Source organism: Natrix helvetica, assembly GCF_964273705.1.
Source record: "Natrix helvetica genome assembly, chromosome: 4".
Classification (NCBI taxonomy): Eukaryota; Metazoa; Chordata; class Lepidosauria; order Squamata; family Natricidae; genus Natrix; species Natrix helvetica.
The window spans coordinates 72,509,210-72,797,567 of NC_138550.1; the positions used below are offsets into that span (position 1 = coordinate 72,509,210).

The following is a 288,358-nucleotide window of genomic DNA, read 5'->3' on the forward strand; positions in this document are numbered from 1 at the left end:
GCAATAAGTGGGCAGAACTGTGTTAAGTATCTCACATATTGGGGGTTTCAAAAAGCTGGAGAACAAGATTTGGTAAAAGGTGGGGAGGGAAGAAGACAAATGGAGGAACTGGATGGAATTTTGTTTTTGTAATCTAACACTTCTTGGGGAATTCACAAAATTACAGAAGAGGGGTTTCAGGAAACAAAGAAACAACTTCCACTTCTAAGGATTTTACCAGCCAGGGAGTGGAAATGCAGTTTTATAAGAATGGCAATTCTCCAGATTGGACTTTGCAGTTCAAGCCCAGTGAAAGCCAGGAAATTCTCAGAGCAGCCACAGTCTTGATGCCTCACTTTGTTGTGCTTCCAGGATGAGACATCAAAGAGAGCAGCAGACACAGAAAACCCAAATCCACCACCTTAATGTTTTTCCTCCAAGAGTTTTTGGCAGAAGAAATTGTGGCAGCCAGCTGCTTGAAGCAGCAACACGGCAAGGCCGCAGAGCAAGGCTTGAGCTTGATTCTCTTTCATCTCCATCTTCCTCATTCTGCAAATGGCAGGGGCAGTCCCACTACAGGATTGTGAACAGAAAAACTGAATGATATATCTGAAGCCTGTTATGCTGCTTTCTGTATTGCTGCCTCAGAGATGCTATCACTAATTATGGGAAAGATTATTGGGAGAGTCCACAATTGCTAAACTTACTGGATAGCACACTGGAGATTTTCAAGAAGAGATTGGACAATCATTTGTCCAAAATGGTGTAGAGCAGCGATGGTGAACCTTTTTTGGCTCGCGTGCCACAAGTGCGGGGAGAGCAGGGGGATCGTGTGCGGGCGTGCCGCACCCATAATGCAACGTGCGACCCCCCATTGCACCTGCGCGCACAACGCGTGACCCCCCCATTTTTACATGCTTTTTTCGCCTTCCCCAGGCTCCAGAGGCTTTATAGGAGCCTGGGGAGGGCGAAAAGAGCCTCCCCCGCCCCCCCGGAGGCCCTCCGGAGGCTTCAGGGACCGTCCGGAGGCTTCCCTGAAGCCTTCGGAACGCTTAAAACAACCCTCCAAGCAAACCGAAAGACTTCCGGTTTGCTCGGAGGGTGGTTTTAAGCATTCCAAAGGCTTCAGGGACCGTCCGGAGCCTTCCCTGAAGCCTTCGGAGCGCTTAAAACCACCCTCCAAGCAAATCGGAAGTCCGGTTTGCTCGGAGGGTGGTTTTAAGCACTCCAAATGCGTCAGGGAAGCCTCTGGATGGTCCCTGAAGCCTCCGGAGGGTGGGGGAGGCTCTTTTCGCCCTCCCCAGGCTCCTATAAAGCCTCTGGAGCCTGGGGAAGGCGAAAAATAGCTTTTAAAAAGATGAACTCAGCTGGCCAGCGTGCGCATGCATGCTGGCCAGCTGACAGGGCAGCGCCTCGCGTGCCCTGACAAATGGCTACGCGTGCCACTTGTGGCACGCGTGCCATAGGTTCGACATCACTGGTGTAGAGTGTCCTGCTCGAGCAGGGATTGAACTAGAAGACCTACAAGTTCCCTTCCAACCATGTTGTTTTTTGATTCTATGAATCTCCAAGTCCATAACGAAATTCCTCACCCTGGAAAGGTCCAAAATGAACCTGGTTCTTGGGAATGAAAAAGCCTCTCAGCTGCTGCTTACTTTTATCAGAAATAAGAAAGTGAGTCATGGGGGCATGGGAGGAAGAAGATAAGCAACATTACATTCCTTACTTGCATAGCGATATCACAAAATGTACATGTCATCAGCATAGCTATTGACAGACACCTATGGAGAGAGTTTACAAAGCTCTAGAGAACTTTTTGAAACTAGGGGGAAGTTCGTTCATATGTAAAGAAAAAAAAGGACATTGGCGCTAGAAGAAATGCCATAAGGGGAATTGTGTTTTCTGTGCTTGTAGAACTGAAAGTATAATCCAAAATCCATATTCAGATGGTACATTTATTAAGATTGACCAAAATTGTGCAAGAACTTGAGTATTTCACATCCCTGCCAGGCATGCCACTTCTAAGTATCACGCATGTTATTTTGATTTGTCTTAATATGACATCCATCAATGGATTAATTTGGGGAGGAACATGGATAAACATGCCTTTTTAATGAAAAGTACCAATTGATCTTTTTCTTCAGTTCAAAAATTAATGCACTGTTCATAGGTCAGGATAGCACTGAACTGTATATCAATAATGTTGTATGTAAGCCACTAAGTTTCTATCTCAACTGCCTGGGTATTAGATTTAGACTGAACTGTAAACCCTTTCCCTAGCAATTATGGTTTTTTACTCCATCATTTCAAACCCTTTATTTCCTTTATTTTTAGGCCCATCAGGTTGAAAACAGAAAAGCAAATGCAATTGCTTCTCCCTGCTAAAAAAAACTTTTAAAACCTGGTTTTGTACATAAAATATGCAATAACCTTAGAACTAGGGCAGAAGGACATATTTTTCTGAAAGGAACTATCATATTTACTAAAGGAGTACTCTCCCATGTAGGAAATACAAAACATGGCCCTTTTCCCTAAATGTATTCCAGCATCAGCTCTATTCAAGCATCTCTTGTTGGTGTGTTCTGTGCTTTTTCTGAGACTTTCTTCAGCTTCCACAGTATTTTCTAACTAAATGGGTCAATGGGAAGATGGGGGATGACAAAACATCCCAAGTACACAGTTGTTAAGTGAATCTGGATTCCTCTTTGACTTCGCTTGTCAGAAGGTCACAAAAGATGATCGCATGGCCCAGGGACATTGCAGCCATCATAAATATGAATCAGTTGCCAATCATCTGAATATTGATCCCATGACCATGGGTATGCTGCAATGGTTATAAGTGTGAAAATGATGATATCATTTTTTTCAGTGCCGTTGTAACTTTGAACGGTCACTATATGAATTGTTGTAAGTCGAGGACTACTTGTACTTTTCTCAGGACTCACCACCAATTACATTTTGTTAGCCAGGGCCCAGTGTTCAGCCATTCATCATACAGTTTAGTTTCCAGACCCCTTATCATCTTTGTTGCTCTTCTCTGTACTCTTTCTAGGGTCTCGGCATCTTTTTTGTACCAAGGTGATCAGAACTAGATGCAGTGTTTTATTTATACAGACACAGACGCTGCTGAAAAGGATACAAATTAACAAAAAAAAAAAACCACCACTTTTTCCTTTATGAATTCTAATGTAAACTATTACACCTATTACACATTTTTCTCTTCTTGGCAACCATATATATAGTTGACCCCAGAAAAAATGTAAATGTAAGTAATCCCAGGAATGAATCTCACAAGCAGGGTAGCTTTTAAGATCAAAGCTGCTTCAGTTCCTTCCTACTTTGTTAAAGCAGATAAAATTAATCTGCTGCGAAGTCAAGTTGTACATCTGTTTGGGAATGTGGATGAGAAATCCTTTGGTTTCTAGATGAGCACAGAAAATATCTAGAGAAGGGTTAATCATTGGCTTGTGAGTTTGCCTGCCTGCAGCCAGGGCTGCTGCCTCAGACTCCAACTTCTCTTGACAGGCACAGAACTTTTGGGCTGGAAGAATTGCCTGACCAGGTGACCCGAGAACATCTCTGGAATCACAGGCAAAACAAAGGAGCACCCTGCCATTGCTTAGGCAATTTCTTTTCTTATTCTCAGCAGCCTTTCTCCTTTAAAAGAATCGCCTTTCATCAACAGAGATGCGTTCAATGACATAATCAGCATCATTGTTTCACAGTGTCAATCATATACCATTGTGTGTCTGTTTAGTAGGTCTGGAGTAGAGTTACACAGCCAAGGAAATTCTGTTTTGTGTTTCATGGAACTGCTGGTGCCCTGTCTCTGCTGCAAGGGGCCTGGTGAACCACAAAGAATTACTTAGCGACCAGGAACTGGAACGGAATACTGAATGCCAGATACAGGGCAAAAGCTTTCTATTATTTTACAAAGATTTCATCCTGCATGCACTAACTAGATTGTGATCAGAATTTTTCGTTGCATTTTCTGTTACCCTGGTTTCTTGATTTGGTTCTTTAAACAAAAATCTTGTTTGGGGATTTTAGTGTCTCTCGGGAAGGGATGAATGCATATAGGGAAGGGAGATGAGACACTGGCATCTTCTTCTCTCACCTTTTGACCAAGAAGGAATGCAATCATTTATTTATTTTAAAATAGACCCCCACTTACAATATTGCCTTAGTTATTGACAATGTCAAGGATTGTCAGTTTTCTCACAGCATGATAGATTCCATCCCAAACCCCTCAAAGCCAAATTAAAAACATAAACAGGAAAAGTCTCTATGTAATTGCCTATATTTTATGTGCTGTGGCACTGTCAAATTCTTTGTATCAGTTCCTTACTTATGACTCCAAACTCTAATTATTCCTGGAGTATGCAAGGCAGCATCTAATCCCATTCCCCCAGATATGTGGATATATGTGCTATTTCTCCACACTGGTAAGAGAGGTGTCCATATATTTTCTTCAAATATACAGTAGGCTTTTCCTACTTATATAGAAACATTTTTTCTCCTAATATCATACTAGGTAGGGGGATGACTTAACAAAAACATCTTATTGAGTAGTCCCATATAGTAGATATACAGATGTACGGTATATACCCATGGCTACCCCCAAGATTGGCAGCAGGCATTTCTACCTTAGTGCCTTCCTGATGTTGGATTGAAGCTCACATATTTCATTTGTTTGTTTGTTAATTTATTTGCTACCTATCTTGCCACTCTAGGTGCCTTACAATAATAAAAAGGAAAAAAATGAAAGAAGTGCAAAAAGAACAGAAGTAAAATAATAGAACAATACAATAAATAATGACAAAGAAACACAACAAGAATAATACATCAATATGATAACCAAAAAGATTGACAGGTGGAGAGTAGGGAGCAAGTGGGGGGGTAAGTCGGTCTATTCTGTTCAACCCTTCAATCCAGCAGCCATCTCCAGTGTTGAACTCCCCCCCCCCATTTGGTTCCCAGATCTTCAGGCTCTGAAGGTGGAAGGATAGGAGGGTGGGGACAGATCTTACCCTTCAGAGGGTAAGATGTTCCAATGGTTGGGCAATGCAGCAATGAAGGCTCTTCTTCTGGATCCCAATAGTCAGAGTTTTTGACAGACAAAATCTAAAGTAGGCTCTCTCTCTGCCAGTATGCCTTACCAAGATGAGTCAGTTCATCAGGTAGCCTGGACCTATGTCATTACGGGTTTTAAAAGTCATATTTTCATACCTGCATGTAGTCTCTGGAAAGACCCAGATGGAGAAAGGTATAGCTACAGAATACTAAAAGAATTTGAGGGCGTGAGTTTGAAAAAGTGAATAATCTTACAAGTCTATAATCAGAAAGCTGGGTCACAGAATTAAAGCCAGGAAGAAACACATACAAAAAAGAATGGAAAACTCTTGCTTCTAATACATATCTCATCAACGAGTTTAGGAAATGTCTGGAAAGAATCTGGAACTCAAATAAATGAAAAAAATGAACACTAATGGCAGATGTTACTGACTTAGTATAAATGTTTCATACCACAGTAAAGATGTTTCCTTGATTTTATCTGAAAGATTTATTGATTTATTTCTTTATTATTAATTCAATGTTTGGCTACACTCTCACAAAGCAATTCTGATATACAGCATTTTTCAAATTCAACTTCCACTGAATTATGAAATGAAAGCCAGGAAAAGCATCCCAATTCACACTGCAAGCATTGTCAGTCTGATATCTTAGAAATAGCTTCATGGTAGGTTCTCCATTTCAAATATAGTAGATTTTTAAAAGGGGGGGGGGAGTTGCTTAGATAGCCATCCTGCTAGATACAAATTAGCCTTTTAAGAGGATAGAAATTGTTCCTATATAAGACTCAAATAATTTTGAAGCCTAATTCATGAGTACAAGTGAGTCGGGCATGTCATTCTAGATTGCCAAACAGCATATTATGAAAGGATGAGTTGCGCAATATTCAGTGGGGAAAAAAGTATACAGTTCTTGAACAAAACTATAGTGGATCAAGCCATCAGCAAGCTAGTTTGTTCTTTTCATACATTTGTGATTGAAAATGCTGTAAATGATCCCAGTTTAAGCAAAAATAAGCTCACTCTTATATACAGGCTACAGATCTTCTTTCTGCCTTCTTCTCTCAAAGCCTGACAACTTTTCCAAACAAAAGTTCAAAAACCGATTAGCAGTAATACAGGAGGTGCTACTGGGGAACCAACAGTATTTCCAATCAGCCTATTGATTTTCACCATAGTTTATTAGTGCATCTCAGCTATAGAAAATGCTCCAATATGTTTGTGTGTGGTGTGGCAGGGGTGGGTGGGTAGGAATCATTTCATGCTGCAATGCAGTACTAACCTAAGACCAGAAGGCAGAATAAAGATGGAGATTAGAAGTGCACTGAGGAAGCAGCTCCTACTAAGTCCAGGAATTCCACAGAGAAAAACAGATAAGGAGAAAAATTCATATCAAGCAAGAAATGGTTGCTCTTTCCTGTAAGGCAGCTTTCTCCAGCTTAGTAACCCACCAGAGGCCTTGGTCTACAACCTTCATTATTCCCAGCCTCCCAATTAAAGAATTAAAAACAAATACCCTGCCTTTTCCTCCAGCCACTCCACATACACATGAATAGGCTAGAAAAGGTGGACAAATGGCAACTTCTTGCATGGGTAACTTGGCCACTTTTTAGATGTGGGGCACAAACAACAGAGATGAATAGGCCCTGTTTCTGGAGGTAATAATACTGAATGGGCCACTATTAACTCTTAATCATTTTACCTTTGTACTCAAAAGAAATAGCTAGGCAGGCTATTTAGCACCAGATTCAGGACAATATTAAGAGTTTCCAAAGGATTTGGGTTGAGGTCAAGTTGCCTGATAATTCAGACATTTTTTTAGCCTTCTGCTACAGTTTCATGGCTCAATCACTGCTTGAGTCATCTGGGAAGTTTCTGATATACTGTATATGATGGACAAACCGTGAATTGGCCCAGTAAAATCCAGGGTTTGTTTTTCCCTGGTGGGAAGTAGCCAATTATTACACAAAATGGAAAATTGCAATCTGTTTATTCTGTACAACCAAGAGGTGTTCTACATCACAAATCGAGAACTCCCAACATGAATTATCATAATTTTTATAGACTTGTGGAAAATAAGGCACATGATTGTTAGCAAGCAATAGGCAGCATGCAGCTAAGTATTCACACCTCTCATAGAGGATGGTCCTCGCAGAAGGGGGAGGGGTTCATTACTAGAACATTACAGCCCTTTGGTCCCTATTTGATAAGCCTGATTAAAGCAGAATAAAATGTGGATTAAAACATAAGAAAAAGACATGGCATAAGGGACAGATAAAAAGCTTGCTTGTAAGAAGACAGGGAAATGTCATCAGCCTTCAACCACAGAAGTCCAGTAAATGTTCCAGTAAATGTCCTTATGTCAAAAGCCCAAAACCACAAGGTTCAGCTAAAGTTCGCATAGAGACACATAGTCAGTACCTATGGCCCAAGACAAAAGGAGAAGTAAGACAATAGCTACTTTCCTCAAGGTAACCAATAAGAAACGAGTTAAGTGTTTCCGTGTTATGCTGCCTTTGAGAATGTATAAGAATGCATGCTTCAATGATGAAGGTTGTTCAGAACTTGCAATACTAGCCTTGGGCTAGTTTTCTGAACCTGGCAGCCAATAAACTTCTTCTTGCATCCCGAGACGTCTAAGTCTGTCATTTTCTGCAACATGATAATTATGTACACAAAATCTTCTAGCTAATCTATCTGGAACAAGAAGGGGGAGTTAATGCATTCTAACTAATCTGTTTACAATAATAGGAAGTGGGGCCAGTTTTGTTTTCACTGCTGCCCTCCTTCAGTATGTTCCTTCATAAGGCTATCACCTAGCCTTCCAGGAACTTTAGGGCCAAAATGTGGGGCCCAAGATGAGAGGTCCCAAAGACAGAAACATGATTCCCCCCCAGCAAAATGGGGTTTCTCTGGCTAAAATAGTTATATCAGTCCTGCACATAGGTAGTTGGGAATTTGATTAGCCTTAATATGTGCCATAATTTGGCTTGCTTTCAGTACCATATGAGTTATGTAACATAAAGGAAGGAGAAATGACATGTGCAGAGGGAAAGCTCTTTTTGCAATTTGAGATTCCTATTTTAAGTGAACTTCATAAGTCAAATAAAATTTTTGCTACAAGAGTTTATACTTTTGCTTTAATGAATGCTAATTACTAATTGCTATAAAGAAAGAAAGGGAAATCTCACAAGATCAAAGGCTGACTGCCTCAGTTACTGGAAACCATAATCAAATCAAATTTATTTAACTGTGGTTAATGGACCAGTAAGATACTGACCAAATTGACAAAATGATCAAACAAGGATGAAATACCGCAAAGACAATATAACAGTCATATAAAACTTAAAAAATTTAGACTTAAAGCCAGATTTGAGGCAGGGAACTAAATAAAATACAATAAAACAATATTAAACATAAGATAAAATATAGGATAAAATAGAAATACAATAATATACAATGTTCATAATATGTAAACAAATAAAAATACCTAAGAATACTCATTTTTTTCAAATAGGAATTGTTTAAATGCAAAAGAAGCTACACATACATAGTAGTGTACTGTCATGTGAAGATACTTTTCTTTAAATGCACATTTTTTCTTACTTGAATCAAAGGATGATATTGTCTCAGCTGGACCTTTCTCCATCTTTACCTCAGAATTCTTGTGTCCATTACTTTGACTTGGACCTGATCAAACTCAAAGGAGAAACAGCTGCTCTGTGTGTGTGTGGGAGGGGGTTGTTTAATGAACTCAAGAGCCTGAATTTTTCTCTTGGCAAGGGGAGCGGGAATTAGCCATTTTGCAATCCTAGCTGTAGTCTGGCATTTTGAAAGGCTCCTTGCTGACATTCACAAGACACAGATGCACTCAGATGAAGAGAGTACAGTGCCTCTGAAGACCTCATCCCATGCAGCATATTAGCTAGTTACGTTTATCAGCATTTCCCAAAGAAAGTTCTTTAAAGCCATTTCATACTGCCCCAGTATGTTTCTTGTTTTGATTAGTTGATGATGCATCCATCCACCTTTGAAGTTAAAACAACACACATTTTCCAAAGCTCAAATTTTGCACTTCCCGTTCTACTTTCCACCCATTCTACTTTCCACATTATTCTTTTCATATCTTTGTGTGCCAGAGAGATCACCTTCTCAAAGGTTTATGATCAGTGCACTTCTATGCAATCAAGCCTTTCCTGATGCTGCAACAAAGTCTATATAGTGCAGGTCCCTGTGTAGATAAGATATAGGAATTTCTGAAAGGTTGACCAATGGGTCCAGTGAAGCCAAAGAAGCAATGATGCATCTGAGTTTTGCAGCACTCTTTAATCCAACTCTGATTTGGGTGGGGGAGAGAAATGGTGACTGATGTCATTTGCATCATTGATAGGAACCTATCCTGCTTTCTTTACTAATAAAAATATTGAAGCATGATCTAATATTTGCTTGTTTGCTTTAATATTTATCAGTCATTCATTGGAATGGACACATTTCCTGCCCAGTATTATTATCTGCAAAAAAAATGGAGACAGGAAAACTTCCATGGACCATTTAAACCCCTTTTATGTAAGCCGCGTGAACAATGTATGTAAAATGGGGATGTCCATGTATTGTTGTAGTTGCTGCTGCTGCTGCTGCTGTTTTTATTATTGTTGATGTATTATATTGATTATTGCATTGCTTTAATTATTTAAAGTATTCAGGTTTTGGTTTACTCATGATGTTGTACCAGTGACATGCGGTGAGGTTTATGGCTGGTGAGGCAGCAATTTTTTGACTTGTGGACTTCAACTCCCATAATTCCACAGCCAGACATGCTCAGTTCTGATTTAAAGCGACTGTTAGGGTTCTAAATACCATGCAGAAATAAATCATTGTCCAAGGCAAAACATCCTTAATGGTGCAATTTATTCCGCAGGCATGTTAGCACGGCTATGGAAAATTTCAACTCTAAATTACATCCTCTAAGTTCAACCAGTTGAAAGTTCATGATCTCTCCCCACACCCCCAAATCCATCACATGTTCCAATCATATTCTTCCACGCTGGCATGTACACCCATCTTCTTCCGGCCAGGTGTCGAGATGCGAAGACAAAAGATGACCTTGGCTTCTACAAAAGAATGTCAACAATCCATTCTACAATCCTACTCCTTTCTATTCCCCCCTCCCAACTACTACACTATTGAAACAGCATAGAAAATTATAAAAAAGTGTGGCAGGCCAAAGATCCAAAAAAGAATATAATTACAGGCCTGACAGGCGGCCTCTCCTCAAAAGAAAAATGTTTCCTGCAAAGAGAATAACATAAAAGTTAACATAACAAAATTAACCACCTCTTCTCCACCCAGGGGAACCCCTTGACTTCTCGGGAAACTTCCCATTGAATTGCTTTACTAACTTCTCCACTTTCAGGTTCCCACTGTTTACCCAATTAGCTTCAGACCAAGGGTAACCCTTCCAATGCACTAAGTACTGTAAGCAACCCCTATTCAGCCTGAAATCTACAATTTTTTCCACCTCAGATTGTGTTTCCCCTTCCATCACTAAAGGAGGAGATTGAGCTTGGGTGGATGCTCTTCTGTTAGACCCAATTACTGGTTTCAACAAGCTACAATGAAATTCTGGGTCAATTTCCCCTAGACTTCTAGGTAGACTGAGTTGAACTGTAACTGAGTTAACTATCTTCACTATTGGGAATGGACCTAGAAATTTTGGACCCAATTCCTTGCTAAGCATTTCTAATCTTATGTATTTGGTAGATACAAAACCATTGTCCCCCACACGGTAGGGGTTTAGGAGTGAGCGACGTTGATCATCTTGCTTCTGGTAGGCTTCTGCCGCAACTGCTAGAGCCTTCTTTGTATTCTCCCATCCTTTCTTTAGCATGTCCATCCATTCACTCAAAGACATGAAAGAAGGAGATTCTCTAGGCAACTCAGGCATGGCAACAACTTCCATGCCACTGGTAATCTGGAAACCCGCTAATCCTCTGCTACTGTGGACCGCATTGTTGTACGCCACTTCGGCGAAGGGTAGCGAGTCCGACCAGTTGTCGTGCTGATAGTCCACAAAACACCTGATGTATTGTTCCACCACCGCCTTGGCTCCCTCTGCTGCGCCGTTCATGCTGGGATGAACCTCTGAGCTCAGTTCTTGTGTGGACCCAATGGATCTCAGGACATCTCTCCAGAACTTGGTTGTGAACTGGACTCCGCGGTCTGAAATGATCCTCTTGGGTACTCCGTGCAGGCGATAATTGTGTTTCACAAACATTTTCGCTAATTCGTATGCGGATGGCAATCCTGAGCAAGCAATGAAGTGTGCCTGCTTAGAAAACAAATCAATCACAGTCCAAATTACTTTATGCCCACTGCTGTCTGGGAGTTCCAGGATGAAGTCCATTGCAACCTCTTCCCATGGCCGTTTAGGGCTCTCTGCTGCAGGTGCTGTAGATTCTGGGCACTTGGATTCAATCATCCACGGCTGGCCTTGTTCCTCCTCCGAGGCCTCCCCCTTGGTAGGACTCTTCGTCACCTGAAGTTGAGGGTCCTCTTCCAGAGGTCGGTTGGGCATTTCCCCCTCCGAGGCCTCCCCCTTAGTTGGACTCTTTGTCACCTTAAGTTGGGGGTCCTCCTCCGGAGATTGTTTGCCCTTTTCCTCTTCCAAGGCCTCCCTCTTGGTAGGACACTTCGTCACTTTAAGTTGGGGGTCCTCTTCCAGAGGTTGTTGGCCCAGATGACTTTTCTGTGCAGGCATCTGGGGCCCTCTCTTAACCACCGTGGCAATTGGTACACACGTTTGTTCTTCGGCAATTCCCTCCTCCGAGGCCTCCCCCTTGGTAGGACTCTTTGTCACCTTAAGCTGGGGATCCTCTTCCAGAGGTCGTTTGCCCAGATGACTTTTCTGTGCTGGCATCTGGGGCCCTCTCTTTACCACCATGGCGACTGGTACACACATTTGTTCTTCGGCAATTCCCTCCTCCGAGGCCTCCCCCTTGGTAGGACTCTTCGTCACCATAAGTTGGGGAACCTCTTCCAGAGGTCGTTTAGGCTTTTCCCCCTCCAAGGCCTCCCCCTTAGTTGGACTCTTTGTCACCTTAAGTTGGGGATCCTCCTCCGGAGATTGTCTGCCCTTTTCCTCTTCCGAGGCCTCCCCCTTGGTAGGACACTTCCTCACCTTAAGTTGGGGATCCTCTTCCAGAGGTTGTTGGCCCAGATGACTCTTCTGTGGTGGCATCTGGGACCCTCTCTTTACCGCCGTGGTGGTTGGTGCGCACGTTTGTGGCATTGGGGCTGGAGCCAAGCACTCTGACGCTCTGTGGCCAAGTTGACAACAATGGTGGCATTTAATTGGGCCCCATGAGGAATGGAACCTAGTTACATCTCTAAACTTAGGAACCGTTTCATCACACTGCCTTGCTCTCCAACTTGCAGCTGCCCCCTTGGTAAACCCTTCTTCCATGGTGGAGATTGCTTCTCTGTAGGAAGGTGGAGTAAGAACCTTTTGGGGCATTGCAGATGCACCTTGTTCCGCTTCCCATCTTGCAGGCCTGGCTTTGGTAATCCCTTCTTCCATGTTGGTGATTGCTACTCTGTAGGAAGGTGGGGTAAGAACCACTTGGGGCCTTGCAGGCGCACATTTTCCCGCCATCCACAATGCAGGCCTGGCTTTGGTAATCCCTTCTTCCATGGAGATTTCTTCTCTGTAGGAAGGTCTGGTAAGAACCTTTTTGGTGCTTGCAGGGGAGACTGGAACCGGTGGGGAGGTCAATCCCTCGGTTGGCCACTGCCCAGCTTTCTGCCATGGTGCCATCTGCTGAGGGAGGGCAGGTGCCCACTGGCATCCCTCCCATCCATGACCTGGGGTTAAGACCCATCCCGGGGTTGCCTGCTTCACAGGTTGCAGCTCAACCAATGATGGCTGGCTAGGGGGTTTTACGTGCCAAGGACCCTCCTGCTGGCTTGGAGGAGTTATGGGCCAAGTAGGTGCCCTTTGCTGGCTTGGATGAGTTATGGGCCAAGTAGGTGCCCTCTGCTGGCTTGGAGCATTTCCCCATGCTGATGGCAAAGGAGTTGGTAAGTAGCATCTCTTCCATCCAAGTCCTGGGAGGAAAGCCCAATTTACTGCCCAATTTGCTTCATTTACTGGTTGCAGCCCCATTTGTGGTGGCTTGCAAGTGACAGATGCTGGAAAAATCCCTTCTTCCTGCCTCCTTTGAAATTCCCATTTTGAAAGGGAATATTTCTCCCAGTTAGTTGCCTGGTAATAAGCCATTTCATTTATTGCCGTCTGGAAGGAGCCCAAACCTCTGTTCTAGGTGTTTTTTTTTTCCCAAGCCTTGTTTCCAAGCTGGGGGGAAGGAGGGGGAGCATGCACTCACAATTTGCTGAAGAAATATTTCTGCGACCTTCCTTCGTCTTGTCGTGTCTCCTCCTGCATTCCTCCTGATGCAATTAAACTGGAAACAGCATTCCATTGCCTTTGAAGTTCCGCACTCAGCTTCTTATCACCAAAAGCTTCTCATTAATTCTTCGCTGATATTTACGATGTCCCGGTCAGCATTGGGAATGCCGAGACCCCATCACCAGATCTTCCATCACCAGCCCTTCCCCCTTGATAGGGGGAGGGAGCTAGTGAAATATTTTTAAAGTAGAGAGTTGAAATAATGTTAGGGTTCTAAATACCATGCAGAAATAAATCATTGTCCAAGGCAAAACATCCTTAATGGTGCAATTTATTCCGCAGGTATGTTAGCACGGCTATGGAAAATTTCAACTCTAAATTACATCCTCTAAGTTCAACCAGTTGAAAGTTCATGATCTCTCCCCACACCCCCAAATCCATCACATGTTCCAATCATATTTTTCCACGCTGGCATGTACACCCATCTTCTTCCGGCCAGGTGTCGAGATGCGAAGACAAAAGATGACCTTGGCTTCTACAAAAGAATGTCAACAATCCATTCTACAATCCTACTCCTTTCTATTCCCCCCTCCCAACTATTACACTATTGAAACAGCATAGAAAATTATAAAAAAGTGTGGCAGGCCAAAGATCCAAAAAAGAATATAATTACAGGCCTGACAGCGACAGCATTTGTTTTCCTTCTTTCTTTTTCTTTTTCTTCTCCCTTCCCCTCCTTCCTCCCTCCCTCCCTCCCTCCCCCCTCTCTCAAACACATACACACACAAACACACAGATGGGGCGACGGGAGCTGTGAGGGAGCACTGTGCTCGGCAGAAGGGCTCCCGGGGCTCTGAGCATCCACCTGCCGCCACCAGCCTTTCGCTCCACAGAGAAGAACCAAGCGGTGCCGGCCTGGCTCCCACGACCGTGCCCTTGTCAACTGACCACTCCTTTCGGGGTCAACCAAGGCCGGTCCGGCTCGGGGGAGGCCAGCCATCCCATGAAGGGTCCGGCCCGGCTTCCCTGCCGCCCTCCGTCCTGGGATTTGGCCACGGCACCCCCCGCCAGAACTGCGCGGCATCTGGGGCATGCTTGTCAGGCGAGGGCAGCGCAGGTGGGGCATGGACCGAGCGGAGGAAGCATCTCCCCCCCCTGCTTCCCCCACCCAAAGAACAAAGGGTACCTCTGCCGCTATCTGGGCAACCTTGCCAGCCTCTCTCGTGGCGGCTCTCCAGCCTGGGAGCCTGGGAGTCCCTTGAGGAGCTGGTGGGGGCTGCAAGCGCCGCAGGCTGGACTGGAGCCAGAGGTGATGCCCCTCCGGCCGGGTAAGGTGGGCTGCCCTCCCTGCCTCTCCTACTCCCTTCCCTTTCTCACTCAAACAAACTCTCTCTCTTTCTCACACACACACACACATAAAGCTTCTCTGAAGAAGCCCCGCCCATACGAGCGCCCTCTACTAGGAGGCAGGAGAACTGCATGCCACCCCTACCTCGGGATTTTTTAGGCTTTTAACCCTCGCTTGTTAAGATTTGGTTAAGCGAGGGTTAAAAGCCTAAAAAATCCTGAGGTAGGGGAGGCATGCAGTTCTCCTGCCTCCTGGTAGAGGGCGCTTTTTAGAGGCTTTTTTAAGCCTCACCTCAGCACTCGCCTTTTCCCTTTTATATATTTTTTCTTTTCATGATGAGAGCGGTGAGGCCCTGCCTCCCCTGCCTCCCCTGTATTGGAATGGTCTATAAATGTAAACAGAAGAATTTCTCATTCCTAGTGTGGATATGCTTGTAAATGTGAACTAAAAAGGTATCATAAAAAGCCTATTTATTCATGAGCATATTCAACATTTCTATCAAATTATGGGAAATTTAAAAATGGATTTAAGAAAAGCTGGTTATATAATGAAATCCCATTGTGAAACACTAGATTAGTTTATCCAATCTGGATATATTTAGGAGAATTCCAGGGCTAGCAGCAGATTGGTGTAATTCAGTAAAAGCAGCCAGAAGAGCTAGTCCAGACATGAAGAATCTGACAGACACCATACCTGGGAAAGAAATAGAGAGTTTTGATAATTGGCTAATATATTGGTGAAAATAGATGCTGTTGATAGAGATGTCAAAAAGGCCCAAATATCTGCAGTTGACCAATATTATGCAACTCTTCTTATATGATATGAAGTCACTGAAACAATCAAAATGCATATTGCTGTGCATATTCTTTATTAGGGTTCAGTGTAAAGCCTATTAAGCTACTAGCCTGAACTTATTCCCGCTTTAGCTTCCTATCCACTCCAGTGATGGCTTTTCCATCTCTGATTCCAAAGATACTTTTATCTGATGATATAGTAACTGACATGCAACATTCATGCAAGGCAATGAACAGTGGTTTTCTACACTGCTCACCAGATACTGCTTTGGAACTATTCTTAAGTGGAAAGTAGACTAGCTTGTCATTCACCATGGCAACAGGAAGCTATGGTTAAATTAACAGTAGACAAACCACTGTGATTCTCAATGAAAACTTGTCTTTGGGCAGCCTCAGTTCACCTTTCCCAGTTAGGGATATTTTGCCAAGATTCAGTATCTGTATGATTAATTCTGCCATATTTCCCTTCCCAGATGCCTTTAATAAGGGCAACATATCTACAGAAGGATACTCTATCCCGAGGCCTGGGAGAGGAGTCAAGTTTTTAATAATTTTCTGAGTCATTAGGATGGGAGCTATATGAATCTAGAGAGGGAGGAATGTCATAATGCAGAGGGTAAGCACTGCATTAGAAGGCATGCTTCCTGGGTCCCACAAGTTGACAATATTTAATTGACAGGACCCCTCCCCCTGATCTCAATAGACAAACAGAAGTAACTGGAGACAAGTGATCCCTCAATAGCAAGGCCCCATGTACTTATTTATTTAACAAGCCTAATATTGCTAAATTGGTTTTTAAAGGAAGATGCAGTGAGATTTGTAAACATGTTTGCTTAGGATTTAGGACTGGTTGAGACTCCCTTTGATAATGATGTAATGGACCATCAAATTAGGAAGGATTGGGAGAAAATAATTTTCTCACCATTGAAAATAATTGTCTTTCTCATCATGCAAATTATAATGAATAATACCTACCAATAGTCTTCATAAGAGTGTGATAAACTTTCTTTGATTAAAAGTTCTGCATAGGACTTTGGCAAGACAAATGATTTTTCCTGTAATTTTCTTTTAGTATAGTATAGTCTTATTGTCATTGTACAAAATAAATACACCAAAATTGGTTCCATAAGTATCCACATACTGGATGACCATTCCACACCATTTTCTTATCCATGAAATTTGTAATGTTATAGGAGACGGATGGGAAAACAATTCTGGCCGAAAGAGCTCCTAGGTCTAGGAGCTTTAAGAAGCTGTGTGGCATCCTTGTCCAACAGACTTTTCCCCCATGAGAGTTCTACCCTCAAGAGAAAACCAAAGCAACCCAAGAAATCCACCATTAATATCTGTCCCAAAGGGGCTTTTGTCAAGAGGCAACTGGATTTTCTTTGTTTTTCTTGAAGACGTTTCGCTTTTCATCCAAGAAGCTTCTTCAGTTCTGACTGAATATCAGAACTGGATATTCAATATCCAGAATATGCCTGATATTGAAATCCATTGGAATTTCCATTCAGACATAGATTTCAATATCAGGTGTATTCTTTTCTCCCCCGCCCCCACCTCCACCCATCACATTAAAGCAGTGATTTGTCCAAGTCCTAATAATTTTGGGATAAACACCTTTTATTACAGAGAAAAGCAGTTAGAATGTAATCTTGTATGAGAAACTGCTAGTCCTCAATTTTTTAAAGGAGATGATCTAGTTTGGGAGAAGAGAAATGGGGGTGGGGGGAGAGAAACAAGAAGGCGGAAGAGGAGGAGACTCCTGATATTGAAATCCATCTAAAATGTGGTCCTAATAAGATCAAAGAAAACACACTAACTAGGAGAATAATTGTAGGATTAGTGGTTTATAATTCTATTACAAGAAAACATCTTTCTTTTAAGAGGCTAATGGATTTATTGCAAACATGTTTCTAGACATTTTCATATGCATAATGTCATTTCATCCAATTCTGCCTGTGTGGGGTGGGTTCAGATCCCCCCTCCCTTTTTCTTTCGCTTTCTCTCTCTGATAGAATGGCTTTCTTTAAGTGTTTTCGTTTTATTTTCACTGACTACAATTACAGAGCATGCGCTCAATCAGAGAAGCTTTCGGGCTACAGTTGACAGTTCCTTTTTGGAGAGAGGTCCTTTACATTTATCACGCCTCGTCCTTGGAGGCTTTGTTATGCTAACTTTTTTTGGCATATTCTTCAGAACGCAGGAAGCCTGATCCTGAAACTGAAAACAATTTCCCGATTTCTGGTTGTACTTGAAAGGACACTAGCCAATTATTAGCCAATCTCTCCCTTTCAGAAGCACCACAAATCTCTGCCTGCCCACACAAATCTGCAGCATTCAGCCAAGGGCTCCCTGAAACAGTGTGAAATGTCTGGAAAGAAGTAGCTTTGCCACCCCAGCCTCCTATGTGCAGACAAAGCGCAGCCGGCCGTATTATTCTGTTTCTTGCCAGGGGAAACAACGTCCTCCACCCCCACCCTCCCTCTCCGCTCACAACCTTTCCAATTTCCAGTTCATGAAGCCGAGCCGAAAAGGGACTGCGTCCAATGGGAAAGCAGACTGGGGAAGCGCGGTTATTGGCCGGGGACAAATATCCTTCAGCAAATTGCTCGGAAGGAAGGTGCCGCCGGGGAGGAGTGCTGGCAGAGTGCCAGCTGATAATAAATGCCCCCGATAGGTCGGCAGGGGGCCTGTGATGGAGTGGGAGCAGCCATGTGCCCATGGTTAATAATCCCATTCCGAAGTCCAGTTGCTTTTTGAAAAAGCACCTTTGGGACAACAATGATCTTGATGACCGAGAATCTCCATAGACTTATTATTAATATCTGTTTTTGCATGCAAAGGACAGTCTGCTGATATGTAGGCAGTAAAGCAATGGTCAAGCAAAGAAGAAGAGGACAGAGTAACAGAATAACAGATTTGGAAGGGACCTTGGAAGTCTTCTAGTCCAATTCCCTGCTCAAGCAGGAGACTCTGTACCATTTCAGACAAATAGCTGTCCAGTCTCTTTTTAAGAGCCTCCAATAATGAAGCACCCACAACTTCTGAAGGCAAGCCATTCCACTGATTTATTGTTCTCCCTGTCAGGAAATTTCTTAGTTTTAGGTTGCTTCTCTCCTTGATTAGTTTCCACCCATTGCTTCTTGTCTTACCTTCTAGTGCTTTGGAAAATAAGTTGACCCTCTTTATGGCAGCCTCTCAAATATTGGAACATTGCTATCATGTGGTCCCTAGTCCTTATTTTCATTAGACTGGATTACTCAATTCCTGCAATCATACTTCATATGTTTTAGCCTCCAGTCCCCTAACCACCTTCTTTCCAGTCCTTCCTTCCAACTTCTGCACTCTTTCCAGAATTTTAACACCTTTTATATATTGTGATGACCAAAACTGGATGCATATTCCAAGTGTGGTATTACCAAGGCCTTATTACATGCTATTAACATTTCGTGTGATCTATCCCTCAGTTAATGCAGGCTAGGATTGCATTGGCTTTATTGTTGGCTGAAGCACACCACTGCTGGCTCATATTTAAGTCATTGATTGACCACTAGGACTCCAAACCTCTCTTGCAGTGACTGCTATTGAGCCAAGTTTCATCTAATTTGTACCTGTACATTTGCTTTTTTTTTGCCTAAATGTAAAACCTTGTTTTTATCTAACTGAATTTCATTTTGTTAGATAGGGCCCAGTGTTCAAGTCTGTTGATAGCCATCTAGGTCTTGAGCCTATTTTCTGGCGTGTTGATTATTCTTGCCAGCTTGCAAATTTGATGAGTTCCCCTTCTATTCCCTCATCTAAATTGTTTATTACGATATTGAAGAGTACTGGGTCTAAGATAGAATCCTCAGGTACCCCACTGCTTACTTCTCTCCATGTAGATGTAGTTCCATTAAGGAATATATGTTGAGTACGGTTTGTCAGTTACAAACCCATCTGGTGGTGATGTTGTCTATCCCACATTTTTCTAGCTTACTAAGATGTAGATTGTGATCTATTTTGTCAAATACCTTACTGAAAGCCAAGAACTGTATATTATGTCCATAGCATTTCAGTGGTCCACTAATTTAGTCACTTTGTCAAAGAATGAAATAAGATTTCTTTGACATGATCTGTTTTTGACAATCCCATGTTGGCTTCTGGTTATAATTTTGCTTGCTTTGGTGTTTGCAGATCTGTTGCTTGATTATCTTTTCGAGGATCTTCCTAGGCATTGTAAGGCTGATTGGTCTATTTAGTTTCCTGGAACTGTTTCCTCTCCCCATTTTTTTGAAGATGGGAACCAAATCAGTTTATTTTCAGTCCTCCAGTAGTTCCCCAGTGGTCCAGGATCATCACCATCCAGGACCATCAAGTCTCTTTTGCCATGCCACATTTCTTTGATTCTACCAGTTTATTGAAAAAGAAGATGCACTGTCTTCTACAAAGAATTATGAAGATATATGGCCATAGAGAAACAAACCTAGACTTCCTTTCTAAAATCAGTTTGCTTATGTGAGAGGATTTTGAGAAGAGAAAATATTTCACAGAGGCAAGTGGCTGCTATTTGGCCTGATCCATATTTCCCATTCATAAGATTTTGTTTTTTAGAGTTGGGTATGTTTGGTTTCATTGTAACTTTGACTAAATATAGCTTTCCTTGTTCTCTTGGCCAACATAATCCAGCCTTCGAGAATGCTTACTTCTTCCAACATTGTGCAGATGGTACTCGTGTGTGGAGCCACTGACCCTGCTCCTGAATGACAGCTCTTTGATGAGCATCAAGCATTTCCAGAGAGCATTATTGATTTTTACAGCCTCTGAACCCTGCCTCTATTTCTAATTTTCACTGGGAAGGCAAGAAGGATGCTTCTTTTTGTGTACTAACCCCTTGAATGTCTTGGTAGCAGTTTCTTCAAATAATTATTTGGTTTCCAGGATTGTTTGCACATTAGTGGATATATTTAGATGGAAATTTCACAGCGAAAAAAGCAATATTTTACACAAACACAAACACATACATAGAAACAGAGAGGGAGAGAGGGAGGGAGGGAGGGAGAGAAAGAGAGAGCAGGAGAGGGAGAGGGAGGGAGGGAGAGAAGTAAGCACAATGTGTTTAATGTGCACTTTCCTAGAATTCTCCTCCTCCTCCTCCTTCCAAGCTGGGTCATTGCAGTACAATATATATTATAAAAGAAAACTATTCCTACATAGGAAAATAATAAATTCCATGTTCTACTTATTACGATATAAAGGCTGAAAGAGGCAGCAGAGGCCTTGTGTGATACAATGATTATATTTTGGACAAGTACTAGAAAGAAAGATCAAGATTCAAATCCAACCTCAATCATAAACATACATTACTCTAAACTAATTCTGTTCTACCAAGTTGACAAGGTTCTGCTCTAGTGAAATTAAGGCAGATGATCTCTTAGTAAGTTGCCTTTCAAAGCTAAGAAATAAATAAGTCCAAGGCTCTGTTTTAGGCCCAGTACTCTTCAACATCTTCATCAATGATTTGGATGAGGGAATAAATGGGGAACTCATCAAATTTGCAGATGACACCAAGCTGGCAGGAATAGCTAACACTCCAGAAGATAGGCTTAAGATACAGAAGGATCTGGACAAACTTGAACATTGGGCACTATCTAATAAAATGAAATTCAATGGTGAAAAGAGTAAGGTTCTACATTTAGGCAACAAAAATGGAATGCACATGTACAGTATAGGTGGTACCTTGCTCAGTAGTAGTAACTGTGAAAGGGATCTTGGAGTCCTAGTGGACAACCATTTAAATATGAGCCAGCAGTGTGCAGCAGCTGCCAAAAAAGCCAACACAGTTCTAGGCTGCATCAACAGAGGGATAGAATCAAGATCACATGAAGTGTTAATACCACTTTATAATGCCTTGGTAAGGCCACACTTGGAATACTGCATTCAGTTTTGGTCGCCACAATGTAAAAAAGATGTGGAGACTCTAGAAAGAGTGCAGAGAAGAGCAACAAAGATGATTAGGGGACTGGAAACTAAAACATATGAAGAACGGTTGCAGGAACTGGGTATGTTTAGCTTAAGAGAAAGAAGGACTAGGGGAGACATGATAGCAGTGTTCCAATATCTCAGGGGTTGCCACAAAGAAGAGGGAGTCAAACTATTCTCCAAGGCACCTGAGGGTAGAACAAGAAGCAATGGGTGGAAACTAATCAAAGAGAGAAGCAACTTAGAACTGAGGAGAAATTTCCTGACAGTTAGAACAATTAATCAGTGGAACAGCTTGACTCCAGAAGTTGTGAATGCCCCAACACTGGAAGTCTTTAAGAAGATGTTGGATAGCTATTTGTCTGAAACGGTATAGGATTTCCTGCCTAGGCAGTGGGTTGGACTAGAAGACCTCCAAGGCCAACTCTACTATTGTATTGTATTGTAAATCTGCACAACTTTGATCCTCATCAGGCATTCTAGATGCTATGTAGCAGGAAGAAATGTTGGGAAGAAGATCATTTCCTTAAAAGGTGGATATGTGTAAGGTAGACTTACACTGTTATTGTACCACAAGATATGTATTAACATAGAATAAATAGCACATATTTTGGAAGTAGTGCTGGAAAAGCAACAAGGATTATCAGGACACTGAAAATTAAGCTCTACAAAAAGAGTTTGAAGAAACTGGGCAGTAATATCTTTGAGAAATGATTATTAAAATGACACATCTCCCCATTAAGTAGGTCATTTACTGTAAACATCCCTTCTTTGACCTTCATTTATGTATTCATATTCAGCCCATTACTGACCTTAATGAATAAAAGTTTCAAACAATGAAATTTTGGTTTTAAATGTTGAGAATAAATGCTTAGAGCTGAAACTAAAAGCTGCATTAGAGTTAGGAAATAGTTAATGAGGTCCAAAAGTTAGATATAAGTACTACAATTTTATCAGGAAATCTAGTTGTAAAGGTATGTAACTGGACACTGTCAGGAAGCTGCTGCTTATTATTAAGTTCAGGAAGAAATAAGATCCTTAGCAATAGTAGGCTAGTCAAATCAAGATTGAAGAAGAGACAAGAAGATGTTGTTAAAGTTAGAATTAAGAACCTTGAGATAAAAAGGAGATGTAGCAAGAAGTAAAAAGAAGAAGAAGAAGAAGCAAATCCAGGAGGAGTTAGAAGCTAAAAGTAGATGATGTAAGTCACCCAAACTAGAGCAGGATGCAGAGAAGGAGCAGAGAAATAAAACAGGAATTCAGTCAAAAACAATAATTAGGAAAAAGAAGAAATGCAAGAAATGGGCCACTAAAGAAAAATAAGGAACTAATTTTCTACTATCAAGAAGGAAAGGAAAGCATTTTTTTTAATAACAAAAAGAAGAAAACGGTCTGCTCAACAAGAGTCCTCTTTCTGCAGCATTCATCCAGAAGGTCAGTTTTGATTAACTTAAGTTGGCAATATTTCAGTTCATGGACACACACACACACACACACACACACACACACAAAAGTTGGATTGGACTATCTCTCCTACCCCTTCCCTCTCTCACTCACTCTCAAACAACCCCACACACACACACACAAGTTGGATTGGATATCTTTTCCAGTGGCTTGAAAGCAGCTCCTCTGCCATCCCCCTCCCCATTCCCCTGCTGCCTTTCCCAAACACCTCCACCATTGCAAATGCAGCCTGCTGTCTGGGTGGGAAATGCCTGGAACACAATAAAGCCCACCCACCACCTCCTGCTGGCAGGCTGGGGTGAGAGGAGAGGCAGAGAAGCCGGAGGGGAGCCGATCCGAGCCTTCCAAAAGAAAGAGGCTGGGGGGAAGTGTGTGTACTACAGCATGGCTCTTTGCCTGGGTTCCTGCCTCCTCCTGTGGTTTCCTCAGTGCTCGCTTGTGCTCTCCCTCCCCAAGTGTAGTTTGATTGCAGGTGGAGCCATGTTGCCTTTTCAAACTTGTAATCAGTGAAGCTGGGCTAGATTTTTATATAGTTTTATCCAGCTGTGTGTGTGAGAGAGAGAAATGAATGGGGGCCTGGGGAGGAAGTCACTACACTTGGGGAGGGAGAGCACCAGTGAGGTTAAGCAGAGTCATCCACGGTGAGGCAGCAACTAGCTCAGCTTTTTCCTTTTACTTTTTTTTTCATGATGAGAGTGGTGAGGCTGTGCCTCACTTGCCTCACCTGACTGCACGTCACTGACTCACTATCAGCTAAGGGAAAGGTCATGGTTTGAAGAGCAAAGCAGAATGGATGAGATAGTCTGGGACAGAAGAGATGCCATTCAACTGAGGAACTGAATGGGCAGACGGTACATGAAATTTTGCAAACCCAATTGTTGATTTGGGGCATTCTGCAGAGGGTAAGGGAGTATCCAACTCATTTAGTAACTGCCTTGCAAATTAAGAGTGCTTAATGTGCATTCAATGGAGAGAACTAAAGCAACTCTGAGAAAAGAATGACAGACAGTATGCAAATGTTTGAAACTTGTTACATCCTTACATCTGGTCAAGAGATGGGGTCAAGAGATGAATGCTTTTTATTGAAGGGGAGAGGGTAAATGAACAGTTAGTGCCCTCCCACCACTGGTTGGAAACTCAGCCCTAAGCTTTATATGAAATAACTTGCAAAGGAGCCAGAGGAAAAGCCTGCTTAGGGATCTCTGTTTTAACACAGTGGTGATTTCTTAGCAATGGTGGTCCTTCTCCTAGGAATTCCAGTTTCATCCTGATTTCCCTCAGATACACAGAACAGTTTCATTTGGAGAAGCATTTTGCAACAAAAAATGGATAATTTGACAAAACTGGGCCTTCAGGACTTTGTTTTCTTTTGCTTTTCTCTTTGTTCGTATTCTGTTCCTTGAAAATTACCAAAATGTTCTTCCCAGCTTAGGTGTATTTAGGACAACATTAGCAATGTTCTGCACCAAGTGTCTTCTGCAGATGAAAAACCATAGCAACTGCTACTTCTTTATTGCTGCTCATCTAGCAGGCTATCCATGCTTGTACCTTACCTGCCCCCTCCCTTGCATTATTGGGAAACCAGTTCTAAGTGAGGAAGTGATGGTGTCAAGATAATTACAAATATTTCCTCTACTTCTTCTCTGAACTGGCAATTTTCCATGACTGAATTTATGTCTAATTTAAAATGGTCATGTGTGCATCCTTATACATATTGCTAGTACTTCTGTGCCTGAATCTGTTTACATATTATATTACATGAGATAAAATTTACCTCTAAAGATAAGCATGAGTATGGAGATATGTTTGATTTCTATTAACGTATAATGTCATTTGGAATAATTGCATTGTCAGTTCCTCAACTAATTTGGCACAAATTACTCTTGTGACTTGTGTAATATAAAGCTTGAAAATATTGATCATGACAGAATGAACACTTTATACGGGTTGAGCTTTAACTGATTAATGTGGGCAACTGAACTACAATCTAACATAAAAGGAGCCTGCTTAATTTTGACTGTAATCGTGGGAAATAAGCAGACTAACTGTGTGTAGGATGGAAACCAAATTTATTTTAGGCTTGATTTTTTAAATTGTGTGTAATTTCTTTGTTATTCTGTTATTCGTTACAGCTGAATTGTAGCTTATGAAGATTGTGTCAGAGTTTCTCTTTAGTACTTTATAGAACAGTAATGAACTTCACTTTCAGCAGTCGTATAGTAGTGACACAAGCATGCCAGCCTTTCTACGTTTTTAGTGAAAATTTTAGATTGACCAGAGAACATCAGTTGCTAGACAAGACAAAATGGCTTGGTTATATGTCCGTACACATGTTAAAACCACTGAAGAGAAAACAGATGTAGAAAATTTTGAATAACATTTATGTAATAGTAATCAACATTTAACAAAATAAAATAGTGCAAAAGAAATAACTAGATCTGAAACTTAGTGGACTAGGTGAAATTTCCTTTCAGGAAGCAAAGATCTTTCACAATTAACATATGGTACTTGTTCCAGAAAAGATGGAATAAAATGGCTTATGTATTTAGAATGTTCATAAATAATTACATTGATGCATTTGGCTTCTTGCATCTTAGTTTTAAAGAAATGATGTCTCAAATGCTTCAGACATAACTCACTGCAATCTTGTCCAGCGCAATCGAACAAGCTTCCTAAACAATATGATACTTCATTAATAATGGGAAGATTGATTGGCACTTAAGCTGCTGTTAGGATCCAGGCCATGGTGGGTTTCAAATTTTTTTAGAATCTCTTCTGTAGGTGTGGCCTGTTTTGCGGGAGTGGCTTGCTGGCTATGTGAATGGGTGGGTTAGGGGTGCAAGGTCTTGTAACTTGACAGCTTTAAGATTTGCACACTTCAATACCAGAGTTCCTGAGCCAACATTTTGGTTGCTAAGCAAGAGCTTTGTTAAGTGAGTTTCACAACATTTTACAAGTTGGCCACACCCACCCAGTCACATGGCTGGCAAGCCATCTCTTCTCATCAGATCTTCTTCCCATCCTCTAGTTGGGTGTAGAAAAAGTCTTTTCCAGCCCCCTCCGTCCTCTTGCCAGATGCAATAAATCTTGAAGCAGGAATTCCTTTGCCTTTGAAGATAGCAAGAAGCGTCAGCTCTCAGCTTCTTATCACCAAAAGCTTACTCATAATTGTTCGCTGATATTTTACGCTGTCCCTGTCAGCGTTGGGGATTCAGCACCCCCTCACCAGCCCCCTCCCCCCCTGCGAGGGGGGTTGCTGGTGCTTTATTTTAAAGGCAGAGTTGGAATAATGTCAGCGTTCCAAATACCATGCATGAAATCAATCAGAGACCAAGGCAGAATCATCCTTAAAGTTCCAATTTAATCATACAGGCATGTTGGCACTGTGCTATGGAATTCCAACTCTGATTCTCTTCCTGGAATTCCACCCAGTTGAAAGTTCATAAACCTATGCCCACTCCCATAAATCCATCACATGGTCCAATCCTTTTCTTCCATGCTGGCATCTACACCGCTCTGCTTTCGGTCAGGTGTCGAGGTGCGGAGACAAAGGATGACCTTGAACTTCTAGAAAGAATGACAACAAAACATTCCACAATTCTACTCCTTTCTATTCCCCCCTCCCAACTGCTACACTAATGAAACATCATAGGAAAATAATAGAAAGTGTGGCAGGCCAAAGATCCTAAAAGAAACATAACTACAGGCCTCACACGCACACGCACACACACACACACACACACATATATGTCTATTTCCTTTGTTTGCTTGGCTATTCTGTAGTATACACCTATGGCAATGTCACTCCTTTTTGCTTTTAGATTAATCCAAAGTGGAGTGCTGCATTGTTCAGGTCTGCACTTCAAAATCTTCATTAGTTTTGGTAATAGTTCTGAAGAGGTAGAGGGAATACTTGTTAAAGTTGCAGGTGACACAGAACTTAATGTAGTAGTGAACAGAAAGTGATTACACAACAGCAGTGAAAATAACAGAATGAAGTGCCGATGAAGATTCTCAATCATCCAGGCAGAGATGTCTGAAGGTTATCTGAAGTTTTCTGAAGGTTGAATCATTGCAACTGGCCTAATTTTTAGTTTCAGAGATGTTTCACTGCCCATCCAGGCAGTTTCCTCAATCAGAGCAGGGTGGTTAAGCAGAGAGTCATTGGAATGTACCAACTCCTGCCACACCAACCTTTTGAAGATTGTCAAAAGTTGTCTAGACTTTTTTTTTTTTAGTTTCAGAGATGTTTCACTGCCTGTCCAGTTGCAACGGTTCAACTTTCAGACAACTTCAGACATCTCTGCCTATATGACTGAGAATCTTTATTGATATTTTGCAATGCATTTTGGGGAAGAATCCCCTGAGGTTGGTGTGGCAGGTGTTGGTACATTCCAATCACTCTGCCTAACCACCCTCCTCTGACTGAGGAAGCTGCCTGGATGGGCAGTGAAACGTCTCTTAAAGTAAATATTAGGCCAGTTGCAATAATTCAACCTTCAGAAAACTTCAGACAACCTTCAAACAGAATGAAGTATTAAATAAACATGAACCAGAAGTCACAATATTTGAATGCATTTAAATACTCTCTGAAATCCAGCATATGACAAATGTCAAACACCCAAACTTTACCTACAACTTGGTGTTCATGTGTGCATGTACCAGGTGGATCTTTAAGGCAGATTGTATCATAACAAGCAAGAAAAAATATATAAAACCAATTATTAAAATGGGGTTTTCTTCCCAAGAAATAAAAAAAAAATACAGAGTGGCTTCCTTTTATGGAAATTTCATTCTGGAAGGGAAGGATGAATTTCTCCCTGCTCCACACTTCAGATTGCCTCTGCTTCATACTTTCTATTTTTAATTATGTGTACCAAGCAAAGATGCATTTAATATAACCTGCAGCTGGATCCTCAGTGCCTGCTCTTTTCAGCTACAACTGCTTTTGCCCAGGATCTGGAAGAGGGCAAATGAATAGAGCTGACAAAAAGCTCACTGTTGGTCTCTAAAGTGCTTTCCAAATCAGAAATGTTATTCCCTTATTCCAAAGGAATGATGCATTTGAGAGTGTGGTGAGTGATTGCTTGAAAATAACACAGGGCAATTTTCTTTCTTTCCCCGATCTCTCATCTGGATAGCTATCACAAATCACTAGCTGGTCTTGCTTCTTTCATTCTCTGCCTTCTTTCTTAGTAAGTTGTCATAGTCGGTATTGTTTATCCCCAAAGTAGATGCCCTGCCTGGCTACACGTATACAGACCCTGTGCGCATAGCTCAGATGGCTGCAGAAATGTTACACTAGGCACTGTGTTCTGCAGAAGGCAGAATCTGCTGGTAAGTGATTATGCACCAACCATAGAAGCTCTCATACGAAATGTTAGCAAGAGGACCAGAGAAAGGTGAAATCAGAGGAGCTGAGGGTGGCAGTGATAAACTTCTCAGAATGCCTGGCAATTAATCTTGTGTTGTGAGGATCTGAGAGTCACAGCCCTGTCTTTGGCAATGAAACACACTACCAGCTCCAGCTTCAGGGAGTTAATCTCATTGTTGGGAGCTTTCAAATGCCATCAGGCTTAGAGAGATATTAATTCTGAGAAAGAGAAAATGAAGGAGGCACATCTGAGGGGTACCCTTCTCACTGAGGTGTGTACAGGCTGACAGTAGCTGCCTTGAGTCCAGCAACCAAATATGAGAAAGATTTGTTCAGGATTTTTCTTGGGAATTTGAACAAGAGTTTTCAGAAGGAAATCAAAATATTGAAAATAAGAAAAATTACACTTGTGAAAAGTACACTCGTAACACTTGTGAATACTATACATTAGTAGTTACTGTTTTTATATAATCATCACTCCCATCTTGAAAAGATTACCCTTAATGCTGGCAAGATTCCCTGAAGCACAAGTGCTTTGCCTCACTTACAGTATCTTTCACATACAGTAACTACAGGCGCAAATGCAGTTTTCACATTTAACAGCAGATGTCTCTCCTATTATGATTTATCCAAATGGTTCCAATAAAGCATGCAAACGTATTTACAATAAGAAGTCCCATACCTGAGCAGAGCCTCATAAATAGTGCTGTGTCAACAATATTTGGAATTATTTTTCAAGATTATAAACATAACATTTCTAGCTTTAAGATTAGGTTACTCAAATACTGGATCAAAATCTGTTACTTCCCTGAAAAAATAAAATATAAAGAAGCATAATTATATTCATTTCATGGACTTGTATTTTTCTAGAAACAAGAATGGATTAGTTAGGTTTCTTGAAGATGCCATGTTACAGGGTATTTTTTCTGGACAGGTTTATGAGGCAAAGTATGCCTGGAAAGAGACATTGGCAGTAAAACACTTAAGCAAATTCTCCCACAGTTTCATACTTGCCCATTTTTATTTAAAAGGGTACTTGGAAAAAGATAAATATTTGAATTTGTTAAAAAATGTAGGAATAGAATTAACACAGGGAATTAATTAATGGGCCTTCCTTAGTAGTAGGAAAGCAATAACACAGGATTGCTCCTCCCTAACAAGATGTCTACATATCCCGAACTTGGAAATAACTTCTACTATATTTGGAAGCAAGGTGGCATTAAGGGAATATGAAGTATTGGAGAACCTTATGACTCAAAAGAAGCCAAGGTGCTGGTATAAAGATAAATAATTATGTGTTTAGGAAGAAGAGACAGAAACAGAAGAAACAAATATTCTATTTAACTCCATTGGGAGACCAAAAATCTTTGTATTTGGATTTGCCTACAAGCTGCCTTCTTGAATGTGCAACCTAGCACCACACACGACTGTTAGCCACAGAAGCCCTACTCCTCTACTTAACAACTGATTGTCAGGTTTATCTTTCTGACAGAAATGGTTGGTTGGTTTCTTGATGCTGTTAGTACTGAAGAATCAGACAATTTTAGTAAATTATTGAGAAATAGTGGAATTCCTATTTCTCTCTCCCATTAAAATAGTTGACAATGAAAAACCAACCATCTACAAACAGGGTGTTAAGAAAATGTGTTGTCTCCTCTTCCCTCTCCACATTGCTGATGACAATTGCTAAGGGAGAGAGATGAGCATCTGATATAGTGCAGTACATGCGCCAAGGGAAGTTTGTATGTTTAGATGTATTGTATATAAACAAACTACTGTTTATGAATGAATCTGGAAGCAAATTTAATACGAGGCTATGTCCCTTAATGAAATATACAAGTATACTTAGTTCAAGAGATTACATAGCAATATTTAATCAATCAAGAAGTGGGGGGGGGGCTGTTCATAAAATTGTGGAGCTATACATCAAACAGGTTGAACAGTGAAGAAACAGTGGTGGTAGAATCCAGAGAGATTTCACTAGCTACCATCCAGGAACTCTACAATAAAATGCTAGCACAAACTCCTAGAGGTTAGAAACAATTTTTAAAAAGTAAAGTATATCAAATGTGCCCTACGTTTGTAATTTTTGTTTTGAACTGGTTTAATCCACCTTCCATAATATGGCTCACTAATCTGATTGCAGTTATTGATAAGTTGACATAAGACGGAGTATAACTCTTAGTCAGAAATTGGCAAACTCACCTCAAGGCTGACCAATCCAAAGATACATCATTATAGATTTACCAACAGGATGATGGCTTCAAATCAGATATGAACTGGGCTATTTTTTTTTTGAGAAACACATCTCTTAATCATTTAACTGCTTGCTTAACTTTTCCTATTAATAAAACTCATTTTTCTGGGCATTTTTCTAAAAGTATTTCCTCAAGAAAAGTTTTAGAAATGCTAAGCGAGTCAAACTGCTCATATTCGAAAAGTCAGCACAACTCATTCTGCAGTAGAGAAAGTGGGGCCATACAATTCTTTTTTTTTAATGAAACTACATTATTCGTCTCATGCTGGATTTTTACTCATTTTTGATCAAATATTTCAAGTTCTTCAGTCTAAATAAATTATTATTTTTTCTAAATGAATTAATGTTTAACAAAGAAACAAAATCAGGAGTAATATTAGCACAAATTATTGTCTGGCATTAGTTACTGGATAGTTATCTAAATGTGTACAGAAAAAAAACATAAAATAATCAAGGTAGCCTTCACTGAGGGCTCATCTCTGCCTTCTCTATTGCTGAACTGGATCAGTGGAACTACATACCCTTTGATATTTGGATAGCCTTGATCCAGATGATTTTTCATAAGTCATTAAAAACTTGGCTTGATTCTCCAAATCTTGGCCCAAGAAATTAAATTATGTGCATATGAGCATTCCTCAGACTTGATATGCTTCATTTTTTTGATGACGTTATTATTGTTTTCCATAAACTGTATGTCAAAGGGCAACCCTGCAAATCAAACAAATGAACAAACCTGCAAGTTATGTTTCCTCCGACATGAAGACAATCTGCAAACTATTCCTTGAGGGCAGGAATGTACACCAACAACTTCAACCTAACCCATCTTGTTGCAAAGATAACCCCACTGTCTTTTTCTTGCTCCATATGCAAAAATATTGTTGTTTTTTTACTCACCGTGGACTACTGGGATTGGACCTTCACACAGTGGATCAGAGAAATTATATCAGTTCAGCCTGCTTCCCCTTCTAGACAAAGCTATAGGAAAAAAGATAAAGCTGTCTGTTTAAATATATTTTTCCTGAATCTATTGGTAGACATACAGAAAGGTAAAATGTCAAATATGAGGGGACCAACAGAGAGGGTTTCATATAAGAGATCTATTGAAGGAGTCCACATTTCCTCAAAGAATTCTCAGATCTCCCAAGGAAAGCAAAAGATCCTTGCTTTCCCCAATCCACCAGTCAGTGGCTGTGATAACTATTACCAGGCCAGCATCATGGCTAAATGTGAAGAAAGCACTGAAATCAGATAACACCAGCTTAATCATATCTTTCTTCCCTTCTTTCTTCTTGATTCAATAGTTCCCACCCACCTATCTCTACTCAGCAGTGTCTCCACTCCAGTCCCTATCCAGTAGCTCATAGTAGCTGTAGCTGCTGGTTTCTCAAACTATGTCTCTAATCCCTGTAAATCCTACCTAACAAATAGATGAGCACCAAGCAAGTTAAAAAACAAGGATGCCCCATTCCTAAAAGCATTTGAGTTTCCAGAGAACAATTTCATTCATATTTCAAGACAGTGAGAGAGCCAACCTCTTAGAATTGAGGTAGCTTACTGCTGTAGAGCAATGGAAAGTGAGGTACATCTCCTTTCCACTTTATATTCCAAGGAGATGATGGGAGATTCTGTGGGAGCTGTGAAGATACTCATGAAAGGGGAAGGAGTGTTCATCTTTCTCACCTAGTTAGCTCAGTGTTTATATAAGATAAAACTCAGGCAGGCAGGTCTATATTTTCACCTCTCACAAGAAAACTTGACCTATTTTCAATGAGTTTTAAGATTGAGAAGAAGATAAAATAGTGAATATATTATATGAGGTATTAACATGGTAAATTTTGTCAGGCTCAGGAAATCAGGAACCAAGATAAGTTCAAAAGCACTACACATTTATACAACCTATGCACAAGAATCTGAATCTACTAATGGTCAAGTCAATAGTAAAGATAAAAGTCATCAGACTTCATGTGGGGCTGGACTTAGATCTCTTACATGAGTGTAGTGGCTCCAAACTGATAAAGCATTTGATTGCATAACCAGCCTCAGTAGTTCATCTACATATCTATGACAAATATGAATTTCATGTTATTTCAAAATAACATTAAGACATGAAATGAAGGTAAAAGGGATGAAACAAATTACAATTGTCACTGTAGAATAGAATTTATGTGATTAAGATACTTTACCTAGAATGTTATTGTTGTTTCAGGCAGTATCTGTTTTGACAACTGATGTGCCATTTAAATAATGGCAGCAGGATATATATAAATGTTATGGCAGGAGAAAACAATGAATTAAATATAACATACTACAAGATGCAAAAGAAAAAGGAGGATTAGATCTATCAGATTTGGAAATATATTTTGCTGCCTGTTGTTTAGTTTGGATGAAGGAATATGGGTGTTAAGAAATAGAAAGTAGGACATTATATAGGATTTGTCATGGATATTTATGGTATGATAGAGCCAAGGTTAATGTAGATTTCAAAATTCATTATGCCAGGAGAACCATTCTTAGAGTACGGGGATAAATATAAATTTAGGTTTTGTCCCAAAACAACTTTCTGGCTTTTATAGATTAGAAATGATATGTAGATTAGAAATAATAAGTAAATATGAATGGTTAACTGGGATGTAGTAGAATTTTCTGATGAAGATCGTAAAATGACATTAAGAGATTTGACAATAGCATATCCTTGCCAATTGTTTTCTTATGTACAATTATCAGAAAGCTGTACGGTAAATGAAATATTTTATAATTTTGAGCAATGTAAAACTGAGTTTGAAACAAAATTATGTACTAATAATGAACATGTAATTGCTAAAATTTTACAATTTTGTTGAAATTGTAGACAGAAGAATAAGTAAAATGATGCATGATAAAATGGGCTAAAATTTTGGTGACAACATACAAACGGAACAATGAAAAAATATGTGGCTCAAAGCATTAAAATTTACATTATGTAAATAAAGTATTGCAATAAGAGGAATTATCTAGAATATATAATAGTGTTTGGAATCATTGTTGGAAATATGAATGAATATATATTCGTAGATTTTCACGGGTGTAGGTATGCTCATCCTGTTGTATTCGGGTATTTTCCTGTGTAAGATTTAGATATATATATATATAAACTTTTCTTTTGGGACTAATGGAGAAAAAGTGACAAAACTTCATTTTTATATATGACAACTGCAGCCAGTTGATTATATACTCAAAAGTGGAAAGGTTCAATGCTACCCACAATGCAGGAATTGTAGGTGAAGGTGATGGGAGTTTACAGAGACTGCTAAATTAACTTCCTTGATCAGACATATCAAATAATTACATTTATTGTTGACTGGAAACTGGAAATTCCTTATGAACTTTTTGCTTGAAACAGAAAAGTGCATGTATGATTTGTGATTTTTATGATTAGAAAAAAAATGGATAATAGAAAAAGTGAGTGTTTTTGTAATCATTGAGTAAGAGGTAATTTTGTAGTAATATTTATATTTGTTTCAGAGGAAATTATAAAAGCTTTTTTGTTTTTGTTTTATTCTTTCTTACTGCACTTTTGGTTGTTTTTTCTTTTTTTCTTTTTGTTGTTTGCATTAATTTGGGTTAGTTTTTATGCTCTCTTTAAAACTTTTAATATTTTTTTTAAGATAGCTTAGGCTTCTTTCTTGAGTGGCAGTGTCCTGTCACCTTAGCAACTAGGCTGTCACACTTCTCTTGGCCAGTGCCCTTATCATGTTGCTGCCTGGGCTGGTTGCCTTGGTAACTGGTGCAGCAGCCAAGGCAACCAGCCCTAGTTCTGGTCCCCTGCTGGAGGCAGGTCTCCTTTACTTGCCAAGCTGAGGTGAACCATACAATCCTTGTTGGCTTTAAGTTCAGGGGTTTCACATGGGCAGACTGGTATTAAAATCTCTGCTTTCATCTCTGTAAAGGTTGAAACCTTCAGGATTGTTAAAATTAAGGCAACACAATTGGACTTAAAACTAAAGAACAACAGTAATAAACAATAAATCAGTAGAAGAGTAAGACATTTCTCGCTCCCCTGTGTGCTGTTTTCATATCTTACAGTCTTAAAGCTAAATTCATTATCATAGAAGTTGAACTGAGATTGGATTATATATTAAAGATTCCTGATATACCAGCCTGCCATATGAGTCTTCTAGTATAGTAAGAAAATACTTAGCTCAGTATGCTAGTAATTGAATCCTAAGGATTAAAAGTTACACTCGTTAACCCAATGATTATATATATTTTTTCCATATTAAAGAGACCATGGTTTTCTGAGGAACAAAAGATAATGATACAAGAAGGGAAATATCTAAAATGCACATTTAAAAAGAAAAATGAAATAGGTCAGACCTCATTCTGGAACCTCCCTTCTGTCGGAGGCAGCTGTTCAGATTTGTCTGGGGCCTCTTTCCAATGTGGTCCACAGATTTTCAGAAGATTTACTGTATTAAGCACTTTGTGAATAGACTCAAGTGATCTCTCCAGAATGCTTACATAGTTTTATTTTGTAAGAATTCTTTTTATTTTGTTATTTATTAATTTATTTTGTAAGGTTCCATTTCCCACCTTCTTTATTTCAAAATGTACAATTGTGAATAAGGTAGTTTGAGGAGCACAGCCAGCCAGCCAGCCAGCCATGTGTCTGTACAACCCTTTTTGGTTCATAGCATGCAGCATGAAGGGAGCATCTTTTAACAAGACATATCACTTTTTAAAGAGACACTGTTCCTGAATAAGTCTCCTTTGGTCCTGATTATTGTACGTATGATTTTTCCAGTGAAGCTATTTCTGACTTGAATAACCTACCTGAGAAAGTAGTAGCCATTCCCGGAAGAGTGTGCAAGAAAAATGTGGCACTGGGACACTTAATTGTAAGGATTTATAAGACCTGAGTCCAGAAGTCCTGCCTTGACTTGTCTGGATGTATAATGAGGTTCCTCTAGAGATCTGAGGGGCTCCCATTTTAATGGGGTTGCAAAGGGGCTTTAAGATCTGCTCTTCTCCAAGGCTTTGAATTGGGCTGGTTGAAGCCTTTTGCTAAGTATATGTTTATTTGTTTTATTTAATTTGCTTGTTGAGAAGAGATAGACAGACAGACAGACAGATAATGGATGTGGATGGGGGGAATAGATCAACACCCACACCCACATGGAACCTTTAGTTGCTTACTGAAATTGTTGGTTGCTCCCTCTGTCTTTTTTAGCGGATAGGACAACGGTTTTTATAGAGAATTTATTGCTCAGTTAAAACTTTGTTCCCATTTACCAGCATTTGATACTATTGTGAATTAAGTATCTTTTCACAGTTTTTCCCCTAATGGAACAATTTGGACACGTATAGTTCTGTTCAGAAAAGAGTGTATGGAGATTATCACTCATCCAGGTCATGGTTGTCTCAAAAGTGCTTTTTCAAGAGGCAACTGAACTTTCTGGTTTTTCTCTGAAAATGTTTTGTTTCTTCAGCTCCAGCTGGATGGTGGGGAATAGAAGGATTTATACTCCTTGCAGATAGGAGTATATGCATTTTTTAGGGAGTTGTTAAGGTCAGCTGGAGATTTATCTGTGTTGTCAGGGTCACCTGACCCTGCAATAGTCTGATAGAATAGTGCAAATGGGTCATCAAATATCAAAAAGACCTTACAGGAACTCCTCTATAACAGACGACAAAGAGAACAATAAATGAAGCTATGTTGTCGTTCTATACGTTGCAGGAATATTGGAAAAGCTCAGGAGGATCTTGAGCCAACACAACATACATACACACTTCAAACTGAAGAATACACTAAGACAGAAGCGTGTCCACCCCAAGGATAAATACCCAGACACAAACTGAGCAATGTGATATATGCAGTATAATGCAATGAGCCACGTATAGATCTGTACATTGGGGAAACAAAACAACCACTTCATAAATGCATGGCACAACATAGGAGAACAAACCCATCAAAACAAGATTCAGCAGTCCATGTGCATTTAAAAGACAATGGTCACTCTTTTGAAGACAGCAAAGTCCACATTTTGGACAGAGAGGAGCGCTGGTTTGAAAGAGGGGTCAAACAGGCCATCTATGTCAAAATTGAACAGTCTTCTCTCAACAAAGGGGGAGGGATATAACATCATTTATCTCCAGTCTACAGCACAGTCATTTTAACAGTTCCAAGAAGGCCCAACACTCATTTGCACGACTCAGGTGAGCCTGATGACACAGGTAACCTTCCAGGTGGCCTCAACGACTCTAAAAATGCAAATGACCAGCTGTCTGCAAGTACAAATCCTTCCATTCCCCACCATCCAGTCAGAGTTGAAGCACCTTCTTGGATGAAAAGTGAAAATCTTCACAGAAAAACCTCTTGTAAAAGCACCTTTGGGACTTCAGAAAAGATGTGTATATATGTCACTATTTCCTCCTTTACATAACAAGTGGTTTAAATAAATAACCCCCAAAAGCCGGGGTTTTAAAAAATGGCATGTTGACCACAGCATTAACACCCTTGAAGGAGAAAACAGAGCGGGGAGATGAAATGCTAATGTTCTGCTATTCAGTTTTTCTGATGAACAGATTCTCCAGGTTTCATAGAATCATAGAACAACAGTTAGAAGGGACTTGCAGGTCTTTTAGTCCAACCCACTGCTTGAGCAGAAGACTCCATGCCATTCTGAGCAAATGGTTGTCCAATCTCTTCTTGAAAATCTCCAGCAATGGAGCTTTTCCATCAATTGTTCTCACTGCCAGGAAATTTCTCCTTACGTCTAGGTTTGATCTCTCTTCAATGATCTTCCACTCATTACTTCTTGTCCTCCTTTCAAGTGCTTTGGAGAGTAGGTCAACCTCCTCTTCACTTGTCTGTGACAGTCCCTTAAGTTTTGGAAGACCTCTATCATTTCACTCCTAGTCCTTCTCTTTGCTTGACTAGACATACCTAGTTCCTGCAACACAGTATCTCCTGATCAGGGAAAATGATTGTGACATATATTTTGACCTCTCTTTCAGTACAGCAAAATTTGGAGCATGTCTTCAGTATTTGGAATACCTATCCTGGTGTGACCTAAGAATAATGTGAACTTAGCTCACCATAACTGACCGAGACATTTATTTGCTCTTCTATTTATTTTATATCTTGGGGGGGAAGGTGATGTTTTATTTTGTGCGTGTTTTGCTGTGCTGTAGAAATTAACCATCTCATAGTAATTTTAAAAAATCAGGAAACAGAGACGACTTCCGGCAGCCGAAGGTGACGGACGCGCGTGTCCGCCTTTTTGCTGCTCCGGTGGGTTCCCCTGAAGTCTAGGGGGAGCACAGGGTGCCTTGGAGTGGCGCCCTGCCATAGGGGCGGCTTGCTGGGACCCCCTGGAACGGCTGCGGCTGCGGGGGGTCTCCAGTTTTGCCCCAGGAGCCGGGGAGCGTAGGGAGCGTGAGGAATGCCATCGTGCGCTTCGACGAACGCAGCCTGGAAGGAAACAATTAATTGGAATGAAACAGCTGAAGAGTAGTGAGGCGAGGGGTCTCCCCAGGTCTTTTACTATCCTTACTCTTTTGACTGTTCTGCAGTTTTCTTTTTGAGACTTTGTTTCAACTTCTGGAGTTTAGATTGGAGGGGGAGGGAAATTCCACCCCCCTTGGAAAAGCGGCACTTGAAAAATCTCTCTCTTTTATGGGGGAGAGAGAACGTTTGAAATCTACTTTCACTTCCCTTAAATAATGGGGGGAAAATTTTTTTTTACAATTGCGAGAGAAAGGATGGCTGAACTGATTCTTCTCTAAACTATCTATGGGAACTTTGACTTTGTTGTTTCCTGACCACCTGTACTGGCTGAGCCAATATGGCCAACTTCCTCCTTTTTCTTTGTCTTCATGAATGAGACTCCTCCCTTGGAAAACTTTATGGCTTTCAACTAATTTCCACCCCAGAGATCTCCAGGAGCATCTTCAAGTACGTTATTCCCCTGGATTTGGAATATTCTGACCCACCTATTTGCTCTAGTTCTGTACTAGAAGACTTATTCTCCTTTGGACTTGCTTGTTTGGTGATCCCTACCGGCTGTACTCTCCCACAGACGCCATCTCTTTGTACAGAACAATAACTATCTCGGAGCCTCATGATGGGTCCAAAGAAATTACCGCCTGGTAAGGCCTCATCGGCCCCAACATCTTCTACGTCCAGCCCTGCTCACCAGTCACAACTGGGATCTTTTTTACAACCTAAAGCCTCTGAAGAGAGTGCAAAGGACTTGTCTATTCATCAGATGCTTCAAATCATCTTAAAGGGACAGGACAAAATTAAAAAACAACTGCAGGAACAGCTTAAATGAACAGCTCAGAGAGACGAATCAGCAAACCACACGGAATGAACAGAGGATAGGTGTGCTGGAGGAGGGTGCGGTTGGGATGAGAGATGAGATGAAGACAATCCAAAAGGGAAATGTAGAATTTGGAAATCAGATGTTAAAAATGGAATTTGAAAGGATGTCTTTTTTTCTTAGGTTCCAAAACTTACCAGAAGTTGAGAATGAAGATCTTAAGGAGATTATGACCACAATACTAACAGAATATATTAATAGAGATAAACAACAGCTTTGGTGGGACATTGATCTGATCTACAGGGTTAATTCAGCCTATGCAAGAACACACAATGTTCCAAGGGAAGTTCATGTTAAATTTCTTAGAAAAACTACAAGAGATGAGGTTCTAGGAGCTCAAAGGGGAGGACCATTAAAATATAAAGATAAAGAAATAACCATTCTTAAACAGATCCCAAAGAAAGTAAGAGATAACAGAAGGAAATATTCCTTCTTAGCAAAAAAATTATACAATAATGGGGTTTGGTTCAGGTGGCTGTTTCCAGAAGGCATGTTGATTTTTGGGGAGGGCAGCAGAATTAGAATCAACACAGTAGTGGAAGCAGAGGCTTTCACTAAAAAACACAGTGCTCTCTTTGGCGAAATGGGGGATGTTACACAAGAAACAAAGGAGGGAGGGGCTGAGGCTCAGCCGGTGGACGGGAGAGAGGACGCAACAACTAGAAGACTCAGATCACAAAAGTGATTTGAAACACTATTGCAGTTGTTGTTACAATGTACCTTTACGGAAGTGATACAAAACAAATAATTGAAACATACTGATGATTTTGTGTTAAACTCAAAACTGCTAATACTTATGTAAATGTTGATATTTTTCTATCTTCGTTTGTAAAACTTGCAAGACCTGGGGGGCTTCTCCCCCCTGCACGATGTAGCTGTCAAAATGTTTTATAACCCTATAGCCCCTTTTCCTTGTAAAATTTTTTAAAACTAATAAAAAATTTGAACAATAAAAAAAAGAGGCGCAGCCTTTAACAAAAAAAAAAAACCAACAACAACCAGGAAACAGGTTCCAAAGTATTCCTGACTAGAAGAGGTTCGACTGACATTTCAAATAAGTGTGATATGGAGACTTGTGACATCTTGAAAAATAATAGATCTGTTGTGGCGCTTCCTGTCCTGGATGATTTGGGTTAAGATTCATGACGTTATGAAGAAATGGTGGGCTTTACTCCGCATAAACATACATCATAGCAACTGTACAAGACTATTCCTTCTTTCAGTTGAAATGGGTTTAACAGGAATGTCATCATAAAGCCTGGATTCACAGCCTCCTTAAGATCCAGTTCTTCCGACAGGAAGTAGTTTTATCTGAATTTCTATGAATGTTCTCAGACATCCAGGTCATGTTGTATCAAAAAGTGGTTTTTATTTTTGAAAAGGTGACTGGACTGATTTTTTTTGAGGAAGAAGCCGCCATTTTGCTTCCTATCCTGGAAGCTTCATCAGTTATCTTGGATGCTGTGGGAGATGGAAGGTCAGTTATTGACAGTCGAGATTAGTTTTTTGGGGTGGGTGATAGGATCTGACAGGACAGTGGTGGTGATGGAAATGGAAAGATTGTATGTTCTTTGCAGTCAACTAGTCTTAACACTTTCTGAGAGCTGTTGTGATTACTTGGGGTTTTCTCTGTGACCTCAGGGTCACCTGAGTCAGATGTTTGAAATCTTCTTGGAACAGCCAATAGGACTGTGTTATAAGTTGGGGACAGCTGGTGTCTTTTCCCTTTCTCTGTTGAGAGGGCTGCTCAATGTTAACACTTTTGTCTGCTTCTTTATGTGAAAGAACGATTGTGGCAAGGAATCCCCATGTTTGCTCATTTTTACTGACACATTAGTACATTCAAGGCTGAGCAGCAACTGGTATGGCTTACCTATTTTCTTTGTCCCCTTCTTCTCTCTCTCTCCCTCCCTCCCTCCACTTTCTTCTTTCCTGAACAGCAAAAAAAAAAGTAAGTCACAACCAATCACTTTTTTCTGAAATATGGTAGAGGGCCACATGAATTTAGTCTAAGACTGCCCAGGTGCTCGTAAGATTGCAGGTTGTTCACTCCCAGTTTCTTTTTAATGTAGTTCAAAAACTTCAGCTCACACAAAACGTGATCACTTTGTTCCAAATGTACCAGCTTCTTAAAGTGCTTTCAAAAAGCATCCAATTTAAGCATAGTCCTGGAGATCCATAAATGAACTGGAACTGTTTTTTTCTGTATCAGTCTTCATAGTCTATGCTTTTATTTTTCTGTAGTTATAAAAATCATAAACATAGGAGCAAATCATTTTGTTTTTTTTTAAAAATTGTTTTTACATTTCAAGAGTTACAAGGTGATCTCTTGCTCAAAAGAGACCCTGAACAAGTACAAGGAAGGATAAAAGAAGGAAGGGTTAACAGGTTCTTTTGAGATAAAAAAATACTGCTGATGCAATTCCCAAGATACACGAGTCTTCATTTTGCACGTTTTGGGAATCCCACTGAGATTTCATCTGCTGCCACTGTATTTATCTGAGCTAACTCTTTCTGAAGTTATGGCCTCAGGAACCCAAACTAGGAGAAATGATCAAATCAACAAAACTGTAATAACACTGTGTATGTTGGATTACCTCTATGATTTAACCTCTATGATGTCAAATCTGTCTGATGGTTTTCCTGATTACCCACTCCTCCTGCTCACTTCTGTATTCATATTACTTCCTTAATAAAAAATAGTCTAAAATTGTTTGGGGTAGGGAAGAACAGAATTCATATACTCAAATAAAATAAATTAAATATATTAGCCTTTATGGATCCTTAGGCAAGTCTCCTTTTCTCAGCTCTCTTCACATTTCCAGTAGAAATAATACAAGATAGGAGTGCACTTAGAAATATACTCAACTAATAATGGAGAAGAAGAGTTTGAAGTTTATTTACAATCTAAGACCAATCATTAAAAATACATCAAATACAGCAGATAAAACACATACTAAAAAAGGAGTAGGTTTTCACAGCAGAAATTCGTAACAGCTTAAATCAAGGAATGTTAGAATGCTGTTTTATGCTTTGGGGGTGGAACCCAACTGATAGTAAAGAAAAAATATCAAAATTAACTCACAATCATAAACCAATTCAGCGACATATACCGTCTCTAATGAGCTGGGATTTTGTCTATTCAGTTTGAATTTACACATGCCATTATGCCTAAATGTATAATCTAAAAGAATGTCCCTTCTGGTCCTGATGGCCGTGATTTGTTTGTGCATTGCCTTGGGGATGTCTCCTCGTACATCACCTCTCAGGTTTCCAGGTTTTTCTTGAGAGCTGTGACCATTAGAGGAGAGAGTTGAATCCTCCCTTAGTTGGGGTTTTGGTGACTGGCCTCTGTGTCTCTTTTGTACTGTTCGTGTTTTGGTCTGTGACTGTAAATGAAGTATTATTATAATCTAAAAGAATGCTACATATTATGACTTGTTTCTTTATATTTCACAAATGACTAAACTATGAATAATAGATGTATTAATAAATTATTATAATTATAAATGCATTATGCATTTTGCTGTTTGGATTAGTGGTGAGTGGAGAGAACAACCTCAGCTTTTCTAAGGATTATGTACACTGGGATTTAGACAATCCTTCCATTATTTGAAATCACTAGCTTTTTTCAAAACCAGGTATTTTGGCAAAATTATTTCCTTAATTAAGAGCATTTCCGCATTAGCCATTTATAGTGTCACCCTGCCATTGCTATAGTGACATAAAGCTTGTCTTCATTACTGACTGATTGCCACAGCAATTGCTGGCCGTGCTATAAATTGCTTGTGTAGAAAAGCTCTAAGAATAGAATGGAAATGGAATGACCATCTCCACATTCCTTGAATATTGTAAGGAATTTCTAAAAATCTGTATATTGATAAAGAACTCAGTTTTTATGAAGTTTTTGCAGAAATTAAATTCTATATCGAATAAGTCTTTCCTTGATTTCACTGTAATAATAGAAGCTACTCCAAAGGAATCTGGGGATTTAAAAAGGAAAAGCTGAGTTTTCTTATTTATTTATTTATTTATTTATTTATTTATATTTGGTGCTTCTAGACCGCCCCCTCTCCCAGAAGGGACTCGGGGCGGTGTTCTTATGTTATTTGGTAGGCAAATATGTGAAAGAATAAACTGTCTCCTGGTTTATTCATTTCACTCCTCCAAGAGTCCAGATTTAGTAATTCAGGTCTAAGTAACCTGCAGATTGACACACTTTCTTGAGGGTTGCAGAACTATGTTAGTCTGATGCAGCAAAACTCAAAGACTTCAGATAGCTAAGAGATGTATACTAAAGTAAACTTTGGGGATATGGAGATTCTATATACTTTTGTGTGGCTAGTCTAGTGGGCCAATGCATCTAGTCTAGGGACCAATGTATCTATGAGGAGGTAGGATATAATGGCAGTTTGATCCTTCATTAATCCAAAGTAATGCTCAGCTGATCCTGCTGACACCAGAAAAAGGGGCAAATAGATGAATTAAGCAATCTAATGACTATTAGATCCAGCTTATTTGAGAACGGTGTCAGTAGTGATAAGAATTGTGCCTGATAGAAGTATTCAACATAACTAAAGAACATACCTGAACCCTTTTTGGCAAAAGGACAGCAAATTGCAGAGTTAAGGAATGATGAACTTTAGAAAGTGATTTTAATTGCTCAGTTAAAGCCACCATTTTCAGTAAAGCAGTAAATCCTAGCCAAAGTATGATCAGCACCAAGGGCAGGAGTGGAATAGCCAGGGGGGTTCCCCTTTGCTTCCACTCTGTACAAATTGCTTTTGTATGCAATGCCCTGCATTGCAGAGATTTTCCTCCTATCTTCTCTGCACTCCTCCCTAGGATCATTATGATGAAGTCATTGTGAATTAAGACCTTGCTGTAGAACCCAGCGGGCTGTTTCTGTGGCAAAAATCCAGTGACATGGTTGCAGGCTTTTAAATAGCACACTAGCAGTGCTGTAGAAAAAGCACTTCCCACAGCATAATTGTCATGTGAAAAGGGCACTACCATATGGGGGCCATTGGGCTGATTGCCTCTTTCTGTAATAAATCCCTTTGTGAGTTCCACAGGCTAGTGACTCGAATAACCTCTTTTTGCTTGGCAGGCGCAGAACACAGTAGCACACAGTATTTGCGGATCAATATAGTGCACAACATCCTCAAGTGCACAATACAGCTTCAAAAGACCAAAGGAATACCATTACATTTCTGGAGAATATTATGTGGACCTATTTCAGTCAGAGGTTTTGTTGCAATATTGTATTGCTAAATCATCTGGATGGAAAACATGCTGGAAACTGGATGGAGAAGTACAGCTCTGTAAGTTCTCATAGCCTCTTGGTGGCTTTTGATACCCAGTTGTAGTATTCCTTAGGACCATTTGGCAGGACTGAACCTTGGAAACCCTGTTTTGTAATGATTCAGTACAGTCGATAAGGGTATTATTGTTCCATACCTTGACTGTTGACTCATGGTATTCCATCTTATATTTTACGCATCTTCAACATCTATGTAAAACTACTGGGAGCTTTGGAATAGGATGCCATTAGAATGCTGAAATTCACAGGTTCTACTACTTGTAGCCATCCAGTTAAATAGTAAACTCCAGTATTAATTAAGTAAGTAATTAGCACCACTGAATGCAGATACAGAAAATAATCCAGTGACGACACTCTTAACCAATATGAAACTGAATTTGGAGTTGGACTCCCAAAGAAAGAACAAGTCTGTCTACTGGAAATCCATTTTTCAGTTGTAATGACAAGTGGCAATTGTAATACCAAGTGCATCCACACCATTATACCTAAGTGTGCCAGCATAACTGTGCCTTGATAGTTGCATAGGACCGACATGAAGTGTCCAGAAGTTGTCACTGGGGCAAAATGTAGTAAAAATGTGAGAACTGGGTTGCTAGAGTGTACTGAACTGAAATATTTGTATTGTTTGCCAAATACATTTCTGAACTCCATTTAAATTATTATCCATAATGTAAGAAAGCTAAACAACATAAAATCTGTCTAAGGGACATCTTTTTTCATTATGAATCTGATCTGCAGATGACCTTCTGAAGACATTGCTTTTAGAAGCTCATTTATATGGCTTGGCAAAGATGGCTTTGTCTGTATTTCTCCCAAGGCTGTGGAATGCCCTCCCTTGGGAACTGTATTTGGCCTCATTCTCTCTGTCTTTAGAAAGCAGTAATGATACATCTGTTGTGTCAGGGCTTTAATGGTTAAGTAGCTTAATTTCTTAAATTTTCCAATATACTCTTCTAATTAAAAAATAAATAACCTAGCACATTACACAGCGAAGTACTACCCTCTGACATTATCTTTATTTCCAAGAGTCTTCATAGTGCCCACAAAGTTGAGGGCTAATATCAGTTCCCAAAAGAAACATGAAGATACATATATACAGTATTCTGGCACGATGGAGAAGGGAGAATACGTGTTGGCTGTATCCCTTGAGGCAAATCAGCTGCCTGCTCTTGAGAAGTGAATGAGGGAACTTAAAGGAGCCACCTAAAAGTGTATAGCCTACATGGGTATGTTTACTTGTTAATGGTCCAAGATAGGTCATAAGCTTCATCCCTCTTTGAGGATAAGGAAATGTCTTGAGTGTCAAAACCTCTGAACTTCATAGCTTTTTTGATCAGCAGGGGTCTGTAACTTGATCAGCATGAGTCTGTAACTTCAGCTGTAATCCATCTTCAAACCAAAACCTCTCAATCTTCCAATGAGTGCTTTGGGCTCATAAGAACACCCCCCCCCCAAAGAAAACCTGGAGTGCCTCTATGATGGCTACAATTTTTAAGCTACAGTCACATTAAAGGGTATAGCTGTTGCTTTCATATTAAAAAACAACTTGAAAGTGTGGTATGTAGGTAGGTTATGTAGGTAGGTATGTAAAATATCCGTGTATCATAAACTTTGCTCAGGAGCCTCTTGTACTCTTAAGCACTGCAGATAGAACTGGAGTGCCTATTGACTGAATAGCTACAGACAGAACCACTCCAAAATAGGGCCATCTATAGCACTAGTCCTCTAAACAAATGGAATGTTCTGCAATACTCACTGTAAGTAAGTATTGTAAGTAACTATTACTTGAAGTCTTCTGAAGAAGCACTATACTAAGTCATCAAGACAAGTGTGACAGGGTGTAAAGATGACTCAAATGATGCTTTGAGTCTTTGGATTCTTAACAGCTTAGGTCTTTCCACCTCTGCAATTATACAGATGGTACAGATGTTGAAGCAATTTTATGTGGGATTGACCTTTTGGTAAATTTGGGAGGAGGGATTCTTGGAATAAACCAAATGTCCTAGATTTTTGGAAAGTAGAAACGCAGTCTATGAATGATAAGAGATGAAGTTCCAGGTATCTTCAGTCATATGAATAAACTGAAAGAACAACAAATATATATTTTACGTACAGATAATACGGTATTGGAAGATGAAAAACCACTTTTTCTACAAAACTTGTACATGTAAACATTTTTGAGAGCAAGGCAACTATGTAGAAACAGGAGGATGACTCAGAGCTTCTCTTGTGACACTCAATCTTGCATCCTGCAATTACTTACAGATCTTGGTAGTTTGTACCCTCAGCTGTTTTATTAATTATATAAGTAATTGTTACTGCCCTCTCTGCATTTTGATTCCCTCCTATCTCCATACATAAAATTCCTGCATCACTGAACATTCTATGCTGATAACAAAATAAAGTGGGGTTCTCCCAAACCCTTATAGTCTACAGATTACAAAGTCTTCATCTGTTAAGAGATTAATGATGCATTTTCCATGCAAAATCTGGATCCTATTACACCATCAGCGCTCAACTTTTCATGCAGACTTATCACCAGGTATTCTTATTGCTGAAAGAGAAAAAGGCAAAAGATGAAAGCAAACTTGTTTCTTATATCAAGCAATCACTATCACTAAGCAAGTTGTTAGATGCAACATACTGTAATATTAATTGAAGGCTTCTTGTTTTAGATAAGGGCCCTGCTGGACAAAAAGGAAAGCTACAAAAATTCACTAAATCAATAAATCTAGGAAATCTTATTTAAAATGTCCTTTTATCTGATTACTGTCTTGTTCTCCCTGTAATTTGGAATACTAATGTTGTCCTGAATTAGTTACAAAAAAAGTGGAAATTAAAACAAAACACAATCACCCATTTCCTTAGTTGTGCTGCTGCTTATTCCAAATGTAAGAAAACTGAGGACAGACCCTTAGTTTATTAAAAATCTCAAATGCCTCAATGTTTCAAAAAAAAAAAAACTTAAAAAGGGATTTACTTTAGCAGCAGAATAACCAATTTTTATTTCAGTAGTCTAGATTTCAGGCCAGGCATCTTCAGTTATAAGGTTTTGTTAGGCAATGATGAAAAACTTCTATGATAACCTAGAAAACTTCTCTCTGAGCAATTAATCCTGAATTAAATGATCCAACTATGTAATTTGGTAAAGGGCATCATTGTTTTCTAATAGGTTAATTTATCCCATTAAATAGGAATAAACCTTTAGTAAGAATTCAACAAATACACAAAACCTTTTGTAGCACAAACATCTGGAATAACACCAATCTGAAAAATAGATTATAGACTAGTTTATTCCAAGCATATCTTGACACATATTGTGATTTCATCTCCCTATCTCATTCAATAAATGAAAGGTTCCTATATTTTGCCAAATCAGCGATTGATTACATTTAGAATATTTACTTGTCACAAGAACTCTCACAAAATGACTACCATCAAAAGCCTGGGTGCTCATAAGGCATCATTTACCAGAAGATAAATTGGTGTGGTTAACCCCATTACTTCCATAGGACAAGCTTTTCCATCCCAACTTACCTTTTTTATTTCCTGAGAAACAGGCAATTCCAAAATATCACTCAACTGTTCCAGACTTGAGCATTCCTGGAAATAAAGCCTGCATGAGAGGCTGGTATTCTGCTTTGCTTCCCCTTTTCTTTTTATTAAAAATATTTAGTAATAAAATGAGGAGACAGAATTTAATAGATATCAGGCATGGGGATCCAAGCATGAAGCATCCAGTTGCTGCTTAGGTGTCTGCCATTACAGTGTTACTCTTATTCCCCTACTAGCACCATTTTAAGTATTGTACATTGAACCTCAGAAGCACGTCAGATAGTTTAAGGTCTTATTCAAGAACATTTCCAGTGTTTGAGTACTCACCTGGAAAGACACTTTATGTTTAATTTGTTCACATTTAGGAAAGTTTATATAATAACTAACAGCATCATATGAAAACATTCAAAACTGAAAATGATTAAATGACTTAAAGCTGCAGATCTCTACATATGATCTCTACATATAAGATGCTGGGCACTTCAATAATGTATTTTTGACTTTATGGTTTTTGTGCAAAATTATGGAGAAATTATGGATGCACTTGCAAGTAGTTGACAGTATACATTTTATTTTGAGATATCTAGTAAACCATCCATGATCATGCAGAAAATAGGAAGTAAGCTCAAATGATAATTTTCTTGTTTCAATTTTCCACTTTTGGATATCCGTACTTCCCTAAACAGCCTGAGATCAACAAGCAAGTACATGTGCACCATGCATAGTTCTCAGATTATTTATGTAGAGAGAAAAAAAATCCTTTTAGCTGGTGAACACATCTGAGCATTTTAAGCAAATATATTATTCCATTTAATAAGATTTCAGAGCAGTGACCTTAAAGCTGTTCCAGTGACTTTTCTCCAACATTGATCCTCACTAGAATAAAACTTTGTCACCTAGGTCTGGAGAATAGATTTATTTTCTGTTCTGTATCAGATACATCCTAACTAGCTAACCTATATCAATCTCCAATGTCATCATGGCTCTGCTTATCAGAAAGAAGAAGTTTTCTTGGAAATGGACTTGCATGAGCTCAAATTTAAGTAAGCATTATTAACTAAAGTGGGGGTTGGAAGTATGACTGTTTGGCTTTCTTTTTAACTATTTATAAGATAAACTGATAAGGAATAAACATTGCAATTCTGCAAGGTAATGCTAAAGTCAGAGCCAACCAGATAGACTCCATGTAAATGTGTTAAGTTGCAGAATCTATTTTCCTGTAGGCAAAAATCCATCCTGTATTCTGTATCACAGATGAAATCTGGGTATCCCATTACACTTACTTTTAGAAAAATTGTGTATCTTTTTCTCTCAAGAGTTCTACCTATAGATGGATAGAAGGGGAAAATTTGCATTAGAGGCAAGAAGACAGGTCTCACCAATGTTCCAAAGAATCCATGTATCTTTCAAAATGAAATTGGGAGTCTCTGTTGACATATGCTATATATCTTTATCAAAAAGGAGGGTTGAGTGGATTGTAAAGAGGAAGGGCCCCTATAAAATTATGATTTATGATTATTATTATGATTAATTATTTGTTGCTTGCGTGTATACTCGCATGTATACTGAGAGCTTATGCACCAGAGACAAATAATGATTTCTCTTCTGACCTATTCTCTGGGTTGTAGGAGAGCATGAATGAGCGACTATTATATTCCTCTAAAAACTAGAAAATGAATACAATCTGATGAGAAGCAGTAAAAAGTTAAATGATCTTTCTGAAAAGGGTACCAAGAAGCCCAGAACCACTGAAAAGTCAGAGCAGAAAAGTATAAGAACTCATTAAGTACTGATTTACAAAGCATTTTGCAACTGTTTATACTCAATGTTCATTTGGTCACAACAGCTTATCTATCAGTTCAAGGAGCCTGTTAATTGGCATTAATTGTAGAAACAATATATCAATTTGTCTGATTATAAGTTTATTTATAAACTGTTTGTACCGGTTAGATGTTTCTTTAATGTTAAATATTTTGGAGCAGGGTTAAACATTCAGGTTAGAATTCATAGAGTTATCTAATTTGATGGTACAGGACCATTTCATACCCTAGTTTGCCCATTGTCCATCCCAGTAGCTAAGATACTGTAGCTTTTATACAATGTTCTTTTACAATCCAGACAGAATTAAAAATGTGGAGGAACACTGAATTGTAGCCACAAAAGTCTATCAGATACCCCACAAAATTTTTCTTTGCATTGTCTATATCTTCATGCTTATATGTATGTACATTTGTGATTCATGGTAGTTGTACATGAAAGTGGCAACATATTCTTGTTTATTCACCAAAGTGAGTTAGGGGAGCTGGAGTTTGGGGCAAAACCTGGTTAAACTTGCATAATAATGGGGATCTCTCTCCCCATATGCCAGCAATAAAATTACTTGTTGCTCTTATACCATGAAGGAAGAAAAAATTAGGAAGGATATTGTAGCCAAAACCACTAAACATGAAAAGCATTCTTGGCTATCTTGGAATTCAGTATTAGCTGTCCTCTAGCTTCAATTTTTAATTCCACTAAAATGTTGGCCCAAATTGTATGAACTTGAGATAGCATGTTCCTTTATTGGCAATCTCCTCTTTTTCAAAAGCAGTATGTTTCATATCTAAACATTCACCTAATATTTTTTATTGACAAAACAAACTTAAATACAATTGTTTGTTGCATATTGACATTGCTTCATGAAATGTAAAATTTATTAATGATTGCTTCTACAAAATTAAAAAAAATTAAAATGCAACATTATGGACTGATCCTTTGAGTGACTAGCAACTTTGAGTAACTAGTGACCTGTGCTTTCTAAATTAAAAATAGGGATTGCTTTATTAAAGCAGCAGTCCCCAATCTTTCAACTTTGGCAGCCTGGCAAGTGGCAGTCACACGTGCAAATGAAGTTTCATGCTCAAGCAGAGTGTTTTTGTGCTCGCACAGAAAGCTCCACTCGCACAAACTGTGGACCTTTGCACTTGCGCATGAAGCTCCAGTCGCATGAGCTAGGGTGGATGAGCTTGTGCACGAAGGTCCACTGGTTTGAATGAAGTTTTGTGTGCAAGCACCCGCCACTCGCACGAGTGGAGTTTCACGCGCATGCCGCTTGCCCACTGATCGCGCAGCCCACTTTCAAGCAGGCGACGGCCCAGGGGTTGTGGACCCCTTTATTAAAGGAGTTGCAAGGAAAGACAAAAGCGAAAGGTTTTCCCAAACATCCAAGTCAGCTGGGGAACTCATTGACAGCGACTTACAGCACAAGTTGGACCATTCTGTATATTGGCTGCCTCAGATTGTGAACACTGCAGCTGGCAGCATAATTCAAGCAAATACCTAATTCTCTCAGAAGCCTCATGCATATCATGAGATTTAAGGCCCAAGATATCTTCTATTCCTATAAATTTGCCAACATAAATGCTATGTAGATTTCTAATTCTAAAATCGAGTAGCCTGATTAAAACATAATTTTATTTATTGAATGTTTAATTGTTTGTCTAACCAAACGGTTAATACGGTTATACCAAACCCAGATTCGGTACATCATATATTTGTGGACTATGATCAGATCAGATAATCAATCATATATGTAGATTGCAGAAGGAAACATAAAATTATGCTATTCGTACTATTAAACACGTATAATACCTTACATTAAAAATAAGAACCAAAATGCTTAAGTATAATCAAACCCACTCAGTTTACATTTTTTGAGACCAAGAAAGGCCAACATTGGAAAACGTTATAGGAAAAAACAACATGTAACAGGTCACTTTAGACTTGGTACCCCCATAAAGCAACCTGACATGCACCCAAGATGGACAGAATAATGAAGATGAAAACCATGACACAAAACATGCTTTCATTTTTATTCACAAAACAGCTTAGCTTGAATTGCTAGAACATTACAAACAGGCTTTCAATTAGAGATGGTAAGAAAGCAGGAGATGAGGGTTTTTCAACATAAAAAAGGACTTCTATATTTTTTCAGCACAGGTTCTGCAACAGCTTACATTGGAATTCCAGCAATATTTCCAAATGGTCTCTAAAAGTGAATCATTGCAATTAGTTCTGGGTTTACTATAGTATGCAATTTTATTTGTTCTAAATTTTATTATTTTTGCTTTTCTTTTTAAAAAATGCCAGTTTTCAATATATTTCCATCTTATAAGACCAGACATCTTGCTGATTAAATCTCATCTTATTTGTAGAATTAGGGAAAAGAAACCACCTTATTTTAAATATATGTTCATTTATAAACATGAATTGAGGCATTCTAGAAACTAGCCACACTATTTTTCTTTAATGATGGAAATCAATCAGATAAATGAAGAAACTGCTGTGCTAATTACAGTAGTGCGTATTAGTAACTAGATTTAAAAGGTTACTGCAAATTTACATTCTCTACACAAGAACTGCATCTTCCACACATAAACATCAACATCAAAACACAGGAAAACAAATTGATTGATTGTCCATACTCTATTACATCTTGATACTTTATGGATTCTTTAAAAAAATTATTTGAAAACATTAATGCTTTACTAGTACTTAAAAGATGTTAAACAAATGCCAAAAATTATATTTAAAAAAGGAATGAAATCTGCAAGAAAATATTTTTGGTTCTAAAGAAGACATAGGTGCATCCATTTATTTCCGTCAAAAAAATCCTTGCCTGAGACAACACAAGCAAGCAGTGACATTGCACTGGAGGATAGAGCTTTGGGATTCTTGTTCCTATTGAAACCATCGGAATGCAGCACCTGTAGGAAGCATCACTTTCTGTAGAGACAGAAGAGAACAGAAGAGGGACACATGATAAGCAAGAATGAGAAAAACCAGCCCAGGACAGAGTTTAATTTTGTGACACCCAGTGCACTAGAACGGGAAGTGCCATTTTCTGACTGCAGTGTTCCCTGCAGTTTCACTTGAAGCTTGAGACAGTGTTCATAACTGCCTCCCATATTTAATTGTTTTTGCTTTCTGCTCCTGTCCAAGTTTTCTTGATAATTTTTCTTAGTACTCTTTTCCTACCCTTAGTTTGTGCACCTCATGAAAACCTATAATTTATTCCACGATCTATTCTTCTTTAAAAGAACCACTAATCCACATGCAAATTGCCCTTAAACTCTATTTCAACATCTTCAAGAACTGTTAAAGGATGGAATAGAAAAATTGGTATTTCTTGTTTGACCCCAAAATAAGAAGTTGTCATTCACATAGCCTTGAGAAGAATCTACTATATTTAGTTAAGACTTCTGAGATTTGTATCATTTAAAATCTTGCTACCCACCACATGTGTTAGTCCTCTTTTACAGTGGAATGTATTTCTCATGAATAAAGTATAATGTATTTCTGTTCAAATAAACTTGGTTTGGTAAAACTGTTAAAAGTCAGCATCAGGTTTGGAAATCTGTCCTTAGAAAATGAAGGCAATTCAATTCACAGGACAGCAGTGAGAAAGTAATGAGAAAAGGGTAAATTCTTAAAAATATTTACCAATACTCCAATTTTGGATCATGAGGTTTCCAAGATTACAAGGGATGCCATTTGGAACATTCTACCAACATATATACTATATGTGACTTAGTTAATGACACACATAAAAAATAATGAGACAAAACTAAATTTCTGCTATTATATAGTATCCTAATTCTTAGTGCAACTCTGGGCAACTACATAATTTGGGCAGCTAATTTGGAAACTACAATAACTTTATCAAATCTTGTGACAAACAAAAGGTGTTTAAGTGATCCAATTTAATAAGTTTCCATGCTGTCAAAGAAACTCCTCAGGCATTCAGGCTTTTATGCCCACTACACAATCCTGTGATTTAGGAAATATGTAGCTTCCTTCAATGACTGAAGAAGCCTTATGGTTAGACAGCAGAGATCAGAATTTAGTATACCTTTAAGTAGACTGGGAGAGGATAATTTGCTGTATGAAAATGTTATCATGTGTATGCTTTTTATTTCCTTCTCAAAACTCCTATACAAAAATTAAAACAGAAAAACCTCAATTTTAAGAACAAACTTTATCTATGAATATATTTGGCTTATTTAGGTAAACCTTCAAGCAAATAAGTTTCTCTGCCTATCCAAAATGTTCTTTCTGGAGCTTTTGGGCATGAAAAAAAGCCCTTCTCTATACATATGCAATGAAGTTTTTCCCACAGCTCCACAATGAAGGTAAGACCTAGCCCATAAGAACAAAGAGCCAAGATTTCAGGTGGATGGAATATGGGTTTAAGTAACCTATTGTTATTAAGAGTTTTCTGTGCTTTACACAACAAGTAGAATAGCCAACTTGTAAACTATACTAGAGGCAAGGCAGGATGTCAGGTTAAAACAGAAAACCACCTGGCTGAATGAGGCACCTGTTCTTTCTCAAACATCCATAGAAAAGTGGCCAATGATGTCACTAATGTGCAGATCTCTCAAAGAAAAGCGCCCACCAGAAAGACTCTTGAGGATACTCTGTCAAGAGTGAGATGTCCATGAACTCAGGAAACAGGGAATTTCATTTTTATAGACAAGAGCATGGTGCTCACAACTCACAGTGCTCTACTTTGGGCAGAGAGAAGAAATGTTTCTTTAAGCAGCAAGATAGCCCCATTCTGCAGATTTTTTTAAAGTGGCGTGTGATGAATTCAGCAAGCTAAGATTTGCTGGACATCAAGGCAAAGTAGAGATGCTTCCCAAGGCATAAACGGATATGGGAAAAATATAAATGATAGTAAAGCATCCTGGCTCACATAAAACTCAGACCCAAGACAGGATAGGCATACAAGACATTAAAACTATTTATTTAGGGACCAAGTTCAAGTAACATAATTTAAAATACAGTACACCATTAATATATTATGTACATATATAATATACATGCATATATAATGTATGTGTATTGTTACATATGTAATATACATAATGTAATGTAATGTATGCTGTATTTTAAATTTTCTGAAATAGAATGAGGAAATGCCATGCAAGTTAGCAAATTATTAACACTGAGAAACCTAACAATCGAAGCAGCTACTTTCATCAATGAGTAAAGATATACCTGTAGCCTCAGAGAGACTCTCTTCACATCCCACACTATCTAAGTAGATAGCATTGACTTGTCCACAAAGTGGATACTGGTACTGAAGAGAGTTATACATTATTCACTCAAAGAAGGCATGTATTAACTAAGTGAGACAAGGAATATCCTCTGGTTGGTGTACATTATTACAGCAGCAAACGTTATATCTGGAAAATGGGATATCCTCTGTAATCAGATATTAAATTATAAATTGCTCCAGTATCCAGAACAATCAACACCTCAAGAAAAGGAAAAACTGGACTTCCGGTTCCGGCGGCTACGGCGACGGGCAAGCTCTTGCCCGCTCCCGCTCTCCCGGTGGGCTTCCCCCGCTTCTGGGGGGGCACAGGACGCCCCAGAGAGGCGTCCTGCCGAGGGAGCGGCTCGCGGAGGGCCCTGGCATCGGCGGCGGCTGGTGGGGGCTTCTCCGCTTCGCTCTAGGCACCGGGGAGCAGTATCGGAGGGCGCGTGGGCGTCTCGCTCCATGCCGATCGGAGAACGCAAAACTGAAGGAAGCAGCGGCGGTGCGGTGAGATGCTTCCTCTCTTCATTCCCTTACTTTTGAGTTGATGGACTTTTCAGTAATTTTAAAAGTTAATCTTTAGGATTTTTCTTGGAGGAGCGGCTGGAGGGGAGGGGGATTTCCCCCCCCCCTTGGACAAGCGGCTTGAAAAATTTTTGCTCTCGCCCCCAGGGGAAGGAGGAGGGGGGAGAGCCAACTAATGATGCCTCACCCCAGTAAAAGTGTTTTTCATTGGACTTAGTTCCAGAACTTATTGATGACCTGAGAACTTTGTGAACTTTTAAAATTTTTCCTATGCCTCTGAGCCCAAAGCTGGCAGGGCAAGATGGCACACTTCCTGAACTGTGAAACCTGACTCCACCTTTAAAATTCAGGCTTCCGGTCTTTGTCTCCGTGTCACCCAGAGGAATCTCTTGTGGATTGTTATTTCCTGAACTCTTTGGAGAAAAAACTTTCATCTATTGCTAGACTGATTAAAGAAACTCCCATCTGTTTGGATCTTCTGCCTCCTGGACTCATCTGCCTGCTCTACTTCTCCAGCTGCCCAGTCTCTACACTGACTGATCTCTTTGTTTTATAAACCTTGTCTCCCAAAAGACCACCCCCTGGAAAACCTGGCTTTGCTACTTCTGCACCGACATCTGCAACATCCAGTCCTGCCACACAGACAAAGATCACAGAACTGATGCAACCTAAGAGTACAGAGATGGATTTGCAACAAATGCTCCAGCAACTCATACAGGGCCAGGAAGAAATTAAGAAACAATTAAAAGAAATGAAGGAAGAAATTAAAGAGAATCAAGTCCAAATTTATAAGAACTCACAGAGACTGGACCTTGTGGAGGGTGGGGTGGCGGAAGCGAGAGGGGGGGTAGAGGCTCTACAGAAGGGAAACAAAGAACTTGATATCCAACAAATGAAAACAGAGTTTGAGAGAATGTCCTTTTATCTTAGATTTCAAAATGTAATAGAAGCAGATGGGGAAAATATAAGGGACATTATGACTAACATTTTAGCTGAATACATACACAAAGATAAACAGCAGATGGAATGGGAGATAGATCTGGTCTATAGAGTGAATTCAGCATATGCCAGAACACACAATGTACCCAGGGAGGTTCATATTAAATTCCTTAGGAAAAGCACAAGAGATGAAATTCTGGGTGTACAAAGGGGGCAAGCATTGACATATCATGACAGGGAGATAACCATTCTGAAGCAGATCCCCAAAAAAATTAGGGAGAAAAGGAAAAACTATTCGCAATTGGCGAATAAACTATACCAGAAGGGGGTGTGGTTTAGATGGTTGATGCCTGAAGGTATGCTGATATTCTGGGAGGAGACAAGAATCAGAATCAATACACCCATAGAGGCACAGGCCTTTATGGAAAAAAATAAAGCGAACCTAGAAAAAACAGAAGACGCTACAACGGTCATACAGGACACGGGAGGGGCCGGAGCTCTGCCAGCGGGGGGTGAAGGGGCAACACCAAAAAAGCTCAGATCACAAAAATGAATAAGAAAACCACAATGTTATAAACAGACCGAAAGTAATAATGAAATTATATCTACACTATATAACATATCTATATAAATTGATTGAAAACTTTTTTCTAGAATTAATATGCTGATTTTTTATGATTATGTATTAATGTTTTATACTTAGATGTATCTTATGAGTTTGGAGGGAGGGGGCGTCTGCCACACTTGCAACTGCCAAAATTTGTAACCATTCCATTTACCCTTTTCCTTATAAATGTTTTAAAAAACCAATAAATTTTTTTGGAAAAAAAAAGAAAAGAAAAGGAAAAACTGCAAATGGCTTGCAATTTGGCTCCTTGCCTCATTTTGGTTATTTTAATCATCTACCATGTTACTAATGCAATACTGGTCCCAATTAAATTTAACTTCCATGGTGACTAAAATATATTTGGGAGATCCAAATCCATGAATCCCTAAATTATTTGATTTAAGATTCTTTAAGTCTGAAAATAATTAAAGATTTGAAGGGAGAGACATGCCAAATCTTTTCTATTCTATACCAATTCAGCTGATCCAAAACTAGCAAAACTAATTTGCTACACATTTTTTAAAAAGATGCAGTTATCACTGAAATCCTAAAGGATGAAAATATTCAAAAAAAAAATTGCCACCACTGCAGAATTTGACACAGAAACTGAGCCTGCCATGCCAGAAATACAGTGAGACTTACTTGATTTATCCCTCCCAGAAGTAATCAACAACAACAAAATCAAGCCCAGGATGACTTAAGATAGAACCACATAATCAAGTCAGGCTTAGCTCAGTGTCTAAGGGAAGATTCGGGTCTAACAAAATAAGAGAGTTGGAAGTACCTTGGAAGTCTTCCAGTCCAACTCCCTGCTCAAGCAGGAAACCCTACCATTTCAGAGAAATGGTTGTCCAAACTCTTCTTTAAAACCTCCCAGAGTTGGAGCATGCACAACTTCTGGAGGCAAGTTGTTCCGCTGATTAATTGTCAGGAAATTTCTCCTTAGTTCTAGGTTGCTTCTCTCCTTGATTAGTTTCCATCCATTGCTTCTTGTTGTGCCTTGTGCTTTTGAGAATAGGTTGATTTCCCTCTTCTTTGTGGTGGCCCCTTAGATATTGGAACACACCTATCATGTCACTCCTAATACTTCTTTTCATTAAACTAGACATACTCAATTCCTGCAACTGTTCTTCATATGTTTAAGCCTCCAGCCCCCTAAACAACTTTTGCACTCTTTCTAGAATCTCAATATCTTTTTAAAATCGTGGTGGAATATTCCAAGTGTGGTAGTAACACTTCAAATGAACCTGATTCTATTCCTCTGTGAAAGCAGCCTAGGACTGCATTGGCTTTTTTGGCAGCTTCAGCACACTGCTGGCTCATATTTAAATGCCTGTCCAGTAGGACTCCAAAATCCCAAAACAGTTATTATTGAGCCAAGTACCACCTATTCTATACCTGTGCATTTCATTTTCTTCTCATATGGCACCTGCCTACAGAGCAGACACTTCCTTGAGCTTATCTTCTGGAGTGTTGGCAATCCTACCAGTTTGGTGTTATCTACAAATAGGTTGATGAGTTCCATTCTATCCCATCGTCTAAATCACTGATGATGATATTGAAGAGTGCTGGGCCTAAGGCAGAGTCTTTGGTTACCCCACTGCATTCTTCCTCTATGTAGATGCAGTTCAATTAAGGACGTATTAAAGAGCACTAGGGTCTTTAGCACCTTGTGAATGTCTGGCCAGGTAGGAACCAAATGAATCTCAGGGAGTATGTTATCTGCTCTGAGGGCAGGTATCGTAAGAGTAGCTGTATTTTGGGTTCCCATTAAACAACTTTGTTTGATAGAGGACCTTACCAATCTCCTCAGACTTTGTGGGGACAAGCAGAAATAACTGGACATAAGTGGTTCTATAAATAAGTCTAGCCTGGGCCATGAAAAGCCTTCAAGATAATAATGAGGACCTTGAACTGCACACAGAGGTTCCTAGTACAGGTGTTAGTTACATAGGTGTACAGAGACAAGCTAAGAACTACCAATGCCATACACTATGGCCCAGTTGTAGCTTTCAAGTAATCTTCAATGGCAGCCCATTTAAAATGCACTAATAAACAAATACGAGGTGACCAAAGATTAAGTGACAGCAAATAGTGCTTCTGGGTCAATGAATGGGTGCAAGTGGCATGTAAGATGTCTCTTATCAGCAAATAGTGCTTCTGGGTCAATGAATGGGTGCAAGTGGCATGTAAGATGTCTCTTATCAAAGCCTTTCCTAACTGTACTGCTATTTGCTCAAACAGGACCTGAGAATCTAGGAAAAACTCCAAATTGTACACCAAATCTGAAGGTATACTAGAACTGAAGGGTCCAGATATGGAAACAGACATTGTCCCTTGTTGCTGTCACGTCCATACGGCACTTCAAATATCTGTAGACGTCATAGCAAGATCATTTCACTATGCAATAAACTGAGTATTTCAAGTTGGGGATGTTCTACTTGTTAACAGAGGCCTAAAATTTGGAAATGGAAAAATGTGGTAAGACTGCAACTGCTTACCATTCAGAGGTCAATGAGTTTTGATAGATGCTTATGTAATAATGAGGATGTCTAATCATTAATACTGGGGGAAATAAAAACCCACTTGAAGTTTAGATGAAAAGCGATGAGAACCTTGCATTTCATGAAACTTCAAGCACAGCAGAAAGCCCTATGGATGCACCCAAACTTTTTTAAAAAGTAATTTCCTATTATGAACAACTTTGTCCCAGCAATAATAGAAGAGAACAGAAATGTGAGGATAATACTTAAAAAATATTGGATATCAATTCGGTTTACCAATCTCTTCAAGTGAAAAAAATGGATGCTGAAATCATCACAGATGAAATTGAATTGGAATTCCATGGAATGGAATTCCAATCCATGCAAAAAATTATAAGATTACAATCTAAAAAGTGTTTTCCATCTGATGGCAGCAGATGGCAGTGAGTTAAAAACACTGCCTTCCTTAGTCATTAATGCTAAAGAGAGGATCAACGCTGAACATGATCTATAAACATTAGAACCTGTAGGCTGATTTGATCTAGAAGAATGTGGTATGACTTACAGATAAAAGTTTTAGTGCTAAGGGTAGAGTATTAAGCAGAACAAGGAATTGGGAATAATTCCTAAGCAGTAATTCTCTTTTTTTCACCCAGGCATTTCTTCATTTTTTCTCATTGAAAAGGCCTTATGCATTTAAAGGACGGTCCTGATAAAACATGCATCCTTCAACAAACCACAAGAAAAAGCACCATATGTATTGACAAAATTATGATCCATGAAACCTCCTTCACCAAGCAATCTGTTAGCTATTTAGATATAGTTAAGTTGTCACAGACCAGTCTGGATGACTTATCATAGAAAATGAATGCTGACACAAATTGAGATTTGGATAAGTAGGTATAATTCATTCATTTGTTTATTGTTTTATGCTTTCAAATCAATTTTTTAAAACTTTTGATAAGGTTTTTCAGGAGTGCCTCCTTCCTAACACTGAGAGAGAGTTACTGGACCAAGGTCAACCAGCAGACTTTGTGCCCAGTTTCTAGCAGCCTTAACCATTACACCAAACTGGCTGTCAAGTAGGTAGAAAGGTATAACCTTTCCCATAAAAAAATATGGCACTCGGCTATGCACATGTGGTCGTTAGTGATCTGAAAAGAAATTGCTCTCATAGAAAAAGTTTTTGCTCCATGATATTCAATTGTTGTCTGTTACTGAACTATCAAAACAAAACAGGTGGAACAGGAAGCTCTGTTATACAACTTAGTATTATTATTTGCAGCACAAATAATATATAAATAGTTGTCAATTTACAACCATAAAAGTTAAATTTGGGCCACCATCAGATCCATCTTAGAAGCCAGTCATGTTAAGAAATAAACAAATTTGCCACAAGGTAGGCAAACGCCCAGTCAAAAGATGAGACAAGGTAACAAGATTTAGAATAAGTATAATAGTGAATATATTCTGAATCATTCTCATTATAACAAGAATAGTTTGCAAGAGTAAGGAGAACTGGGTGAAAATGTGCAACGGAACCAACTAGTTCCATATTTTGATCCATGGATGCAAGAACAAGAAACCTCCGGGCTTAGGAATCCATGTCATCTGTGTAAATCAGTAAGAGATTACAAAATAGCAACATGTCAAATCTATACACTTCTTTATTGAATGAAGGGGACAGACCAGCAGTATAGCAAGCCTGCAAACTTCTCTTGAATCTAATCTTCCATCATTACAATCACAAAAAACCATGTTCTTTAAAAGCAAGTCCTTCAGAATAGGAAAGAAATTGAAAGTGGTGACCAACATTAGAGTTATCATAACACTACTGTAATAGGAATGACTGCACTCTAAAAATTAATTTTTTTCCTCTTGTTCTCGTGACGCTCCTCATCAGAGCCAACTCCTTTGTACTTCAAGCAAGTGAAGAAATTCATGATAAAACCTGATGTCAATTGCATCAAAATTCTTGTCAATGTTGTGGGGCTGCTGGCTGCAGGCACCAAAAATGTGATTGGATGTGATAAAATAACAATGATTACACAAACTGGAAAAAGATATAATTGATGGAAAAATACAAACAAGGAATCGCTTCTCCAAATAATTGATCACAATATTGCTGTGGATGTCAAAAGGAAATGAGCACTTCCCAAGCATGTTATACAGGAAGATGGAAGAAATGCCTTTTTCTTACTCAGCTGGAAATATTCTGATAATAATAATAAGGCACAGAATCCCCCTTGTTTGAAATATGGGTGGGAGGGGAAGGAGCTTATCCTAAATATATATTATTTTTAATAAGAAATTCAGAAATTCAGAATGCAGTATTGCATGTAGAAAGCAATCTACTAACTTCAGCCTGGAACTAGGCAATCAGATATTCAGCTTCATCATATTTTAGAGAAACTAGGAAAGTGTGGAAAGCATGTGTAACACCCAGCTCTGTTCTAAGACTTAGAAAAAAAATAGCATAGTCAGTTCAGCTCAAATGAACTGGTTTCTCAACCAATATTCATTATCCTCCAGGCCCTTACTTGGATTGTGGCATTCCTGTCTCAAGGAATTAACCAGATGCTTGCTATTTCATTTGGCATAATGACAAACGATCCCAATAATTTTGTTTGCACTGAAACCAGTGCATTCTATTTTGTGTAATTTCTCACTTATCAAATCTTATAGGAATATTTATAGAATATGGTTACAGCATGACATACTATTTGTACAAATAATTATGTAGCATCTAGAGATGATCATACCCTATTTCAAAAATTTAAAAGTAGGCCAAAAATAAATTCTGAATTGTTTTCATAAATTAAAAGAATAAAAACTTTAGTGCCCCCAAAAACCCACACCACATGCATGGATTGCCTAGAAATAGTTCTTTACAGGTAAAATATCTGGCTTTGTCCTTTTGCACTGTGAACAAGAAAGCACCATTATATCTATTCAAACATATACGGACAAATATTGTAATGATTTTTATCTGGTATACCTGTAGCCTAACTGTATGCACATAAAATCTTAAAAATAAATTCCACTGAATTTAGTGAAGTTTACTCATAAATAAGACGTTAAGATAGTCAAAATCTGGCTTAACTTTGTCTTATTTAAAACATTTGTTGAGAGCTCAATTGTCACAACATTCAGATTTGTTTCATTTCTAAGGACATCCCTAAAATGGTTAAATGTTATCTATTAATTATAGTTCTAACTTTGAATAAGCATTTTATATATCACCAATGCTATTCAAATTGGGATAAATCTAGAAAGAAAAAAAGAATTCAAATTAGCTGAGTAAACAATTATGAGAAACAGCTCTTTGCTGAAAAAACCCTCTCAATTTAGTCAGCAATGTAAATATTTCTGACTAGAATTTCATTAAATGAGATTTAACATGAGGCACTGCAGGTTCTAAACCATTTTACCTATTCTCTCCCTCTCTACATTTTCAATGTAATGTGAACAAAATATCCACTCCCTCTTTTATGCATCAGATGAATCAAATATAAATATATAAATGTACTAGGTTTACTGGCAAAACTCCAACTTCTTTTAGAGAGTGGCCTCCCTCTTCTCATGAATGAGTGTGCACTCATATATATTCATATTCGTATGTATGTATGTATGTATATATGTATATGTATATGTATTGTGTCACAACCCCTGGTATGCGAAATATGGGAGGGAGCATACTGCTTCCCTTTTCTGTCTTTCGGCTCACCCTAGGAGCCATCCAGGCAGAAAGCCCTTTTTTTCCAAATGGGTCATCTGTGAGTCACAGATAAGGGTAATTAAGTCAATTCAATTGTTTGCATTTTCATTTAATATACTAGCTAGCTAACCCCTAGTATAATGTTTCCCATACTTGGGGTCCTGCTAAATGTTTGGATTCTCAGAATGGTCAACACTGAAAAATGATCCTAAGTATGAGTTCAAGCATCTGAGAGTCAACAGTTGGACAAATCTAGTATACTTCAAAGATAAAAGGGCTGTTTATTCAAAAGATTACCATTTAGAAGTCATATGTAAACATATAATCATATACAGAGGCAATAGGCCTCTGATTAGCAGATGTCCTGAATATCTTGATGCCCTATTTTTGAGATTCCAAAGGCATCTGTTTGTGTTTTGGTTTGGTCTTGCAAACCAGATTGGGGGGGGGGGGGAGAGGGCTTGGAAAAAGAGAGAGAGAGATTACATAATAAAGACAATCAGTAGTTATCTTTGCATTTATTACTCCTAAGGTTGAGAGTAAAATAGCTTTACTTTGTGGCAAGAAGTGGGGAAGAGCATGGTCTCTGTCTTTGAAAAAAACTTCTCTTCTATGCTTCTTTTCATTCACTTAATAGGTATCCATTAAGTTGTAAACATCAAAAGCATCCTCAATTACAAAATGCTTTCCATTTAGATTATTTGCATTTTCAAGGGCAAAATATTTAGTATGGAACAGCTCAGGAATAGGACAACTATGCCTCAGCTCAAGAAGAGGGGCTCAAGAATAAGAGATATAGCAGGTTATTTGTTGCAATCAGTGAACATTGTGGAACTTCATCTTATTCTGTTCTATTTGGGTATGATTAATGCTTTCAAAGGACAAATTGCTTGATAAGCAATATGATATTACCAGGGTAGTTTAATATCCTCCTCCACTGGATATTCTTTACAACAGGTTCATCATGCAGCATTGTAATTTGTTCATAGGTGCATGAAGCACAGAAGTGTAGTGTTTTTCATTCTTTTCAGCTCAACATAAATTGCCAATTAAAATAAGCCTTATTATCAGTGATCAAGTGGCAAAAGGCAGGTAAGTATGCACAGGAAAATATAGCACACATTTTACAGGATTCTTTTTAACCATGGCTAATTAAATTAAGCCATAGTGATAGGGGTTTATATGAAAGTAAACCATAAGCTAGAGTTTAAAACACTTAGTTATAAGCTTCATACAGCACACTAACTCAAAAGCACACAAAGCAGATTAAGTATTAAATGCAATATGTGGCTCCAGCCAAAGGGTCCGAGCACTCCCAAGAATTCATGCATTTTATATTTTAACTCTTTTAAACTGGAGATGTTGATTTTTCCAGTATTTAAATTTAACAATGTCTACTCTGTTCTCTTTATTTCACCTCAATTGTACAAAAGGGTGCAAGTTCTTTCCACACAGAGCTATTATACTGAAAGAAGGAACAATTCAGGAAAAACAAAGCCTGAGTAAAGAGCTGGAGACAGAAATAAATCTGCCTTGCAAGATAAAACCAAAATTACTTTCAAAGAATTCTGGGCCTTCTGAATCTTTCTCAGACAAATACGATAACCACAACTGGATGTTATCATACTTGATGCATGTATAATTTTGCATTGTCCATTATCACCTCCGTTGTATAGATGAATTATTACTTTAAACATCTGAAAGAGACATGCACTCATTTATCCATACAAACAGGCTTTGGCTCCTCTTTGATCCTACAAACCACGGAAACTAGTATTTGGAGTTTCTAGAAAAGTAAGCGTTTCATTGTCTTCTTTTACATTATCTTTCTACCTTTGGCTAAATTAATGATTCACGGGGAACTAGATATATATTACATATTTGTAACTTATTGTAGAATTGCAGGGTTCAGCATTTTCTTTGCATGTTTTTATTTTATTAATAAATATTTATTTATTTTTATTTATTAACAGCAGAATCAGCATAGGATAATAGCATCTTGAGTACTCCCTAAATAAAAAATCAGGGCATACAATAAACAATACTATTGCTGGGAAGGTTTTAGTGATTTCTCAGTCAAAGACCTAGGTTACATTTTATACATTTTGAACAAAAGTAAACATTTTAGAAAAAAATTTTCTCTAATAGTCAATACAGATTTCATCTAATGAAACATGCTAATAGGTTTAGCATAGTTAATACACATTTTATACGTATATAGAACTATCTGTATGTGATTTGTTCTGTTCCCTATCTCAAACATAGCAATTGGCTCCAAAGGTACAGATTTGAAAATGAAAGCAGGCTAGTTTGAAGAACTAGATGCTAAATCAATTTGGAGTAGACACGAAAAAGCTTCAAAGCAGAGAAACAAGACTATCTGAATTGAAATATTTATTCATACTACACTAATATATACTAATCTCCTGATATTAATTGAGGTTCTATCTGATCTTTATAAAGTTCATATATTTATTGCAATATTAAGAGTTTGCTAGTTTTTAACTATACATTCTTCTAATCTTTGCATGAAATTATTTGTATTTTTCTTGAACATTCTATAGATTTATCATTGTGATACAGTCTATTAATTAAGAATTATAAAGAGGCAATCCTTCCTCTCCCTAGATTAAAAAAATGTATAGATTAAAAGAATTTCTGAAGACCCACAAACACTTTTTCACATATTTCTATGACATTAGCTTCCAGTTTCTTTAAAAGAGTGTTTATTTTGCCAGTTATAGAACAGAATCCGATATCTCATTCAATAACAGGTAAAGATTTTTTTAGTAAATAAAGAGCAAATCATTAATTAATTTTAAACAGCTGCATCTGCACAATTCAGTCATTCTATTTATTTCTTAATGAAGTGAGTGATCATATTATGAATAAAACTTCATATTTGAGCTACTTCAAATTCATAAAGTTTTTTTTAAACTATTCAAATTTGAAATGCCCTTTTTGAAATAATTGATTACTTAGGAAATGTTTTATGCCTAAATCAGTGTTTTGATATTAAAACAAAGTGATTTTGAACTCAAAGCAAAACTTTGATAGGCATTTTGAGCTTTGGTAAGTATATTTCAAATGTAAAGCAGTTGTTAAATAATTGAAATTTGAAATGTTTTGTATATTACTGATCCATACTGGAATTTTCTTTCCAGTGTTTTCCTTCACTTGATGCATTGTAGCAGAGTTTACACTCCACTCTCTACATCTTTTTAAAAGTCCTTGGATCATGTATACAATCCCTCCAAGTTGAAATTTAGAACTGCAGAAATATGCTGCTGTGAACACACTTAGAATTTGTTTTAAGCAGACTCTTAATAAGATTAGTTAGGGAAGAACAGAGATTCTAAATTTCCACAGGACCTGTATGCAATGTTTGGCCTGTTTTAGGCAGTGAAGTACCGTTTTCTGCATTTCTCGCTAACAAATTATGAATCAAAATACTGGTAGTCCTCGACTTACAACAGTTCATTTAGTGACTGTTCAAAGTTACAACAGCACTGAAACGAAGGACTTATGACCACTTTTCATACTTAAAACCACTGCAGTATCCCCACGGTCACATGATCAAAATTTAGACACTTGCCAACTGACTAATATTTATGACGATTGCAATGTCCCAAAGTCACGTTATCCCCCTTTGCAACCTTCTGACAAGCAAAGTCAATGGGGAAGCCAGATTCAATTAACTATGTTACTAATTTAATAACTGCAGTGATTCACATTAACAACTGTGACAAGAAAGGTGATAAAATGGGGCAAAACTCATTTAACAAATATCTCACTTAGCAACATAAATTTTGGTCTCAATTGTGGTCGTAAGAAGTCCTAGGATGGGAGTGAAGTGAAGAAATCCTTACTGTGAGATGATGACAGCTCTTGCAAATCAGAAGTTAGGCAGCTCTGAACAATCAGGGACCACAATCCACTGACACTGTGTCCTGTATTAATTAGACAGAGGAAGGACCTATTTGATTTTCTACTCAGTATGGATGCTTTTTAAAAAATCTGATTTAAATACAACCAAAGAAATTGTCTCGATATGGTGGATACAAAGGCATACTGGAAAATAATTACAGAAACTGACCATTGCCTTAATGAATAAAGTATATGTATATATACCTGCACCATGAAATATAACAAAAAGAAGGTGGGAAGTCTAAGGAATATATGAGCACCTTCTGCTGCCGGAGAAGAGATACCCATCAAGGTCAGATTTCAGTCTGTTCAAACAGCGCAGACTGTTTTCCCAAAACAAAAGCACTGGGTGTAACTGGTTTTACCTATGCAGGTTTTCGCGGGAAAACCTCAGAACTGACTTTGCTTCTGCTGTACCTAGATGGATTTCAATAAAGTCTTACTCTTGCTGAACTAATTGGACCAGGACCTTCTTTTTTTAGAATGTGCCAACTGAGATGGTTCACACTGTTGATCCACATACTATCTTCATTACCTACTGTATTGTATTCTAATATACTGTACTTCTTTTCAATCTTTATCTCTAGGAGCCCACAGTCAAACTCAAGGCTTTGTAGGTAATTTTTCTACTGAGTTATAACTCCATAGGAAGACTCATCTTCATGATAAAAGGTAAGATTATGGGCTAGGTCCTTAAGAGACTACATTATGATTCTCTCTTTTATCTGGTTTGATAAATATAGGAATATCCATCTGGTTTTCCTATTGACACTTTCCTTTTCACCCCAATGTTATCGACACCATAATCCACAAGAAATATTTTTGAAGCACATTTGCAAATTCATGTGGTGAAACCTGTTTGCCATATTATTATACTTTCATACAAAGCAAAAAGCTAGCTTCCATGTTGCCTATTGTTGTCTTCATTCTTCATTATCCTGGTGATTCGTTTCCCATTCTTACAAAAAAGTAGAAGGAACTACAAGGAAAAGAATGCCTACAAAAACCCACTGGTACTTCAGCAACAGTTCTAAGTTTCCCTTGAGAAGGCATGAAAGATTCTGAAGGGACTAGGAGAGAGAAGAAGCACTGTCCTCTCTTTAGGAGATGTTTAGGAGCCTCAAAAATCTCCAGCTATATACAGATTATTAGGCTAGATTTCATCGATATTATAAAGATAGCCTGTCTATTCAAACAAACAACCATGCACAGATCACCTTCCATCTCCTAGTTTATAGAAGTAAAGTGTGACATGTTAATAAAGCCAGTTTGGGTCTAGCAGTTAAGGCAATGGCTAGAAAGCAGGAGATTGTATGTTCTATTTCCGCTTTAATCATAAAAGCCAGCTGAGTAACTTTCAGCCATTCACTCTTTCAGTACAGCCCACCTCACAGGATTGTTGTTGTGTTGAAAACAGGAAAAGGATGATGTTTTAATTTGCAAAAATAATATAGGCAGGATGCAAATAAAAAAGAAGAAAATATCTATCTATGAGTTTCCTGTGTGCATACTGTTATCCTGAAGTACTATTTCTATATGTTCTACTTCTTTCAAATGTAATATTTCTATATAATTGATATATATTCAATTTATATATGATGAATTCTGTGGACAAATCATATTATTCTTGGGAGGTAACAGCAGCTTTCTAGACTTTGGAGCTCACCAGGAGCGATAGCAGAAGTGCTATCCTACAATTTCTGTGATTCTCATTAATTATGGAAGTGATGATTCCAATGTATCCAGAGTGTACCAGGTTGGGGAAGGTGGTCTACATTATTTCTTACTCCTGGATCTAAATGTGAATATTGTTCTTTGCTATTAAAAGTATAAAATCATGCAATTGTGTTAGAAGTTATTTTGGAAATAAAGCCATTCCATTTTTTTTTATCCAAAGCAGGAACTGCAATGCAACACATTACTATAAAATACACAATTGTTTGCTGCCCAGACTCTGCTGAGGTATCTCCAATTTAACTAGGATCTCCAAAACAAAACAATCCTCACCAGTTAGAAGATTCTTAGTGCTTCTTTCAATTTCATCCATTCATTATAGCCTTTTCTTTCTGGACCCAGAGAACTACTCTGATTCTTTGTTTGCATGACTGTCTTTCAAACACTAATATGTTTTAATCCACCAATGATGATATTTCTCTTAATAAATTTTAATACTGTCTGAAGAAATGAAAATGATAAAATAGTAAAACTAAATTGCTTGGATAGTAAATAAATGTCACAATGCTAATAGAATAAAGACACATGCATTCTGGATTTTATCAAATTCTAAAATGCCTAGAAGAGAAATATCTTAGCCTAGTACAAGAAGGGCACTGCGATGTTTCCTAACTCAGGAGTCCACAACACGTAGACCACGGACTGTCACAAGTGAGCAAAGCCCCATCTGAGTACATGCGATATCCAGGCAGTATGGAAAACTACCCCCACCACCGGTCCATGGAAAAACCGCCCTCCACAGAACCAGTCCCTGGCACTCTAAAAGGTAGGGGGCCGCTGTCCTAGATGGAAAACAGATGGCTGGCCTCAGATGGAGAAAGGTTTAAAGGTTTAAAAGGACAGCAATGGAACCCTGAGTTTGGTTTAGAAATGGTTTAGAACCCAATATAGCTGATACCTTAATATTCTGTCGACCTATCCTAATTAGTACAGTAGAAGTACAATTCTGGATTACTAGGCTATTTTCAAAAAATAACTCTAATTAGAACAATAGGAGTAATCTGAGTGAATAAAGTATTATACCTGAATCCAGACAAGATTATTTGTACATTTATTTATTTATTTATTTATTTATTTATTTATTTATTTATTTATTTATTTATTTCAATTTATCAGTCACGCCCTCTCCGCGAAGGGACTCGGAGCGACGTACAATCAAATATAAAGGCATGTGGCATGGAGGAGGTAAATACAGTAGTCCCAAACAGCATAACTGACATTTCAGAGAAAGTCAATTCCAGATTGAATATCATTCACTTAGGGAGACAACCTATCTCCCTCTCATAGTATTTCTATCTTATCGAGGCTGCATTTTAACATACTGCCTATCAAATGGCTTCCAGTCAGCTAGGCAAGAAACTGAAGGACCAAACTTCCAAGGACACCACATTCCAGTAAGTAGATTTATTATTAGTTAATGACCTCCACAGCAAAAGAATTCCAGAAGACTGCTATCCATCCTGTAGAGCCAAATAAAATCAGGGTTTAAATTTTGGCACCTCTCCGCATAATATAATAGGCTAGAATGTACAGGCTTTGGATGCAAACTGACAATTCTGTAATTCAGGAATCAGCGATGACCCAAATAATAAATCAAACCTGCATCATTTATATGCAACAGATTTAACAAAACTGCATGTCACATGAGAATACTGATGTTCACTTCTTTTATGGAAAAGTAGCCACAATTGGTGAAATTTAGTTTAGAGAAATAATCACTGGGGTGGGGGGGTTGCTTTTGTTTTCTCTTCTCTATTCAAAATTGGCATTATCCAACCTCTAAACTGCACCTGATTTTTTTTTCTTGCAGAAGGTTCACCATCATGGCCTGGCTTTGGTGCATGCATTCTAATTTGCTTTCTTGAAACAACTCATTTGAATCAAGTTCAACTCCTGATGAATTGCTGATCATATCTGTTAGATATTAGCATATATCGCTGTAAGTCTCCACTCAGGTCCGCCGCTAGGGCGGGAACAAGGGATCGTTCTGATTGGACGAGAGGTGTACCTGATCCCTATAAAAGGGGAACTCTCAGACCACACACTAAGCTGGATCACTACTACTACTAATAAAGAGCTGTTAAGTCACTACTTGTCCGGAGTCTGTTCTGTCGTTGCCCGAATCTAACACTGGCGACGAAGGTGGGATCGAGAGACAGATAGGACGAAGAAGCTACCTCCAGAATCCAAGGATTCGATCCAGCCTAGGAATTCGGCGGAAATTCCGGCAGCCATCTCAGCACGGCAAATTCAAACGCAGACAAGATGGCGATGCACACTCCTCCAGCTCCATTCGACCCAATCGCCGATCATTGGGAATCCTACATGCTACGGTTCGAGTGTTTTCTCGAGGCGAACGACTACGCAGGAGTACCGGACTCTCGAAAGAAAAACATATTCCTGAGCTACTGCAGCCGAGAAGTTTTCGAAACGGCCAGAGATCTCTCAGAACCAACACCCATACAGGCGGTATCATGGGCGGCGCTACAACAGACATTACAAACACATTACGCGCCAAAACCTTCCCGCCACGTTCGCCGCCAGGAATTCAACACGAGGAACCAGAAGGCGGGAGAATCAATCAACCAATATGTTGCAGCGCTCCGAAAAGCGGCAACGCATTGCGAGTTCAGGGATCTGGACGAGCAAATCCTGGCGCGACTCATATGCGGGTTGAGAGACATTTCTCTACAAAAACGGTTGTTGGCCACACCCAATTTAAGCCTACAGATTGCACTCGATGAGGCAAGAGCTTCCGAATCAGCGGACAGATCATCCGAGACCATACAACGCGGATACAGCGCAATCCAGACCGGAACCAGACACACCAGAGTACACTATGAGGACACCGATCAAGAGGTCGAGGACAGCGAGTTCGAAGACAGCCATCGTATGCGGAGCAGTCCCACAAGACCGGTGGGTAAACCCAAATTCCGTTTGCCACCATGTGCAAGTTGCGGAGGGAACCACCCCCGGTCTACCTGTTGTTTCAGGAACGTTGTTTGCTCCCATTGCGACAAACTGGGGCACATCGCACGAGTGTGCCAGAGCGAAGTCCCTGCCTCACAACGATAGCCTCTGATGTACCGCCAACAGAAGCCCAACCCAGGGGCTTGGCGAAAAAACAAAGGGCGCCCAGAGAGAAATCAAAGGGAGTTTGCCGAGAGAGAATACACACAAAGAGCTGAGAGGGCATACTACCAGACGTGTTCAGCCCTGGTCTGGGTAAGTATGTGGGTAAACCAATATCATTCAATCTAGACCCCAACGTGGCGCCAATCCGACTCAAACCTAGAAGAGTGCCTTTTGCGCTCCGTCCCAAGATTGATAGAGAGATTGATAAGCTCGTAGAACAGGGGATCCTTGAACCGGTGGATCACGCGCGCTGGGAAACCCCCATCGTGACCCCAGTTAAACCAGATGGGTCAGTCCGCATCTGGGCGGACTATAAATGCACAATTAATGTCGCCCTACAACAGAGCGCGTATCCTGTGCCCATAGTCCAGCACCTATTGCACTCGTTGGGGCCAGGAAAAATATTTGCAAAATTAGACATGGCACAAGCTTATCAGCAGTTGCCTGTGGATAGCGCCACAGTGGAGGCCCAAACTATAGTGACACACAGGGGTGCTTTCAAATGCAACCGGTTACAATTCGGCGTAAGCATCGCTCCGGGTCTATTCCAAAGCGTCATGGAACGGCTTTTACAGGGGATACCAGGAGTCGTCCCCTATTTTGATGACATCTTGGTGTCAGCTGCAAACGAGGAGCAACTACTAAAACGTGTTAGAACTGTTTTGGCCAGAATCAGAGAAAAGGGTCTCCGCCTTAAAAAAGAAAAATGTCAAATTAATGTGCCTAGCGTAGAATTCCTGGGGTATAGAATCCCAGGAATTCTGTTGGGTATACACCCAACATCGAAGAAAATTAAGGCGATCCAGGACGCCCCCACACCACGAAATCAGACCGAGTTGCAGGCATTCCTCAGGCTTCTTAACTTCTACAGCGTTTTTCTAAGACAGAAAGCTACCGTCGCTGAGCCGCTACACCGACTCCTCGCCAAGAACGCGAAATGGACATGGGGACACACCGAGGCAGCAGCCTTCGCCGCAGTCAAGCGCCTGCTCACAACCGACTCGTTACTCAGCCAATACAGCCAAACACTACCACTGATATTGACCTGCGATGCATCACCTTTCGGCGTCGGCGCACTTCTCAGCCACAGAATGCCAAACGGAAACGAGGCGCCCATAGCGTTCTACTCAAGGACTTTATCATCGGCTGAAAGGAACTACAGCCAGATGGACAGGGAAGCGTTAGCCGCTGTGGCAGGAGTCAAACGTTTCCACGAGTATCTCTATGGCCACGATTTTGAACTCATCACAGACCACAAACCTCTGCTTGGTCTTTTAGTGGGAAACCGCCCCACACCAGTCTCACTCTCCCCACGCATGACCAGGTGGACTGTTTTCCTGGCTGCATATTCCTACAAACTGATACATCGACCGGGTTCCACACTAGGTCACGCAGACGCACTCAGCCGTTGCCCACTTCCAGAACTATTAACAGACCCCACTCCCGAGATACCGGTTTTGTTGATTGACTGTTTGGACTCAGGACCAGTTTCTTCTTTGGACGTTGCCAGATTTTCGGCTAAGGACAATGTCATCAGACAAGTACAAACTTGGGTATGGAGGGGGTGGCCAAAGGGAATGTGGGACCCGAATTCAAACTGTTTTGGTCAAAACGCGATGAACTGTCGGTTTTACAAGGTTGTTTATTATGGGGGGATCGAGTTGTTGTTCCATACGCGTTGCGGAGAAATGTTTTAGAGGCATTACATGTTGGGCATCCGGGGATCGTAAGGATGAAGGCGTTAGCTCGGAGTTACGTTTGGTGGCCAAACATGGATAAAGAGATAGAGGAATGGGTAGCCACTTGTGATCCATGCCAAGAGTCTAGACCAGCACCCCCTGAAGCGCCCGCCACAGAATGGGACAAACCGAAAGCACCCTGGTCATGAATACACATTGATTTCGCAGGACCAGTCCAAGGGCAAACGTTTCTAATAGTTGTGGATGCATACTCCAAATGGTTGGAAGTAGTCCTAATGACTTCAATCACGGCAGAGGCAGTCATTAAGGTACTACGGCGACTTTTCGCCACTCATGGCCTGCCCGACCTCCTGGTCTCAGATAACGGGCCCCAATTCACGGCCATGCAATTCGAAACATACCTAGCAAGTCAGGGAATTCGGCATGCCCTTGTCGCGCCATTCCACCCGGCCTCGAACGGACAGGCGGAAAGAATGGTGCGAGCTGCAAAAGAGGCCCTTGCTAGGATGGGCCCAGGTGATTGGCAAACACGAATTGACCATTACCTACTAATCCAGCATATTACCCCTAGCGCCACGACGGGTAGGAGCCCCGCTGAACTCCTCATGGGCCGCCGTCTACAGTCTCACCTGGACCGACTTCACCCTAATTACTCTGCCACATCACCCCCAGACTCTACAAGCAAAATTCGGAGTTTTAGCATAGGGGATTCAGTATACGCCCACAACTATGCAGGGGGAACACTGTGGATGCCGGCAAGGGTAATTGGTATCACGGGTCCACGATCATACTTGCTGGAACTAGAGAACGGTAGACATTGGAAAAGGCACATAGACCATCTCCGGGGCCGCCTGGCGCACTCAAACCTGCGATCGGCTAACGAGGACTATATTCCGTCGGAAAGTCAGCAACTCGAGAGCCCGAACACAGAAGACTACAGCACCCCGGAGCCTAGAGTGGAACCGGAGATCAACGACGAATCGGAACAGCATCCGAGCGAGGAAAGCCTTCCACCTCCTGACTGCGGAACGGAACAAGCAGAGCAAGCTGATCTCACGCCCACTCCAACTCAACCCGAACTCCGACGATCCACCCGTGTAAGACAGAAACCGACATATTTAAAGGACTTTGTTACTAACTGGAACACTCCGTCTAAGAAGGGAGGGGTGTTAGATATTAGCATATATCGCTGTAAGTCTCCACTCAGGGCCGCCGCTAGGGCGGGAACAAGGGATCGTTCTGATTGGACGAGAGGTGTACCTGATCCCTATAAAAGGGGAACTCTCAGACCACACACTAAGCTGGATCACTACTACTACTAATAAAGAGCTGTTAAGTCACTACTTGTCCGGAGTCTGTTCTCTCGTTGCCCGAATCTAACAATATCCATGCAATTTTCTTCATAATAGCATGGAAGTGATTTGCCCTTGTCTTACCTTTTTGCAACTATACTGAAGAAGCCCCAATGTTATTGCCTATCAAAATTTATTTATGTACATTTTTAAGTAAAATGGGAGTAAACTGTTTAATTAAGGTCACTCCCCAAATTCAAATAAATTGATCTTTTAAGTCATTAATGCAGCTTGAGAAATGAACCAGTATATACACATTTTCTTTGCTTGCAGATTAGCAAAGTTAAATCTAAATATTACTGGATTTTTTTCACATGATGAAATTATTTATGTCTTTATTTTGCTGTGCTTATATCTCAATTATAATCCTAATCCTTATTGCCTAATCTTTATTCTTTCATTTGAGAGCTCATGTTTACTATATTTAAGCACCCATTCTTTCAAATTACAAAGATTTAGAGCTCTATGCTTAGTCAAATATCAATAAGCTTTACTAAATCAAATTCTATTGACATGAAAAGTTTAATAAAGGTTCCGGGCATGGACTTTCAAGACTGTCAACTACTGGATAAAGTTCAGACAGATAAACATCTGAGAGAAAACTGACACTATCCTAGATTTGTTGAAATAAAATGAAAGAATGAATGTAATCTTTATAACAAGTTAACTTCCTAGGAACAGGATATTTTCCAAAGAGTTTAGGAATATAGTATTCTAGAATATAGACATATGTGCTCCTTATGTTTCCATGTTATAAGAATCTTGTATAGCTGGGTAAATCAAGACCTTTGGGACCTTGAAGAGATGTAATCAAAAGCAGTACTGGGCTAAGTACAGAGTACTATGCCGCAATACAACCAAGGGAGGGAAGTAGGAAGTTAAGTGGCCCAGCTCTGATTCTTTGATAACATAACATTATGCTATATCAAGCTTCATTAGTTTGAAACTAGTATGGATTAATAGATGATCACATCGTGAAAGAGGCATGCATATTAACAACGTCCTCATTAACGGTACAAGGTGGTAAACATTTGCATTTCTTAGTGACTTCCATGCAGAGGGTAAAAACCCTACATCTTCACTTCTAGCTCAAAGAAGCATGAATACACAGTTGCACCACCTAAGCTACAAACTCTAAATGCAAATAGAGATAGTCTTTGACTTACAATAATTTCTTTAGTGTCAATGGCACTGAAAAAAGTGATTTATGACCGTTTTTCACACTTACAACCATTAACAGCATCACAATGACCACATGACCAAAATGTGGATGCTTGACAACCGACTCATATTTATGACAGTATCCCGGGGTCATGTGGTCACATTTAGCAACCATCTGACAAACAAAATCAATGGCAAAGCCAAATTCACTTAGCCATGTTGTTAACATAACAACTGTAATGATTCATTTAATAATTATGGCAAGAAAGAGCAAAACACACTTAACTGTCTTGCTTAGCAACATAAATTTTGGGCTCAATTGTTGTCATAAGTCAAGGGCTACCCGTATCCCTCCAGCTGTAAAAATAATAAGCTATACCTATACCTTCTTCTTCCCTTGGCCCTTCTTCTAATATAAGCTTATCTTACACCATTGCCAAAATATTTAAATCAAAATAACACATGTAAAAATATTGTGAACCCTCAAAAGCACTATAGTATTAAACAAGAAATGTATCCTGGGACGACACAATAGATCCTCTTTCTTTAATGTACAGGAATTTCTTCCACTTATCTTTGCTTGGAAAAATACTCAGAAAATCTGAACCCATGCATGCAGTCTGGGATGAAAGAGTCCATGACTGCCACAACAGCTTTCTTAACTTGCTATAAGGGTCTAGCTCATTGTATCTCATGAAGGAAACTAATGCAAAACACCCTCTCTTTTAAATATTATTATTAACTATGTCTGTCTTTATCTGTGAAAAGCCTGGGCTATATAACATATAAAGGTATAAATCATTAATGGATTCAAACTTCTGTCATTTCCACATCCAGTCCTCATTTGATTCCACAAAGGACAGTTGAGAGGGAATTATTAAGCTGTGTCAGCAAAGGCAATTACCTCCAGTGCAGTAGAAGGCTTCTTTTTAAGTTCTTCACATTTTCGGAATTTGCAAATCTGATGTCCAGTTTTACGGTTCCTACAACTGCTGCACTGCTCACAGTTTATTCGTCTTCTGCAAGGAGGACACATGCCACATCGTTTTCGTTTCTTTTTCCCTGAATTGATCGCAGATGCCAATTCATTCTGCATTGGGTACTCTGCTAAGCCAGCCATATGGAGTGCACTTTCTGCCAAAAATACACCAGCAGGAGTCATAATGAAAAGGCCAGGGTTGATGGGAAAAGCCCCCAGGTAAGGAAAATCAGATGGGTTGTTCATTGTTTCAGCAGTCGAGACAGCTTCTATGTCTGAGATGCCCGTCCCATGGTCATTAGGCAGGGGGATGTGCTCCTGGACTACTCTTTTGAGCAACTCTGTAGACTGAGCAAACTGTTGCAAGATGTTCTGTCCTTCCAAAGAAATATCTGATTTGCTCAACATGTCAGAGATGGTTTTGTGCTTTGAGGTAGAATTGCTTTTTTCCATGATTGCCTCACTGCTGTTGGCCATAGGGACACATTTCTCTGAATGTTCACTTAATGAGCTGCTGCTACCAAAAGCAGAGTAATGGGAGAGTGGTCGAGACTTCTTAAGACTTTTGTTCAAAGGTTCACTAATTATCCCACTTTTGTTCCTTCTTTCCAAATTGATTGAGGGCTGAGAATCACCAGAATTGTTGCTTTTTTCCAACAAGCCTGGCTTGATACCAGCATCTTGATGGGCATCAGGATCAGACATCTTTCTTTCTCGCTTTTTTAAACAAAAGGACCAGACAAAGCAACCAGCTCACTTACTGTAGAAAATAATCAATCACAATAGTAAGAGCAGTAATCACAAAAAATGGAAGAAGCAAGATCTGTCCTCAGTGTAATTTCACAGTCATTACAACATCTCCTGCAGGTTTCATATATCACATGTAGCTCTGAAAGTAAAGGGGAAAAAACAGAGAACAGAGAGGAGAGACGTTAGCAAACTGCTAAAAGTTAGAAACTGCTAAAACAAGTAGCTTCTGTATTAGTGTTCACTTAAAATTTCCCTTATAATAAAGTCAGGATGCATCACATAGTCAGAGCAGATATTTCCATGTGATTTGTATCATTAACCTAGATTTTACAGACCTTCATTGGATGACTTACCCTGTGATCTGACATTTCTTGTAAATATAGGTAGCAGACTGCAACAGTACAATACATGAGTAACAAGAAAGTAATTCAATTCTTTATTTGCAAACTTCTTGGCTCTACATCTTTCCTTCCTTTAAGGGTACTCAGAAGACCATTTCTCCTACAGGCGTTGTCCTTTACTGTATGTGACCGAGCAGGATAGTTATGAATCAGCCATTTCATATTAATTTAGGAAGAAGTCAGCTTCTATTATTAAAAACATAAATTCTAAATTGGGAAACAAGTGCTGAATTAAACAGCAATTGTTAATTTGCTATTTATTATTGCCCATTTATTTTTAAATGATAAATAATTTTTATACCTGAGAAGAAAAGAATCTGTGTGCAAATCCAATTCCAGCATTTCTACATAGGTCTGGGAAAAACTCCTGCCTGAGAGCTGTTATGAGTAGACAAGTTAGTTGAACAATTACTCTTACTGCATTAGACATGTTGTTCTATGGTAAGAGGAATGAGATATCTTATTTATTCAAAAAAACAAAGCTAGAATGAAAATGTATAGTTGGCAAGAATGTAATCTTAAGGTACTTAAATAATATGCCAGAATGAATGAAAGCTCAATGTATGTAAAAGTTCCTAATAACATAGATATTCTCTACTTCTAAATATAAATGTCACAAAAAACGTTTTTCACTCTCAAACAAAAGTGTGTGAAACCTCAAAGCTTTCAGGCTGCAGCATTGAATCTATGAAGGAGAAAATATGCAACAATGTTTCAGATTTTCATAATGTCCAGTTTATGTCTTTGAATAGGAAATCAGACTTGCAGTTAAGACATTCATTCACATGAAAGGCAGCAATAAGTTTGCAAGAAGGATGCAAGACTAAAGAGATCTTTTCAGAGGCTATAATAATGGGAAAAGAATTCAGCAAAGGTTAAAGTAAAAAAGGCCAACTAACCCAGTGAAAACTTCAATACATCTTAGATCTCATTCTGAGTCAGCTTTATTTCTATTATATGCAAATAACCCATACTATGAAGTCACAAATAAAAACTATGCAAAAAGTATCTCGAAACTTAATTTATCTTTCTAGCTACTTGACAAATTGGTATTCCAGTCTGAAGTGATAACTGAGATAATGCAATTTCAAAGGTAAAATTCAGTCATTTGACTCATTGATAAGGCCCGCTTTCTTTAATTTCTCTTCAGAGGGCCCTGAAGCATTTGTAAACAGTAAAAGGTTTGCTGAATTTTTGAATGGGATTGAAAGTAAAGTATAAATATTCTGTAACAGGAAATCTCATAGCCAAGGCACAATGGCAGAGTCTCACTGTCAACCACAGTAACATAGAGAAAAGAACTTTTCACTTTCTTTAACTGTGACACTGTCACATTGTGAAAAGGAATAGTCACAAATCCAAAAGTGAAAAATAGAGATGTCAGTTTTCCAATAAGTTTTCTTACTCATATTAGTGTATCATCACCATATCCATACCACTGTATGCACTGATAGTTGAGATACATTATTTCAAAAAAAATGGATAAGAAATGAAATCTAGCCTATAGAACAAGCAAATGAAAAGATTTTCTATGTGGAAAAAATGTTGTATATACATGAAATATGTATATTTTTTTTTAAAAAGGATTTGGGCCAATGTTGCATCAGATGTAATAACGACACATTTGTTGAAGATGGTCTTTGTGTGCAATGATTATTTTCTTTTTCAAAACAAAACAATGGAATTATGAAAAAAATTGCACAGGTGCAATATTTGATTTCATATGCCTCATTTATAATAACACATAGCCCTAGTCATTTTGACCAATTTTATTTTAGAGTATATATATATATATATATATATATATATATATATATATATATATATATATATATATATATATATATATATATATATATATATATATATATATATATATATATATATATATATATATATATATATATATATATATATATATATATATATATATATATATATATATATATATATATATATATATATATATACACACACACACACACACACACACACACACACACAAATCCATCACACTACATTCATTTTCATTCTATATAAAATGTGCAATCAATTGGCTGGTATGTCCAAGAAATGTTATAATTTACACCTTTTCATCCATATATAATTTATTCCACATTATTGAGTATTAATTTTTGACTGCATTAAAGAAGATCATGAATACATTCACAGCATGTAACACTGAACTACCTAGCACACCTAAGTTACTTAGCTTTCCTCCCAAAAAAAAAGCTCTGAAAATGAGATACAAAATCCATTAAGAATTTTCCTTAATTTTATTTATGCTTAGCATGTTTTGTATGTTCTTTAGTCAGAATTAAGATTCATTCTCTGTGATAATTGTGAGAAGGACTTCAGTCTCTACCTACAGAGTTTAATTCATATGAAAACCATATATCTGTGCAATACTTAGAAAGTCTTCCAAAAAGCTGCAAAGATAAATAATACATTTATGCAATGTTTTACAGAAAGACTTAAAAGTATGCTACCTTGGCATGTGTGTTTTAATTTTTGCTATCTACGAAAAGGTTTTGACTAAAAAACACAACTTTAGTAACACAAACTCATACAGTAAGAATTACTAAGATTATTAAACATTATGTGATTATAACTCTGAAGTTCAATATTGTACTAGAATGCTCAGACTGTTACATAATTTTTTTCATTCAGCATTTTGAATAAAACCTTGTTTCTGAAAAATGATTCTTATTCAAAAAGGAAAAAATATTCAGTAATTGATTTTTCTTCTGAGAGTTCCCGATTATGCACAGTTGTTCCGCTCGGAGAAAATGGTAACTAGGATTATTTTTTCTGGATTTTTGAAATTTTTTCCTTAATAAGTTAGTACCTTAAACAGCCTCTGTAATTCTGACTCCAAGAATAAATCCCAATGAATTCAGTAAGTAAAAAGTAAAGGTTGCCTTGATTCTTGCTGACTGCATTCATGTAGTCTTCTTAAAGCAAAAATCTATTATTATTATTATTATTATTATTATTATTATTATTATTATTATTATTATTATTATTATTATTATACGATTATATCACAGTGGCCAGTTGTTTCGCCGGATTTGGCATTGATTACTAGTCGGGCCCCACCCAGAGGCGACATTTGCTATTGGTGGTAACATGTTGAATTTTTGCCTTTATGCAGATTGTGGCTAAGGCTTGTTCTTCAAGCTGCCAAAACAAAGCCTGTTCCTTTTTTGAGTACTCCTGATGTTAACCAGTTCCAAGTTAGTTTTTGGTCAGCTTTGCCTTCAATACTTTTCAAGTATTGGCCATACATAGCTTTGCTTTTCCAATTTTCAGTTCGCTTCTCAATTACTTCTTCCTTATATTCAGCTTTTAACTTAGTTGTCTTCAAAAGGCCTATTATTATTATATCAACAGAATTGTATCACAGCGGCCAGTTGTTTCGCCGGATTTGACGTCGTAACGTATTTTCGTAATATGTGTGCGGATCCAAGCAGTGCAGCCTTTTGCATTTGACTGATGGTGATTTTGTCAATTTTTAACTGTTTTAAATGTAATTCCAGTGCTTTTGGAATAGCACCCAGTGTGCCGATTACCACTGGAATTACCACTGCTGGTTTGTGCCATAATCGTTGAATTTCGATTTTTAAGTCCTGGTATTTTGCAATTTTTTCATATTCCTTCTCGGCGACCCTGCTATCACCTGGTATTGCGATGTCTATGATTGTAACCTTATTTTTCTCAATCAGTGTGATGTCTGGTGTGTTATGCGCTAGTATTTTGTCTGTTTGTATACGAAAATCCCACAGGATCTCGACCATCTGATTTTCGGTGACTTTTTCAGGCTTATGTTCCCACCAGTTTGTTGTTGTTTTAATATTATAATTTTTGCACAAATTCCAGTGGATCATTTATGCCACTGAATTGTGCCGCATTTTATAGTCAGTCTGTGCAATTTTTTTACAGCAGCTGAGTATGTGGTCAACAGTTAGGCCTATTATTATTATTATTAATTATTATTATTATTATTTTCTTCCAGAAGTTTTTAAACTTCTCAGTCAAGCCAACAGCCCTGGAATTCCTTCAACAAACTGTCATCTAAGGTGTTTACAATTTAGGTTTTGAGATAAATCAAGATTTGAGCTGTAGTGATGCAATAGTTAGAATGCAGTATTGCAGGCTGACTCTGCACACTGCCAGCATTTCAATCCTGAACAGCTCAAAGGTTGACTCAACCTTCCATCCTTCCTGGGTTGGTAAAATTAGGACCCAAGGTTGTTGGGGGCAATAGGCTGATTCTGTAAATTACTTAGAGTGTGTTCTATAGCACTATGAAGTGGTACATAAGTCTAGGTTCTACTGCTATTAATATTGATGGGTATGCCACCAGATAAGGCACTTCAATTCAACAGAATTCAGTCACAAAGCTGGCATACATTAGATAGAACAAATCTAACATCTAGCCTAGAAATGGCAATTTTAAAATAAGTCCCATCAAGATCAGTGAGTTTGGCCCAAGATAAATCTTTGGGCCATAAGATCCCATCTTTGTAAGCCCTCATCCTATTTGCCTAGTCTCATCTCACTATGGTAAGATGGTTAAAAGAAGCTAATGCATAATTCATGAACATGAAGTAATCTTCAGAATATACAGTACATCTGGAAAGTTACAAGAAATGCTTCCTTTTTATACCCACATGGCCTGCATTCATCTTAGCCAGTTCCAATGAGGATATTAAAAAATCGAGTGGAGGGGGGAAGCAGGTTACTGACTAATTAACTTTCAAGTTGCAAGCTTTTGCTGATATGAACAAACCAATCTGTAATCAAAACTAGAAGGTCCTGGAATTGGGAAGAAGGCAGGAAAAGATTTGTAGCAAGGTATTTATCTAAGGGGCATGCAAGAAACTAACCCTTCCTGCCTTCTCCCAGCTTCCACCAGTATACTATTAACAGATCCATTACGTACTGTAAGGTAACAACTGTACTGCACATGTTTTTATTGCTTGTTGGACTTGCAATCAAAATGAACTTATGAACAGCCTCAGGAACATAACTCAGTCCTAAGTAGAAGAAGGTCTGTACTTTTTTCAGCTACTCATCAATTCTGTGCTCTGTATTTTACTGCTCTTTCAAGACTGCTACTGAACAATGAGATGCTGACTATTATGAAACTAGAACATATCTAAGAATTCTTGGATTTCATGAAACCAACTCTACCTCCAGATTTCTCCCTTATAATAAATCTAGTAACAACTATGGTCATCATACCTTTTCTAACTAATAACCAGACTGAGGACAGAAACTAATTATTATAATTCTTAGGAAGAAACAATAGAGTTCAGGACTACAAAACTTGAAAATCTCCATTCCCACACCACTCCAGGGGAACGATACTACCATTTCCTCCTGATCAGCTGGGACTCGGGAAGTAGAGAATAGATGGGGGCGGGGCCAGTCAGAGGTGGTATTTACCAGTTCTCCAAACTACTCAAAATTTCCGCTACCGGTTCTCCACAACTGGTTAGAACCTGCTGAATCTCACCTCTAGTATCTAGGCTAATTGCCTAACACAATCACAGGTAACTTTCTATCCCATGGGGCTCAGCAGTATAACTGCGATCATATACCAGGGGACCGTATGTTTTTTTGCTACTTATATAATATGTCATTGGTTTCCCACAAAATGAAATAAGGAAATGATTTTTTAGATTGTTGATGGTTTCAGTATTCTTCAACCTTCAACTCTTCTCCTAGATATACCAAATACATCTAAATCAAATGGTTTTATTTTAGAAAAAACAGCTGTAAAAACATTGCAATTAGTTCAGTAGAGGCAACCAAACACAACTTCAGTTCTCTGATTTATTTTAAAGTGATTTAATTTGGTAAATTAATTGAAGCAATGATCTACCTTAGTATTTGAACCTGAAATGTAAACAGAAGCAGAAAGGTGTGTGGCCTGTTCTTCTATTTATCTCAGTACATTAAATGATATTCCATATGAAATCCATCCACAAATCTTCAGATTCCTCCCTGGATAATGAAACACAGAAAAAAATATTATTATGCATCAATCATTTCATGGAAACATATGCTTCTTATCTACAGTACATAATTAGTTCAGTTCCCATTGTTTATCAGCTAAAACTGAAGACTCACCTGTTCCGTTTAGCCGGCCTGGCCCATTTATAGTTTTATTCTACCTCCTGGCAGATATTTTAATTGGGTATTTTTAGGGTATTTAAATATTGCTTTTAATTACTTTACTTCAGATATGTACAGTTTCTTATTGCCTCCTCTTTGTGTTTGTATTTTCTATTTATTGATGTGTTTTTATTTGACTGTACACCGCCCCGAGTCCCTTTGGGGAGAGGGGGAGGTATAAAAATCTAAATAAAAGTAAAGTAAAGTAAAGTAAAAGTTCTCCCTCTTTAAAATTGTTAATTTTGGGCCCAACATTTAAAGCTATCTATCGTTTATTAATAGTTTGTTAAACATTATGGTGACAATATCTGTTAGTGATAATTTCTCCCTAGTCAGTTAAAATAATGTTACAAATTGTATATAAGATGCTGTCCTATCAGTAATATAACCCGAATACTGCCACATTACAGTCCTTTCCAGCAGCAATTTAAATAAGGTACAAAACCAAAAAGTAATTTATTTTGGGTCAATAGTGTTGGAGGAGGAGGAAGAGGAGGAGGAAAAAAATAGGGAGCAATGACAATAATTCAATAAGCAAACAAAGTTAACAAGTTAACTGTTCATCCCATCCAAAAGCCTTGTACCCACTGAAAAATGGCTATAATTTAGAGATTTTTGACAGATATGCAACTGAGCACCCACGAAAGTCTTTAGACATCACAGGGACAGTATGTTGTGAGATTTAGGAGAATGTCTAAATTACTCAGGAAAGAAAGTCTGCTGCATTACACCCTTTTAAAAGATTTCCCTTGTAAATCTAACAGGTCACTGAACCAATTAGATTACCCACTCAAATTTCATTACCAATGCAGGTGATAGCTAGAACTGTTTAAACACTGTAATGAGGCATCTTTACATCCTAATTCCAAACAAAAAGTAATATACAAGTTTAAATAATACATTAGTTGAAGTATGAAGGGCATAGTTGCTTGTAGGCTTTGTTCACAATGTTTCTCAACAAGAAAATTTAAAAAATAAGCCTAATGATTTTGTTTGTTCATTAATGAGAGCTTTCTATATATCTTAACTTTAATAAGACAATGAAGAGCCACCTTGTACTTACACACATTGAATTCCACTATCACCCCAGAATGCTAATTAAAATAAATGTTGGAATGATTTCTGATGAGTCTTAATATATTTTTGATTTTGCTACGTTTTTCAGCAGGCTTCAACAAGCATCCATTTTTTCCTGTTTGTTGCCTATAGGTTTTCTAGAAAATGGATGAATATTTATCCATAGTATCTCTAGCTTGTGAACTATAGCATAAAACCTTATGCATTTTAGTAAAATTTGTTACTTAGAAAAGATAGTACTGAATTATTTCTGATTAATGAAAAATAGCAAATGTTCTAGCTCTAGGCATCACAGCCAGAAACTTCGAAGAGCAATTAAATGTGCATATAGTAAAAATATATATCTTTAGAGTACCAACAGGTGGCAGCAATTTGAATATCTTGCCTGGGCCTAAAAGTTAACCAAGACTAAGCATGGTTAGTATTAGGATGGGAGACTATAGGGAATATCACAATAAAACAGATTGGTAAATTGAAAAACATCCTAGGAGGTGGCAATGGTATTCCACTTCCATACTGTGGTTAAGAAAAATATGACAGGTTGAATGTAGAGCTCCTACTTTTTGTACGTATTGCTAATATTCATGTTTTTCTGGGGAAAGTTTCTAAATCAGCTTAAACACAAAACAAAATAAGTGATTTATTGTATCCTATCTTTATTACTTTTACACATAGCTCAAGGGACGAACATATCCAACCTACCTTCCTCCTCCTATTTTCCCAACAACAATAACAAGCCTGTAAGGTGATTTGGGCTGAGCGAGAGACTGACCAAAAATTACCAAGCCGACTTTCGTGGCTACGGTTAAAAAAGTTTGCAGGATCCAATCTGGGTAGATCACCAGGACCAGAGGTTTTTGTTTTACTCCAGCATAACTCCAAAACCTCAGAAGACTAAACTTCTGGTCCTGGCGACCGACCTAAATTGGATCCTGCAACATTATTATGGGACACATATTTTTGGCTTCATTTGTAAAAAAAAAGTTTACTGGAATAGAGATAAGGAAAAAAAATTGAAAAAGTTGAAAACCTCTAAATCAGTGGTTCCTAACCTTTCTTTGGCTATGCCCCACCTAAGCATCTCTAAATTCCTGATGCCCCCCACTCCGTGGCATGTAATTCTTACTTTACTCAAAAAATGAACTCTACTCATGTGGAAGCCTAAAAGGCCATTAATTTGGTTTAAACAAGGTTCAAATTGCCCCTGTGGGACATGGGCCCCATGTTGGGAACCACTGCTCTAAATGCTTTATTTTAGAATAATAATTTAAGACCCTAGTCCTCATACACTGCTTTAGTCCTCACAAAGGCCTTTGATTACTTAGTAATACATTTATGCATTGTATCCTATAACTGATCTTCTACATCAGGGGTGTCAAACTCAAGGCTCGGGACCCAGATTCAGCCCAGGGGGTGCTTAGATCTGGCCCGCGGGGCTGCCCTGGAAACAGCAACAGACTGGCCCATAGTACCTCTGCTAATGAAAATGGAACTCCGTTTTTGCTGGCAGAGGGTTGAAGGAGGCCATCCCAGTCAAAAAAGGAGCTTGTGAGGGCCGTGGGTGGCAGAGGGTTGCAGGAGGCCATCACAGCGAAAAACAGCTCAAGAGCCCATTTTTGCTGGCAGAGAGCTCAGGCAACCATAGGCTCCCCAACACGAGTGAGGTTGAGCTGGCAATGCCCACTCCAGCCTCTCAAGGTCAAACATAAGCCTGATGCGGACCTCAATGAAATCTAGTTTGACACCCCTGCTCTACATCAAGGAATAACATTTGAAAGGCGTCTCAGCCCAAACAAACCTTCAGTCTCCACAAGTCTCAGAAACATGAGGGAGAGATAGCATGAGTTCGGAAAATGAGACTGAACAAACTCTGAAGGCAATCTATTGCTCCTGGCTATCTTCAGCATTTTTAAATATAATATCTAAGAGCAGAATATGCGTGCCTGCTCTCTTTTCTTCTTTTTTTAACCAAATTTAAAATCTAAGAGATTCCAGGTATTTATCGTTCCATTATATATTACTTGCAAGGCATTTCACAGGATTATTGATGCTTGAAAATGAGATATATATAATAATCATTCTTAAAAACAGATACATATGCTAATGGTCCCACTCAATATAATCAGCTTCATGCAAGAGGCCACCTAAAGAGGCTCAAAGACATTATTTTGCTGCTCTCACCAGATTTGCATACATAACCACAAATGGGATGTGAAAGAGAATAAATTCAGAGCTAGATTGAAAAAAGATGTTCGGCTGGTTAACACCAAATAACTCATTATACCCAATGTTAGGTTCCATCCTGATTAAGTCATGGTTGTTAACTACCAGGCCATACTCTAAATCTGTCTGATTTCAGCCTGGTGTCTATCCTTCATTCTCTCTCCAGACTCTAGTCTATCCTTCTAATCTAAGGTAAAATACCTTTGAAATAGTGGTGGGTTGCAAGCAGTACGTTCCGGTATGAGTATACCGGTGCCTGCCCGGAGCACCGGGTACCGTTCCAGTGCTCCGGAGGGCCCACCTGCCTTCCCGAGCTCCTTAACTGTATTTGAGTTCTTCCGCACTTCCGCGCATGGAGCACACGAAGCCTGTACGACGCTCCACCGAGCACCTGGAGCATCGCGGAGGTGTCGCAAGAGGTAAGGACGCATGTGCGTGCTGCGTGCATTCATGTAGTGAACACCGGGCCCTGTTGCAACCGTACCAGTTGCAATGGGATCCAGAACCCACCACTGCTTTGAAACCAAGAGTTAATTATTGACCATTCTGAGTGATAATTTTATAGAGGAGTGGCAGCTGCTGCTTCAGAAAAAAGGAAAGAGCTGCATCAGGCCAAAGAGACCACTTAGAACACAGAGGTCAAACTCGCAGCATCACATTGCTGTCATGTGACGTTTCATGACCTTTTCACTTTGTAGAGCTGGGGTGGGCGTGGCCCGCGCATGACACATCCGGCCCACGGACTGCCAGTTTGACACCCCTGACTTAGAAGGACCCATGTAGGCAGCTCCCAGTAGAGTTTCAGCTGAATCTGAATTGAGTTATTGGACAGTTCTTCCTCACCAGTTCAAATGATCATTACTTGAATAGCTTAACCAAAGAAGGTGAGGAAAGGAAAAAATAAGTGACAAGCCATTTAATTTGATTTAATAGATTCTGATGTAATTTGCTATTTATACTAGTTCAGCACCTTGAAATCAACTTGCATTATTTAAAAATGAAACATTTGGGAGTTGTGAATCACTACAGAAAAGGCTCATTTTGTTTTAAGGAGAAAAGCAAAAGTTGAGTTTTCTGTAATAATTGCTGTATACACACATCACATGTAACAGGGGAAAAAAACCTTGAGTTTTGAAGTAGGAGTCACACCCAAGCAACATTAGTTTGGATCTGGATGCAGCATTCTATCAGAAATGAAGGATTTGTCTTAAAACCACTATAAATTTTATTCGTTTGATTGTACTGCTGGTAATAATATTGTAACTGCAATAGTGAAGATTTGAGGTATTAATTACAATCACATTTATAAATTGCTCAAATCCAGTGAAAGGCTGCTCTGAAGTACCCTATTTTTCGCACTATAAGACACACTTTCCCCCCCCCTCCCAAAAAAAGTGGGTGAAAATGTCTGTGCATCTTATAGAGTGAACAATGCCAAAGCACCACCCACCTGCCAGCCCCCACCCTTCAGATCTCTGCCTCCCAGCAATTTGCTTCCTTGCAGCAAACAGTCTAGTCAGCTTCATCACAGCCTGATTTAGCACGAGTAGCTGATTTGGTGGTTGGATTGGCCTCCTGGAATACCGCCGATCAGCTGTTCCAGGCTGCAGGGATCACCGCAATCCATCGCCACTGCCAATCACTGCCAAATGGTGGTGGCAGTGGCAGTGGCAGTGGCAGTGATCAGCAGCGACTGCGATCCCCGCTGCCTGGAATGGGCCGAAAATGGGCCACGTGGAGGCCAAAAATGGGGCACGCAGAGGCAGAGTTCAGCTAGCCCCGCAGACTGAAACGGCTGATCGGTGGTATTCCAAGAGGTTGATCCAACCACCAATTGGCTGCTTGTGCTAAATCAGGCTTATGTTAAATCAGGGTGTTTACTGTTTGCTGCAAGGAGGCAAATTGCTGGGAGGAAGCAGAAGATTTTTTTTCTTGTTTTCCTCCCCAAAATCTGGGTGCATCTTATGGTCTAGAGCCGGGATAGTGAAACTGTGGCACGTGGAACCATTTGTCAGGGCACGCGAGGCGTTGCCCTGTCAGCTGGCCAGTGCGCATGCATGCACTGGCCAGCTGAGTTCAGCCTTTTTAAAAGCCATTTTTCGCCCTCCTCAGGCTCCAGAGGCTTTATAGGAGCTTGGGGAGGGAGAAAACAGCCTCCCCCCCCCCCAGAGGCCCTCCGGAGGCTTCAGGAGGTTCCCTGAAGCCTCCAGAGTACAAAAAAACGGCCCTACAGGCAAACCGGAAGTTCGGGAATGGAGTTCTGGTTTGCTCGTAGGGCCGGTTTAAGCCCTCCGGAGCCTTCAGGGAAGCCTCCTGAAGGCTCTGGAGGACTGAAAACGGCCCTACGAACAAACCGGAATTGATTTCCGATTTGCTCGTTGGGTTGTTTTTCATCCTCCGGATCCTTCAGGGAAGCCTCCTGAAGGTCCCTGAAAGCTCTGGAGGGCTTAAACCGGCCCTACGAGCAAACTGGAAGTCCATTCCTGAACTTCTGGTTTGCCCTTAGGGCTGGTTTTTTGTGCTCCAGAGGCTTCAGGGAAGCTCCTGAAGCCTCCAGAGGGCCTCCAGGGAGGGCGGGGAAGCTTTTTTCACCCTCCCCAGGCTCCTATAAAACCTCTGGAGCCTGGGGAGGCAAAAAAAGGATGCAAAAATGGGGGGGAGCATCTGTCACGCACGCATGCACGCTAGGGGGGGTCACACATTGCATTATGGGTGCGGCATGGCCGCGCATGACCCCCCTGCTTATGACACATGAGCCAAAAAAGATACACCGTCACTGGTCTAGAGCGTCTTATAGTGCAAAAAAATACAGTACATTATATAAATTAATATAAACTATTATGTGTATATGAAAATTACAATACAATACAATAGTAGAGTTGGAAGGGACCTTGGAGGTCTTCTAGTCCAACCCCCTGCCTAGGCAGGAAACCCTATACCGTTTCAGACAAATAGCTATTTGGGGGACAAGCTCTATAATTCGTTAAGGCACAATTATTCTCCTTTCAAACACCTAAACTAAAGGCAGATGTGTTGCATTGAGCAACCCTACAACAGGATAAAACTTTTCCTCCACAAAATTATGGCAGAACTCAGACCTAATACAACAAGAGGCACTAACAAACACTACAGACAACCTTAGAAAACCATAAAAATATTGTAGTTGTGCCTATTAGGATTCCCAGAGACTAGTACTACTAGGTACTATGATAATTGCATTTGAATGGGTTTTTTGGAGTGTTGATTCTGTAACTGCAAAAAGTATACTTTTATCTTTCTGAAAAAGCCTTTGCATATATCACCCTTTATAATATTTCTATCTTTAGTTTTATAAATGACCCAGCTGAACATTTACTTCACTTGTAATTATATTTCATCCCAAATTTTTCTAATAATTATTTTATCAAATCAATAATAGAAATATTAAAGAATTCAAGACTTACGTTTAAATCTTAAATGTTAAGATCATTTTTGCTGTTTGTTACTCAGTTCCCCTTGTTTCTTTTCCCTCTTTTACTCTTAACATATTCACAAACCATTTTATTGTTCTCAACTTCTCTCTTTAAACTCAGCTGCTTTTTTTCCTGATACTCCACAAATCCAGAATCCCTGAATGCATATTTATTGATAAGCTAATTCTCATTCTGCCTCCTATATGATTTTTGTTCAATAGCCATTGTTAGTAGTCTTTTGATATCGCCACACTGGCATCTTCCTCTGTCTCCCAGCTGTGACACCAGCTGCTACTGTTACTTCTTGAAGTTCGCAAGGTAGAAGAAATTGTTATGAGCTACCTCAAGAAAACACTGAACTCATTCAAGTGGGATATATCAAATGGTTACTTTTTTAAAAATAGCTAATTTCCTAATTGTGACACTTTCTATTCTGCTAAATGCTGAGTGACATCAGAATTGGGGTGGCACTCAGAGTCAAAACAATTCTGAATGCAGCCAATGGACTGGCATGCTGGCAATTGGCTGCCAACAGCATTATATTTCTTCCAGCTGGCATAGGTGCTGAAGGACAGTAAAAGTATTTCATAGGTATGCAAGGAGAAATTATTCCTGTTGGTCCAGAATCTATTTATTGGCTGCTACTCTCAAACATCCCTTTTCCGGCAATACTAATTCACAGCCCACTTCTTTAGACACTGGAATCCTATCCTGCTGAAAGGCCCGACAAGTTTGTTTCTAGATAAATGGTTATGAAAACATGTCCTACTAAAGAGGAGATGATCCTTCAATTGTCATTTGTAACATAGAAAATACACAATGAGACATTTCAGGCCATCATGATGAACTGAGTAAGGTACTCCAACTTAGTCTTCAAGTAGTGATACTCTATTGTTATGGTGTTAAGGTGGCCTTATTTGTGAAACCCCAGGCAGTTTACACCCCGGCAAGAGAGATGAGAAAATAGGTCTTCTTTCAAATCTGGTAGGGTTGGAATGTCGTTGACAAAGCATATAGGTTGATATGTGATTGATGCTTATGAATACTTTTCAATACATACACAGTACACATTACAAATTAACAGTATCACATCCCGTGATCTTTTTTCTACAAGGAACAAAAAAAATAGAATTTTAAAAAATATTGTTTGAAGTGGGCTAAATAGGAGTTTAGAATAGGAGTTAGAATGAACCTAGAATAGGATAAACCTAGGTTTATTCTAGGTTTATCCCCAACACCAGATTTTTAGTGTAAACAGCTGCTTGAGGGCAAACAGTGAAAACAAAAATAATGCTGTTTATTTATTTTATTTTGGCACCGTCCGACGCCAGAACAACTCTGGCCAGTTCACAATTTAGAACAAAATACAGTTATGGTTAACAATCAGCCACATGTTTAGACAAATTGGCATTTTTATCTACCTACTGAGTTCTTCCCAAAGATCTGGGAGTCAGATGTTGGTGCTTGACTATGTGAAAAGTATTCTCACAGGAGTGAGAAAGTATTCTCTTTCAACTAAAGCTGCTTTTTGCAATTGATTGATGGTGATTTTACCAATATGTTCAAGTGGTACTCCAGACATTTTGGAATTGCACCCAAGGCATCAATTAATATCAGTACTTTCTTTGCTTTCTTTTGCCACAATCCTTCTACTTCTATTTGCAGGTCTTTCAAATTTGTGATTTTGTGATCTCCAGTTCTTTGTCTTCTGTTATGCTATCTCCAGGTACCGCCATATCCACCATCCAGAATTTTTTTGTCTTTCTTTTCAATAAAGTCTGGGATTTTGTATAGCAGATATTTGTCTGTTTGAATACTAAAGTCCCAGGGCACTTTACTTTCATTTTTTAATTACTTTATCTATTTGTGGTCTTATTAGTTCCTGCTTGCAGGCAAACAGTATTTCTTACAAATATTTCAATGCTTCGTTTTTGTTACTTTATCATGCTGTTGTTTATAGACTGTCTTGTATTATTGATTTGCAGCAGTTAACTGGGTAGTCCACTATTTCTTCAACTTCTTTGCAGAGGCTGTCTTCTCAATTAAAGCTTTCTCGTGATCCTGTTGGATCTTGATTCAGAGGAGGAAGAGGAGTCGGAATCAGGACCATCCGCCGGAGATGGCACATATCCCCTGGAAGATCCAGAGTCGAGGAGCTGAGGATGATGTGGTCCCACACCCACAGTGAATGAAAATCGATGGATTTATTTTTAAAAAATCAGCTTTTTAAAATTTAAAATTTGATTTTTTAAAATTTAAATTGCATTTTTTATTTTTATCAAACTTATTTTAATAAAATTCTTTTGGAGTAAAAAAATCTATCTAAAGATAGTTTTCCATTTAACATACTTTAATAATTTAGTTTATTCAGCATGAAATGGAGCTTAATTATCTAGCATGAGGCTATATATTCTGCAATATTTACACTTTTGGTTAACTCATTCAATGAATCCAAACTCCGCAAGCTGAGATAACATGCACTGCATTGATGCATTCACACAATTTCATAGTAACCATGAGATAAATCATAAAACAAAGTTCAGGATTATTCCTTAATCCCATTGTTTTGCATATCTATGTACACTACAACTGTTTGAAGAGAAATGCATCGGTACCATCAGGCTCTAAGTGTGAGGAGGAAGGGCAGGTACTAAAAATGAAAGTGAAACCTTCTAAGCAGTTTATAAATATATTAAAGAGTACCTGTCATTTCAGATCCATCATGGCAAAACCTGTTAGCAGGCATCCACTCACCTGCTGCCTGCCACGTCCCTCACCTTGTTGTGTCACTGCAGCATCACCAGCAGTCCCATTAAAGTAAATGGGATGGTCAGTGAGTCAACAGCGGATCAGAGGAAGAGCCACTGCGGGACAGAGATGACAGTTGCTCTTTAAAAATTATGATTTAAATCGAGTTGATTTAAATCAAGCGTTTTTACTAGTGATTTAAATCATGATTTAAATTGCCTTGATTTAAAACAAATCCACCCTGTCCAGACTCTTCTGGCATTGGGAGAAGTGGTCAACTGGATTGGGAACTGCCTGCCTTCATGAATGCAGGGGAGAAGTAACGTTGGTCCTATCTGACATGTTGCTTCTCAGTGGATTGCAGGAGGGTCCAGGATTGGGTTGTTTCATCTTTATCTGCCCAGAGACTGAGTCATAATTGAAGCCACGCCTCCAGCCCTCTCTTGCTTGGCTCCAGTTCCAACGAAGCCATAGCCATATTTGGAGATGAAATAGAAGAGCAGCCCCTACCCCGCAGCTAACGAGCCCAGAGTGAACTATAGACCTAACCTATCAGGGCAGAAACAGGACCCTCCTGCCATTCACTGAGAAGCAACGTGTCAGGTAGGACCAACGTTACTTCTCCAGTTGATATTGCAGGAGGGTCCAGGATTGGGACATACCAAAAGTGGCTGTCCTAAAGGTGGGGAACTGACTGGTCCAGAGTTCCCGATGGAGCATGCACTCTTTGAAGCACCCTTCAGCAGAAGGATGCCTTGACAGCGATGGTGAGGCCCATGTAGCTGCCCTACATATATCACCAATAGGGGCTTGAGTTGCCCATGCTGCTGTAGTTGTGGTGCTCCTGGTCGAGTGAGCTGTAATTCCCTGAAATAAAGGAATACCTTGAGCCCTCAGCCAATGCCCAATGGTGGAAGGGAAAACTCTATAGAGCCTACAGAGGAAGACCAAAATGATACGAACCTCTGTTCTTCTAGTGAGAGCTGTCCTTTTGAGATAGATAGAGTGCCCTCTTAATGTCTAATCTATGTCAGTTTCTCTCCCTATCGTGGGAAGGAATGGGACAAAAGTCAGGAAGGATGATCTCCTGAGCCCTGTGAAAGCATGAATTGACCTTTGGAATGAAGGCTGGATCTAGACAAAGAACCGCAGTACTTGGGCGGAATATACATAGATCTTCCCTCACCAAGAGAGCTCCCAGTTCTGATATGCGCCTCACTAATGTTATTACCATTAAAAAGGCCATTTTGAGTGTCAAGAATTGCAATGTGACTGTTCTTAACAGTTCAAATGGCTCTTTTATGAGAGCCAGCAGCACCGTGGTCAAATCCCAGGTTGGGAATCTATGGATCACCGGGAGTCTTAGGTTGGCCACACCATCTGAGAAACCGTTTGGTGCCAAGCTAGATTCTCCCTACCATCACCCGCCAATGCAGTCAGCAGCACCGCAACTTGTCATCGGATAGTGTTGTGGGAAAGCCCTTTGTCCAGGCCATCCTGGAGAAACTCCAGAATTTGTGGAATCGAGGGTCATGTGGGATCAATGTGTGATTCCTGACACCATCTACAGAATGTAGTCCATGTAGTGTTGTAAATTCTGGTAGTGGATGGGCGTCTAGACGCCTCAATAGTCCCTATCACTCTGGAGAAGAAGTTAGCTTTCCTCTGAAGGCCCTTCACAAGGCCAGGTGGTCAACTGGATCCATTGTGGCTCCAGATGGACCAGTACCCCCTGGTGCAGGGAGATCCCACCAAGTCTGCAAACCAAGGCCGTCGAGGCCAGTGTGGGGCTACAAGTATGAGACTTCCGCCCCCTCTGACACTATCTCCCTCAACACCCCTGGTATTAGAGGAAGGGGAGGGAACACATAAAGCAATCCCTTTGGCCACTGGCTGCATAGGGCGCTGCTCCCCTCCGCTTCTGGAGTTGGAAACTGAGAGAAAAATCTGGGGAGCTGGGTGTTCGCTGGAGTTGCAAATAGGTCCGCCTCTGGACGACCGAACCTCCTACAGATTTCCTCGAACAGCTCGGGATGTAACTGCCACTCTGTCTGGTCCACCCTGGCCCTTCTGAGCCAATCTGCTTGACGATTTGCCGCTCCTGAGATGTGCACTGCCTTGATGGCAGAAGATGTTTCTCTGACCAAATCCCTAGTCTTTCTGCCTCCACCCAGAGTGCCTTGGAATGGGTTTCGCCTTGTCAGTTGACATGTGACTTTATGGCTACGTTGTCCGGCAGTGGCTGAAAATGATGGAGGACCAGGTGAGCTGCCCTTAGTTCCAACTAATTGATATTGTGTTAGAGATCTGCTCGAGACCAGCAGCCCTGAGCCAGGTGAGAGTCAAACAGGGTACCCCATCCATAGAGACTTGCATTCATGGTCACCATGAGTCTTTAGGACTCTTTGAACATGCACCCTTTCGTCAATGTTGGGGATGACCACAACCTCAGGGAAAGCAGCACTTATGGAGACACTCTGACTTGGACACAGGGGCATTGCGCCTGCTCCTCTGGTAAGGGAGAAGGAACCATTGTAACATCCTAACATGAAGCCTCACACAGGGTACTAGATCTATGCAAGATATCATTTTCCTTAGCAGCTTTGATAGAAGTGCAATGGACACCCATCATTCTATTCATCGACCTTGTCGTATCAAGGTCATTAAACTATCCTGGTGTTCTGTGAAAGGAACACCGTCCCTGTCAGTGTGTCAATTATAGCACCCAGATGCAATAGTTGAGTTGTGGGAATGAACATTGGTATTTACCTGAACATCGCTTCTCATGACATTGGTGGGAGGTGCCACTGGTGGGTTATCATCAGTGTTAATTAACCATATTTGCTGACCTATGGGAAAATATTACTTCAGACTCCTGGGTTTTTAATAAGGTCAAATTCGGTCTCACTCTGGAATTTCTCTCCACACCCCCAGACATCTTCTCGACCTTCACTTCCTCTAAGAGTGAACAGAAGAGACAGCTAATGCAATCAGCTTCCTCACCTGATAAAAATCCAGGATATAGAGTTGGTCCCTCAGGGTGTAGTGTGTGGGATTTTATTCCAATCTCTTCATGCGTTGAAGTCTTGGGGGGGGGGGGATGGAGGGTAATACTGGATCTTAAATGATTAAATTCTTATTTAGTGTATAAGAGGTTCAAGATGTCATCTCTTCATTCCATTCTGGAAGGTGTTAGGGAAGGCAACTCCCTTGCCTACATAGATCTAACAGAAGCATGTCTACACATTATGATCCATCCAGAATATAGGAAGCTCCTTCAATTTTTGTATGCTGGAGTTCACTACCAGTATAGGGTTCTCCCCTTTGGGTTGGCATCGACCCGTCGAATCTTTACTAAAGTTTTGGCTATGTTTGCTGCCTATAAACGCTCTATCCCGGTTAGGCTACAATGCTACCTGAGTGATATATTCATCCAAGCTGGTTCCCCCCACTGGGCCTTACATGACCTAGACCTAACCATTACCACCTTGCAAGCTCATGGCTTCTTGGTCAACTTCGAGAAGAGCCATCTAGTTCTCCATGATATACTGGAGGAGGTGCCACTGGTGGGTTATCATCAGTGCTGATTGGTCCATAGACTGAGAGAAAAATAGTTGCAGCCACGCTTCTACTCCTCCTGCCCCAGTTTCCTCAAGGTCGTGTCGAGTAGAATGATCTAAAACAGAAATCATAACAAGGGTACCCCCCTCCCACGCCAGCCCACTACAACTAACTAGGGTGGATGTGGCACCTCCCGCGATGTCATGAGAAGTGACGTTCAGGTAAGTACTAACGTTCGTTCTCCATGACATACTGTGGGAGGTGCCACTGGTGGGACGTACCCAAGCTACTGTCCACAGGGTGGGAAATATATAGTTATGAATCCGTAGCAGCTGTCGGGGCCAATACTTGGTGCAACACTCTGAGTCCAAAGGACACTTATGCATCATCTAGCCTATAGTGACGCATGAAAGGTGTAGGGTAGGGTATTCTCTCAGTTTTATCTCAGTCTTTGGTCCAAACAGACTGTGATTTCTTTGATCCTCAGGTATTTAGACTAAAGCTTGATTGATTAGTTCAATTGGATATTCTAAAACTTCTAAATTACTTGCCTGTTGACAGTTTGTGGGGCCACAGTTCTGCAGCCGCCTCTCGGGGCACTGGAGAGCTGTCTATCTGACCTCCCCAGTCACGCGGAGCCTGCCTTCTTCCGTGGAGGGGGAGACTGGCCCAAATGCAGTCAAAAACAATACAGTTTGCTTTGGCTGTAGCCCGGGCATTGGAAAACACCATCTCCTTTAACAGCAGTGAGCAGTCAGGCCACAGAAGCAGCGCGCTTCTCAGCGGGCAGCCATTTTAAAGTTGATTGATGGCCACCCATTTTAGCTCATCCACGAGGCAGCCAGCTCAGGATTATCATTTGATTGACGGGTGGCCATTTTGAACGTGCCATGAGTCAAACCGCGATGCTGCGAGCCTCAGAAACCGGAGAAGAGACAAACAGAGCTCTAGTCTCCACCAGAGACTTGGAACAGCCGAAAATTCCTGCTGAGCAGCCGAACAGCTAACAAACACCTTTTACCTTGCTGGTTTAGTGGGTGTCCACCATTATGTGGGCGTGTAGCCCACATAATGGTGGACACCAGGAATGAGGCCCAGGTGGGGAATTTGGCAGCCGCAAGTATCTCAGGGGTGGAACTGGAGTCCTCCCAAAGGACCACCAGGGGCAAAACTACCAAGGGCACAGTTGCTCAGGGCTTCTCTGAAAGATGAGCAGCGTAGCCAGCGGGCCCTAGAGAAGCGGGTGGCACAGGCTGAGCACCTCAGGGAGGCACAGAGGCACAGATCCAGGTCACCTTCTAGGGCTTCCAGTCACAGGTCATCTCTCCAGACCTGTCCCCTGTCAGATTTAGAAGAGCTAGACTCGACATCTCCCACTCCCCTTCTGTCTCACCCGGGGGATTAGGGCTGTCATGGGAGATCCCCTTGAGGGTACTTCCCGAGACTACCTGGTGCCAGGGCCTATTCTGGCTCCTCAGGCGCCGGATATTCCGCAGCTAAATGAACCTTATGAGGATATGGATGCCTTAGAGCATCTTCCTCCTAGTTTACAGAGGATAATTAGCTATTTCACAAGGAATAGCATCTGAGTCGCTCCTGTGCCTAGCTTGGTAGTGCTTCTGGCTTTAAATAGTAATGATCGAAATAAGGCAGGAGGAAATAGGCCAGTGAAGGCCAGAATGTCAGTTTAGCCCTCATCATCTGAAAGGTCCAGGCCCCTTTGATCTTCCTCCTCCATTACAGACATCTTGCTCCTTAATGAGGGTAATATGGGCCTACGAGGGCGAGATGTCCATGCCACCAAATGTAATTGATTTTGGCACTGGGCTGCCATTATCTCAAAATCTGCTAAATCAGGTGGCTGCCTCTGTTGGAGGCCTGAAGCTATTCCCTGAGTTATAGCATCGTGGATAAGGGATTTGAGATTATCAGGAAGGTCTCTCACACCTTCCTCCAGTGAACCTGGGCACGCTTGAGGAGCCAGTCTTGTCCTATGCACTGCTTGCTGTGATGTAGGTGCTAAGAATGCAAAAGAGTCACCTGAGTCACCTTCCACTTCCGTGGCTAAAAGGGGAGGTGATAGAGAGCTAGCCCTAGAGGAATCCTGCAAGTCAGCTGGGGAAGGGGAGCGAGATTGTTGGCGAGCTACCAACGACTGTGGGGAGAGCTGTAAAGCCAATAATGTACTGGGCCTGCTCTCATTCCTCTCCCTGGAATGCTCCGCCCTGGTTTATTGATGGCTTTCTGATGCCTTGCTTCATCTCTCTGAGCAGCCCTAGAAGGGCTCTGACTAGGTTGGAGCTTCTTCTTATGGGCTGACTTTGCCCTGGAGGTTGTGGCAGATGTTGAGCCACCTTCTGCCTCAGAAGCTGAATCCACCATTGTATCAATGCCCTCGCACCCGCACAGTATTCACAGCACCTCTTCTGGTGGATTGTAGACCTCCTAACTGGCCTTTGGGACCTGTTGCTTCTAGGATGCAGCTGTTAATCCCCTACACTGTGAGGCTTTAGGTGCAAAATGGCCGCTGCTACATGAGGCTCCTGAAGGGGAAAATGGCCACAGCCACACGTGTTGACTGCTTTCTGAGGAGAATGGCCAACACTGCCTGTGATGCCGCAACTCCATGCTAGTCAGCCGCTGCCTCAGATCTTCAAGCCAGCCATTTGCACTCCCTAGGGATGCCACTCCACCAGCTCCCGGTGCTTCTTCTTGGCACGGCCCACAATGCTGTCTGGGAACCAGAACGGCCGACACTGAACAGCTGGCTCTCGACCTCCCAGACTGTCGGCCCACTCCGACTTCTAACAAAGTGGTTCCTATGCTGCTTTCAGAGCCCTGATATCCGGCACTCCTAGCAGCTCTGAATCCTTGACAGCAGGAGAGTCCAGAAATTTTTGAATTTGTTATCAGCAATGTAATCAGAATTTTAAGAGCTAAAGGCTTTTCTGTCTCTTTCGGGCAAAGGCTGAGTTGGAACTGGAGCCAAGCAAGAGAACCGGAGATGTGGCTTCAATTATGACTCAGTCTCTGGGCAGATAAAGACGAAACAACCCAATCCTGGACCCTCCTGCAATCTCAACTGGAGAATCAGCTGCACATGGGCAACAGCTGTCAACTTTCCAACCGACAAACCCAATCAAAGCAAGCACAGCTGAGACTATCCAATCTCTTAATGCAAAACTTTATTGAGTACATCATATTGGCAAAGATGAGGGCAAAACCAGATCTAATCATTTCCCATGCAAACCCACATAGTTAAAGTTTAGGTTCGCCCTTCCCCTATTAGACTGGGCCACATTGTCCAATGGAGCCTCCTAGTATTGTTGTGATAAAATCTTTTGGCTCTGATACACACCTGCCGAAATGTCCTTGGTACTCATGCTTGCATCTTGATGTCTGGAACCAAAGTTCTATCGACCCCTTCCCTTCCCCATAGTTTATTGGCAAGCTGAGAAGCAATAATAGTTGCAACAGCAAAAGCACCTCTTGAAACTTGACAGTGGCAATGAGAGATAACAGATCCCTGTGACAAGGGACAGCTACCTCCCCCACCCAATCCGCTGGTGCAGGGAGTGGAGTGAAGGGAAGCTTAGAGAAGTCTTCAAGGCTGCTCACAAGGAGGCTGCCCCACCCTCCTCATAAGGAACATGTGGCTCATGGTAATTTAACCAGAAGTCAGGGTGCAGTGTATTTGGTGGGAACAACCATTTGTCTTGGCATGCATTCCTGACTTTTGGAAACCCTGACTCACAGACGTTTTGTGTTTCATCCTTTGGATTTCCATACCTTGTTTTGCAGATTCTGACTCTGGACTGTGGCAAACGGACCTTGTTTTGCAAACTCTGCACCTGGCTTGTGGACTTAAAGACTTTCTTCCTGTTTGGTTCTGTTGACTAGTGGACCCAGCTGGTGGGACTAGGTTACATTGACTCTGGGTGGTTGTTTTGTGGGGGAAAGTAGAGTTTTACCAACACCCATGGAGGGCCAACTGTTGTGGATTAGCAGTGCAATAAAAGACTTCATTAGTGTCTGTATCTGCCTATGAAACCTGGATCAGAACAGACCTGGTCATGTGCAGATAAGAATTAGACCCAAAGGTGCTTTTTCAGGAGGCAACTGGACTTTGTTTTTTCTTTGAAGACATTTCGCTTCTCATCCAAGAAGCTTCTTCAGCTGTGACAGGATAGTGGAGAATAGAAGGATTTATATTCCTTGCAGACAGATGATCATTTGCATCCTTTTAGAGGGTTGTTGAGGCACTTGGAAGTTTATCTGTGTCCTCAGGGTCACCTGAGTAGTGCTCCGATTCCTGTAGTCTGCAGTTTTTTCTCTGGAAATTCATTCCTATTCCCACACAATTCAAGGGTGTTCATCCCAAATTGTACAGCTAAAAGTCTGTAGTGTTTCTCAGTCATCCAGGTCATGATTGTCCCAAAGGTGCTTTTTCAAGAGACAAGTGGGATGGATTTGAAGCAAAATGTCTTCAAAAAAACCCCAAGAAAGTCCAGTTGCCTGAAAAAGCATCTTTGGGACAACCATGACCCGGATGACTAAGAATCTCTATAGACTATAAGAATTAGACCTTCTATCTCTTTCTTCAACTTTTCTGCTCTTAGCCATTGCCAAGTCTTTTGGATGTCGGCTTTGTCTCCTAATGTATTATTATCATTATGGTTGATCTGTCAGCCAATTGTTTAGATTGGTTTTGGCATTTTTATCAATTTTATCCATATTTTTCAATTTTATCCATATTCAAGTTGTGGGAGCCTCATCATTTAAGACTTTCAAGAAGAGATTGGCCATTTGTCAGAAATTGTGTAGGCTCTCCTGCTTGAGTGGGGGGTTTGACTAGATGACCTATAACAGCGATGGCAAACCTTTTTTGGCTCGCGTGCCACAAGTGGGGGGAGCACAGGGGGGTCGTGTGCGGGCGTGCCGCACCCATAATACAATGCGCGACCCCCAAGTGCGCATGCGCGCACAACAGGCGCGACCCCCCCATTTTACATGCTTTTTCAACCTCCCCAGGCTCCAGAGGCTTTATAGGAGCCTGGGGACGGCGAAAAGAGCCTCCTGCGTTTGCTCGGAGGGTCATTTTGAGCACTCCAAAGGCTTCAGGGACGGTCCGGAGGCTTCCCTGACGCCTTCAGAGCGTTTAAAACGACCCTCCGAGCAAACCGGAAGTGAATTCCGGTTTGCTCGGAGGGTCGTTTTAAGTGTTCCGAAGGCTTCAGGGACGGTCAGGAGGCTTCCCTGACGCCTTCGGAGTGTTTAAAACGACCCTCCGAGCAAACCAGAATTCACTTCCGGTTTGCTCGGAGGGTCGTTTTAAGCGTTCCGAAGGCTTCAGGGACCGTCTGGAGGCTTCTCTAATGCATTCGGAGTGCTCAAAATGACCCTGCGAGCAAACCGGAAGTGATTTCTGGTTTGCTCGGAGGGTCATTTTAAGCATTCCTAAGGCTTCAGGGAAGCCTCCGGACGGTCCCTGAAGCCTCCGGGGGCGGGGGGGGCTCTTTTCGCCCTCCCCAGGTTCCTATAAAGCCTCTAGAGCCTGGGGAAGGCAAAAAAATGGCTTTTAAAAACGGTGAACTCAGCTGACAGGGCAGCGACTCGCGTGCCCTGACAAATGGCTCCGCGTGCCACCTGTGGCACGCGTGCCATAGGTTCGCCATCACTGACCTATAAGGTCCCTTCCAATTCTATTAATTTGTTAAACCTGGGAGAGGCAGATGTTGTTGTTGTTGTTTTAAAGGTATTGTTGCAGGATGTAAACTCTTCCAAATAAAGCTGCCTTTTGCAATTGACTGATGGTGATTTTGTCAATGCCAGTTGTGTTCAAGCAGTACTTGAGAAGTTTTGGGACTGCGCCTAAGGTGCATATTGCTATTATTGCTATCTTTGCTTTCTTGTGCCACAGTTATTCTACTTCTATTTGTAGATCTTTGCATTTTGTGTTTTTACCAATTCCTTCTCTTCTGCTGTCTCCAGGTATTACAAATTCCACTATCTAGACCTTTATTTATTTATTTTTTCTACAGTTGATTGTTAAGTCTCGGGTGCAAATTTTATTATTATTTCTATGCTACCCAACTCTGGGCAACTCAACACAATCAAACAAAAATATTACAATGAAATCAATGAAAAATGACAGATAAAAATAAGAGATGGCATATATGATGGAATGAGGAGTGTCATTCACCCCTGCCAAAGGCCTGGGTGAAGAGTCAGGCCGTTATAGTTCTTTAAAATTTCAGCATAAATAGGAATGAGATAATGCAATGGCAGTCCAGACAACAAAATCAACATAACAACAAAAAGCATCTCTAAAAAATTAGGTTCCACCCAATGCTCATATTTCCCTTTTCCTATTGATGCACAATGTCTTGCCAGTTCTAATATAGTGTAAAAGTTCTCACTATGCTAAATAAACTCCCAATATATGTGTGGAGGAGTACAGTGATCAAAGAATGCATAAACATTGTCTCCAACTTTGCCCCAGGAGCCGGAAAGCGGAGGGAGCGCGCGGAATGCCACCGCGCGCTTCGCCGAACGCAGCCTGGAAGGAAATGATCAATCTGAATGAAACAGCTGAAGTGCGGTGAGGTGAGGGGTCTCCGCAGGTCTTTTACTGTCTTTATTCTATTGACTGTTCTGCAGTTTTTTTTTCTGAGACTCTGTTTCAACCTTTGAAGGAGTTAAGATTGGAGGGGGGGGAAATTTCCACCCCCCTTGGAAAAGCGGCACTTGGAAAATCTCTCCCTTGTATGGGAGAGAGAGAAAGTTTAAAATCTACTTTCACTTCCCTTAAATAATGGGGGGGGGGGATTTCTTTTTTGACCACAACTGCGAGAGAAAGGATGTTTGAACTGATTCTTCTCCAAACTATGCATGGGAACTTTGATTTTGTTGCTTCCTGACCACCTGTACTGGCTGAGCCAATATGGCCAACTTCCTCCTTCTTCCTTGTCTTTATGAATGAGACTCCTCCCTTGGAAACCTTTATGGCTTTGAACTAATTTCCACCCCAGAGACCTCCAGGAGCCTCTTCAAATACGTTTTCCCCCTGGATTTGGAATATTTTGATCCACCTATCTACTCTAGTTTTGTATTAGACGATTTATTCTCCTTTGGACTTGCTTGCCTGGTGATCCCTACCAGCTGTGCTTTCCCACAGACATCATTTCTTTGTATAGAACAATAACTATCTCTGAGCTTCATGATGGGTCCAAAGAAGTTACCACCTGGTAAGGCCTCATCGGCCCCGACATCTTCTACGTCCAGCCCTATTGCTCAGCAGTCACAACTGGGATCTTTTTTACAACCTAAAGCCCCTGAAGAGTGCAAAGGATTTGTCCATTCATCAGATGCTTCAATCCATCTTAAAGGGACAGGACGAAATGAAAAAACAACTGTAGGACTTAAATGAACAGCTCAGAGAGATGAAACAATAAACCATACGGAATGAACAGAGGATAGGTGTACTGGAGGAGGGTGCGGTTGGGATGAGAGACGAGCTGAAGACAATCCAAAGGGGGAATGTAGAATTTGAGAATCATGTGATAAAAATGGAATTTGAAAGGATGTCTTTTTTCCTTAGGTTCCAAAACTTGCCAGAAGTTGAGAACGAAGATCTTAAGGAGATTATGACCACAATATTAGCAGAATATATTAATAGAGATAAACAACAGCTTTGGTGGGATATTGATCTGATCTATAGGGTTAATTCAGCCTATGCAAGAACACACAATGTTCCAAGGGAAGTTCATGTTAAATTTCTTAGAAAAACCACAAGAGATGAGGTTCTAGGAGCTCAAAGGGGAGGACCATTAAAATATAAGGATAAAGAAATAACCATTCTTAAACAGATCCCAAAGAAAATAAGAGATAACAGAAGGAAATACTCCTTCTTAGCAAAAAAATTATACAATAATGGGATCTGGTTTAGGTGGCTGTTACCAGAAGGCATGTTGATTTTCTGGGGGGGCAGTAGAACTAGAATCAACACAGTTGTGGAAGCAGAGGCTTTCACTAAAAAACACAGTGCTCTCTTAGGTGAAATGGGGGATGTTACACAAGAAACAAAGGAGGTAGGGGCTGAGGCTCTGCCAGTGGAGGGGGGGGGATGCGACAACTAGAAGACTCAGATCACAAAAGTGATTTGAAACATTATTGCAAATGTTGTTACAATGTACCTTTATGGAAGTGATATAAAACAAAATGATTGAAACATTGATGATTTTGTGTTAAACTCAAAACTGCTAATACCTATGTAAATGTTGATAATTTTCTATTTTTTTGTAAAACTTGCAAGACCTGGGGGGCTTCTCCCCCCCCCCGCACGATGTAGCTGTCAAAATGTTCTATAACCTTTTAACCCTTTTTCCCTGTAAAACTTCTAAAATCAATAAAATTTGGACAAAAAAAAGAAAGAATGCATAAACATTAAGAGAAAGTGAACAACAACTCAGTCCTGGGAAAACGGAAGACATGAGAAGGAACTCATAATAGAAAAGCCTTCATTCTATGTTTGGTGTAAGAGGGTAGAGAGATACTCTGCGAGTTTTTTAAGATGTTATTATACAACCATAAAGTAGCCTTCTTGAATACTTTGCTTTGTTGTTTACTGACCTGTATTATCTCAGAGGGCTGACAATATATGCTATAGTACTTGACAATTATGAGTAAAATGAACTTGAAACTAATCCCTTGCTTCCTCAGTTTTTGACTAGGGCAACAAGCAGATAGCATGGTAAGTCATACCAAATTCTATCTACTGAAAAAATTACCAAAGTCATTAAAACGTTACTTGAAACAGCAGTGCAACAGCTAAGCATGCTTTTTGAAGAATGGCTGCCCAATCAAATCAGAAGCCCAGCAAAACAGTAACAGCGATAAACTCACTTCAATTAGCCCATAACTAATGTAGCAACTCTAAAAAACACACTTTACTGAGTGATTTGACATTTCCTATTTCAAGAAAAATATTGTGCTTAAACTATTTGTTGTAGAAATTCTACACTCCACAACATTCTAATATTGTATGCCATAAAGTGATTTACTTCCTCCATTTTACTCTTATTTATTGTTCTGTGTGTTTAAACAAGGATGTAAATAAACTGGACAAGTTTTATAAATATATTTTATGTTTAATTAACACAGTTCAACAGGTTTCATATTTTTATGCTATCTTAAATCAAACCATCAATCAATCAATCAATCAATCAATCAATCTATCTATCTATCTATCTATCTATCTAGCATCTATCTATCTATCTATCTATCTATCTATCTATCTACCTACCTACCTACCTCCTACCTACCTACCTACCTACCTACCTACCTACCTACCTGCCTGCCTGCCTGCCTACCTGGATATTTTGCTGTGTTTTCCTCCCCTTCCCCAATAGTTACACTTCCCCAGTTTTAAATGCCTATTACTCCTTATGGGAGTAAGACTCAAGATAATTTACATGTTGTCCTATTTGACACCAACTAAAGGAAACATTTTCCCTAAAACTGGAACTTTTTCCCTGCCAACTTTTTCACACTTTCATAGTTTAGAGCTCAGATTTTTCCAGTCTTCTTTTAATTAATCTTCTTTATGAAAAAAAAATGAAGAGAGGCTTTAAAAAAGTTGAAGCAGTTAAGAAGAGAGCCAACATCACCTCTTGTGAAATTTGTAAATTGTGAAATTTGATTTATATTTCAGAGTAGATAAAATGCAGTAGAAACTGTATTCTCCCCATCCCACCCCAACATCCTGTGCTTAATGTTCTTTCTTTATTATATATTATAAAACCTAGTCAATTAAAAATATTATTAATCTTATCATACTAGGGTTCTGAGTGTAAATTGTGGTCTTTCTGGTAGCCGCAGGCAAAAATTCTGATTCTATATCATATAAATTAAGTAACTGCATGGCAGAAGAGTCTTTTAGATTGAACAGTCAGACAAAGAAAAACCTTACTGATAGCCAGTAATCAAATAAACTGATTTCTGACAATCTCATAACTGGGTCAAGGAAAATTTAGGACTTCAGTAACAGGTTTACAACAATAAAAGTTAAGTTGTAACTGCAATAGAGGGATGCCTGGAAAAGTCATTCAGAAACATCTGGAGCAACATCCGCTTTTCTAGCTCATACATTCTGTTTCTCTTATGTGTAACCCATTTGACTTTTTGATTATTATATTTCAAGTATTTAGATGGTATCTTAATACCACACTTCTGGATAAATGTTCTTCTTTAACTGAACGTTCTCTTCTTTAGGAAACCTTTTCTATCTTTTCCTTATTTGTGCAAAAAGCTGAAATAAATAGAACACTAAGATATAAAATTAAGTAAATTTCAAAAAACTTTATTTTAAAATCTGAAAATGTAATTCTTTAATATTAGGTAAATAATGTATAGCCGCATTTCATTTTTTAAATAAAATTGTAGTCTTTATAAAATTGTAAAGACTTACAGTATCTACATGTGCAAGTGGTACACTGCTGACATCAGAATATGCATGGAATAAATGAGAATAAACAGAGGCCTGAACATTAACAGAGGCTTGAAGATTCACAGTCACAAACACATGCACACATTAACTCACTGCTACCACCTTGATTAAAAAAAAAGGAAGTTGCTTATTATAGAAAATGAAAGGAGGGAAAATATAATATATAAGGAAGGATTAGGAATGATGATAGCTGTCTTCCAGTACTTGAGGGGCTTATTTTCCAAAGTACTTGAGGATAGGACAAGAAGCAATGGGTGGAAACTCGTTAAAGAGAGATCCTACAAATCATTCAATAATGTCCATTTTTTCATTCTTTCCAATCCACTGAAATTGGAAAAAATACATAAACAGGCTTGGAAGCACTGTCTACCCAGGCCTCACAGCAGGATAACTCTTGAAACACAGAGCAAAAATGACATCAGATTTGAAGTGATGGTAGAAACCAGCAAAAGAAAAACATGATTTCAAGGATGAATAAGGTGCTTTCTGAAAAAAGAAATGGTGGATTGAAGACGGCTTTACAAGAAGTGGAGCCAATGACTGTAGTGAAGAATGAAGAGCCTGCAAGTAGACCAGTTCTTTGAATCTCTCTAGAGATAAGGAGAGGACTTGAGATTACCCACAAGTGCTTCACACAACTGCTTCTCATGAGGAGACCATAGATAGTAGTCTCTGGCGGGTTTAGAGGTCTGGGAGATGACGGATTAGCCATGTTGCTCAAACCATAGGGCATTTGGAAGGAAACTGTGTTCGCATACCTGCTTTTCTAATCACTTTCTGAGAAATTCCTTGTTAACTGTTGTTGTTAGTTGCGAAGTCATGTCCAACCCATCGCGACCTCATGTACAATGCTCCTCCAGGCCTTCCTGTCCTCTGGAATCCATTTAAGCTCATGCCTACTGCTTCGGTGACTCCATCCAGCCACATCATTCTATGTCATCCCCTTCTTCTTTTGCCCTCAATCTATCCCAGCATTAAGCTCTTCTCCAGTGAGTTAACTGTATTACAGAGTTAACTGTATTTTAGCTATATTAGAAAACTTTGCATTGATAAGTCTGAAAACATCAGGTGAGTTTCCTTTAATCCTTAAGAAAAGGTAAAATAAGTTTTAAATACAAGTTTATGGACTATACAAACACATACATACGTAGGTACATGCAGACATATACGGGCACATGCATTCAGGTGTGTATACATGTGTGTGTGTATACACACACACACACATACACATGCATACATACATACATACACACAATAGACAGACAGATGATAGAAGATAGACAGACAGACAGACAGACAGACAGACAGACAGACAGACAGACAGACAGACAAGCAGTTAAAAGTGGCAGTGGGACCCCCAGTAGAAACACAAACTCTGACACTTGAGGCTCTCCAAAATGCATTAAAGAACCAAGCCGTTGTTTTGGAGGAAAAGATTTCAAATGCTTTTAAAGACGTGTCTGAGGAAATGTCTGGAATTAATGATTTAATCCAAACCCGTAATCAACAGATTAGGGAGGATATAGTAGATGCATTTAAGGGTTTACTTGGTTATGTAACATCTCTGGATGAGAAGGTGGAAGAAATTAATCAGTCTAATATCAAGTTGGAGAATAAAGTTGAGGAGGCACAAAGCAAAATCGATAAATCAGAGGCAGAAGTTACAATGATACAATACAGAATGGAATTTGCCTTAAGAATAAGAGGTCTGAAAGAACATAAGCAAGAAGATCTGAGAGATATTTTTGCTGAAGCTTTCACTCAATTAACTGGTGAACCAAAGGTAGAGTGTGCCTGGCAGATCGATAAAATTTACCGTGTCAATTCATGGATTGCCAGACAGAGACAACTATCAAGAGATATTGTAATTTATTTTGTCACCAGGAAAACTAGGAATGAAATACTGCAAGCAACTTACAAAAATAAGTTACAAGTGGCAGGACAAGACGTGGTAGTATTGAAGGAAATCTCTCCAAAAATGTTGAGATCCAGAAAGGATTACGCATTTTTAGTGGACGAACTTAGAAATTGCCAGATACAATATAGATGGGAGGCCCCAGCCGGATTGGTGGTGAATTACCAAGGAGAAAGATATTGTCTTAACTCAGTTTGGAAAGCAAGAGATTTTTATAGCAATGTATTAAAGGCTGGATACCCTCCATCCACAGGATCTAGAGGAAGAAAAGAAGCAGGCAAGACCAGACAGCAAGATATTCAGGTACAAGCGGGAGCTGCTCAAGGAGCTTACCTGAGGAGCCTACCTGAGGAGAAAGAAATTATGGAACAAAGACAAACTCGAGCGGCCACTAAACGCAAAGAGCAAGAATTAAAGATGCAGCAAGCTCAGACAATAATCCAAGAAATTACAAATACGAACACAGAAGCTGTGGGGGGAGCAAGATGGAGCAAGACCGAAGGTGAAATCCCAGCAAGATTTCCAGGCAGCTCTTAGAAAGCTTCAGGGAGCTGAAGATGACAATTAAATTTCTAACCTGGAACGTTAATGGTTTAAATTCACCACAAAAAAGCAAAAAAATATTTCACTATCTGAAGCAATTTAAAAATGATGTAATTTGTTTGCAAGAAACACATATTAGAACACAGGATCAGAAATACTTGATGAACGCAAGATTGGGACCATACTTTGTGGCATCTGCTCCAGAGAAGAAAAATGGTATAGTTATATACTTAAGAAAAGATTTAAAGGCTGAATTAATCGAAGCAGATCCTCAAGGAAGATATATTGCAATTGAACTACTAATAGAAGGAAAGAAAACACTTTTGACAGGAGTATATGCTCCCAATCAACGATAAGAAAAATTTTACAAGTTGATTTCGAAGAGCCAATAATGATGGAAACATGAGAAAAGATTTGGGTAAGAAATGTAAAATTTACGCAAGCTCAGAATTTGAGAGACAATTTTTATAAGATGTTGTATAGATGGCATTTAGATCACCAAAAATTATCTTGTATGTATCCGAATTTATAACCTAAATGTTGGAGATGTGATTGTGCTGATGCTATGTATTACCATATATGGTGGACTTGCAAAAAAGTCAAAGCATTTTGGATAAAAATATGGTGGGTTATTCAAAATATACTTAAAAAAGGATAAAGTTCACCCCCCAGTTGTTTTTGTTAGGTATAATTACAGACTGTACAGTTATAGAGACTAATTTGATTTTGAACTTAACGACGGCAGCAAGATTGTTGGTAGTGCATTACCGGAAGAGGGAAGAATTGCCTACTATTCAAGAATGGACGCTAAAAGTAGTAAATCTAGCAGAGATGACCAAAATTGCAGCATATTTGAAGGACCATTCAGATGAGAAATATAAGTTGGAATGGAAAAGATGGATTGACTATATTCAAAATAAATATCGGACTAAAAAAATTCAATTAGCTTATGAGTGAAGGCACAAGGAATGTTACAATTTACCTAAAGTTAGCTTAACAAAAGGGGAATTAAAGCACAAGAGGAGGTAGGATGTTAAAATCAGTTAGCTTATGTTAGCGTATGATTGTTAAATGTTTATACCCTGTATTTTGCTCTGAGAGGTTGGGGGGAGGAAGGGTTGGAGGGGGGGTAGGGTCGGGGTGGAGGGAGGGAGGGAAGGGGAAAGGGTAATATTTGTAAAATTTATTAAAACTTTTAATAAAAAAAGTGGCAGTGGGAAATTTGTACTTTCAAAATTGCAAAATTCAATTAATGTAACCTTACAGAAGAATCAGTTCATCTAATTGTGTTTCCTGTCCAGTTTTTCTGGGAGGGCTGTCAGAAGGACTAGGAAGAAAGGTTGAGAGTATTTGAAGTTTTATTATGGATAGCAATTTTAATCAATTTTCCAAACAGATTTATCATAAATTTCAACTCTGCTTCAAGTGAAACAAGTTCAGTCATTCCCTCATTGTGCATAGACAAATAATTTTATTTTTTCAGCCTTATCTTTGTTCATTACTATTTCTTAAAAATAAATCAATGATTTACTACAAAAAGCCACATCTGTATTAAAATTATAAAAAGTATCATATTTCAATTTACAAGATAATCAATTATTTGTATCAGTCCATAAGGTATCTTTAAGGATATTGGCTACATTGCGAATAAACTGTTCATCTAGGTTGAACTTTAGATTCATATTTTAATTTGAAATGAAAAAATACATACCTACAGTTCAGCATTAAAAAAAGTAGGCTATACATTTTTACAGATAAAAGGTTTTTTTTAAAAAAAACGAATAAGAAAAACAAAGCAATAATTATTAATGTTGTAGGAATTTGTTCAAAAGTGCTAGGTATAAACAAATAAAACTTATACAACAAAAAATGAGTGCTAGGTATAGGAAAGACCGTTGGCTTACCTGAATGATCGTTCTCTAGGCGCTGCGGGTGTGTCCAAACATGGGTTAATTTCAGCTTGCTGCCCAAAGACTGCGTTCAAGGACTTTGTGTAGCCACGCCTCCTGTTCCCCTCAGGAGCTCAGTTTTAAAAACAAAGGTATCCGATCCAATGCTGCTGTATGGAAAAGTCCATGTCTTATGGTGCAAGGTCGTGCATCCGTCCAAGAAGATTCCCCAGGGCGGGGTTGGAAATTCCCACAGCGTCTAGAGAATGACCATTCAGGTAAGCCAACCTGAATTGGCCAAGTCTTTCTCCTAGGCACTGCTTGGAGTGTCCAAGCATGGGACATACCCAAGCTATGTGGTCCCAGGGTGGGAAGAAGGAACGGTCCGGTTGACAGGGGCCACAAGATCCCGCCGCAAGACCCTCCTTTTGAAGGAAGCCTCAGCCGAGGCGAAGATGTCCAGTCTGTAATTTCGAATGAATGGAGACGGCGAGGACCAGGTGGCCGTCCGACAGATCTCCTCAATGGGTGCCTGAGTGGCCCAGGCGGCTGTTGTTGCGGCGCTCCTCGTGGAGTGTGCTGTTATACGAGGAGGAACAGGCCTGGCTTGCTGTTCATAAGCCAACTTTATGCATGCACGCAGCCAGCGGCCAATGGTGGAAGATGACACTTTCCTGCCCATCGACGTAGGTTGGAATGACACGAAGAACGATTCTGACTTGCGAAATGAGGCCGTCCTCTTTTTGTACACCCGCACAACTCGGCGCACATCCAGTTTGTGCCAAACCTCCTCCCTGGGATAGCTGGGGCTAAAGTCGGGGAGGATAACCTACTGCGTTCTGTGGAATAAGTTGTTAATTTTTGGTAAAAAGGCTGGGTCCAATCTCAGAATGACCCTGTCTGAATGTAAGATACAAAGGTCCTCCCTCACGGAGAGCGCAGCCAGCTCTGAGATTCTGCGCGCTGAGATAATGGCGATGAGAAAGGCAGTTTTGAGCGACAGGTGTGGTAAACTAGCCGAGCAAATATGTTCGAATGGCGGTGATGTTAAGGTCTGCAAGACAATTGGTAACTCCCAAGTTGGGTAACGGTGCACCGTCGGAGGGCGTAAGTTGGTAGCCCCCTTCAGGAAGCTGCGAACCCTTGGGTGTCTGCTGAACGGTTGAGAGTCATCTCTGGACAAGATGGTGGCCAGGGCTGCTGTCTGCCTCCGAAGTGTGTTAGGGGCAAGACCTTTGTCCAAGCCCTCCTGTAGGAAGTCCAGAAGTTGCGGAATAGTCGCAGCCGTGGCGCTGATTTGATGGGAGTGACACCAGGAGGAAAAACTGATCCATGTCACCTCATAAATTCATACAGTAGATGGTCTCCTGGACGCCTGGATGGTGTGGAACACCTTGTCCAAAAAGTTGTCCCGCCTCAGGAGTTCCCCAAGTGCCACATGGCCAATTGAAGCCATCGAGGGTCCGGGTGAGGAATGGTCCCCTGGCAGAGGGAGACCTGCTCCCGAGGAATGCGCCAATGCTTGGTCACCAACAGGCTGACAAGGTCGGCGAACCAGGACCTCCTTGGCCAGTGTGGAGCCACGAGCAGTATCTCGGCTCCCTCCTATAGAATTTTCCTGATCACCTGAGGTATTAGAGGGAGGGACAGAAACATGTATAGCAGTCCCGGGGGCCAGTGGCACCAAAGAGCGTCCATCCCCTTCTGCGTCGGGGCATTGGAACCTTGAAATGAACCGGAGGAGGTGAGCATTCTCGGAAGTGGCAAACAGGTTGAGCACCGGTAGACCAAACCTCCACGTCAGCTGGTGGAACAGAGATGGATGTAGCTGCCACTCCGAGCTGCTGATGGTCGTCCTGCTCAGCCAGTCCGCTGTCACATTGTCCTCCCCGGAGATGTGGTCCGCCCTCAAGGACTCAAGGTAGCATTCCGCCCAATACCCCAACCTCTGCCTCCGACATCAGGGCTGTTGAATGAGTGCAGCCCTGATGACTGACTTAAGCCTTGGTGGCGATGTTGTCTGTCAGAATGAGGACCTGATGGCCCACGATGAACCAATGGATGTGGCACAGGGCAAGTCTGGCAGCTCTGAGCTCCAGCCAGTTTATGTTGTGGGCAAGCTCCGCCTGCGATCACCTGCCCTGCGCCACATGAGTCTGTAGGTGGGCGCCCCAGCCGTACAAGCTGGCGTCTGTTGTTATGACTAGGTGCTCTGGTTCCTTGAAAAGGGACCCCCTCGCAAGTGCCGAGGATTGCCATTTCCCAAGCGACCGAACCACTCTTGGGGGGACGATGACCACCCTCTTGGAGTTGCTGGCCTTGCGTCGCTGTATGGGGAGAAGAAACCACTGAAGTTCTCGTGCATGCAGCTGTGCCCACGGAACAACAGAGATGCATGAGATCAGCTTCCCCAGCAGCTGAGACAGAGTCACCAGGGGAGCTGACCTGGATGTCCTGACCTGGCGGACGAGGGATGCGATGCTGTCCTTTCTTTCCTGCGTGAGGAAGACCCTGCAAGTTCTGGAGTCGATCACGGTGCCCAGGTGTTGAATCCTGGAGGTAGGCTCCAAGTGGCTCTTCTCCAGGTTGACAGAGAAGCCATGTTGTTGTAGTGGCGCTGATATCCTGACACACCCTCAGTCTGGACGCCGACATTAACAGGATATTGTCCAGGTAGCAAACGATCCTCATCGGACGAGTCCTGAGGTGTGCAGCGACAGCAGCCAGGAGCTTGGTGAAAGTCCTGGGGGCCGAAGATAGGCCGAAGGGGAGAGCCTTGTATTGATAATGCCGATTTGCAAACTGGAACCTCAGGAACTTGCAATGTGCTGGATGTATGGAACATGCAGATACACTTCATTCAGGTCGATTGAAGTCAGGAAGTCGCCCTGCCTGATGCAACCCAAGATGGTGGGGAGGGACTGCATCTTGAAGCGCTTGTACGCTATATGGATGTTGAGCTTCTTGAGATCCAGGATGGCTCTCACCCCTCCTGACGTTTGGGGACCAGAAAGAGGATCAAGTAGAGGGCCTTCCTGACCCCGGGGCACCTGTTCTATGGCTGCTATGTCCAGTATGTGCTGGATCTCCACCTGCATCATTTGTCGTTTGTGGGGCGATCTTGGGATGGGGCAACAAATGAAGGACCGAGGAGGAAGGGATAGGAAGTCTAAGGTGAGGCCGTGACGGATGGTGTTCAGTACCCAACCGTCCGTCATTGTCTCCTCGGCGTAAAGCTGTAGTTGACCCCCGATGGGAGGGGACCGGTGATGGTCACTTGGATCTACTAAAAGAGCGGTTAGAGAACCCCCCCCTCGAAAGGTTCCCTTGCTGCCTGGGTCTGTCCCTGAAGGGCGTACTATCCTGGGTGCGGTCCTGTGATTGAGAATAGGACCTGGCACAGCTCCCCGAGGTGGAAGAGGAGTCATTGTTCCAAAAGGACTGCCTACGAAAATAGGGCCGACCTTTGCAGTCCTGTTTCTTGGTGACCGCTGGTAAAATCTTCCGTTTGTCCTTGTACTCAATCAGGGGAGAGTCCAAGGCCTCCCCAAATAGCTTGCCACCCTTGAAGGGTGCCGAAGCCAGCTTCCACTTAGCTTTCATGTCTGCCTGCCAGTGTCATAACCACAAGCGGCGGGTGGTCACATTTGAAGCCACAGCCCTTGATGAAAATTTTGTGGCGTTAAGTGAAGCATCAGCCGAGCACTCGACCGCTGCGATGATTTTGTTCATGTCCTGGTGTGACCTAGTATCACCAGCAGGGAGGTTGGCTAACAACTTGCAAGGCCAAAATAGAGCTGCCCTGCTGAAGTAGGAAGAGGAGGAAGCCTTCATGGCCCACGCAGTGGCCATGTGGGTTTTATGACAGGCCTTCTCCACCTTCTTGTCTTCCGCTTTCAAACCTTCCAGCAGATCAGTTGGGAGGGCCGATTTGGAAGTCAGAGCCACTATGGGGTCATCCACTTGTGGGAGCTTCAAGAGCTCCTCCATGGCTGTCTCTACCGAGTAGAGCTTCTTGTCCACCCCACTAGGATTGGCCAATGACCCAGGTTGAACCCATTGTCGCTGGATGATATCCAGGAAAAGCTGCGGCACAAGAACCAACTCCTGAGGAGGAGTGATTTCTTTAAAGAGGCCCACGCCTGGATCCCCCGGCCCTATAGTTCCTTGCTACCCTGATCTGTAGCATTCTTATCCGATTGGGCGGGAAGTCCCATTTGGATGGATGAAGCCCTAGCCTTGGTCAGAATGGCCTTGAACATCGTAGGCTTAAATAGGCCAGAGAATGCGGGGGCGTCAGGGGGCGGATTCTCATCCTCCGACAGATCAGGGGCATCCTGTCCACCCTCCTCCTCACCAGACACTTCGCTGACTGCTGAGGAGGCAGGAGGGGAGGCCCCAGAGGGTTGAGGGAGAACTCCAGTGTCCTGCCCTCTAGCTTTGGCTTTGCTCAGGAGGGGCAAGGATAAACCCAGTTGTTGGATGCCACTGGCAATCCCCTGTGATATTGCCCGTTCAACCACCTCCTGCCTTGCTTGGGATAACTCGGGAGCCTTCCTAGCTGCAGGACCAGTGGGGGGAGCCTCTTCCCCAATTAGGGAGCAGGCCTCTTTCAAATCTACTTCCTCCAGAGAGGAAATAAGAGACCTGGGGGAAGCCCTGGAAGGGTTGGGAGAGAATCCAAAATCCCCCTTGTCTGCCAGAGAAGGGGAGGTCTCCCGTGAAGTCTACACCAAGGGAATGTCTGCAGAAACTGGTGGAATAGGTGGTTCCCTGGTTTGCACAGCTTGTGCCTGGGCACTAGCTGCCTTCTGGAACTGTTTCTCCAGGGCCTTCTGTCTCCTTTCAGCCAACTTTTCTGCAGCTTTGGAGGCTTTCTTGGCCTGGGGCAGTTTTCTTTTTGCAGGGCAGCCTGCACTGTTCCCTTTGGCAACAGGGTTGGGCCTGCTGTGTTTGGTAGGAGGAGGCTCAGCTTGATCCCTGGCTTCAGGCACGTTCTTGTTGCCCATGTTACACTTTTGCACAGTCAGAGCTTTAGATGAGAGAATCCCAGTGATGCAATAGCTCTGGAAGTCTGCCCCTTCAATTTAGTCCCAGTCCAGAGGAAAATGGGGCCTTGCCGGGATCAGCAACAGTCAGCAATATTTTGGCGCCAAAACAAAAGTTCCGAGGCGCTGCAGATCTGTGCAGTGGTAAAGCAAGGAATGACCCAAGAGAGCCAAACTCCTTGCAGACACTTTCAGTAGTCTTCCTGGGGAGGGGGGAACCTGCCTGGAGACCCAGAGCCAGTTCCCAAATTAAGAAGGCCTCCCAGCGGCAATCTGCTGTGGAACCAGGCTGTGGCAAAGCAAAACGGCTTGAGAATAAAGCGTGCCGCTTTTTTTCTGTCCAAAATGGCCGCTGCAAGCTATGGAGCACACCAGGGAGCTGCCTGCAGATCGGAGCCTCCATTCTAATTTTAAAGCACCGGCAGCGAAATTGGAGGGTTCCCTCCCTGCCCTCGGAGCTCGGCAGCAGTCACTGACGAACCTCCCGGTGGTGCCTCAACCGCGGTGGTCGTAGAAGGCAGCTGCGCTCCAAGCACTTGTTCCGCGCTTCAATTAGGTGTGAACTTTATCCAGATAACTTTAAAATGAAACCTAACACTATCTGCTAAACACAAAAATAAGAAAAGAGGCTACACTAACTGTTTGGAGAGTTCAATTTGCTGCTCACGGTCTGGAACTACCCAACTGCATCCTTTTAGGGTGACTGAGTTTTTAAAACTGAGCTCCCGAGGGGAACAGGAGGCATGGCTACACAAAGATTTGAACTCAGTCCTTGGGCAGCAAGCTGAAGTTAACCCATGCTTGGACACTCCAAGAAGCACCTAGGAGAACATGTGAAACTTGTAAACAACAAACAAAATATAGTCCTCGATATAGCAAAACTATTATAACAGAAAACTCCATACCCTCCCCTTTAATCTCAAAGTCTGGTTCTGCTTGTGTAATGCCGTCTCCATAACAGCCACTAAATATACTATCCCAGTTATCTGCATAAATAAAAACCTGCACAGAAGTTATTACATTAGTTAATTTAGAACACGCACACATTTCTTTCAAAATCAGAAAATATTGTAAATTACAACAGAAAATCATCAATGGGACTGACAGGCATGAAACAAACACATTTTGATTAAACAATGGAAGAACAATTTACAAGGCAAGATAGCTGATGCTCACTTACCTGCATCCAAAATAATTTACTTCCCAGTAAATACAACTAGCTGTACTTGAATGTAAAGTCTGAAAATCTGGATCTTGATCCAGGTATATGTGCTGTCCTTGATATACAACTGTAGTTTTGCCAAAAACGGTAAGTGCTAGTTTTCAACAAAACAGTCATAAAATGTGATCATTTGAATGCAGGATGCTACAAATGGTCATAAATGCAGTTGTCTTGCTGAGTACCTGAAGTTCATTCACATGATCGTGGAGGAGGGATGACTACTGGAACTTCGAATGCGGGCCGTAAGCCTCCTTTTTTGTGGTCAGTTGTAACTTTGGTCACCAAGTGAACAATCAGAAATCAAAGACTACTTGTATTTATGACTGTAAGCCTTGTGAGTCTTTTTACATTTAGAATGGAAATATTTGCAATGTAGGCTTCAAAACTGGGACTGCATTTTTGTGCAAGAGAAAAAGAAAAAGGGGACACACAAACAAACATGACAAAATTCACACGAAGCTTAAATAGAACAGGTAGTCCTCAATTTACAAACTGGTCTCTTAAATGTTATAATGGAGCCCCCAAAAGGTACTTTTATGATCCAGGTTCGAAGGTCCAACAACCAGGGCCCTTTCCTGCAGTCATGGGACTGCATTTTGGGCAACTGGCCTGCATTAACAGCTGTTTGCAGTGTCCCAAACTACCCCACGATCAACAATGAATTCACTTGCAGTATTGCTTAATGATCACTATAAAAAATATTGTAAAATCAGGTTGGTCATATGGGTGACTCGCTTTACAACCATCATAATGTACAACTGTAATGGGCAGGCTCCATTACAACTGTAAGTCGAGAACTACCTGCATGTAGCATAATCATTTCTGAGGCGCTGAACAAGCTTAATTCAGTGCACAGTGTAACATTCAAAGTAGAGCAGTTACTACAGAAGACAATTTGAAAACTATAGACTTTTAAATTATTCAGCCTATGTAGATAAATATATATGAGGGATATATGAAGAAAAGTCTCTAGAATTCTCCCACAATAGTAGGTATTAATGGGAATCCAAAGTCAGAGTGCTACACTTTTCTTAGTGCTGACAAACACTGGATTTTTAACAAGCTCAATAGGTGTTATCCCACTGCACAACATCTACTCAATTCATATTAACCAGAATGCAGAAGGTGTCATATTCTGCCATGTGAAAACTTTAGGTAAAGTATAGTAAGAAATTATTAATAGCACATGGAAACTAATCAAATGAAACATATTTAATTTAGTTAGTGTAATTTTACTCCTAGCTGTGTCCATTTCTTTTTCCTGCCTATCTATTTTTCAGAGGGCAATCTCAGGCATATTACCAAAGGCAAGCAAGATTGGGGCCTGAAGGAACTTATGTATCCATGACGTACATTGTCATTAGCCTAACTTCTGGAGACAAAAACAGCCGTTTCTGCCTTGCTGCTTGAAAAGACTGAAGGTAGCCTTCCAAACAACATTACTAGCCCATAGCACTGAAATTAATGCTTCCCCCCAAATCTCCACACTGTCATTTTGTACCTTGTGTACCTATTGTACCCTATGGGAAGGGGCGTTGGTTTTACCTGACACGCTCCTTCTCAGTGTGATGGGGAGAGTCCAACGGAATGGGTTCTTGCTCTTCACTCCTCTTTACACTGACTTAATCTTTCTTTAGTCACGCCCACCTTGACTGTGCATATCTCAGTTTTGATGAAGGTATAGCGATTGACTTGATGCTTTACAGTGCTGGTATCTGATGGCCCTGGACTCAGGCCCGACGGCCGCCAAGGTGGGGTTGGACTCTCTCCCCGTCACCCTGAGAAGGAATGTGCCAGGTAAGACCACCACCCCTTCTCCACTGTGAAGGGGAGAGAGTCCAATGAAATGGGACATACCAAAGCCGGCAGTCCTAAGGATAGGTAGCTGTCTGGCTCTGAATCCCCCCCTTCCATATGCATCTTCTGAAGCACCCTCCTGCCAAATGCCGCTTTGGTTGAGGCGAAGGCATCCATTTTGTAGTGCCTAATGAATGGAGATGGAGAAGACCATGTTGCTGCCCTACAGATTTCTTTGATGGAAGCCTGCGTGTTCCATGCCACAGTTGTAGCTGCGCTTCTCATTGAGTGCGCTGTCACTCGGCCAGGCTGTGGTAGCCCCTGGCTGTCATAAGCTTTGGCTATGCAGAACCTCAGCCATCAACCTCTGGCCGATGGTGTCACTCTGTTGCCCAGGGTGGAGGGCTTAACTGGTATGAAGAGGCTCTCTGTCTTCCTGATCAAGGCTGTTCTTTTGATATAGGTTGTGAGTGCTCTCCTCACATCCAGGGTGTGCCATTTCCTCTTTTGAGGATGACTAGAGTTTGGACAAAAATCCAACAATATTAATTCCTGCCTTCGGTGAAAGGAGTAGTTTACCTTTGGATGGAAAGATGGATCTAAGCGTAGAACAACTCTCTTAGTGTGGATTATACACAGGTCCTCTCTTATGGAAAGGGCTGCCAGCTGATACCCATCTGGCCGAAGTGATGGCCACTAAGGCTACTTTGAGGGTAAGTAGGCCTAGGTTACATGAACTTAACGGCTCGAACAGTCTCGAGGCGAGGGCTTCTAGCATCTTGACCAGGTCCCATGTGGGGTACCTGTGCACTACTGGGGTTTTCAGGTTTGTTGCGCCTCTGATGAACCTGTATACTACTGGATGTTGTGCTAGGGAATCTAGGTTTTCACATGATAGTTCAGAAGCTAAGGCTGCCGTCTGTCTGCGCACTGTGTTAGGGGATAGGTACTTGTCTAGTCTTCCTGGAGTAATTCTAGAATTTTGGGTATGGATACATTCATTGGGTCATTTCATTTTGGCACACCAGCTACAGAGGGCTCTCCAAGTTGCATTATAGATCCTATTTGTGGCCTGTATTGTTTGTATGACCTTATCACTGAAGTTGTGTTGTCTCAAGCTTGCCCGTTCAAGAGCCAGGCGGACAGTTGTAGCCATTCTGGACAATGCCCCCCTGGCTGAGGGCGATTCTGTCCAGTGGTATCTTCCAGGGATGGGATACTGACAAGTTGACTAGGTCTGAGAACCACAGGCATCTAGGTCAGTGTGGCATTATTAGTAGAATGTTCGCTCCCTCCATAGTGTCTTTTTAATTACTCTTGGAATGAGCAAGAGTGGTGGAAAGGCATAGAGCAGGTCACATGGCCATCGGCTGCGGAGAGTGTTGACTCTCTGCACCCCCAGTGTTGGGTATCTGGAATAAAATCTGTTTAGCTGAGTTTTTTCTGGTGTTGCAAACAGATCCACAATCGGGTCCCCAAACCTTCTTGATATCTTTCTGAATAGGTTCAGGTGTAGTCGCCTCTCTGGACTTATGGACAGCAGGTGCTTTTCTGTCCAGAACCTAACTGTTCGGCCTCCTTAGTGCTTTGGAGTGGGTACCCCCTTGGCAGTTATTGAGAGCCTTGGTGGCCATGTTGTCCGTCAGGATGAAAATATGGTATCCTGAGGGCATGTCCTGGAACTGTCTTAGGGCTAAGTGTGTTGTCCTGAGTTCCAACCAATTGATGTTGTTTTTGAGGTCCTGTTGGGTCCACTGTCCCTGTTGTCAGCATTCCAAATAGCATCCAAAATTAAATCAGAGTCCAAGGCAAAGTATTGTTCAAAGTTACAATTTATTAAGATAGCCATGTTGGCACATCTGGGGGAAACCCGAATCTGAGCTTCCTGGTTTTTCCCCACCCACTTGAAAGTTCATGCTCTTGCCCCCACACCCACAAGTTCATCACATGGTCCAATCTTCCACTGCCATGCTGGCAGTTCCACCCATCCACGGCTACATAGCATTTTACTCCATACCATCCCCCCTCCCATTTTCCCACATTAGAAACAGCATAGTAGAATAATAAAAAGTGTGGCAGGCCAAAGATCCAAAAAAGAATATGGCTGCAGGCCTGACACCTGTGCTATCTGGGGCTGGCAATGCACCCCCCAGCCAAAGAGGCTGGCATGCATGGTGATGGTTAGTCGGTCGGTGATGGTTACTGGCGGTAGGTTTGGGAGTTGATTTTGAGTCCATCTTCAACCCAAAAAACTCCAACTAGCTCATCTTTAACAATACCAGCCCATACCAGTACCTCACCTCTAGTTTCTGGTGTCTGAATCAAAGTGGAGCTCTGTGCCCGTTATTGATTCAACCATAGGCCCATCCATCTGGGTCCATCAACAGTTACTCTCATGGCATCAGTCCATAAAAATGATATGATCAAAATACTCACTTGCCTAATAATTGTGCATGGTGTATATATTTAAAACTATGTCTTCAATATAATTAGAACATGTACTTAGAATACTTTAATTTTAATTATCTGATCAGACTCTGAGGTGCCACATGAAGATTAATTCATTTACCAGTAAATCAAAACAGTAGAGCCCTTTCATACATTAATACAAAAGTGTTTAGTGAGCTGCAGATAAAGAAAATTGAGAGTATCACATCATGTCATTAAAGATGTATTTATTTAATTTTAAAAAATGCTGTGAAACAGCTACTTTCTTTGTCCCTTGCTTGGACCATGGTGAAGGCTGGGAGTGAGGGCAACTGACATAAGAGCTAAGCTTAGGGGGAGGCAGCCACACAGCCACTAACGAATATGTCAAGCATTGTGATCATAAGCACTTCAAAAATTCACAAGAAATATTATGACCCATTTGGCATGACTCTAGCTTGCACAAAGAAATATCTAAGCCTTTAGTGGCATAGGAGAGTATGAACAGCATCTTTTTATCCAACAGAATATTTAGTGGTTTGTCTTACTCTGTTTAACTTTCCAGGAAAAAAAAAATATTTCTGAAAGTCACAAATAAATAAATAAAAATTGAATGGTATTCACATTACATTTGACTAAAGGTGTACATATTTTCATTTCCCATAAGATACATTCTGCCAGAAGTCAGAAATCTGTTAAAAATTATCCAAATTTTATTTCTATCTATATTTAACAAATTTGGACATATAATTTACTTATTTTGTATTAAGCCATTCTGAATTAGCACTTCATTTGCACGGTGTTTCCCCAAAAATAAGACAGGGTCTTATTTTCTTGATCCCCGAAATAAGCACTTGGCCTTATTTTCGGGGAGGTCTTATTATTTTGGAAGTCCAGGAGGTGGCGATCGTAGTCACCCCATGGCTGCTGCTATGTTACAATATTTTAAGGGAGGGCTTATTTTGGGGGGAGGGCTTATTTTCATGCATGCGCTCAAAAGTCCAATTGGGCTTATTATCTGGGGAGGACTTATTTTCGGGAAAACAGGGTAGTATTTCTAATAGGTGTTTATTTGTATGGAGAAAAAAGGACCTAATCAGATAGCTATGTACATGTTTACAAATATTTATTCTATGTTCGTTCACTCACAAAATTATTTAATCAACCCTGTCAACTATTTCATATCCTAGTTTCATTTTGGGTTCTATATGACATCTGTCAAAAATTAAAGTAGGATTTAACCATTTGAAAGACATTGTTCCACCACTATCCACCACTATCAATCATAATTTTTATCCATTATTACATGCCTAGTTCAGCAAAGTAACAGTTGCTGGCCACAGGAACAACTCATTGTGCTAAGCAAAAACTGGGTATCTTCAATAGCTAAGATTTCTGACTCAGAGACTTCTAAAACTGATCAATTTTCAGGGCTAGAAAGATCAAATTCATTCTGGATTAACTCACTAACACATGCTACACATTAGCAGTGTTATATGAATTTGCAATTCTTTGTAAGATCAAAATGTGTTTTTGCTATAGAACCTGGCTTCCTAGATAATAATGATCAATAAACATTATGATAATTACATATCTAAATCATCCTACTACCTCAACTCTGAGGAAAAAATCTAGTCCTTATGCAAATGATAGCCTTTATGCAAAGACCAATTTCAAAATATACAGATAATGGGACCCAAACAGTGGACAATATTTAAATTTCCATTTTTCATAAGTTACATACCTAATTAATTTACTGTACTTCATGATTATTTATCCTACCTGATTAAATTGGATTGCAATAAATTGTGCTTAATATACAGATGATTAATTTCCTCTGTAAAGAATCTAAAGTTTTTGTTTGTCTCTAAATCTTTCAGGATGTGGTATGTTAAATCAAACTTTGATCTAGGTATCTATACAACAGCCCAACCCTTGCTCTTTAAAAAGTCTATAATCAATAAATATGGCCAACTCCACACATAATATTAAACCAAGATTTCTAAATCATGACTGAATGAACTAACCAAAGTGACTGGATCTGACATTATGTTTGGCCAACAACAAGGAAGTCTGTCTTAATGTAGTTATGTCCTCTCCAGGGCTGCAACCAGGGATATCCACAGGTCAATGTAGTAACCGCAACCATGTCACTTAAACCTACTTGTTTTTAAAATGTGTCAGAATGCACATAAATGGGGGGAGGGGATTTCAATCATGCAGTTGCAGCTGCTATTCCTGCTTTTTACCCACACACCCTAGTAGATTCTACAAGCTACACAAAAAACAAGAATCTAAAAAAAATAGTAATTATGAAAACCAACAGGTAATGAGGTAGTCACAATCCAACAGCGAATTAGACATGTTTAAACTCAATTAAAATTAATGGATTTAAGCATGCCCAACATTGTGTTAGATTACTCAACTCTGCTAGCATGATGAGATTGGCTGATGGCCCAAATTCCAGAAAAACATGGAGAAAGTACCGTACTTTCTCAATTTCATCAACAGATCTAGCCACACAATTCCCTTACAATTAACAGAAAAATCAAGTCTCAGATAATAATCATCTATAATGAAGAGGAAAAAAGAACAGTACTTAAATTAGTGTTTGCTGATCAAAACCATCCAAGTTAATTATATTTTGATCAACAAGGGTCCTCCTACATAATGAATTCAGTTTGTGAACAGTGAAAGATGCATACCTGTTGGCTGGCACAGGAAATCCTAGCTATTTGCAAAGCACCAATATACCAGAATATAAATAGATATAAACCCTCTTACTTTTGTCCTTCAAGAGCAGATAGACGTATTAATGAAATATTTGTAGACTTCTGGTTACCCATCAACCTAATAGGCTCCCAATTGTGGCTAAACAAATCTTTGGATATTCAGTACAGGTGATACTGGAGGGCTGTATCTTCACTTTGCATCATGCCAATTCACTATTATTTTAATTAAAAAGCTGGTCAGACAAACTTCACTGGTTGGATACATCATGCAAACCTGTTTTGGGACATGAGGATAGGAAAAAACATGGTTTCAGGAAAGTGAACCATTGTGAAATTAGGGCTTCTATTCAGACAACAAATTGCAACAATGTACTTCTTTGTTTGAGATTTCCTGACTTTTTATCTGTGATGTGCCCCATTGAAATCTCTAACCAATGCAATAGCGTATGAGAAGAACAGACTGAAAAAGGAAGAAAACCAAACCAAATTTGTATAAACAATTTATGATTACTTATCTGCAAGGGAGCTAAAACTCACATTATTTACAAATAACATATATATTTACATATCAGACTAAGTCATAATCAGTGAGCTCAAAATACAGAGGAAATGGGGACCATGATGTCCACTAGACTGCAGCAAATAGATAAAAGGTTAGTAATCATTCAGAGTTTTCCAGACAGATGAAGGGAAATCAATTGTACAAATGTTTTAATTGTAATTTTTAGTACTGCAAGTGACATAGAACACATTAAGTAGGTAACATACAAATGTTTGTATGCACAAAGGCAAGTGACTTTAAGTTCCTAAAGAAAAGCCAGAATATAGGTTCAAAAAAACCTCCCAGTTATAATTTAAAGCAATTTCAGGACTTAATCTCCAGCTGAAATATATCCATTCGAGCAATTTTAATGTTTTGCACTTTAGCTGCTCCACGTACAACCAAGACTGTTAAATGTATATATTTCTTTTTCTTTAGGTTTTCTATAGTGCTGGACCATGGGATAATAATTTCTAGTAATTTATATTAATTTATATTAATCAAATGAAATTTTAAATGAAAACTATAGTCCACAGAAATGTTTCATCTCTAAGCTATATTTTATGTCTCACAGATTGACAGCTTACTTATCCATAATTTATTCATTTAATCTTTTTTTTTTTGGTTGCATGACAATTACCCTATGCCAAATTAACTCAAAGGCAATATAAATCGATGAAAGAAAACAAGGTGGCTAGATATTGTTGTTGTTAACAACAGCATGGACTTAAGCATTTAAACAAACTCAGAAGAAGCAGTTACTGACAGACAATCCTAGCCAAATCAAATAGATACCTATCGTGCCATAGACTCAGAAGTAAATAAAGAATAAAAGCAACAATTTCTCAGGTTTATATGAAAGTTATTTTGTCCAAAAAAATGGAGGGATAGGGGGAGGACAAAGAGAAGAAGTGCAAGTCTAAAGACACAAAGTGCACAATTTAGAGTAGAAAATTTCTGCCACTGCTGAAAGTTCCTGCATCAAATAAGGAGAACCTAAAAGAAAATGTTGTAGCAAAATTGACAAATTGTGTGATTTGTCAAAAACTAATAATTTATTACAAATTTTCAGCAATAAATTAAAGATACAAAATGCCAAAAAAGAATTATGTCACAAATAAAATTCCATTATAGGATTTACTAACACAGAGCTATTGTAGTAACTAGTATGAAATTCAATTATTCCAACATATGGAGGTTAAGACTAACTGGAATCTAGTTATAGTGATACTTATAAGTAACCTTAAGATTAAGAGAAAGATGGTGATTACTAGATGATGAGGGGCAAACAGCACAGGGATGCTACAACCTTCAAATAGAGAAGATCTTAGACATACCTTTAGCCTGATCCAATTCCTGCAAATCATTTAGTAAATCATCTAGCAGACTGTTATTAAAATCTGGATCAGGTTATGCTGCAGAATGAATAATGAACATAAAATACAATACAAAATGAATCTATTCATTAATGTATATTTATAGTCAATATTAAGAATTTACAGATTTCGGTAACTTAATATTTAAAAAAATGGAAAATATTGTGCACAGGTTGAGCAAAAAAAAAAATCCAAGATACAGGTCAGACCAGCAGTTAGCTAGTTCTACTCATACCTAAAAAAAACCTCAAGATTATGATGTAAATTAAATGTAAAGTGCTAATAAAAGTAAATGTGTATACCCCAAGTGCTAATCTATTTGCATGTACTATTAGAACACATATATCACAAATACATCTAAGTGTTGCAGGACATGCCTGGATGCATAATCACTTTATATGTGGCTCACATCAAATTTATTTTAGCCCTGTCTAAATGATGGGAAAAGGACTGAGAATGAAAATTTAGCCATGGAATCTCTGGGGTATTCTGGTAAAAGAAGTGCTGCTGTTAGGAGTTTTGCACTGTGGATAACCAGCCTTGCTCTAGTTTTGCTCAGATATTCTTTATGGGATTGGGCATGTCAGGTCAACTGACTGATGACATAACAGCAGCTAACTATTCCTGGCTGCAACTACATATTGCCAAATATTCTATTAAAGTAAAAATGACTATGCAAAGAGCAACTTTTAAATTCATCATGGCTACATTTATTTCCCCCCTTACTCTTGACTTCTGCAGCCAAACCCAGAAGCTTGTTTTACTGCTTGTTTCTTTCTTTCTACTTATACAGTCACCCCTCTTGCCAAGGCAATGCCTATATCTCCTTGCTTTGGCTGCAGGGATCTCTAATAAACAATGTATGCAAGGCAAAGTCACTTTGCAGCTTGACTGTTAATGATTTCACAGACACAACCATGCAGTTTCCTTTTTGAGATTAACCAAGGTCAATTAGGTGCTGCTACAGCTAGCAGCAACACAAGCATTTACTAATGCTGAAGTCACTTCTCTGGACTGCCCAACTTACTTTAAAAGCCCAAACTACAGAACATACCCAATCAAAAGAAAACCAAAGTTGAATTTGTCTGCACAAAAGTTTAAAACCGGCTGTTTTATTAATAAAATTGATATTTTTTCTTAATTTTATAACTAGGCTGGCCTTGATATGCCACCACATAAAACATAGGCAGTAATTTCAATGAATTGTCCATATTCTTTTTAGCTTACCTATCCTATTTAAAGTTATAATTAATCATTACCATATTTAACAATGTCTTCACAGATTAATTTGTTCATATAATTAACATGTAGGTTAAAGTAGGTTTTTATCACTTTAGTAAAAGCAAATATTGACTATGCTGTTGAAATAAAGTAATCCTTACATAGCACATCCCCATATATAACTACTCTCAATTAGCTTCCATTTGATTTAATAAGTCTGATCTTAACCAAGTATATGGGAGCTCACCCTTAAAAAATTTGATCACCTGCCAAAACACGTTAACCTATGAAATGATTAAGATAAGCTATTTCTTAAAATTTTAAGAACAGATCAGTTCTTCAATAGAACACATGACCACCCCTTACCTATTTTATATTTTTAAAAAGACAAAGCTTTCCCAAGACAGCTTATTGCTGGATCTTGTCCTATATTTTCTACCTTTGTTTTGTTTTGAATTAAAATAGATCCTTGCCTTTACTTCCTTTTCTAAATTAGAGTTCCATGTTGAAAACAAGGAATATATGAAAGGTTATGAATATATGGAGATGATATGGTGAAGGATAAGAAGTTACTCTTGTTTGTTTCAGTTGTGAAGTACCACATGATTGCTACTTTGGGTTCTCTGATAAATTCCCTAAAGTAGTTTGAAATGGTGTTAACAGGCCATACAGAAATCAGTTTTAATTACTGCCCATCAGATCCATCTCCTTTCCCTATACAGATGCATACATTAGCAATATAAAAAGCAGAAGGTTAACTAATTTGTCTCTCCTAGTATTATTCTATATCAGGAGTGTCAAACTCGCAGTCCGCGGGCCAGATGCATCACATGCTGGCCTTGCCCAGTTTAGTGAAGGAGAAAAAAGTTGTGATACGTCACATGATGATGATGTGAGTTTGACACCCCTGTTCTAGATGAAATGGCTTGAGACTTTGATCTGCTCAATAACTTACGCTACATTGACAATAACTAAGATATATAAACTGATTACAATCCTTAATCTGCTTTTCTAGCAGAAAGCTTCCCTCTCCAGCTCAGTCCTATGTCTATTTTTTCTTACCTTACCTCAAGCTATTGGCTCCCCCCATCCATTGATTAGGATTTTCTATTCCACTAAATAAAGGGACCATGAAAAGGAACCTACCAAAATTTTACCCCTCACACAGCTGATCATACTATGTTTCAGTAAAAATGACAGTATTAATGTGTTTACTGAAAAAGTGTGTTTTGCCTAAGAAACCAGTCATAACTGAAACTAGATATCACCAGCAGTCATATTTAGGAATGTTGTCAATTGTATAATTTTTAAACAGAACTATTTAGGTCAGTAGCTCTCAGGTATAATAAAGAGTTGTGATTAACTGTATGAAGTCATAACTTCATACAGTAAGGAATATGAAGTCTTAACTTCATGTGACAAGGAAATAGTTTATATAACAAGAAACATGATATTTAAAAAGGTGTCAGCTGCATGCTGTGGACCAAATTCAATCTTCTTTTGGATTTCCTCTCTAAAATGCTGAGAGGAACATTGCATTTAGCACAATTATTTGCTAGCTATTCTAAACAACTTCATGAAATAGCAACATTTTGTCACAGTACAAAGGTTTGGCTTAAAACCTGCATTTGTATAACAAGCACCTAGTTGCATTTGAGCAAGCTAAACACATTTCTGGAAGGAAAAAAAGCGATCATTTCAGGGATTGGGTGGGGGACAGTATTCATAAGATAATTCTGCTCAACTGAAAAGGACTATTGTTTGTGAATGAACTTCCATCTTCCAATTGAAGAGTATTTATAAGTTGATTGCCATACCAAGGGGAGGAAGGTTAGGTAGATGAATTCACTCTTGATGTGTAAATGACATGGACGGAAGCAGAGTATGAAACTTTTCAAAAGGTTTCTTTTTTATTCAGGGAGAAAGCCTGAGTTTGAAAATGAAAACACTGGGACATTATATCCATCTCCTTTCTTACCTGTACCAAATCCAACTTTTATCTCACCAACATTACACACTACCAAAGTAAAAAGTAATAAACCAACTATTTTCCTTTCAATGTACTCTCAAAATCTTTATAGCAAACCTTTGGCCTAATATTCTTTCTTGATTATAGGCAGCATACAAAAATGTGACACTTTTTCTCTGCTAATATTAGTTATTTAATGTATAGCTCAGCTATACACTAGGAAGTGAATAGGAAGTGAAAGTAGGAGGGGTTTAGATCATCATAAAAAGAGATGGCATGACATTCCAACTCATTCAGCCTCTGTTTTTCATTGTTCCTACCTGTTGCTGTTTATTTTTCTTTCATTATGATTTACATGGTACATTCCTTGAAGGCAGGTCTACTTTCCCTTATACAATTCCATAAACAATCATGGTCTTATACAGATAAGCACTGACATATAACATTTTTGAAGATCACAAGAAAATCACAGTAGAAATGTTAATTTAATTTATGGGGTTTTTTATGTTTACCTTTACTTTACCATTCGATAATGCTTGATCTCTGGGTAATGTACAGAATATATTTAAAACAAGTGCAAAGTCATGAAATGCAAATATTTAAGTCCACAAATAGAAGCAAATATAAAACAGAAAGCTACTATAGTTAAAACCAATTCATATAAAAATATAGGGGCTCGCATTAGTTTTAACAGCCCATGCAACAAAATGGATTTGTTCCAAATCCATGGAACTAGGCATCAGATGAAAACAGGATAGGGGCACTCTGAAAAGGCCACTGTTTATGTGCCTACCTACCCTATCTTTACTTGCAGAGAACTCAAAGTACAGCCTCTACTCATGATCTCAATCCCTGGCCAGTCAAATTATACACGCAGGAAGAAAATGAAAAAGAATATCAGCATGTAGTATGTGAGTTAAGATGAGAAATAGAACGTTGGTCTTACCTGAACGTGTCTTTTCAGGGGAGGAGAGGGAGTGGTCATGTGTGGGTATTCTCAAAGCCTGATTGGTCCAAAGACTGAGAGCAAAGTTCTTAAATATTCCTGCCTTCTCTTCTTGCCCAGTTTCCTCGAAGGCGAACTCCAGAACAGAAAAAATAACATAATACAAGCCTGGGAAACACACACCCCGGCCCTCCCTTGGGCCCACCCCACTTCAACAGGGCGGGTCGTGATCACTCCCTCTCCTCCCCTGAAAAGACACGTTCAGGTAAGACCAACATTCTTTTTCTAGTGGGGGAGAGGGAGTGGTCACATGTGAAACATACCCAAGCTCAGTCCCAGGGAGGGAATAAACAACAACTACGGCCCAAGGGGAGGATCCGCCACTACTCTCTGCAAGACCCTCCGACCAAACGACGCCTCCGCCGAGGCAAACGAATCCAGCCGGTAATGCCGGATGAATGGGGTCGGGGATGCCCAAGTAGCTGCCCGACAAATGTCCTCAAAGGAGCCCTAGTGGCCCGTGGTCACGGCACTCCTAGTGGAATGGGCCATTATCCCCGAGGGGACGGGATGACCCGTCGCCCCATAGGCCTCCACAATGGCCTGTCATAGCCAACGGCCAATGGTAGCCAAGGACACCCTGGCCCCCAGCGCCCCAGGATGTAAAGAGACAAATAACGCTTCCGACTTGCGAATGCCCGCAGTTCGCCGGAGGTAGATGCGCAGGGCGCGATGCACGTCCAAACGGTGCCATAGCCTCTCCCTATCACAAGACGGGCCCAGACAAAAGTCAGGCAGGATGACCTCCTGTGCCCTATGAAAGGGGGTGTTCACCTTTGAGAGAAAGGTAGGGTCCAGACGAAGAACCACCCTATCCTGGTGAAAATGGCAAAGATCATCCCTGGACGAAAGGGCGCCTAGCTCCGAGATACGCCAGGCCGAGGTAATTGCCACTAGAAAAACCACTTTAAGTGATAAAAGTCCGGAGAGGCTCGAACGGGGAACCCGTCAATGCCCAGAGCACCAGTGGCAAATCCCATGTAGGAAACCTATGAATGGGAGTAGGCCGGAGATAAGCCGCCCCCTTTAGGAAGCGCTTGATCAGTGGAACCTGAGAGAGAGAGGAAGATCCCCCGCCCCCCAAGACCGAAGACATAGCCGCCACTTGTCTACACAGGGTGTTTACAGCCAAACCCCTTTCCAGACCTTCCTGCAGAAAGTCTAGAACATTTGGATTGGTCGCCCCCTCAGGGGAAACACCAAGTGGCGTGCACCACTTGACAAAAGGAGACCAGGTGGAATTGTAAATCCTGGTCGTTGATGGACGCCTAGAAGCCTCGATAGTGTGTATGACGCCGGAAGACAGGCTAGCCGCCCTTAAGAGTCATCGTTCAAGAGCCAGATGGCTAGATGGAGCCACTGGGGCTCCGGGTGAAGTAGGACCCCTTGCCGCAGAACTACCCCCTCCTGCGGAATTCTCCACGGTGGAGCCGCAGACAACTGGACAATATGGAGCCACCACGATGACTAGAGCCTTCCCCACTATCACCTTCCTGAGGGTTCCCGGAATCAGTGGGATTGGGGGGAAGGCATAGAGAAGGCCCGCTGGCCACCTGCTCCGGAGGGCGTCCGTGCCCTCCGCCGACCAGGACTGAAACCAGGTGAAGAAATGTGGCAGCTGTGAATTTGCCGGGGTGGCGAACAGATCTACCAGGGGAGTGCCAAATCTTCGGCAGATACCCCGAAACAAGGATGGATGGAGTTGCCATTCGCCGTTGTCCAGAGTCGCCCGACTCAACCAATCCGCCTAGTGATTTGCCAGGCCGGAGATGTGCTCCGACACCAGGGACGCAAGGTGACTCTCCGCCTAGGCACCAAGTCTCAAAGCCTCCAACCAGAGAGCTCGGGAATGAATCCCCCAATGGTTTATGTGGGCCTTGGTGGCCACATTGTCCATCCGGATGAGTACATGACGGCCCTCCACAGAGGTCCGGAAATGTTGCAGGGCCAGACGCACCGCCTTCAGTTCCAACCAATTTTTATTGTGTCGGAGCCCTGGCCTGGGCCAACCGAGAGCTCACCAGGGCCCCCCAACCGAAAAGGCTCGCATCCATGGTCACCGATTTGAGATTTGTCAATATTCTTCAATCATAATCTATTTTCCGTGAGTTCTCATCAGATCTCGGAATTCTTTCCTATTTTTTAAAATTGATTTTTGCATAAACATGGAATATTCCAGATGCAAGATACTATTTCTTGATGTTGCCCTTGAGACATCTGAATTCAATGTAAGAAAGAAACATGGTCCTGAAAAATGGGGGGAGGGGGGCTAGGGGAAATAAATTACAGTATTGGGAACTGCTGAAATCTGAGACCAGATTTCCTTCTCATTTAACTAGAACGTAGAATAATAGGAAGGGATGGCAGCGATTTTCTAGTCCAGAAGATGATGCTTAAGCAAGAGACCCTATGTTTGAACCACAGAAAAAAACAAATTGAGACATACAGCCCTTCAACTTTTCTCCATATTTTATATTTCAAATGGTTTCCATAAGATTCTAAACATAGTGTATGTTTGAAAACCCCATGAACGGAAAGTCACTGCAGCATTTCAACATAACTTGATTCCCATGTTTACTGTAAGGCTACAGGATGTTCTGTGAAGAAAATAATATAGTTATATTAAGAACCTTTGGTGAATTATGAATCTTACAAATAAATATGGATGTTTGTATTTGTATGTAATGAACACACATAAATATAGTTATATATTTGTGTAAATAAATTAAATTTTGGTGCACTCCAAGCTTGGTTGTTTTCTTGCAAGCGTTTCATTATCCAAACTAAGTAACATCATTAGTATTAGTGATAATGACATTACCTAGTTTGGGTAAATGAAATGTATGCATGAAAACAGTCAAACTCGGAAAGCACCAAGGATCCCTCATTTCAACCATGAACTACAATATTCTTTATCGGTAAATTGAATTAATTTGCTATTTTTCACTCTGAAAAATATCAATTTAAGAAAGTATATTATGTTTCCATGTATGTGATACATAAAATATCTCCATGCATACTGATCATTTTCCAGTCTTTCGGTATCACATTCAAGCAAAGATTTTAAAAGATAATTATTACTAATGTAAATCTATATGATGTTTAAGTTGTACTTTTATTCTATATTCCCCTATTCCCCTTTAATACTGCTTGTCCTATGTATAACTTTTACTTTGTTACATCAAACAGCTTAAAAAAGCATATATTTGTCTTAATATTTAAAATATTTATAAATTCCACTTCACAAAAAAGAGAATGAAACTGAAACTGCACTGTGAGAATCTTCCAGATTTATGCCTATCAATCATGAAAAGCAAGCATCTGCTACTCAAAATAGGAGGTGTATATCTATTTTTTTCTCTGCAAAATCAGTGATGTCACATTGTTCCATAGATCTTTCCCAAAAATATATTACTGGTTGCCAGTGGCAGAAATATACAGAATATTATGATTCTTGATGTAGGGCTTCATCCAGCTCTATTATATGGACAATTCCCAACCAGTTGTCCTTCAGCTATGCTGAATTGTATTTTTTCTTCTTCTGTTAAATCATGTCCAATTCTTAAGGACTACCTGGACAACTCCCTGCAGTTTTTACAGCAATGTTTTTCAAAAGTAATCTGCCATTGCCTCCTTCTTTGAGCTGTGAGAATGTGAGTAACTGGCCTTAGGCCTAAAGCAGGATTAGAACACCTGGCCTCCCAGTTTCTAGCCTGATACCTTAACCTCTATACCAAATTGGGTGTCTTCAATTATAATTATCATAATCCTGATATTTATGCTGGATGAGTTAACAAAAGAACATGGTATTTGGAGGACTCTGGGCTAGAGAAATCAAGAAGGATAAAGGATGTTTTTGTGAAGGTGATTATTTGCACATATATTAAGAGTGTTAAAAGCATACAGTAATCATTACAATGCTATTGTGATAGCATAGCATTTTGTAGAGGAAATAGCTATAAAAGAAAAATGTTCCATTGAACCAAAAAACATATTTTCTGTTCCGGAACAAGGCTGTTTTTTTCAGGAAGGAAAAATAAGAACTTGGGATCTACATCCTAAAACACATCACCGAAGTTGAAGCAAGAGAAAAAATATAAAACATTCCAGCATGATATTCTAGTTGAGCAATGGAGCATGAGTAACTAATGGAGGCTTTTCGTGGTCTGATGAGTTTAAGCTATGAGCTAAAAGTTTAACTGTTAATGCACTTGGGATGTGCACAAATGTACATTAAAAAGGCATTCAACATTTTTTCTTCCCATGGGGTGAGGACAGTTTATTCCCACATTTGTAGTTTATGCTGAATACAATAGTAGGTCTCACATTGTCTCCATCTCATTATTGTCCTTCCCTTGTGTTTCAAAGGTTGTTTTGCTGCTTCTATTTTTAAAGCACTTATAAGTTTTTTTTTTAAAAAATGTTTGAAACTAAACCTAAAACTGTTGCAGAATTAAGGATAATGATGGAATCATGGTGCTCAGCCAAGTTTTATGATCAATACGTGAAACCAATTTCATCTTGACAGAATATATCATAAGGAAATGGCCAGGTAATTGTTATACACGTGTGTATGCACATGCACTCCTGAGCTGCTTTTGACTCCCAAGCTGGCCATTAGAAAAGGGAGAGGAGATACAGGCAAATAAAGCTAGCTGAGGTCAGAACAACTGCCAGGGAATAAATCAGATCAACAGACCGTAGCAACCTCAGAGGTAGCTAGTATATATCCTGAGAGGTCAGGTTGGGGGGTGGATGGGGCAGCTGTTTCCAGCTTACTCGTTATAAGCCTTGATGTGGTGATTAAAGCATGTGATGAGGTGCCCAGACACGCTATGGAGAACATAAGTATAGAACAAAAACAAGATGTAACCACATATGCAGATCTTCTTAGTATGGATAGAGGTGTACCACAGTTAAAATCTTTGAATGTACTAAGAGAGGAAAGGGTAATTCAAACCTGGTTTCAGTACAGTCAGTTACAGGCTAGATGGAAAAAAGACCAGAAATCTGGTATCATCCAAAATGAGGATAATTTGATAAAACAAATTAGGGACCAGGGTCAAATGCACATAAAAAAGGTTGTATAATGTATTGATAGAAATAGACTCAGAAACAGAATTAGTTAAAGATTGTATGATAAAATGGGCACAAAATTTTGAAGAACCAATAATGATGGAAATATGGGAAGAGATTTGAGTAAGAAATGTAAAGTTTACAGAAGCTCAGAACTTGAGAGAGAATTTTTACAAGGTGCTGTACAGATGGCATTTAGATCCAAAAAGGCTAGCCTGTATGTATCCGAATCTACAATCTAAATGTTGGAGATGTGACTGTGTTGGTGCCAGGTATTACCATACTTGGTGGACTTGTAAAAAAGTTAAAGCATTTTGGATAAAAATATGGTGGGTTATTCAAAATATTTTGAAAAAGAGGATAAAAGTTCACACCCCAGTTGTTTTTGTTAGGTATAGTTTCAGATTGTACTGTTATAGAGACTAATTTGATTTTGAACCTAACGACAGCAGCAAGATTGTTGGTGGCGCAATATTGGAAGAAGGAAGAGTTGCCTACTATCCAAGAATGGACGTTAAAAGTAGTAAACCTAGCAGAGATGGCCAAAATTTCAGTGTATCTGAAGGACCACTCAGATGAGAAGTACAAGCTGGACTGGAGAAGATGGATTGACTATATTCAAAACAAATGCCGGACTAAAAAAATTCAGTTAGCTTATGAATGAAGGCATAAGGAATGCTACAATTTATTTAAAGTTAGTTTAATAAAGGGGGAGTTAAAACACAAGAACAGTAACATGTTAAAATTAGTTAGCTTATGTTAGCGTATGGTTGTTAAATGTTTATACCCTGTATTTTGCTCTGGGAGGTCGGGGGGAGGGAGGGAGGGAAGAGGGGCAGGGATGGGGGAAGAGAGAAGGGTAAGGGGGGTAATAATTGTAAAACTTATTAAAAGTTTTAATTAAAAAAATAAAAAATAAAAAAGCATGTGATGAAATGGCAGTCAGACAAAACAAGAAAACCTGCTGCTGACAGGAAATTCTGGTACTTCTCAGCACAGAAAGTAACTGAATAGCAATCACAAGAATACTGGAGGAAAATGTAGGGGCAATGTAAGGTCACCCTTAAAGACCACGTATGACTGTCAAGAAGGGGAACTAAATCCTCTTGGACAAAGGTCTTTTAAGATGCAAAAGAATCTTATTTTTAAGGACCTGAGTTTGTAGTGATGAAAAGTTGCATCCTGGGCCAATTCTACAAAGAGAAACTGAGAGAAAGTCAAGTCAGCCAGCCACCAAACCATGCATGAATTGTTTTACAAAGCTATCCAAATTGCTCATTTTTGAGAAACTTGCTTCTTAGGCATCCTGGGCTAGAATCTTGCAGATCTGTTTCCTCTTGCATACACTCCTAGAGGTGGACAGGAAATGAGATAACTCCCAAATTTTCAAGTAAGCATATGGTGGTCATGAAGCGCCAACAATACAACAGCAAGAATTCACTAAATAATCTACCTTGGATTTAGCATTTTCTTTGCAGAGCTCCTTTTAAAATTCTCCCAATTTTTTTTTAAACATAACCTAGACAAAAAATTGAGAACATTTTTACAAAATCAAATATAGGTAATCCTCAACTTACAACCCACAGTTGAGCCCAACATTTTTGTTGCTAAAATTAAGTGAATTTTGCCCCCATTTTATGATCTTTTGTATCTGTTGTGAATCACTGCAATTGTTGTTAGTGACATGGTTGTTAAGTGAATCTGGCTTTCCCATTGACTTTGCTTGTCAACAGATCACAAAAAGTGAACACATGACACATGGGATACTGCAACCATCATAAATATGCATCAGTCGCTAAGCATCCAATTTTCTATCATATGACTGTGGATACTGCAACGGTCGTATGAAAAACGGTCGTAAGTCATTCTTTTCAGTGCCGTTGTAACTTTGAATTGTCACTAAATGAACTGTTGTAAGTCAAGGACCACCTGTCCTGCCAATTTTTTTCACCACATCTCTGTAACAATAGATAAAACTCAGTGCATTAAAAATGAGAGTTGAAATTAAATTGATGCAGCAGAATTCCTAATCCTATTTGTCTACATTGCACAAACTAATGGGGCATTTTAAAAAAGAGAAAACAGGAAATTGTATTCACTTAACTCATCTTTCGATGCAACCTTTTCTGAGCAATCCTGCCTTATTTTATGGAGAAACTGATAATGCCCTGGTGGGCATTCAAGGTAGCCTCTCCAGTAGGGATTTATTATTTATTTATTTATTTATTTATTTATTATTCATATTTATAGACCGCCCCCTCTCCCGGAAGGGACTCGGGGCGGTGTACAGTCACTAAAATACGTTATAAAATACATACAAAACAGTTAAATAATTAAATACGTAGGTGGAGGAGGTTGTAAGACTGTACATAGAATAATAAATATTAAATATAGTATATAGTATATTAAAAACTTTTTAAAACCCCAAACCAATTAAAATGAATAAATCCCCGGGAGGTAAAACTAAGAAAGTGCCAGGCCAGCTGATTGAAATAGGTGAGTCTTTAACTTTTGCCGGAAGGAACGGAGGTCGGTGGTAGTTCGAATGTCAGGGGGGAGGTCATTGCAGAGGGTTGGGCCCATCACAGAGAAGGATCTACTCCTAGGTGTCGCCCGCTGGCATTGACTAGCAGACGGCACCAGGAGGAGCCCCTCTCTGTGTGAGCGGATAGGTCGCAGGGACGTGTGTGGTAGGATGCGATCCTGCAGGTAACTAGGTCCACTGCCATGGAGCGCTTTAAAGATGGTGATCAATACCTTGAAACGCACCCGAAAGGCCACAGGTAGCCAGTGCAGCTCGCGCAGGAGAGGTGTTACGTGGGAGTAATGTGTACTTCCCATAATGACCCGCGCGGCTGCGTTCTGAACTAGCTGCAGTCTCCGGACGCGTCCCAAGGGAAGCCCCATGTAGAGAGCATTGCAGTAGTCCAGGCGAGACGTCACCAGCGCATGAGTGACCGTGCGCAGGGCACTCCGGTCCAGTAGGGGGCGCAATTGGCGCACCAGGCGAACCTGGTGGAACGCCCCCCTTGCCACGGCTGCCACATGGTCCTCCATTGACAGCCGGGCATCAAGGAGGACGCCCAAATTGCGCGCCCGCTCCACAGGGGACAATTGTTCGCCCCCTATGGCCAGCGATGGAGTCAGCTGGCTGAACCGAGGCGCCGGTAACCACAGCCACTCGGTCTTGGAGGGGTTGAGTTTAAGTCTGTTGTCCCCCATCCAGACCCCGACGGCTTCCAAACACCGGGACATCACTTCGACAGCCTCGTTGGGGTGGTTTGGGGTTGAAATATACAGCTGAGTATCATCAGCGTAAAGATGGTACTCAACCCCAAAACCACGGATGATCTCACCCAGCGGCTTCACATATGCGTTGAACAGGAGAGGCGAGAGGACCGACCCCTGTGGCACCCCACAAGTGAGTGGCCTCAGGGACGATCTCTGCCCCCCTGTCAACACACATTGCTTCCGGTCGGAGAGGTAGGAGCCGAACCACCGCAAAACGGTGCCTCCGACTCCCATCCCCTCCAACCGGCGCAATAGGATACCATGGTCGATGGTATCAAAAGCCGCCGAGAGGTCTAATAGGACCAGGATAGAGGAGCAACCCCTATCTCTGGCCCTCCAGAGATCATCGACCAACGCGACCAAGGCTGTCTCAGTGCTGTGCCCGGGTCGGAAGCCGGACTGGCGTGGGTCTAGATAGTCGGATTCGTCTAGGTGTCGCGGGAGCTGCTGCGCCACCACATTCTCGACAACCTTCGCCAGAAAGGGGAGGTTGGAGACTGGACGATAGTTAGCTAGCTCCATTGGGTCGAGCGCGGGCCTCTTGAGCAAGGGTCTCACCACCGCCTCTTTCAAGGCGGTTGGTAAGTATCCCTCACTCAGTGAGGCGCTCACCAGGCCCAGGAGCCAGCCTCGTGTCACCTCCCAGGCTGCCAGTACCAGCCAGGAGGGGCACGGGTCCGTTAAACAAGTGGTGGGTCGCAGCCGTCCACGCAGCCTGTCCAAATCCTCGGGGGCAACAGAGTCAAACTCCTCCCAGAATGGTCCCTCAAGACTCGCTGTTGGCGGCTCGTCTGGTCCACTGACGGAGGTCCACCCGCTCCGGATCTGATCGATTTTGTCCTGAAGATATTCCCCAAACTCCTCTGCTCTACCCTGTAAGGGTGTCTCCCGCGCCCCCTGCGATAGGAGGGAGCGAGTCACCCTAAACAGGGCGGCAGGGCGGTTATCCGCAGACGCAATAAGAGCAGCACAATGTCTACGTTTGGCCGCTCTTATTGCCACAAGGTAAGTCCGCAAATAGGCTCTTACCTGTGTTCGGTCAGATTCGGAGCGCGAGGATCTCCACCTGCTCTCTAGACGTCTCCTGTGGCGCTTCATCACCCTGAGCTCCTCAGTGAACCAAGGAGCCCAGGTGGGTCGATGCCGCAGGAGAGGTCGCAACGGCGCAACCCGGTCCAAGGCCCCAGTCGTCGCCCTATTCCAGGCAGTCACTAGGTCCTCGGAACGGGAGCGGGACAAGGCTACAGGTATTGGCCCAAGCTCCGTCAGGAATCTATCAGATTCCATCAGGTGCCTGGGGCGGTACCAGTTTATAGAGTCTGGTTCCGCCTCCTCGCGGTGGGGGATAGCGCCAGGGAAGTCCAGCCGGAGGGATGAGTGGTCTGACCATGACAGGGGCGTGATAACTAAATCCCCTATTCCCAGATCACTCGTCCACTGTTCAGATACAAAAATGAGGTCCAGTGTGTGGCCCCCTTCGTGAGTGGGGCCCTGCACTAATTGGGTCAGGTCCATGGCCGTCATGGAAGCCATGAACTCCCGAGCCACCTCGGAAGCCGCTCCCGTTGACGGCAAGTTGAAGTCCCCCATGACCAGAAGTCTGGGAGTCTCAACTGCCGTCGCTGAGATTAGCTCGAGGAGCTCGGGCAGGGCTGCTGATGCATAGCGAGGAGCCAAGTATACAATCAGCAAGCCCCACTGCCTCCCTGGGCCCCAACTCACACCAAGGGACTCACACCCGGGTATCTGAGGAACAGTGAACTCCCTCGGCTCTAAACATTCCCGCATAACCACCGCCACCCCACCACCCTTACCCAGGGCCCGAGGCTGATGGAATGCTCGAAAACCCGGTGGGCACATTTCCACGAGGGGTAAACCACCCTCGTGGCCCAACCAGGTCTCCGTTATCCCTGCAAGGTCTAGCTCCCCCTCTGAGATCAACTCATTAATGAGGGGGGCCTTGTTGATGACAGACCTTGCGTTGCAAAGCATCAGCCGCAGGCCCTGGCTCTGTAGCACCTGTCCACCTAGGCTGCAGGGGTTGGTACAAGCGACCGGGCGTAACCAGCAGCCACGGTCTCCCAACCGACCTTGGGATCTTATCCTGTCCTCGCATCCCCTCCTCCCCGCGACCGTTGTAATAGGACAACCCTCTGCTATCGTGACCTTTATATTCCCCCCCTCCACCGCATCCCCGTCCTTCCTGGACTCACCCGTCTGTCCGGCTCTGGCCGTCCTCCCGGTCTGATTAACCCTCCCCCCCACCCTGGGACCCCCTAAAAACAGTATAAAACATTTTACTAAATGCTGCAGTGCAATGCAATAATAAGAAAAGTAAGTATGACCATGATTCAAATTTATCAATTTTCACTGGAGTTGAGTTGGCCAGAAACAAATATACCATAAACTGTCAATGTATATATCAAATAAAATAGTAATACAACTTTAACATTTTATAAAATAAATAAAATAGAAAGACAATACTGAATACTTATTCAACTGACTGCTGGTATATTACAAGCAGCCCTTGGTTAATGTTATTAGAAATTCTTCAAAGTATGACAGTGCTAAATGAGGACACTTATGCCCAGCCCTTAAAATCACAACATGCCCACAATCACATGAGTAGAACTTAGCAAGTGGCTTGAAATTATGGCAATCACAGCATCCCTCGATCATGTGATCATCACTTGCAACCTTCACTGTTGGCTTCCAAAAAGCAAAGCTAATGGGGAAGTAGGCAGAAGATCATAAATGGCAATCATGTGTCATTGCACCTAATGAATATAACTGAAAGTCACTGCAGTCATGTGACATCATGCTTTGTATGGCTTAATAATGAAGTTTCCAGTTCCACTGACCATCATTAACCAAGGATTAGATATATTACATAGCACAATGGCAGAAATCACAGACACATGCATTTATTTTTGCAAGAAGAAAACCACAACTGCTATCAGCCAATGTCAATGGGCTGCCATTTTCTTTATCAGCTATAGGTATAGGTAGTCCTTGATTTATTACTACTACTTTGGTGCAGTCATAACACAAGGCACCAATTACGACAGCAGTCCTGGCTCATTCTGTTGTGGAATCTTGAATGATTACATTAGAACCCAACTCCCTCCACTTGCCCATCTCCTCCACCATCTCTGCCCTTCTGGCTGCTGTGCACCCTGCCTTGCAGTGTGGCAAGCAGCTCTAGGATGCATGGCTTTGCATTTGCTTGCCATGCCTAAGAAGTTTCAGCAAGTACCAGCTTTTCATTTGCCCCAACTGCCTTCTCTCCCAGTTCCACCTCCCATCAACATTTTACATCCAGCACCTTCCAAAGTGGATAAAACTGTGCTCTCTTCACAGACCTTTCCTTTCATGGAGAAACTGGGTCTGAAAAGGAGAGAGCAATGGAAGGGAACTGCTGGGCGCCAAACGTTGGGGTAGGGAATTGGTAGAGAAAGCAGCTGGGCAAAGGAATGCTTGCTGGTAGTTACTGAGGCTTTTGGGGCCATGTCAAGCAGCAGCAGAACAATGCCATTCTCCAGTGTTGGTTGCAGGAGGGTCCAGGAATGGGATTATCATGAACTCATCTGTCCAGAGATTGAGTCATAATTGTAGCCACGCCTCTCTGACTCTCTCCTTGGCTCCAATTTTGACTCAGTCTGGCCCAAGAGAGGACATATTTATTGGCTCAGGACTATTCCTGGACCTTTCTACAATTTTCAGAGACAGTGGATAGTTTAAATAGAGTTGGTTAGTGGTCGCCATGTATCAATAGCCACCTGCAGCCTAGGAGCATTGTCGTCGCTGCTCTGTGAGGCACTTGGCCCCCCAACACCACGTGAAGGAGGCCAGAGTTGCTCGTGAATTGGTGGCCTCACTGGGGTTTCCCCAGCCGGAAGAAATTCCCTGTACCTCTCCACAGCCGCGGCGAAGCAAGACAAGCCTCCCGGACATCAGGAAATATCTCCGGCTCTTGCTTCCTTCAGTGGTATTGTTTCTGGCGTGAATTGGAGCCACTCATTCCTGGACCCTTCAACAATCTTCAGAGACAGTGGATAGCTTAAATAGAGTCGGTTAGTGGTCACCAGGCATCGATAGCCACCTGCAGTCTAGAAGCACCATTGGTGCCACTCTGTGAGGCACTTAGCAAGCCAACACCACGTGGAGGAGGCCAGAGCTGCTCGTGAATCGGCAGCCTCACCGGGATTCCCCCAGCCGGAGGAAATTCCCTGTACATCTCCATAGCCGCAGCGAAGCAAAAGAAGCCTCTTGGGCATCAGGAAATACCTTCAGCTCTTGCTTCCTTCAGCGACATTGTTTTTGGCGTGAATTGGAGCCACTCATTAACCAGTGGCCATTTTCTCGAGCACCATGCAGCCGGTTACAGTGATGGAGATCGCCACAAATAGGACGATACAGGGCTGACCTCGCAAATTAGAGAAGGAAGCCTGAAACCACTGGTGGCAGCTGACCAAGAAGCAATTGTCGCTCTAGGCTCAGAACTTCTCCTCGGCAGCAGTGATAGGCCCGAGATGCTCCTGAAGTTTCCCATGGGGCATGAGTATAGAGGGTCCACAAGATGGTGTGTGCCATCTTGTGGACCCTCTATACTCATCCCGAGTCCCTTCGGGGAGAGGGGGCGGTCTATAAATCTAATAAACTTAAACTTGAGGGCGAGAGGGCCCATCTACATCCCCAAGGGCAACTAGGAAACCAGAGAGGAGTTCCAGCAAGCCTTCTGGTTCCAGACAAAAGAGGAAAGCCTCTAGTGGCTCTGGAAAGGCCCTTCCAGAGCCACTAAGAGAGATGAGAGGAGAAGGCAGAAGACCCTGGACAAACAGGTAGCCAGAGCAGAAAAGGAGCAAGAGAACCAGGGGGCTAGGCCAAGGCCATCTCCGGCCAGAATTCAACCTCCCTGCCAAGAGATTGCAGAGCTTGTTTCTCCCCAAGATTCCCTGGATCAGCTCAGGGGATCTCCTAGGGGTGATGTTTCCATGTCCCCTCCCCTATCCACTAGGGAGCTAGGGGACTTCCCCGAGGACCCTTTCAAGAACATTGCACTGTATCCTGGCATCAGGACCAGATTACACCCAGACTTGCTCCCCAGGCCACGTCAATTAAAGGAGAGAGATGATGTTCAGCTACAGCAAGATATAAATAAGCTGCTGGTAGCCACTCAGTTTCCCACAGACGCTATTCTGAATGCGGTAAAATATGCGTCAAGAGCTCTCTCTTCTTCCGTTACATTCAGACGTTTACTATGGCTTCGCAATTGGCAAGCGGACACCAAATCTAAATGGAAGCTAGCTGCTTCTCCATTTACAGGAGGTTCCCTATTCGGCGAGTCCTTGGAACCAATCCTGATAGAAAATAAAGACAAACTTAAGGTTTTATTATCTATGATTAGACGGTACTTCCGGAGACCTATCTTCCAAGCCCCAGATAATGATGTCCAGCAGCAGAGATGCTTTCCATCCCGAGCTGATAGGCATCTGACAGGTCCTCCTTTTTGACAGACCTAGATTTCAGTCACAGGGTAAATGGCCCTTTCGTGGAGCTGGCAGCCGTCCTTTCCACAGGGACAAGTGACTCACAAGCAAATCCTCCCAATAAGTCCACCTAGCCTTATTTGCGGACCTATGGGAGAACATCAACTCGGACACCTGGGTCCTCAATACAGTACAATTTGGCCTCAGACTATAGTTCATCTCCACTTCAGAACTTTTCCTGCCTCCAAGAACAAAGTAAAATGCAGCCTTATGCGAAACGCAATCCAATACCTGTTGGAGATTCAGGCCATCGAGGTAGTTCCAGAGGCCTGGAAGAGGAGGGGGTTCTACTCCAACTTTTTCATGGTTCTGAAGAGTTCGGGGGGTTGGAGGGCAATTCTAGATCTAAAAGATCTAAACACCCATTTGATCTACAAGAGGTTCAAGATGTCTTCTCTGCAATCAATCCTGGAGGGCATCAGGGAGGAAGACCACCTGGCCTCCATAGACTTAACAGAGGCATATCTGCATATCATGATTCTTCTGGAACACAGGAGGTTCCTCCAGTTTTCTTATGTAGAGGTTCACTACCAATACAGGGCCCTACCCTTCAGCCTGGCATAGCCCCCCATAGCTTTTACCAAGGTTCTGGCAGCACTAGCTGCTTACACCTATGGTCTGTTCTGGTAAGACTTTAGTGCTACCTGGCCGATATACTCATCTGCCTCACAGACGCATTGAAACATGCTACTGACTATTCAAACACTGCAGGACCATGGCTTCTTGGTCAACTATGAGAAGAGCCATATGGTCCCCACAACTTGGCTTCTTCACTTAGGTGCAGTGATAGACACCAGAGTAGGGGGATGTACCTGTCACAGGATCGTCGGGACAACTTGGTGAGCTTGATTCAGCAAATTTGCAAGGAACGCAGGGTCCCCATAGCTCTTCTCTCAAGGCTACTAGGGAAGATGATATCATGCATAGACATAGTGCCCTGGGCATGGCTACATGCCAAGACATTACTGTGGTTCCTTCTCCCTTACTAACGGAACGACACCAGTGTTTCCAGTGCCCAGTTCCGGGTTTCACCACAGGTACTACTCTCTCTACAATGGTGGATGACCCCATCATTAACCAAAGTTGCACATTCAAGCCCAAAAGACTCACTGACCATGGACACAAGTCTCTTTGCCGGAGGGTGGGGGCGCTACTAGAGTCGCACCTAGCTCAGGGACGGTGGACAAAGGCAGAATTGGTTGGAACTCAGAACAGCTCATCTAGCCCTCTGCCACTTTTAGTCATTGCTTAAGGGCCGATATGTTCTCTTCTTGATGGACAATGTAGCCGCAAAGGCATACATCAATCATCAAGGGGGGACTCACTTGAAAGCCCTATGGGTCGAAGTGGAAAAGCTAGTAATCTGGGCGGAGAAGTATCTTCTGTCAATCAAGTCAGAACACATCTCAGGAGCGTTGAATCATCAGGCAGATTGGCTCAGCAGGGCCACAGTGGACCATGGCGAGTGGCAGCTGCATCTCGAGCTGTTCAAACAGATATGCCAGAGGTTCGGGCATCCGGAAGTAGACTTATTTGCAACTCTGATGAACGCTCAACTTCCCAGATTCTTTTCCCAATTTCTTACTCCGGGAGCAGAGGGGACCAATGCCCTTTGCAGCCAGTGGCCCAAGGGGTTGCTCTATGCCTTCCGCCCTTCCTCTGATCCCAGGGGTACTCAGAAAGATAAGAGAGGGCAGAGGTGATTCTCCTGGCTCCGCATTAGCCAAGGAGGCCTTGGTTTGCAGATCTAGTGAGCCTATCCGTAGGCAAGCTCTGGAACATTCCCCAGGAGATCTTCCTATGCCAGGAAGTCCTGGTCCATCCAGAGCTTCAGTGGCTTCAGTCGCATCTGGCACTTGAGAGGGGTCTCCTGAGGAAAGCTAACCTTTCCTCCAGAGTGATTTGGACAACTGAAGCATCCAGATGACCGTCCATTACAAGGATTTCCAATGCCATGTGGATTACCTCACATAGACCCAACGGGGGCCTCTGTCCCACAAATTCTGGAATTTCTCCAGGATGGCCTGGATAGGGATCTCTCTCACAATACTATCCACAGGTAGGTGGCAGCATTGTCCGCTGTGCTAGCAGGTGATGGACGGCAGAGTCTTGCCCAGCACCTTGTCATTAACAGATTCATCAAGGGGGCGGCCAACCTTAGACCCCAATTTCCCAGGTGGCTTGACCATGGTTCTACAGGCTCTCACTAAAGAGCCTTTCGAATCTTTGAGAACTGTTAGCCTTCAGTTCCTAACGCTCAAGGTAGTGTTCTTGGTAGCTATAACATCTGCTAGATGCATTTCTGAGCTGCACGCTCTTTCGGCCAGGGTGGACCTTTTGTATATTCCACCCAAATATGGTGGTACTCTGCCTAGATCTCTCCTTTATTCCAAAGGTCAACTCTCCTTTCCACAGAACTCAGGAGATCATCCTTCCTGACTTTTTCCTGGGACCTTCCCATGATAGGGAATGTATGTGGCATAGACTAGATGTTAGGAGAATGAAGGCTTCTCTTTGTCTCCTTCCATGATTCCAGCTTGGGTTCTAGGGTCACCCTTTCCACCATAGGTTGATTGCTGTGGGCATACATTGCGCGAGCCTATGAGGCTCAGGGACTGTCAACGCTGAGTGGGATTATGGCACACTCCACCAGGAGCACCGCGACTTCTGCGGTGTGGACCACTCAAGCTCCTACTGGGGTTATCTGCATGGCAGCTACCCTGGCTTCACCATCGCTCTTCATAAGGCATTATAGGCTGGACACGTTTGCATCTGCCTAGGCATTCTTCGGATGAAGGGTACTTCAAAGAGTACATACTACATCAGGAACTCCGAACCAGTCAGTTCCCCGCCCTTAGAACACCAGCTTTTGTATGTCCCATTCCTGGACCCTCCTGCAACCAACACTGGAGAAGAAACCTTGGTCCTACCTGACATGTTGCTTCTCAGTGGGTTGCAGGAGGGTCCAAACCCACCCTATATCAATTGGCCTGTAGTTTGGCCTGCTGGGTTTTTTTTTTTCTACCAGGTCATTTCTATACAGCTGCGACCTTGTCGAAACTGTAGTCAAGGAGAGAGTCAAAGAGGCGTGGCTACAATTATGACTCAGTCTCTGGGCAGATGAGTTCATGATAATCTCATTCCTGGACCCTCCTGCAACCCATTGAGAAGCAACGTGTCAGGCAGAACCAATGTTTCTTCTAGCCATCCCACAAGGATGGTGCAAGTCAGCCAAAAGGGTAGACATGGAAGAGGGGAGATAGGCAGGTATAGGGAGCTGAAGTGTCCCTGCAGTCATAATGTGGCTTTAGGGAACTTCAAAAGATTGCTGTAATGTGTGGTTGGTAAGCAAGGATTACCTATATTTTAAAATTTGTTAATGTTTTGAGGAAATGGATCAATTTAAACTTTTTGTAAAATAAATTGCAAATATAAATATCAATTTCAAAAATTATATAACAAAACACTTTAAGGAATGTAAGATTTTTGCTGGATCATAAGAAAAGGAAGCAGGTGAAAACAGATTCATAAACTTAGTAGTACAGGTAACCCTCATTTAATGACCACAATTGGGGCCAGCAACTTGGTTGTTAAAGCGGTTGCCAAGCGAAATGGCAACTGTGCTATCAGTTTACTTTAGCTTTCCACATCTGCAAAGGTCATAAATAAGTGGGTTGGTTGAAAAGTTATTTTTTCATCACTGTCATAAGTGCAAACAGTCACTGTATGAGGCAGTTACTAAGCAAGGACTACCTGTATTCTAAAGTCTGAGCTAGACTACCTTGCCTGATGCAAAACATTAAAAAACAGTTGGGACACAGTCCCCTTAAGTTATTCATTATAGAATTCGGAACTTCCAATACTATAGGAAAAAGAAGTCTTACTTATCACTGTGACCTTTCTACATTTGGCTGAGAAATTGGAGCATAGAACCAAGAGGAAAACCTGGGTACAGAAAGGAATTGCAAGGAAAACAAATGGGAAAAATGTTAAGCAGCTCTGCTGCCTGCAACTTCCCACATAAAATAGCTCACAAATGGCATGGAAGGAAACCCACTTTTACTGCCAAATATACTGTTGTAAATGAGATGATCAGCAGAAATCCACTGTTTTTTGTTTTCTAAAAAAAGATACAGCCTCCCTCAAATTAGTCCCAACTTTTGTGACTACATACCAGTATTTGTAGTTTCCTTGGTAAATGACAGAAGTGATTTGCCATTGCTTTGATAAGCCAAAGAACAATTTGGGATCATTAGGATGGTGCCCTTTTTTTCCCTACCAACCTTCTCTTGCAGTGTCATGCAAAGTCAGGAATAAATTTGAAGCTGAAAGCAGTAACAAAAGTCTAAGCTTTCCTGCGGAGTAGCCAAACTAAAGATTTCGGAGCACCTCAACCTTATACAGTCCAAACATCCTGCAGTATTTTTCCCCAGCTGGAAAGGAAGTAAGGATCACCTTGCAATTTATGGCTGTTCTGCCTACCAAGAAATAAGAGTTGAATTCTTCTCACTCTTGCTGCATTGAGTAAAAAATGTGGAAGTTGCCTTATCAGAAATGCAAATTCTTTACCAGATAACAATAATTTTAATGCATAGAATGGCAATGAAAAAGAGCAGATCAATAAATAAATCATATATCTTAGCAGATGATCTTCTTGTCACGCATGTGCAAAATAGAAACTTCAGGAGCTAAAGGTGTCCTCTGCAAGTGTGTTAGTTTTAAGCACATTTGTGCAATTTAATTGCCCAAATGAAAAACACCTCATACATGCTCTCAAAAAATTAGATAGCACTTTCAGTTAATACTGAATGCTAAATATGTCAGAGGCAATACATAATTGCAACAGCAGGAGGCAAAAGGTCCTGGCTTTGTGATGCAAGCTCTGCTCTTTTCAATACTAAATACAGTGGTACCTTGGAATTCATCTTTAATTGGTTCCAGGAAGCATGATGAGTACCAAAAACATAAGGAATAATGTAGGGAGTCACAGGGCAGCCAGCATCGGCAGGTTTTAGCTTGTGCATTGAATAACAAACAAATGATGAGTACAGGGACAAAATTTTCATGTCAAAATTCATTGAATACTAAATTCGATGAGTTTCAAAGTGGTTGAGTACCAAGATACCACTCTATTTTGATAAGGTTACAACAGCTGTGTTGAATTTATAAACATTTTGTATACCACTCATAAAATTCCCTTTTTACAATTCCCTTGTAATCCCTTAATTCGGGGTAGAGTGGGGCGACTGGAATAATGGGGATTAAACCTGATCAACAGGAATTCCAGCTATGTAAGCTAGACAGGAAAGAAAATCCAAAAGGCAGTAGAAACTATTTCACTATTCATGACAAGATACACGGAGCTGAACACAAACGTTTTGACTTGAAGGAGACTTCACTTACTAGAAATTGGTATTAACCAATAGCGCCTTTATTTCAAATCTGTTTCCCAAGATGCCAAATTCATTACCTAAAGGCCTGACCGTTCACAAACTGCAAGAGAATTGCATCTTATATTCAAATCTTCATGATCATGAGAGGGAGAAACCACATGGCAATATTTTCTCCCCCCATATCCTTCAACCCCAGAAAATTCAGTAGAAATATTCTTCCATTCCCAAACTTTACAGAGACTGCTCTTACATACAGACAAAGACAGCAGTCAATTTTTTCAACTCTGAAATATGGAGATGGAACAATAGTCTTCCTAGATATAATAATATTATTCCCACTTAATTTCAAAGGATTCAATCTACATGAAGGATGCAGGAAATTAATCATACATAAAATAGCGATCAACAAGATGAAATATCTAAATGATATAAACAACAACAAATTTTGCACAGGATGAAGTACTAGTCCAACAGAATGCTAAACCAAGAACTGTTATATACAGGAAATAGAATATTTGTAAGCACACACATTGTACTGGGCCCTTTTCTTCATATATAATTACTCTTAAATGTTTCTGGTTTGGCTGATGGGGAGGATGTGAAAAGAACGTAGGTCTTACCTGAACGTGTCTTTTCCGGGGAAGAGAGGGAGTGGTCACGTGTGGGTATTCTCAAAGCCTGATGGTCCAAAGACTGAGAGTAAACTTCTTAAATACTCCTGCCTTCCATTCCTGCCCAGTTTCCTCGAAGGCGAACACCAGAACTGGAACAAAAAAACAACAACATAAACCCCGGGAACCACCTGGCCTCCTCTTGGCCCCAACAACCTAAACAAGGCGGGTCGTGACCATTCCCTCCTATCCTGGTGAAAATGGCAAAGATCATCCTTGGATGACAGAGCGCCCAGCTCCAAGATACGCCGGGCTGAGGTAATTGCCACAAGAAAGACCACCTTAAGGGACAAGAATCTCAGATGAACCGACCGGAGGGGCTCGAACGGGGCCCCCGTCAAGGCCCTGAGGACTAGGGGCAGATCCCATGTAGGAAACTTATGGATAGGGGGAGGCCGGAGATTAGCCGCCCCCTTAAGAAAACACTTGATCAGGGGAACCTGAGAAAGGGAGGAAGAGTCTACGCCCCCCAGTACCGAAGACAGAGCTGCCACCTGACGACGCAAGGTGTTGTGTGACAGTCCATCATCTAGTCCTTTCTGCAAAAAGTCCAAGACGTTGGGAATAGTAGCCCTAGCTGGGGAAACCAGACGGGGGGGCGCACCATCTCACAAACGCCGCCCAGGTCGAGTTGTAAACCTGGGTCGTCGACGGCCGCCTGGAAGCTTCGATGGTACGGATGACTCCAGAGGACAGGTTAGCCACCCTCAGCAGTCTCCGTTCAAGAGCCAGGCAGTCAGATGGAGCCACTGGGGCTCCGGGTGAACCAGGACCCCTTGGCGCAAGACCACCTCCTCCCGCGGAATCCTCCACGGGGGGCTACCGACAGCTGAACAAGATCCGCGAACCAAGGCCTCCTGGGCCAAAAAGGGGCCACCACTATGACTAGTGCCTTCTCCATCACCACCTTCCTGGGTGTCTCCGGGATGAGGGGAATGGGAGGAAAGGCGTAGAGTAGGCCCGCAGGCCACTCGCTCCTGAGAGCATCTGTGCCCTCCGCCGTCCGTGACTGAAAGTGTGTGAAGAATCGGGGCAGTTGTGCATTTGTCGGAGAAGCGAAGAGGTCTACCAGAAGGGTGCCAAACCTCTGGTCGGATTGAGTTGCCATTCGCTGTTGTCCAGAGTCGCCCGACTCAACCAGTCCACCTGGTGGTTGGAGAAGCCGGAGATGTGTTCCGACACCAAGGACAACAGGTGCCTCCCCGCCTAGGCGCCCAGTCTCAGAGCCTCTAGTCAGAGGGCCCGAGAGTGAGTCCCCTCCCTGACGATTGATGTGGGCCTTGGTGGCCACATTGTCCGTCAGGAGAAGCACGTGCCAGCCCTCCACCGAGGTCCGGAAGTGCTGGAGGGCGAGGCGGGCAGCCTTCAGCTCCAGCCAATTTATATTGTGACAGAGATCTGAAGTCGTCCATCTGCCCTGCGCCAAGCGAGAGCCCACCAGGGCCCCCCAACCGAACAAGCTCGCATCCGTGGTGACGGTCACCCTGGCCGGCTCCCAGAAGTAACAGCCCTGCTGAATGGCCCGTGAGGTCCACCACTTGAGGGAAGTCCGGACTCCCGCCGGGAGGCATAGGGTTCAGAGTGAGTTGCTCATCCGTCCCCTCTGGAACGGAACGAGCTCCCACTGAAGAGGCCAGAGGTGAAGCCTGGCCCATAGGACAATCCCTATGCAAGACACCATCTTCCCCAATAACTGTGACAATGTGAGGACAGAAACGAATCAATCTCTGCAAACCTTTCCTGCCAGTTGATGTAGGCTGGCCCGCCGGTCCTGGGATAGACGGACCACCCCTGCCACTGAGGCTATGACTGTCCCCAGGTGAAGGTTGAGTGTGGTGGGAGAAAGCTGGCTCTTGGGAAAGTTTACTGAGAACCCCAGGGCCTGGAGACTCTGAATGGTAAGGCGGAGGTCCGTGACTGCCTGAGGAAGGGATCCCGCCTGAACTAACACATCACCCAGGCAGCATTGGAGCCTCACTGGGATGGAGTGGAGATGGGCCGCCAGTGCTGCCAGCACTTTCGTGAACACGCGGGGGGCTGAAGCCAGCCCAAATGGAAGAGCCCTGTACTGATAATGGCAATCCCCGTACGAGAACCTCAGGTACCTGCGATGAGCTGGGAAAATAGGAATATGAAGATAGGCCTCTGTCAGGTCTACCGAAGCCAAGAAGTCCCTTTTTCGAATGCCTTGAAGGATGGATTTTAGAGATGACATCTTGAATCGCCTGTACACCAGGAAGCGGTTCAGGCGCTTGAGGTCCAGAATCGCTCTCCAGCCCCCCGAACTTTTCAGGACCACAAACAGGTTGGAGTAGTGGCCCAGGCCCCGTTCCAGCCGGGGAACCATCTCCACCGCCTGATTGTCGAGGAGGTGCTTGATCGCCTGATCCATCAGGCGGCGGCGCTCCAGGCTCCGAGACGAAGGGAATGACCTGAAATGATTTGGGGGTATGGAGAGAAACTCTAACCTGAGACCCTGACGCACTGTGGACCTGACCCAAATGTCTGACGTGATTTTGTCCCATCGATCCGCATACAGGGATAGGCGGCCTCCTATGGGATGACTCGGGTTCGAGTCACTTCCCTCTGCGCTACGGCCGACCGCCACCCCTCGAAAGGGCCGCCGGAATTGATGGTGGAACCTATTCCGGTCCTGATAGGCCGGCCGAGGAAACTGCCTGTCGGACCTGAAAGAAGAGAAACGTTGTTGATTATCAGACTCAGGAGCTCTATAAGATTGCCTATGGGCTTCTTGGCGTTAGAAGGAAGCACCTTCTTTTTATCCTTATTCTCGACTAGAATGGGGTCGAGCGCCTCTCCAAAGAGGTTAGGGCCCTTGAAGGGAGTTCCACTTAGCCTTGTTATCCATCTGCCAGTTACTTAGCCATAGGAGGAGGCGGGAAATAACAGATGTGGCTAAGGCACTGGACGCAAACTTAACCGTGTCCAGAGTCGCATCAGCAGAAAATTGGGATGCAGCGATAATCTTAAATCAGGTCCTGGTGTAACCGGTCGTCCTGGATCGGAATACAATCCGGGAGTTGGTGAAGCCACATGACCGTAGCTCGGTTGAAATATGATGCCGCGGCTGCAGACTTTATGGCCCAGGCAGCGGGCACTTATCCTCAGGTTTCAACTTTTCCGCATCCCTGGACACCACCGGGGAAGAGGAGACCAGAGTAGCAACCGGGGTGTCAATAGAGGGCAATTGGATGGCCTGGGCAAAGGTCTGCTCAACAATGTAGAAACGACGGTCGTTACTCCCCGGGTTTGAAAAATTAGAGGGGCGGGCCCACTGGTTGGTCAAGACCTCCATGAATAGGGGAGGGGCTGGAATCTCCTCCTTGTTCGTGGCCATGTTTGAAAACATGGCGATGTCCGGGTTCCTAGGTGGAGGTACCGTGGGATCCCCCGTCCCCACCTTGGTGGTCTTCCTTGCCTTGTTCAGGAGAACTTTGAACATGGCCGGAGGAAAAAGGCCCGAGGAAGAAGGTGGATCTGGGGGGGGGGCGCTTCTTCGTCCTCTGAAAATCCCATATCCTGGAGATTCTCCTCCCCCATGGTCGAGGTTTCGCTAACCATGGACGGGGAGGATGCCCTATATTGGTGACGGCCCGTACCCACGATACCTAGATGAATGGGAACTCCTGTCCCACTGAGCAATGCCCCGTGAGATGGCTGCAGAAATAAGCCTCTTGATACCTTCAGGTAGGTGATCCAAGTCCTCCATGTCCCTACAAGGTGAGCCAGAAACCTGAGGAGCCAACCTACGTGAGGCCTAGTACCCCCTAGATGTCCCCTCCAAGGGATCCACCTGACTCCCCCTAGCCAGACCAGGAGAGACTGGGGGAGAGGGAGACCCCCTCCATCTGGAACAGCCGCGGGACCTGGACGGGGAAGCTGAAGCGGAAGAAAGGCTGAACCCCCGTGGTGAAGACTGATCCGAAGGCCTGATAGGGGACCTAGACCTGCTGGTGGAAACAGGCCCTGTAGCCCTGGCCTGCCTTTCGGCCCTGGCGAAGGTCCTTTCCAGGACCTTATGCCTCCTGGCCTCCTCCCTTGTGGAGGTTCTAGAAGAGCGCTGAGCAGCCACTGGTCTTGCTGGGGGATACCTGGGGTGAACTCATTGCCCCAGGCCCTCTTCTCCCCTCACCGGGCCCTCTGCTTGGCCTTGGGGAATTTCTGAACCCTCCTCCATAGCCCCACTCAGGTGTCCTGGAGAACGAGGAGGAAGAGATTAGGCCTCTGTAGGCCCCACCGGAGCCTGGGCCTCTGCTGCCTAGATTATGGCTAGGCCGAAAACTCCCTGCCTGGACCTTCTAGAAGGCTCAGAAAACAGGCCTCGCGCATGTGGCCGCCTTCCAAAATGGCCACCGGGTTCCTCCAAAGCGGCCCGACGCCAAAGGGAAAACCGTGTGGAGCTCTAAGGCCTTGCCCGACTCTGGTCGGACGAGCACCGAAGCACTGGGGACCCTGCGGCACAACGGCTCGCACCTCCCCCCAGGCTCTTTGTAGCGCTGAGCTAGGTAGGCTCAGCGCGCGGCAGCTGCCCGAAAACAAAGCCAGAGCTTCACCCACGCCGTAAGTGCTCCGCAGCACCAGACAGTGCTTCCGTCATCGCTGAAGAATTAAAGCGGCCTTATTTCAGCTAGGAGCCCGGCACCCTCGCAACCCCGGGGATAGGGCTAAGGCTCCGGCCCACGGAGGAGAGGTCAAGCGCTCCCCGCCCCCCCAACCGCCCAAGGCAGTGAACTGTCCCTTGGGCCGCAGCTGCAATTTGGAATTTAGCAAGAATTTTAAAGTATCCAATTAAACCGAATTTAAAACAGACTGAAGCAAAAAACTTTCCTACCTACAGACAAAACTCAAAACAGTGCTTGGACCAAAAGATTGAGAGGAAACTGGGCAGGAATGGAAGGCAGGAGTATTTAAGAAGTTTACTCTCTGTCTTTGGACCAATCAGGCTTTGAGAATACCCACACGTGACCACTCCCTCTCTTCCACTAGAAAAGCATGCAGCACCCGTTGGGAAAGTTACATGAAAGGTGTTGTGCAGGTCAGAAAGGGACTGTAGAGGTTGTGCAAGATGGGGGAGGTTTACTCAAGCAATTTACAATTTTCTCTGCCATTGCCAAGTTTCCCACGAGCAAAGACTCACGAGAAGCTGGGCAAGAAGCTTTTGAAACAGCAGCATGGCAGTGATGGAGTAGCTACAACTTTCCCAAATTTCATTACCATGGGATGGGTCCTGACATTCTGTAAGTCAGCGCACTAGAAGTACCATGTTCACCCTATTTTGTCCAACTGAATGTTACAAACAGACATAAGTGTTTGGGGGGGGGTGTATGTTTGAATTCATAAAGACACATTTTAAAATGTTGTTTATACTCTACTTTGCTGCATTGGTTCAAAATTATTAACAGCAAGATTCTTTTTGCTAATGGCAAACAGTCTTTATCTTTTAGGGCAGGGGTCACAGGAGATAGATTGGAATCAACCAGGTCTCTGATTTGCAACAGATCAACAAGAATGAATTAACAGCAGCAACAGTAAAATGATTCTTCTTCATTTTAAAACAGCTAAAATGAATGAAATCTGTTTTGGTATAGAGAAGATTAAAAACAGGTTTCTATGTTTAGGTTTTATTACTTCTGTTCAACTCTAAAGCACAAAAGCAACCTCCAAGGTTTAGAATTCTTTATTTTTAATCCTATGCACTTTGGAAGAGAGAATGAGTACAGCTTGAGTTTTCTTGTTTAAATCAAAGCATAACACACGAGCTTGGTCTGCTTTCCCCTGTCCTGGAGACTTTCAGACTAAGGAACTTGAACAAAGCAATGTAAAATGAAAACATTATTGTAAATATAAAATCAGTTCTTTAAAAGCAAAATTCAATGTCTACATTACATAGTGAATAACCAGTTCCAAAATGACATTCAAAAAACAATGTGTTTCAGAGGAAGCTATCAGTTAAATGTTTAAAATGGGCACTACAAAGTGGGCTGAGTATAATACAGATAACTAGAATAAATCCCAACCTTTGCTAAATAGTTCCCACCTCCACTGCATATGCAAAATCCAACAATACTTTACATCGGTGGTCAAATTTTAACACTAGCGTAACATGGGAATACAGGAATATCCATCATACTGGAAGTTCATTTGGGAAGCAGGAAGCAGGACTATGTGATACATACCAATTAGTTCTTCCAAACACCGGACCACCAAGGGCGGGGCTGGATGCTATCTTCACCTCCCCAGAGAAAGCACATATCTGGTAAGACAACGCCCATTCTCCTATGTTGGTGGAGATAGCATTCATGCCTGGGACGTACCAGAGCTTGTCCAACTATGACGGGTGGGATGCTGTCCGGGACGGTATCCGCTGACCTGCTTTAAAACTCTACTCCCTACGCTGATGCATAGCTGTCAATCCGGTAATGCCTAATAAATGATGACGGTGACATCCACGTAGCCACTCTGCAAACCTCATGTAGAGGAGCCTGTGTGCTCCAAGCCGCTGAAATGGTTGCGCTACGTGTGGAATGAGCCGTAATGCGCTCTGGGAGAGGATGTGCTTGCAAGGAATAAGCCTTTGCAATGCAGGCTCTGATCCACCGCCCCAACAATGAAGACAACGCCTTACGGCCCATAGTGTCCAGTTGAAATGAAATGAACATTGCTTCCATGCAACAAAAAGGTGCTGTTCTGCGTAGGTACATTTGAAGGGCCCTTTGACCATCCAGTGACATTTACGCTCTAGATAGTGAACCAGATCCAAGCAGAAATTTGGTAAAAACAATTCTTGAGTGTGGTGAAAGATCATCTTTGGAATGAATGTCGGGTTCACTCTTAGGACCACATGATCCAAATAGAAGGTACATAGATCTTGTCACATAGAAAGAGCCGCCAGTTCTGAAATCTGACGTGTGGATGTAATTGTTACCAAGAATATTACTTTCTGTGACAAGTATAGAAGCGATGTGTCCCTCAGCGGTTCAAAGGGGGGCTCCGTGAGTGCTTGAAGAATAAGGGGCAAGTCCCAAGATGGATATCGATGGACTATCAGTGGATGCAAATTTGTGGCTCCCTTCAAGAATCATTTGATCTGTAGATCGTGTGCTAGGGACATGTTGGATATGGTGCACAACATTGATGAAAGGACCGCCATCTGTCTTCTAAGAGTGTTGGGGACAGGCCCGCAGTTAGTCCGTTTTGAAGGAATTCGAGAACATGGCAAGTCAGAGCTTGTGATGGGGCTATGCCAGTGATGGCAAACCTATGGCACGCATGCCACAGGTGGCACGCAGAGCCATTTGTCAGGGCACGCGAGGCGCTGGCCAGCTAAGTTCACCCTTTTTTAAAGCCATTTTTCGCCCTCCCCAGGCTCCAGAGGCTTTATAGGAGCCTGGGGAGGGCGAAAAGAGCCTCCCCCCCCCCAGATGCCCTCCAGAGGCTTCATGAGCTTCCCTGATGCCTTCGGAGTGCTCAAAACGACCCTCCGAGCAAACCGGAAGTCACTTCCTGTTTGCTCGGAGGATCATTTTGAGCGCGCCGAAGGCTTCAGGGACCGTCCGGAGGCTTCCCTGACACCTCCAGAGGGCATCCGGGGGGGGGAGGCTGTTTTCACCCTCCCCAGGCTCTTATAAAGCCTCTGGAGCCTGGGGAGGGCAAAGAAAGCATGTAAAAGTGGAAGCGCCTGTAGTGCGCACATGCGCACTGGGGAGTTCGTGCACTGCATTATGGGTGCGGCACGCCTGCACACAACCCCCTGCGCTCCCCCCACTTATGGCGCATGAGCCAAAAAAGGTTCGCCATTGCTGGGCTATGCCCTTGGGCCTGCACCAAGTACAGAAGGCTTTCTAAGTGGCATCGTAGATGCGATTTATAGAGGGTCTCCTGGCCGCTTGAATTGTGCTGATGACCACTGGAGAGAGGCCCTCTGCAGTCATTGAGTGCCGCTCTGTTCGATGAGGGAGAGAGAATTAGGACACGTCTTTCGGGCTCAGACTGAGTTAAGAAACTCAAAGCAGAGGACGCAGGGAGGCGTGGCCAAAACTTCTAAACCAGCGATTCTCAACCTGTGGGTCGCGACCCCTTTGGGGGTTGAAAGACCTTTTCACAGGGGTCGCTAAGACCATCAGAACTCTAAACTTTACACTCCCCCCTGTGTTCCTCGAAATCCCCTGCGGATGGGCTCCAGAGTCATTGTTGGCCACGCAGAGGGCCGCCACGGCTCCACGCTGTGGACAATATAGATGCGCACGCACACCCCATACAATTACAGCCTTGGAGACATCATAAGGGCGGGAAATTCTTCTCAGTCACCCGGGCTTCTGCAGAAGCTGCTCTCCGAGGCTTTCCAAAGCTCTCTGAAGGCAAGAAGCGGCTGCCAGCGAAACTCTCAGCAGTGGCAAGAGTCCCGCCGCAGCACTGGATTCAGCAAAGTGGCTTAAGCAGCAACGGAACATGCTTGGGGAAGGGAGAGCCAGAACTGACTGCCCGTGACTGTTTCTGTGCCACTGTAAAAATATCTGTTTTCCAGCCGCAGGAGGGAAGGAAAGAAGCCAGTCTTTGGAAAGAACCTCCCTCCCCCTCCTGAGAGCCTATGCTTAAAGACAGGACGGGGCAGGCTGGTTTGAATGTGGGCGAGCGGGTGGTTTAGTGGCGTGCGAGAAAGCTCCCCCCGCACTGCCCAAACGAGGCAGACGGAAAATGAAAGGGAATCGCGTCGTTGGTCCCGTTATTGCTGGAGCTGCTTTTGCTGACTCCAGCATGGCGGTGGGACTCCTGCCATCGGTTTAGTGGCCCGCCTTCTTTAGTTTGGGCGGGTGGAGAAATGAGGCATGCAATAGTCGAAGATGCTCCCCTTCGCCCTTGGTGGCATGGGTGCTTTATCACAAGCCTCCTTTCTTCCTCCACCCGCCTGAGCAAAGAAGGCGGGCCACTAAACGATGGCAAGAGTCCCACCACCATGCTGGAGTCAGCAAAAGCAGCTCCAGCAACAACAGGACCAATAGGGGGTAGGAAATCCATGCAGAGGGAGGAAAACGCATGCATTCCCCACCCCCTCCATTGGAAACGAGGCAACTTTCAGAAGAGGGCAGCGCACGCAACGTGGGTTTGTGCAGCAGCCAAAGACAGGAGATGAAGTGAACAGACGGAGGGAACGACCTGAAGGAATTTGGGGGGGGGGGGTGGAAACTCTAACCTGAGACCCTGACGAACTGTAGACCTGACCCAAGCGTCTGACGTGATGTCGTCCCAATCATCCGCATAGAGGGACAGGCGGCCGCCTATGGGACGACTCAGGTTCGAGTCACTTCCCTCCGTGGTACGGGTGACCGCCGCCCCCTCGAAAGAGCCGCCGGGACTGATGCTGGAACCTATTCTGGTCCTGATAGGGCAGCCGAGAAAACTGTCTGTCGGACCTGAAGGAAGAGAAGCGTTGCTGATGGTCAAACCCAGAGGTCCTATAAGACTGCCTACGGTAAGGATGAGATCGGGCTTCGGGCTTTTTAGTGTTAGACGGTAGCACCTTCTTCTTGTCTTTATTCTCGACAAGAATGGGGTCGAGGGCTTCCCCAAAGAGGTTAGGACCCTTGAACGGGGCAGCCGCCAGATTCCACTTGGCCTTGTTATCCATCTGCCAGTTACAAAGCCATAACAGACGGTGGGAAGTAACAGAGGTGGCCAAGGCGCTAGAAGCAAATTTCACTGTGTCTAAAGTTGCATCAGCGGAAAATTGGGAAGCCGCAATAATTTTTGTCAGGTCTTGATGCAACCGCTCGTCCTGGATCGGAATGCGATCCTGGAGCTGGCGGAGCCACATGACCATAGCGCAGTTGAAATACGAGGCCGCGGCTGCAGACTTTATGGCCCATACAGGGGCATTAAAATTCTTCCGCAAAGTAAGTTCTGCCCGCTTATCCTCAGGTTTCAACTTATCCGCCGCATCCCCGGACACTACCGGGGAAGATGAGACCAGAGTAGCCACCAGGGTGTCAATGGAGGGTAACTGGATGGCCTGAGCAAAGGTCTGCTCTACATTGTAGAAGCAGCGGTTATTACTCTCAGGGTTAGAAAAGTTAGGGGCGAGACCATTGGTTGGTCAGGACCTCCATGAACAAGGGAGGGGCTGGAATCTCCTCCTTGTTTGTGGCCGTGTTCGAAAACATGGCCATATCTGGGTCCTTAGGTGGGGGAACCGTGGGATCCCGTCCCTACCTTGGTGGTCTTCCTCGCCTTGTTCAGGAGAACTTTGAACATGGCCGGAGGAAAGAGACCTGAAGAAGGAGGATCGGGTAGGGTCGCATCCTCGTCTTCCGAGAACCCCATATCCTGGAGATTCTCCTCCCCCACGGCAGAAGCTTCGCTAACCATGGAAGGAGACGATGCCCTATACTGGTGATGGCCCGATCCCCCCTGAGACCTAGCCGAGTGTGAGCTCCTGTCTCATTGAACAATGCCCCTTGAGATGGCTGCAGAAATAAGCCTCTTAATGCCCTCAGGGAGATGTTCTAAATCCTCCATGTCCCTGTAAGAATCAAAAGAATCCTGAGGTGCCAACCTGTGTGAAGTATAATGCCCCTTGGATGTCCCCTCCAAAGGGTCCACCTGCCCCCCCTAGCCAAACCTGGAGAGACTGAAGGGGAGGGGGAGGGAGATCCCCTTCGCCTGGGGAAGTTGCGGGACCTGGCAGGAGAGACTGAAGGGGAGGAAGGGCTGAATCCCCGAGGCGAGGATTGCTCAGAAGGTGGCCTGATGGGAGATTTTGACCTGTTGGCAGAATCAGGCCTTGTAGACCTGGCCTTCCTCTCGGCCCCGGCAAACGTCTTCTCCAGGGCCTTATGCCTCCTGGCTTCCTCCCTAGGGGAGGCCCTAGAGGGACGCTGTGCCACCATAGGCCTTACTGGGGGATCCCCGGGTCGAGACCCCTGCCCCCGGTCCTCTTCCCCCCTCACCAGGCCCTCTGCCTGGCCTCTGCCTGGCCCTGGGGAATCTCCAAGCCCTCCTCCATAGCCCCACTGACGTGTCCTGAAGCATGGAGGCAGAAGGAGACAGGCCACTGTAGGCCCTTCCGGAACCTGGGCCTGGGGTGCCTCCTGGGGTGCAAAAGTAGGTCAACAAATGGCAGCCGGAACTTTACCCTCTCAAAATGGCTGCTGCCACGTGCAACCCTCTCAAAATGGCCACCACCACATGCAACCCACTTAAAATGCCCGCCCGCATACACCAGAGAGCTCTGAGGCTCCGCGCTAACAGCCGGCTCACTCAGAAGCGTGGTCAGCAGCAACAGATATCCCAGCGGGTTTACGATCGCAGCGCCTTCCCCAACAGCAGCCTGCAAGCCTCACGGCGCCCGAGCAAACCCAGTACACCAGAGAGGCTGAAATTGTTGAGAACCAGGGAATTAGAGTAAAGGAAAACTCACCAATCCTGCTCCAATAACAAGGAAGAACAAGATGAATTTTGTAGTAAAATAGAAAAACAGAGAGTCCAAGCAATCACTTACGAATGAAGAGAAACTGGAAGAGTGTCCGATGGGCTAGCTGAATTGAAAAAATCTGAGGATTAGTCAGCACCAGAGGTGCGGCTTAAAGTTTCAATTCAGTCCTGGGCAGATTGGCTGTATTTAACCCATACTTGGACTCTCCAGAGCAGCACCCAGGAAAAGGTTTAATACTTGCTGCTCAAGAACAAGCACTACAAACTAATGCCATGAAAGCGAAGATACAAAAGTTCACTCACAATCCAAACTTCCAACTTTGCAACAACAAAGTTGAAACTGTTTCACCTTTAATATGTTAGTGCAGCAAATTCGCACAAACTGATTACAAAGCTAGACATGACCGAGTTGTTACATTAGTCCACTGATCATTATGTAAAAAATACAACTTACCTGTATCCAGAAAGTCATGGGAACATAAAGTGGAAAAAGTTATCAAAAATGAGAAGGTGAAGATCTTGTGGGACTTTCAAATACAAACGGATCGTCATTTGGAGCACAACACGCCAGATATCATGGTTGTAGAGGGCCGAAGTGTACAATTTATTGATATCGCTGTTCCTGAAGATGCCAGAGTCGAAGAAAAAGAACTAGAAAAAATAATGAAATACCGCGACCTGGCCAGAAACTACATGGCTAGGGGTGAAGCATGTAACAGTGATACCCCATTGTCATCGGGGCACTTGGCACGATGTCCAAGAATTTTACAAGATACATCAAGAAATTGCAGGTTCCTGCAATAATACCAACGGAACTGCAAAAGACTGCGCTACTCAGAACAACGTATGTTTTAAGAAGATACTTGGTCTTCAATATGTTAATGTCGGATAAATCAGGTAGGTGGTTAGCATATATGTTAAGGAAAAAAGAAAAATCTCGTAATATAGAGAAAGTAGAATATAAAGGGAAATAAGTTTTTCAACAGGTTATGACTAAAAAGACTTTTTTAGAATTTTACACCAGATTGTATGCTGGTGACAAAATACAAGTGTCAGACATAGACTGATATTTGGAGAAAGAGAAAATTCCTATACTTACAGATGAGCAAAGGGGAGGATTGAATCAACTTGTAACTACAGAGGAAATCTTCCTGGCAAATAAGCAGGTAAAAATCAGCAAAGCTCCTGGCACAGATGGCTTGACAGCAGTTTATTATAAAAAATAACAACTAGAAATGATGGAACCTCTTAGGGAACTATTTAATAAAATTCAAATGGAAGGCAGGGTCCCACCATCCTGGAAAACAGCTTTTATTTCATTGATTCCAAAAGAAGATCAGGATCCTACCCAGCCAAAAACTACAGGCCTATTTCATTATTTAATACAGACTATAAATTTTTTTGCTAAAATATTGGTAAATAGGTTAATGCCAATTGCACAACAAACGATTCACAATGATCAGTCTGGTTTTATACAGGGGAGACAAATGAAAAATAATGTAAGACAAATCATTAATATAATGGAATATTTGGGAAAGTATAACCAAGTCCCGGCATTTTTAGGGGTTTTAAAATTATATTTATATATACTTTACTCAGCTGTACAGTTCTTTTTAACTTTCTTTTAACCTCCTCCATATTTACCTATCTACCTATTTAACAATTTTAATTGTTCAGTTATTTAATTATATTATGATGTATTTCTTGTATGGACTGTACACCGCCCCGAGTCCCTTTTGGGAGAAGGGGCGGTCTAGAAGCGCAGTAAATAAATAAATAAATAAATTGCTCTTATTCTTAGATGCGGAGAAAGCATTCGACCAAGTCAATTGGCAATTTTTAATAAAAATACTACAAAAGATGCAGTTCGGAGAGCATTTCATGCAATCTATCAAAGCGATATACCAGAAACAGACAGCACAAATTATAGTTAATGGAGGCTTGTTCTGACCCCCCTTCTTCCCTCGCCAACACAGAACACACTCTGGACCAAAACTACTTCAACAGGATTTATTGCACAGACAGACAAACAGACAGATCCTTGGCAGCAATCCACCACGACTAGGCTCTCAGAACCCTCCGGCACTGAGACACGTTAGCAGCTATCCAGCATGCCAAGCTCACAAGACGGAACTTTCCCAATAGTTCCTACGTTGACTTCTGCAAAGGGCGTATGCACAATCAGTCCTTTTATAGCCTGAAGAGGAGTTACTTATCAGCAGCTGAGAGCAATTACTGCCGGTAACTGCGCCCTTGCTCCTTGCGCCTGTGGGCACGGCGGTAACGAGCATCTAACAACTCTGCTGATGTCTGAATCACTGTCCCGTGACTCCTCCCCACTGCTCCAAGGCATGGCATCAGGAGCCCCCTTCCTTTGGCTCTCACTGCTGCTCCATGCCTCAGGCGCCTCCTGGTGGCCAACCAGACTCTCCAATCCCTGCTCAGAGTCAGAACCTTGCCCAGGGTCCTCCACATCCTCCAGAGCCGACTCATAGGGACCCTCGCTGTCAGAGTCTGGTGGCAGCTCCAACGGCTCCTGCTGGGCCACAACAGAGGCTTAACAGAATCTTTTAAAATTGAAAAAGGAACAAGACAGGGGTGTCCCTTGTCTCCATTATTGTTTATTTTAATCCTGGAATTGTTATTGAACAGAACACGTGGGTCTGACGAACTACAAGGAATTAAGATTAGGCACTACAAATACAGAGTAAGAGCATTTGCGGACGACTTGGTTGTAACTTTAACCCAGCCGGGGAAATCAGTTATAGGTCTAATAAATATAATTAAACAATATGGTCAAGTATCTGGGTTCAAAGTAAATCTAGGGAAGACAAAATGATAGCTAAAAATATGACTACGAACCAAAAAAAAAGAATTAGAAAGAGTAACAGGATGTGAGATAGTAAAAAAAGTTAAATATTTAGGAATTTATATTACAACCTCAAATGGGAAATTATATAAGTACAATTATGAACCATTATGGCATAAAATACAGAAAGAAATGAATAAATGGAAAAAATTACAATTGTCCTTGCTGGGAAGGATAGTAGCAGTTAAAATGAATGTTTTGCCCAAGTTTCTATTCTTCTTTCAAATGATACCAATACTTTAAAAAGACGCAAATTTGGAAGAATGGCAGAAAGGTATTAACAACTTTGTTTGGGCAGGAAAGAAACCAAGAATAAAACTTAAAATAATGCAAGACATACGTGAAAGAGGAGGCTTAAAAATGCCCAACTTAAAATTATACTATGAAGCAGCAGTTTTAACAACAATTAGCGATTGGATTAACCTAACAGAGGATAGAATATTGAATATTGAGGGTTATGATTTGGTATATGGCTGGCATGCTTATTTAATATATGACAAGAAGGCTGACAAGATCTTTAAAAGTCATACTTTAAGGAATGCCTTACTGCGTGTTTGGAAAAAATATCAATATAGGCTAAATGACAAGATACCTATGTGGGGGGTGCCCCGACATGCTATAGAGAACATAAGTATAGAACAAAAACATTTTACATTTTTTAAAGAAAGATAAAATAATGTTATCTACCATTTTTGGTCCACAAAGTTGCCAAATAATTTTCCAATTTTAATCTTCTTGGCAAAAGAACTAACTACATGTTATATAATATATTAGGTCCTTTGTCAATCTATCCCATCATGTCATTTCAAATTGGGAAGCTTCTATAAAAAATGAAATACAAAATATATTTTGGTGGCAAAATCCATGATCATGTAAGCAGGCTTCCAATGACATCAGTGGTGGGATTCAAAAGATTTTTACTACCGGTTCTGTGGCCATGGCTTGGCGGGTATGGCATGGCTTGGTGAGCATGGCAGGGGAAGGATACTGTAAATTATCCATTCCCTCCCCATTTCCTCCAGATCAGCTGGGACTTGGGAGGCAGAGAATAGATGGGAGTGAAGCCGGTCAGAGGTGGTATTTACCAATTCTCCAAACTACTCAAAATTTCCACTACCGGTTCTCTAGAACTGGTCAGAACCTCCTGAATACAACCTCTGAATGATATGTTTTTTTCTATTCCCATGAAATTCCTTACTCTATTTCAGATGGCTTCTCCAGTGCTTCAAGAACACGTTAGGGAAGCATGAAGAAAGTTACCAGTGTGCAGAGGGAAGGAATCTTCCAGTAGTCTTAGTCTTTTTCACTGCCAGAAGGATATTACTAAGCACACTACATCAGTTCTCTCAAAGGCATTACACTGCAACCGCACAATATCATACATACTGGCATTTGAAAAAGTTGACTGAAAAGCAGCATTATAGAATACTATGTGAATTTTTGCTATTCAATAACACTTGAGAAGAAGCATGTTCCACTAGTCTATAACTGAATTCTGTTTTGTTTTTCTCTAGATTTCTTAAATATGACCGTTTCATTTGCAGAATTTTGGAGGAGATTCCATAATGTTTAGAGTTGATCAACTTCCACTATACTATGTTGAAAGTCACTTCATTTTAGATTTCTAGGGAAACACCAAACCAGATTACCTATTCAGTAAGCATTTCAGAAATATTTCCTTAACAGAACGACTCAGAGTGGGCAAAAAGGCAGTGGGTGCTGGAACAACTTTCAACTTCCTGCTGGCTTCTCCATTGGGTTTCCTTGTGGGAATATGGCAGGAAGCATCAGAAACCTACCTACTTTCCTTCCTTCCTCACCCTCCTCCCTAGAATTCCTGCTAGCTTCATCAGTTACCTTTCTTGTGATAAACTTGCAAGGAGAAAGTGGGGAAGCCAGCAGGAAATTGCGAATCCAGGCCAGCATTTAGGTAAGTGATTGCTGCCCAATGGGAGAGGGAACAAGGGATATGTGCTTGAATGTACTGCATATATTAGGAAGGTGAGTGCGTGTTCACAAAAATTCCACATGGGTTGGGTAGAGCATAAGGGATGGCGTGGGTCAAGTAGGGTGCATAGGGGTTTATACTGGGCAAGGCACACAGAGAGGTGATGTGGTTTAGAAAGAGTGCATGCAGTGCACAAGAAGTGTTGCACAGGTTGGGGCAGCATGAATTGGGGGAGTGGGGGGGTGCATGGGCCAGGAAAGGTTCTTCCTTGCTCCTCCCTCCCTTTCTTCCCATTCGTTCCTTTCTCCCTCTCTCCCCCCTTCTCTTCCCAGCAGGCAAGTAAGTGGCTGCTATTGGGTGGGGGAGAAAGTGAAGGATTGCTAGAAAATTGTCATAGAATGTTGAAAATGAAGAGCATGTGACTGCAGCAGCAGTCCAGAAGCAGCCAGTAGTACTGAAGTAGCCATAACCTTCGCAAATTTCATTCCCTCAGAAGTCATGGGTCCTGAATTTTGGACGTATTCTTAAAAGTTAGCCCATTAGAGGTAACTTGGTTCAAAAATGTTGTCCAATAACATTACAACCACTTCCGGTTTGCTCGGAGGGTCGTTTTGAGCGCTCCGAATGCGTCAGGGAAGCCTCCGGATGGTCCCTGAAGCCTTCGGAGCGCTTAAAACGACCCTCCAAGCAAACTTCCGGTTTGCACGGAGGGTCGTTTTAAGCATTCTGAAGGCTTCAGGGAAGCCTCCGGAAAATCCCTGAAGCCTCCGGAGGGCCTCCGTGGGGGTGGGGGGGTTCTTTTTGCCTGCCCCAGGCTCCTATAAAGCCTCTGGAGCCTGGGGAGGGCGAAAAAAGCATGTAAAAATGGGGGGGAAGCGCCTTTTGTGCACCCATGCACAATGGGGGTCGCGCATTGCATTATGGGTGCAGCATGCACGCACACGACCCCCCCCTGCGCTCCCCCCACTTGTGGCACGCGAGCCAAAAAAGGTTCGCCATCGCTGTTCTAGAGCAATCTAATGTTTCATAACATTTGATTTTCTTAATTATAATTTTGAAAGAGAATTTTTATAAAATGTGTCATTGGTGCATGATGCCAGATAAATTGACAAAAATATGTAAGAGAATTTCTAGTATTCATTGAAAATTTAATCATATGGAGGGAACATTTTATCATCTTTGGTGAACATGTAATAAAGCTAGAAAATACTAGGATCAAGTATGTATTTTGATGTAGAAGATTCTACAAATGAATGTACAATTGAAACCAGAGGTATTTCTTTTGAGATGTTAATAGACAAACAAATGGGGGCTTCTTATGAGGCTTTGTTTTTATATATGTTAATGCCAATGGAACTTTTGCAGGTTCAAGAGTGCAAGGAATTACAAATACCTTTACAATGAAAACATGGGTGGTGAAAGTGGTGGAATTGGTGGAGATGGAAAGATTGAAAGTGTTGATGAAAAAAAAACTTTGAGAGATTTTATTTTTACTTGGAAACCATTTTTGGATTTTGAAAGAAATTAAAAGAAATGAAATGCTGATTTTGGGATTTGAAGATTAGAATGAATGTGATTATGGAAATAATCTACACAAATGTTGATCTTAGAGAAAGGGTTTGATATATTTTTACTTACTTACCAAAGAACATTGAAAGACATTTCTTTTCTATTTTTCTCTTTTCTTCCTCTCTCTTGCACTCTCTTTTTCTTTCCTGAGTTTCTTCTTAAAATACTTTTTTTTCTGGTTCTCTTTTAAGCTTTTTGTAATCAGTAAAGGAAGGGATGCATTTATAGATGGATACATTTATTCATCAAAAATTATTTTAGTATTTCCTTGAAATAGTGAAAGTAAAAGGTGGCAGATGTACCAAACTATGAAACAGCAGTTTCTAGGAATTTGCACCAAACACAAATTCCTTGTGTGTCGAATCATACTTGACCAATAAATAATTCTATTTTATTCTATTCTATTTATTAACTGATACTCTGAATTTTGCTTCATATTTGAGATAAAATATTGTTTCAAGTGTTCCAACATCTCTGAAGGAATAGACTCAGTGCATCAATAAAATAATCTAAGTAGGCGTATAACCACAATTGTGACCAGAATTTCCCTAGTTAAGAGGGTTGTTAAGTGAGTCATGCCTGCTTTTATGACCTTTTTTGTCACAGTTTTAAAGCAAACCATTGCAGCTGTCAAGTGATTCACACAATTGTTAAGTATATCTCACTTTCCACATTGCTTGTTGGAAGCCAGCTGGGAAGGTCGCAAATGGTATTCACATGACCCCTGCAATTGTCATAAATACAAGCAGTCTAATTTTGACCATACAGCTGTAGGGATGCTGCAACAGTTTTAAGGACAGATCATGTTACTTTTTTCAGTTATAACTGCAAACAGTTGCTAAACAAATAATTGTAAGTTGAGGCTTACCAGCTGCCTACAATTTGGCAGTTTGAATCTCACTAAGGCTCAAGGTTGACTCAGCCTTCCATCCTTCCAAGATCGGTAAAATGAGGACCCAGATTGTTGGGGGCAATATGCTGACTCTGTAAACCGCTTAGAGAGGGCTGCAAAGCACTGTGAAGCAGTATACAAGTCTAAGTGCTATTGCTCTCTTGAGTATTTCCAGTCCTTGATTTAACTGCAGCTGCTATACTGCCCTTTCTCCTCTAAAACAAGTTCACTCACTGGCCATATAGAGATAATCCAATTATGTTGTAGTCAAAACAATGTTTGTTAGAAGTTGTCCACTACAATGTCTAGGTTTGAAAGGGGGGGGGTCAACGACTGTAAATTGCAGCTTGAGATGTTTCCCTGCTCTATGAAGGGAAATGCAGTGATGCAGAAGACTCATCTACTACACTTCACTTAAAGTGACATTTGATCCTACAAATGAAATGAAAAACAACTTTTTGTGTCTTGGGCATTATGACATTCATCAATATGAAGTAGGTCTTGATTTTTTCCCCCCAAAGCATAAATTCATCAATCTGTTCAGTATTTGGTGAGTCTTTAGAACACTTTAACTGCACTGTGAGCTCTTGATTTCTTTGGTTTACTTAACTTTAAATTAGACCATACACAATCATTTTCAGTCACTGACCTCTGGCTTCTTAAATTCTTATTCACATTGTATTTTAACATTGGCACTATAGCTAAGTGTTACTTAAAAATCAGGGCACTGAGCTTAAGCAAGTGTTTCAGTTAGATAGATGCAAGGATCAAAAACAGTAATTTTTAAAACTGATATTTTTTCTTCTATTGAAATTAGATTTCAAATATTTGGTTAAAATATATTTCGATTTTTTTTCTTTAAAAAATTGCAAAACATACCATTGTGAATAAAAACCATTTGTAATTTGAGGGTTTTCTTAGTTTTAAAGATAATTGATCAGAATAAGTAGGCACATATGTGAGCCTGTTCAAGCACATTACAAAAATATATCTACCTATATATAAGCGAAATACCACTCATGCATCATCACAAATTCTCCAGAACCGTAAAGCGTACAAACTTCAAATTTGAGGGTCGTTTTAAGCATTCCGAAGGCTTCAGGGACCTTCCAGAGGCTTCACTGAAGCCTTCCGAGCGCTTAAAACGACCCTCCGAGCAACCCGGAAGTCACTTTACGGTTCTGGAGAATTTGTGATGATGCATGAGTGGTATTTCGCTTATATATAGGTGGTTTTAAGCACTCCGAAGGCTTCAGGGAAGCCTCCGGACGGTCCCTGAAGCCTCTGGAGGGCCGCCGGGGGGGGCGGGGAGGCTTTTTTCGCCCTCCCCAGGCTCCTATAAAGCCTCTGGAGCCTGGGGAGGGTGAAAAAAGCATGTAAAAATGGGGGGGGTCCAGCGTTGTGCGTGCATGCGCACTGGGGGGGTCCAGCGTTGCATTATGGGTGCGGCACACCCGCACACGACCCCCCCTGTGCTCCCCCCACTTGTGGCACGCGAGCCAAAAAAGGTTCGCCATCACTGTCCTATATTAACATGCTCTGATGCTAAGGAATTCTACTTCCCCTCCCCACCTGAAAAGAAATCTGTTCCAGCTATGATGCTAAGGAGTTCTACTCCCCCTCCCCCCTCAAAAGAAATCTGTTCCAAATGCAAAATACAAGGGAAAGGAAAACACAAGTAAAGGAAGCCGCACACAAGTATCATCAAACTCATCTCCAAGTCAGTAGACAGGCTATAAAAAAAGTATACATCTAATAACCCCTATGTTAATCAGTCACAAAAGAGATCAATGCCTTGGACTAATAAGTATTTGTCTGGTTTTAAATATGAACCTCAGATTGATTACTCCAGGGACAAGGTTGTTGACCTCAGACCCCGGTTACCCTGTGCCTGGTGCCGTGCCCTAAAGTTGCAGGATGAGTGTCCTGGGATGTGCTGCAGTGGCGGTAAAGTCCACCTCCCTCCCCTTCAGCCCTATCCTGAATGCTTATACAGCCTTTTCACCCACATGTATCCAATGGCAAAGCACTTTCTTTCTGCTGTCCGGAAATACAACGGATGCTTCCGAATGACATCTTTTGGAGCCAGAGAGGTGAAGGAGGGAAATTGTATGCCAACATTCAAAGTGCAGGGGGAGGTCTACCACAGGATAGGGAGTATCATGGCAGGGCCTCAGCAGCAGCCTCCATTTCTCCAGATATACTTTGTTGGTGATGATGACAATGAGTGGGACATCAGTTGTGGAATCTACCCAGGCATTAATCCACAACTGGTTAAGCAACTCAGAAGTTATTGCGTGAACACAAGTATATTCTGGAACTTAAGGCTGCTGTTGATTCTGTTCCTAAGGGCCACAAATGGTGATTAACGCCGATAGGAAGCCTTCTGGAGAGCACCGAGGTTGTTTCAGTGCCCCCATGACTGCAGAAGTGGCTGTTCTCATTGTCAGCCAGGATTTTGAGAAGAGAGATATCGTTCTCCACAGCAGAAACAATAGGTTGTTGCGAATCAGTGAGACGCACCATGTCTATGACGCTCTCCAGCACCCTCTGATGTTGTGTTGTGAAGATGGCTATTGCATCAATATACCTCAGTGCAAACCAAACACCAAGGTTCCTCTGAAGAAGTCTGTGTCTGCTGCTGCCTTTGACAGCTACAGGATAATGTAGCGCGGTCGCGAAGAATGCTACCAGTTCCATAGCAAAGCATGGGTATCCAACTGACTAGTACACCATGTAAACATACTTATTTGAACTGTATTGATCTCCCATCTAATTAAATCAAATTGCACACAACAGCTTTGACAACAATTCAAATCAACTCATCTAAAAAAACAGAATTGTGTTATAATATTAGAATGGAATTATCTACTAAAGCAGAATTATACTGTTCTGACTTCTGGAATTGAGATTTAAATTATTTTGAAGTGCTCAGAAGCAAAATATTCAAGCAGAAACAAACCGATTATTTTGGAGGGTTATAAAATATGCAATATGAAACTATCTCTCTCATCTTTGTGTACACATATAAGCACAAACACCCTATCATAAATGTCATTAAATGAACAGATCGGTAACATAATTGTAATGCATATACATGCAACTGGTATAAAATAAAGAGAGCACAACTCACAAAAAGGCAAAAGTTTGCAGATGTATCTAAGATAGATACCCAATGGAGCTGGAAGAACAGAGCAATCCAGCCAATGGTAGCTGCAATTAAGAATTACAATTGAGTGAGCCACAACCAGATATGCAAATTAAATATAAAAGAATTCAAAGTGCACTATTGAAGGTTTTCATATGACTCACAGAACATAATAAAAGAAGTCTTGAAAACAACTGTTTGCCTCATGCAAGCTGCAGAATTACTGATTCTATCTATCTGAATCTCAAAAAAATACAAACACATTTTTGAATCTCTACCAGAACATGATCATATTTGGAAACAATTAAAAAAAATTTACAATGAGAAGACCACATGCAATAAAACATTACCAAGAACACTGCATTCATTTTTTCCTAGTTTTAAATATTTTTTAGTAGGCAGGCTTAGATATCATCCCATATCAGGCTAATGAGCAATATGGGAATTGAGAAAAAACAAAAGAAGTTGAATGCATGGGAATAGATCACTGAAGAAGTGTTTCTGAATAAGCAAGAAGTGATAAGGCCAAACATGAACAGGTAATGAATGAATGTGAGCTGAACAAAAACGTGAATTCGCCAGTACACACGCACATATACACCATATATATCTGTGCGTGTGTATTTACAGAGAGAGATGACTTGTTATACAGGTAGTCCTTGACTTACGACTACAATTGAGCCCAAAATTTCCGTTGAGGCATTTAAAGGATTTTTGCCCCACCCCATTTTACAATCTTTCTTGCCTCAGTTGTTAACTGAATCCCTCACTGCAGTTGATAAAGTTAATAACCCCATTGTTAGGTGAATCTAGCTTCCCCATTGACTTTGTCAGGTCACAAAAGGTGATCACATGATCTTGGGAGAAAGCAACGGTCATAAATATGAACCAGTTACCAAACATCTTAATTTCGATCATGAGGATGCTGCAAAGGTCATAACTGTGAAAAATGAACTTACGTCCCTTTCTCAGTGTTGTTGTAACTTTGAACAGTCACTAAATGAACTTTTTCATTAAGTTGAGGGCTACCTGTATAGGAACATATTGCAAATTGTAATTGCAAAACAATTACATGCAGGAAGACTAAGCAGGTTGAGAGGAAGAAGACTGAAAAACTATGGTTGAGTAGGAAAAAAGGAAATGTATGAGGGGGTTTGTGTGTGTGGGCACACCTGCAAGAGGGGGGGAGGGGAAGGGGGAGAGAGAGGAGGAGAGAGAGAGAAAGAGAGGGAGGGAGAGATGAGAAGGACTGTAAAAAAGATACATAAATGGTGTTGGCAAAAGTTAGATTTTCTTTCTGTTTATCTCCTGCCTCAAATTTATTTTCATTCACTAATTTTTACTTTTTTGTATGCTACAAAACATTGTTTACCCTAAATGGGAAGTGAGTGATTAGTATGTATGTATGTTTGTTGGTATGTTCCCTTTAAAAATAAACTCACTAAATTACAACAGTATCACCTGATAATGACTGAGGGTGCTAAAGAGCTCATCTCAAAGATTAAGCTGTATAGCACATAATTTCAAGCCTCTTAATATCACAGTTCTCAGAAGCAAATCATGGAGAACAGAAACTTTTCAGGATGACTGATCAGGCACATTTATTTACATATACTTTTAAAGTCTGTCAGTTCTCCCATCTTTAGATTGTTCCCACAAACCACTATGACTGATTTATTCCTAATGGATGGGGCGCTACAGCCAACATACCACATTCAGTCCAGAGGCCTGGACGCAACCATTTCCCAAGTTTAGGTGCTGAATGGAGGATCAATCTGTTTCACAATTATAATACAGGAAAATAAGCAGGGTTGGTATTGGTAATTCCCAGAATTCTGGGATGCTTAAACACTAGAATTACCCATACTGAATGCAGACACATACCCACATCCACAGAATTAAGATCCTGACACTCAAAAAAAAGAACCTTTTGGAGTCAGACTGCAAAATCACTTTTAATTACCAGCTATCTTTTTTTCTTCCAGAATAGATCCTGACACCACAAGACGTCAAAAAGACTTACAAAATGAAAGGCAGAACATAGAACAAACCTTTTGCTTTTCAATACTCTCTCAACCAAGCTGAAAGGGCCCTTGCTACTCAAAGTTTACAGGAGTTGGTGCATAGAAAGGTGGTCAGCATGTTATTAATCAGCTTACAAAGGGAACAAGGAATATAAGGTGGGGGGGAGCATTCCACATGCATAAATGTAATGCTATTCTTGGAGTCACAACAAGTTGTGAGAGCAAACTTGCCATCTATCTGACACTAAATTCAGGTTTTGCTGACAAGAAATCCTTGAGGTGGTTTGATTCTTTCTGGGCACAGCAAACCAAGATATTCTGCTCTTTCTCCTTCTCACCCTACAGACTTTACTGTAGTCAAGTTCCAGCCCCACCCACCCACTCAAACTGAAAAGGCCCACTCCACAGACTTTCCCACCTACTACCAATATATTATCAGACAGCATCACTGCTTAAGACTCTCCATACCTTTAAGGCAAACAGATGTGGCATGAAATGCAGTGGAGCGCTTTGGTAAGGTTCTCTCACCTACTGATGGAAATTTCCAAATGGTCAATTATAAAAAGCATGAAAAGCAGTGAACTCCAGCAAAGATCAGAACACATAGCCTGTAACCAACAGCAATATAGGAAGGACTAAGCATCATGAACATGAGCTGATGGGTGGTAGGGCCTGCTGCCTGAAATGAACAGGCTCAATTAAGAAACAAATTTGGATTAAGTTTATTTTAAAATATATGTTTGCTTTTTAGTCATGTTGATTTTTCTAATTAAGGCAAAATATCAACAAGCCCTTGCTTTTCCAACTGTTCCTGTTTCTTAGAACCATATCCTTTTGGCCACCAACAAACCCAGTTACCTTTTGGAAATTCCTTCCTGCTGCTGGGACCCAAAGAGCAGTTTAGTGAGGGTGGGGGAAGGGTGTCAGAGCAAGCTGACTAAGCAGGGAAGAGAGCAGCAACTTTGGTTCTCCCTTCAGGGTTTAGGGTTAGGGGGGTTAGGGAAAGGGGTCCTAGTGGGGAAGGAAATTCTTGTCCCACACAGCTTCTAGCTGCCGGCATAGCAAGCAGTTGCATAGTGGTGCAGCTCTACAATCTCCCAATTCTGCAGATTTAAAGCTAAGCAACGAATTGCAAAGGAAAGAAAAAAGTGTGGCTGCCACCACGATAAATGGATACCCCCTAAACCAACCAGGAATCAGAAGCAAATGCTGTTTACAAAATAATCTTCAAGTGAATCCGTGACTTCTAACTTTTTTGCTGTTTATTCCGTGAAACCACCTCAAGTAAGAGAAGAAGGTGAAATGAAGCCTTCCTTGCTGAAGAAATTAAGCTTCTAGGACGTCTCTTCTTTCCTGCCGACCGCATATTTTGGGTAAGGTCGTCAGTAGCAGAGCCAGCCAACCTCCTTCCCTCCCTCCCTCTTCCCCCGCCCCCAGCTTCAGGCGCTGCAGGAGGCAGGCATAGAAGCGCCAGCCAGGCTCGCCCACTGTCCGGCAAGACCTCGCGGGGAGAAGCGAAGGCGAAAACAGCTGACAGCCCCTGCAGAGGCGCTCCTCAAGGCTCGGGCGCCTCTCTAATCCGCCGCCTGCTCGCACAAGCAGAGCAGGGACGACGTGGTGGGTCAGCCAGACCCAGCAGCCTTCAACGCCTGGCTGGCTAGCTGCAGACACTACGGCTGTAACCTGGGAAACGAACCACCGATTAGGCAGCCCAGGGGGCGGATGGGGTGGGGAGGAGCTCTCGATCTTCAATGCAGTGGCCGACCCAAGAGGGGGGAGAACGGAAAGAGACCCTGCAATAAATCCCGTGCGCTGAAAGCTGGCAGCTGTCGCCTTAAAGGCAGGGAAAGGAGGGGGGGCGCTAAATCTTCCAAACAAAACTTTGCGCAGCAGCCGAGAACCAAGCGCTCACTCCCACTCCTACGCCCTCCCCCCAAAGCCCCAAGGACCAAGAAAAACGAGAATCGGCCGAACCTTTCTGGCGGCTCCACTCACAGCCTCGCCGGGCAGCTCCGGCCGCTTCTCTTCCTGCTGAAGCAGAAAAGGAGCCGAGGTCCCTGCCCCGGGTTGGCTTTCGGGATTGAGGGAAGAGCCCGCCCTCTTCAGGGGACCTCCCGAAGCTGCTCTTTTGCCGCTGGCGCTGCTCAGAATCGCACGCGGCACACACGCCAAATCCCCCCTCGCTTTTTGTCTGGAGCCACTGATCTGAGACCAGTGTGGATGTGCTGCTGCGGCAGCAACACCTCCCCAGAAGGAAAGCAGGGAGGGACGGAGGGAGGCGGCGCGGAAGGTGGAAGGAAGCCAGAGGGATTTACGCCATCCACTCGGCAGCACCCGAAGGGAAGGGAATTACTTCATCGCCGCAAACTTTTCCGCAAGACTTTCCTCCTCCCGCCCTGCCTCTACATATAGAACCAAGAGAAAAGGCCTGCACCTACCAGAAACTAAGCGGTCCGAAGCTACAAGAATAGCAGCCGCGAAACAGGGAGGAAGGAGAGGTGCACCCGCCACCCCGGGCAGTCCGTGTGTGCGGGTTGTGCGCGAGCTGGCGCTAGCCGGATTAGAGAGGCAAATCCAGATCGTGCCCAGTGGTGATGCTGGCGATCTTAACACCTGCCCCAAGGTATCCTCGCTCAAAAAGGGACGTCGGCGAAGCGGACTCCCCGCCGGACACATTCGGGAACGGCAGCAAAGCTAAAGCAGGCGGCGGGAATATTAAGAAACGTCGGAGCGGGCAGTGTCAGAATTGCAAATAAGTTGATCGCGCTAAAGATAGCTGACGAGAACAGTTCTTGCCCTCCCTCCCTCCCTCAATCCCCGCCAGCAACTCCACGACAAACCCACCTTTACATCCTCGCTCTGCAAGCGCCGAGACAGGCGGACCACATTGCAAAGGGCTGCCTCTTGCTGCCGCCGCTATTGCTAATGCCCGGGGCTGTAAGCAAAACCCGGACCGGACTCTCAGAGCAGGCTCCCATTCGGCTGCCTGATTTCTCCTCCCCTTCTCCTGCACTTCCCGCTTCCTCTGCCCTTGTCTTTAGCGCTCCGACGGTGAATACACCCCTAGCCTCTCTAAAAGCCACAAGTCGACAATTTCGGAGCCATCAGTTCATTGGCCTTCCGAGGCTGGAGTTCGTTCTTGTAGGGGTTAAAATCGCTTAATCCAAACAACGTCGCTATCCCCCACACAATTCCTTGGCACCTTCTTCCCAATGTTATTTCTGCGGTTCAATCTCCTTCCCCATCCTGAGAGAATTCCGATAGCAATACTGTGGCAAGTTCTTTCCCTTTAAACACGCATACGCACGCGACCCAAAGTAGAGATGCAAAACTTTGAAGTGTTGCGGGAGGTAGCTGAGCTGTATTGCACCACATTCAGCGTTCCTCGGTACATTTAGACGTTTTCAAGTCCACCAAAGCAAAGAGTATATTTTTGGAGAAAGATGAAGTTTCCAGATCCTCGCCGGGAGGGTTGTTTCAGCCACGTCTAACATAAGAGGTGAAAAGGGGATAGGCTTGGAGTAAACAACGGATGTAAACAAATAAATTAGCGTCAGCTGTAAACAAAAAGCCTGATCAACGTGAGCTTTGGGGCCATCCAGCTCGGCCTTTAGGAAGAAATCAAATTTTGTTTACAGTGACTATGAATGTGAGTTCAACCATTCAGAATAATACTAATTTTTATAGTGGCAGGAAAATAAGAATACGGCGCGACTCAAACCCTTCCCTACGTACCGGAATCAGGCAGGAGCCAACCGCTTGGGCAGCTTTTGGCTGGACTCTCCTCAGCTGTCATATTTCCATAGCGGCTACGTGGGCGGACCCTTGATCCCTTTAGATTCCAGTAACCGCGTGACCCCCAAAGACTTGAGCCATTTTCTCTTCCTTCCACCCTCTCCTTCCTCTCGCGTAAGGCTACAGGGCAAGCTGCAAATAGCATGGCTCCTCCCTCAAGGCTGGGACGTGATGAGTGCAGTATGGGTGGGCTCGGAAGAAGCAGACACCCTTTCCCACATAACTTTGAGCACGGGAGGGGGAGCGGAAGCCTTCGCAGCGCCTCGGCTCCGGGCAGTGGATTGAGTGCGTGATTCGCCCGAGGATCTGTGTGGGATAAGGAGGGAGAGGCAGAAGTGGGCAATTTATTCTCCGCAATGTGCAGCGCCGTATGACAAGCGCCTAAGAGATAACCGCTGAGCTCAGGCTAAAGAACAGCGTGCAGAAATTAGGAGCCAGCCCATCCAAATTTAGTTTCAATTCCCGTTGATTACAGGAGCGAAAAGTGGATTTAATTCGGAGTGATATCAATGAGCCAGTGTCGTTCAGTTTAAGCGCTAGAAACTATTCAGGGATTCCAATTTCTGCTATTGGATAAATAAATAAAACGTGTGTTCAATGCATTAATAAAGCGAACCTAAGTGCTACAAAAAAGATACTCCTTTAATACAGGACTTTCTGGTTGCCATGATGTGCTGTTAACAAGGGTGCTATTCAGATGGTGATCACTCATGGCCCTTCCATGATTTTCCAGATTCCGCTTGATGTCACAATCTAGAATTTTAGTATATTATGTAATACTTACTAAATATTCACTTGTTAAACTGTCTTATTTAATAGCAAATTTTAGATTATGTTTCAACTTGTTATTTGAGCCTTTTGCTTGTAAATAAATTGACTGATATTACTGCCATCAGTTTGTCTGATTTTTTAAAATGAAAATACCAAGTTTCTTTCCCTGGGAGCAAATTCCAAGGCTGAAGGCAGCTACCAAAAGACCCCATACACCTTCATAAGTAAACACTCAACATTCTTCAAATAGTGGTGAGCAATAAAAAGGGCTTTGGTTGAGAACCCAAAGTTCTCAGCATTCATATACAGGAGTAGAGATAGATCTCCTAGTTATTTCCAAGAACGACTGGCCAGAGACTTTAAGGGGTTGTCCAAGGAAGGCACAAACCACAATTTCCTGTGGTTTGCCTTAGCATCTGATAATTGGAACCATATTGCTGCTGAACTGGAAGTTCCTTTAGCTGTTGTGAGTAACACCAAATGTTGTTTGTCTTGCATAAACTTCATCCATTCTTTTGAAGAATATCTAATGCAGTATTCATGTCCCTACCTTATGACATTGACATGAATTAGGTCAGTTAAATTCATTTGATGACCCAGAATTGTACTTTTTCCCCATTGTTCTTACAATGAGTTAATATTATTTGCAGCACTACATTTTAAATTCCCATCTCATTTTGTAGGGTCAGAAGGTCATAGGGAAACCTCTAAGCAAACCTGGAATCAGTCAATAAAGGCTGGTGCCAGGAGTTATTGACTTGACTGAAAAAGAAAATGTACCAAATTCTCTTCAGGTTATGTGAGCCTTTTCCTATTATATTCAGAGAAACAATGCCTTGGGTGCTAGACAAAGACAGAATCACATATATGCTTTTTCACAGGATAATGCAGAACAGCAGTGAGAAGCTTCGAAAATAGATATCACAAAACTACAATTCCCAATAGCTGGTCAGTAGTGAGGAATTGTGGTTCAGTAACACAAGAAAAGCTACACTCCTTCATTTATACTGCAGAACATGCATTTAACAAATGGCAAACAAGGAAAATAATATACATTAACTCACTGGTAGTCCAGTGGTAGTGGGGTGGGGAGGGGGAGTGTCGGGACAAACTAGCAAAGCATAAGCCAGGGAGGAATTAAAAATACACACATCAAAATAAGAATGTATTAAAGGAAAACATGGATGTCACTAAAGCTAAATTAATTTGTACCAGATCACATGGAACCTATTGCTGTGTATCAACTAGATTTTATTTATGGGATTTATCTGCAGATTTATGATATGGAGAGATGATAATGACTATAATTAACTGAGAAAGGGAAAGAATGGCAGATTAACATAATTCAAGTTGTTATTATAGACATAGATATAAATAATATGTGACAGCATAAATAACCACCCAAATCATCCACTCTGTTAAGGTAGCAAAACAAGAATTTGCATTTGATCTCTCTCTAGATTATACTAAAGAATTCATGTTGGACCAAAGTTAAAAAATTGGCGTTGAAAATAAATTATTAAAAAATAACAATAATGAAAGAAGGAATGTGAAAGAGGGCATATAGCTCAATTTGGAATAATACTAACTTTTGGGGATTTTCTAAGGATGTACATAAAACAGCAAAGATTTTGTTTTGGAACAAAACAACATACTAACACATAGAAATTCATCACAATAAAACTGGAAACATTTCCTTCAGAATAGAACACAAAGCATTTAAAATTTTCCAGTTACAGATAATAGCAACATAGAAAAAACCTTGATCCTTTTTTAATGCTCCAGAATAATAAGTCTAGATAAGCTAGCAATCAGGCTGCTAACAGCTAGACAACTTGCAGGAAAAAATGGACAAAGATTATTTTTTTAAAAAATTAAGAACTCCCCAATTACAAACTTGACAAGTAATTTGCCCTGATGTGGACATTCAGGTCAGCTTGAATGCAAAGGGAAATTTAAGATATATAGATGCCTAGCATAGACAGAAAATGAATGCTAGTTAGTCCATGCCAAGAGGAATAATTTCTGAGATGTGTATTGAAAGGTCCTTCTATTTTTTTGCATAAAGTAGTCAATATACGTATATAACATCAAAGTTTTTCCAAAAAGCATCTGGAATCTCAACACCAGATTATAAAAACACACACAGAACACACATGCATACACAATACACCTGTAGTAGTAGTGTTTGTATTTATATAAAAAATAGTATGACCAAAATATTTGTGTGTATGGTTTGTGTGTACATATGCACACGCGTGCATGCACCATATTTCCTTTTCACTATTAATGGTAATACAGAGAACAGACTCACATGAAATCTTATACTGTGTGAACATCACTCAAGTGCTGTTCATGGATTGGAAGAGTCTTCCAAGTATGCCACATGGTATCTCTAGACAGCTGCATCTGTTAGTTAATGTAAAACAAAGACTCATCCAGTAAGGCTTTTCAGGTAAGCGTGATCAGATGAGCTGTATCTTGGAGACAGCACTTAATCCTATCCAAGTACAAACCTGGACAGGGGGCAAATCTCCAGAAATCAGATGGATGAAGTCAGGGAATAGTCCCTGTTCTCAGCCTAGGGGCAAAATGAGAAGGTTTAGCAAAGATAACTTTATATTTAATAGACCTTGCTCTAACAAATCGGCATCTCAGCATGAATAATTTGTGTCTCCACAAATATCTGCTATAGAGAACATCTTTTCACCCTGGATAATAATAATATATTATCTTGACATGGTTGTGAAGTTGCATGCTCTGAAGAAGATGAGAACTATGCCAGAGGTTTAACTGTACTGGTCAAGTCTCATCAGAGGAGCCAGACAAAGAGTATTTCTTCTATAAATAATGTAGTAAGACATAATTTACAGAAACCCATACAGTTATTGCCTGGGTCAACAAGAACCATGCTAGGCGTTGAAGTTCCTGGACATCTGGTGACAAATGGGCTACAGGATTCAGGACTGTGGGCTGAGCAACCAGTGTCAGGAGGTGCAGGACTGTAGGGAAAAAAAGGACTTGCAAGTGTACCAAGATTGAAAACAAGGAAATAATGATCTGTTATTACAAATCAAGTCCAGCAAGTAGATATCTGAAAAGAATGCACCAATTCTGAAAAAAACAAATCCAGAATCAGAAGTAACAGAACAAGGGCAATGAACACAACAAGAATAATACATTAATAAGATACTGTAATCAAAAAGATGGATGGATGGATGTAGAGTTAGGGAGCAAGGGGGAAGAGGTGAAGTCTGCCATGAATCCAGCAGCCACCTCCAGTGTTTAACACACACACACTTTCCATTTGGTCGCCAGGCAAACCAGGCTCTTAAGGGAAGGATAGGAAAGTGGGGGAAGATTTTACCCTAGAGGATAAGATGTTCCAAAGGGTGGGCGCTGCAGCAGAGAAGACTCTTCTTTTGGAGTCCGATAGTTGGAGTTCTCTGATAGCTGGGATCTGAAGTAGGCCCTCTCTGCTGGCATAAGTAGGACAAATTATGATTATAGAATGGTTGAATCTTGTCTCTTATGTATTCTAACGTTTCTTAAAGAGCTCTATGGATAAAGGACAGTATGGTGAGAATATAAGGCAAGCATTACAGCAGATGTTTAAATTGTTTTGAAACTAGCACTAGCTTAAGTGAATGAAGAAGTAAATTGTCATCTGTTTTTGCCTCCTCTTTTCAACAGGGGACCAGCTGGCAGGCTTTGCCTTTTTTTTAAACAACTGTGAGTGGTGGAGAGCTATGAGCAGTTTCTTTCTATCCCCATTTTGAAAGGTAAATTTTCCACTCCATGACATACTCTCTCTCTTCCTGCCCTGTCACCATCTTCCTTTCTCCAGCCAACACAGTAGCATGCAGCCGTGGTTACAGTTATTGGGACAAGTATTTGTCTATAAACATTAGGAGATCTAAGCTGCAAAAACCCACCTGATCACTGTTAATATGATTTAATGGTTATCCAGATTTTTGCAGCCCAAATCAGGTGCCTCCTACATATTTCACCACCATTGCTAACACAAGGTTTTAATTTTATTGCAACTGTATATCAAGAACCTAATGATTGTGCTCTTATTGAAATTTAGTAAATATTTCCTCCTAACTAAAGAAAACTGGCGAACTAGTTTATTTGTTACTCATACATGATGCATAAAATAGTATTATTTGCTCAGTATCTGTAGTCTCTTGAAGATGGGCACTGATATATAGATATAGCACTCTCTGATTGGTTGGAAGAAGAGCATTTCCTGAAATATGGTGTTTCATGCCTATTCTATGCTTCAAGACTGATAAGCAGACAATTTCAGGTCTCATTCAAACTGGTTTACAAAGGATTGGTAAATAGGAAAATGTACAAGTAAATTTAGAAAACCTATCTTATAAAACTTAATGTCTGGATGTTCATAACAAGACAGATGGTTCCACACTTCAGATAGCTAAGCATCAAGGCACTTAGGACATTAAAATTTATAACAAATATTCGGAGTTTGGAAACCATTCTTTTTTAATCAGCGTATATCTTTCAATACTAGAACCTGTTTGATGTAATGGTTAAGGCAACAGATGAGAAGCTGGGAGACTGTGGATTCTAGTCCCACCTTAGGCACCACAAAGCCAGCTGGATGACCTTGGGCCAGTCACTCTGTTTCAGCTCTAGAAAAGAGGCAATGGCAAACCACTTCTGAATAACCTTGCCAAGGAAATTGCAGTGACTCATCCAGGAAGTCTCTGAGAATTGGACACCACTAAAACTAAGGGGCGGGAAAACTCTTTCGGTATAGCTTTGATGTAGTAATAATAGTGTCACATTTTGTACCAACTAATCTTCTATGTATTCTTCTGAGGTAGCCTGAAATACAAAGTGTTGCAACAACTTTCATTCTTGTTTCTTACTGTGTGTTATTTAGAGTTGCAGTTAATCACTAGATATAATTTGCAGTGATTTGAGAAACATTTTTAAATATGGTAGTTTTAATAACAGCATGTCTGCTACAGCAAAATGAACAAAACTTCTGACTTTTGGGGCTTCCTGTATCTTAAATTAAAAGCAATGATTGCCCTTTTTCCTCATGATTAAGGAAATATTTCTAATATATATTCTGGTGAAGAAAAATTGATGTCTTTGAACTATAGCACTGAGGGAAAATGTTGAGAATACCTTAGATCTCAAGAAGAACAAATTGCTACTAGATGAAATAAAATCTGAACGCTTCCCCCCAAAGAACTAATAACAAAACTAATATCTTAATATTTTGGACACATAATGCAAAGATGGAAATTGCTTGGTAAAAAAATAGAAGACAATTGGAAAAGAGGCCAAAGGAGACAGAGAGGCAATAAGTCAAAAATCATGAATATAGAAGACCTCGAAGAAGCAGCTACTGACAGATAACCCTGATGAAATGTTATCCTTTGGGTCATGAAGAACCAGAAGTAACTGAACAACTGAACAACCACCATTCCAGCAGAATATTGGAATATTTTTGCTGGCTAGAAATGTGAAGAAAAATGAAATAAGTAATGAAATCCCCCTACTCTAGCAGGAATAGAAACTCACAATAAGAGTCAATTAACATAGTCTATTCACAGAAAAATGAATAAGCAATTTATTAGCAATCTTGCTCCCTTGCTCATCCAGAAGCAATAAAAAGGTAATAAGACATAAGCAGGAAAGTTTTAATTAAAGTTTCCAGGAATCTTTACTAAATGGTCTAATTTTTAAGCAAATTGTAGGAAAGAATCATGGTTTTGCAAAAAGGCATTGCTAGTGGCTGCAATGGTATATTAAATACTGAGGAAAACTTAATTTCACCTGTAAATGTTTGCAGAAGGTAAAACTTCATGTCGAGATCTTGTGTGGAAGCAAGAGAAAGGTAATGCGTTTAGAGCAGAGGTTCTTAAGCTTTTTGTGGCATGGAACTTTTTCTTACTCCACTTAAAATGCAACTGTTTGTGTAGTAAACATTTGTAACTTCAGCCAAAATTCTCCTCCCCCTTGTTTTAAAAAGTATTCACTTGATAATAAACTTGAACATTTCCAACTGTTTTATATTTAAAAAATTGTTGGCATAATAAAGGTAATGCCCTTGTGGATTTGCAGTTTTCAAATTATCTCATGACCATCACAGCTCCCAATGGATAGCATGCATCCATATTGCATTAGTCAGTCAGCACAAATCTTACTTGGTGGATGTCTGCTTTATTATTGCCATTTATTTACCTTAATTATGTTCATCAGTTAAAGCAGGCATCTTGCATATTTTTGTTGTTCAGTTTCAGCTCCATTCTGTTCTTGCTTCCTCTTTTTCAGAGAGCTATTACTTCTGGATCATTTTCTTTCCTCCCTTCTTAACAAACAGTAATATTTATTGCAGACTGTTCTGAACTTGCATTTTCAACTATAATACATTCCTGTTTCTTGCACTGCCTCTTCATAGGTTTTTCCATCTGTATGTCACTCTCCTACATATTTTGGCTCTCTCAGAAAACCTGACCTAAAATATTAACAGCTGCAGAATGAATTCAGACTTTATATTTGACCTCACTTTTGCTTCTATCTCTTGCTGTCACTTATCCTTCCTTATTCTCCCTTTTTATCATTGGTGTAGTACAATGGTTCCCTCCCCATGCCTCTCTTATTAATGAAGCCTCTCCCTCCCTTCTGTCTTCTCTCTCTGCTCTAGTTGTTATGGGTAAATTAATCAGTTTTTACATTTTATGTAAATGTGTCAATAAAACATATTCCAGAAATAATTAGGAAATATTAAAAAGTACATTTGCACTTTTTGGAAGGTATGAAAATATCTGTATTCCATATTTCTACCCAAATGGAAAAATGAGGAAACACCTATTGAAGAAGCAATAATCAAATAAATATTAGACTGTGCAGAAATGGACAGACTGACACTGAAGATAAAAGAAAAAGAAGACACAGACTATTTTCAAACATGGCACTTGTTTTACAAATGGTTAGACAACAGAGGCAGAAATTACCGTGTTTCCCCAAAAATACGACAGGGTCTTATTTTCTTTTTCCTTACAAAATATGGCCTTGGGCTTATTATGGGGGATGGCTTATTGTTTTGGGGTTGCCAGACAATAGTAATTTAAATCTAGCCAATAAAAGTACATTACAGTTTAGTGCATAGATATATAATAGGCATCACCTGGTTCAACAATAGTAATTGTGAGGGGGATCTAGGTAGTGGGCCATAACTTAAGTTTGAGCCAGGAGTGTGCTGCAGCTGCCAAAAGAGCCAATGAAGTCCTAGGCTGCATCAACAGAGAAGTAGCATGAAGATCACGAAAAATGATAGTCCTATTTTATATTGCACTAGTGAGACACACTTAGAATATGATGTCCAGTTCTGGTTACCATGATATAAAAAAGATACTGAGATCCTAGAAAGTGTGCAGAGAAGAACAACAAAGATTATAAGGGATCTGGAGGCTAAACTGTGTGATGATAGGTTAAGAGGGTCTTATTTTCTTTTTCCTTACAAAATATGGCCTTGGGCTTATTATGGGGGATGGCTTATTGTTTTGGGGTTGCCAGGCGGCTGCTCCCTTGCAAACTGGCTCCTGAAGAGCTGGGCACAGCCTCAGGGGTGAAGCAGCCATGAATGACCAAGCTCACGAGCAACCACCCAGCATACCCCCTCTCCAGCCGGGCAGAGCGCCATTCACTGACCTAGGGGGTATCCCTAAGGCACCAAGCTGAGATCCTACTGAGATCCTAGAAAGTGTGCAGAGAAGAACAACAAAGATTATAAGGGATCTGGAGGCTAAACTGTGTGATGATAGGTTAAGAGAACTAGGAATGTGTAGCCTATCAAGGAGAAGGTTTAATAAGTCTGTCTTCCAGTACTTGAGGAGCTATCACAGAGAAGAGAGGGTCAACTTATTATCCAAAGCAACTCAGAAGAAGGACAAGAAGTAATGAGTGGAAGGTCATTAAAGGAAAATCCAACCTAGAAGTAAGGAACATTTCTTGAGAGTGAGAACAATGAATCAATGGAACAGCTTGCCTCCTGGAGTTGCAGGTGCATCACCACTGGAGGTTTTGAAGAATAAAATGGACAATCATTTGTCCAGAACGATATAAGGTATCCTGTTGGACTAGAACAGGCCCCTTCCAATCCATGATTCTAGTTACCAAAATTGTAACTTATCTCCAACCCATTCCACCAGAATAAATATCTCAATGAAGATTGTCCCAAATGAGGGTAATATGCACTAAATTGATTACAATTCTTCTAACACCTGGAAATATCTGGAAATACTCTGATTAATATAATTGCAATTCCAAATGTAACACCTTTTATGAATTATTTTTATTAATTTTTAAAAATACAATTCACCAAATTTGAATTAAAGTTGTAGAGGCAACCAGTGTGGTATGGTAGTTGAAGTATTGAACTGGAACAGGAAGATCAAGTTCTAGACCTCTCTTAGCCCCAGAAGGCACCTAAGTAACCTCAGACAAGATTCTTCTCTTGGCCCTAATTACGTAGTATCAGGCTCTGAAAAAAGCAGCTGATAAACAAAACCACTCAATGCATCATAGACTGATAACTTCACTGTATGAACCAAACATGTGCAGTACAAACACAAATAGATCTTGAAACCATGTTGAATAAATGCTCGGAATGACAGCAGCCAGTGCAGAATTTAGTGGAATGAACACCATAACAAATTCTAAGATGACTAACTTCAGATCCCAATTTTTATTCAGAAGAAATAGATTTTTCCATCCCTAATCACATCTAATCCTATAAAATTCTCTTTTGTCTCATGCCTAGAATTGATCATATTCATCATGTATTTAAAATTATGTACTCAAGGAGGGAAGAAGAGGAAAATATCAGAATATATTATTTTTTAATTAAATGTCCTTTTGTTCTTCTTTCTCTCTGTTACAGACTACAACAAGGAATACTTCGGTGGGTATGAGTATATGTGCATGTAATATAAAGGTAAAATGTGTTGCCCTAGCCTAGCAGACTCCAATATTTGTCTAGCTACACACAGATGGGGGGGGGGGGAGAGAGAGAAATAGGGGGGGAGGAGAGGGAGGGAGGAAGGAAAGGACAGAGAGGAAAGCCCCAAAATAAGGTCTAACCCATGTTAGGACACCATGTGCTTAGCCTTCATCTACCTAAGGGTTTTAAATGAATGAATTTAAAAAATAGCTAGTAAGTTTGAAGCAATAAAAGGTTTGATGGATGTGCTTTAGGCATCTGTTGTTACAGTTACAGCTGGAATTGATAAAACAGTAGTTAACTTCCAATTTGTTGAAAGATAAACAGCTTCTGAAACTGCTATAGAAACATGACAAAAAGCTGATGAAATGCTACAATCCAAACTTTTGACTCTGGAAGCATAATTGCACAGGAACTATGTAATATTATTTGCACTGCTAAAGAGTCAGAAAAAGAAAGCCCAGGAGTCTTTACTGAAGCTTTTGTTTAACTCATTCAAAAAATTAAATATTATAGACATTGTGCTAACCATAAACCTATGTAGCTGTTAAAATATTGTCTGGGATTCTTCCTTACCAGTTTCCGATTGTACCAGCAAATTTAACATTTCTTCATCAAGCAGAATATATTTGTCATGCATAAAGGTAGATTTAAATAATGCCAAAATAAATCCTATTGTAATTACTTCACTAGATGCAAAGGAGGATGGAACTAATTGGAATTATGTAGTACTATGGGCTTCAATAAAAACAAGGATTTGGGATAATATTAATATTTTATAAATGAATAAACTGTCATAGGTAATTGATATCATGTGTAGTATTCCTTCACATATACATAAGCTATATTATCAAAAATGTAATGCATGGTTATGGGTGTTTAGCTGAAGAATTGTGTCTTTGTTTTTTACTCAGGCAGGTTCAATTGCCAAAGAAGGAGGTTTTCATTCTCCACATTTAAGTTTGTATCTGAACTTTTTTTCAAAGATTAATGAATGGTATCTTTTGCCTATTGGGAGTTTGTTTCATGGACCATTTTGCAATTGCTAGTAGATCATGTTAGGAAACTACTTTAGAATATATGAAATTTCCACTCCTAGTATATTGTTAGTTAGCCAAAGCACACCACCTCTGGTTTGATCCTCATTGTCCAATATAGAATACTGTAAAAAGAATAGAATAACAGAGTTGGAAGGGACCTTAGAGAACTTCTAGTCCAATCCCCTGCTTAGGCAGGACACCCTACACCACTTCAGACAAATGGTTATCTAATCTCTTCTTAAAAACTTACAGTTTTGGAGCATTTATAACTTCTGGAGGCAAGTTGTTCCACTGATTAATTGTTCTAACTCTCAGGAAATTTTTCCTTAGTTCTAAGTTGCTTCTCTTCTTGATTAGTTTCCACCCATTGCTTCTTGTCCTACCCTCAGATGCTTTGGAGAAAAGTTTGACTTCCTCTTCTTTGTGGCAACCCCTGAGATATTGGAACACTGCTATCATGTCACCCCTAGTCCTTCTTTTCATAAGACTAGACATATCCAGTTCCTGCAATCGTTCTTTATGTTTTATCCTTGAGTCTCCTAATCATCTTTGTTGCTCTCCTCTGCACTCTTTCTAGAGTCTCAACATCTTTTTTACATCCTGGTGACCAAAATTGGATGCAGTATTCCAAGTGTAGCCTTACCAAGGCATTATAAAGTGGTATTAAAACTTCACGTGATCTTGATTCTATCCCTCTGTTGATGCAGCCTAGAACTGTGTTGGCTTTTTTGGCAGCTGCAGCACACTACTTGCTCATACTTAAGTGATTGTCCACTAAAACGCCAAGATCCCTCTCACAGTCACCACTATTGAGCAAGGTACCACATATACTGTACCTGCGCATTTTGTTTTTCTTGCCTAAATGTAGAACCTTACTTTTTCACTATTGAATTTCATTTTGTTGAATAGCGCCCAAAGTTCAAGTCTGTCAAGATCCTTCTATATCTTAAGTCTATGTTCTGGAGTGTTGGCTATTTCTGCTAGCTGGGTGTCATCTGCAAATTTGATGAGTTCCACATCTATCTCCTCGTCCAAATCATTGATGAATATGTTGAAGAGTACTGGACATAAAACAGAGCCTTGAGGTACCCCACTGCATACCTCCCTCCATGTAGATGCAGTTCCATTGAGGACTACACATTTAGTATGGTTGGTCAGCCAGTTATGAATCCATCTGGTGGTGATGCTGTCTAACCCACATTTTGCTATTTTATCAAGTAGTAGGTTATGGTCTACTTTGTCAAATACCTTACTGAAGTCCAAGTACCATATATACTTGAGTATAAGCCGACTCGAGTATAAGCCGAGACCCCAAATTTTACCCCCCAAAACTGGAAAAAGTCATTGACTCGAGTATAAGCCGAGGCTGGGAAATGCAGCAGCTCACGGTAAATTTCAAAAATAAAAATACAGGTAGATAACAATAAAATTGCTTTAATTGTGTGTGTGTGTGTCAGTCTCTCTCTGATTCCCTCCCTCACTCCCTCTCTGTTCCTCTCTCTGTCTGTCTGTCTCATTCACACACACACACACTGTGGTCACCTTGTTGAGTGTTCCAATCACATTTGAAACACTCAACAACTGGCCTGCATTGCAGGCCAGTTGTTGAGTGTTTCAAATGTGATTGGAACACTCAACAAGGTGACCACAGTGTGTGTGTGTGTGTGTGAGTGAGGCAGACAGACAGAGGAACAGAGAGAGGGAGAGAGAGAGGGAATCAGAGAGAGACTGACAGAGACGAATCAGAGACGTACTTTTAACTACCTGGCAGCGGCATTTTGCCTTGGGGGGCTCCTCAGAACATCCCAAGACTTTGGAGGGAAGTTTACAGCCCTCCCTCGGAACGCTTCGGAGGGAAGCTTCTGCAAAGGCGAGTGACAACAAGTCTCCCAGGCTTTAATTTGCCGAGCTGTGCGCACGCGCCTGTTTTCCACGGCGTGGAGCAGCGGCAAGATTCTGCACGGCGAGCGATGATTCCAGGGGCCATCCGGGAAGATGAGGAACGCGAGGGGGGACCCTGCCCCCCCCACTGATGGCCCCCGGAATCATCGCTCGCCGCCCAGAATCTCGCCGCTGCTCCACGCCGTGGGAAACAGGCGCGTGTGCACAGCTCGGCAAATTAAAGCCTGGGAGACTTGTTGTCACTCGCCTTTGCAGAAGCTTCCCTCCTTTTTTTTGTTCACTGGAGTATAAGCCGAAGTGGATTTTTCAGCCCAAAAAGTGGGCTGAAAAATTCGGCTTATACTCAAGTATATACGGTAAATTACATTGACAGCATTCCTCTGGTCTACTACTTTTGTCACTTTGTCAAAGAATGTAATAAGTTTAATCTGGCAAGATCTATTTTTGACAAATCCATGTTGGTTTTTAGTTATTACTTTGTTTGCTTCTAGGTGTTTGCTGATTGGTTGCTTCATTAACTTTTCCAGAATCTTCCTGGTATTGAGGTCAGGCTGATAGGTCTGTAGATTCCTGAATCTATTTTTTCTCTTTTTTGAAGATGGAAACTACATCAGCTCTTTTGCAGTCCTCTGGCAGTTCTTCGGTACTCCAGGATTGTCATGCTAAATTAACATGGGGAAATCTAAGCTTCAAAATAGCATAGCAATTGTTGTTGGGAATCCTGGACATAGATCTAAGTGTAGTTAATAAGGTTAGATTGAAGAACTGTAATACAAATATTATTTGTGGAATATGGAAAGTGGAAAATGTAGCGTGGCAGTATCTTTTAAACTGAATATATTTTTATATTTACTTATAGTTGGTAGTGTTAGTACTAGAGGATTTATATGCCTATAATAACTACTTGTGAATTTGGTATTGCAATATACAGTAAACTAAACTTTTACAGCTACAAGAAAGTTGTTATTGCAGGATACAAATAGTTCTTATCTTACAACCACAATGGAGCCCAAAATTTCTATTGCTAAGCAAGACTGTTGCTAAATGAGTATTGTCCTATTTTGCAATCTTTCTTGCCACAATTGTTAAGTGAATATCTGTAGTTGTTAATTTTATTTTTTTTATTATTCGTATTTATAGACCGCCCCCTCTCCCGAAAGGGACTCGGGGCGGTGTACAGTCACTAAAATGCGTTATAAAATACATACATAAAACAGTTAAATAATTAAATACGTAGGTGGAGGAGGTTACAAGACTGTATATAGAATAATAAATATAGTACATTAAAAACTCTAATAACCCAAGAGTTAAAATATTACCCAAAATTACCCATTAAAATATATCCATCGGGAGGTAAAAACTAAGAATGTGCCAGGCCAGCTAATCGAAACAGGTGAGCCTTTAATTTTTGACGGAAGGAACGGAAGTCAGTGGTAGTTCTAATGTCGGGGGGGAGGTCATTCCAGAGGGTTGGGCCCATCACAGAGAAGGTCCTACCCCTAGGCGTCGCCCGCTGGCACTGCCTAGTGGACGGCACCAGTAGTAGTCCCTCCCTGTGAGAGCGGATTGGTCATAGGGATGTGTGCGGGAGGATACGATCCCGCAGGTAACTGGGTCCTGTGCCATGGAGCGCTTTAAAGATGGTAATCAATACCTTGAAACGCACCCGAAAAACCACAGGTAGCCAGTGCAGCTCGCGCAGGAGAGGTGTCACATGGGAGTATCTTGAGCTCCCCATAATCACCCGCGCGGCTGCGTTCTGAACTAGCTGTAGTCTTCGGATGCGTCCCAAGGGAAGCCCCATGTAGAGGGCATTGCAGTAGTCCAGGCGAGACGTCACCAGCGCATGAGTGACCGTGCGTAGGGCATCCCGGTCCAGTAGGGGGCGCAATTGACGCACCAGGCGAACCTGGTGGAACGCCCCCTTTGCCACGGCTGCCACATGGTCATCCATAGACAGCCGGGCATCTAGGAGGACGCCCAAATTGCGTGCCCGCTCCACAGGGGGGAGTTGTTCACCCCCTATGGCCAGCGATGGAATTAGCTGGCTGAACCGGGGTGCCGGTAGCCACAGCCACTCAGTCTTGGAGGGGTTGAGTTTGAGTCTGTTGTCCCCCATCCAGACCCCGACGGCTTCCAAACACCGGGACATCACTTCGACAGCCTCGTTGGGGTGGTTTGGGGTTGAGATGTACAGCTGCGTATCATCAGCGTACAGATGGTATTCAACCCCAAAACCACGGATGATCTCCCCCAGCGGCTTCACATATGCGTTGAACAGGAGGGGCGAGAGGACCGACCCCTGCGGCACCCCACAAGAGAGTGGCCTCAGGGTCGACCTCTGCCCCCCTGTCAACACACATTGCGTCCGGTCAGAGAGGTAGGAGCCGAACCACTGTAGAACGGTGCCTCCGACTCCCATCCCCCCCAGCCGGCGCAATATCACATTTGTTAAATAAATCTGGCTTCTCCCATTGTTTTTGCTTCTTAGAAGGTTGCAAAAGGTGGTCACATGGCCCCAGGATACTGCAGTTATCATAAATACAGGCATTGCCAAGCCAAGCATCTGAATTTTGATCACGTAACCATGGGGATGCTGTAACTGTTGCAAGTGTGAAAAATTTTCAAGTCACTTTTCAGTACTATTATAACTCTGAACCGTCGCTAAACAAACAGTTGTTAAGTATTTGTATTTCTCTAACAATTGTATAATGGCCTGAGAAATCCATTTCTGTATTTAGACATGCATTTTATCAACAGTCACAAGTGGAAGAATATTTTAAAATTCAGACTGCATCAGTGGTGGGTTTCAAAAAATTTTGGGAACCTACTCTGTGGTTGTGGCCTGCTTTGTGGGAGCGGCTTGCCGGCCATGTGACCAGGTGGGAATGGCTTGCCGGCCATGTGACCGGGTGGGAGTGTCTTGCCTGCCATGTGACCGGGTGGGAGTGGCCAAGATGATGTCAGCATTCCCAGTCAAGATGGAGGTACAAATTACACAGAAAAGAAAGAGGCATCCATACACCTGAATTTAACTTCAAAGCAGTGGCAACAACTTAAATTCATTAAATAATGATGTTTGTTAGGGCTATGCACTGTTTTTGAATATGTAGGAATGTAAAGCCCACAACATCTACTTGGTACCTTTTAAAGCAGCGGCACCTTTTTCCTGGATTCATGAAATATCTACTTGAAAGAGTTGTGGGTGGGGTACTATATTTACAGTCTTGTATTCTCTTCACTACTTTATTTGGAACAGAATCCAAAGTACCATGCAGTCCTAGCATTTGTAGTAAAGCTAGGCAAGTTATTTTACAGGGCTCTGAGCACTCCTCCAGATCTGGTCAATGAAGCAGATGTTCCAAAGTACTCCCACAACTTTCCAATGCTTTGAAATCCCACCTAATGATTTATACAGGCCTATTTCATACTTTCTTCTATATGGAAATCAGAGTGGTTTTACATATGGTTCACAGGTGGTCGGTCTATTTTCCAAGTACTTAGAGGGCCAAGAACTGCCTTTCCTAGATTGCAGCTTTAGCTTCCTTGAATGTTAACACACCTTCAGGCCATTCAAATATAAACTAGCTCTTACCCTGGAACCATATCACATGCTTTATATATTAATATCATATTCAATGTAATCATTATTGCTAAAAAAACAGGCAGCAGTTAGAGTAGTTTGTAACAAAACATGGGCAAGAAACAAGCAGTTGATTCCACCCCTATTTTAGCTTATTTCTGTCTTATCTAATATTTTCCTGCAATTCTTCCATAATCCAGACTTCTAAAAAGAGTTCTCCATAATGATACTTTTAAAATAAGTTTGATATCCAACAGATTTCCTACTTATTAATATGAACAGGTTCTGGCCTGTTGCTTAAAAAAATAAATTCATAAATATATCCCCAATAAAAAAGAATAGTATGTTAGAGCACTGAAAAACTCAGCCAAATAAGAAAATGCAAAGAAAAAAATATTGGACTTCCTGCTAAGAAGTAATAATTTATATATAGTATGCACAATTCTTTTAGTCAAATTATTGCTGAACAATTTATAATAGTTGCATCAAAGTATTATTCTAAGATATTTGCCACTACTACCCTACTTCCTAGATGTTCACTATTGTCTCCCTCTCCCCCCAAGATTTAAGGGCATGTGAAACAGTTTTGATGAAAGTTGCATGATATGAAACTTCTGTTCTTTGAAATAAGGTTTGGTTTTAATTCTCCAATGAATCAAAAGGAATGTTTCACGCTTGTTACACAGCATTTGTTTTAGCTTTCCATAGCTCTCCCCAAAACTAACCAAGGAAGATAAAACCACATAATTCTAATACTGTTGTGCAGAGTTTTGCACTAAATTATCTGTATAGTAAGCCAAAAATAGTTTTAAGATTATAATTAGCCCACCTGTTTCCCCCATTAACATGCAAATACATTTTTCTTGTTCAGAGACTGCATGAGAGATTTCCCAATCCTTGCAAAATGTTACACATCCACATAAAGGGAGCAGCAACTCCTCTGTGAAGAGGAGGGGGGAGTTCGGCTTCTCTGCAGCAGGGAGAATCCCAACTTTTTTCCTCTTCCTCCTTTGACAGAGGAGCTGCGGCTCCTTTTATGCTCCCCCTGGCCTCCTCCCTCCCGGAGGACCCACCTGAAAGGGACAGGCAGGCTGCCACAGCTTTGCTGAGAAGACATTTCTGAGAAGAGAAACTTCTCTGGTCCGGCTGCACCTGAGCTGGTGGAGCGTCCGTGTGATCGGAGCAACCGCGTGGCTTACCTGCACTGGCTGTCTCCCTGGCGACGGGCAGGCGGTTGTGGGCGTTCCACCAGCTCAGGTGCAGCGGACCAGAGAAGTTTGCACAGCACTGGCAGGCAGGTTCTAGGATGCCTGCCCACCAGTAAGGGACCTCCACGCACAGCGCTTTTCTGAGCTCGGGGAGATGGATGGCGCAAACTACTGTCTGTCTCACCGTGCTCAGAAAAGCGATTCCGTTTAAGTCCTTTGCTGGCAGGCAGGTTCTAGGACGCCTGCCCGCCAGTAAGGGACCTCCCCAGACAGCGCTTTTTTGAGCATGGGGAGACAGACGGCACAAACTACTGTCTGTCTCCCCGTCCTCAGAAAAGCGATTCCATTTAAATCCTTTGCTGGCACGCAGGTTCTAGGACGCCTACCTGCCAGTAAGGGACCTCCACGCACAGCACTTTTCTGAGTTCGGGGAGACGGACAAGGCAGGCGTTCCGGAACCTACTTCCAGGTCCACCAGTGGAACCTCCTCTCACCGGATCGGTAAATTTCACCATCCGGTTCTCCCGATCCGGTGCAAACCGGCAGAAACCCACCACTGGACTGCATATACTAGTTTGCATTTAATTTCCAATTTGTTTCCTATTGTTAAATGACTTAAATGTTAACAAATTACCACAAGGTAAATAAAATTATGTTCATGATAACTTCATATATATCCCCCCTGGTTTTTTTATTGCAACAATACATATGCAGTTTACTATTACATTGTTCCAGGAATTTTACTCTCAAGTCCAACTGTAAGCTGTATTTTCTATTATTTTCTGGTGGTTTCTAAAACATAAATTATTGGTGTTAAATATGTAAAGTTTGGAATTTAAAGAGAATATATGATAATCAGGGATAGGTAGAAGATGAAATCCTTGGGCAAGAAATACATATAGTGATTAAATGCAGGGTTTCAATATCAGAGATGAAAAACAATGAAACATATCTTAAGAATCTCAACAAATGAAGAAAATAACAAGAAAAGGAAAATGACAGATGTTTTTGTCATGAAAAATGTTTCTGAAAACTGGAGAAATCCCCACAAATTTTACAGTTAAGGTAGAAATTATTTATATAATCATAATAGAGATCTAATAGCCAAATGATTTTAAATGGGGATGGAATCACTACACTGAAAGTCTTAAAAATGGAATTGTAGAACAACAAAGCAGATGTCAGGAGGGAATCTATTCAGGAATCATCCTGAAAGTGAAAGTGAGATACAAGAAGCAATACAAATATATTGGACTGTTCAAACCTGCTGAAAAAGAAGTAGCTGAAATGCCATTAGTTCTGTATCAGGCAATATGGAACAAAATCCATACAGATTGGGAAAGTTTGTTTACATATTACCAGGGGTGAAATTTAGCAGGTTCAGACAGGTTATGAAGAACCAGTAGCGGAAATTTTGAGTAGTTCAGGGAACTGGCAAATACTACTTCTGGCTGGTTCTAGAGTGGGTGGGAATGAAGATTTTGCAGTATCCTTCCCCCAGGAGTGGGGAGGGAATGGGGATTTTGCAGTATTCTTCCCCTGCCATGCCCACCAAGCCACGCCCACAGAATCAGTAGTAAAAAAAAATTGAATTTCACCACTGCATATTACATACATGTTGAAGTGACCAAGTAATTTCATTCTATTTTCAAATAAGCAAAGTTGTGTTTAAGATGCTAAAATAATAAGAGCCTATGTTGAGGGGTAAATATAAACAAACAAGCAGGTTTCAGGAAAAGGAAACTACCAGATCGGATGCAAACAATAGATAGATAAAGGAGAGAGCAAAAAAAAAGTAAGCACATCTTTGTTGTATTGACTACAGTAATACCTTTGATTATGTAGGTATGCCAAAATTTGGAATATATTAAGAATAATGAGTGTGAATGCCCGACCCAATAAATTTTGCAATGAATAACTACTGTAATTTTGAGGAATAGAATATGGTAGTTTAGAGCAGAGAAAGGAATTTGGTAAGAATGTATATTTCTTCAATGTACTGTATTAGAATTATAAGAATGGCAGGACTGGAAGTGTTGCTTCCTCATTTTAATTGTTAATGACAGAAATTTAGCCCAAGTCACTATTGGAATTCTGTTTTCCAGTACAACTGAGACAGTCTATCTGGCAATATGTGTATATATGTGGACAATCTATTACTGGCAGATTATATATTAAGTACAGAACAAAAGATGCTCTTCAAACACAATTTCCTATTCATTGCCTGGACAAGCCCTCAAACAGTGAAGAATCTCAGTCTATTCCCAATGAGACTTTGTGAGAGAAATATATACAATATTGTCTTGTCTAAACTAAAGCAATTAAATAGATGACATGACTTAAACTGATAGTAGTAATAATTTCCAATGTTAAGGCTCCAAATGTTAACACAAATATTTAGGTACCAGTAGTGATTAGCGATTGGGGAAATGAATGCAAGGAAATTGTGAAATTGGTTACCGAAAGGCGGGGGATTGATATTCTTTTATTTGTATTTTGTTAGTAGGTATCTGCTTTGTTTTTTTTCTATCTTTTGTGTGTGAGATATCTGTTTAATCTGTCAAAATGTGTGCATTTTATGAGAAAGAAAGTAAGGGAGGGAGGGAGGGAGGGAGGGAGGGAGAGAGGGAGGGAGAGAAATAAATAAATAAATAAATAAAGAAAGAAAGAAAGAAAGAAAGAAAGAAAGAAAGAAAGAAAGAAAGAAAGTCTGTTGAAATAGGGAACTAGTCAAAACTAAAATAGCAGAATTGCATGGTAAGCAAGAAGAAACCACACAAACAGGATCCAAAAGGAAATGTTTCACAGTCTTTATCAGATATACCCATCAGATAAAGCAATGCAGGAAATACCCTACACCATGGGCTCTTAAGGTACCAGATCAGGGATGCCTAAGAGCAGAATTGTCAATGTGCATGCTTTAAATTCAGGGGTTATCCCCTTGAGGACTGCAGAAGTCAGTGCATCTGAGGAAAAGGTCTGGCCACGAACAAAATTTCAGTTAGAATGAAGGAAAGATGGGATAGTGGCACACACCCATCTGAGAAGAATCTATGGACTGTGAGATTGGATACTATGCTTACAGTGGCTTGGAAACCAATATCCCAGATATGCTGTTTAAGATGACTCCTGGCATTTCCAAACCTTAATGAGCAGTGACTCACCAAAGACAAACCTAAAGACTGGAGTTTGCTAAAGTGGCTGGTTTAAAATGCCCTCTGAAAACCAGTAGGCCAGACCCATTTGAGGGTGGGGGGAAATTAACCTTGAATTATTCAAGTGCATATCCAAAATGTGAGCACAGGGCTGCTGCTGCTGGAATGTCAGATATCGCATATTGAAAACTATGAGGAAATATTGCACCAATTTAGAAATAATAATCCTTTTCTGAACTAAATTGACCAACTCCATTATTCTAAACAACTCTGACTACAATATTTCTACAAGCATAAATTTAATCTACCCACAATAATTTTCAGCAGAAATATCTCATGATTTCGGGGGCTGCATTGGAATAATATTACACTAATAGTGGAGGATAACATTTCACTCTTCAGTTATTACTGCTATCAATTTCTTGCTCTCCCACTGTACATCCTAACTATTTAATATTCTGTTTCTCTCTTCTTCTTTTAGCAAGAGCTGAAGGTAAGATTTCTTATTGCCAAAGTATCGATGGTAACAATCATAGCTAAAGTTTAGGAAGAACATTTTCACATCTCAATCACATTCATGATTCAGGCTTTCGCAGAGTGTTACCAAAATCCACCATGATCGCTGACTAATAGTAATCAATTTATAGTAGTAAAAATGCAATTAGTAAACATGCAATATTTGTTTTTTTCTTTTGTTTTTTATTGGATTTATATGCCGCCCTTCTCCCAAAGGACTAAGGGCAGCGTACAACATTAAAAAACACACATCCCAAAAGTTAAAAAGAAATTAAATATATATCCAAAAAAACAAATTGAATTTATGGAACAATACATTTAAAAAATGAGTTAAAATTAACAGGCCAGGCCAGCTTGCTAGAAAAGCCAACTTTTTAGGGCGCGTCGGAAGGACCGGAGGTCAGGGATTATGCGAAGCTCCGGGGGCAGCTCATTCCAGAGGGAAGGCGCTCACACAGAGAAGGCTCTCCCCCTGGGGGTCACCAGCCGACACTGTCTGCCATTTAACCATTTCGAGTAGGCGTCCACAACTACGAGGAAAGTCTGGCCATGAACTGGGCCAGCAAAATCAATGTGCACCCTAGATCATGGTGCTTGAGGTAGCTCCCACTCCTTAGCGGGAGCCTCTGGGGGAGCTGGTCTGGACTCCTGGCATGGTGTGCAGGTAGCCACCCATTCTTTGATCTCCCTGTCCATGTTAGGCAACCACACGTAACTGCTAGCCAAAGACTTCATCTTGACAATTCCAGGATGCCCTATGTGTAAAGCCTCTAATACTGCAATGCAGAGGTTGGGTGGAACAACGACCCAGTCCCCCCACAGTCAACAGCCATTTACAACCGATAACTCATCGCGTTTGGCAAAATACATTTTGAAATCAGCCCCAACAGGCCCTTGGGCCACCCCCTCCACACCCAGTTCAAAATTTGTTTGATAGTGGAGTCCTTTGCAGAGTGACGGGCAACATGACTGGACGAGACAGGCCCAGTCTCAAGGCAGTCAATGAGGAGGACTGGCATCTCGGAGATAGGGTCAGCGAGAAGTTCAGGCAGCAGGCAGTGGCTTAGAGCATCAGCGTGCCCCAAATTGGAGCCTGGTCAGTGGATGAGACGGTAGGAGTAGGCAGCTAAGAAGATGGTCCATCTGGTCATGCGGGGTAATAATGACATTGGGGTAGGTCGGTCCCCAGCCAGTAAGCCCAACAACGGCTTGTGGTCCATAACCAGTTCGAAGTCCCAGCCATATAGATACTCATGGAACCTCTTTACTCTGGCTACTGCAGCCAAAGCCTCACGGTCCAGCTGGCTGTAGTTCCACTCTGCAGCAGACAAGGTCCTGGAGTAAAATGCAATGGGGGCTTCAGTTCTGTTGGGCATACAGTGGCTGAGGACGGCGCCAACGCTGAACGGGGAAGCGTCGCAGGTCAGCACCAACGGCAGGGTCTGGATGTATTGTATCAGAAAGGAGTCCACCGACAGGATTCGTTTTACCACGGCAAATGGTGCAGCCTCAGCTCTGCCCCAGGACCACTTCGCGTTCTTAGCCAGGAGACAGTGCAAGGGCTCAGCAACGGTGGCTTTCTGTTTAAGAAAGACGCTGTAGAAATTAAGGAGCCCGAGGAACGCCTGCAGCTCGGTTTGATTGCGAGGTGTGGAGGCGTCCAGAATTGCTTTAATTTTTTGTGTGGTTGGGTGAATCCCAGAGCCATTGATTAGGTACCCTAAGAATTCAACCCTTGGCACGTTAATTTGGCATTTCTCTTTTTTGAGACGGAGGCCTTTGTCTTTAATTAGAGCCAGAACTGTTCGTATACATTTGAAAAGTTGCGTAGGTGACTCTACATGGGGCTTCCCTTGAAATGCACCCGGAGGCTACAGTTGGTCCAGAACGCAGCCGCGCGGGTAATTATGGGGAGTACTAGGTACTCCCATGTGACACCGTTCCTGCGCGAGCTGCACTGGCTTCCTGTGGTCTATCGGGTGCGTTTCAAGGTTTTGATAACAATCTTTAAAGCGCTCCATGGCTCAGGACCTAGTTACTTGCGGGATCGTATTCTGCCCCATACATCCCTGCGACCAATCCGCTCGCACAGAGAGGGCCTCCTCCAGGTGCCGTCCACCAGACAGTATCGAGGGGCGGCGCCTAGGAGTAGAGCCTTCTCTGTGGCGGGCCCAGCCCTGTGGAATGACCTCCCTCCGGATATTAGGAATACCTCTGACCTCTGCTCCTTTCGTATAAAGCTCAAGACCCACCTATTCCAAGTAGCTGGCCTGGCTCAACTTTGATCTAACTATATCGCTCCTGACGGGTTTTTATTTGGGTATTTTAATTGCATTCAATTACTTAGGGGTTTCTAAACATTGTATTTTATTGTTTTTATTCATTAGCCGACCTCCTCCTTGTACATGTCTTGGTATATGTTTTTGTAATATGTATGTCTTGTCTATATATTTATTTCATATGTTTTATTGTACGCCACTCCGAGTCCTTCGGGAGAGGGTGCAGCTAAGAAATAAATATTTATTATTATTATTGTTGTTGTTGTTGTTGTTGTTGTTGTTGTTGTTGTTGTTGTTGCCCTCTGAGTGCCGTGGTGGCTTCTGCCAGGCCCCTTGGTTGGGCCTCTGTTGGTGGTTTGGTGCGCTTCTAGGCTGCCAGGTAGTGACAGGGAATTCGCTCCGGCACACCTTGGCGATGTGCCCCTTTCATTCGTAGCACTGGCAGGTTACGTCACGGAAACGGCAAACCAATCTGGCATGGTCTCCTCCGCAGCTAGAGCAAGGCGAAAGACGCGGTTTGAATTTGTGCGCTGGCTGGGCGCGGCTACTGCGCATGCGGCAGCTGTCATCTTCCTCGCTCTCTGAGCTCTCGGGCTCTGCAGCCTCGCGATGTACGCATGTACTCTTTCACGCATCTTGTGGAGCGCTTTGGCGCTGCAGAGTCTCAGTAGATTTGATGGCTGATTCGGACGCCCTGGCCTCATCCAATGTGATCTGCAGAGTGAGGTTAGATTTAGTGAGTAACTTCCTCCGTAGGTTAATGTCCTGCACGCAGCAAATTATGCAGCCCAGAATCAGCTCGTCCAGGTCTCGGAATTCGCAGTATGCTGCAGCCTTGCGAAGCGCTGCAACGAACTCATTAATTAACTTGCCCTCTTTCTGGTTCCTGATGTTAAACTCATGCCGGTGAACGTGCTTGGATGGCTTGGGGGCATAATGGGTCCTCAGCGTTTGCTGGAGCACGGACCAGGTGACTGATTGCAGCGGTATCGGCTCAGAGAGGTCTTTGGCCGTCTCAAACACTTCCTGGCCACAGTATCCAAGGAACATGTTCTTCTTGCGGCCTTCAGAAAGGCCCATGAGATTGTTTGCTTCGAGGAAGCAGTCAAATTGTAGCATGTACGAGTCCCAATGCTCGGTGACCGGGTCATACGGAGTTGTGGGGGTGTGCATGGCCATTTTGCAGCCCAACTAAACTGATTCTCTACTTGAATAAAAATTCATGCTTTGGCATATATTCAGGGTTCATGAAAGAAACATCATCCACTTGCAAGATATTTCTTCTCTTTCTCTGCTGTCTTCTCCGGTATATTATTCTAAGTTTCACAGAATAAGGAATATAATTGAAACACACTCTTTGCAGAAAGGAACAATTACTATGACCATCCTTGATATCATAGTCAAATGGGGGGATTTAGCAGCTGAACCCGTATTCCTAATGATACTTAATTTGGTGACCAAGGTGCTTATCATGTAGACCAATTGTGCTATTATATAAAAAGGTTGTGTAGGAGCAGGTCTTTAAAATTCCACCTAGTTATTTAATTCTATGGCATAAGACCAAAAATAAATGTACCAGAAAACAACAAATCCTTAAAAATAATCAAAAGTAATCCCAAGTATTCAGGCTTCTCAGCATGGGGTCAATTTAGCAAATTATTAGGAGATCAAAAACTAGTGATTGTCACAGTACTTCATGCGGTGAAATCATTAGTCAAGTGATGACTATATTCAATGAACTTTCACACATATTTTTAGAAACAGACAACATCATACCTGAAGCAGTATTTAATTGTTTGTGAGCAAATGAAACACAAAGAGGACATTTATTGTTATATTCTATATGAATTGACACTTGCATGGTTTTTCATAAATGTTAAAGTATATGGTATATGGTATATGGTACAGCAAATTATCTTCATAGTACAATTCTGACTAAATGTTGTTTAGCAATGTATTTTGGATTTAAGTTTTGGGACTGCGCATAAATTAAATATAAGTCCATTAGTTTTTAATAGATTAAAGAGAGATTTGATTTTATACCCAAGGAATATCAACAATGGGAAAATGTTGGAATACAGATATTACCAAAAGGCTATGAATTCCATAATTTTTTAACAAGTGTATGAATTGAAAGACAGAGAGAAAGAAAGTTCTCCTAGGCCATGGATAGACCTTATGGTTCTTCTTGATACTGTTGTGGATACCTCCCTTGATGTCCACCAGGTTCCCTGATATCCAAGACTTTTTTTTCAAATGCCCCCACCTACCATGGTGATTTTGTCTACAGCTGCTTAGAAATTGAGGCAGGGAATAAATTGATTAAATAAACAACAACAATACAACTCTTATATGCCTTAGAAATTCTAAATGTGCACTGGATCCAGAAATTCTCCATCCCTATTCTATGTTGTCATATGATGTATATTGTAAGAGAAGAGCAAGCAGAGCTTGGGGCAGAGTTAAGCGGTTCATCAGCCCTAGAGTGATTATGTTCCCATAAACGGTCTGAAGTCCAACCCCCCTTGAATTCTGTTGACCCTTATCTGACATCAGTTTACTATTGTATGTTAGTTGACTAGATTCCTATGTATAGGTTTGAGCATAAATCTTCTGAACTGGAATTTATGTATGACCCTTAGCTTTTGTCCCTGACAATATAGGGCAAAAGCTTGCTATTGACTAAATTATTTTTTCTTCCAGTATGTCTTTCCACACTGCTGAGTTGATTAACTATTTACCTACCCATCCATTCATCCATCCATCAGCTGATGAAAAATATACCAACATTAAAAGTGGCTTTCCCCTTTACTAATCTCCCTCTATTGCCTCTATTTCCAATGCTTATCCGTCAACTGGTTTCATCCAAAATAGCAGATTTGATACACCTTGGACAGTACTGAAATAATTGGGAAAATACTACTTTAACCCTGAAGAACGATTTGAGACTGTCTCAGTCATGTACTAGGGACAAAATAAATTTAGTGTCCTGAGGATGTGACAGAAAAGAAATATTGCCAAGATTTATTTGTCCCACTGTAGATGCGTGTGGACAAAAGCTTTTAGTTAAGTCTGGAAAACATTTATTTAGTTCAGTAGAAATAAGAAATTATTTATTTATTTAATTTATTTGCTGCCTATCTCACCACAAGGCAATGAAGTCTGAGCAATAATTTAACCAGGAAAAAATACCATAGAAATCATTTGACCACTTATCATTAGCCAAAAAATATAAAAATCCACTTGGCTAAAATGGTTTGCTATAGAAATTGAATAAATAAAATAAAAATATTTTTCTGTAAGAAATCCTCAGCCCATGCTGTTGACAAATAATGAATAGCTTGGCTTTCCTTTTTTAGAAAGATTACTGGGCCTTACTGCCCAAGATGGTGATAGGTTTTAGAGACTTAGAATAATTTTATCGTCACTTTAAATGTACACTAATCGGCATAAATTAAAATGAAATTTCATTGCATACAGCTCTCAAAGGGTACCACCTCCAATATACACTACATAAACATGATAAACAAAGAAAGAAAGAAAGAAAGAAAGAAAGAAAGAAAGAAAGAAAGAAAGAAAGAAAGAAAGGAATAAATATGCATATATATTATATGAGATCATTAGGAAAGTAGAAGAAGCCATATGAAAGTATGAAAATGTAAAATGTACCTGTATGAACGCTGTATGAAATTCTCTGAATGAGGAAGGGTGGATTGCATAAATAAGGGTTCTTTTAGAAAGAGCTCTAACTAATATATTTTAGGTTTGCCTGAAAAATTCTGATTCAGGCATTAAAGCCAAAGAGTTAATAGAGTTAAGGTGTTTTTAGAATATTTATAGTTCATTTGCAAGATGGGAGAAGATTAAGCAAATTAACACAAGTGTTCATAAATATCAAAAGTAAATTTTTCAAGAACTTATTTATTTATTTATTTATTTATTTACTGTGCTTCTAGACCGCCCCCTCTCCCAAAAGGGACTCGGGGCGGTGTACAGTCCATGCAAAGAATATCAAAATACAATAAATAGAAGAATTAAATATGTACAGTTAAATATGGAGGAGGTTAAAATAGAATTAAAAGAACTGTACAGTTAGCCAGTATATATAAATATAATTTTAAAACCCCTAGGACACACACAAATTAAATTAAAAACAATCCCCCTAAAATAACCAGTTAATAGTACGTCTACCAGGAGGTAACCGTTGTAGTTATGCCAGGCCCGCTAATCGGAACAGGTGAGTCTTCAATTTTTGCCGGAAGGAGCGGAGGTCAGTGGTGGTTCTGATGTCGGGGGGGGGGGAGGTCATTCCAGAGGGTTGGGCCCAACTTAAAAGATGATTGGGAATTAGCAATTAATGAAGGAAAGTTAGTCGGTTAAAAAGTTATTCAAATCTATTATTGGAAATTTCTGTTGTTTTATTTACTTATTTATTTTAACAAAGCAGCCATATGCAGCTGTAATTTGACCTAGGAAATAGCACCATCAGTTCAGACAGTAATTTAGGAGCAAGGGAATGGCATAAAAAGAAAGTCTTTCATCCTTAACCCATTTTCTCAATACATTTAACAGCCCCAAGAGACTGCTTTGAAGTTAAATAGTAAGTCGTCTAAGATGACAGAATCCTGATAGGACAATTTTGGAAAATATTCCTCAAAATTATTACCTTCTGCAGTCCAGAGACAAACAAACAAAAGTATTTTATTACTTGTATAATTGATAAACTACTTAGGATTTTGTTAAATGTGTCAAAGCAATTGGCGTCCATGTCTAAAATAGAATTACAAATCAGGTTTAGACTAGCACCTAAACCACTATACCAAATTGGCTGTCATTTTTTAAATAGGAAAGTCACTAAATTAATTAATAAATGTAAAACTATGGCATAATATTAATAACAGAGAAAATAGTGCCATAAAACAAATTTTAAAATAGTATAAAGGTAGTCCTCAAGTTACGACCACAATTGAGCCCAAAATTTAGGTTGCTATGTGAAACATTTGTTAAATGAGTTTGCCCCATTTTACAACTTTTCTTGCCACAGTTGTTAAGTGAATCATTGCATTTGTTAAATAACATGGTTGCTAACGGAATTTGGCTTCCCCATTGACTTTGCTGGTCAGAAGGTCACAAAAAGGGATCACATGAGCTTTGAACACAGTAACGGTTCATAATTATGAACCAGTTGCCAAGTATCTGAATTTTGATCATGTGACCATGGGGACACTGCAATGGTTGTAAGTGTGAAAAACAGTCGTAAGTCTCTTTTTTCAGTACAGTTGTAATTTTGAACGGCCACTAAATGAATTGCTGTATGTTGAGGTCTACCTGTACTCCAGATATATAAATTTCAACCTGAATATTATTTACTTATTTATTTGTAACAGATAACAACTTGTCAAGCTGTAAATGTCTCTTAGAGGAAAACACATAGACATATTTGTCAGTTTCTTTGAGGTAGACCAGAAATGAACACCAAAGTCATGAATTCTAAAACCAGTTTTATTATAGGGTTACAGTAACAGAATCTTGAAATTTTAAAATTAAGAACTGGAAAGAGTCAGTCTTTCTCAAAGTTCATATCAGCTGCGGTTTCAGATTTCTCTTGACTGTTGCCTTGACTATGGCTCTTCCCCAAGGTTATTCGAACAGTCCATTACAATACACAGGCAACACAAAATGACTGTAACCAAATTCTTGCCCCCTCTAGCAAGAAACCCAGGAAAGACCTTTGGCTAAATTCCTAAGCAAACATCATTCTCACTCAACTAAGATTAAATAGCTAGGGAGAAATGTTCTGAATACTTTATGTTGCAATTTTCTTGGGAGAATGGTGGTTGGGAAAAAAGACAGTAAGTGCTCTAAAATTGAGAGGAAACTTGTAGGATTTTAGGAAAGAAAGTTGCCTTGTCTCTCCCCTCCTCTCCTCTTGGATGTGATTCTTTTCTTAGCTATTTTCCCTGATACTCAATTTTCATTTACTCATTGTCCTTTTATTTACACATGCTCTTGAAATGTTGGCCCTTTTCTCTAACTCCATCACCTCCTTTGTATTTATTTTAATATTTAGTGTTTTTAATGAAGTAAATACAATTTTATATAAACAAATTTTACTGCCAGTTTAGGTCTCAGTAGATGTAACCAAGTAACCAGATGTTCCAGGCTTCTGTAGATTGATTTAGCAGTTGCTACACTTAAACTACTGTCATCTTTAATTAGGGAAAGACATTTTCACTTTTTAACTTTGGTCACATCTCCTTGGCTTGGGGTGGAAGAGACAAGACCTACTGTTTCTCGGGAGCAGTGGTTCCCTTCCATTGCCAACCTGCTCTGTTAGGAAGAGAACCAGTTTTGCAGCAGCAGCTGCCAGGAAGAGAAAAGCAGAAGGTCAAGGGCACCAGAAGCCCTAACTCTTTTGTACAGGTCTTGTGATATAACTCAGGCAGGATTTCCTTGAGTTAAATTTATCTTAATTTCAATCTTCAATCCTGTCCCCATCATCCTGCTTGCTAGTTGCTTCATAGCAGGCAGACTTTTTTCTCAGCAAAAATCAAGCCAAAGTTAAGAGTTGAGCTGTTCTCTCTTTTTAACATATTAGCTGTTTTACTACCTTCTTTGGTGAATTAGTAGGCTGATTAATTTATCATCTTTTTATATTTAGCATACTGGATCTGCTGGAGCTCTTTGTATTGTTCTTATATTTCTTCTTCAAATTCAGCTAAGGTTGAGCTTTGCCCTTTCTAATCATTAGCAACTTTAATTCTAAGTCACTTGCCATACTGTACTCTGGTCCTGTCTCTCTCCTCCCATCTGCCAGGTTTCAGAATTTTATTTTCTGCAGCCACATTTGGCTCCTGTCAGAAACATTTGCAGTTCCTTCTGGCACAGCTCCCGAATATCACTGCTCTGAATTTATTAAAAAATATTTTCTTGAAGTCCAGGATTATACTCAATTTAATTTTCCTTTAAATCAAAGACTCCTATATAATATTATCATTTCCCTCCAGTTTCTGCTATCTCTTCCTCAAGCAATACCTTGTATTGGTTAGTATCAAGACAAAAACAGCTGATCCTCTTGTGACTTCCTTCATCTTTCTTAACAGAGCTAATTAGGACACAGTAAATTCTTGATTCACTGGATTAATGAGTAGAAGTTGTATCCATTACAAATGAATGTTTGTCCAATCAAATATTTATCCTAATCTTGCCCAATAACAAGTAGGTCAAGGGGAATAAGTAGAATAAGGTTGGTGCACATCATCCCCATTTCCCTCAATGGCTCCCAAGCATGTCACTGACTCATTTCTCCTCTCCCTGTCTTCCAGGCATCTTCCCTCTCTCTCTTATCTATTGCTAATATCCCAGTCGGGTTTTTCTATTTTGTTTAATAAAGTCCATTAAGCAAGATTCATTAAATCAAGGATTTAACATATCACTTTTATTAATTCTGCTACTTATTTTAGTCCATATTCTCTCTCCTGATCTGACCCATCCACCCCACAAGCCCTAAACCCCTAAAAGCTGGCCTGGCTCAACCATAACTTCGTAACGCTCCTGATGGGTTTTTTAATTTAGTAATTTTATTTAATGGGGATTTTAAATTGTGTTTTTAATTGTCTTTCACTTATAAGTCAACTCTCCTCCATGCACATATGTATATGTCTCTGTTCTTTTTGAATATATGTTTGTCTTATGTGTATTTTTATCCGTTTTGATTGTACGCCGCCCCGAGTCCTTCGGGAGAGGGTTGCGGCTAATCAAATAAAATTATTATTATTATTATTATTATTATTATTATTCTCTATTGTACCACCAAGTTCATTCACCTAGATTTCTTAGCAAGTGTGGATGTTTTAACATACAATATGACTGCTCCCTTTCCATTGTTTTTGTTCCTTTCAAACAGATTGTATCCATCTATTACCATTTATTTATTTATTTTGTGTCCAGATCAAATCCTAAACTGCCAAAACAAAGCCACCTTTTGGGCTTTATTGTTGGCCAGAAACAAATCACTTTTGGTGCATTCTGCTGGTAGTAATTGACAGTTCAACAAATGGACAGATTCTGCACCTCACCACATTTGCACAGCATATTGTTATCCCACAGCAACACCCACCTGAGAATATAAGTAGTCCTCGACTTATGACCACAAATAAGTCCAAAATTTCTGTTATTAAATAAGACATTTGTTAACTGATTTTTTGCCCCTCTTGTCTACTGCCATAAAATATTCCAATTGTGAGAATCATCCCATCAGATCTCTGTTACACCTATTTGACAAAGTTGTTTTTATGTATTCATAGTTGAAATTCATATTTCAGAATTTGGGGGGGGGGCGTGGGAAACACACTTTAATACATAGTCAATGAAGGACATAAACTTTAATGCATAATCAATGGTCTTTCTGATTTTTAGGGGGGGGAGGGCAATTATTAGCTCCCATTACATTTCCACTTCCTTTTACATTACATGAATGTTTAATATCCACAAACCTTTACTGAGGACTTGCCTTTAGCACTTTTGTCTTCAGCCTACATAAGACTCATTTGAAAAAAAATCCCTTACCTATCAAACTCGCCAGGTTCAAGAAAATGAGGGAATGTTTCAGACAAGACAGTTGAATGTTTATCTCAGAAAAGGCAATTCAATCCAGTGCTGGTAGCTTTACACACATTTATATATCCTCCTCATATATACACATAGTGAGTTATCATGCTATAATATTTAAAACGTAATTAATCTTTTTGGAGATAATAACCAGTCAGTCAATTGAAAATGATCTACTCAGTTTTGTTAAAAATCCACATAGGTATTTCAATTGTGATTTGAATTATCTACATTTAACTTAGATTGGTAAAAAAATAAAAAAACAACTTCAGTACATTTCAGGATTTCCTATTAGTTCAGGGAGAGTCTAGAATAGATATTTAAAAGTATCTATTACAAAAGTCTTGCATCAATTAAAAAAGAAATGTAATTATCTTTTGCATAAAATTTAAGCAGAAGTTTTAATAAATCAAAGGTTTAACAGAACTTTCAATAATTGAAAGCTTAAATCAATTATCATCATTATTTTTTAACAAAGTATTCATTCTAAAATTTTGTTACTGTTTCAAGAAGTCCAAATCCCATTGCAGATAGCTCAATTTCACTTATGGCAAAAAGTTTTTCTGTATTACTATTTACGATAATAAAAAACTTTGGATAAACCAAAGTACAGTGAAGTTTAGTAACAGCAAATTTGAAACAGATTTTTTTCAGTTAGGAAAATGAAGTAACATAATTGTTTAATTTTTTTACATTGTGGGTTGAAAATGAGTTAGCACTGGACTCTGAATTAGTAAAGATGTAACCTTCTTCTTTGTCAGTAAGAATTAATATCTCTTGATTCCATGTTTAAAATTTACTCCAGATCTTTTTGCAAAAGTTTTCTCATAAATTATCCCAACTGGTATGTCCTTCTATTAATCCATACATTATTACAGTATCAGATATAGCAAAGGTAGACTCAGAAAGGATAAAGATGCAACTTCTCTATACAAAGTTTAGCTAATTAGAATATACATATGACTGCTCGATAATATTGGGTTGAACATATGTATGGTTGGTGCACATGGTTGGTGAGTTCAGTTACGGAGTGGATTTTATGAGGTGAAATACCAAAACAATTGTGAATTGAGAGAATAAACATAGCTACTTTCTCAAGAGTTATTTTTATGGGTTTATCTAAATACTAGCCTTGCTTTCCAGAGTCATTGCTCTTCTCCTGGTATCTTTTCCCATCTTTATCAAGTTTCTTGGCCTTGTAAGCGTTTTATGGTTTTGCTATCAGGATTTATTGGTTTCCAAGTCCCTGGGAAGGTAATTAGGAAGGGGGATGTTTGGTCTGTTTTTACCAATACCTTATTTTCTTCTGCAGTTTGGAGAAGGTGGAAGTGTCAAGGAATGGGGAAAAAGGAGAAGGACTAGACACTTCCACCTTTTCCTTTTTTCCCATTCCTTGATCATTTTTCTTTTGAATTTATGGATAAATTAAACAGTCAAATGAGAAAGTGTAGAATTGTATGGAATTAGAGATTTAATTACACTAGAAGCACTACACTACTAGAAAATTAAGTCAATTTTTACAATTCTTTGACTAAGCTTGATTGATTCTCTTGAAAATATTTTAAAAATTGGGAGGATGACAGATCTCATTGAAACTTTTGTAACATAGTGTTTCTTCCAACTCTATTTAACAAGTTAATCAGGAACTCACCATGTACTTAATCCATAGTTGATCCATTCCCTCTGCTAAAATTGTATCAAATTAATTTTCATTTTCCTGGATTGTGTTGATTTGCAATTGCTGGTGGAAATATTAAATTATTTCATCTTGTTACCATGTTTCCCCCAAAATAAGACAGGGTCTTATTTTCTGACCCACAAAATAAGCGCTTGGCCTTATTTTGGGGGAGATCTTATTATTTTTTAGGTACAGGAGGCGGTGACCATGGCCACCTCATGGCTGCTGCTGTGTTGCAATATTTTTATGGATGGCTTATTTTGGGGAGGAGGGCTTATTTTAGTGCATACGCTCAAAAGCCTGATTTGGCTTATTATCCACAGAGGTCTTATTTTCAGGGAAACAGGTTAGATGAAATTTGGTTGTTTTTTCCAATTATGTGTGGTTTATTGTCCAAAGTTTCTAACACAAATAGATTGGTGGGGAATAAGAAATGGATTTAGTTCATGTTTTTAGTATTATTGCAGAAATTGGGAAATATGTACTTTTATTGCATCAATTATGTTAAAAAGTTTTGTCTGAAGAAATGATGCTACAAAGGAGACTTTTACAATTGTTCAAATTTATTCATAATGTATTAGCTATAAGAATAATGTTTTTCAAATTACAAGAATCTGCATTAATGGAAGAAACGCCAACGTCGCAACATGACAACGTGCGGTCTCGACTGTCCGAGACCGCCGCTGATACTTTTATCGCCACATGGTCCAAACGGACCTAAGCCATCCCGAAGAGACGGCAAACAGGGAGACAAAGCCTTGCTGGTCTCAGGGACATCGCAAAGTCCCTGTTTGACCCAAAAGAAGCGCTCCAAGCTGGCAATAAACAGACAGCCCCGTGCTGACAAAGTCAGAGACGGCTCTGGAAAGAAGGCAGCTGAAAGTGAGTCCATCTGGTGAGGCTTTTTTCTTTGAGAATGATTTCCCAAAGGGATTTTTTAAAAAGATAAATTAGTCCTTTAAGCAAAGAATAAAGTGGCGGAATTTATTTTTATTGGACTGCCTTGGAAAGTATTTATTTCTTTTTTTTTCCTGTTAATGATGTTTTGTGGATTGAAGTGACTGTAACACTTTTTGTTTCTCTTCGTAAGTGAACGAACTGTTTTTTTCTCCTATTTTCTGCTGCCTTATCTGTGGGCTGGAACTAAAACCTTTTTTATTCTAATAATTCTTCTTACTACTTCTCATTAATTGTCATTAAAGACCTTTAAAGATTATTGTTTTCCATAAGCTTAAGATAAATAGGAGAAGAATTGAATCTGCCATTTGGAAGTTAGAACTTGGTTTTTTTCCCCTCTTTGAAACAATGTATCATTTGCTCTCTCTGTCTCCGATTTCACTGACGCTGTAACGAAGAGCTTTGCAGCTTTGCAGCTTATCTGGGCAATTTGATAAGAAGTCAAGGGTACGGTTGTTTTTAAAACACTCTTGGCAAGGGAAGGAAATTCTTTTTTTTCTCCCTTGCTTTTTTTTTCATTTGGAAACATGTATCAATCTTCAGATGAGGGAACACTGAATCTCCAAGATTTGTTGATTGAAATTCAAAAGTTATCAGAAAGATCTGAGAGATTTGATAAGAAGATGGATAGACTACTATCTCCTACAATAAAGGATGATGGAGTTGGAGTCCCAAAAAATAAAGAAATGAATGAAGATGAAGAAGATAAGGATAAGATAACAGATGAATTTAATAATGGAGCAAAACTAGGTGAAAGTGGAAAGAAGGGAATATGGAAAAGTGAATTTGATATGCAGGAGCTCTATTCCTTTCTTCAAGATACAGAGGGGGGGGGAAGGTGATGATGATGGAACTAAGAAGAGAAACTGTTTCAGAAATACATTTAATCAAAGACATGCTAATTTTAATACCAGTTCAAGGGCAACGAGAGATCTTTCAAGCAAAAAAGTGCGGAGAGAAGTTTATAAAAACCTTATAAAGGAATTAATAAGAAGATTGACACAACAACTGGCAAAAGAGACAAGATTCTTTTTTTTACTGGAAAGATACAGGTTGATAATGAATGTTGATGATAAAAAATTTAATTAATTTTTGGTGATTAATAGGTAGAAACCTTAATATTTTATAGATTGCTTTAGATTGTTTTTAAATGTTTATTCATTAAAAAGTAATACATTATGACAATAACAATGAAATAATAACTCTAATCAGTTAAAACAACTTGGATATAAATAGCAAATTGGGACCTGGGGGAATTTTTTTTTTATGAATGTTAACAATAAACTTTTGTTTAGATTTTGTTATAAAAATGTAAATTTTTCTTGGGTGTAACAAGACGAGAGGTGACATAAACAGTAAATAATCCTTAGTTACCTATAATAATAATGATAATAGTAATGAAATAATGATTTTGACTAGTAAAAACCATCTGGATATAAATTGCAAATTGGGACCTGGGAAAAAGACTTATAAATCTTATTAACAAATCCTTGTTTATTATGTATAAAAATGTAAGTCTTCTTGGGCTGGATGAGAGGAGATGTGATACACATAATAAATAATTCTTAATTAGTTACAATAATAACCAAAGAAACGTTAATGGATAATGTTTAATGATATTTATATGTGTTGGCATTGGTAAAAGCAATTGTATAAAAACTTTAAATGGTGAATTGGGGGTTTGTGAAAAGGGGGGGGATGCTTAGATATTTTATTAATTGATTTTTTCGTTTAGAATATGTTATAAGTTGTAACGTTACAGGTTTGTTGAGATTGCCAATGAATGCCAGTGGGTGGTTGTGTTTTTGAATGCAAATGATATCAGATAAAAGCATGTTTAAATAATTTTAGCTAAATGAGAATGGTGGTGTATTGACAGTAAAATACATGAAGACTTTTGATGTAAAATATACTATTCAATGGGAAGGAAATATATGTAACAATTATGATAGAAATGTACGAAAACTGTAACCACTCGACACGCTTTCGACAGGATGTAATGAAGGATGATTCTTTTTTTGTGTTTTTGTTTATTTAAAACAATAAAAATTTTTAAAAAAGAATCTGCATTAATGACATTCAAGGTAAAAATATGGATGTTTAAAATAGAGTTACATTTTTAAGATTGTATTATATATTTTATAGAGAGAAACATGTACAAAAGTTCATGTATCCATAAGCATGAGTAACTCTATGAACCCTTTCAATTTATTTTCTTCTTTTCAGTTTTGTTTGTCATTTTAGTTCAGTATTTTTTTTAGTTTGTATCATTTTGTTTTGGAAAAATAAAAGAACAAAAACAGGAAAATTGATATTAATGAACTCAGAATTTTCTTAGTGATTTAAATCATGAATCTATGTATCAGTGACTTAAATTGTCTTTCAACTTCTGATACTATTCTGGAACTTATTTTATCTATACATAGTTCAATCAAAAGAAAATGAAGAGGCAATGGAGAATTCATTAGCTAGTTATATGATGAATTGCATAATTTGACTACATTGGTGTGTATATATGCATTTACCTATAGTATATTTACATACTATAGGAAAAACTTATTAAAAATAGAAAACTAGAGGAATAAAGCTAATGTAAAGGCAAAGTTATTCTATATGGCCTAAATTTACTGTCAGGATGGCACCCAGTTTTGGCTTCTTTCAATTATCTCAGTAAAAATAGAGCTCTGGGCCCAAAGCCATCTGCTTCATTTAATAAACTGTACATTGGAGGAACATTAAGGATATAATTCTGAGGTAATTCCTTAATACTATAGTAAATTGTTGGAATGAGCCTAAAATTGAATCAATTCTATATGTGTTTTTTTAAAATATTTAATGTTTACATATTTACAACATTTTTTCAAAACTTTGTAAGTCATTAATTTTTAACTCCATCTCAACTTGATGAGTACTTTCTGTGTACTATATTCTGACTAGACTGACTGGGTAAACACAAAGGTCAAGCTTCTCCTCAAATCAGCTTTTTCTATAAATCATTGACAGTGCTGTGGAGTAACATAGCTGTGACTCGTCTCTCCAATAAATTCATCCTTCTTGTAGGGCTACAACATATTTATATTCTGGAGACACCAAGGGAGAATTTTCAGTTGTGCACATAGGGCCGGGGCTATGTTTGTTCTGTTTTGCTGGCAACAGCACAGATTGCCTCAACTGATGCAGGGAATATGTGATACTGTTTTCCACTTTTTCATCAGCTAATCACATGCATTACATTAATTTTGTGTGTCCAGAATACCACCCATTTCTGAATTTTAGATATTCTCTTCCCTTTATATTCCAATTCATCTACCCAAGTGCTGACAGTAATCTAATCAGATGGGTGATTCTTCTTACATTTTCTGCTACATAATGGTGAATCTTTCAACTGTCTAAAGGTAGAAAGTGCAGAGATATGCTTTGACTAGGTACAACATTGTGTAAATCAGGTGTTAAGCACAACAGTCTCTTTCATTCTGTTTCCTCAAATAGGAGATGCTGATTGATATGAAGGAGTGGTGGCAGTCTAAGGCCAATTCTTTTATTTAAAGTAGAGCCTGATGGGTTGAGGAAGCCTATCTAGACTGTGCTAAGCTGGTCTTCCACACTCAGGTATTTTGAATGATGCCAGTTCTGTTTATCCTATGTCTCAATCAGCAAAATGTATTTGGTTAGCCATGGTGCAGGGGTGGGTTCCTGCCAGTTCTAACCTCTTCTGTAGAAGAGGTTCCACAAATCTACAGTGCCATTTAGAACCAGTTCCAGCTCCCTCCCCCTGCCTGTCCGCACATCATCAAGATGAAGAGCGAGAGGAGGAATTCTAGGAGTTGAAGTCCACAAGTCTTAAAGCTGTCAAGTTTGAACACCCCTGGGGTTTTTTTTCTAAAGGGTTAGGGGTGCAAGAGTCTTCTAACTTGACAGCTTTAAGACTTGCGTGCTTCAAATGCCAGAGTTTCTGAGCCAACATTTTGGTTGCTAAGCAAGAGTGTTGTTAAGTGATTTTCACCACGGTTTACAAGTTGGCCACACCCACCCAGTCACATGACTGCCAAGCCACTCCCACTCAGTCACATGTCTGGTAAGCCACTCCCACCCGGTCACATGGCTGTCAAGCCACTCCCACATGGTCACATGGCCAGCAAGCCACTCCCACAAAGCAGGCCAGACCTACAGAAGAAGTTCTAAAAAAAATTGAAACCCACCACTGCCATGGTAGTAAACCAAGCACCAAATGAAACAATAAAAAAGTAAAGGGCATAGCTAAAGGCTCCATATGATGACATCTTGTAACAATTCACCTAATGAATAGCCAAAAGAAATGAAAATTATGATGTCTTACTTCTCAGAATGTGACAAATGACAGAAGTTAGTTCCTGAAGCAAATTGCACTAACATAAAACATAAAGGAAACAGTAAGCAAGATTTGGAAAGGAGGCTCAAGAATATTTAGCAAGCCTGTGTCTAATCTATCATCTTTAAACAAAGTTCTAAATAATACCAAACATCTCAGCAAGATGTTGGTTTCATTGACCCTCTGACACTGCAGTCTGATTTTAAGATAGATCCAAGTTCAATAGTACTTGTGATAACTTTCACTGTACATAAAATTGCTGAAGTATTTTATTCGTTTCTATATTTCTGGACCATTTGACTTACAGCATTTCTTATTTTTAACACTCCCTGTATTTTTGTTGTCATTAGAACATCTTAGGGATTGAGTTGGTATCTGAGTTCTCTATTTTTCTATTGAATAAAAGAGGGACATTAGGAGTAACACAATTGGAAGGTACCTTGGAGTCTTCTACTTCAAACCCCTGCTCAAGCAGGAGACCCTAGACACATGGCTCTTTTCTGCACTCTTTCCAAAGTCTCTTTTTTATATTGTGGTGACCAAATTGGTTGCAGTGTTCTAAGTGTGGTCTTACCAAGGTGTTATAAAGCAGTAATATCACTTCTCTCCCTGATTCTCTCCCTGTTAATGCAGCCTAGAATTGTATTGGCTTTTTTGGCAGCTGCAGCACACTGCTGATTCATATTTAAATGACTGTCCACTAGGATTCTAATATCCCTCTCACAGTTACTACTATTGATCCAGGTTTCACCTAATTTGTACTTGTTCATTGGTTTTTCTTGCCTAAGTGCAAAACTCTACTTTTCTCTAAATTGAATTTCATTTTGTTAGATAGGGTTCAGTGTTCAAATTTATTGAGATCCATCTGGATCTTGCACCTATCATTTAGGGCAGGGGTATCAAACTGGTGGTCTGTGGAGCAGTTGCGTCATGCAGACGCCACGCTCATCCCAGCTCCACAAATGGGGAAAACGTTGCAAAACGCCATGTGACGGCAATGTGATGCAGCGAGTTTGACACCTATGTTTTAGGGTGTTGCCTATTACTGCCAGTTTAATGTTATTTGCAAATTTGATGAGTTTTCCTTCTATTCCCTCATCTAAATCATTTATAAAGATATTAAAGAGTGCTAAACAGAACCTTGGGGTACCTCACTGCTTCCTTCCTTCCATGCAGATGAAGTTCCTTTAAGGAGTACACGTTGAATGCAATTTATCAGCCAGTTATGAATCCATCTGGTGGTGATGCTGTCTATCTCACATTTTTCTAACTAAGAAGTAGGTTGTGATTTACTTTGTCAAATGTCTTACTGAAATCTAGGTATACTATGTCCACAGCATTTCACTAGTCCACTAATTTAGTCACTTTGTCAAAGAATGAAATAAGATTTGTTAGGCATGGTCTGTTTTTGACAAAGCTGTGTTGGCTTTTGGTTATAACTTTGTTGATGCTATATTTTATATCCCTTATTTTAGGAATTATGTAAAATTTTATTTTATGTTCATCCCTTATTTTAGGAATTATCCAAAACTATTCTGCCTGGCAAAGTTGTCTCAATCCAGCACTGTGCTGACCCGGGACAAGGCACGAAGGCCACACAGCCAGCTGAGAGTTCAAACTCTGCTTTAATTCTCCAAATTTCCCCCAAATGCTCCCATATTCTTGGCAACTCTCAGAGCAAAGCGCACACACATACACACATGGCCTCTGGCTGCACAAAGTCCAGAAAAGCAAAGGAACATGGAAATAAGTCCATGAAGCAAGGAACAAATAATGAGTTCACAAAGCAAGGAAGAAGCAATGAGTCCACAAAGCAAAAAAGAAACAATGAGTCCACAAAGTAAGCAGTCCAAATGCAACAGCATACAAACTCTACAAATAAAGTGTTTGTCCCGACAAATGCCCCTCCTCACAGCGTCTCTCAGTCCCCTTGGGAAGAGGGGCGGGGCACTTTCCTCCTGAGTTGTCTGGTCATCTTGCACTGTTCCCACCTTCTCTCAACACTCCATGCTTGGGGATCAGGATGGGGCGATTCTTGCTTATCGCCTGAGCTCCGTCGCTCCTCATTTCTACTGCTTGCCCTCTCTTGGTCATCCTGCCCCCATTCCTCCCTGCTAACAAGCCATCCCAATCCTGAGGGGCCCTGGGCTGCCTCGTCCTGCTCCTTCCCACATTCCAGCTTCAGCTCTGGCTCACCCTCCTCTACAGGTTCAGGCTCCGATGGGGACCTGACAAACATTATGAAACTTCATGAAACATCACTCTAAGTATGAAGCTTGAGTGCTTTCACTCATAGCAGTAATTTCATTAATATACAAGAAAGAAACCTGGAAGTTGAATCAGCTTCATTTCCCTAATAACCCGGTTATTTGGAATAAAATTGATTTCTTTTTCATAACTCCTTCTTTAACTTGGTTTCTTGCTCATGTCACAGTAAGAGACTACACACTGTAATATCAACTGACTTTAATACGTGGGTATGCTTTTTAAGGATAAAAGTTTGAAATCTGCCTTGCTCAATAGCAACAAAAATCTCACCAACATCTAGAAATATCCCTCATTACAAAATCAGTAATATTTATTTACCTTCCTACAATCTAAACTTGTGAAACAGTAAACTTGGTTGAGAAGAACATTAACTATCACACACAGCCATATTGCAAGGAGCTGAATCAGCTAAGCTTGTGATCAATGTTATTGGAATGGCTGATAGATCTAATCTTTCTAGAATAGTTAGAAAACTCCCCCCCCCTCTCTTATAAGGGGGTAATCCATCACCCAAGTCAATGCTGTTTCTGCAGCCTAAAGTGGACTGGAATATTCTAATGACTTTGGCAATTTTCAAGTATCTCCAGAGTTAATCAGGTCTCACCCTTAAACAAAATGATTCATCTAAGTAGTTCTTGTTTATCAACCACAATTGGCATTGGTAGCTTGTTTGTTAAGTGAAATAGTCACTAAAAAAACCTATGGCCATCCAAATCATCTTTCTTCAGCTTTTCTTTGCTTTACTTATTGAGATTGCAAGTTCTTAAATGCAAGAGTTGGTCATAAAGTTACATCATCATCATCTGCAAACAACCACAAAACAAGGCAGTCACTAAGTGAGGACTATCTATATTTCTCATTCATCACTCTAGGAAAGATTCAGTATAGGCAGACCTGAACTTATTACCACAATTGGACCTGGAAATCTTATCATAAGTTGTTGAAGTCATAAGTCAAGGCATCCACATAACTAAACCCGTTCATATTTTTCCAACATTTTTCAAGTTGTTGTTAAGCAAGACATGTGGTTATTAATCAAACGTTGCAGTTTTAAGTGATCCCATTCTTCTAAATTGACATTTTTTGCCTCAGAACAGCAAAAATTGGTATAAACCAGCACAACCCATCCCAAATAACAATCAAAAGACAACTGAATGCTGCAGCCAATCATAAATACAGGCTGGTTGCTAAGTGCCCAGAGTGTACCACAAGGGGGGTTGTGATATTTTACAACAGTCAGAAGTGCTTTATGAGCCATAATGCACTATTCCAAGCCCATCAATATTCTGATGAGTCTTAAGTCAAGGACAGCCTGAACTAGCTTGATGTTAGATTAATATATGAATTGTTTAAAACTCCACTGTATGTCTCAGAAAGAAAGAAAAACTTATAATGGAAAAAGTTGTGTTACTCACTGCAAGATTTTCAATTCCCCAAATCAGCATTCCCATATGCAACAAGGTGACATAATGAAATTAAGATCATTTTTTTTATCAATCAAGACATTTGATATACAATCAGAGGTGGTATTCAGCAGGTTCTGACCAGTTCTAGAGAACCAGTATCAGAAATTTTGAATAGTTCGGAGAACTGGTAAATACCACCTCTCACTGGCCTCAGCCAAATCTATTCTCTGCCTCTTGATTCCCAGCTGATTGGGAGGGAATGAAGATTTGGCAGTACCCTTCCTCTGGAGTGGGGAGGGAATGGAGATTTTACAGTATCCTTCCCCTGCCATGCCCACCAAGCCACGCTTACCAAGCCATGCCAAGCCCACCAAGCCACGCCCACAGAACCGATAGTAAAAAGAATTTGAATCCCACCACTGTATACAATGGAACATAAATTTAGGTCAGGAGATTTTGTAATTTAATAAAATTATTTAAATTATGTTTAAGACATTATCACCATCAACAACAGAGTTCAGAAAACTAAATAGTTTCTGAAGAGAAGTTTTTAGATGTAAAGCTATAGTTTTTAAAAAGTTAGAGAATGAACAAAGCAAATAGTGAAAAAAAATTGATCAGCAAGATCAATTAGCCAATTGCATCTATTCCATCTTCTTCATTAATATAGATTTCATAGAACCGGGATAAGTCCAAAATTATTTTTGTCTCCATATAGAACAGCTTTTCCTGCTATTGTGACCTCCAAACATGTTGAAATTCAAATCCCATACTTCCACCAATGTACAAATGAAATAATCAGACTATATAGTATTAGAGTACCAAGCTATGAAAACTCTTAAAATTTATGATAGCATTGAACTGTATTTTTCACAATGGAGTGCTTCTCAACCTATAAACAAATAAGTAATTGCATGTGAAAAAGAGTTGAGCAGAAGACTAAATTTCTAACTGTTCATAGTCTATCAACTTCCCAGCTTCTACTTGCTTTTGTTATGCCCCCCATTGGAGTCTGAATCTGTGGGGGAAGGTGAGCCAAACAAGAGCCGACAGATCGAGAAGGCCTTGGAGGAAACTAGGGCAGGGCAGAATCAGTCCAGGCAAAGCTTTTCAGGAATAGAAAGGTGTGCAGACAGGGAAGACCAGGAGAGACAGAGCTCAGGCAAAGAGCAAGGACCACCCCCTCCTGAACCTAAAGCACACAGAGAAGAGAGAAGGCGAGAACAACACAGACTGAGCCAGCTATGAGGAAGGAAAGTGCCCCGGTCCCCTTCAAAAGGCACACCTGGGGACTGAGATATAAGGAGGTGCCAGTGAGAGGGACATTTGTTGGGAACAAGCATTGAATGGAATGGGCAGAGTAAGCCTGCAATACTGCATTCTAACTACTGCGCTACTATGGCTCTTGCACTGGACCAGGAAGGATTCAAATTTCTTTTTTCTCCCTCAGAACTCTGCATCTCTGCTTATACAAGCACAGCATCATTCTGAAAGGGGATATGAGGATTGTACTTCACTGGGGAAATGTAATTTCAGGAAATTGCACAAACATTGTAACTGTATAGGGAGTCCATGACTCCCTTGCAAGATAAAAAAAAACATTGAACATTGCATTACACAGCCAACTTGATTTAGTTTGTCTAGTTTTTTCCCCTAATACTTAGATCAAGCAGGTACTGGTTTTATTGCTTGTCAGCTTTTCCCTTTCAATCATGATCTATAAACCTTAATGCCCCTTTGGCTGAGATCCTAATCCCGCCCATAGTTTTGCATTTCAAAGAAGCCAGACCAGAAATAGACAAATAATGAACTGCCCAAAAGGGCCCTTAAGAATTATTCCTGTAATGTGGGAACTTGTCCTAGAATTCAAGATCATGAAATCCTAAATCTTCTAGACAAAAAAAAAGGTTCATTAGAATCCTTCCAAATGAAATGAACAAGAAACAAAAAAATGGCAAAAACTATATTGTAATTATGATGCTGTACAATAATACATTGGGGAAAATAGATTAATTCCATAGGTAAGGAATGTTGGAAGAAACGTGAAGTGACTGTGGTCAACCATGAAACAGGTTTTGAGTTCATACAGGATAGCTCAATGAAAAGACCTTGAAGTTGGACCACAGAGACAAATAATAAGGGTTATTAAGAAAAGAAGCTGAAAGGAAAACCATTAGCATAATACTGCCTTTGTATAAATCTGCAAATGGTGCTGAGGAACTAATTTTGCATAGTAACAGAAAGCTCATGTTTTATTGTGAAGCTGGGGCAGAATTGAAAAAATGAAATGCTATGTCAGATGATTTGGGTGATTGAACACAAGTAAACAATAAACAGGAATTTGAACAATGTGATATCTATGTTCAAAAGGCAATTGCTTTTTTAAAATGTGTTTATAGAAGCATACACTCCAGACCATAATTCACTCTACTTGACCTGAAGTATCATGTCTCGTTCAGACACCACAGTTCAAAACCTTGAAGCAAGTTCAGAGGAAGGTCACCGGGATGGTTAAAGGCCAAAGGAACAGATTGCAACATGACATAGTGAAATCTACTTCACTAGAAGTCTTTAAATTGAGACTGGACAATCATCTACTTGAGATGCTGTAATGACTCCTTCACTGAGCAGGACTAGATGACCTTTATCAGTCGTTCTAATTCAATGATTTTTTTCTCTCAAGTCTTATATTTACACATTTGACTTCACCCAGATCCACTAAATTATATGTGTAACAGTTGAACACCATTTTATTGATTCGATTTTCAAATGTGATTTCACATGTGTAATCACATTTTCAACTGTGATTACATTTATTCTCTGAAGCAGGGAAGACACTCTAATAAGGTGATGCTGAACCTATGACGTATCTGTTACAAGTGTCATGCCACGTCATTTTTTGTAACATGCCAGATCTCCAGACCTCTGGAAATCATGAGAGAGGGCCCTGCACTTGTGCACTTGGGCAGCAGCCTGTGGAGCCTTCAAAGAGCATGCAACAAAGAGTGTGCTTTCTACGCAAGAGCACTTTTTGAAATTTCCAAGCCTCTTGAGAATCAGAGCTACAGTATCTCAGATAGGCATTTTAGAAATATTTACAATTATGTAAACATTTATTTAATAAAAATGTAATTTTATTTATTAGCCTTTCTTACGAATTATTTCTCTTTGGCAGGAGGTGTGATATCATGAGTCAAGAAAGGCATTTTCTGACTTTCTTGATTTTCTTGGGAAGGTTTTTCAGAAGTAGTTTACCATTGTCACCTTCCTAGGGCTAAGGGAAAGTGACTGCTCCAAGATTATCCAGCTGGCTTTTTATTTAAGGTAGGACTAGAACTCATAATGTCCTAGTTTCTAACCACTATACCAAACAGGCTGTCATTAACAATCATTAAATTAATAATAATTAATTATTAGATGTGTACTTATGCAGTGGAATTGTTTAGTCAGGAAAAAATATTTGACTGGAATGTGATTGTTTGTTTGTTTGTTTGTTTGGATTTATATGCCGCCCTTCTCCAAAAGGACTCAGGGCGGTGTACAACATTAAAAAAAACACACATCCCAAAAGTTTTTAAAAAGTTTAAATACATATCCAAAAAAAACCAAACCGAATTTAAAAGACAATACATTTAAAATAAGTTAAAATTAACAGGCCAGGCCAGCTTGCTGGAAAAGCCAACTTTTTAGGGTGCGTCGGAAGGACCGGAGGTCAGGGATTATGCGAAGCTCCGGGGGCAGCTCATTCCAGAGGGAAGGCGCTCCCACAGAAAAGGCTCTCCCCCTGGGGGTCACCAGCCGACACTTTCTGGCCGCCGGCACCCTGAGGAGGCCAATTCTGTGGGATCATACTGGATGGTGGGAGGCTACTGGTGGCAGTAGGTGGTCTCGCAGGTACCCTGGGCCTAAGCCATGGAGCGCTTTAAAGGTCATAATTAATACCTTGAATCGCACCCGGAAAACAACCGGCAACCAGTGCAGGCCGCCTAAAAGGGGTGTAACATGGGAGCACCTAGGTACCCCCATGACAACCCGCGCGGCCGCATTCTGGACCAGCTGAAGCCTCCGGGTGCTCTTCAAGGGCAGCCCCACGTAGAGAGCATTGCAGTAGTCCAGGCGAGAAAGGACGAGGGCATGAGTGACTGTGCACAGAGCATCCCGATCCAGGAAGGGGCGCAACTGACGTACCAGGCGAACCTGGTAAAAGGCCCCCCTGGTCACGGCCGTCAGGTGTTCTTCTAAACTAAGCCGCGTATCCAGGAGGACTCCCAGATTGCGAGCCTTCTCTGAGGGGGCTAAAATTTCTCCCCCTATCACCAAAGATAGAACAAGGTGTACAAATCGGGATGACGGAAACCACAGCCACTCAGTCTTGGAGGGATTGAGCTTGAGCCTGTTCCTCCCCATCCAGATCCGCACAGCCTCCAGGCATCGGGACATCACGTCGAGGGCATCGTTTGGGTGGTTTGGGGTAGAGATGAAAAGTTGGGTATCATCAGCATATTGATGATACCGTACCCCTAAACCACGGATGATCTCGCCCAGCGGTTTCATGTATATGTTGAACAGGAGGGGTGAGAGAACCGACCCCTGGGGCACCCCACAAGTGACGCGCCTGGGGGTCGATCTCTGCCCTCCAGTCAACACAAACTGCGACCGATCCGACAGGTAGGAGGACCACCGTAAAACGGTGCCCCCCACTCCCAACCCCCCGAGTCGTCGCAATAGGATACCATGGTCGATGGTATCGAAAGCCGCCGAGACGTCTAATAGGACCAGGACAGAGGAGCAGCCCCTGTCCCAGGCCCGCCAGAGATCATCGACCAACGCGACCAATGCCGTCTCCGTGCTGTACCCAGGCCTGACACCCGACTGGAACGGATCCAGGTAGACAGGGGTAGCGGTATGGAAGTCAAACCTGATGAGGAAATGATCAGACCATGACAAGGGTTGAATAGAAATATCCCCTAAATTTAGATCATTCATCCACTGCCCAGAGACAAAAATCAGGTCGATGTGATTAAAGGCTTGAAAGTCTTTGACATATGTAATAAAGCAGTGATGACATTTTCTTTTAAATCAAAATTGTTTATTTTAGTTGCCATATAAATGTGTACATAAAGCATACCTATAGACTGATAAAATTGAAAAAATTTCAAAACAAAATGTAACCAAGTTCCAGAAATCTTGTGCTGTTGTCTATGCCTAACCAAAGGGGGAAATGTGAATCTTACCAACAATAGCAAATGTCATTTTGCTATTAGGAGTAAGGCAGGAAAAAAATGTAGTTTAGAGCAGCCCAATGAAATGAGATAAGGCTGAGAAGGTGTAAAGAAGTACTATGGTGGAATTAAAGAAACAATTATCTAAGAGGAATGAAATCCAACAAAGTTTCGGAGATTTGGTGGCATTTTAAATCAAACCAAAGGAGGAACCTTCACTTGATTATAGGCTTCAATTTTAAGCATATATTATAAGGAAGCTGCCAATCCCACCTCACGTGCTATGGAATGAAAGTTTAAAAAAGAATGTTTTGTTAAAAAACAATATTCCACAGTCACTTTCCGTAAAAACAGAGAACTAGTAGACACAATTTGCAAAGATTTGTTCAGCCACACCACAGGAGTTGTGCTTTTCATTCTACTTCAGTTCAGTAATGCACAATGTTTAATCTTTGCTTTGGAGCTGTCAAGCAGCAATAGTGCAGTACCAAGTTCAGCACAGTCCCATAACTAAAATTAATATTCCAGCTCACTGAACACAAACAATAATTATTTAATTAATTAAATTAATACAACGGCACTCAAAGTCATTTATTAACCATCCTATAAAGTTGTACTGTGCTACGGAAGTTCTCTGAGCTGAGAGATACTGATTGATTGATTGATTGATTGATTGATTGATTGAATTACTGAATTTATTTGCTGCCCATCTTTCAATGAAATGACTCTGGGCAGCTAAATGAAATCCAAAAAAGTCTGGAGCTACAAGGCAGGAAAGTAGCTACTGTATTTTTTGGAGTATAAGACGCCCTTTTTCCCCCCAAAAAAGAGGGTGAAAATCTGGGTGCATCTTATACATTGAATACAGCATGTTTGGCCTATTGAAATCCCGCCCCCTTTGCAAAAATGGATGTGCAGAGGGTTTGGGAGGCTTTCAAAGTGCTCCTGGGGTCTGGGGATGGCATAAATGAGCAAAAAAATGGGCTGTTTTTGCTTGTTTTTAAGTCCCTAGGAGCACTCTACAAGCCTCCCAAACCCTCCGCATGCCCCCTCCCCCCCTTTTTTTTTTTTTGCAAAAAACGAGGCGTGCAGAGGGTTTGGGAGGCCTGCAGAGTGCAAAAACTTTTTTTAAAAAAAATACCTCTTCAAAATCATGGTGTGATTATACTCCGGTATGTCTTATACTCTGAAAAATACAGTACTTAAGTATTTCAATAGGAAGGGATACAGGTAGTCCTTGACTTACAGCATTTCATTTACTGACTGTTCAAAGTTACAACAACACTGAAAAAAGTGACATATGACCATTTCCCTCACTTAAGACCATTGTAGCATCCCCATGGTCACATGATCAAAATTCAGATGCTTGGCAACTGCAAATTTATGACAGTTGCTCTGTCCTGTTCTCATGTTTTGTGACCTTCTGACAGGTAAAGTCAATGGGGAAGCCAAATGCACTTAACGTGTATTACTAAATAAATAACTGCACGGATTCACTTAACAGTAGCAAGAAAGATCGTAAAATGGAGCAAAACTCACTTAACAGTCATCTCGCTTAGCAATAGAAATGTTGGGCTCAATAGTGGTCTTAAGTCAAGGACTACCTGTATTAGAAACTGACTAATCGAAGCTACCATGTCCAAGAACAGCTTTTTTCGTATCCATTTGTTAGTTTTCTTTTACTTCCTTCTAAATCTAGCTAATCAATTTCTCATGCTCCATATTATCAGTCTCAACACACATAGCATTGCACAGTTCACCAAGAACAGTATTTATATCCAGTGGAAACAAAAACAAAAAACCCAATAAGCTGGAGACCAATGCTGGAAAAGTCACATCTTGGATTGATGTATAACACAAATCCAGGTTAAGACAATTTATAAATGACATATTATTTGAGACAGTACATTTCCAAAGTAGGTAGAGTGGAAGAGACCCTAAGCTATTTAGACATGCAACCATGATAAATAAATATTTAGTAGTAGTATTTTATACTGTTGGCTACAAAATGGCTATTATCATCACAGGCTCAATATGATAAGTTCTCAGCTGAACATTGGACAGAGCCTTACAATGTTTGCAGACCTATATTCTGTATATTACATCATATCCAACAGCCAGATAAATCAAGAAGCTGAATAGCTTCACCTAATAGCAAAACACACTCACTCAAAAGGACACATAAAATTTTGAAATTATTTGAGAAACATGCTAAGGAAGTTTTTTTAAATGTGTTTTTACACATGCTTGGAAGTTACGGCCATCTTTTTCTTTTGAGTCATCTGATGAACCATGCATAAAAATTGAATTTTAGTCTAAATGGACTTTTAGCAGATCAAGGAATGACTAGTACTCTGATTTTATGAGTGAATTTACTTATTAAGGAAAATATGCAATCCAATTTACAAAACAAATCATAAAAAAATAATTAATACAAATATTGTTTGAAAACAAGGTCTACCCTCACATTTTTTTAACTCAGCAGAAAATTTTGCAAAGATGGGAAACTGTTTACGCAGATAATGGACGAGAGGCAGATCAAGTAAACTTTCCAAGGCAAAAAGACGATATTCTGGCCATATTTCAGCCACCACTGAGAATGCAAAGCAGAATCTCCCTGATGGGACTTAAGGAAGAGGAGATGCCTAAATTCACAGACAAAGTAAGTAATAATAACTCATCTAAATATATATAATTGGGGAGAAATGCCATGTTGTTCAGTGAAAAAAATCAGTTCACTAAGTTGAATACTATATTTATTAAAACCAAACAAGATAATATAGAAGATCAAGCAGGTTCCAGAACCTTTTTGTAGACAAGACACTATAACAAGCAGTGACTGACTGAGGAGGCGGCAAAAAGCCAGGTGGTTTGAAAATGGTTGGTGTAATCAGTGTCAAGTTAGAATTAGCGTTGAGGGGACAAAAAAGAATGGTTGTTTCTTTCTTCATCCACCCTCTGAAAACACAAATATCATTAGCCCCAGTCTGTTTCCTACAATGTGCAAAGCTCAGACTCCCTTATAGTGGCAAAAACTTAGACATTAAAATATCTATCTCAACAAACCCAGAAAATGCAGCTATTCTGACCAATTCTAAATGGAAATATCTTCTGATTATACTCAGGGGGTGACATCCTGCTGCTGTTACTGATTTAGCTATAGGGTGGGAACAAGCATTCTCTGTAATGGTACTCAACTTGTGGATTAAATTTCCAGGGGAGGTTAGACAAGCTCCATTGAAGAACATTTTAAAATTTTAGTTCTGTATACCTCACCCTGAATTTAGTCAAATGCTGAAATTACTATCTATTATTTAAACTATTACTTCTGCAGTTTAAATTATTTCTATTATATAGTTTGTTATAATAAGCTAATTTAGTATTTCTAAAAGTACTAAATTATTCCAAATTCCCATGAAGTTCCATAGGTCATATTCCAAGGTATGTATACTGTAGATCTGCAGCCTTAATCTTTGATTGGTTTGATTTTTTGCTTAGTTCTAGATCCTAAATTTTGCTAAAATGTGGAAGAACGTGTAGACTGATCCCACTTCAAGCCAGATTGCAATCCAAATAGGTTAACTTGCTTTTCTATCAAGCCTCCTACTGTTTGTCTAAAAAGACTATTGTACTGTTCCCTAACAATATGGTATCACTGTTATGAGCATAGTTTAGATATGCTCGCATAGAATCAGTCTATTTTACCTAGAATTTGTTTACTCTGTTGGTGGCTCCTCAAAACCTCATTCAATATCATTCAAGTCTTGCCATCTGAGATTGTTTTAAATGGAAATGTTATAGAAATTGAACTTAAAGTGTATTTTCTATCTGTGAGCTATGATCTCTTCTGTCCAGAACTCCTTTATTTTGGCCTTATTCCTCCCCCCAACATAGAAATATTAGGCTTTCCGTATTTGTTGATTCAAGCAGGAATACCTGTAGACTCTTTCTGCACTTAAACATTTGCAGTGACTTCTCTGAGACCTTTGGTGAGTTGCTGCAAACAGGATTGGGTGTATAGGGTTGGGTGGAGAGAAAGAACTTGACTTGATGGCCATATAAAGATTCAGTATAAAGCAACCTCAACACTATTAAAATGTAGTGGCTGTAACTGTAAGCATGCACCCAAGTAATCTTCAAAAAGCAATACACTTGAAGACAGGATAGGCAAATCTAACTGAGCTACATTTTTTAAAAAGGAGAGTGTGTTATATCTTTTTGTGCTACATACATGTTCAGCTCCATAACTGCCATCTGATAGAAGATTTTTCAGGAAGGTTGAAGTTCCCTGCCTATAAAGGAGAACATTGACCGTTTTTTTTTATTTTGTGTGTGTGTGTGTTCATTACCAGCTTTAAAACACTGAGGAGTACTACTAGCATCTATTTAGTGTCCCTTTACTTTCCTGTTCAAGCCTATGGATGCTGATCCTCAGTTTAAAGTAATCCAGTCCACCTCTTTGCTGTAGCCCTGTGTCTGGCAGCCTGCCAGCTGAAGTGTGTGGAAATGACACCGCCAGGGCGGCAGAGATTTTCCTTAATTTCTCTCTTTCCCGAATGCAGACAGGCTGACATTGGCTGGAAAGTGGAGCAGCTCGTCAGGGACAATCAATGAGAATCGATCGAGCTGCTCAGACTAGGCTCAGGGCTGGGAAAATAACACAGCAATACCAGTGTGGAGTCACACACACATACACGAGAGGGATTTTAATGCGATCACCACCTATTTCTGTCTTTTCCCAAACCCCCTCCACATCTGCTCTTTGGCCTCTTAGAAATAGCCATCAACCTCCCTTTGTAGGCTGTAAAGTTTGAGAAAGTAGGGGCATCGATGACGCAACGACGGTTTTCCTATTTAATGTTTTTCACGAAGGAAACTCAACAAGAGTTGAAATACTTCGGACAATTGGCGATTCACTCACACGTGCACAATGCCTAAGAATAAATGCTTTCCTCCTTCCCTCTACTCCCGACAGGTCTGTGAGCGTGTCCGCAGGCGTACTGGCCAAGCCACTAGCGGCATTACAGCTTCGTCTGAACGCGCGACACCAAAGCGCGCGCGAAGTTGCAGCTGGCCTGGGGGTCGGGAAGGAGTCGGCGGCAGTCCTGGGAGTCAGCCGTGCAGAACTCCGCCCTTCCCAGAACGAGGTCACCGAAAAAGAACGCGACCAGGGGATTCTGGCGCCCTTAATAGAACAGGAGACGGACGCAGCCCAAGGAGGCAGGCGGTTTCTTAAAAGCCCGAGCCCTTGGGATAAGTGCGGCGGCTTCTAGTTCTTTGGCAACAGCCTCTTAGCCTCTCTGCTCGGCTTTTGTCCTCGTCCCTCCACTCCCCTTCATGTTTACAAGAGAAAGCAAGGCAGACAGACCCACTGCCTGTCTGCAAACGACCCACGATGATGACCCTCCCTGTCCTTCCCCATTTCTCTCCAGGGCTCCTAGCTCCCGTGCCCTTTTTCTTTTGAGGCGCCAGAGGAGAGGAATCGGGCGGCAAGTCGAGAGAAAGCTGCAGTTCTGTGGGCGCTGGCAAGCCCCGCGGAAGCCGAATAAAAACGCATCTGCTTATTATGTGTGGCAGCAATCACGTACGCATGAATTGGAGAATTAACTTGCTTTCGCGGCGGAGACCAGCCGATGCTGCACAGTGACCAAAAGCTGCTGCGCTCCCAATCCTTGGAGGAAGTAGGCCCCATTGGACGCGGGACTTTGCTTTTCAATAAACGCCCCGCACGGCCTCTAAGATGGGAGGGCGTCATTGGGATTTAACGTAATGTGGCAGATCAAAGAGACAGCTTGAGTCCCCTTTGCCGGTTCCCACGCGCTTCGCTAGCAGCCACCAGGAACCCAGGCCAGGTCGTGATTGCAGTGCAGGGCGAGGGGAAGAGCCGCTTCTGACGCAGTTGGTGCTCACTCGCCAAGGACGCCTTTTCTTGCGTCTTCTGGCCCTTTGATTGGCATGGCTGGGGCTGTTGTCAGGACCGGAAAGCTATGGCTTTCTTTCTTCAAGGGTCTGACTGTAAGCGCTGCCGATTGTCCCTAAGTTCAGCGCTTTTGCTTTGCTTCCGAGACTTTGTCTGTTTAAATTTGCTTAATGATTGCAACGAGTAGATAAATTAAACTGGTCATTGATTTAATAAAATGCCACAGCCTGGATCCAGAAAAATCTTCGGCGAATCAGTGAGTTAGAGGCTGAAACTTTCTTCCCAAATTATTTTTTCCAAGTCGTATGGAAGCCAGTTATTACACTACTGATTTTATCATGCCTTCTAACTGGCAAATAAATGAAACAGCATAAGATTTTTTTGTTTAAGTTTTCTTATTTTAGGCCATTCCATCTCTAGCAAAGTTACCTTTTACACTGGCACAAATGGATAGGATAAAACTGTAGTTATGTCCTTTCAGGAGCCAGTAACAACTATTTATCTTTTTGTAATATTAAAAGAACTTGTGAACTAAAATTCAGACTAAAACTGCAGTGTTGAAGCCTTCCTTCTCCAGAATTGAACCCACATAAAGTACTAAAAATCAGCAATGCTAACCCTTGCATGGGTCAAACAAATCAACTAGCAGAGAAATTAGGTGAGAAGGGGCATTCTAAGCCAGGCAACAAAAGCTAACAGTGCAGTAAAGAAAATACTTTCTTGTTTCATTATGTAAGGCAGCTTTTCACTATACTGGACCAATGAGGATTAAGTTTAAACTTGTTTCAGCAGCCAATCATGCCAGAGGCCCATGTTAATTGCAATAAAACTCTGCAGCAGAAAGAGTACAGACCAAAATTGACTTGGCCTTTCTTGGCAGGGGATGTAAATGTTTTGGGTTGCCATTAAATATTGTGGAAAGTTATCACCCAGCCCTCTCCCAGAAAAATGAAATATCCTAGGAAATATTGAAAAGGCAGAATATTATATTTCCCTGGATGTGAAAAGGAAAAAACATGTTTTAAATTGAGAATAGCTCCCTGTAGCTTCCTGCCCCCACCCACTTTGTCAATGGGCTATTAAGAAGGCCAAGCCAGTCCCTTTACATAATAAAGAGTTCTCCCCTTCAGCTCGAGGGGGATGGGATTAAGGCATGATAATATTGGCCCTTTACCCAACTCACCACATGGCATCTGAGAACTCAACCAAACCTGGATTCAAAATGCAGCCTAGAGAGTTGCCCCTGCATGGCCCCATGGGAGTCTGACAACCAATCAGAATACAAGCTCAAGATCAAAGGCCAGAGAGGGCATAAAACCAGGGACTCAGTATCTCAGCCCTTCTTCCCAACGTAGAAGCATGTGATCATCTTTTCTGTTCAGGACTCAAGCTATGTGGTCTTGTCCAACCATTAAACCATCTTTCCAAGCAGCCTCCATGTCTCCAGTGTCTTTTTCCCCACTTGGAGCCAAACCCAGAAGGACATTTCTTTCAACAATATGACACAAGTACAGCAGGGAAAAAAGTATATCCAGAGAAGCTGGTATAAATTGGCAGGAAATGGAAAGCACAACTTCAGGTGTGAATCTATCTGGAGGGCAGAGATCCTGGGCTTCCAAGAATCTTCCTGCAGCAGTCTCAGTTATTATGGTAGACTCATCTTACCCAAGCAAAGTGTCTGTTTCTCCCATTGCTTCTGAGGTTGCTGGCTGTTAGGTGTTAAATTTTGAAGGTACTTTCTCAGAACTCAGATTTCCATTCATGTACCCAAATAGGTTCTCTGTCCTACTAGGATACGACAACAAGGACTGTATGGGCTGAGAAATGCTAGCACTACTGGTAAATTGGTTGGTTAGCTGTTAGTTGTTTAACTCTAGATGGTTTAACTGATATTGGTTGTTATTAATAATATTTTGCCTATTTAAATTATATTTAAACATGACGCATTATTATGTTCAAGGGGAAAAAGGAATAGAGCCAACAGCAATAATTTGGAGAATTTTTCCTCATATGGTTAAAAAGTATCCCACTTCAAAAACAGCAAAAGCTAGATTGAAAATTTAAGCGTTTCTGGTAGAAATTAGCGAAAACTAGAGGTACACAGCCAGAGGGCAATAGCCTTAGCATCGGATGCAGTTAATTTGCTGACTAAGAGAAAACTATTTGTCTCTCTTGCAAAAGATTAAACAATAGAGTTAAATCTGTAATATTATTTAATCCAAAATAAATCTAAACTCAGTTCTATTGTTCTTGGGATTTTTCAAAATGTGGAACACAAAGCAATTTATTCCAGTTTCAATTTGCCAAGGAAAAGCAACTTGAGAGAAATAAAATTTAACAGAGAAAATGATTGTTTAAAGCAAATAAAAGTGAGATTTATGATTTGAGGAATAATGCATAACTTAGAGACATATATCCTTTCATTCTACTCCTTTTCCTCTTGGCTTTATTTACCTTCTCATACTTGTGTTTATTCTTTCATCCTTTCAGCATTAACTTTTTGCTTTTTTTTCCTATTCCCTAATGTACAGACCACTTGAATTCAAGTGGAAACTGTTTTAAAGTCCACTTCAAATGTTGCATTTTTCAGGGCTTCTTGAAGTGAAGTTAAATAAAAGCAACTGATAACAATCAAACAAGTCTTCCCCAAATTTGGAAATTGCATAGCTCAGGGGTTTCAAACTCGATTTCATTCAGGGCCACATCAGGGTTGTGTTTGACCTCAGGGGGTCTGGTGGACATGGTCAGCTCGATGTCACTTGTGTTAGGGGCACCTAAATTGCCTGGGTGGGGCTGGGGGGATCCATTGTCTCCAGAGGAAGAAGGCGAGACCAGAGAGAGGGCCAAAACTTTGTCTTCCAAAGGAGCATCGCCTTCCCTCTCAGGCCTTGTGGTGGACCCCCGCATGGCAGCACAGGCTGTCCAGAGCCCTAGGCAGCAGAGGGCAAGTGTCCTGCCCAACCCTTGAGCTCCCAGGGCCCCGGGATCCCACATCCCAGCCCCACTTCCCCAGGGGGTGACCGGTTATGCTTACCTCCTTCTCAAGGCTGCTGATGCTGTGTTCACTCTCCTTGGCCAGGTTGTTCATAGTGTATGAGAGGGGGCAAAGTGTGTGGGTCAGAGCGAGGCCCTCTTCCTCTCCACATGAGGAGACCTGACTTTGTAAACAAAATATCCTCAGTGATAGGATGGGAGACCTCCAGGAGGAGGAGACAATGGGATGGCGAAAGGGCAGCAGAGCTGCTGGTGGCCAAGTACTAAGGCAGGACTTCTTCAGACCCTCGGTCCCTCTCATTATAAACTCCTTCGATCCTTCCTTCTCTTTTCTTTTTTTCCTTCCTTGCTCTCTTCCCATCTTTCTTTCTCTTTGTCTTTCCTCTTTCCCTTTCTCCTTTCTCCTTTCCTGTCCCTCCTTGGATGCTCAAATGCAAAGGGAGAAACATTTCTCGGTGCCTCCTTGCCTTGTGATCAAATGCCACTTTTGCTAGTAGTTTGTTTTGCTAGCACTCTGCCAGTGAAAACAGAGCTTGGGAGGGGAGCACTGGGCCTGCCTGAGCTCTGTTTTTAACTACCATGGCCTCTTCCAGCATGCTGCCAGCCGCCAGCAGGTTGTAGATCAGCACCCGTTGGGCCTCGGCCTCATTGTTTCCAGGGTGGCCCCACAGGCCAGATCTAAGTACCACGCGGGCCTTGAGTTTGACTCCCCTGACAGTTTGTCCACCTCCTCTCCTTCTCTGCTTTTTGTTAGCTTAGCTGCTTAAGCTTACTGATTTTATTTTTAATTTTTCTATAAGCATATGCTACTTTCCAAATACTCTTTTCAAGTACTCTTCTTTCACTAAGGCTGTTGTCTATTAGGTGGATAACTTTTAAAATATAAAAAAGGAAAGTGCTCAGGTTTTTTTAAAAAAATGTTTCCTCCATCTTTCAGGCTTGCTTTTTAGATTTCACTCCCTGTACAGATATACCAAGGCAAACTTCATCGTTTTTAGTGGAAATAGTTGGGCTTCTTGCCTCTTGCTAAGATTTCTTAGCCCTTGCTTACATGTGGGGTCCAGATGGGCAGGGCTGCTCAAGACAGACCAAGTGTGTAATCTGGTGGTCCTTTTGGACTTGCAGCTCCTGCTTTAAGAGTAGGTGGCACCATGGCTAGGAGGACCTTTGCACACACACATGTCCCCATTTCCTCTTGTTTGGATTACTGTACCATACTCTCCCTGGGGATGCCCTTGAAGAGCATTTAAAAACTTCAACTTATGCAAAATGCAACTGCAGAGGTACGTAATGGTGATGGGTATATGGTACATGGAACACCACTACTATGGAAGCTGCACTGGTTGCCAATGTGTTTCTAGGAGCAATTCAAGATGCAAAACCCTAAATGAGTTGCGACTGGGTTACCTAAGGAACCATCTCATCTCAATAGTTTCTACTCATCTAGGAAATTAGGGTTACCGTGGGCCCCATCAGCCTAGGAATGTCAGCTGGCAGGGGTGCCCTTCTCAACAACAGCCTCTGCCCTCTGGAACTTTCTTCCTTCAGAGCTCAAACTGGCCCCAACCCTGTTAGCCTTTTGTAAAGATAAGACCTGGCTGTGTGCACAGGCCTGGGGGTTCTGAAAGTGTAAGGGGCTTTGCTACCTAGTTGTACTCTTAATTTTTATGTAATTATTATAACTCCCAGTTGCCTATAAGTCTTATTTGTAATTATTTTGCTTTTTTAATGGCTTTAATTGTAATATTTTTACAACCCCCAGAGTCAATTGGATTGAGATGTGTGGCTATAGAAATTGAATAAATATGATGAGCTTGTGTGACAGAAGTAAGAAAAGAGAATTTGCATCCATTGAAATGGAAGAGAGAAAAAGAATGCTACAACCCAGCAGAAAAATGATGACATAATGAGAACAGACTCTCCTCTAGTCTGCATTTTTAGCAATACCCAGTTAAACAAACCCCAAACTCTGAGAAATATATTTCAACGAGGCCTTTAAATTCCTCTATGAATTATCTCCACTAATCTTAAAACCAGGGTTTTTTTCTTTTCTACATTTTTGGCTTTCTGGCCAGAGCTCATGATGACTTCAGTCCTGTAAGAGTCTTTCAGAGTCACAATCTACCAAGAGCGGGAGTTATCTCCTAGGGGCACTGGAATGTATTTTCCCAGTAGGTGGAAACCTGCTCCCAAATCCTACAAGAACAAGAGGGGGGATGGCTTCATTCCTTATTCCCAAATCCACCATCTTTAGACCAGGTAAAGGAGGGAGGCTCATTCTCAAGAGCACAGCTGTTCATGCAGTAACAGAACCAAGAGAACAAGCATAAAACAGTGGGGTGCCCAGCCACAGATGGGCATTTGTAAGAGGATTGCTTTGAAAGGTCTTTTCCTGGGGCTTCAGAGGAAAAGAGAAGGAACAGGCTGAGAAGCAAATCTCCGTGCAGAGTGGGAAGTGTGAAACCAAAGGGCTGCTTTCATCATCAAATTTGGCAGGTATGCAAATTCATTAAAGTGCAAGAGCACATCATGTAAACATGACAACCTTTTCATTTGTCACAGAGATGACGAATACAATGTGTGAATGGTACTTGAATAAAAGGCCTGACATTAACTAGATCCATGAATTGTATTGTGCTAGATCCTGGCTTATTTGAGAACTTGTGGTATCTTTGAACCATTCCAGAAATCAACTGGGCTACTAAATCATGTACTAATTGTAAGCTCATGTAGAACACATTGCAGAAGTCAACCCTTGAGCTTACCAGTGTGTGTATTACCATTTAAATGTCATCTTGTGCTAAGAAGGGGCATGATAAAAGGCACTCTCTGTCTTTGCCCCAATCTTGGAAACAGGGAGAGTTTTGGATCCAGAAGCAATTATAAATGTTGTGTCTACTCTTCTGGAAAGTAAGAATGAGAAAATATGTCACTTGTATTGTAATGTTCTGCAGCTTCATTTTATTAGACTCGGTGTAGCTCATTAACAACTGCAGACAAACATTTATAGGAGCCACATCATTATCCAAACATGTTATAGACAAATAGGTTTACGTATACCTATAGTACCAAGTTCCGAATCTTCTGAGGTCTCCTGACAGTAGCTTGCAGCTATTGGAAAGACAGAATGGAGCCTGTAATGACAAAATATAAAAGGCTTCCATTTGAAGAAAAACTGTCTTTCAATAACACCAGTTCAAACCTACCTGAAAGTTAGGAATGGAATTTCTACCATTTATGCTTCCTATCCTTACATCATCCAGGCTGTCCAAAAGGATACAATAGTTAATGATCTTGAAAGCCACTGAGAGGGCATCCATCAGCCATCTCTGATGCATGCTTTAAATGAACTTATTCCCTAAAGCATAAAATAAAACAAAGTGAATCAGTAGTAGTTAAATGTAATTGGAGACAGAGGACTACAAACATTACTTCCATGTGTTTTCAAGCAAAGATGACAAAAGTTTCTGTCCTACATTTATGCTGGGGATGGACTTTGAGAGCTGTCTTATCAACAGGAAACAAGGTCATTCCTTTTTTTTCTTACTTACATTACCTTCTCTTCATACAGAGGAAAAGAAAGAAAATGGAGAAGTTCTTAGAATTGCTGTCACAAAACGACTTGGATGCTATTGGTTTTTTATTTTCAGCACTCCTAATACTTCAAGGGGATGGCATAGTTGGCTTCCTTTACTCAGATGGGAAGTTGTGGGAGTGAATAAAGACCAAATCATTGTTTTAAGTACCACTGGCCCAGTGGTGGGTTCCGGATCCCGTTGCAACCGGTAGCGTGCACATGTGTACTTACCCTGCAACGCTCCACGACACTCCGTGACGTCTCTGTGACACTCCAGTTGCTCGGCAGAGCATTGTGCGCGGAAACCCCAAAGAGCTCAAATGCAGGTAAGGATGGCGGGCAGGCAGGTGGGCCCTCTGGAGCACCGTATCAGAATGGTACCCGGTGTTCCCGGCAGGCACCAGTACGACCGTACTGGGGTGTACCGGTTGTAACCCACCACTGGCCCTTCTTTCTTAGAAGAGATGAGATTAGATTGGGAAGGGCTGCAGGAGAAGCCTTACCAATGTGAATGGGGGGAATCTTGCAAACTAAATTTGACTCCTGGTTTCAGTCACATTTAAAGAAAAGAAAAAAACAGGATACGCAGGCAATCTTCACCTTCATCCATTATAGGAGACCCTGTTGGAAGAAATGTCCTTCTGGGTTCGCCCCCAAGTGGGGAAAAATACACTGGAGGCATGGAGGCTGCTTACAAAGATGGTTTAATGTTTTAATGGAGGACAGGACCGCATGGCTGGAGGTCCTGGGGAAAAAGGTGATCACATGCTTCCAGGTGTAGGGTGATGAAGAAGAAAAGGGAAGAAGGGTCGAAGAAGGGCTTGCAGGGCTTTTTATTATCTGTTCGGCCCCACCTATCTGTTTCCTGTTCCTGTTTAAGAAATGTATTCTGATTGGTTTCAGACTCACATGTGCCCATGCAAGGGCAATCCTCTAGCCTGAGTTTTGAATCCAGGTTTGGTTGAGTTCAGATGCCATGTGGTCAGTTGAGTAAAGACTTATATTACCATGCCTTCATTCCCATTCCCCTGGAGCTGAAGGGGAGAAGTCTTTTATTATGTAAAGTGGACTAGCTTGGGCTTTAATGGCTCATGGACAAAAGGTGGGGGCAGGAAGCTGCAGGAAGAGTTACCTTGTCTTTTTGAAACATGTTTCTTTTCACATCCAGAGAAATATTCTGCCTTTTCAATATTTCCTAGGATATTTCATTTTTCTGGGAGAGGGCTGGGTGGTAACTTCCTACAAACCCATAATACTGAGAGGCAAAAATTACCATACAAAAGGAAAGAAATACATCACATTTTTCAAGTTCCAGCAAATCCTGGAAAGACTCTATCAGTCTTTTCAACTTAAATTGCTTGTGTTCGTGGCTACCTGCCCAGAGGATAGGAAGAGCCCAAAGATGGAGTGCTAGATTGGGTAGGCCATTGTTCTATACTAACTATTAAGGTTTTGGACTTTGGAAAATCACTGAATTCAGAAGGAGCTGGTGGAGAGGGGCAAAAGCTTTCTGATGTTTAGGCAAGCATCTCAAAAGCAAAGCTTTAATTCTCCTTTGTCCTCCAGCTGTTCACACGCATCGCAAATAAACAAAGTAAATTCTATCTGACAAACTTTTGTCAAGCTTGAAACTCTTGAGGTTTACCTGGCAACCAGCTGTAACAGTTACATATCTGTTTGTCAATTGTATGATAATTATGCCCACTGCTTGCAGAGACCTCACTTACTACATTCTTCTCTTCTACTCTTATTTGTCTTTAGTCAGCACACCTGGATTTCTGTATACATCTTCCCTTCTTTGTGCTTCCTGACACTTCATCTTACCCACCCCCAGTTCTTGCATGCGATAACAATTTCCCCCTTTCTCCTCCTTTTCCATTCTCTAAACTGACCAGACTCTCCTCCCACTTACACAGCTTGTCAGCATTCTGGGATTTTTTTTTTTTACGTGTTGTTGACCTCTACAACCTCTCTTCACGGAGAACTGCAGCACTCTTCCTGCTTTAAACATGTTCCATCTGCAACCTCCCTACAGAATTCCTAAATCTGATAACCAGGGGGTGTATTTTCGCTTTGAACACAGAACGGTTGACCTTTGCTGGTGGAACAAAGGCTGCGTAGAAAGGGAGGAGGGAGCCGGCTTCATTGAGAAGCGCTGTTGTTTTACAAACCCTGTGTAAAAAGGCAAGGTTGCCACAAACTGCTTTGCTTTGCTTTGCTTTCTTCCACCAAGTTCTTCCTATCACAATCTCCTCTGGATTTTAGAAGGGGGGAGAGGAAGAAAGAAAAAGAGAGAGAAAGAATTCTTTAAATTATTCCGTAACAATAGGATAGCTCTAATAGCCACCCACTCCCCTAGTTTATGTTTAGCAACTCCGGCCTGAAAGAGTAAGCAAACACTATTTGTTTCTTCAAGAGTGCTTCAGTTCTGCTCAGAGCTCCCAGCTGCCACAAAAAAGTGCAAATGATTCTTGACATTTGAGATCACTTTCTTGCCCAAACTGATTTGGGCTCCTCTTAAGACTTAATATCGCCACATAAGACAAAGTGCCCTGCGTTTCAGTATGTGTAGGCTCTCTAGTGACTAGAAAAAATGCCTTCAGATCATTCCTTTATTTTGGAAAAAAAGAGTTCAGGGTTTCAATATCTGTAGTTTTAAAAGTTTGAAGTTTTATACATTGTTAATCTAATCTACACCGTCCTTTCCATCACGTAACAATATATTGCAGCTGTACATTTGGACAAAATATTGAAGTATATCCTCTCCCTCAAAGAGGTGCTCCAAACCATGATTCCAACCGGCTATTCTGAGAGCATTTCCTGGTCCCTGCCTCCTCCCTCCCCTCCTCCTTTCTTCATTCTCCTCTATTTTTCTTTTTCACTTCTTGCTCTACATTCCTCAGCAACTGAGAATTCCCAGTACTCAGTGGGCTGTTTCAGGGGGAGGAGGGAGGGCAAAGCAGTGTTTGGTCCCCCAGGATTTTCTTTAAAGATGTTTTTCTACTTCTGTAAACACTGGGGTTTCCCTCAGGCACACTGATATATGTGCCTCTCGTTTCTTAAGTTCCTAAGTTTTACGAGCATTTACCATCTAAGCTTGTCCTTATACAAAATATGAGAAAAAGTAAACGATTTAAAAAGCAGAGTATGTCAGCTTAATTCCAACTCTAATAGGGAAAATATCTAGTAGTTCTGAATTATGCTTATGGTTAAAATACATCAAGGGAGGGATAACCACAACAATGGGAGAGTCCTTATATTTTCCTGTTTAAAAAAAGGAAAAGTGAGAGCTCTGCCATAGAGATTTGGCAGCAATTAAAAGGTTTTTTTTAAATGAACAGACAGGGAAAGATCCTGTATTGCTGTGACAGTAAGCCACTTACTTTAAAAAATTATATGTCCCTAGTGAAACAGTAATCTCTCATTCATAATTACCTAAGGATGGCAAATTGGTGGTATTTTATTTGTTCCAGGTTTAAACATTCTTCTCTCTGTTGATTGGATGATTCTAGGTTTGGCCTTTTTCCTCTTACTTTTTTGCATCAATTATATCATTTCTAGGCTATATCATTCTCATTGCAGAACCATTTCTTGAATGCTGTGTGAGAAATAGGATGTTGTGTAAATTTTAAAATAATTGGAAACCCCTTATTGACTACTTTGTAGGAAACAAAAAAGAAGAAGTCATGATATATGGCGTGTATGATTAGAATAAAAATAATGGGTAGAAAAAATGTAAATGCTGTAACCAGAGAATAAGAGGTATCTTATTCTATCTATAACTATATAAATATAGATAGAATAATTATATCTATATTTATAACAACTAAAAAAACCTAGAAGTCACTTCATTGCATTCTTTTCATTTCTTTGATTTCTTACTTTTGTCTTTGCTCATTTCTGTCTCTTTACATTCTTATATAAATTCATTCAACATATTAGCTTATTTGATTTTATTCTGTTTACAAATTCCAAAAAAGTTTATTTAAAAAAGAAAACTTAGCTGTGTGAAACTAGGAAGGTTGCTAACAATACTATTTGTTGTTGTTAATTGCAAAGTTGTGTCCGACCCATTGCAACCCCATGGACAACATTCCTCCAGGCCTTCCTGTCCTCCAGATCCTTTGGAGTCCACTTAAGCTCACGCCTACTGCTTCAGTGACTCCATCCAGCCATCTCATTCTCTGTTGTTCCGATCTTCTTTTGCCCTCAATCAGTCCAGCATTAGGCTCTTCTCCAGTAAGTCCTTCCTTCTCATTAGGTGGCCAAAGTATTTGAGTTTCATCTTCAGGATCTGGCCTTCTAAAGAGCAGTCAGGGTTGATCAAGTTGATAAATAGTATTGTCTTTTGGTAAAACCTCATGAACAGTACCAAAAGACAATACTATTTAGAGATCTATTATTTATTTCCATTTTGATAGTGACATACACACCAGTGAAATGTCCTGTATTCTTCCACCTTGAAAAGCAATCTCACTTCTACCTGGAAAAGTTTTTATTGAGGTAAAATTCATGTTTTTAAAACATACACTGCTTGAACCCTATCTTGTATTACACTATTACCATTACTGCTTGGCGGACATCAAGATATATATAGTGCTTCCAGATCAAATTTAGCACTACCAATTTTCTGCTACAAACTAAAAGTAAAATTCCTATTGATTATCCCCACATTTCAGGGAGTCTTTGTGTATGGGTGTTTGTGTGTGCATTTTACTATATTCAGTTCAGAGCCAGTATTCATTCCCTATCCCCACTTTTCTGATTCCTCAGAGTCATCACTTTCCTCTTCTGGCATATGGAAACAGATGTTCTTTGGCACAATTTTAGAGTTCTAATGCTTTGAAAAAGCATATATCTTTTTCAGTACCAGCAGAAAGAGCAAGTGGACTGCAGACTTTCTTTAAAGCCAACTCGATTAAATTTTGGTTTTGATCACTGTAAAGCTAGAATACTTACTGTTCTGATTCACTTAGTTTTTCTGATCATCCACAAGGATATCTCTCTAAATAATTTTTCCATTCACTTTCAAATGTGCCAGTTGTTTACCTCATTAGCCTCCCTAGCAGAATGGAAGCCACCTCCCTTCATCTACATTTGAAGGAATTTACCTGATTTATTTTTTCCTCAAGTATTGTTTCTTCAAAAAGCGAGAAGAAATAAAGGCAAAGCTGAAATCATTAAGATGTTAGCTTTGTTTCCCTTAGTTTTTCAAATTAAAAAAAAATTGTCAGATTATCTGCTCATGTTTTGATGGACATGATTTCTTTTAAGATTGTTAGACCATTTTTTAAATACTCTTAAGCTCCTACTTGTGTCATCAGTAATATTTTCTGGCTACCTTGTGTTCTGTCAGCATCTTTTTCATTTGTCTTCACTTTTTCCAAGCATTAGGGCCTTTTCCAACAATTATTTCCTTCGCATTATGTCTTCAAATACCTTAGTTTTAATTTCATTGTTAGTACTTCCTAAGAGTCTTCTTGTTTATTTCATTTAGGAAATAATAATTTGTTTTTGTGCCCAAGATGTAATATTAATATATTTTTCAGGAACCTCCGGTTGACATTGCGGCGAGAACGACTGGAAAATAGTGGAGCTCCGCTGGGCTTTGTGAAATGCAGCCAGCAACTGTTTGCTGGGAGACGCTATGGGGTCAGGCAGGCCGTGCATGGAGAAAAGTCTCCGTAGCCCCTTGATGACCGCCTCTGCCATGGTAGAGGCCATCAGGGCTACCTCTAACCATTTCGAATATGCATCCACAACTATTAGGAACGTTTGGCCATGAACGGGGCCTGCAAAATCTATGTGCACCCTAGACCAGGGTGCCTGAGGGCGCTCCCACTCCTTAGCGGGCGCCTCTGGGGGAGCTGGTCTGGATTCCTGACAAGGAGTGCAAGTGGCCACCCACTCTTCAATTTCCCTGTCCATGTTAGGCCACCAGATGTAGCTCCTAGCCAATGCCTTCATCCTGACGATGCCAGGATGCCCTACATGCAATGACTCTAATACTGCTTGTCGCAGTTTGTTTGGAACAACCACCCAGTCCCCCCACAGTAAACATCCCTTCAAAACCGACAGTTTGTCACGCTTTGCAAAAAACATTTAAAATTCGGCCCCAACAGGCCCCTTGGGCCACCCCCAAGCAGTATGTTTCATTATATGAGTGCGGTTTTGGTTATGTAGAGGACATTTATAAAAGTTTCAAACTAGATGGAGCTGGTTCTAAAGGAATTAGATTCCTGATTACTTCATACTAAGTGTCTATAAACTTATAATCCTACATTTTAGACTCTAGTTTCTTATTGAGTGCTTCTTCAATCTACTTATGTATTTCTGAGACATGCCTTTACATTCTGTATAAAACACAGATTCATAAATAAAGTATAGTATATGTCATCACCTGCCATTCCCCCTCCCTATTTCTATCATGTACATACACAGCAGTGGTAGGATTCACATTTTTTTCTACTGGTTCTATGGGCGTAGCTTGGTGGGTGTGACGGGAAGGATACTGTAAAATCTCCATTCCCACCCCACTCCACGGGAAGGTTGCTGCAAAATCCTTCCTGATAAACTGGGGCTTGGGAGGCAAAGAATAGATGGGGGCAGGGGCAGTCACAGGTGGTATATACCGGTTCTTTGGACTACTCAAAATTTCCGCTATCTGTTCTCCAGAACTGGTCAGAACCTGCTGAATAGCACCTCTGATACACAGCTTTATTGTCCATCTACCCTCCCCTCCCCCGCATAGCCTTTGATGGCAGGTTGCCTATGAGGTGCCAAGCTGAAGCTGGCAAATCTGTGAAACTGGTGCTACTGTGTACTGAGTTATGTAGGCAACAGCTTGCCTTCGGAAGTTGTGGGAGCTTCATCACTGGAGGCTTTCAAGAAGAGATTGGACTGCCATTTGTCAGAAATGATGTAGGGTCTCCTGCTTGGATGGGGAGTTGGCCTAGATGACCTGCAAGGTCCCTTCTAACTCTGTTAATCTGTTAAGCCTGAGACAGTGCTCCAAGACCCCATTTGTACATTCATAGACACCATTAGTAGTGGATGATGCATGGAGCTGAACCCTTGAGTGGTCCCAAAAAGTTTTAGAAACTCCTGCCAAACTATGAAGTGAATTGAACTCTGCAATCTGAGATTATTCTTTCTGGAGCAGTATACAGCAGGTAGACAAATAACTTAGCCAAACTGCAAATGGGGTTACTTTTTGACAGGGTATAAAGTGCACTTGTTTAAAAAACAAATCCGTTATCACTGAAATTGCCGTATTTCCCAAGCTTTTGAGTAGTTCTACTATGAAGTCTATTGATATCTCTTTCCATGGGGCTGCTATCAGCTGGAGAAGTCCTGGTATTTTCCCTTGCCATGTCTTGGCAGAGGCACAGATAAGGCAGCTAGCTACATAGCTCTCTATGTCCTTCTTCAGTGACAGCCACCAAAATTGGCACTTGATTAGGTGCAGTGTTTTTACGAAGCCAAAATACCCCGCCACTTTTCAATCATGACTTTTTTGTAGAACCATTAACTGCGGGACATACAGTTTGGCTCCACCCAAGCTTAGACCATCTTCCATTGTACATTCACTCTTGTGTATTTGGAACCATTTGTCTTCCTCTAAAGCTGCTTTTAGGGGCACCCTTTAGATCAGCGGTCTCCAACCCCTGGGCTGTGGGGAAGTACCAGGCTATAGTCTATTTGGAACAGAAGCGATGGGCAAACTCATGCACATGCGCAGCTCCACTTGCACAGTGTGCGAGCGCATGCATAGGCGCTTAGCTCCATTTGCCTGAGTGGCGGATGCATGTGCTCGCCACTCAGCCAAATGGAGCTGCGTGTGCATGCTCACCTATTGCTCATACTGAACAATCCCTTCTCCCCACCCACCATTGGTCCGCAAAACTGAAAAGGTTGGGGACCACTGCTTTAGATAATTGGATATTTGGGTTTTCATTTTGGCTTGTACCCGGGTGGTGACTGCTGCCACCAGTTGCCTGGAGGGGATAACTGGCCTAATCACCTCCGGCTTTGAACTTTGAACTTTGAACTATTGTACTGTGGCTTTTCCAGTCTCTACATAGAGCTGCTTTCCAATCTCCCATCTTGTTTACATCTTTCAGCAGTCTCTTTTTCTCCCTCTCAGGTATTCTTCTTGATCCACACCCAGGTAGTCTGTTCTTTTTTCTCATCTCTCTTTTCCCTTGGTCTCAAGACAAAGGTTTTTTGCCAACAAGAAGGAGCCAAGCCTGGGTAGGTTTCTTCACCATCAGCAGCCATAGGCTTAGATTTTGCAGTCAATATGAACTCTCTTGCCCATCTGCTCAGGCATCTGAGCTGTGGGTACTAGTTGTCTGAATGAATGGGGGGGGGGAGGAAATGCCTTCTATGGCTTGCCTGAACGAATGATGATTTGTCCATTCACTGCAGATGTCCTTATTGACACTTCCTAAACATCCAAACAGCTTTGAGCATGTATGCAGCTGTTTTACACAGTTGGCGATATATCCTGGAAGAAACAAAATACACTTTTTAAATTCAAGCTTTTCAGCGTACTCTAGTTGACATTTTGTGCTTCCAGAATTCTGAATTCCATCACAAGCAGCAATAACATATTTTGAAAAATCCCACTTGTTTAAAAATATAACATTCCTTAGAGTAAACCTCAGTACTACATTTTTAAAAATACATAATTGTACAGAGAAATTGAGAAGCCTGAACAAAGTATTCAAAATACTGTACTGTTACTCTTTTTGGAGAGCTACGTAGTGACCCTCAGAAGATCTTGCATTGTTCATCTATTACTCCCAGTATGCATGCCTTTCTAGACATGTACCCACTGTTGAGATATTTTGCTAATTTCTCCAAGCATGTGGAGAATTGTAGCCAGTCAGAATATAACCACGTGGCAGAGTTAAGAAATTTAAGATCATCCCCAAGCTTTTCTACAGCAATAAAAGAATTAAATACCAGATGAATTTCTGCTGTAGAAGAATTAGACAGTAATGCAAATATGCTGAAAGCTGGCCAGAGGACCATGGGGGCTTAACTGCTTCTTCCTGTGCCTTCAACAGATCACGGTGTGCCAGGTATGGCTAATGTAGCTGTTTCACCACCACCACCCAAAAAACACCTCAGGCTTTTCTGTATCTCTTTGCTACCATGTCTGGTAGATGTTACGATTCATGCAGCCCAGATTGATAGGCCAAGACAAAATACCAGCAGGAGTTTTAGCAAAAGAGTGATGTGGAAAGAAAGAGGGAATACATGATGAATGAACTGTTGCTGCTGTTGTCACCTCTTCCACCTGCTTTTCCACAGTCAGCTGTCTCCTCAGCACAGTGAAGTGCACTGGAAGTGGAATCCTTGAAGACACTAGAGGCATCCCCATTGATTGATGCTGCCTACTGTCTTTACACTCTCCTTCCTGCTTCTGAAGAAATGAAAGGAGGGAGGCATACTATATCTGCAAAAGTCTGTATGACCACCAGGTGATAACCTCATACCTATTGATTATATGACATTCTGAGCCATCCAGAGCTATACTTAGAGCATGGAGACTGAAATATTATAACACCAAAAGCCTGGAGGATTCCAGTAGGAGACCCAAGAGCTTATGCAAGACTGCTCCTTGGGCATCAGAATGGTCAGTACACTAGCAGAAACCTTGACTTACCCCACCAAACTATAGGCTTTCATGCCTGATCTCTTGAGGAGCAACACAATTGGTCATCTCTAAGGCTTCTGAAAGATCATCATCATACCACCTAAGAGGGCAAATCTCAACCAAGGCTAATATCTCTTACCTCAGGGGCCGGCAACCTTAAACACTCAGAGAGCCACAAAGGTCCTAACCGGAAGCCCCCCCTTCAATTTTGGAGCCGGCCGGAAGTCCGGTTTCTCCACCATAGAGTCTCCTCCTAGTGCTGTGTCCGTTTTCCTCTACTTGTCCTAACCGAAAGCCCTATCAATTGTGGAGCTGACTGGAAAACCCACCCCTTGCCATAGAGTCTCCTCCGGGCACACCTCGCTCCCCCCCCTCCCCCAACCAGAAGCTCCTCTCAAAATTGTGGTGCTGACTGGTGACTGGGAGCCGCAGCAGAGGGATGAAAGAGCCACATGTGGCCCCAGAGCCGTGGGTTGCTGACCCCTGTCTTACCTTATGCAACTAGAAAACTCTGGTGTCATTTTATGGTTGTGTAAAGGTTTGCCAGCCAGATGTGGTATGCCTAAAAGAGAAGGACATTCAGCTGGCCTAATGATGGGGGGGAGATGCCCTTAGGAAGGCATGAGTGATAAAGTTCAAGCAGGAAAAGAAGGGAGATACTTCAGGTGACTGAGATGATGAAGTGAGACCTTGAATAGGCTCATATCCACTGCTGCTCTAAATCCCTTAATATACTGTAGTTTTACAGTATAGAGTCACAAATATGAGTTGGAGAGCTACAGTATATAAATTGAATGAATGAATGAACAAATGAATAAATATATTTTTTTCTGAATTTCCTCTTCCCTTTTTTCTGGTCTCTTTGGTTGGAAGAAGGAGCTTGATGATTGACTTCTCTCTCCAATGGACAGGGTTACTTTGGAATTCAAGAATTTACACCTCTAGAACTGTGGTAAACATTGTGGTGGATGCCATAAGAATGAATGTGAAAGAGCAACTCCTTGTGGAACAGAAAAATAATTGATCATTTAGAAGGTTCTCAATTGCTTTTACACCCAGATCAGAAGATCAAGAGCTAGCATGCTCAATTGGGGTTGCTGCATTAAACATCTTACAAATGTGCTAAGAATAGCTTATGCAACATATCTTCCTTTCTCCTTTGTTGGCGGCAGACTCTTGCAAACCACAGGAGCTTGATGAGGTCAACTAACAGATAGAGAAATGTGCAGTGTTTGAAAGAAATATGTCTTGGGGAAAGAGACCTGAGAAAATTTGTGCAGCTAGAACACATCTAGCACGTGCATATATTAAATATATATATATATAAACCAGAACTTGGAATTCTTGAAGTACAAAATACCAGTATAATAAATACTGCGTACTATATTTTGTTTCCCACAAACTGAACCTCTTTCATCTAAGGAACTTGGGAAGGCCCTTCCCTAGCAGATTTATAAGAATGTATAAGGACTGAAAGAGGGGGAGGGATCGCTATTATCCCATTGTGCTAGTTTTCTTCCTTCCTGTACCTGGGCAGAACGGGGTGGTTTGGTTCTTTTTTCCGAAAACTGCAGCTAGTTTAAAATGCTGAATTCTAGAACTCTAATATTAGGATAAAGTATTAAACTATGTGAGGGCAATTGAACAGAAGAGCTACATTCATATTTGGAGGAATCAATAGAAGAGGAAAAGGAGGATCAGACAAATATAAGAAAGCCTGATGTACCCCAATGGGATTTCTCCCACTGGTTTCCATTGGATAATGCAGGAACAGGTTGTGGGACAGGTTGTCCTTCCTTAGTGACTGGCAATTCCTTCACTAAGCAAAACAAGTGATGGCAACAGACAGCATATCATTTCTCATTTGGCCATTAAGCAAGTCATGGCAAATCATTAAAGAAGACATCAAGGGTCTGCAATTTGTGGATTAATTGCCAGCTTTTCCATCAACTTTGCTTGTTGGAAGCTGTTGTGGACACAAAAAACTATCAAATAACTGACAGACTGCAATTGGATATAAGTACAAGGACTGGTCATAAATTTACTTTTTCAATGCCATCATAACTTCAAACAATTGCTAAACAGGACAGTAATTAAGCAAGGTTAAACTGACAAGCAACCAAAAGGAGAGAAAAATAACATGAAAGGGGGGGGGGGGAAACCTTGCCAACACATGTTTCCTTTCATCATTTTCTCTTTGTTTCCTTGTGTCAGATTCATTATGAAAGCTATTAGAAGATTGGAAGGTGGTATGTGTGTACATTTTGGTGAATGTACGTTTTATAGATGTGATAATAAAAAAATAATGTTAAAAATTCAATCCTCATATAGATGCTAGACTCTAGAACATAGAATAATAGGACCAGAAGGGACCTCAGAGGTCTTCTAGTCCAATCCCCTGCTCAAGGCAGGAGACCTTATACTATCCTGGGAAATGGTTATTCAGTCTATTTTTGAAAACCTCCAATAGTGATGGAGCACCCACAACTCCAAAGGCAAGCTATTCCATTGATTAATTGTTCTCTGTGTCAAAAAATTTCTCTTTCTAGTGTGTTACTTACTTCTGCCCTAAAATGGTTACTTGCAAACTGTACAGATGACACTGTTGATTGGCTCTTATTGAAGGATGAGCTGTTCATCTATGTTCCACTGCCATCAGTATAGCTCAAAATATTGGCAACTCTTTTCTCAAACATCTCCTGGTGTTGTTTTAGCACTGTGATAGATGTCTTTCCTCACTCACCGCCACCACCTTCTGCAAAACAACATTCACTTTCTGGTTTTGATCAGTAGCTTTTCACCAAGAAAGGGTGGAACACAATTAACAGTTTGCCCCTCTTTTCCTTCCTTGTCAGTATTTATCTCCATCCTTTCTACTTCACTGGGCATGTCCCATATCGGCAAGTCTGGAGATTTAATTGGTTTTGCAAACTAGTGTCAAGTATTTGTGGAGACTCAAGGGAGGAAGAATGGACCATTGTTCCAGAACTCTTGATGGCTTGGTGGGATTTATAGATTGTTTTCTGTTTCACCCTTTTAAAATTCAATGGAAGGGGCAGGAGCAGTGTAAAAATGGATTTGAAAAAAATCCAATTCCTTAGAAAATCTTTATGTAGCACTCAGAAGAATGGTGAAGGTTGTGCTTTTTTCTCTTGGTTTTGCATGCAATATTGTGATTCATAATAAAGTATTCAAATAAAAGAATATGCAGTGAACCCAGAAGCTAGGGATGAGTTGTTTTGTTTATTTGATAGGATTGGAAATTCCTTTGCAGAGAACAGCTGTAAGAAGCCATTGAGGTTCACTGCTCCTCCTCTCTTTCACTTGGCAAACTGATGACTGGGCAGGACAACAGCAGTCACCTTATCTCAGCACATCCTGAATTTAGTCAAGTGCTAAGTGTGGCTGAGAGAGGAAGGAACAGTGTTACAGTAGATTTAGAAGCCAAGCTTTAACTGGCAGAGAAGCACAGGGTTAAGGGTCCAATCCAGGCTGCAGCAGCTCACACAAATCATTCTCCTCAACAGGATGAAGACATGAGAAAGGCAGGGGGTGGGGGAGAGAGAGAAGGGCTAGCCAGAAAGAGCTACAACTGGCTGAAAGGTCATATTTCATCCACAGAAGCATCAGATTATTGGACTATAGTTCTCACATCCACAATCAGATGTGAAGTTAATTTTACTGCTAAAAAAAAGTGTACAGGTAGTCTGGACTTACAACCATTTGTTTAGTGATTGAAGTTACTGGCATTGAAAAAAGTGACTTGTGGTCATTTTTCACACTCACAACCATTACAGCATCCCCATGGTCATGTGATCAAAATGCTGACAATTGGCAACGGGCTCATATTTATGATGGTGTCCCAGAGTTATGTGATGACTTTTTGTGGCTTTCAGACAAGCAAAGTCAAGGGGGAAGCCAGAATCACTATACAACTGGTTCACTTAACAACTGTCTCGCTTAGCAACGAAATTTTGGGCTCAATTGTGGTCATAAGCCGAGGACTATCTGTATTGCTTTGCATAAATTTCTCATCCCTTGACCTGTTCTTTGTAAAGATACTCTTTGGAAACTCTTTGCATTAGCCAGGTTTCAGGACATACTGGATGGCTGTTATAGGATAGAATCATGCCTGAGACGAAACATTCGTGCCATGAGAAAACTATTGCAATTACTGTACCCAAAAGATAGAAAGTCCTCTTACCTATCCTAAATAGCTCTTAGTTGAAAGCCAGAGACATCAAGGACCTTATTATTCCTCTTCCCAAATCCAGATCAGAGCTACCTTGACTATATTCCACAAGTTTAATATTGCATTATATGTAGTAGTAATTTCTGTCACTCTTGAATTTGCAGTTACTCACCGTCATGGGCAGTCCCTGAGTTCTATTGTTTTGAGTGAAGGAGAGAGAATAGCTCTATGGTAGGTAAACCCTTCTTTTCCTGAGCTGTCCTGGCTAGGAATTATTCAAAAGATTGTGGCTCTTCTGATCAGAGAGAGTCTTAAAGTTTGGCTGGACAGCTGCCCCCACTGTCCGAATCTAGAGCTGAACCTCACAAGCCTGGCCTGAATTCTGGCTGCTGCCACTTCCAGAAAATCTGAGCACTCCTGTGTTTTGACATGCTAATTTGGGGGGGGGCTTATCTAAAGGTCACTGACGGTCATTTTTCAAAGAAGCAATGCAACCACTGCATCTTTTCAATACTGTAAACACAAACTCCTTTTGTTATATTCTGGCTTTTGGTCCAACAGGATTTTATAGCACTAACCCACATCTGTGAAGCTTTCACTTCTGATAGGTTCCTCTAAGTGTTGTTTTCATGGGGAAAAAACCAATTTGAAATTTATCCAAAATACATGTTGAGTATATGATGAATGCAAAAACAACTCATTCATAAAACAGAATACTGTGTCCAGTGACTTAGAAATGAAGCACTTCAAAATATTATTCATAACTGTACAATAAGAACCAAAATACTAATTAAACAAAGAAAATTCATAAAACTATTTTAAAAAGGGAAAAAGCCGAAACAAGATGTACAAACCTACAAAATGTGTATTTACAGACACCCATATATCGATAAACAGAGGCCCTGATTCGTGACAGAAAGAGAAAAGGAGGACAATGGGGCTAATATTTCAAGCCAGAGCACTGATGTTCTTCCGAGGGCTGAAAGAAACAGGTCTCTCAAGGGAGCAAAGGAGGCATCCTTGCCAACTGATGAAATCTCTGTGGCACAAGCTTCCCTGACTTCTTTCTGGCTCTTTCACTAGCAAAAAGAAGCATCAAAAGATGCTGCACTCTCCCCCACCCCACCAGGAAACATATTGAGTTCATCTCATTGACTTCTTGGACCCTATGCACCCAATGAGCCTTGCTTTGTCCCTTTCCTGCCTTTTAAATTGTTCTTGTTTTGGCCAGAACATATCTCCATCCAAAAAGCCCCTCCCCAGTTCCAGTCCACTCTTTCCTGCTTTGCTGTGCTAGAAGCTGCAGTTGATATATGAGGGATGAGATTCTCCCTGCAGAAAACCACAGTATAATTAGTGAACATAAAATACCAGACTCCCCCTTGAGACTCTGTCCCCAAGGGGATATTTCTAACCTTCAGAAGGCTATAGTTTCTTGCAGGAGACACTCAGTCCCCTGCATGATTGGAACATGGTTAATATTTTAAGAGTGGGAGGAAATCACACGTTGCTGCTTTTTCTATTCCGGCAGGGCTTATTTTGAATTTGCAGGGTGGACTGTGCTCTCTGCATAGTCCTTGGTTGTTATTCCCTCCTTCCCTGAATTCTAGCAGTCTTGCAGCAGGGTCACATTCCAAGAGAAAGACCCAGAGAAAGCACAGATGTTGCAGCCTGAAATGTTTTAGCAGGTAGGCTTGGATGGGAGAGGGACAGGGAAACCAGAAGATCAGCGGGGATGCGGTGGCGGGGGGTGGGGAGCTCCATAGCAACTGGCCAAGTCTTCCCACATGCCAATTGCCTTCTCTCAGGACTGTCAGGGACTGGTGGAATCTACCCAGCAGCAAAGTGATAAGTCACGTCAGGGATGCTGCAATATGCTGGGCACCTTTCCAGATCTATCTTCACCTCCTGGGGTGAGAGAAGCTGTTAGTCAAGCACAAAGTGTATTGCTCACCACCCACTGATTCTTCAAGCTTTCGAATAAGGGGCACTGCAAAAGGATGAGTAACAAATGCTTCCCCTTTTTTAGGTCCATTGACATCATCTACCCCTTAAGAGGAGCCAGTGGTCATTAAACATTTCCCAAGAGTGCTGTCCAGTCTGACCAGGCAAATACCAATAGGGTGATGCAGGCAACCTCAGTAGCTGCAGTGGAGATAGAAGGCGAGCATGAGAAACAGTCTGTTGCAACTTGTGCTTCCATTTACAGGAATCTGGGATGGAAGAACAAGAGAGAAGGATGCACCACAACAGAATGAGCATGTACTTTCATAGTCCCCATTCATTCCATGGATGCTTGTGAGCATATGTGCATCCTCATCAGTTTACATACAAGGTAGGGCACATGTAGGATACCTGATTGTTAACACAAAGAAAAAAATTCTGCAATTTTTTTTAATTATCTCAGTATAATAAATCTCACATATTGTATTACAGTATGGTATGCTTGTTTAACAGCTGCGGACAGGAAGGCACTACAGAGAGTTATCAATTCGGCACAAGAAACCATTGGTTGCCCTCTGACACCACTGGATGGCATCGCCAGATCTCGCTGCTTTAGCAGAGTAAGGAACATACTCAGAGATGATTCACACCCTGGTCAGTGTCTCTTTACACTTCTACCATCAGGCAGAAAACATCAAAGTATAGCCAGCCGAACAAAGAGGTTTAACGATAGTTTCTATCCTTGGGCTGTGAGACTTTTAAATACAACCACAATCACTCCCATGCACTCGCTAGTTTCTTTTTCTTTTTCTTTCTTTTTTCGTTTCTGTTATAATTTTGCACCCGTGAGGTTAAAACCAATTTCGTTGTATTTAAGTACAATGACAATAAAGATTATACTTATACTTATTCTGAAAATGTACTACAAGTCATCCTTGTTTAGCAACCAGAATTGGAACTGGGAATATGGTCATTAAGTGAAGTGTTCATTAAGTGAAACCACAATTTTACAATCTAATTTCAGTTTTTCTTTGCTTTACAAATTTGCATAGGTCATCACCATCATAATTGAGAATGGTCACTAAACAAGGCAGTTGCTAAATGAGGACTACAGGTAGCCCTTCAATTGCAACCACTGGTTCAGCGTTTATTAAAAGTTACAACTGCACTAAATGAATGAACTACACCTCGTTTTGCCCTATGATGGAATGATGCCTCCATCTTTAAATTGTAGACCAGTGGAGAAATGATGCATAGGTGTTTCTATCCCAATGCTGGAAGTCATTGGAGCATGATAAGGGAGTTAGATGTTTGATTGGAAATAAGTACATAGATACAATTGTATAACAATATTGGTGAAATGGACAGAATAAATGGGATACAAACTTTCCTGAATTTTTTGGAAAGAAACATAGGGCAGGAAAGGAGATGTTGCACATCATAGTAAAGATTATATAAAGTCTTAACATTCTAGGAGCTTTTAAAAGACCAAATTCCTCCACAGAATCACTATGGGAGCAATATCTGGCACAAATATGAATTAAATCTCTCTCTATATGCTATCCAAATATTGAGGGTGATCTTGGGATGATTAAAAAAAATAGGGAGACATTATCATTAACAACACTTATTCATGCTCAGGTGATAATTAAAAAAACCTAAAAGCCTAGATACTCTAGGCACCGGCTTAGGACCTTTGTTGTTATTCATTTGTTTATTTATTCATTGATCAATATTTGGACCCAGCCATGTTTTCATCTCCCAGTAATTCTAAATCAGTCAAGAGGATCATGGATCTAAAATGCAGGTGGATACTTTTTGCCAGATAATTATGTCAGACGCTGTTTTAGCCAATTCTCCAAGAACAGCACAACCAGGGTACAATTCTGAGTGAATTCAAGTGATTCTGTTTAATGGACACCATTACAAATTCTCACAGCACACCTCCAGATGTTCTTCCAACCCAATCTTTCCCAGCAAGAGAACAAGCCTTTAAAAGGGCCAATAGTAGACCCATTTATTACTACAAAGTAATCTGTAGCAAAGGTTCTTATTCATGTCTAGTCAGATTATGTCATCATTTTCTTCCAGTGTTGTTCTAAGGCTTTTCTTCCATTGTTACATCTTCCACAGCCCTTCTGAGAATCGGAACCGCACAGCACAGTCTAGTCTAAGGTTATTGCCACCTTCTCGTTCCAAATGAGGAGGAAGGCCTCAACCAGAAAGCACTCACAATTTAAAAAATACCATTCAGGGATTGAAAGCCACTCCTGAATGGAGAGAACAAAAAAGAGCACAAACCCTGGCAGAAGAAATACAGTGAAACCTCCGGTCATGACTGTAATCTGTTCCAGGACTTCGGTCAGCACCCAATTTGGTCATGACTGGAAGCAAGACTGACTGCACATGGGCGCGCACACACAAAAAAGGCACGGAAAGGAAAAATGGCTGCAGCAGGAAAAATGGCTGTGGCTGTGATTGATCGCCACCCGAGGATGTGTTTGTGAACAGAGTGAAACATTTAGCGGATTTTTTGGTCACACCCAATTTGGTCGTGGTGAGAAGCATTTGTGACCTGTATAAAGTGAAATCAATGATAAGATAAACATATTGCAAAAAGCTACCATTATGAATTTTTTAAAATATTTGAAGTACAAAATTTTCAAAGTTGTTGGGCCATTAGATGACAGCAAAATGAAAAAGACACTCAACCGATGTCAGGATTATGGAGAAACTGAATTCTTTGCATCTTTTGCTTCTACTGAAGACACAGGACAGATATCTGAGACAGTAATGACCTCAGTAAGTGAAAAGAAAAAGCTAAAGCAGATTTAATAGAACAAAAAGATGTTCTGGGACAAAGTACAAAGTAACACATTATCAAAACTAGAGGCATCTATTTAGAGATCTTTTTAAAATTATACATGAAACTGCTTTCATTCTTAATGGAAAGTGGACACTTATTCCTCAAATCAAGTTCAATGCAGGATAAGTTAAAAGTAGCCAAAGCAACAGCAATTTTAAAAAAGGTTTAGAGAGAGACCCAGGAAATATAGGGTGATCTGCTTAATGTTTGTTCTAAGCAAATTGATGAAAATAGCAATCAACGAATAAAGTAAGCATATTGAAGAATGAACTTTTCTGAAGGAAGATCAGCATAAACACTGCAACTGCAAATCCTGCCTCAATAACCTGAGTTCTTTGATTGTGAGCAGCTATGTGGATAGAGGTGACCTCTCAATGCATATTTGCGTAAAATGCTTTTGATAAACTTCCTTGTCAAAGGCTCTTGAAGAAACTTTGCAGATGTTTCTACAAGCAAAGAATAGGAATAATTGGACAATTTTCTTAATGGAAGTGGAATCTCTCAAAGATCTTTAGCAAGCCCCCATGCCTTTTAATGCATTTATAAAGATATTGAGTTAGATGCAAGCAATGAGCTTGCCAAATTTGCAGCTGATGTGAAATTATTCAGGGCAGTGAAAACCAAAAGTGATTATGGGGGGTTCCAGAAATATGTCTTTAACTGGGTAGATGATTAACCAAGTGGCAAATATAGTTTAATTTAAATAAGGATAAATGATATTCTTTGGGGCAAACCCACCAAAGTTCACTAAAATATTGATGCTGTTGAAGACGTCTATAACTACCCAGATAAAATATCTTGAGGTCATAGTGAATATTTCAGTAAAGACATTAACTTAGCATGGCATGGCTGCAAAGAAGAGAATCCCATGCTAGAGGTCATTAAGAAAAGCACTGAAAATAAAACTGCTGATACTGTAGTGCCATTATACAAACTATGTCACATCTACAATTCGAACAATTCGAGCAGAAGAGGACCAACCAAAATTATTAAGCCAAAAGGCTAAATTATTTGAGAAACTTAATAAAAATGGCAACTATAGCAGGTGACAAGATCAAGATCTACAAAATTAAACATGGCATAGACAAGTGGGCAAGAAAAAGTTTTTCTCCAGAACATCCAAAGAATACGATTGGAAGAAGATTTAAAGGAGATAAAAGAAAATACTTACCTATGAAATTCATTATCATGAGGGTCATTAATTTGGATGGCTTTAAAAGGGAACTCGAGTAGTTCATGAAGGAAGTATGGAAGGAAGGACAGGACAGACCAAAACAGGATCAGGCAGTTCAAGTCTTGCTACTCAGCGTTACCACCTGATTGGGAATAGCAGGGAGCAATGGCAGAAGAAACTGTGTCTCCCTCTTCCATTTGCAAGTATCTGTTAGCCATTACAAGAAACAACATGGGAAATTTACCTTGACTTTTTATAGTATGGGAAAAATCTGACAATCTCTCAGCCTTCTTTAATCAAATTATTATTTTTCCTTCTCCCAAACATTTGCAACATGTGTTGCTACCACAGGATGAAGAGGAATAGGGAAAATGCAATGGCCTAACCTGTGTAATCTCTTATCCTTGGCAAGGCAAGAGGACTCCCTTACTATAACGTTTGGCAACCTTGTGTCTACAATAATATTTCTCAACCTTGGCAACTTGAAGATATGTGGACTTTAACTCCCAGAATTCCCCAGCCAACCAGGGAGTTGAAGTCCACAGGTCTTCAAGTTGCCAAAGTTAAGAAACACTAATCTAGACAGCTGCAACAGCAAAGGAGGAGAACAGCAGCAACAGACTAGTATCCTATCACCTTTAGCATAACAGCATCAGAATACAAGAAGGACAAGGATCTGCACTGAAGTCAGCATAATGTGCAATGATTTTGAAACTGTGGTCAATCCCCCTGTTTTCTATACCTGTATGATCCTGAGTTGGGGAATGCAGCAGAGCTTTATATCACTTTGTAGTGCGATGATACAACCCATCTGCTTTGCTGGTGACATAAACAGAGCAGTCAGACATTAGACCAACAGAACAGAGAAAATGTGTGCAACCTTCTTCCCAGCTTCATGTGTCCCAAAGTAAGATGCTAGTTTAGATGACTAGTGGAATCCACTGGTTTCTTTCCGATTCAGACTATTGTGTGCCATTACACATCATCTGCATCCACTCAGTAGTGCCTTCCCTGTAATATGTAGCCAGGAAAAACATTGATGAAACCACCAAACTGGATAGTGTGTTTAAGTTCCAATATTTGGAGCAGTCTGAATGCAGCATGGTCCATCTCAAAGGACAAGAGTAAGAAGACAGCAAAGTTTTAATCATGAAGGAATGCATATAGATGAACTTTTCCAATATGAAGGTCATAGACCAGTCTGAAACAGCAAGAAAAATCAGTATGTCCACCAATTAGATGGCCTATGGCTGGGCAACAGCTCACTCAGTTATAGTATATGTTCAGCAACAGAGGTTGCTGAATATGCCGAGCAGGATTTGGGTCTGGATTTGTGAACATCAGTTGCATTGCTTACAAGCTTCACTCAATATAAAGGATTATCTGATTAATACGCACAGGAAGTTTGTAGCTTACTTCTACCATAGAAACGAGAGCAGTCATCTACTGCAGGAGAAACAGCAGAGTTATACCTCTTTTCTAGGCTGAAAGAAAGGTATGAATGGAAATCTACAGCCCTAATGCTGGACTAGCTGACAATAAGAAAGAGGCAGTTGGCCACTTACAATACTCATGAGATACTTTCTCACAAATGTTGTGGTGCTTAAACTACTGAAAACTCCTCAACTTGAGCATTGTTTCCTTGCCAAATGATTCCAAACATTTAGGGAGATAAATAAATATTTCTCAAGAGACAGCATTCAGTTTTGGAGAAAAATGCATGAAGTTGTCTACTAGCTGAGAACTGTCATAACGGAGCATTTGGAAAAAAAAGTAAATGCTGGCATCTCCAGGATAGATATTTGAGGGCCCACAAACAGTACTGGATTATGCTAGCAGAGGAAGTGAGAGATGATCGCATCAGGAAGATGACAGCTACATCATTACCACAGCACTATGGGACTCACTCTTCCAATGAAATCAGAATCCTCCTGGGAGAGGCTAGAGCTTGTAGGCTATGGCCCTAGAGCATATGGGACCAGACAGGAGGCGAACATACACAAGCACACACACATATTCAATGTGATGTAATACTCAGAAAGATGAAGAAGCAGTATAATGGAGCTCTCCTGCATTACTATTACTAGGAAGCCAGAAACTTAATCAATTTGGACCAAACTATTTTTGTCTGAGAGAACTGCCTGTTCACTTATGACTCCAGTTAGAGAAACTACCGTGAGCTCTTGTGGCATCCCACTACAACTTCAGACTTTGTGGAAAATTTCATACAGTAGTTTCTTAACATTTTGGCCCATCCCACCTGTTCTGATAGAGTGGGCATGCTCTTTATTTTTTCTATGAAGCAATGTCATCAGGTGACACCCAAGAGACATGCCTTCCCTGTCTTAGGAATATCCTCTTCCTGAGACTAGAGTGCCTTGCTCCTCTTGGCCTTACCGAAGACCATGAAGATCTGGTATTACCCCCAGGCACTCAGGTCAGGATGCTAAGGGAGTATCCTCCATATATGTTCTGGTGCTGCAAATTGGTTATGCAGTGGCTCAGTTATTGTATTGTGTTCCTTTTTCTAATTGTATTTTTCATTTTGTTTGCAGGAGTTTTATCACGTTGGTTCCCCCACCCTCTTTGTATATTGCTTGTTAGCTTCTCAGAGTTATTTATTTATGTTGGGTAGCCATGTAATTTTTTTTTAATGATTGCATATAAATAAATAGTTTTTTCTCTGTGGTCTCTGTATGCTGAGTCCCTCAGAGTGAAACCTGCCACATCAATGAAGCTCATCCATAGTTGCCTACACTCTTCTCCAAACCTTGTCATCTGCCTCTTCCCGGCTGTTCCTGTATCTAGTTGTTACAGCTTCCGGTGGTCCCTGCATTAATCTGAATTCAAGTCTATGCATGGCAATCCTACTTTATTTCCAAGAAACTACTTTTAGAAATTACTGCTTTTAATAATTCTGGGGGAGCTGAACTGGTGAATTTCAATCAAATTGCAAGTGTTAAGGATTACTTAAGGAATTTGGGAAGGGCTTCTGAAACGGTGTGAGTAGAAATAAAATGACTTCTGAGGCCTGGAGAGCAAAGCAAAAAAGTGTGACCGAAAAAACTTCTGAGGTCTGGAGAGCAAGAAGCCTTGCGTCCGGTGTGGGGAGACAGTGATGTCACAATGGACAGAAGGAATGTGGTGGGGGGGGAAGCTTTAGAAGTGGAATCTTGGAGCAAACAAAGCTCTTCCCTTTAGGCAGTGCCAGCTCTCTGGAGACTTGAAGCAAAACTTGCATGACAATACTGTTGTGCTTTGTGCACTGTTTTTCTATAGAACTGGTCAAGCTACTATGAATAAAGTGAAAACAGGTGTGGCTGCAGGTGGAGGCCAGATGATAGGTATCCAACCCTTTTTAGTTGAAAAACAGATGGGGGTGCAAGGAAAAGTTTATTCTTTTAACTCTGCCAATGAATACTTAGCACAAAAACAAGTAGTGCTGATGTGTTGTTAAGCAAATGACCAAATCCCTCCAGCCTATTCCAGAGGGGCAGGATCATAAAACACAGAACCAAAAAAAGCGGGGGGGGGAGGAGAACATGTTTATTTTATAAGGTAGTTAATCTCCAATGCTCTATAGTTAATCTCCAGTTCTAGAGGGTAGATAATATGGATATCCTCCATTTTCTTTTTACAGTTGATTTGACTCTTCAAGTTTTAGATAATTCTTCAGCTACTGCCTCTGGGCAATTTTGATTGAGGAGATATATAAATAGATCAAGCTATAATCAAACCTCATTGAATCACTTCAGTTAAATAATAAATAAATGAACATTTTCCTGAAGAGGAAAGGTTTCTTTAAAAAAAAAAAAATCCATGACTGGATTAGTATAAACAGGTGGTGCCCATTACACAGATAATCATATTTTTGCATCTTGTCCAAACTTTTTGTTTATATGGACCAAGTCAGGGTCAGCAACATGATTCCTGGGATTATCGTGGTCCCTTGAGCCTCTCACACATCTTCCAGATAAAAAGCCTGCACCTTTATATAAATATATGAATTTGAAAATCTTGCAAGTTTGCCAAATTGCGTCAGATTTGAAAATATGAACTTTAGTGCATAAAATAGTAATTTGATTGCATTTTATGTCTACTCTTTAGTTAAGTGGATGTGTTTTTCTCTGTAGTGTTTTCTGGCTTAAGAGCATAATAAAGATTTTGACTGATAGCACCCTCACAGACCACAGGTTAAGAACCATTGCTCCAGGAAACTAAATAGAACCAGTACGGTCATATGAAAAGCTGCTGTGCTTCAGTGTAGAACAGGGTGTCAAACTTAAGGCCTAGGGGCTGGATCCGGGATGCAGGGTGCTTAGATCTGGGCTGCCGGGCTGCCCTGGAAACAACAAAGACCGGCCCATGGTATCTCTGCCAGTGAAAATGGAGCTCGGGAGGGCTACCTGCAGCCTCCTGAGCTCCATTTGTGCTTCTGGAAGGTTGTAGAAAGCCATCACAGCTGAAAACAGAACTCAGGAGCCCATTTTCACTGGCAGAGCACTTGGGCCACCACAGGTGTCCTCAACACGAGTGATGTCAAGCTGGCTATGCCCACCCCTGCCATGCCCACCCTGGCCCCCCAAAGTCAAACACAACCCTGATGCAGCCCTCAATGAAATTGAGTTTGACACCCTGGTGTAGAATATCATTGGAGGAGTTACATCAGGTGATAAAGCATTTCAAATTAAAAATGAGCCCAGCCATTGTCCATTCAACAGCAAATCTTCAGATGCCCAAAATAGAGAAGAAATATTGGTTTTCTGTCTTCTGTATCTTATTTTTTTTACGTTCTCTCAATCTTCACGTTCCCAGAATATCCCTATTCCGTGGTGTGTGTTTTTTAATGGAAGATCCATCAAAAGGGATTCAAGGAGCACCATTATCCTCTTTTATATGTAACCGACAAGTGAAGAAAGAGATAAATATACATAAAAAGTATTGTGTACGTGCATTTATTAAGCATCATTCAGTTCATCTAAAAAGCAAAAGTAAGCAGAAACTCATATATGAAGTCCAACATATTAAATAGACCTCTCTATAAGGCTCTTGGCAATATAATACCTATTCAATGCCTGCAAAGAGAAGGAACTCTTCAGACCCTTATTTGTCAGAGAGGTATCCTTGTAATCCAAAAGTATCAATTTTTTTCCTACCATGAAAGTGTTTGGTGTCTAGTTTTGCCATCTACTCATTTCCCTTCGAAATGTTAATTGCATTTAGCAGCATGACACAGCCTGGTACCTTACTCCAATTGATAACAGGCATGTGTACACCTGCACAGTACATGCATGGAAGCTACTGTTTGCATGACAAATCTGCTGAGCCTTGACTTTTTATAGAAACAGGTTATACAATTTTGTGAGCTGCTTTGTTGTGTTGAGACCACAGACATCTCATTTCTGTGAGATTAAATACTTCTTCAAACACTTGCCTATGATCAGTTCAGTTTCCAGTACCCAGAAAGTAATAGTTTGGTTAATTTAATCATTCAAATCTATAGAAATATGATAGAGAGATTGGGAAATGGTTTTCCATTGATGCTGATGCATCTGATATTTCTGTTCCTTGCCCCATTGTCTCTATATTCTAGAATGTTCCAACATTTGAAAGTAGGCATATTGTGTTGTAAACAAACAAAAATCCCACATATTTAAATATTCTAATGCTTCATGGGACTCTGAGCTGTTTAGGACTGCCTGTTCATACACAAACAGCAATGTGTACTTTATTTGAAAACATTACCACTCTGAATTCTATGGCAATTAATACTAAATTTATTGAATAGCATAAATCGATAATCTGGTTCTATTAAAAGAACAGAACTATATACTCCACATTTTGCCCAAAATCTATGGTATTTATCAACTGCAGGCAGATTTCTGGAGCCCTCATTTACAGCTTTACTTAAATCCCTGGATAATCTCACTTGCTTCATGTGGAATTTCACCATCAAGGAAGACAGTGTATAACTGCAGGACTCCATATAATAAATAGCACAGGACCAAACGGTAAATCTGGGTAGCTAAAGAAAAATGGAAAAATAATATCTTTAGTCCCCAACTGTAGAATCACATCCATGATACCAGAGGCACTGACTAAGAAATCCAGAAGAATAAATGTGCTTGTAACCCCCTGTCCCTTTCCAATCTCATCCATTTTTCAGTAGCTTTGTTGCAATTTTAGCAGAATAAAATGCATAGTTGGGGAGGGGGAGATAGAGGAATGTCTCAATATGAACACTGGATAGACAGCAGCAATGTATGGACCACCTTTCAAAAGAAAAAAGACAGGTATCTGAAAGTTTTTCTCTCATTTTTTTCATTCTTCCAATTTTATAGCACCTGCTCTACCAGCTAGTTTTTGTATGTGATGTTAACTTCATTAAGTACCAGACAGTACTAAGAAAGTATCTGAGGAAAGAGCCATGTTAACAAATATATGTTGCTCTTCTTCAATGCTTTCTTTTCAGTGCTTATGTTGGCAGTGTAGCACATCAATGCAAACCACATAAGGAAGAAAAAAAAACCCAAGAAGATTCTGCCTACAAATATTTAAGCAGGACATCTAGACGATTTCTCTATGGTGCCTGCACTGCAGTGAACATGTTCTGAAACCAACAGACCACAGTATTTGAAGAGGTACCAAGCAGATGAGTTATTGATATAATTTAAAATTATGTGTGGATCACCATTTCCTCCTCCTGTTTCTTCTATATTTCTTCCTTCCTAATTCCTTTATTAGAGGAATTTTAAAAATCCGTTATTATTTATTATCTAGTTATTATGTTTCATTGGTTTTATATGGAAATTTCTCATTAAAGCTTCTCCAATGTGCAAGATTGCTTGGTTATACAATTCCCCCTTGTTGGGTTCTGTATTTTTGCACTTTGGATGAGATGATCCAGAGAACCTCCCTAGAACTGGACTGGAAGTGAAGTCCTGGAGGCAAGAACAAAAAACTCCCCAGCTAGAATGATTAGCAGAGATCAGGAGGTTCAACCTGAATATAGGCAGCAAAGGAACCCTTGGAGGAAGGTGTGCCCTGAGGAGATGTTCAGTTATTCCCTCTCACAATTTCTTACAATATTTGGTTTTTTTCATTGCTGACACTCCTAGAAAATGAGCTCTTTCTTATTGCCACATTTGCGCATGTAAAGGTACAACTTCTCTTTAATCTGTATCCCTCTGTCTTTTAGGACTCCATTTTAGCATGGGGCTTGTCTTTGCATACACTGCTGAAGCGGGACTGCTGGTGTCCCCTTTTCCAGGCATTACTGTTAAAAGAACTGCTTTTTGCCTCATCTAGTTGTTTGTATTTCTTAACAGCCTTTTTTATTCTTTGCTAGAGCTTGAAGAACTAGGGAATGTGATTTTAAACGATTAACATTAGAAAGTTAAAATATATTTTCATTTGGGATTTTGCAAAATGCTTGCTCTTTGCTCTTGCAAACTATTTCTAGATATAATTATTAGAAATCTATAAAGCAGCCCATCTTTTTCCAGAATCCCAGACTTCAATACAGTAAATGGACCAATTCATGCCATCAATTAACTATGGGTGGTTCTCATTTAACCATCACTCATTCAGTCACCATTTAAACTTCTGTTAGCACTGAAAAAGTGGTATTTATGGCTAGTCCTTGAAGTTCTGGCCATTACAGCATTCCTAAAATCACCAAATTGCACTCAGCATCCAGCTCACAATTACAATGTTACAGTATCTCCTGGTGCCATGGTCACCATTTGCAACCTTCTTCCTATAAACAAAGTCAATGGGGAAGCCATCAGAAGGTCACAAATAGCAATTGTGTGCATCCTCATTTAATAACAACCGTGATTTTTTGAACAAAGGCAAAGAACAAAGAAAGTTCTGAAACTGCCGTTGTTGAGTGATACAGTCACATGATATTGCATTTATGACTGCATTACAAAGCAACAGAAATTCAGATCCCAGTTGCCAACATTAGCCAAGGATTATATATATTTTAAAAGAAGCTTTGTCTTCTTTGTGTCCCAGGCACTCCATTCGTTTACTTATATTAGTTGTATTCAAAGAAAATTTTCCCATTAAGTGTGAAATGGAGAATAGGGTAGGAAATGGAGTGTAAGCAGGATAATTGTAAGACACAAGAACTGAGTTATTAATTTTGGTACTTGTGCCTCAAGAACAACAAATTTCCCCCACCTTTTCCTAGTACAATTACTGTGAGCTTTTGCACTTTTAACTACCCTCTAATCATGGGTGTCTCCACAAATATATTCTCAAGATTTATGAAGGATACATTTTACTTCTAAAACAAAGAATCATCTTCAACTGTGAAATTATAGCTGAATTGTGCACATGACTAGATCTCAAAATCCACCTTAAGATGGTGATGGCCTTGAAATATGATGTGCATGTTTTTGTATGTTTGTTTCAGTGGTGGGTTTCAAAACTTTTCGCTACCGGTTCGGTGGGCATGGCTGGGGGGGGGGGGCATGTGACTGAGTGGGCATGGCCAACTTGACATCACTCACACCACGCCCACTCAGTCACATGACCCAACCACCAAGCCATTCCCACAGGAAAAGGTAGGAATTTTTTTGAAATTTATACCTATCTATTCCCGCCCTCCCTTCGCCAGTCGCCCTGGTTTCCCCTTCTTTAGCAGCCCTGCCCCACCCCATCTCCTGTCCCACCTGGCAACCTCAAATTGCGCTCCGTTGTGAGACGCACATCTTACCAGAGTCTGGCAGCTCCATTAAACCTCTCAGCCGTTGTGTGCAGGGAAAAACCTTGCACAGTAAAGAAAAACTTCTCACGAGTGAGAGAAGTTGTTAACTGCCTCGCACTCACGAGAAGTTTTTCTTTACTGTGCAAGGTGGAGCAAGCAAGCAAAGAAGTGGAGGAACTGCGGGGAGCCTCCCGCGTGTTGCACCCCGCTCCCAGCCTTTGCCCATGCCTCCATGCCATTTTCAGGTGCCCAGCTTGACAAACTGCCCCCATCCCTGCCATGGCTGCAATGGCAGCGGCTTCAGGAGATGCTGGCCAGTGGGGAGGAGGGTAGGCTAGCGCAAATGCTTGCCTGTGTGTAGGCAGGAGGAGGCAGTTCTGTGGCTGCATGTTGCAAAGGCGAGGCAGGGCAAGCATCTGAGCTGGTTCAGGGGCATGGCCAGCCTGCCATCTCTACTGGTTCGGTGACCCAGGCCCAATTTCCACTACCAGTTCACCCAAACTGGTGTGAACTTGTAGGAAACCACCTCTGGTTTGTTTGTGTGTGAGTGTATGCTTGTGTAATAAATTAATATAGCCATTTAACTAGCTAATAATCAATAAAATATTGTTAAAAAGCTAGAATTCAATATTAGTTTCATAAGAACATCGATCTCATAATGACATAGAAGGAAAAATACATAAATCTCAGCAAACTCAACTAATTTTTTGAGGCCCAGAAAAAAAAATCAAAGCCATTTTCTTCATAATGAGAGGGTGTATGAGAAAGATATTTGAATGGCAGGCTGACAGAACCAAGGAGGATGTTCTCTGTTGAATGCTTGGAGCAGACACACCTAGAGAAAGTTCTGCTAACATTACAAAAGCACCAGAAAAAGCAATATTTTATAAACGTTATTTATCATTCTCCTTCCCATGGGGCCTTCGGGAAAAGGACATAATGCCACTTAGCTCATCCGAGAATGGTGCCATACTTGGGGGGCGGGGGAAGCTCAGAAGCTCTTTCTTTGACCTTCACAATGTTGATCTAAAGTTCTTCTTGATTTTTAGCTTCAAGGGGATGCATTTGGCTCAATCCAAGACAGGATCTGATTTTAAACAGCCACATGCAAGCTATTTTGGAAGTTCTTCTCATTATACCTGCCCTCCCTTATGCAAAAAATCCACACATGCCTCCAATGAATGTGAAGTGAGAGTAATTGCTTCCCACCATATCTTACAACACATGAAGCCCACTCTACAGACAAGCACTTGTTATTTCTTTTTTCCTTAACTCTGTCTCTTACTCTGCAGTCAGATAATCTTGCTGACATCATAGATTCAGGTTCTGCACCAAAATGCTACTGGGAATGTAGACTGCCTGGATGATAAAGAAGCGAAAGCTCGAAACTGTTGTGTGGCTTCCGACTGTTTCCCTCACTCCCGGGAGATGCCTTTTACAGATGGTTGCGCCAGCTTCCTGGTGTTAAAAACCATGAGAGACACAATGGAGCGACAGCACCACCTAGTGATACTTCTCCAAGATTTTTTAAGTGCTCATTTATTGTGTAATAAACAAACAAACAAACAAACAAACCAAGTCAGACATAGTTTCCAAAGGCTGTCTCCCACCAGAATTCAAAAAAGCTAAAATAATATCATTTTTAAAACCTGGCAAACCACAAGATAGAATTGAACGCTACCACCCAATTGTCCTCTTGAACTCCTGCTGTAAACTCCTGGAAAAATTAATTATAACGAGAATAGTTTCCATAATAGATTAACATCTGCCCGTGGAACAAGCCGGCTTCCGACAAGACTGGAGCTGTGTAGACCAGGTGCTAAGACTAACAGGCTATATTGAAGCAGGATTCCAATGAGGCATCAAAGCCACAGCTGTGTTTGTAACCTGCAGCATATGACACAGTTTGGAAGGACGGGTTGTTATACAAACTGTGCCATATTATCCCCTGCAAAAAACCCTATCAACCAACTAATTAACATGCTGAATGATAGGTCATTTCAGATAATAATGGGGGACAGCATAAGGTTAAAAGATGAAACGGTCTCCCCCAAGGTGTCTGTAATGACACCTAGATTATTCGATTTATACATGTCAGATATGCTGAAGACAAGGGAACACAAATTTGGATACATGGATGATTTGGCCATAGCGATACAAGAAAAACGCATGGAGCCTCCTCTCCAAAGTGCTTAAAATCTTGGGAAAATACTTAACAACTGGAGATTCACCCTTAGCATCAGCAAAATAGTACCTATGTTTTTCCACCTTAAACAGAAGCTAGCATATGAAGCCCTGAAAGTTTACTTAAATAACAATTTACTCCTCTATAATCCCCTTCCAAAGTACCTTGTAGCAACATCAATAATAACAATGATGGTGTGGGATTCGCTTAATAGCAATCAGATATTCTGGAACTGCTGTCACTAACCTGCAAGGTGGTGTGACACCATACTTTACAATTCTATCACTTTAGCAATAGAAATTACAATCCCAGGGCTATTCAACTAAAAGGACTTAAAATCTGTAAAATGCCTCCTCTAGAGAAGCAGAGGATTTCATCCTTAGCCATCCTTTGGATAGGAGGGTTTATCTGATGTGCTTGCAGGGCTGTGCTGTACTTTGTGAAATGACTTCTCTGGGAGAACCCATTGTAAAACTTGGGGCAAATGAGAAATCCCCCTATTTTGCATAAACACCTGCATATGTACAATATATTATTATTATTTAATGCATCATTTGTGTCAGTCTATTTCAGTATTTCTCAAACATGGCAAGTTTAAGATGGGTTGACTTTAACTCCCAGAATTGCCAACTCCCAGAGCATTCTGAGAGTTGCAGTCCACCCATTTTAAACATGCCAAGATTCAGAATCAATGTTCTAGAGCAGGGTGTCACACTGGCAGCCCGGATGGGTCACGTGCAGGCCACGTCCACCCCAGCTCCACGAAGGGAAAAACATCACGAAACATCACATGACAGCAATGTGACGCCACGAGTTTGACACCAGTGTTCTAGAAGTTGTGAGATGTGTGCTTTCATGTGTGTATACACACACTTTGTTATTAATTATAGCAAGCAGCATTATTTGTCATTGTTTTAATGTGGTTTCTCTGTAATTCATATGAAGGCAGCATTGAAGTTGAGCAATAAATAAATGTGAAAATCATGAGATATTTGTTGGGTAAGGCAGCACGAGGAAGGATTTGTTCTTGGCTTTTCTCACTTCTGCAAATTTCTCATTCAAAAGTCAAAGGCAACCAAGATCTATCAGAATTATCCTTGCCCTTATTGCTTAGCAGGCACTTGGACTGAGCAGAGCTTATTATTATAGATACTATTATCTATTTGCTTCCTATCAATTAATGTGCTGCATGTAACTCCTAGTTAGTGAGAGAGGAGCAATAATGTGTCTGCTTGCAAGGTTGTCTCCAAATGAGAGAGCTGGGCTTGTATACAGTAATGTCAGCATGCTTGGGTGAATTAGTGGTGTCCTGTCCAAAATATGTGAAGACTGTCTTCACCCAGCAGGACCAAAAATAAGGCTTGCTATCTAATCTAAAACTTCTCTATTTTTCCAGAAAGTACTAGGTGAAAGTTTTGACTAGCCAAAGCTGTCTCAGGCAGTAGAGAGTAGTATGTATAGAATAGAATAGAATAGAATAGAATAGAATAGAATAGAATAGAATAGAATAGAATAGAATAGAATAGAATAGAATAGAATAGAATAGAATAGAATAACAGAGTTGGAAGGGACTTTGGAGTATTCTAGTCCAACCCCCTGCTTATTCAGAAAACCCTAACCACTTCAGACAAATGGTTATCCAACATCTTAAAAACCTCCAGTATTGGTACTTCGGGGTTGCAGCCTCGGCGAGAAAAGCTGGAAAATAGCAGGCTCAGCTGAGTCCTGCAAAATCCAGATGGTAACCGCTGCTGGGAAACCCCTCCAGGTGATAGCCTCCTTGAAGGGGAGGTAAAGGAAGATGAGGCGCTTTGCTGACCATGAGGAATCCGCAAATTCCTTGCTTGGTCCGAAGCAGCAAGCATGACCGCCATTGCTGGCAGTTCACAAAGGCAGGACAACTGGGAATCAAGATTGTGCAGTAGCGGTGTATGGACAGAGCATTGAAACTGGGTGAGATAATTTCCAACTTTTACGCTAATGGCTTTCAGTAAAAAAAGAATATGTAAAGAACATTCCTAAGGTTAAAACAGCTGCATACCAATGACATGGAGGGGGAAAAAACAGAAGAGGTGGAAAAAGCCCAAAGGAAACTATAAAGTACAGAAAGGGAGAAATTATTTATTATTTGTTTATTTGCATTTTTAAAGTTCTCGGACTTACCGACAATTAAGCAGACAGTTTAATATTGGATTTGAGAATAAGAGAGACATCTACTAAGGATTGGAAAGATCAGAAGAACCTAGTGGATTAATGTGGACTAATTTGGATTTTTTTTCCTAGCAGAGTTGGAAGGGACCTTGGAGGTCTTCTAATCCAACCCCCTGCTTAGGCAGGAAATCCTATACCATTTCAGACAAATGGCTATCCAACATCTTCTTAAAGACTTCCAGTGTTGGGGCATTCACAACTTCTGGAGGCAAGCTGTTCCACTGATTAATTGTTCTAACCTTCAGGAAATTTCTCCTCAGTTCTAAGTTGCTTCTCTCCTGATTAGTTTCCACCCATTTCTTCTTGTTCTGCCCTTAGGTGCTTTGGAGAATACTTTGACTCCCTCTTCTTTGTGGCAACCCCTGAGATATTGGAACACTGCTCTCATGTCTCCCTTAGTCCTTCTTTTCGTTAAACTAGACATACCAAGGAGTGGTGGGTTTCAAAAAAAATTTAAACCTCTTCTGTAGGTGTGGCCTGCTTTGTGGGAGTGGCTTGCCGGCCCTGTTACTGGGTGGGAGTGGCTTGCTGGCCATGTGACCAACTGGGAGTGGCTTGGCAGTCATGTGACTGAGTGGGCGTGGCCAACTTGTAAAATGTGGTGAAACTCACTTAACAACGCTCTTGCTTAGCAACCAAAATATTGGCTCAGAAACTCTGGCATTTGAAGCACGCAAGTCTTAAAGCTGTCAAGTTACAAGACCCTTGCACCCCTAACCCTTTAGGAAAAAAACCCCCAGGGATGTTCAAACTTGACAGCTTTAAGACTTGTGGACTTCAACTCCCAGAATTTCTCCTCCAGTTATGTTGAATCAGGAACTCTGGCATTGAAGCACGCAAGTCTTAAAGCTGTCAAGTTACAAGACCCTTGCACCCCCAACCCTTTAGAAAAAAACCCCAGGTGTTCAAACTTGACAGCTTTAAGACTTGTGGACTTCAACTCCCAGAATTCCTTCTCTTGTTCTTCATCTTGATGATGTGTGGATGGGCAGGGGGAGGGAGCTGGAACCGGTTCTAAACGGCACTGTAGATTTGTGGAACCTCTTCTATAGAAGAGGTTAGAACTGGCAGGAACCCACCCTAGATACTCAGTTCCTGCAACCGTTCCTCATATGTTTTAGCCTCCAGTCCCCTAATCATCTTTGTTGCTCTTCTCTGCACTCTTTCTAGAGTCTCCACATTTTTTCTACTTTGTGGCGACCAAAACTGAATGCAGTATTCCAAGTGTGGCCTTCCCAAGGCATTATAAAGTGGTATTAAAACTTCACGTGATCTTGATTCTATCCCTCTGTTTATGAAGCCTAGAACTGTGTTGGCTTTTTTGGCAGCTGCTGCACCCTTCTGGCTCATATTTAAATGGTTGTCCACTAGGATTCCAAGATCCCTTTCACAGTTACTACTATTGATCAAGGTACCACCTATACTGTGCCTGTTCATTTTGTTTTTCTTGCCTAAATGTAGATTGTTTTCACCATTGAATTTCATTTTGTTAGATAGTACCCAAAGTTCAAGTTTGTCAAGATCCTTCTGTATCTTAAGCCTATCTTCTGGAGTGTTGGTTATTCCTGCCATCTTGGTATCATCTGCAAATTTGATGAGTTTCCCATTTATCCCTTCATCCAGATCATTGATGAAGAGGTTGAAGAGTACTGGGCCTAAAACAGAGCCTTGGGGTACTCCACTGCATACCTCCCTCCATGTAGATGTAGTTCCATTGAGGACTACACGTTGAGTGTGGTTGGTCAGCCAGTTACGAATCCATTTGGTGGTGATGCTGTCTAACCCACATTTTTCTACTTTATCTAGTAGTAGGTTATGGTCTACTTTATCAAATGCCTTGGTGAAATCCAAATAAATTATATTGATGGCATTCCTCTGGTCCACTATGTCAGGGGAAGTTTCACCCTGAGCTAACGAGGTGTAGACTGTCGGCATTCCTAATAGCATATCTTCAGAAAAAGCGAAAATAAGAGCCGAGAACAAGTTCTAATGAAAAACAAACTTTAATATGAAAATAAAATAAATGAACAAAACCTTACTATCTAAATTCTTACATTCTGGCAAGAGCTCTGTTGCCCACCTCCTTGGCAGGCGAACAGAAGATCAGAAGTCTCTTTCTGGAATGTGTGTGAGCAGGCGCAGTACATCACTTGCTGATAAGACCTATGACCTGCGCAGTATATCTTCAGCACGGCTAGCAAACAATTAACGCAGTGACACCTCTTCTTTTGCTAATTGGGCTGATGTCATCAAATCATCAAATAAGGCACATCTTCTTCCGCAGATACTCGTGTTGAGCTGCTGGAAGTGGTTTGTTGAGCATGTCAGCAATCTGATCATGTGTAGAAACATATTGCAATTTAACAAAACCTTGCTTAACTAATTGCTTTGTGTTTTGATAACGAATGTCTATGTGTCTGGACCTAGAACCTGTAAAATGTGACTCAGAAATGTAAACCACCGATTCATTATCTTCCATCACTGTGATTGGTCGAATCGGACGTGTCCAGATATCTGTGATCAAAGCATCAAACCATGTTAGAGAATTACAAGCATCTGAAACACAAGCATATTCAGCTTCAGTAGATGAACATGAAACAAAACTTTGTTTTCTCACTTGCCAGTAAACAGGACATCCATTCAGGAACATCATGTAACCAGAAGTACTTTTGCGTGATTTCTTATCACTTGCCCAATCAGAATCAGCATAACAACATAATTCTGTATAATCAGTGTGTGTTGGTTCTAGCAATAACTTCATGTGTTTAGTGTGTTTCAGGTATTTCAACAACTTCTTAATGCATGTCCAATGAAATTGTGTTGCCTTACCTATGTGTCGTGATAAGAGATTAACACTAAATGCAAAGTCGGGTCTGGTCCAACTACTAATGTATAACAGTGACCCAATGACTGAATGATAAAGTGTTTGATCTTCAAATTCAGGACTTGGTTCATGTCTTAAGTTGTGAAAATCTGTTTGCATGGGTGTCTTTGTTGTGTTAGCATCTTTCGTGTTGCAATGATGCAAAATGTGGTCAATTTTCTCCTCTTGTGAAAGACTAAACCCCTTCTGTGTTTTTTCAATCTGAACACCTAAATAAGAGCTAATGTGTCCTAAAGATTTCAATGTGAAATATCTCTGCAAACTTTTAGCAAAAATCTCACTCATTTTCTTATTTGGACCAATGTAAACAATATCATCAAATATCATGGCTTTTAAAAACGGTGAACTCAGCTGACAGGGCAGCGCCTCACGTGCCCTGACAAATAGCTCCGCGTGCCACCTGTGGCATGCATGCCATAGGTTCGCCATCACTGAGCTAAGGGAATGTTCACCATAGCGTATGAACCAAAAATGTGGAGGTTCTGGAGATCAGGCTTGTAGCCATACATCATGTAAAAAGGAGTTTGATTTATTACACTGCTCCAAGTACGGTTGACAATGTAATTTGCATATTTGATTGCTTCACCCCAGTATATGCTACCGAGATTGGCATCTTCTAGGAGACAACACATCATGGTTTGTAGAACTCCTTGTCTTCTTTCTACGGCTCCGTTATGAGCCGGTGTATATGGAGCGGATATCTGATGAAGAATTCCATTCTTATACATCCACTCCTGGAAACGCTGAGAAATGAATTCTGCACCACGGTCACTCTGGATTCTGGCGATGCGAACTTGGTATTATGTAGAAACAAAAGTTGCAAAGTCTTTAAAGATCTGAAAGGTCTCAGATTTCTCTCTCATAGGATATACAAATCCATATCTAGAATGATTATCTACAATTGTTAGAAAATACTTTCTACCACCAAATGATGGTGGGAAAGGACCCACTATGTCAGTGTGTACCAAATCAAAAATGCGTGTTGACAGGCGTGTAGCGTGTTTGGGAATTGCAGCTGCCTTGGATTTAGCTTTCCTGCAAACTGCACAATCCAAAAACACCTTACACCCCTTTAGATCCAAACCTTTTGCGAACTCCGGCATCTTTCTAAGAACACGGAAACTGGCGTGCCCCAATCTTCTATGCCACTTGTGGATACAACTGGAATGCAAAGGTTTACCAGTTAGTGAATTTTCAACATTAACAGTTTCATGAGGAACCTCAGACTTGCTCTGAGCAACCTGCTTCCTTTTTCTGTTTGTTGGCTTTAGGAGCCTTTGGAATAGCAACAGGTTCTCTCTCTGAAGCAACTCTCTCTGGGCCCGTGCTGTCCCTTTTTGGAGTTTGCATACTTGCCTGTGCTTTTGGCTTTAAGTAATAAACACCACCAATCAACATGGTTTCAGCAACAATATCTCCATCTTTAACTATGTAACTTGCTTTTTTGAGGTGGTGAACCTGGAACTTTAACTCTCTAGACAAGTGACTTTGACTAAGCAAATTACTGGTTGCTGAAGGTATGTAATAAACATCAGGGATGAATGTATTGAGCTCTTCAACGTAAACAGTTCATATTCCCATGACCTTACAGGTGTGGTTGGAGAAGGAGTACAATTCTCGATATTCAGGCTCCGGCTCGCCCATCTCTGTGAAAAGTTCCTTTCTGTAGGTAACATGTAAAGCTGCTCCACTATCTAAAGTCCACAAAAGACGTCTATTGTATTCTGGATCAGGTTGTGGAACGTTGGTTATGACCAATGTTGCAAGTGGAGCTTGTGGATCACGCCTTGGACCACAACGACCTTGTCTTCCGCCTCTACCTCTGCCTCTGGAGTCTGTTCCTCTGGGCTGGTATGTGACGGGAGCTGGAACTCGTTGGGGACAATCCCGGGTGTCATGTCCCATACGGTTGCAGATGTAGCATCTTGGCATCCTTGGAGCGTAGCCTCTTCCTCGGAAGGGACGTCTAGCTGGAGCTTTTGACGCTGGGGGTCGTTGCAGATGTGGTGTAGCTAATTTAATAGTTTCCTCCTCAATTAAAAGTCTGCATACATGATTAACAGTGCGTTGAGCAATAGGCACGTGGTTAATCTTTGCAATGGCATCTTTCCATTCGTAATTCAATGAGTTAATGATGATGCTGATCATTTGGATATCATCAATAACATAGCCACTTTCTCTCAATTCACTTCTCATTCCTTTCAGTTTGGTCAAATGTCTACCAATTTGTTCACCAGGTTTCAATTTCGAACCATGGAACTCAGACATGAGCAAACATGAAGATTCAATTGAAATGAGCCTGTAGCAATCTTCCAAAATAGCCCAAATTTGTTGGGCTGTTGCATCAGGTGGAAAAGTAACCTGCAATTCAGTATCCATGGACATCAACAATGTTGTGCAAGCCCTAGTCTCTAGGTCTCTTATTGCAGGAGTCCATGGTTGGGCAGGAGGATTAAACACCATACAATGGGTACCTTCTCTGTGAAGCAAGAGTGCAAACTCACTGACCCAGGCTTTATAATTCTGTCCTGACATCTTTAATCTGGCCTCACCAGTCAAATGAGTGACAGAAGGTGCCTGTTGAGGAATATGGATTTGAGCAGCTTGCTGTGCAGGTAAATATGCTGGTTGTTGAACCGGGGGTTGCTGTAATCGGACCGGTGGTCTCTGTTGTGTTACAGCTGGAACTGGAGCTTGAGCAGCAAAATTAATTTGGCTTGATTGAAAAGCTGGCATTTGCCTTTGCTGCATTAAGTATTGCCTTGTTCCATCTAGGGAAAATCCAACACCTCCAGGGGGCGTTAAGATTTAACCTTTGGAGGCATTTGCATTGTTGCTTGGACATCTGGATGGGCTACAGATAGCCAAGACTGTTGCAATTCCTTTAACTGCTGCTCTAATAAATTACTTCCGCCAGGAGATGGCAGTGTCAGGCCTGTAGTTATGCTCTTTTTAGGATCTTTGGCCTGCCACACTTTTTATTAATTTCCTATGCTGTTTCATTAGTGTAGTAGTTGGGAGGGGGGAATAGAAAGGAGTAGGATTGTGGAATGTATGTTGTCATTCTTTTATAGAAGCCAAGGTCATCTTTTGTCTCCGCACCTCGACATCTGACCGGAAGCAGAGGGGTGTAGATGCCAGCGTGGAAGATAATGATTGGAACATGTGATGGATTTGTGGGTGTGGGGATAGATCATGAACTTTCAACTAGATGGAATCCCAGGAAGCAAATCAGATTTGGGATTTCATAGCACAATGCCAACATGTCTGTCTTATTAAATTGGAACTTTAAGGAAAGTTTTGTCTTTGATTCTGATTTAATTCTGCATGATATTTGGAATGCTGACAGGCAGTGCAGCATCACTTTTCAGCTGTATTAAATCTGTCTGCGTGGCCAAATCTGGAGAACAAAGGAGATCATGTGGCCTCTGTGACGTGTACATATCTCTCTGTTCTGATTTGCCTGACACATTATCCACTAGGGTGTGTGTCTTAGGCTGTGGAGAAGAAGGCAAGATGGCGTCCTCAGACATTTTGGAAATGGGGAAACCCCTCCTACTTGCCTCTAATCTTTCATAGGTTTCTTTGGCTTGAAAAAACTGTTTTTTGAAAAAGTCTATCCGGTCACGATAGCTTTTCATATCTTAACCAGGGCCTGAGAAGAATTCATAAGTTTCTCTTTCTCTGTGGGGGTGAAATTCTTCTGCCAGCGAGGGTTTTGCCCACTGATCAATCGTTTCATAATCTTTAAGAGATATTTGAGAGTGAATTTGTTCTGGGAAGGAACACTTTGGTTTAGCCCCAAGCATTTCATAATCTCTTGGAGATATTTGGGAACATGCATAATCAGAAGGAAAAATAACTGACCTTGGTCTGTTTGTTTCAACTTCGAAAGCAGGTTTATCTCCTGTGTGAGATGTTCCTCCCATGGCAGATTCTCCACTCAGCCCGGCTGTTGAAGAAATTCGCAGATTTGAAAAATCTTCCGGTTCTGTGTCAGAGGGGAGAGCCCCTTCAGAACGTGCTTCATTTCTGCCTTTTTTCTTCTTCGGCATGGTTAGAAAGTTGATTTAAGCGTATCTCAATAGCTATAGACCATTCTTTCTAATTAGCCTGGTGGCTTATCTCTTGAAGATAACTAGGAAGGAAAAAGCCGTAAATTATGACCATCCTCTGCTACCATTTATTGTCAGGGGAAGTTTCACCCTGAGCTAACGAGGTGTAGACCTTCGGCATTCCTAATAGCATATCTTCAGAAAAAGCGAAAATAAGAGCCAAGAACAAGTTCTAATGAAAAACAAACTTTAATATGAAAATAAAATAAATGAACAAAACTTTACTATCTAAATTCTTACATTCTGGCAAGAGCTCTGTTTCCCACCTCCTTGGCAGGTGAACAGAAGATCAGAAGTCTCTTTCTGGAATGTGTGTCAGCAAGTGCAGTACATCACTTGCTGATAAGACCTATGACCTGCGCAGTATATCTTCAGCACGGCTAGCAAATAATTTTGTCACTTTGTCAAAGAATGCAATAAGATTAGTCTGGTATGATCTGTTTTGACAAACCCATATTGGTGTTTGGCTATTACTTTTTTTACTTCTAGGTGTTTGATAATTCGTTGCTTGATTTCGTCTGCCAATTCCTTCAGAACCCTGGGGTGTAATCCATCTGGTGATTTGAACTCGTCTAGGGTAGACAGGTGCTCACTTACCATTTTCTTCCCTATTTCAACTTGTGTTCCTAATTTAATTTTTGTGGTGCTGTTTTTGGTAGGTTGGACTGTTTTTTCTCTTGTATAAAGACAGATGCAAAAAATGAGTTAAATAGTTCTGCTTTCTCCCTGTTGCTTGTCGCCTTCTTGCCATTTTCTCCCAGCAATGGACCAATGGTTTCCTTAACTTTTTTCTTCTTTTTAACATGTTGGAAGAAGCTTTTTTTGGTTATTTTTTACTTTTGTGGCAAGCCTTTCTTCATTGTGAGCCTTAGCTTTCCTCACTTCATCTTTACAGGCTCGGGCTATTTGCTGATATTCTGCCTTAGTTATGTCCCTCTCTTTCCACTTTTTATATTTATCCTTTTTGTTTTTCAATTTGTCAGAGAGTTCTTTATGCAGCCATGCTGGTTTCTTTTGGGAGCTGTTATTTTTCTTCTTCATTGGTATTGTGCTAGACTAGGCTTTTATAATCTCATTTTTCAAAATTTCCCAAGCTTCTTGAGTTGTTTTCCCTTGAGGATTCTCATCCGTGGAATCCTTCCCAAGCTCTCTCTAAGTGTATTGAAATTAACTCTCTTAAAGTCCAATACTGTAGTTTGTTCTACTACTTCTGTTTGCATAATGTTGAATTCCAGTATTGCATGATCTCTTGCCCCCAAGGTTCCTGTGGCTTCAACATCTTCTATCATTTCCTCTCTGTTAGTGAGAATTAAGTCCAATATGGCTGACCCCCTTGTTTCCTTCTCTACCTTTTGGGAAACAAAGTTGTCTCCTAGGTTTGTTAGGAACCTATTGGATCTTCCACTTGGTGCAGAGTTTGTTTCCTAGTTGATGTCAGGGTAGTTAAAATCCCCCATTACTATTGTGGTGTGCTTCCTACATACCTTAGTTAGCTGACCAGCAAAAAGTTCATCTACTTCCTCTGTTTTGTTGGTAGCCTGTAGTATAGACCTATGGCAATGTCGTTTCCTCCCCTTTAATATTGACCCAAATGCATTCAAGATCGTTCTCATCATTGTTGTACTCTATTTCTGTAGAGATGTAGTTATTTCTCATATATAGTGCAACTCCACCTCCTCTTTTATTTGGTCTATTTCTTTTAAATAATTAAAATCCTTCTAGCTGTATGGTCCAATTGTGGGTTTCATCCCACCAAGTTTCTGTAATGGCAACAATATCATATCTGCCCTCATTTACTTGAATTTCTAATTCACCCTGTTTATTCCTCATACTCTGTGCATTGGTGTAGAGACATTTGAGTCCCTTTTGATTGACCCTGTGTTTACTGTCTACATAACCTGTATGTAGACCCCTATTTTCTTGCCACTTGTATGATTCCGCCCCGAGTCCCTTTGGGGAGAGGGAGCGGTTTATAAATCTAAATAAAGTTAAAGATTCGTGCACATGGTATGGCACTCACTATTAAATGCTTGGTTTTGCTTGACAGCAGGACTGATAATCTTACCCGCACAAACATCTATGTTACATGCACTGATAACCCTATGAATTTTAGATTGCTGCAGACAGAAATGTTCTGTATCAATTAATTCTCTGTCCCCGCTGTTCAGTTTAAATGTTTATCCAGAAAATCTGTGAATTTAATGCCAAGTAACAGAGTCCCTTTCTTGGATGGGTGCAAACCATCTCTTTGGTACAGTTTTTCATTGGACCAGCTGCAGACATCATGACTAATAAAACCAAAGTCTTCCCTTTTACACCACTCCTTTAGCCACACATTAAACTCTGTTATATGCTGGCCTTCCCTTTTTGTTCCTTATATACTGGTATAATCTCTGAGAAGATAAGCCTACAACCTATACTACTAAGTTCATACCCCAAGCTCTGGAAATCATTCTGCACAGAAAGTATATTTTTATGGGTCACATCATTTGTGCCAAGATGTATAATAGCATCAACATCACAGTCCTTACTTGCATTCTTGTCTATCTTAAGAATACACCTCTTGTCTCTGCTGGCAGTAGCACCTGGCAGACACCTGACCTCTTTCAAAACCTCCGTATCCTTTCCTAAATTTACATTCCTTACGATTGAATCACCAACCAGAAGGTGACTTCTCTTTTTGGATACCTTGCTCTTCTTGTGCGACTGATTGTGATACCTGATTCACACTTTTGCCTTTCCAAAGTAAGTTCTTCGTTTTGGACCACGATCCCCCACTTATTTGAGTCATCATTATCACAACTACCTTGACCTGTCACTTTAGTGTCCCCATTAAGTTCAGCAAGGGCACTATATCTATTATGCTGGGACACAGCAAAAGCTTTGTGTTTATGGTTCACATCTCTCACCCTGCCAGATCCCACAATTGTCCAGACTGCTCTTCTCTTGCAGGATCTTTGCGATAGAGGGGGCTGGTAGTGTGGCATCTCCATAGAGTGGAATGGCCGAATTGGGCACCTAATTTCTGCTTGGAGAGCACAGATTAGAGATTCAAGATAGATAATATGTCTATGTAGTCTAGTAATTTGTTTACAAAGGGGACAGATTTGGACAATTCAAAAGAAGGAAAGGGTCAGAAGAAAAGAGAGAAGAAGGAAAATAAGATTTTAAAACTTGGATAATTGGGAGATACATATTTGGAGAACTATAAGATGAAAATGTTTAAATCCTGAAATATTGGAACAATAGAAATATACTTTTTATAATTGGTATTAAATCATTATAAAATTGATCCACAAGAGACATTAGATATATTGTTGATGTTAAAAAGTCTGTGTGAACTTATAAGAGAAAGTAAAGAGACAAAGAAATTGTTTAAAGATACAGAAGTGAATGTAGAAGCTACTCAATATTTTCGGGGGGGAGGAACATGATACGGAAAAAATAGATGAGAAATTAGAAAAAGCAGGGGAAGGGGAAAATAGAAATGAGAAGCTGTATAGCAGTACAGAGAGAAAAGAGAAAAACCTCGTTAAAAAAACAACAAAAGGAAGTCTTGGAGATGGGTGTTCAAATAATGCAACAAAAAGATATAAAAGACAGGAGGGAAAGATTAGTAGATACAAAAAATTAAAAAGAGATATAGGAGCACAAGAGAGAGAGAGAGATAAAAGATTGACCAAAAAATCAATAAATGATGGAATTCTAGAAAGATTAAGAGATGATGGATAATGAGAAAATATATTAATAAAATGGGGAAATCCCAAATCCTAATAAGTACAGATTAGTGGATAGTAATCTAAGATTAGGTAATGTAATATATTGTACTCCCATAATGGATTGAATATTGTTAATAATTGGTGTTATTAGTAATCCCACACATTTGGAACATTGAAGCTATGGTGGAATAATGAATAATTTTCATAATACAGAAGGACAATACCTAAGAAGGGATAACAAATATAGGGCACAAAGAAATGTTATTTAAGTTTAAATGAATTAATGAAGAAATGTAAAAGAAATATGAAATGAGATAAATATTGTTGACGTTGGAAGATAAGAATGTCACATACTATTTGTATTATTATTGTTAAAGTTGTCCAAAAACGATTTGACTCAGTCAATGCAATGTCCACAAATTATGTATGCTTATTACTGGGGAAAAAACTATATGAAAAAAAAACTTCCAGTGTTGGAGCATTCACAACTTCTGGAGGCAAACTGTTCCACTGATGAATTGTTCTGTCAGGAAATTTCTCCTCAGTTCTAAGTTGCTTCTCTCCTTGATTAGTTTCCACCCATTGCTTCTTGTTCTACTGTCAGGTGCCTTGGAGAATAGTTTGACTTCCTCTTCTTTGTGGCAACCCCTGAGATATTGGAACACTGCTATCATGTCTTCCCTAGTCCTTCTTTTCATTAAACTAGACATACCCAGTTCCTGCAACCGTTCTTCATATGTTTTAGCCTCTAGTCCCCTAATCATGATCCTACTTAGTAATGACCATATTCATGGAAGATTCAAGTAAAATAAAGATTAAAGAGCATGAATTAACACATGAAGAAAAACATTGTGTTGTGTCTGCGAAATTAAGAGAATGTGCAGGTAATAAATATATAAATAAAAATAATAGATCTGAATGAAGCTGGTCTAGGAGAGTGATGGTGAATCTTTTTCACCTTGGGTGCCAAAAGTACACACACACACACACACACACACACACACACTATTGCACACACTCACATGGCCACCCCCATAATTTAATGCCCCCTGCATTAATGAAAATTAATGCATCAATGATCCAGTTAAATGTGTCAACCAAAAAAATGAACCAAATAATTGCAAGATATATATAAAATCTGAAGAAAATAAGGCAGGTAGGTGAATTTGTATATCTTGATAAAAGTTTCTTAAAGAAAGGCAAATGGTATTCTGGGAGGACAACATCCTCTTCTCTGTGACAATCCCTCAAATTTTGGAAGACTGCTATCATGTCACCCTAGTCCTCTTTGTTAGACTAGACACACAGTTACCACAACTGTTCATATATTTAGTTTCCAGACCCTTAATCATCTTTGCTACTCCTCTGCACTCTTTCTAGAGTCTCAGCATCTTTTTTGTATCATGGTGACCAGAACTGGATGCAACATTCCAAGTGTAATCCTACCAGTGCACTATAAAATGGTACTATTACTTCACATGATCTTGATACTGTCTCTCTGTGATGCAGCCTAGGACTGCATTGGTTGTTTTATTAGCTGCAGTTCACTGCTGGTTCATAGTTAAGTGGTGATCTATTAGGACATCTAGATCAGAGGTGAATTGCTGCCGGTTTGGCCCAGTTTGGCTGAACTGGTAGTGGAATTCAGGCCTGGGTCGCAGAACCGGCAGCGACCCAGGTCTGCCATGCCCTCAAACTGGTTTCCCTCACTGCCACTTGGCAATGTAGTGATTGTACATGCGCTGTTCACTGTAAATTGTTCTGTGTATGTGCGCAGAACAATTTTCATTGAACAGCGCGTGTGCGCAAAGCACATGGGTTGCAAACTGGCAGTAACACCAGCAGCAACCTACCCCTAATTTACAGCCCTCTTACAGTTACTGCTGTTGAGCCAGATACCACCTATTACATACATGGGGATTTGATTTTTCTTGCCTAAATGTAAGACCTTACTTTTCTCAGCACTCAACTGCATTTTGTTGCATAGGGCCCAGTATTCTTGCCTGTCATACTTCTGTGTCTTGAGTCTATCTTTTAAAGCAGCTGTCTTCAACCTTTCCAGTTTCACAGATCGGCAAGGGTGGAGAATGAGTGGTTCTGTGTGAATGGCAGGTATACACAGCAGCATTTGCACAAGCAGCAGGCACACGCACCTGCTGCTTGGTAGCAGGCTCCCTATTCTAAAGTGTTGGCTAGCCCCTATCTAGGTGTTGGGTGAAAATTGGACAGCCTGAGATAGAATTTTGAAGTACCCCACTGCATGTTTCCCTCCATTTAAATGTACAGTTCCATTGAGTGCAATTGGTCAGGCAGATGAGAATCCATTTGGTGGTGATGCTGTTTATCCCACATTTTTCTATCTGACTGAGAAATAGGCTGTGATTTACTTTGTCAGACTTAGTAGCACTGAAGTCCTTGTGAAACATATTCAGAAAATTTGAAAGGATACTACAAAGATCAGAATCATTCAGACAATGGTTTCACTTCTATGGAAGGGAAAGTCAGACCATGAAGAAGCCGGTTATAAAGAGCATTGGTGCTTTTAAATGTTCATATTGGATAAGATTCCAGACAATACCATCAATGCTAAAGAAAACAAAAACATTCAATCCAAAGTTCTCATTCAAGGCACAAATGACCAGGATAAACTTATCCTTCTTCAAGTATATTATGTGAAGATCTATTTCTCTAATGATATAAAAGGTGGATAGAAAGAGGAAGAGGATGACCTTTACAAAGCAGATGGACCAGTGATGGGTGTACTATTGGGAGAACCAAAGTACCAGGTTGGGACATATCCTCATGGAGAAAGTCTATCTGTGTGGTTGCCAAAAGTCAACATCAATCTGATGGTGCAAAATCAAGCTACTCTTAAGAGAATCCCTTCACATCAGATATAACAGTAGTGCAAACACTGAAGTTATTAAAACAGGGACTGCTGACTAAGTCTAGTGTCATGGCCCTTGGATATCTCCTGGAAATATGAGGATTAGAGAAGTATGGGGTGTGGGACTGGGATGCGATGGAGGGAAAATTTGGGGGGACCAGATCAGTACTACCATGCTTGTGACACCATAGTATAATTATATGGAATATTTATGTTGGAGGACATTTTCTCCAATCCTATTGTCCTCCAGATTGCCATCTTCCAATAGCTTACTGCACCAATTTAAAAGATGGAAAATATAAAAACGAGGAAGAGTTTTTGACAATCTGTTTATTCACTGCAGTTATCAAGCCTGTCCTTCTCTGCCTCCCATCGCCTGTATACCCAATGGCAGAATAAATCTGCATTTTAGAGTCACTTGATTACATTCAGCTGTGCTCCACATCCTAGGAAGCAAACTGAGTTATTATTAGCCCACACTTGCAACTCCCTGGTCATGCAATTGCAGAGCTAACATCTGGAAAGGATACAGTATTCTCTATGGCCAAGTGCACTGTTTGCACTGATGAATCCTGTCCAGTTGATCTTGCATCAGTCTGTATCAGTAAATAGCATCAGAAAACCACTGTGTCAAGAACAATCCTGATCAACAAGAAATGCTCTCTGCTGCTTCTAAAACTGAAGATGTTTGTTCTGCTAAATGGCTTTCAATCAGATTTGAGATATTGCAGTCTGTATTGTTTCTTGTCACCAATATGGGCTTCAGACTCATGTATGATTATAATTCAATTTTGCACAAAAGCATTCTTTTACAACAACATAATAAATGGCTATTGGGGGGGAGCTATTTATGTAGCAAAAATTGCATGAGGGATAAGGGATAGTTCCTGTTGCCTACTACTGCTTTTTTTAAAAAATAGAAATGTTACAGTAGATATAAAACTTGCTATGAATTACAGTGACTGGGAACCTAATCAGTTTTTAATCTTCTCAAACCATGTATTCAATATTGGTTCTGAATATTTCAGAAGCCAAGGTATAATCCAAATGCCCCATCTTGGTGGACTCAGGGAAAGTCACTGTGAATTCTATAAGATGATGGTGATTCTGGTCATCCCGAAGTTTCAGCAATGAGGTAACATTTGACTTGTCTCTCCAAGACAGCATCTAAAGAGGACCCAAAAGCTTCATTTGGTGCAAAATGCAGAGGGCTGGATGCTCAAAGGTGGAGGTCACAATATATGTACTTTAGGGCCCCTGGCTTCTTTTCAGCTTTGAAATACAATTTATTGTGCTGGTTTCAAAATATAAAGACCTTTATAGCTTGACACCTGGTTAGTTTCAGGACTGCATTTCCCACAGGAAACAGATTGATCACATCGATCAAGTTGGAAGCAACAGTTGGTAGTTCCCAAATCACTGATTTCTCATTGGCTGAGTTCTTTGGAATAGCTTTCCATGAAAATTGCCTTTGGCCCCAAAACCCTAACCTTCCGGATGCTTCTTAAAGCAGAGCTTTTCCAGGAGGATATTTGAACTGGGAAGTGTTGGCCATGAAGCAGTAATACACCTTCACTCATTCAGCTTTTGTCTCATGACAATAGGAAGAGAGAAAATGTTAACTCCTTGCTAACCAGTAACAGTTTGGATATTTTCAACCTGGATGTGAAGTTTGGGCTCTGCTTGGATTGGACTAAAGCCCATCTAGTTCAGCCTCTTGTTCCCACAGAGTCCAAGGAAAGACAAGAAAAGTCCACTAACAGGACAGGTATACAAGACTGACATTTTCAGCAGCTGTAAATGAGATGTATACACATACAAACGTGTGTGTGTGTGTGTATTTAAATTTATTAGTTACCCAACTCCAATTGATTCTGGGCAG

General features: G+C 41.0%; 1 protein-coding gene across 12 annotated transcripts; it reads right to left on the reverse strand.

Moving 5' to 3' along the window:
* Positions 1-45,330: 45,330 nt before the first annotated feature.
* CXXC5 (CXXC finger protein 5) lies at positions 45,331-179,614 on the reverse strand. 12 transcript variants are annotated; one of them, XR_014175157.1, is made up of 5 exons: positions 176,892-177,084; positions 84,277-84,398; positions 77,161-78,124; positions 67,117-67,197; positions 51,719-52,655 (listed from the first exon to the last, which is right to left on the reverse strand). XR_014175157.1 is itself a non-coding variant. In XM_081950082.1 (4 exons), exons 3-4 carry the CDS (start codon positions 77,938-77,940, stop codon positions 46,885-46,887), a joined length of 786 nt encoding a protein of 261 aa, XP_081806208.1. In that variant the 5' UTR covers positions 77,941-78,124; positions 84,277-84,398; positions 176,892-177,084; the 3' UTR covers positions 45,331-46,884. The 12 variants fall into 12 exon arrangements, 11 of the variants coding, with proteins under 11 accessions (XP_081806208.1, XP_081806211.1, XP_081806212.1 ...); XM_081950082.1 differs by lacking the exons at positions 51,719-52,655; positions 67,117-67,197 and adding an exon at positions 45,331-46,890; XM_081950085.1 differs by lacking the exons at positions 67,117-67,197; positions 176,892-177,084 and adding an exon at positions 179,437-179,614.
* Positions 179,615-288,358: the final 108,744 nt, after the last annotated feature.

Bases quoted from the DNA above. Each gene is read 5' to 3' on its own strand.
- CXXC5 (XM_081950085.1), bottom strand. From the start codon at position 77,940: ATGTCTGATCCTGATGCCCATCAAGATGCTGGTATCAAGCCAGGCTTG. The intron at 52,656-77,160 runs GTAATTGCCTTT...CTGTCTCTACAG, and splicing joins AGCCTTCTACTGCACTGGAG to AAAGTGATGCTTCCTACAGG.